General features: G+C 42.1%; 2 protein-coding genes and 2 pseudogenes across 2 annotated transcripts in view; 2 read left to right on the top strand and 2 right to left on the bottom strand.

Moving 5' to 3' along the window:
- Positions 1-972, bottom strand: part of TMEM232 (transmembrane protein 232) — a 247,935-nt gene extending 246,963 nt beyond the window's left edge. Inside the window, exon 1 of the mRNA XM_040239692.1 lies at positions 895-972. Coding sequence (XP_040095626.1) covers positions 895-959 — 65 coding nt within the window. The 5' untranslated portion in view covers positions 960-972. The remainder of the gene's footprint in view (positions 1-894) is intronic.
- Positions 973-31,384: 30,412 nt separating this feature from the next.
- On the top strand, positions 31,385-58,812 carry SLC25A46 (solute carrier family 25 member 46). Its single transcript, XM_040239691.1, has 8 exons — positions 31,385-31,755; positions 34,697-34,739; positions 35,676-35,733; positions 38,583-38,660; positions 39,110-39,210; positions 49,792-49,848; positions 51,044-51,101; positions 54,877-58,812. The coding sequence occupies exons 1-8, from the start codon at positions 31,488-31,490 to the stop codon at positions 55,453-55,455; spliced, it is 1,242 nt and encodes a 413-aa protein (XP_040095625.1). The 5' UTR covers positions 31,385-31,487; the 3' UTR covers positions 55,456-58,812.
- Positions 58,813-79,278: 20,466 nt separating this feature from the next.
- On the top strand, positions 79,279-185,665 carry LOC120863286 (annotated as a pseudogene).
- Positions 185,666-197,181: 11,516 nt separating this feature from the next.
- On the bottom strand, positions 197,182-199,180 carry LOC120863459 (annotated as a pseudogene).
- Between the last annotated feature and the right edge of the window lie 44,292 nt (positions 199,181-243,472).

Genomic DNA, 243,472 nt, shown 5'->3' with positions numbered 1-243,472 from the left:
GGCCACAGCTACTGAGCCTGCGCTCTAAGCCCGCGAGCTGGGAGGACCGAGCCTGCAGGCCACAGCGACTGAAGCCCACGTGCTCCAGGGCCTGTGCTCCACAGGGAGAGAAACCCCCCTGGCAGAAACAAGCCACGCACTGCAGTGAAGAGGGCCCCACCCGCCGCAACTACACACACTGTTGTGAAGAGGGCCATGCCCGCCGCAACCAGAGAATGCCTAAGCGCGGCAACGAGGACCCGGCACACCTAAAGAAGCTCTTATATTTCTCAGAATCCCAAACCATTTTTAAATTAACAAACTTTGGTCTAGTCACTTACTTCACTTCAGAAACCTATCCCAAAGAAATACTTTGAAATGCAGAAAAATATTCTACTGTGGCTTACTTTGAAACAGCAAAGGGCTTAGAAATAACTAAGACGCTTCATCACTCAGTAGTTATTCAACACTTTCTCTATGCATTTCATGGATTAATACAGCAACTTAAATTTTTTGAAATATATGATCTCATAAAAAATCATTACAAAGTTATTACTTTATAGAATAGTAGTTATTTAACTATGAGGGATTCTCTGGTGGCTCAGTGGTAAAGAATCTGCCTGCTGATGCAAGTTTGATTCCTAGGTCAGGAAGATCCCCCGCAGAAGGAAGCGGCAACCCACTCCAGTATTCTTGCCTCGATATTCTTGCCTCCAGTAATCCCATGGACAGAGGACCCTGATGGGCTACAGTCCATGGGGTCACAAAACAGTTGAACATAATTTAAGGACTAAACAACAATATTGAATTATGAGCAATTATATTTTACTGTTCACAATTTTCTGGAACTTTCTAAATTCTACAATATATATGGGTCTACTACTTTAATAGTATGACGTTTTCTTTCAAACTTACTTTGATTTTTCATAAGAGGAAGATACTACTTCAGATTTACCAATCACTGGTGATTTGTTAGGCATGTTCACAGATCATAAACCTAAAGAGAAATATTAAATTTTATGTTAGAATACAAATGCACTCACAGTACCCAGTAATAAATTTCATGCAAATTCATGATTTAATGGGAAAAGGGTGGTAAGAAGGAAAATCAGGCTTAAGAGTAAAACTATATTAAGGAAGCACTTAAATTTAAAATTCAGACCTAGGAGTCAAACTCAGCTTTGAAGTCCATGTTATTTATGCTATGTCACCATTATAAACTGATCCTTTCATATAATGCTCAGTCTTTGTTATACTTTAGCAGTTTAATGGGGAAAACCATTAAAAGAGCAGCACAGCATAGTAAAGAGAACACAACCAGACTAATTTACTGAATTATATCTGCCTTCTCACTTGCACAATGGGAATAGTACCTCCCTATAGAGTTTCTGGAAGAAATAAATCAAAATACATAGATTGGTTAGAAAAGAGCCTAGCATATAGTAAGCTTTATCTAAGTGCTTGTGATAATCATTAGATTACTATGCTTTCTGTTTTTTGTTTTTAAACCACTTGTAAAGTTCTTTTTATGTCTTTTTTTTTTTGCCATTTAGATTATGCTTTCTCTGCTGACTCTCACATCCACATTTATTACCCTTGTGAAATATTTCTGAGCACATTTTATTAGTGTATGATTAAAACTAGATCACACTATTTTGTGTTTAGTGGAGTAGTCAGACACATAATGAAATAATAAAATGGACAGACTTATATTAAATTATCTTGCATATCATTTTTTAAGATAGCTAATTTTTTAAACTGGGTCATTAGCCAAGGTTCTAGCAGGAAGTGGACAGCACCCATAAATGGGGTAACTGAATAAAGCGATTTTCCAAATGTGTGAGCAGAGATATTCAAGTAAAAAAGTTTAGAAAAATCCAAGATGTGCCATTCTCAGGGGCTGGCAAGAAGAGAGGGAACCATTACTATGCTCAGGACTGAGGGGCAGAAGGACCCAGAATGAAGAGCTGTAGAGGACGGTGCTCAAGGAACATCTTTGGCCTTTGATGGAGAGATGTAACTGACCTGAGCCTGCCTGCCAAGAGGGAGCCCTCAGCATTGCCCTCCAATCCTCTGCCTGTGCCTCCATCTGCTAAACCAAACTAGATCCCGGAAGGTGCAGGGCAAAGTGGTGAAGGGTAGAAGGCAGACCAGGAGGTGCAATGGGAAAATATACAGCAAGAAATACGTATCATAAACAGAAAATATCATTATCTATTAGTGCTTCTAATAATCCATGTCCATTAGAACATAGAGCAGACATATTTTTATGAAATTAAAAGACGCTTACTCCTTGGAAGAAAAGTTATGACCAACCTGGATAGTATATTCAAAAGCAGAGACATTACTTTGCTGACTAAGGTCCGTCTAGTCAAGGTTATGGTTTTTCCTGTGGTCATGTATGGATGTGAGAGTTGACTGTGAAGAAGGCTGAGCACCGAAGAACTGATGCTTTTGAACTGTGGTGTTGGAGAAGACTCTTGAGAGTCCCTTGGACTGCAAGGAGATCCAACCAGTCCATTCTGAAGGAGATCAACCCTGGGATTTCTTTGGAAGGAATGATGCTAAAGCTGAAGCTCCAGTACTTTGGCCACCTCATGAGAAGAGTTGACTCATTGGAGAAGACTCTGATGCTGGGAGGGATTGGGGGCAGGAGGAGAAGGGGACGACAAAGGATGAGATGGCCGGATGGCATCACTAACTCGATGGACGTGAGTCTGAGTGAACTCTGGGAGATGGTGATGGACAGGGAGGCCTGGTGTGCTGCGATTCATGGGGTCGCAAAGAGTCGGACACGACTGAGCAACTGAACTGAACTGAATAATCCATGTCCATTAGGACATAGAGCAGACATATTTTTAAGTCAGCAACTATACAGTGCTATTACAGGGGTGTCATTAAGAGTCGCTGCTGCTGCTACTAAGTCGCCTCAGTCATGCCTGATTCTGTGTGACCCCATGGACAGCAGCCCACCAGGCTCCCCTGTCCACGGCATTCTCCAGGCAAGAATACTGGAGTGGGTTGCCATTCAACTTTAATATAAAATGTAAGTTATTTCCAAGTAGCATTGATATATTCAGGAATTTATTTTATAAAACAGTTAACATCTCTTTGAATATTTCCACCTTAAAAGGCACTTAGAGAAAAAAAATAATTTACGAGAAAGTGAATTGACGACAAATGGATCTTAATATGCTTGTGCTGGGCATATTGCTGTCTAGTCGCCAACTTGAGTCTGACTCTGTGACCCCACGAACTCAGCGCACAAGGCTCCCCCATCCTCTGCTATCTCCGAGTTTGCTCCAACTCATGTCCATTGAGTCAGTGATGATACTAGCTAACCATCTCGTCCTCTGCTGCCCTCTTCTCCCTTTGCCCTCAATCTTTCCCAGCATCAGGGTCTTTTCCAATGAGTCAGCTCTTGGCATCAGGTGGCCAAAGTTTTGGAGCTTCAGCATCAGTCCTTCCAATGGCATATTGACCTAGACCTTTTAGCTGTTTCCTGATATATTTCACAGGACCGACTAGGATTAGTCATAATTTTTGAAACTGCAAAAGTTAGAGACTAATTATTTTGGAAATTCTCCGTTGATCACTGAACCTATTGTCCAAAGATTCCTCACATCTGTGGGTAAAGAGTCCTTACATGGTGGTATTCGCACTATCTAATCAGTATGCACATTCCATAGCACCTGTCGATGGGGTCTCCCCAGACTGGATGGGTAGAAAACACCAAACTGCTGTAAAAGACACACTTACTCTTGGGAGCACATACCTTGATAGCAAAAGTCCTTAACCAACACTAGTTTATGAGCCACTATTTGAATAGTACTGTGATATATGAGAGAGATAAGACTGTCTATTTTATTATTACTCTTGCTTTTAGCTAAAAAAAAAAAGAAACAGTAACCAAATAATCTCAAATCTCCAAAAAGAAAAGAGGAATGTCTTCAGAAATGTCTGCCATAGAGATGGTAGAATTACACCCTCAGGTAGGTAAATAAACAAAGAAAATAAGACTTAAAATGACTTCCCTTATAGACCCCACAAAAAACTCAAAAAAATGAATATAAAAATGTCATCAACTTTCACAAAATTTGCCTAAGAATATTCCTCAAATTCTCAGTATCTTCTAAAACTTGAAGTCATCAATAAGGAATTGTTGCTACTATCATTATATGTGCAACAGGATTTTTTTGTACTGTCTTACTATAACCAGAGTCACACTTATTAATCATTCAGTTCACTTCAGTTCAGTTCAGTCACTCAGTAGTGTCTAACTCTTTGCAACCCCATGATCACAGCACACCAGGCCTCCCTGTCCATCACCAACTCCCGGAGTTCACTCAGACTACCGTCCATCAAGTCCGTGATGCCATCCAGCCATCTCATCCTCTGTCATCCCCTTCTCCTCCTGCCCCAATCCCTCCCAGCATCAGAGTCTTTTCCAATGAGTCAACTCTTCGCATGAGGTGGCCAAAGTACTGGAGCTTCAGCTTTAGCATCATTCCTTCCAAAGAAATCCCAGGGCTGATCTCCTTCAGAATGGACTGGTTGGATCTCCTTGCAGTCCAAGGGACTCTCAGGAGTCTTCTCCAACACCACAGTTCAAAAGCATCAATACTTCAGCGCTCAGCCTTCTTCACAGTCCAACTCTCACATCCATACATGACCACAGGAAAAACCATAGCCTTGACTAGATGAACCTTTCTCAGCAAAGTAATGTCTCTGCTTTTGAATATACTATCTAGGTTGGTCATAACTTTTCTTCCAAGGAGTAAGCGTCTTTTAATTTCATGGCTGCAGTCACCATCTGCAGTAATTTTGGAGCCCCCCAAAATAAAGTCTGACACTGTTTCCACTCTTTCCCCATCTATTTCCGATGAAGTGATGGGACCAGATGTGCCGTGATCTTCGTTTTCTGAATGTTGAGCTTTAAGCCAACTTTTTCGCTCTCCTCTTTCACTTTCATGGAGAGGCGTTTTAGTTCCTCTTCACTTTCTGACATAAGGGTGGTGTCATCTGCATATCTGAGGTTATTGATATTTCTCCTGGCAATCTTGATTCCAGCTTGTGCTTCTTCCAGTCCAGCGTTTCTCATGATGTATTCTGCATAGAAGTTAAATAAGCAGGGTGACAATATACAGCCTTGACGTACTCCTTTTCCTATTTGGAACCAGTCTGTTGTTCCATGTCCAGTTCTAACTGTTGCTTCCTGACCTGCATACAGATTTCTCAAGAGGCAGGTCAGGTGGTCTGGTATTCCCATCTCTTTCAGAATTTTCCACAGTTTATTGTGATCCACACAGTCAAGGCTTTGGCATAGTCAATAAAGCAGAAATAGATGTTTTTCTGGAACTCTCTTGCTTTTTTGATTAGTCAAGCTAAAACACTCAATGTCTAATATACTATTTGATAAAAAGGATTTTTGAACCATTTATTAAAACCTACATGGGAGATCTGTACCTTTTATGCCTCCCCAAGAGACTCTTGAGAGTCCCTTGGACTGCAAGGAGATCCAACCAGTCCATTCTGAAGGAGATCAGCCCTGGGATTTCTTTGGAAGGAATGATGCTAAAGCTGAAACTTCAGTACTTTGGCCACCTCATGTGAAGAATTGACTCATTGGAAAAGACTCTGATGCTGGGAGGGGTTGGGGGCAGGAGAAGAAGGGGATGACAGAGGATGAGATGGCTGGATGGCATCACGGACTCGATGGACATGAGTCTGAGTGAACTTCGGGGGTTGGTGATGGACAGGGAGGCCTGGCGTGCTGCGATTCATGGGGTCGCAAAGAGTCGGACATGACTGAGCGACTGAGCTGAACTGAAGACAGCTACATGCAGTGATGGTGACTTGCTAATTGTATAGAAAGAGACAAACAGTGGCTTCTCTCACAGTCTCTAGTAACCTGGATACCCTTCACTGGAGAGCTTGCAGCTGGACAAACATGTCCTTCAGCAACAGAATACAAAGAAACTCTAAAGGACTAAAAATAACTGTGTGACACTCAGCTGGGACACCTTATGAACCATTAGATACAAAAAGGCCACATATCAACTATCCAGGGACTAGAGTCAGCAACACCCAGATCACCTGAAAAGTGGAAGAGAAAATGAAAACGAGGCCACATAATTTTGAGTGATCTGCTCTCAAATACAAAAACTCACTTGGTTGACTCTGCTGGGAAATCACAACAATTAAATGTAGAGATTCAAACGGACTGCTAAACTAGATTTTTCCACATTTAGATCTTTATCAAGGAATAGTCATCATTTTTTCCTGAATCAGCAAACTGTGACATAAGGGTAAAAATGAGGCTTTTTAAATAAGCTAAATAGAACTTTAAGATTTAAATATCCTTTTATTCTCTATGGTACCCCAAAATGCAGAGTACTGACTGAGTTTGTGGACTGAAATGGAAACAAATCTTAGGTGAATAAAACTGAGCTTAAAGGCTAGATCAAAAGACATTGAAATTGATTTTTAAAAATAAAGTCTATTAATTCTGAAATGAAAGGTTAAAAAAAAAATCATACTGACATCAGCTATTTCGAAGACCTGCTTCCACCTCCACTCTTGATACAATCTCTTGGCCTATCCAGCGCCCACTATGGTCTGCAACAAGGCCCGTCTTCTCTACCACATTCCAGAGATGATTTTCAATAATTTAAATAGACTCTGAAAATTTATCTCACATATTTATCTGAAGTGGGCAAGTAAATAGCTTGTTTTTACCTTCTACTTCAGACATGATTTTTTATATTAAATGATATCTACCTTTAAATGTATTTTAGTTCACAAAACATCTGCAAGCTAGTTTCTGTTATCCCCACCCTGAGACAATCTTTCCAAGGCTGACAATGATTTCCAGGTGGACAATTCCACTATCAGTTTTTCTGTACTGGTCTCCCTGATCCCTGCTCTATAGTTACTGATTTCACCATTCCTTCTGGAAATAAGTCTTTCTCATCCATCACATTTCTCCCTTGGCCCATCTCCCTGCCTCTGTGATATCTCCTCCTCAGACACTTGTCTGGGGTAGTGGATAAATGTGCAAGTGCAGGAAGCAACTAACTTTAAATTCTGTCTCCAGTGCCACAGACTGCATCTGTTACTGTGCAACCGCTTAGCTTGCAGCTGCTCAGTCTCCTCATATATAAGGCACCTTCTGTTAGTGACTCATTAGTCAAGGGAAGAGTACAACTCATTAGTGTTTGTTCTTTGTGTAATAGTCTAACTAATCACATACATACAGTAAAGACCTTAGACGTAAAAAATTATATGATTAATACACCACATGGTATCCACAGAATTGACAATTCTTAAATCTGGGGTTATAAGAAAAGGAAGATTCATCTACTATGCTCTCAACTCTTCTGCACGATTAAAGCTTTTATAGTCATATATGCACTGTGCTGTGCTTAGTCACTCAGGCATGTCCGACTCTTTGTGACCCTACAGACTGTAGCCCACCAGGCTCCTCTGTCCATGGGATTCTCCAGGCCAGAATACTGGAGTGGGTGCCATGCTCTTCTCCAGGGAATCTTCCCGACCCAGGGATCAAATCCAGGTCTCTGACACTGCAGGTGGATTCTTTCCCATCTGAGCCACCAGGAAGGCCCGTGTCATACACACACACACACACACACATATATGCATACATGTATATATATATTTTGGTCACAGCTAGTGTTTTGCAGGATCTTAGTTCCCCTACCAGGGATTGAACCGTGGCCTCAGGTAGTAAAAGTGCCACGTGCTAACCATTGGACCACCAGGGAATTTCTTATAATAAAAATTTTATAAGTACTGATTGACAATCACAGATATTTAATCATTTTTTTTACAGCATTTAATTAAAAATTGCAAAGTAACCATATTTACATAGATACAGTATATATCTATTTCTTTAAATGGTAATAAACCAAAAAAGACATAATATCTAACTATTTCAATACCAAAAGAATAACCCAGCACTTGAACAAAAACTATTTTAGAAATGCTAATACAATTATTTAGTTTATCATTTTCTTTTATTCTTATGTTCATTCTTTCTCTCCAGAAAACCTTTATGTTTTTATAAAGTTACCACTTTACATTTTTTTAAAATTTCCATAGTCTTATCAGATCTTATATAAATACATTTTATGATTACCCAAGGTAGAGGATTTGGGTCTGTATGGGAAAATAAATTCACTGGGAAATCTCACCTGTAAGAATCCTAGATGAAACTATAAGGAAACCAAAGTCAACAACACCAATAAAAAGAAAAGTTCTTTATAACTGAGAAAGGTCAACTTCAAAAGAGCAAAGATAATATAATACTATAAAATCTATTGTTATAAGCCATAGCATTGATGGATTTTAGGTGAAAAAGAAAATATTTTTATATATGGCAAAGAATAATTCAATTAAATCCAGTTTTCACTCATGGTTATAAAATAGAAACTTTACAAGTTAGCAGTTTTACTCAATTTAATTAAAGGTGTCTAAGAAAATCTAAAAGAAACATGATAATTAACAGGAAAAATTTAGAAGCTTTAAAAGCTTTATCTAAAAAGCCAAGAACAATACAAGGATATCCATATTATTGCCACTCTTCAAAATTTTATAGGTAGTCCTAACCAACAAATGGAGGAGGAATTGGCAACCCACTCCAGTATTCTTGCCGGGAGAATCCCATGGACAGAGGAGTCTGGTGGGCTACAGTCCATGGGGCCAAAGGGTCGGACATGACTTTGTGACTGACACACAGCCAACAAAAATATAAGAAAAGGAAAAAAGAGGCACAAACATGGGGAAAGAGGACAGTGTATTTGAAAAAGAGTTACATAAAAAGCTGAAGAATACACATACAAAATATAGATTGCATTCAATTTTAAAAGATTAATCAATAAAAATTACTGACAGGGGTTTCAGTTTCTGAAAAGATGACTCATTAACATAGACTTGGGATCCTATCTTTTAAAGCAACTTTGTAGGACTAAGAAGGAAACTTGAAATCTAAGAAATAAGAGAAAACACCCTGAGCTAATCTATAGGGAGAAATGAATTACTAGGAATTGGTTGTATATGGGTATACAAAGAAGTAGTTAGCCAGCGTGGCTCTGAGAAAATAAATTAGCAAAACATAGTGTAAGCTATGCTTTAACTGTTTACAAGTCCAGTAGGAAACAAAAAGAAAACCAGCAAAGGTACAGAAGATATAAACAATATATGATGGACACAGAGAATTCTGCATTTAATCAGAGAATATTATCTTTCCCGAGCACAAGTACAATTTTTAAAAAATTTTAGCCTAAAGCAAGTCTTAAATTACCAAGAATAGGTAATTTATATGAGTAGATAATCCTGACATCAAAACACAATCAAATTAAAAGTAAAAAAAATTAATTAAAACTGTGTTGTGGAGGTTGCAATTCTAAGTCACATGTGGGACAAAAATAATGGAATTCAAGAATACTTAAAACTAAATGATAATAAAAACATCACACATAAAAACTTGTGAAATGCAACAAAAGTAGCACTTACCTCAAACAAACAAAAAAAAAAAGTAAAAAATTAGCTCACATAAGATATAAGAAAAATCAGAAGATATACTCCCCAAAAGTGGAAGAGAATTAAGAACAAAAATTAATGATATAAAGAACAAAATCTGAGAGAAAAAAAAATCAACAAGTATGCTCAAAATCATTAATCTTCAAGAATGTTCAAATTAGACCAACAGTTATATTTTCTGTTCAAATAAAAGGGCTAACATTTTTTAAAAATTGACAATATTAGGTTTTGCCATGTGTAGAACAATGGAACTCTCATACGTTGCCACAGGAGTAAAAATAAGCCATAAACATCTTGGAAATCTATTTCCATCTTAGAAAGGTAATCAATTATACACCTGTCCCTTGACCCAGAAAGTTCACTCCAAAAGAAATGTTTCAAAAGGATACGTATGAGGATGTTTACAGGACTATTATTCACAACAGCCTCAGACTGGAAACAATTCAAACGTCCATCAGGAGGAGAATGGATAAGCTTGTGATCTGTTTATGTGATAGGATTCTTCCCCAGTAATAAAAAAAACAAACAAACAAACAAAAAAAAAACCAAAAAAACCCAAAACTATTGCAACAGTCAACAGAAATAGATTACGTTGAGTGAAAGAAGCCAAATACAGAAGTGTACATAGTGCGTGATGCCATATACAAAGTTCAACAACAGGCAAAACCATTTCATGGTTTGGATCCAAGAGCGCGTGAGAACGGGGCTAGAGTACGGACTGAACAGACAGGTAAAACATTGGGGGTAACATGGGTGTGCGTACGTATCAAAGCGGAATGCAGTTTTCAAAATGGTACAATACCTCCCATACTGAATACTGCCCTGCGTGTAATGTGGCTGGTCACTGTCGCAAAAGAGATGGAATCGAATCCACTCTCCCCACGCCTCTGGGCTTAACACAGGGATTTGACTGACACAGTAGAGCACAATAATACTCTCGGACACCCGACCGTGAAGAAGCCCTTGCAGCGTCCTCCTCGGTCTCCTGGCTGTGCTCTCAGAACGTAGCCCACAGGCTCAGAGGCCAGCACCACGTGAAAAGCACGCGTGCCCGCAGGCCGACAGCTCTCCCTGCGTACCCCGCGGGCCCAACGCTGACCGCAGGCAGGAACCGCAGGCAAGGCAGCGAGACGTCCATCCTGGTCAAGGCCTCAGGAGACTGGGGCCTCGGCTGACATTTAAGTGCAATCACAGGCGAGAGCCCACTAAGACTCACCCAGCTGCAAACAACCAACTCCAGGACCGAAACTCGGTAAAAATTTCAGCCACTGAGTTTCAGTGATGGTTGCCAGCAACGGGCACCCAGTGCACTCACAGACGTGTACAAGGAACATTAGTGCATTTCACTATATGCAACTTTTACCCCAGTGAACGATGGCAAGAGACCACATTAGTATTAGGTTTCAGTTCAGTTCAGTTGCTCAGTCATGTCCGACTCTTTGCGACCCCATGAATCGCAGCACACCAGGCCTCCCTGTCCATCACCAACTCCCAGAGTTCATTAAGACTCACGTCCATCGAGTCCGTGATGCCATCCAGCCATCTCATCCTCGGTCGTCCCCTTCTCCTCCTGCCCCCAATCCCTCCCAGCATCAGTCTTTTCCAATGAGTCAACTCTTCGCATGAGGTGGCCAAACTACTGGAGCTTCAGCTTTAGCATCATTCCTTCCAAAGAAATCCCAGGGCTGATCTCCTTCAGAATGGACTGGTTGGATCTCCTTGCAGTCCAAGGGACTCTCAAGAGTCTTCTCCAACACCATAGTTCACAAGCATCGGTTCTTCAGCACTCAGCCTTCTTCACAGTCCAACTCTCACATCCATACATGACCACTGGAAAAACCATAGCCTTGACTAGACGGACCTTAGTCGGCAAAGGAATGTCTCTGCTTTTGAATATGCTATCTAGGTTGGTCATAACTTTTCTTCCAAGGAGTAAGCATCTTTTAATTTCATGGCTGCAGTCGCCATCTGCAGTGATTTTGGAGCCCCCCAAAAATAAAGTCTGACACTGTTTCTACTGTTTCCCCATCTATTTCCCATGAAGTGATGGGACCAGATGCCATGATCTTCGTTTTCTGAATGTTGAGCTTTAAGCCAACTTTTTCATTCTCCTCTTTCACTTTCATTGAGGCTTTTCAAAAAGTTCCTCTTCTGCCAGGAGCCAGCGTGAGGAACTCTGCCCATGGCAAAGGTCATGAGGAAGGAGGCTTCGGCATACGCAAAGGCAGATCAAGCCTCAGGAAACCCCCTGTTCCCGAGCATCTACTCCCAAAACCAGTGTCTACCTACTTTACTGTTTCATGCTCTCACCTATACCTCTGACTTTACGGGGGGCTGACCCCCATTACCTCTCTCGGAGAAGGAGTTAACTTACAGCTCCAAGTCAATAAAAATTCCTGGGCGTGACAAGAGTGTTTCAACTTATGAACTCCTCTGAAGGTTATCTAGCCCGCCTGTATAGGTTTGTCCGGCCACATGTGATTGTTTACAACCTCCCAATCGTGAGAGGCATGAGACGTTTTAGACTTACTAAAGGCAGATTCTTTTGGGAAGTTAGAAATTATTGGTATAGTGGGTTGGTTAGGGATTATATTGGTGAAAGGGTTTTCACTTGTTGTGCCAATAATTGCTGCTAATTTCCTGCCCTGGGTGTGACAAGGGTGTCTCAGGTCAAACCTCTCTGCCAGCAGACTAGCTTGTGTGACAGGATTATCCACACTCCTGCCACTAAGCACATGATTGTTTACTACCTCTCAACCATAAACAGCACAGAGAGTTTGGAGTATTTTGAGAATCTTAATTAGCATAGGGCTTTTCTCATTGTTGAGTCAATGATTGCCACCAGGCCTCCATATCCTTAGGCACCTGGGAATATATTAATGTATTTGGAATATAGAAAAGGAAATATAGTAGTTTTTTGATGTTAGCAATACTAGACTTTTTGAGTTAATGAATTTTCTCTTTTGTTATAGATCACTGTACTTTGTTATAAGTCACTGCGTCCTTGCTATGTAAAAACGTAACTTTATCACTATCTTAAGACTAAACAGATCTTAAGGGGAACATTGGTGAAGGGTTTTCATTTGTTGGGCTGATGTTTGCTGCTAAATCTCCATATTCTCTGCCCTTATAGTGAATATAACTAACTAGCATATAGGAGAAATAAGTATTAACCTTTAGGATTAATCATGTTAACCTTAGGTTAAATAAATTCCTTTCTTAATTGTAACCCACTATACCCTCACCCTATAGGAATGCAACTTTATCTGGTACCTTCAGAGGGTGGTGCCTAGTTTAAGAAAAAACACCCTTGGAAAAAATAAGTTTTTTGGTTATCAGAAAGGAAGGATCATAAAATGTCAGCAGGCCTCATGGCCAGAAAATGATGTAAAACCCCTAAGACCTTTTTTTATACGTTTCTGTGAAGCACGTGATTTTGATAAAGGTCAGGACTGCTGACCCCCATGTGACTCTGTATTCATCCCTATGTATAACAAAAGGTATATAAGCAAACCTAAAAAATAAAGAAATCGGATCAGTTTCTGGAAAGACTGATTCCCCCGTGTCGTTTCTTTCTTGCTCCCCCTTTTTCTGGCTGAATTCCCATCTGGAGCATGGGTGCTCACCACGTCTACTTACTTGCCCCAGCTTTTAAGTTCCACACGAGAGGAGCCCAAGGAGGGGCACCTTCCGATATTCAGGTGGCGCCGGTGGCCCAACGTAGACGGTGCAAATTCCTTGTCTTGGAATTTTATTGGTATCCCACGTAAACCAAGTTATTCAGCCTCTTTCTCTCCACTAATATTTCCTACTACACTATCCGTTTCTAATCTCTCTATATATCTGTAATTAAATAAGTTTTTTCCTAGGACGCCTACTCCGTCTCCCCTTCGAATTACCCTGGATCCACTGGGGCTGGACCCCAGCACTCTTCACTTTCTGCCATAAGGGTGGTGTCATCTGCATATCTGAAGTTATTGATATTTCTCCCAGCAATCTTGATTCCAGCTTGTATTTCTTCCAGTCCAGCATTTCTCATGATGTACTCTGCATATAAGTTAAATAAGCAGGGTGACAATATACAGCCTTGACATACTCCTTTTCCTATGTAGAACCAGTCTGTTGCTCCGTGTCTAGTTCTAACTGTTGCTTCCTGACCTGCATACAGATTTCTCAAGAAGCAGGTCAGGTGGTCTGGTATTCCCATCCCTTTCAGAATTTTCCACAGTTTATTGTGATCCACACAGTCAAAGGCTTTGGCATAGTCAATAAAGCAGAAATAGATATTTTTCTGGAACTCTCTTGCTTTCTCCATGATCCAGCGGATGTTGGCAATCTGATCTCTGGTTCCTCTGCCTTTTCTAAAACCAGCTTGAAAATCTGGAAGTTCACGGTTCATGTATTGCTGAAGCCTGGCTTGGAGAATTTTGAGCATTACTTTACTAGCATGTGAGATGAGTGCAATTGTGCAGTAGTTTGAGGATTCTTTGGCATTGCCTTTCTTTGGGATTGGAATGAAAACTGACCTTTTTCAGTCCTGTGTGTGGCCACTGCTGAGTTTTCCAAACTTGTTGGCATATTGAGTGCAGCACTTTCACAGCATCATCTTTCAGGATTTGAAATAGCTCAAGTGGAATTCCATCACCTCCACTAGCTTTATTCGTAGTGATGCTTTCTAAGGCCCACTTGACTTCACATTCCAGGATGTCTGGCTCTAGGTGACTGATTACACCATCGTGATTATCTGGGTTGTGAAGATCTTTTTTGTACAGTTCTTCCGTGTATTCTTGCCACCTCTTCTTAATATCTTCTGCTTCTGTTAGGTCCATACCATTTCTGTCCTTTATCGAGCCCATCTTTGCATGAAATGTTCCCTGGTATCTCTAATTTTCTTGAAGACATCTCTAGTCTTTCCCATTCTGTTGTTTTCCTCTATTTCTTTGCATTGATCGCTGAAGAAGGCTTTCTTATCTCCTCTTGCTTTTCCTTGCAACTCTGCATTCAGATTCTTATATCTTTCCTTTTCTCCTTTGCTTTTCACCTCTCTTCTTTTCACAGCTATTTGTAATGCCTCCCCAGCCATTTTGCTTTTTTTGCATTTGTTTTCCATGGGGATGGTCTTGATCCCTGTCTCCTGTACAGTGTCACGAACCTCATTCCATAGTTCATCAGGCACTCTATCTATCAGATCGAGGCCCTTAAATCTATTTCTCACATCCACTGTATAATCATAAGGGATTTGATTTAGGTCATACCTAAATGGTCTAGTGGTTTCCCCTACTTTCTTCAATTTAAGTCTGAATTTGGCAATAAGGAGTTCACGATCTGAGCTACAGTCAGCTCCTGGTCTTGTTTTTCCTGACTGTATAGAGCTTCTCCATCTTTGGCTGCAAAGAATATAAGCAATCTGATTTTGGTGTTGACCATCTGGTGATGCCCATGTGTAGAGTCTTCTCTTGTGTTGTTGGAAGAGGGTGTTTGCTATGACCAGTGCATTTTCTTGGCAAAACTCTATTAGTCTCTGCCCTGCTTCATTCCTCATTCCAGGGTCAAATTTGCCTGTTACTCCAGGTGTTTCCTGACTTCCTACTTTTGCATTCCAGTCCCCTATAATGAAAAGGACATCTGTTTTGGGTGTGAGTTCTACAAGGTCTTCTAGGTCTTCATAAAACCGTTCAACTTCAGCTTCTTCAGCATTACTGGTTGGGGCATAGACTTGGATAACTGTGATAATGAATGGTTTGCCTTGGAGATGAACAGAGATCATTCTGTCATTTTTGAGATTGCATCCAACTACTGCATTTTGGACTCTTTTGTTGACCATGATGGCTACTCCATTTCTTCTGAGGGATTCCTGCCCACAGTAGTAGATATAATGGTCATCTGAGTTAAATTCACCCATTCCAGTCCATTTTAGTTCACTGATTCCTAGAATGTCGATGTTCACCCTTGCTATCTCTTGTTTAACCACTTCCAATTTGCCTTGATTCATGGACCTGGTTCCTATGCAATATTGCTCTTTACAGCATCAGACCTTGCTTCTATCACCAGTCACATCCAAAGCTGGGTATTGATTTTGCTTTGGCTCCATCCCTTCATTCACCAAGCTCCCATAAACAGGCCTGTCATGGTGACTGTCAAGCCTACCCTGCTTCAGCTTGTTCCCCAGTTCAAACCAGTGTCAGTCTCCCAGTCGTGTCTGACTCTTTGCGACCCCATGGCCCGTAGCCCACCATGCTCCTCTATCCATGTGGATTCTCCAGGCAAGAATACTGGAGTGGGCTGCCATTTCCTTCTCCAGGGCATCTTCCCAACTCAGGAAAAGAACCCGGGTCTCCTGCATTGCACGCAGATTGTTTACCAACTGAGTTGAGGGAAGCCCCATGATCAAGACAATCCCCAAGAAAAAGAAATGCAAAAAGGCAAAAATGATTGCCTGAGGAGGCCTTACAAATAGCTGAGAAAAGAAGAGAAGCTAAAGGCAAAGGAGAAACGGGAGGACATACTCATTTAAATACAGTGTTCCAAAGAATAGCAAGGAGAGAAAAGAAAGCCTTCCTCAGTGATCAATGCAAAGAAATAGAGGGAAACAATAGAACGGGAAAGACTAGAGATCTCTTCAAGAAAATTCGATATCAAGGAAACATTTCATGCAAAGATGGGCTCAATAAAGGACAGAAATGGTATGGACCTAACAGAAGCAGAAGATATTAAGAAGAGGTGGCAAGAATACATGGAAGAACTATAAAAAAAATGATCTTCACAACCCAATCAGGATGGTGTGATCACTCACCTAGAGCTAGACATCCTGGAATGTGAAGTCAAGTGCATCTTAGGAAGCATCACTACGAACAAAGCTAGTGGAGGTGATGGAATTCCTGTTGAGCTGTTTCGAACCCAGACCCCCCACATTGCAGGCAGACTCTTTACCAGCTGAGGCACCAGGAAAGTTCATGCCGCATTGAGTCACTGGGAGGCACCGCCAGTCACTCTACCCCTTTCTTCAAAGACGCGCTGCTAATCCAGGCTCCTTTGCATCCCTCCTCCTCTTCTCCTAAATCAGGATGCCATTATCTTAGTCTTAAATGAACACAATTACTGCTTACCTTCCAGTCTCCTTTGGATTTCTCTTCCTCTAGGCTAACCTTTTACGTGACTGCCAGAGTAACTATTCCAGACATACATTTCCTGATCATTTTTCGCTTCTTCCATCCCTATTGCTATCAAACCCAAGTGTGTGTGCCCTGCGCAGTGAAGCCAAAATGAGAAGCTTATTTTGGAGCAGAGAAAGGCTGATTGCAGGCCAGGGCATGGGGAGCAAGCCTTCGTGCTCGAAAAGCCCGCACTCCCCTAATTAGCACCTCCCTCGGTCTGTGCCTCAGAAGGCAGAGAGGTTGAGGACACTAGAAGCCTTTTTCTTGCAGTCAAGAAATGGGGGACAGAGACGGGCTTTGTACCCAGGAGGGTCCCGTAGCGTCCTGTCTGGTTTTAGCATGAGGGAAAAGGGAGGCCATGTGAAACCATGTCCCTTTGGAACTAGTTAAGAGATTAAAGGCGTTTAATTTGTGAAAGAGAGTATGGGTTGGTGGGTCACCCTTGATGCCTCGTAAATATGAAATCTACGTATCTTTAAAAACCCCTCTCCCATTTAGTTGATACTTCTCTATGCAGAGGAAATAAGTAATGTTTTTCCCTTTCTTTCTTATCTGAATTTCTCCAAGGCAGAAAGGAGAAACTGCCTGAAGGCACTGACCTCTTCCTTACTTAAACACATACACACACACAAAATTAGTTCCCTGAAAAGCTTGCACGGGGTGCCCTGTAGGAGGAAGAAGGCTCCTGGAGATCCTGGGACCGTAGTGATGTCACAGAGAAGAGACCCACATGGTCCCAGAGGCTACACTTCTTTTCCTACATGACAGTGGGTTCATCAACGCTCACCGACGTGCTTCCTTACCAGAAATAAAGGAGGTGGCTGCATAAACCACAGAGCTAGCCTGGGCCAGACATGCCCAAGACAGTGACAGCACACTGACCCGAAGGTGTTCCAGCGGGACCCCAAGGGCAGAGCCTGCCCACGAGTGCCAAAGGGTGGGCGTGCAGCCTCCGCCTCATGACCGCATTCAGATCTCTGCCCAGAGGGGCCCCTGCGATGCTGGGCACCCTTACTGCAGCTGCGAAGGAGCTCAAGGGCCCGTGGCTCCGGCTGTTTCTGAAACTCGCCGCCCCTTTGCCAGAATTCTGATGACTACCCACCTCTTCCCAGGTGGGATCGGTAGTGGTAGAGAACCTGCCTGCCAATTTGGGAGATGTAAAAGACGCGGGTCCGACCCCTGGGTCGGGAAGATTCCCCTGGAGGAGGGCATGGCCACCCACTCCAGTGTTCCTGCCTGGAGAATCCCATGGCCACAGGAGCCTGGCGGGCTGTGCTCCACAGGGTCGCAGAGTCAGACAGGGCTGAAGCGGCTTAGCACTCAGCACACACACCTCTCACCGTTCAGAAAGCTTCCAGCTCCTCCATGGGGGAGAAGAGGTGTTTAGGGCATGATCTCTCCCATCCCCACTCCTTGATCTATGAACAAATGTCTTGCTCTGCTTTGACAAACCTGGTCTCCTTCAATGGGCCCGAATGATGCCAGGCAAGGGAAGGCCCCTGAAAGCTGAAACTCCAATACTCTGGCCACCTGATGAGAAGAACTGACATTTGAAAAGATCCTGATGCTGGGATAGATTGAAGGCAGTAGGAGAAGGGGACGACAGGATGAGATGGTTGGATTGCATCACTGACTCAATGGACATGAGTTTGAGCAGGCTCCAGGAGTTGGTGATGGACAGGGAGGCCTGGCGTACTGCAGTCTATGAGGTCACAGAGAGTCAGACATGACTGAGCGACTGAACTGAACTGAAAGACCCTATTTGGAGTCTATCTGATCCAAGAGGATCGGTAACAGAGAGTTGTTTCCCGTGACTGGAATGGAGGTTACAGGTCATACAGAGCAAACTCCTTTATCGTAGCAGCACGCCCAGGAACACAGAAGCAACATCTGGCCACTGAGTATGGGTGGACTGGACCCCATGGCACAGCAGAGGTAGGAAAATCTTCTGCTGGCCTCACCGTGGCCCAGAAGACACAACAAAACAGAGGAGATGCTCTGGATGCAACACGTGGCCAAACAGTTCGTGGTGCCCCTCCAGTGCTTTGCTGATACATGAGCACCCAGGACTTTTGTATAATCCCAGGGTAGAGACAGGCTTAACAGAAACTAAGACTGCATATCCAATCAGAATAGAGGTTTGGAGGGTATACAATCAATTCAAGTACGGGAATATTTCCCGCACACATAAGTCCCTCAACTATGATTCATAACTACTTGGTGTCTTTTTATCTTTGTACCAGTAAATAAAGTACTTGACATTTTCCCAGAAATAATAAATAAATATAATCCATAATTAACATGAGATAGTAATATTCAAAACACTGAAACCTGAAGTGGTAAAAGTATTCACATATGATTTAGAAAGCCTTGGGCAATGAGGAAAATGAAGTGAAAGGTACCATTAAGGTCTAAACATGAACTATTCTCATTCACTTCTCATGAGTCATTTATTCAGGAAACCTGCAATGAGCTGATATTTAAATGACAGTCTTGTTCTGACTTGGTTAAATATCTTAAATCTCATTTATTCACTGAAGGGATTTTGTTCTAAAAATGAAACCAGAGAATCTCACACATGTGCCTTCAGGAAAATAAGACTTAAGAACTGACAGACTGTTTTCCCATAAATGCCCAACTGACAGAAAATCAGAACTTGTCTTCTATTCAATGAATATCCACAAAGAATCTTTCCCCCATTCTCAATCCATGAATGTACTGATTGGTCTCTGGGGGACTTCCCCCTCTTTGGACTCTTTCCACAAAAAATACAGCCCACGCCAAACCCTCAGTAGACTCCCCTGTAGCTTGCTATGGTTTGCATTTTCCAAATTACAATTCCTCTCCTATTCCCAAATAAACTCAATTGCTGGCAATTCCAGCTTGCATCAGTTTACCTCTTTTTTTAGGATGATACCCAATATAGGAAGCCATTTGGCTTTGATGCAAACTTTTCACATGACGAATAGTTTGTGGAAGAACGGCAAAAATGGATATAGTTGTCCCTGAATTACTGTATTGGATTTCTGCTGTGTGCCAGACCCTATAAACGTCATTGCCACCGGACTCAAGCTGAGCGGAGCCTTGTGGGATCCCAGGCACCAAGGCCCTTTTGGCCCCCATTTCTTGTAGGCAAGACTCCAGCCTTTAGGACCTTCCCTAAATTTCAAAGGGCAGATTCAACAGTTGCTAATCAAGGAGGACCAGCCAAGAAACCACCTGAAGCACGATTAAAGGGACCAGAAAGGTTCATCAAGATTAGGAGACCTGACATCCTGAGATGAGACCAAGGGCCTGCAAGCCCTGTTGAAGGTTCAAACCTTTGCCACCTGATGTAAAGAGCCGACTCAGCAGAAAAGACCCTGATGCTGGGAAAGACTGAAACAGAAACAGAAGAGGGTGGCACAGGAGGAGATGCTTGGATGGCATCATCGACTCAATGGACATGAGTCTGAGCAAACTCCAGGAGATAGTGAAGGACAGGGAAGCCTGGCGTGCTGCAGTCCATGGGGTCACAACGAGTTGGACATGACTTATTGACTGAACTACAACAAAACCTTACTCAAACCCTAATCTTGTTAGAGACCCCATCTTTGAACGATCATTATAAAACCCTTGAGAAACCTATATGCAGGTCCGGAAGCAACAGTTAGAACTGCACATGGAACAAAAGACTGGTTTCAAATAGGAAAAGGAGTATGTCAAGGCTGTATATTGTCACCCTGCTTATTTAACTTACACGCAGAGTACGTCATGAGAAACGCTGGGCTGGAAGAAGCACAAGCTGGAATCAAGATTGCCGGAAGAAATATCAATAACCTCAGATATGCAGATGACACCACCCTTATGGTAGAAAGTGAAGAGGAACTAAAGAGCCTCTTGATGAAAGTGAAAGAGGAGAGTGAAGAAATTGGCTTAAAGCTCAACATTCAGAAAATGAAGATCATGGCAGCTGGTCCCATCACTTCATGGGAAATAGATGGGGAAACATTGGAAACAGTGTCAGACTTTATTTTAGGGGGCTCCAAAATCACTGCAGATGGTGAGTGCAGCCATGAAATTAAAAGACGCTTACTTCTTGGAAGGAAAGTTATGACCAACCTAGATAGCATATTCAAAAGCAGAGATATTACTTTGCCAACAAAGGTCTGTCTAGTCAAGGCTATGGTTTTTCCAGTGGTCATGTATGGATGTGAGAGTTGGACTATGAAAAAAGCTGAGCACCAAAGAATTGATGCTTTTGAACTACGGTGTTGGAGAAGACTCTTGAGAGTCCCTTGGACTGCAAGGAGATCCAACCAGTCCATTCTAAAGGAGATCAGTCCTGGGTGTTCTTTGGAAGGAATGATGCTGAAGCTGAAAAACTCCAACTCTCTGGCTACTTCATGCGAAGAACTGACTCATTGGAAAAGACTCTGATGCTGGGAGGGATTGAGGGCAGGAGGGAGAAGGGGACGACAGAGGATGAGATGGCTGGATGCCATCACCGACTCGATGGACGTGAGTCTGAGTGAATTCCGGGAGTTGGTGATGGATAGGGAGGCCTGGCGTGCTGCAATTCATGGGGTCGCAAAGAGTTGGACACGACTGAGTGACTGAAGTAAACTGATAAAACCCTTCATCAAATCCTCCTGGGTTGAAAAACAGTTTTTCGAGGCAAGAGCCGGCAGTACCCCTCCTTTGCCTAGCTTTTCTACTTCACCCAAAACTCTTGTTTCAGATTTGATTCCTCACCCATGTACAAGAGAGGCTGAGCTTTAAGTAACAGGATCTAGAGAACAGTCAGATTTAATCATGAATTAGATATGTTTCATACCTATCTGACATAGACTCAGAATTTAAGTTTTTAACATTAATCTCTAGTGTATTTTTTTAAGCTCCAGTTGAAACAAAGTCGGGAAAGTATATTTTAAAAAACAATTTCCGAGAAATATACAAAATTATAGTAAGCCTTTGGCTTGGTAACCTGCACTAGAAAACACAAGATTTAGACTCTAACCTTAAGAAAGAAACAATGGTAATTGACCAAAGATAACCAAAAAGATAGAATCCATTCAGATACATTGTTGAGATAATGTGAAAAAGCAGGGTGGGGGGTGGGGTGGGGTGGGGAAGATCCTACTATCACCTTATGTGTTAGTTGCTCGGTTCTGTCAGACTCTTTGCAACCCATGGACTGCAGCCCACCAGGCTCTTCTGTCCATGCGGTTCTCCAGGCAAGAATACTGGAGTGGGGTGCCATCTCCTTCTCCAACTATCACCTTACCTCTTCCTGGAAATTTTTCCTAAGAGATAACTTGTGCCCTTTTCTCAAGATTAATTGCTTTTTAAAAAATCCTTGCATTTCACATTCTCAAGGATTTTTCCCTGGACCCCTTACTTGCCAAACTTTGAAATTTTGAAGTCTGCGAGAGGGGCGGGCGGCGGACTTCGAAACTGCCCAGAGTGGAAAGCAGGATTCAGAGCTAAGGATTCCCGCAGGACAAGGAAGTCCGAGAGCAGAGAAACTAAAAGAATTCTCCGATTGACAGCAACGGGAAAGCTGCCCAGCATAAAGCCCCGTTCCCATCCCCGGCCTATCCGCACTCCCTGCTGCAGGGCTCCCCTGGGTGCCCATGGCCCAGATGGTGAGCCTGGGCGTGGAGAGCGGGCAGCGAGCGCCTCCAGACAGCCAGGGCCAAGGAACCCGAGGGGGGAAGGCTCGGTGCCCCAACCTGTGGACCTCCGGGCGGGCCCGGGGTGGCGGACGCGGCTGTAACCTCAGCTTGCCAGTGACCGGAAGCAGCTCAATCCGGGCTCGCGGCTGCGCGGACCGGTGGGTTGCTAAGGACGCGGTGGGAGGCACTCAGAGCCGGAAGGCCACCAATTTAGAAACAGCTGACCAGGCTTAGCCAATCAGCGCCCGCCGGGGAGGGAGCTTCTTTAGGGTCAGCTGACCAAGGCTAGCCAATCAAGGCTCGTCTGGAAAGGCCGGCCTCTTTAGGGTCACCGGACCAGGGCTGGGCTGGAGGAAGCGCAAGCTGGAATCCAGATTGCGGGGAGAAATATCAATCACCTCAGATATGCAGATGACACCACCGTTATGGCAGAAAGCAAAGAACTAAAGAGCCCCTTGATGAACGTGAAACAGGAGAGTGAAAAAGTTGGCTTAAAGCTCAACATTCAGAAAACTAAGATCGTGGTATCCGGTCCCATCTCTTCCTGGCAAGCAGATGGGGAAACAGTGGAAACAGTGGCTGACTTTATTTTGGGGGGCTCCAAAATCAGTACAGATGGTGATTACAGCCATGAAATTAAAAGACGACTCTTAGGAAGGAAAGTTATAACCAACCTAGACAGCATAAAAAGCAAAGATATAACTTTCTCAACAAAGGTCCCTCTAGTCAAGGTTTTTCCAGTATTCATGTACCGATGTGAGAATTGGACTATAAGGAAAGCTGAGTGCCGAAGAATTGATGCTTTTGAACTGTGGTGTTGGAGAAGACTCTTGAGAGTCCCTTGGACCGCAAGGAGATCCAACCCACCCATCCTAAAGAAGATCAGGCCTGGGTGTTCAGTGGAAGGACTGATGTTGAAGCTGAAACCCCAGTAGTTTTGGCCACCTGATGCGAAGAGCTGACTCATCTGAAAAACCTGATGCTGGGAGGGATTGGGGGCAGGAGAAGGGGACGACCGAGGATGAGATGGCTGGATGGCATCACTGACTCGATGGACATGGGTTTGGGTGGACTCCAGGAGTTGGTGATGGACAGGGCGGCCTGGCATGCTGCAGTCCATGGGGTTGCAAAGAGTTGGACAGTCGCAAAGAGCAACTGAACTGAACTGAACTGACCAGGGCTAGCCAATCAGAGTCTGCCAAGGAAGTTTGGTTCAATTCAGAAGCTCAGTCCTGTTCGACTCTTCGCGACTGTTTGGACTGCAGCACGCCAGGCTTCCATGTCCATCACCAACTCCCGGAGTCCACCCAAACCCATGTCCATTGAGTCGGTGATGCCATCCAACCATCTCATCCTCTGTTGTCCCTTTCTCCTCCTGCCCCCAATCCCTCCCAGCATCAGGGTCTTTTCAAATGTCAATTCTTCGCATGCAGTGGCCAAAGTATTGGAGTTTCAGCTTCAGTATCAGTCCTTCCAATGAACACCTAGAATTGATCTCCTTTAGAATGTACTGCTTGGATCTCCTTGCAGTCCAAGGGACTCTCAAGAGTCGTCTCCAACACCACAGCTCAAAAGTATCAACTCTTCGTGCTCAGCTTTCTTTAAAGTCCAACTCTTACATCCACACATGACTACTGGAAAAACAATAGCTTTGACTAGACAGACTTATGTTGGCAAAATAATGCCTCTGCTTTTTAATATGCTGTCTAGGTTGGTCATAGCTTTCCTTCCAAAGAGTCAGTGTCTTTTAATTTCATGGCTGCAGTCACCATCTGCAGTGATTTTGGAGTCCAGAAAAATGAAGTCTGACACTGTTTCCCCATCTTTTTGCCATGAAGTGATGGAACCGTATGCCGTGATCTTAGTTTTCTGAATGTTGAGATTTAAGCCAACTTTTTCACTCTCCTCTATCACTTTCATCAAGAAGCTCTTTTTAGTTCTTCTTCGCTTTCTGCCATAAGGGTCGCGTCATTTGCCTATTTGAGGTTGTTGATATTTCTCTTGGCAGTCTTGATTCCAGCTTTTGCTTCATCCAGCCCAGCATTTTTCATGATATACTCTGCATGTAAGAATCCTTCTCAATTAGGATCATGGATTTTAAAGAAAGGCTTCTAGGTGGTTCTATACATACCAATATAAGGGGAAAAATTTAAACACAAAGAAATGCCTAGTTTTAAATGTAGTATCCCCCCCAAAAATAGAAATTTGTATTTTTACAGAAATCTCTATGTCTAGTAATGGGTGAAGAGTTTCAAATATTCTACTAAATTTCACAAGGGTTTTACTAAGAGCAATTCTGATTCAATTTAAAGCTAAGGAACCGGGATTGTCCTGGTGAAATAAATTGCTTTAAAAAATTAAGAACTTCAAAAGAAAATTTAATCCTGATGAAATACATCAGTCCTGAATTATTTCTGTTCATAATAGGTACCAAATAAGTCTTTTAATGTTTTAAACTACATTTTTATATTTGAAACAAAAATTATTGGTCCTAATCCGTAGACCACCTTAAGAGTGAACTCTAATATAAACTATCAACTTTGGGTGGTTATGATTATGATGTGTCAATATAAGTTCATCAGTTGTAACAAATTACCACTCTGATTGGAGCATTCATGATGGGAGTGGCTATCCATTAGGGGAAGTAGGAGTGTATATGAGAAATCACTCTACCCTCCTTTTAATTTTGTTGTGAACCTAGAAATACCTTAAAAATAGTAATAATTCAGACTGCAAAAATAAAGTATTTGCAAATAATAAAAGCAATTTTGATCCCAGGCTTCTCAGAAACATATCCTCCTAATAGAGCAGTAAGTTGAGGATAAGAACAAAAGTGAAATTGAGAGACTGTAAAGGGTATTTCTTAGCAGATCCTAGAGTGCTAACTCACATAGTACATGTTTCCAAAAGAGAAAATATAAATAATATTTAAAAAATTAGTATGGGGGAAACTTCTCAAGCCAAAAAAAAAAGAAACTTGAAATAGCAATGTGTGTATGTGTGTTTTAGGAGAGAGTGAAAAATGAAATGATTAAAGTTCATTTGGAAAACTAAATGGCAAGTAGCCAAAAAGGTTACAAAAAGGAAGCAAGCACAGAAGGGCTTGTCTTCAGTTCAGTCGCTCAGTCATGTCCAACTCTGCGCGACCCCACGAGTCACAGCATGCCAGGCCTCCCTGTCCATCACCAACGCCTGGAGTTCACTCAGATTCATGTCCATCGAGTCAGTGATGCCATCCAGCCATCTCATCCTCAGTCGTCCCCTTCTCCTCCTGCCCCCAATCCCTCCCAGCATCAGAGTCTTTTCCAATGAGTCAACTCTTCGCATGAGGTGGCCAAAGTACTGGAGTTTCAGCTTTAGCATCATTCCCTCCAAAGAAATCCCAGGGCTGATCTCCTTCAGAATGGACTGGTTGGATCTCCTTGCAGTCCAAGGGACTCTCAAGAGTCTTCTCCAACAACTGAGCAACGTCTTTCTTAAACTAGTTTGAAGCCTTGCATTCTGTACCTTTTCAACATTATTATTTTAGAACATGCTGAATAAATAGTGTTGGGTGAATTCCTGAATAGAAATGTAGATGATTTTCATTTTATCCTGTGAGCCAAATTTATTGAGTGTCAGAATTTCTGAGTGAAAATATTAATATAAATGAATGACCTGCTTGTTCTATACTTTTGTTTAGCAGAATATTTTTCGAACTCTTGAAAGTTGTCAAAATAGTCTGCTAATCTTCACTTGTATTTTGACTCACATCTAAGTGAATAAAAGAAAAAATTAGTTGCTCAGTTGTGTCTGACTCTTTGTGACCCCATGAACTCTAGTCCACCAGTGTCCTCTGTCCATGGAATTCTCCAGGCAAGAATACGGGACTGAGTAGCCATTCCTTTCTCCAGGGGATCTTCCTGATCTAGGGATCAAACCCAGGTCTCCTGAAATGCCAGCAGATTCCTTACTCTCTGAGGTACCAGGGAAGTTCCAGGTGAATAATAATTGGACTCAAAATATTTATTAAACTATTTCATGGTTTAAATATTTATATCATATGATTATTTTCCAAAAAACAAATCCTTCACATCTATTTACTAAGGAAGAAGTAAAAATTTTAATCTATATGATTCTATTAATGTTTGTGTGAAAATGTTCCTAATTATTAATGTTTAGTGCTTACAATATATTCTATCCATTCATTGTTATATGATGGTTTAAATGTAGTGACTTCAAAATATGAACATGAATTGTTTGATAACCCTCCTTTCTAAAGAGGAAGCAGACCCCTTCCCCTTGCATTGGATTTAGTGACTCACTTCTGGATAACAGAATGCGGCAGGAGTGATGAGGTGGGATAAAGTCATAAAAGACTGTGTGGCTTCATCTCTGTTGTCTTGGATCACTTGCTCTGAGAAGGAGTCAGCTGTCTCATTATACGGACACTCAGGAAGTTCCATGGAGAGATGCACGTGGCAAGATATTCAGAGCCCTCGTGATATTGAACCAGCAAGAACTCCACAGTCAGCCAAGCAAGCCATCTTAGAAATGGACCCTCCTATTCTGATCAAGCCCAGTCAAATCTAAGATGACTAGACCTCCAGCTGAAGTCTTGACTGCAACTTCATGAGAAACCCTGAGCCAGAAGCACTAATCTAAGCCACTTTCAGATCCTCAAACTACAGAAACTCAGTTCAGCCGCTCAGTCGTGTCTGACTCTTTGTGACCCCATGAGTTGCAGCACGCCAGGCCTCCCTGTCCATCACCAACTCCCGGAGTTCACTCAGACTCACGTCCATCGAGTCCGTGATGCCATCCAGCCATCTCATCCTCAGTCGTCCCCTTCTCCTCCTGCCCCCAATCCCTCCCAGCATCAGAGTCTTTTCCAATGAGTCAACTCTTCGCATGAGGTGGCCAAAGTACTGGAGTTTCAGCTTTAGCATCATTCCTTCCAAAGAAATCCCAGGGCTGATCTCCTTCAGAATGGACTGGTTGGATCTCCTTGCAGTCCAAGGGACTCTCGAGTCTTCTCCAACACCTGAGCGACGTCTTTCTTAAACTAGTTTGAAGCCTTGCATTCTGTACCTTTTCAACATTATTATTTTAGAAAGGTTTTGAAGAAATATATGATGGAAGGGCTTTATTAGTTCTTTGCATGAATGCTGAATCGCCAGTCATGTCTGACTCTTTCAACCCCAGGGACTGAACCTGCCCACCAGGCTCCTCTGTCCATGGAATTCTCCAGGCTAAAATATTGGGAGTGGGTTTCCATTTCCTCCTCCAGGGGATCTTCCCAACTCAGGGATGGAACCCTAGTCTCCTGCATCTTCGGCACTGGCCGGTGGGTTCTTTACCACTGAGCTGCCTGGGAAGCCTGGTAGTGCTCTAGAGACTGTTGATTAACTGCTATAGACAGATGTAATAATCTAAAAAATTTTATTGCCGTGTCCCATAACTAAATATAGTGTATCTATCTTTTCTAAAATAAGTATTTTTTCTTAGCAAAAACAAAAACCATAAAATGCCATCTTAGAACAATTAGAAAGTGGAGAATAAAAAAATAAGTAAAGCTACACCCAGATATAACATATATCCTTTTATTGTGTGTATTTTTATTTTTATTTTTACAAAAGTGAAATCATATCATGCACAATAGTTTTAATATAATATGAACACATTCACTTGTCATTCACTATCTACCTCTGATGTAAGTGTTCAACACGCTGCCTCAAGCCCTTCTCAGCTCCTTCACCACTGCCACTCCAGATCAAATTGCTGCCAGCACTCACCTCAGCAGCTTGCAGCGTCCTGCCAAGTAGAAGAGACGTTCACCTTTGCCCCAAAGGGAAGCCAGGTTTCTCCTTCTAGAACATCATTAAGTTCACGCCACCTCTACTCTTAGAAAACCTAAGTTCTTGTCTATCACCAACAAGGCCCAGTCCAACTTGGCCCCTGTGCTCCTTTCAGCTCTCAGTGAACCCTTGCTCACTGGCTACCTAGTTGGTCGTGAGACCTTATACTTAGCTCTACTTTGAAAAATTTTCTCCAAGATAGTCACACACAGCTTATCCTCTCACTTCATTTATGTCTGTTTAAAGATTATTTCAAATGTTATTGGCTTGCCTGATCAGGCAATCTAAAAATTCTGCCTCTATTATTTAAGTTTTAAAATATAATACACGTCATTATCTGACATTATAGATGCTTGTTTCATTATTTGACATGATAAATTTACCTGTTATTTGCCTCCCAATAAGAATGTCAGTTCAGCAATGTAGGGACTTCATCTTGTTTATTCATTACTCTGTCCACATTGCTTAGAATAGTACCTGGTACAGTTAGGTGCTCAATAAATATATTTTGATTAAAGAACCATATGGATGCACCATTATTAGTAATAATTACTTGATATTTGAAATCCTAACAATTTTTGCTATTGTGAGCAATTATATCATGAATATGTCCATAAGTAAATATTTACACCTTATGTTTGTTTCCTAAGATTTAGGAGTCAAAAGCTATGACTATATATATATTTTTTTGATACATACTGCCAAAATTGGAGAAGGCAATGGCACCCCACTCCAGTCCTCTTGCCTGGAAAATCCCATGGGCAGAGGAGGCTGGTGGGCTGCAGTCCATGGGATCGCGAAGAGTTGGACACTACTGAACGACTTCACTTTGACTTTTCACTTTCATGCACTGGAGAAGGAAACGGCAACCCACTCCAGTGTTCTTGCCTGGAGAATCCCAGGGATGGTGGAGCCTGGTGGGTTGCCGTCTATGGGGTCGCACAGAGTCGGACACGACTGAAGCGGCTTAGCAGCAGTGGCCAAACTGCCCTCTGTCAAAAAGTTGTTATATTTGAGGACTTCCCTGGTGGTGGACGGGCTAAGACTCCAAGCTCCTGATGCAAATGGCCCACGTTCGATCTCAGGTCAGAAAACTAGCTCCTACATACCACAACTAAAAATCCTGCACGCCTCAACAAAGATCAAAGATCCCACACCCCCCAAGTAAGACTTAGAACAGCCAAATAAATTCTAAAACCACATAAGTTGTTTTCTTGCCTGGAAAATTCTATGGACAGAGGAGCCTGGTGAGTACAGTCCATGGGGTCACAAGAGCTGGACACGACTGGACAATTGAGCGTGCACGCACACACACACACCACACATACAGTTTATATTTTATACCACTCCAGAAAAGAGTAAGAGTTACTTTTTTCTCACTTTGCTCAATATCGTGTATTGCCCTTTTAAAGACTGTTATTTTTATAGAGAAAAATAGTTATTACTCAAATTTGCCTTTCTCCAGTTACACAGATACTTGTTCATTTAACTATTACCCATTTGCTTTAAATAAATTGCCTCTTCGTGTACGTTTCTTATATTTCTACTGCTTTTCCCTTACTGTTAAGAGTTCGTTTTTACAATAAAGTTACCCATTGTTCAAACCATGTTAAAGTGTCATTTTCCCAGCTTGTGGTTCGTCTTTAAATTTTGATTATTGTTTTTACTTTTTTATCTCATGTAGAAATTTAAATTTTGTGTGGTCAAGTTGATTAGTCTTTCTGTACACTGCTTTTGACTGCTGTCACCTTCAGAAAGTTTTCCAATCCACTATCTGAAAAATATTCACCAAGTATTTTCTTTTAATATTCAATCTTCAAAAACTCAAAAAAAAAAAAAAAAAAGCAATAGAGTACAGCTGGAATTCATATAACAGGTTGTGAGGTGAGGCTGTTGTTTCTTCCTCTCAAGTGGCTACCCAGTTATCCTCCTTTTAATAAGCCATCCTTTCTCCAGTGACATAGATGTGAAGTTGTGAGATGCCCTTGTTTTTATATGAAAAGTATATATATGTACACACAGAGAGAGGACTTTTTCTCCTCCTTTTAATAAACAGTAAGTTTTGGGCCTGAGCCAATCCCAATCTGAGCCATCATTCTTAAGGAACACAGATATATCTTTATTACGTTCAGTAACTAACTGGCTATTAGATATCCAGTAATTAGGTACTAGCGTTGGAATAATACTGAATACACTTACTAAGGAAAAGAATACATTTTCCCAGCCACATTACAACTCAAGAATGTCAGTCCACTCAAGACAAAGCTGATGATTACTCTGAAAAAAAAAAAAAAAAAAAAAAGGTTCGCCCGTGGAAGACTGAGAATAGTGCGTCAGAGTTCTCCTCTGAAAGCCCTCAGAATCCTGGGCGGCCGGGGGAAGAAAGGACCGAGGAAGGACCCATGCTGGGCTCGTTGAGATCTAAGGAGACACATGCTGCCAAAACAGCCCATGGAGCTAATAAAAACAGGTAGTAGATGACTCTTAGAAGTCCTCTTAATTTTCAACTAGGTGTCAGTTTTGAACAGTATCGCTTGGGATTTAAATATGCCCCTGACTTGAGAAGTACAAGGCAAAAAAAAAACCACACACACACACACAAAACAACTACAGTAACTATTCAAAGTCGTTTTGTGGCCTTAGAAAAGGAAGGTGCTTAATTCCCAAGTCCTGGGGAACAGCTTGTATTTTGGGGTGGAGCCAGGAGGGCAGGAAGGAGGAGGGCTTTCTCCCGCGACCTTCTACTCGAAGGCTTCCTCCAGCCGTCCACAGACTTCCGGGTTCACTGGGCCGAACTAGGCAGCTCAGACTTCAGTCGGGGCGCCAAGGAACGGACGGAAAGCCAGGTGTGACCTTGTGGACATCGGCAACTGGAAGCTCCAAGAGCGCCTTCGTGGCTGGCGGGGCATCAGCGAGGGAAATACAGATCTCGGGCCCCTGTGTGGGGCGAGGCACTTCCGGGTGAGACGCCCAACCGCGCGTCGCCGAGGTGCAGGCTCCTCTCGCCTGATCAGAGGTCTCCCTCCAACCCCCTAGCACCTCCCATTTCCCGGCATCCTCCCACCTCCCGGCATCCTCCCCGCGGGCCGCCGCTCGGCGTGCCGCCGCCGTTTCCGTAGCAACCGCGCCTCCCGCGGCCGCAGGAAGCGGTAGGGTCACGTGCTCCCCGCACGTCCGGGCTGGCGGCGTGACTTCCGGGTGTCAGGCTGCCCGGGCGCCGCGGCCGCGGAGAAGAGGCTGTGTGGCCCGGGTGGCGGCGGGCTCCGGGGCGGGCTGGCCTTATCCTGCCCCTGTGCGCGATGCATCCGCGGCGCCCGGACGGGTTCGACGGCTTGGGCTACCGGGGTGGGGCCCGAGACGAGCCGGGCTTTGGCGGCGCCTTTCCGGCGAGGTCCTTCAGCGCCGCGTCGGACCTGAGCCGCTGGGTGACCTCTCCCCCAGACATCCCGGGGAGCCGCAACCTGCACTGGGCCGAGGAGAGCCCGCCCCGCGGCGCGCCCGCCCCCTGCACGCCGCCCGAGGGCCCGGCGGAGGGGCCCTGCCCCGGCGGCGCGGGGCGCAGCGGCGGTGAGGGCCTGGGGCGCGTGCAGGGGGCGGGCGCCTGAGCGAGGGCCGTGAGGGCCGGCGGGGTGGCAGTGAGGGCCTGCAGGCCTCGGAGGGCTGGCGGGGTGGTCCGCGCCGAGCGCCAGGGAGGGACCCCGGGCGCTGGAGGGTCGGGGGGAGTGATCGGAGGCCAGGCCCCCGCAGACCACGGAGTCGCGAGCCGCCGCGCCGCCCCTTGGCGCTCCTTTCGCCCTCTGCCCCCGGAACAGACCTCCGCCCTCTCCCTACTCCAGTGATTTCTGGAGAGGCTTGCCTTAGCCTTGGCGTGGCAGCGATCACGGAAGGTTTCGGGATGCTACCTCGCATGCCCTGAATCCACAAAGGAGACTGGTTTGCTGTTTATCGGGACTTACGTGAGAAAGGGCTGATTGACCGTCCGCTGTATCACCTTCATTCCATTGATCAGTGGTGGCTTTGCGTTGTGCAAAGGACTTTTTCCGAGACCATAGGCAGTCTTGGGCTCAGAGCTTTCTCTACCACTCTTAAAAGCTGAGACTTTCTTATCTTTGTGTTCTCTTGCTGTCCTCATCTTTAAGGTGTATAGAAGAATAATTCAGGGTTTTGTTAAAAAAAAAAAAAATCCAACAAACAAAATGAGGTGTCAGTAATGCCTGAAACAGTGTGGACCACGCAGTAGGCTAAAAGTCAGTCTTTTTTCCGTGTAATCATAGGAGTTGTGTTTGTGTTCTAGATCCCAAACTGCTCCTGTGTTTTCCCACCTCCTCCTCTCTCTCTTTTTTTTTTTTTTACTTAAAAACTCCACTAAAGAATGAAAAACACTTAAGACATTTTCAAGATAAGAATTTGGAATCAAGACATAATTATTCTGTGCAATGTCAGAAGATCGGTTCAGTTCAGTCGCTCAGTCGTGTCAGAGTCTGCGACCCCATGGACTGCAGCACGGCAGGCCTCCTTGTCAGAAGACAGAGATGTTTTAATTGCAACCCTATGTGATGTAGATATTTTCAACATCGTCTGGAGTCATAAAATGGAGATAATGGCTGCTGCATGTACCCGTTCTCCTAAAAGTGTTAGAATAATAGATCATATCCTTAAATACTATGTACATTCTAGACATAAATTTTAGTCTCATTTCTTTGACTAGGAAGTACAGTAACATTTATTTGGTTTGGGTTACGGGGAGGAACAGATTGTACTATCATCCAGTGAGGATAGATGGAGGATCAGTGACTTACTCAGTGTTACATATACAGTTAGGTTTTTACTCTGTCTAGCTCTGTTTTTTCCTATAGGTCTCAGAAGGAGTACTGGAAAGTTATAAATTATTCAAAATGCATATGTGATTGCCTCACAGTTACATTCTCAGGCAGTAAAGCTGACGTTTTATCTTTTCATTATTTATGCATTGATGGTTATAATAAGATCTTAATATCCAGGGTTTTGTATGGAGTGTTTTGCAGCAGTTAAGAGGCTGATGAAAAACTCTGCAAAGAGGATAGAAGCCTGGGAGACTTAGTTAATACTAGTAAGTCTTCCTGACACCTTACAGATAATGTCAGTGGTATTTTTTGTTAGTTTGTTGGATGATGTATACAAACACAAAGGGAAAAGATGAAAGGAGGAAAGTATCTTAATTGGGCAAAAGAAGCCTCTGCCCTTGTGCATTTTTCAAGGCAATCGTGGTTTCCCCAGAGATGTTTACATGGTCTTGTTCTGCCTCTCAGGGAATAGTGAGGACGTTACTTCACTAAAAAGAGCAGAGATGAGAGGGAGGGATTGGAGAAGAGGGGAGTGAGAAGAGAATGGGAGAAAAATCCCTTGTGAATATTTTAGCTGCAGTTTAGTGTCTGGTCTCTTGGGGTTTGATATTTCATCTTTATGATTTTAAGTTTTTCAGTTAGGGAAGAAAAAAATTTCTCTTTTGACTGTAAACCCAGCTGTAAACGCTGCTGATGAGACTAGAGCTGTGCCATGGGCAGCAGCACGCCATGTCCACAGTGGTGTGTCGCAGAGACCTGATCGAGCTGCGTGCTCAGTCACTCAGTCAAGGCCTGCTCTTTGCAACCCATGGGCTGCAGGGTGTCAGGTGGCCTCTTGTCCCTGGGACTTTTCCGGCGAGAGTCCTGGAGTAGGTTGCCATATCCTTCTCCAGGAATTAAGCGGCTACTATCAAACTATTCTGGAGAAAAACGGCAACCCACTCCAGTATTGCCTGGGAAGTCCCATGGACAGAGGAGCCTGGTGGGCTGCAGTCATTGGGGTCACAAAAGAGTTGGACACGACTTAGCACCTAAATAACAACACATCAAAGTCTTTAAAACTTAGGAAGAGAGAGAAGAGAGCCTCTTTTTCCCATTTCAGCTACCCTAAGTGCTCTTTCAACTTAATCATATTCATGGGATGTTTTGCTTGCAACTGTTGGTGTAACACAGATACTTTCCACCAGTCACAGTGAATGACTGATTACAATACAGGAGGTATGGTTGATGAAAGTTATCAGTCAGAGTCTTCACTAGGAAAAAAAATTAGTCGGAAGTTGAAAACTAGTAGCCCTTGGCATTTACCTGCAAACATGTTTGATTTGGTCTACATGAAATTTTAATCCTTTTTAAAATAGTTGCCAGTATTTTAAAATTGGAAGATACTATATAAAAGTGAGAATATCTGTTTAGAAAAATCACAGCTTTGAAACCCTGGACTCAGAGTTCCATGTGGCAACAATGAATTGGAGCTGAAAAGCAGTTAGGGAATCTGCCGCTTGTAACTTGCCACAAGCCCCAGTGGAGCTCTTCACTCATTCAAATGACCGACCTGGCCCCTGTCAAAGTTTGATTTGGAGACATGGAGTTTAAATGAATGTCATGTTAGTAAAAAGATATTTTTTGTTCTTTTTTATGGTAAACCTAAATAATGGTTATGAGTAATCTTATTCCTTCTATTTTAGAGCAGTTGAATAGATTTGCTGGATTTGGTATTGGACTTGCAAGGTAATGTTTTGTCTAAAGATTTTTAATTCAAATTTTATTTAAAGTTTTTTTTTTCTTTATAATGTTAAATAATTTGTATTACTTCCTTTAGATTGATTTTTGGAGAAGTAGTTAAATACTAAAAAGTTCTGTGCAGAAAAAAATATTTAAGACCTATAATTTTCCCCTGTAAGGATAGTGAAAATTCATTCAATTTTCTAAACACAAAATAATTTAAAGGAATATTGTAAGAACTTTTCATGTGTCTGTCCAAAAAATAAAATGTAATCTTATCTCCCCCTCCAAAAACAAGTAATTTTGCATTGAACTTTTTTCCTCAACATCAGAATTATGACAAGATATTTAGCAGCATAGCATCTGTAGAATCAACATTTCCATATGTTGTAATATATTGTGTAAATATAATTTTTGAGATGTCTTTAGTATTTATTTTGTGATATTTGATTCAACTAGTATTGATGTGATAAAAAGTTGATGTTAGAGAGGACTAAAGAGCATAGCATCTAGGTTTCACCTAATATGTTCTTTAAAATCCCTATAACTTAAGTGCAAAGTACATCCACACCAAAATTTATAGGATGGATGGCTCTTCTGATAAGAACTTTGTTCACAGCACATCCTCTGAAAGAAAGGGGAAGGGACATTTAAATTGTCTAGGAAGTAAGTTTTCCATATCAGGCCTACAAGTGTATCGATAATTTCATCTTTATACTGTACATATTAATATTATATGTTGTTTCTTTGCTTAGCAGTTTGCAAGTCTGACTTTAGTTTTTTTTCATATAGAATCTTGTTATTGGTACAATGATTTGTAAACACGTCTAAACATTTGAAAACTCTGTTTTTTCACTTTTAAGAGTAGTGTATCACTTAAGTAGTACATGATTCTTTGAGAATAGATTGCCTGGGTTGTAAGGATGGATTGTCCTCTCATAGTCTTTTCACAGAAAACGTGCTGGCCCATCCCTGCATCGTCCTGCGCCGGCAGTGCCAGGTAAACGCGCGTTTCGTGGTTTTCTAACAGTGACCCTGACCCTGATCTATGTACAGGCCTCAGATAAATGGCTGAGACCATGTGACCATTATTCCGTGTGATGTAGACCAACATGTATAATCTATCAGTTCTCAAACTTTTTGGTATTTGAAAGCTAAGTCTTAAAATTTATTGAGATCCCCAAAGAACGATTGTTTATATAGATTCAGTTCAGTTCAGTCGCTCAGTTGTGTCCGACCCTTGTGACCCCATGGACTGCAGCACACCAGGCCTCCCTGTCCATCACCTCCTGGGAACTTGCTTAAACCCATGTCCATTGAGTTGGTGATGCCATCCAACCATCTCATCCTCTGTCGTCCCCTTCTCCTGCCCTCAATCTTTCCCAGCATCAGGGTCTTTTCCAGTGAGTCAGCTCTTTGCATCAGGTGGCCAAAGTATTGGAGCTTCAGCTTCAGCATCAGTCCTTCCAATGAACACCCAGGACTGATCTCCTTTAGGATGGACTGGTTGGATCTCCTTGCAGTCCAAGGGACTCTCAAGAGTCTTCTCCAACACCACAATTCAAAAGCATCAATTCTTTGGCGCTCAGCTTTCTTCACAGTCCAACTCTCGCATTTATGGATTATATCTACCAATATTTGCCATTTTAGAACCCCAAACTGGAAAAATTTATATATATATATGTTTAATTCATTAAAAAACAATAAAAACATTTTTATGAAAAATCACTATAACTTTTTTGAAAATATCTTTAATGCCTGGCATAATAGAAGGCAGCCAGATTGTCACATCTGTTTCTACAGTCTGTTGCAACACATGGTTTTTGAAAGAAACAAGAAAGCCTAGCCTTATATACATATGTATTTAAAAATGGGAGTTTTATATCGTTTTAGATAATTGGCAGATAAAGTTATTTGCAATGTGAAATCTGAAACCACACAGATCAAATTTTTTTATACTCTTTTACATTAAAACCTATTGATCTGTCCTTCATGTCGAATGGGTTTCTTTTTACTCATGTGTGATTCTGTTACATCATGCATTGATTAATTGAAAAATATTGATTTACTGATTATATAGATCTTCTAAATATTATGACATTTGCTTTTACTGTATTAAAATACCACCATCATTACAATCACTATAAATCTCACCAGAAAAGTGTTTTGAGTTTTGGTAGGTTCATGATAATGGATATAGGGTTTCCAGATTTCTAATTTTTGTTCATAGGCTCAAATTTATCATTGGCAACTATTATTCTTGTTTTCTAATCAATGAGCCACTTTGTTTAGTTTTAAAAATATGTTTCTCCCAAGTAACTATAGTCTTGTTAGTTTTTCCAGGAAAAAAAATGATATTCCATGGAAAAAAGTGGCTATTTTCAGACTTACAGCTCCATCAGACAAGTTCTTTTTCTTATGACAGCATATTCATTATGCAATACACAAAATATTAAATTAGAATGATGATATGTACTCAGGAGTCAAGATTCTATAAAATTAGTGTATTTTACTGCTTCACCAAGGGCATCTTTTAGGGAAAATGGCTTTTGCCTCTTCACACGTGACTCAGATGAAGAATACAGTAAGTACAAAAACAGTTTGGTACCACTGCCTTCAGTTATGCCAGAGTTAGCGATTTTACCCACTGTTGCTTTTGCAGTATTCTTGAAAATGTCAACACAATAACAAAGGAAATGATGCCTTAGTATCAAGAAAATAATTTTGAACACGTCTATCCCCTGAAAGGATAATGAGCTTTTGAGGGCTAGTGGGCCACACTGGGAAAAGCACCTATAGTATAACATCATCTTTGAAAATTGAGTTAGAAAAGATAAATTAGGTTTTTTTAAAAAGTAAGTTTTTTATGTGTTTAGCACCAAAATGTAAGCATATAGAGAGAATTCAATATTTAAATAGTATGAATAGTATATATGCCCTGCTGCTGCTGAGTCACTTCGGTCGTGTCTGACTCTGTGTGACCCCATAGACGGCAGCCCACCAGGCTCCCCCGTCCCTGGGATTCTCCAGGCGAGAACACTGGAGTGGGTCGCCATTTCCTTCTCCAGCGTATGAAAGTGAAAAGTGGAAGGGAAGTCGCCCATTTGTGTCTGATCCTTAACATGGACTGCAGCCCACCAGGCCCCTCCGTCCGTGGGATTTTCCAGGCAAGAGCACTGGAGTGGGTGCCATTGCCTTCTCCGGTATATGCCCTAGAAGAGTGAACTTTAGACACGTTTTTTCACTGTGACAGTATTGCATTGTGGGCCAGTGTATACATATATGGGCATGTGATGCTTAACAGTGTTTTATAAAGTAGCACTTTCAGAGTGTGTGATGCACTCTGATACTCTTTTATTATGTCACTTAATAAACATTAGTTCTGATCCCCTATACTGATTTTATAATTTCCCAGTTGTTCATAGCTTGTTACTGCTTGCCGTGGAAGACAGAAGTCTGCTCCCAGAGTTCTTCGTGGTTCCCATGTGTTAAATGGCACGAGCATTTTGCCACAGTGAATTTCGTGCTGATGTTTAAGGAAACATAAATATCAAACAACAAAGCCTTCTTTATTATATATTTCATTGCAGGCAGATTCTTTACCAGCTGAGCTATGAGGGAAGCCCGGATATGTTATACGTTGGTCTTTCAGGGTTGTTTGTGTATAACCACATGTTCTTTACTTTTAAGTTATTTAAAGCATCTTCTAAAGTAATTTTGCTTCTGTATAATTCATGCTGACTTTACAATTGAACTTCTGTTTATGCTATGACTCCACTGTGTATCTTTCATGCTCTTATCTCTTGACAAAACAATCATAGAAAATAATCATAAGTACCTTTTTTACAGGTTAACTACCATGCTCGGCACTACCATCTCACCCCATTTACAGTCATCAATATTATGTACAGCTTCAACAAAACCCAGGTGAGGAAGAATCTGTCTATTCTAGTGAAGCTATTTATAATGTACCATTTGGCCATAGTAACAGTTAAACCAACAATAATTCCTTTTAATTTAGTTACTGAAGATATTATAACTCTTGTGCTAAAACTAACTTAACTGGGTAATGATATCTTTTGATATCACTGAATAATCAGTAACTTCACATCTTTGCCAAAATTAATTAAATATTAAGGGTATTTAATCCATATTAGAGATGATTAATTTGGAGTGTTTATCTTGGCCTAAATGTAAGCCACCCAACAGATATTAAAGAAAGGAGGTAATTTACTTGTCATTCTCTACTAAAATGTTCTTAGAATAATGTCTTACTGGAAAATAGCAGAAAACATTTAATGTCAAGTTTTATTAAGAACTTTTATGTTTCCTTTTTAGGCATTAGCAGAAATAATAATAAATTTTGTTCATTTTAGGGACCAAGGGCCCTTTGGAAAGGAATGGGAAGTACGTTTATTGTGCAGGGAATCACACTTGGAGCAGAGGGAATAATCAGTGAATTCACACCTTTACCAAGGTACCTTTTTAGCATTTTTTCATTATTAGCTTCATATTAAAAAAATGAAGAAATGATAGTTGCTAAAAATACCTTGAATTTGAAAACTTGCCTAAAGTAGCTAAGAGAAACAGAGTAAATAATTATGTCTTACGGAATTGGTATGCAATAAAGAAAACCCTTCCTGGTCTAGTATCTATTGAGAGACGTCTTTCAGCTCCTACTGCTATGTATTTAGTTCAGTTCGGTCACTTAGTCGTGTCTGACTCTTTGCGACCCCCCGCCAGGCTCCTCTGTCCATGAAATTCTCCAGTCAAGAACACTGGCGTGGATTGCCATTTCCTCCATGGACTGTAGCCCGCCAGGCTCCTCTGTCTGTGGGATTTCCCAGGCAAGGATACTAGAGTGGTTTGCCATTTCCTTCTCCAGTAGCTCCTCCCAACCCAGGGATGGAGCCCAGGTCTCCTGCATTGCAGGCAGATTCTTCACCAACTGAGCTGCAGGGAAGCCCGCATCATGATTCCTGCTATAATTAAAAGAAGCCCCTTTCGAGGTCCACGGGACACTTCACATTGATTCATTGCCAAAAATTTCTCTTTAAAACCTGAAGTCTGAGCTAGATCTGGAATTATGAGCAGGAGATAACTTGGCAGAGGAGGAGAGTCGAGGTGAGAGCGTCCACAATCTTATGGAAATTGGAAGGTCTGAGTGCTAAGAAGTTTCTTGTGCTTAGAATATTGGGCGTGTATTGAGTAGGATAAGATGAAAAGCTGAGGTGCTAGACTGAAGCGTGGTTCTCCCTTTGTTAAGTGACTTAGATTTTATTGTCTATGGAGTTGGAAACCAAAGGTGGGGAATTGTTTGCTTTTTTTAATATACAGGTTATTTGATCAAGGATATAGTCAAGTGGCAATGTTTAGAAAAAAGGACTTAGGCAGACAGAGACTTATGGAAAACTGTTATGGCAATATAGGCCAGATTGAGAAGGGTCTCAACTATGGAATAGAACAGCAGCTGGACAGACATTTCTGAAGTACAGTGGATAATACTGGGAAAGGGGTTGTAGGAGAGTGATTTAGCAGCAGTGACAGATTTCTCGATTGGAACTGAGTTGGAGAATTCCTAAAGAAGAGTAAGCTGGAGTGGGAAAGATAAGGAAGGCAACTCTCAATAAGTGAAGTCTGAGACATCCAGGGGGCATGCCTAGAAGAGGCTGGAACTGTGGGTCAGAGTCCAGGGAACATTTGAACCTGGAGGCGTGGCTTTGAAAATATTCAGTTGAAGCTTGAGGGTGGGTGAATTTCCCTGAGGAGAAAGTGTAGATTACTTGACAGAGTGAACCAAGGACAAAATCCTGGGCTCTGTGTGGCGGTGGATGGGCGAGTGGATATGTAGAGAGAGATGCTAACAGAACAAGTTGGCAGTAGCAGGAGGCTAGAGGACAGTGGTGGCCTGGAAGCCAAGAGGGGGATCAGAGCCGTGGATTCTTCCGGAGGGAGGCGGCAGGAAGGTTCGGAATGTTTGCTCATGGGTCTCTCTTCTCTCTGAAACAGGATAGTATAAGAGCATAAGACCAGTGACAGATGTTTGGGACAGTCACAGCTCTGAGGGACCAGAGCGGAACTTTGCAAGGAATCTATGGAAATAACGTTAAGAGATGATGCTGGAGATCCCATAAATTTGTTTAGGTGCTGTTTAGCAGGACTCTGATTTTCTCTATCAATAGTAAACCCCAGGGGTGGAGTTAAAGACCAAATGGTTTGTCAATCCAGAACTGGCCCCTGGCAGGGTTAATTTTTTGGATTGGCAAGGAACTGAGGGAGTTGAAGGTGCAGCCACTAGCATCTCAGACTTGAGATTCAGCCTTCACAGGGAAGGAACTAGAACAGAAGAGGCTGGTATCAGGCTGTTTGACACTGTGAGTGCTTTCAAAGGACCGCATAGCCTTGAAGTTCCTTTAACACAGCTTTGCTAAATATTGCAAACAAAAGCGTTTCATCAGCTGAAAGTTGTTCCTCTCATACTTTAAAAAAAATGTGAATTTCTAACCTTCAATAAATTTACCACATTGCTTTTTATATCACACATAAGGTCAAAATGTAGTACTTGTCATCAAATGTCCTTGACCTTCTCCTACAAACACAAAATTCAATTTGTCATTATTCATTCATTAGTGGGGTTATTTTATTTTAACGTATGTCCCTTAAACTAGGTCCCAACCTTTAGGGTCACAGATTCCTTTTGTTTCTTCCCCTTACTGTCTACCTAATTTTGAGCACATAGTAGGGATTCAGGAAATATGAGCTAAATAAAAATGTAACAAAATGCAGTGGCTTCTGTGTTAAAAAGACTTCTGTGTTTGCAGTCGGCACACTGTTGGTCCTGGCTGTACTGCTTCCGCGCTTCCCCAGAGGCTCGGTGGTGAAGAATCTGCCTGCAGCACAGGAGCCACGGGAAACATGAGTTTGATCTGTGGGGCGGGAGAGTCCCTGGGGAAGGAAATGGCTACCCACTCCAGAACGCTCTCCCAGAGAATCCCACGGACAGAGGAGCCTGGTGGGCTACGGTCCACGGGGTTGCAAAGAGTCACACACGGATGAATCAAGTGGCTTAGCATGCCCGTGCATGCACGCATACTGCCTTTTAGTTCTGGAACCTTAGGGATGTAACAGCATGTCTCTAAGGCAGAGACGAAGCAGTAACTTTAGCTTCAGATTAAGGGAAGGGAAAAGGAAAATGGGGATGAGAAGACAGAATTTTGTTATCTAACTTTCTTATTCTCTAGGCACGCAGACACATCAGTTGTATGGGTATATATTTTTTCCTGGTCATTTTGAATCTTATTAAAGAAGACACAAAAGGTTATCTTTGAGATTTTCTACTCGGGTTAAGTTTTATTGGTAAATCTCACTCATCACTTCATTTATTTATTCAGCTCACATTTCCTGAGTCCCTATTATGTGCTGCTGCTAAGTCGCTTCAGTCGTGTCCGACTCTGTGCGACCCCATAGACGGCAGCCCACCAGGCTCCCCCGTCCCTGGGATTCTCCAGGCAAGAACACTGGAGTGGGTTGCCATTTCCTTCTCCAATGCATGAAAGTGAAAGGGGAAAGTGAAGTCACCCAGTCGTGTCCAACTCTTAGTGACCCCATGGACTGTAGCCCACCAGGCTCCTCCGTCCATGGGATTTTCCAGGCGAGAGTACTGGAGTGGGGTGCCATCGCCTTCTCTGCTACTATGTGCTAGATCCTCGTTAAAATCAGGTATATATACAGTGAGGAGAAGAAACCAAAGGTACCTTTGACCATGACCTTTGGGATCTAGGGTGAGGGACATATGTTAGGTAAAATAATCCCCCTAATGAATGAATAATGACAAATTGAGATTTGTTCTCTAAAGGGAAAGAATACGGTTCCATGAGAATGTTGGAGGGTTAGGAACAGTGTCGCTAAGAAAGTGACACTTAAGCTGAGGTCCGAGTGGCAGTCAGGAGACACAGACTAACCTGTGCAGAGGGTGGCGGTGGGAAGGTGAAGGATTCATGTAACCGGGGGAGTGTGTCTTAGGCACTCACTCAGTCCTGTCCGACTCTTTCTGACCCCATGGACTGTTCCCTGCCTGGCTCCTCTGGCCATGGGATTATCCAGGCAAGAAGACTGTAGCTGGTCGCCATGTCCTCCAGGAGATCTTCCTGGGCAGGGACTGAAGACAAGTCCCCTGCATTGCAGGCAGATTCTTTACCACCTGCGCCACCTGGGCAGCCCTGGTAATTGAGGGAAACGCTCACAGAGTTTGAACTCAGAGCAGGGTGGAGAGCAAGAGCCGGTCTGTGCTTGACCTTGTAGACCACTTTAAGAATATTGGAATTTTAAGCAGGCGTCAGTGACATAATCAGATGTATGTTTTTAAAGGGTCATTGTAAGTGGAGATGAAGAGACTGCAGAAGGAGGATACGTGTTCCTAGGCTATCCCCACCTAGGAAAGAAATATGGTAACTAGGACCAGGATTGTATCTTTGAGATGGGTGAAAATGGATGACTTTGAGATATATTTAGATAAAATTGATTGAACTTGGTGATGGGTTAAAGTTGGTCAGTGATAGACAAGGAGGTGTCAAGGGTGACTTCTAGGATTTGGGGTTATGTAACTGGATGTCAGGCTTCTCTGGTGGCTCAGTGGTAAAGAATCCGCCTGCCAATGCTGGAGATGTGGGTTCAGTCCTTGGGTCAGACAGATCCCCTGGAGAATGAAAGGCTACCAACTCCAGTTTTCTTACCTGGGAAATCCATGGACAGAGGAGCCTGGTGAGCAACAGTCCATGGGTTGCAAAAGAGTTGGACACAACTTAGCGACTGAACAACAACAATTAGATGTCAAGTGAAGCCACTCTTAGAGTATAAACCTTTTTTCTTTTTTTAAAGTCTGACTGCTTTGGGTATGGTTGACTTTTCTTGGGGGAAAACAAAGTCATAGCAGACAAAATGTCAAAGCAGTAACAAGTAGTAAGCCAAGCATTTCACAGAAGTCAGCGTTTGAGGATGGGCTCTAGGGTCTTCGGGACTGAGGTCTTCAATTGCATGGTGATCACTAGGTGAGACAGTACGGATTCACCAATATTTAGTCTTTTTATACTGATGATGGTGGCATCTGAGAAAAAGAATAAATCTGTAATACTTATTAAGTCACCAAACTTATAGTTTCTCAGTATTTATTACTTATATAAAAAAAAATGACTATAGCCCTGGGTCATCATCTGTGATCTTTCTTTGTCTACTGCCCAAATCCATCCCAGTCCTTCCCCAAACCTTCCCTGAGGCAGAGTCAGTCAGACTTCGTGTTGCTCTGCCCTGAAGTGGCCTTTCCTTTCCTGTGGCATTTCTCAGATCACTAACATAAGCAGCACCCCACCCAAGGCTACCTGTGCAGCTCAGCCTCTCACGGAATCTGTTTGGCTGAACTCCACCTTAGTTTGACTCATCTCACGGGTGCAGTTGTACGTTTTACTGTTTCCTTCTTCTGTTGTCTGTTTCTCCCAATGATTCCTCTGAATTCACTGACGTTGAGCACATTCCATTTTAAGTTCAATGAAATCGTTCTCCAGTTCAGTAGACTTCCTTTCTGATTAACTGTTCTTGCTTAGGGAACACTGAAAGAGTCTAAGAAAGAAAAATCATAAGTTTGATTTTGGACAAGTTCATTCTGACACAGAGAGAAGTCTAAACTGAAGACAACAGATTTGGGAGGTTCTGAAGCGTCCTGTTGGATGAGGTTGCCTAGGGAAGGGGTATAACATATAAAGGGAGAAAAGAAGAGGGCTTCCACCTTTAGGAACTCCAGCGTAAGTCACTGAGTCAAGAACAGTGCCCCTGCACAGGAGTCCACAGTAGAGAGCAGAAGAAGGGAGAAAAGCCGGAAGGGTCTGGGGTAGTGGAGTCCGGGGGAGGGAGGGCGTGCGGGGGCAGCGGGGAACACAAGTGCACGGCGGCTGCCGAGAGGTCCCCTAAGGCCCAGCCGCGAAAACGCCCGCGTGATTTAGTGCTGTGGGTGGAGGCTGCGGAGACCTTGGCAGGAGCTGCTTTTGTCGAATAATAGGGCAAAAGCCAGTTTGGAATGGGCTCAGTGATGAGTGGGAAGTTAGGGCATGGAGACAGCAAGTTAGACAGTCAGCTGGGAAGAGGAGAGAAGGAGCTAGAAGATGAGGGGCTTGGGTCAGATGGTTTTTTAAAGAGGGTAGCTCTTTGATCATGGGATAGTAAGAAGCAATTGAAAGTGAAGGCTGGGGGCTTCCCTGGAGGCTCAGTGGTAAAGAATCTGCTGCCAGTGCGGGAGAGGCAGGTTCGATCCCTAGCCTGGGAAGAAGATCCCACGTGCCGTGGAGCAGCTGCGCCTGCGTGACACAGCTGCTGAGCCGGCGCCCTAGAGCCGGCGCCCCAGAGCCGGCGAGCCGCGACTGCCGAGTCCTTATTCTGGAGCTGGCGAACCACAACTGCAAAGCCGGTGCTCTAGAGCTGGCGAGCCGCGACTGCCGAGCCGGTGCCCTAGAGCCGGCCAACCACTACTGCTGAGCTGGTGTTCTAGAGCCGGCGAACCATTACTGCTGAGCTGGTGCTCTAGAGCTGGCGAGCCGCGACTGCTGAGCCTGCGTGCCCTAGAGCCTGTGCTCTACCGTGAGGAAAGTGGCAGCAATCAGAGGCATGTACGCCACAACTAGAGCAAAACCAGCACAGCAGCCAAGACCTGGCACAGCCATTAAATAAGTAAATAAATTATTGTAAAAAAAAAGTAAAGGCTGCACAAATACAGCGTTATTTCAAAATTCTGTTGTTTTATATATTGATTGTGCACGGGAGTGTGTGTATATAAAATAGAGAGCCTGAAAAAAAGCAAGTCACTTCTCTTTAATTTTGTTGCTCATTTGAAGGGCACTGTTTGCGTGTGAAGATAGTGAATTAAAAATAGCTACATCTTCTAGTACTTGGTGATGAAATATAAAAAGGTTTAATCAGAAGTAGAGTTTTATACTACCCTCTTTTGTGAAGCATTTAAATGTGCTAGTTTAAATTTCTATAGCTATAACAGTAACTGTTACACATTTTATAAAGGAATAGATACCAGATACCAGGAAGAGTGTCTCATTTTTTAAATACTTGGTTTTAAATTTCTCTTCTCTCTTTTTGCCTTAATCCTAATGATCTTAAGAATTGGCAGCAGTAATTAGTATTCAGTGAGTCTGAGCAAACTCCAGGAGATGGTGAAGGACAGGGAAGCCTGGCATGCCACACTCCATGGGTCACAAAGAGTCAGACAAGACTTAGTGACTGAACAACAATGAGTACTCAAAGCAAAGGTGTCCCAGTCCTTACAGAAAGGCAGGTTACAGACCCACGTATCCATAATGTTAATGAAATGCTCAAAATTAACATCATCATAACCTGTGGTAACCCTGTCTGAGGCCTTATAAGAGAATAGAGGGCTTCCCAGGTGCCGTTAGTGCTAACGAATCCACCCGCCAGTGCAAGAGATGTAGGAGACGCGGGTTTGACCCCTGGGTCAGGAAGACCCCCTGGAGGAGGGCATGGCACCCACCCCAGCATGCGTGCCTGGAGAATCCCATGGACAGGAGCCTGGGGGCTGCAGTCCACAGGGCCACAGAGTCGCACACGACTGAAGCAAGTGGGCACACACGCGAGAGGAACAGATTTACAGACCTTTGAGCAGAATTTGCTTTATAATCATAAAGTCACTGTCAGATAAGTAGCCTAGGCTTTTTTACAATTTTTGTCGTAATCATTAAATGTCATTCCAGCTATTTTTCTACAATTGTTCAGAGCTAGTATAGTATTCTGGTAATAATTTCATCAGAATGTGACCCAGAACATTCTCTAAGGTCTTTTAAATCAGAGATGGTTGTTTTGTGTTCCCAAAGTTTCTCTGCAGACCTTTCAGTCTCTAGAAAAATGTAGGAATACTCGTGTGTCACACATGCCGTACATGTACTGACTGTGTTTCCAGTTCAGTTCAGGCGCTCAGGCGTGTCCGACTCTTTGCGACCCCATGAATCGCAGCACGCCAGGCCTCCCTGTCCATCACCATCTCCCGGAGTTCACTCAGACTCACATCCATCGAGTCAGTGATGCCATCCAGCCATCTCATCCTCTGTCGTCCCCTTCTCCTCCTGCCCCGAGTCCCTCCCAGCATCAGAGTCTTTTCCAATGAGTCAACTCTTCGCATGAGGTGGCCAGAGTACTGGAGCTTCAGCTTTAGCATCATTCCTTCCAAAGAAATCCCAGAATGGACTGGTTGGATCTCCTTGCAGTCCAAGGGACTCTCAAGAGTCTTCTCCAACACCACAGTTCAAAAGCATCAATTCTTCGGCGCTCAGCCTCCTTCATAGTCCAACTCTCACATCCATACGTGACCACAGGAAAAACCATAGCCTTGACTAGACGGACCTTAGTCAGCAAAGTAATGTCTCTGCTTTTGAATATACTATCCAGGTTGGTCATAACTTTTCTTCCAAGGAGTAAGCGTCTTTTAATTTCATGGCTGCAGTCACCATCTGCAATGATTTTGGAGCCAAAAAAAATAAAGTCTGACACTGTTTCTACTGTTTCCCCAGCTATTTCCCATGAAGTGATGGGACCGGATGCCATGATCTTCGTTTTTTGAATGTTGAGCGTTAAGCCAACTTTTTCACTCTCCTCTTTCACTTTGATCAAGAGGCTTTTTAGTTCCTCTTCACTTTCTGCCATCAGGGTGGTGTCATCTGCATATCTGAGGTTATTGATATTTCTCCCAGCAGTCTTGATTCCAGCTTGTGTTTCTTCCAGTCCAGCGTTTCTCATGATGTACTCTGCATAGAAGTTAAATAAGCAGGGTGACAATATACAGCCTTGACGTATTCCTTTCCCTATTTGGAACCAGTCTGTTGTTCCATGTCCAGTTCTAACTGTTGCTTCCTGACCTGCATACAGATTTCTCAAGGGGCAGGTTAGGTGGTCTGGTATTCTCATCCCTTGAAGAATTCTCCACAGTTTATTGTGATCCACACAGTCAAAGGCTTTGGCATATTCAATAAAGCAGAAATAGATGTTTTTCTGGAACTCTTTTGCTTTTTCCATGATCCAGCAGATGTTGGCAATTTGATCTCTGGTTCCTCTGCCTTTTCTAAAACCAGCTTGAACATCAGGGAGTTCACGGTTCATGTATTGCTGAAGCCTGGCTGGGAGAATTTTGAGCATTACTTTACTAGCATGTGAGATGAGTGCAATTGTGTGGTAGTTTGAGGATTCTTTGACATTGCCTTTCTTTGGGATTGGAATGAAAACGGACCTTTTCCAGTCCTGTGGCCACTGCTGAGTTTTCCAAATTTGCTGGCATATTGAGTGCAGCACTTTCATAGCATCATCTTTCAGGATTTGAAACAGCTCAACTGGAATTCCATCACCTCCACTAGCTTTGTTCATAGTGATGCTTTCCAAGGCCCACTTGACTTCACATTCCAAGATGTCTGGCTCTAGATTAGTGATCACATCATCATGATTATCTGGGTCGTGAAGATCTTTTTTGTACAGTTCTTCCGTGTATTCTTGCCACCTCTTCTTAATCTCTTCTGCTTCTGTTAGGTCCAGACCATTTCTGTCCTTTATCGAGCCCATCTTTGCATGAAATGTTCCCTTGGTATCTAATTTTCTTGAAGAGATGTCTAGTCTTTCCCATTCTGTTCTTTTCCTCTATTTCTTTGCACTGATTGCTGAAGATGGCTTTCTTCTGTGTGTTTAGAGCACGCATATTACTAGTGGTTTCCTTGACCTCCCCTCTGTCTTCTTATGTCATATTCCCTCGTCTAAAGCAGAGGCTGTTTCTCGGCCTCCTGCTCTGGCTCAGGGCATGGTGCGTGCCCGTGGCACCGCCGAGCTGCTGCCGCTGGCCTCCGCTGGCTCCTGCACCCCCTTTTCTGTCACTCCGCCTTCCTCCCTCCCGTCCTCTCTGTCTGCCTTTTCATTGTTTTCTGCCTCCTTTTTTGATTTCCCCTTTATTCTCCGTATTTTCTCATTGTTGACTTTTCTCTTGATGTCACTTTCTCCCTTTTTGTTCTTCATTCAGCTTGCCTCTCTTCTCTTTTCTGGTTTCCAAAAGAAACCTAAATCGCAGGAAGCACATAGTCCTAGAGCTTGGTCCCAGACCTGGCATTCTGTCCATCTCCTTTGAACATATCCCTGTGATCTTTTTGACCTTTCTGTCTCATAAGTAAAAGGCAATACCTTATTGTAGGTGTTACGAGGCAGTAACATATACAAGGCAATATCTGTTCATCTCACAGGAGTCCTTGTATCAAGTGAGATGAGAGGCAGTACAGGCAGATAGTATAGACTTCAAGTCATGTGGACCGGGGTTTAGACCCAGTTCCACCACTAACTAGTTGCATGGCTTTGGGTAAGTTACGAACCGTCACTGAGCCTGTTTCCTCATCTATGAAATGAGGGTTATAGGTCCAGTGTGAGGGTTAGAAATAATTTATGCAAAGCGCTTTGCACAATGTCTGGCATATAGCAGGAGCTTAAAAAGATAATAGAATATAATAAAGAAATCACAAAAGTAATGCCATCTTAATAAGCAGAGGCACTTTGATAATTAGGTGCTACACAAACGTCTGTGTCATTCAGTTTTTCTTCCTTTACTCTGTTTTCTTGTCTGCTTTTCCCTTCCCCGTCCATTCTTCTCCTGCCTGCCATTTTTTTGTGTGTGTGGCCACACTGCATGGCTTCTGGAATCTCAGTTCCCAAGCCAGGGAGGGAACCCAGGCCCTCAGCAGTGAAAGCACGGAGTCCTAACCTGGGCCACCAGGGAGCTCCCCCGTGTCCATTTCTATCATCGGTTACAACGCTTCCTCCTTTTTCAGTGTAGACAGAAAGACCACCTGTGTTTTTTCTCTTTTCAACCCACTGTGATTGTTTCACAGGTTCCAGAAAGAAAATTATTCACCATTAGAATATATTTCTCCTACAGATTAAAAAGAAGTTAAAAATTGATTACCTTTTTGAAACTTGGGCTAATTCAGGATGTTTTAAATAGCATGGCTTTTGTTTGTTTATTTTTTAGGGAGATTTCACATAAATGGAATCCTAAACAAATAGGAGAACACCTTCTATTGAAATCGTAAGTATCAAAAGCAGCATTTGTATTGAAATTTAACCAGTTTTTCTAGTGTTAGAACTTAAAAAACTTATTAAATAAAAGTTAAGGAAAATAAGAGCAAAAGAAATATTTGTGGGACTAAACTAAAACTTAGTAAGAAAATTAACACAGTTTAGGAATAAAATCCTGAAACATATGTTATCTTTCAAATCTTTCTTATGTGGAAGGCTGAAATCACAACTTAATTTTTCTTTGTGTTCTTAGGAAGTTAGCAAGGATCGTCAACTTGTTAAACCTGAATTGCCAGGAAAATTATTATTCTTATAATTATTATCATTATTTTATTGGTAAGCAGACATACAAATTTATTTGTATGGTGATGAGCAAACTCAAAACCTTAGTGTCATTAAAATATAGTCCTAAAGGCACTTAGTGACGTAACAACACTGACCATTTTTATAGATTAGAATTTTACTCTTCACTCTTTAATTTTTCTTGAAGATTGTGAATTGGAAACCCCCCAGCTTGCTGGCTCCCTCTGTGGGACATTCCAGCACATTATTACTTAGTGATGTTCCATTCACCTTGAAAACCACTACTTGCCAGGACCTGGTCCATGGGGTTAGGTAAGTCCCACCTTGATATTTTTTTAAGTGACTATATTTTGCAGGCTTGCAAAGTTGTATGTCTCAACAGTGGCAATAGGAAGCAACTTTGCAAAGCTGTACAATATTGTTTTTTAATAATAAAAGGGGACTTCACTCACCATGGAAGACTGGCTTAGCTCTGCTGGGTGGACCATAGCAGAACAGCAGCCTTGTTTAGATGTCACTAGAAAGGCAAGCAATGCAATGGATCCCTCATCCTAAATTTGAAGTATCCAATTCATAGGCTCCATTAGCTGTGTGCAGGTAGGTGTCCAAACAACGAATCATAAACAAGCCTACGTCTTACTGGTCCAAATAAGTTATTTTCTTCACAGGCTGTCCCTGTGTTATTTTAATACATAGTTTTTCGTCTCTAATTGTTGAGTAAAGCATCTTATGATATAGGTCTCTGAAGTTATCTTTAGGCTATAGGTATTACTAGTTGAAAACCTTGAAGCTGTAATTCAAGCTTGAATATAGATTATGTTGATATATTAAAGTAGGTATTAAAAAATTTAGTGTGAGCTTCTTGTTTCAGTTTACTGATAAGTTTGTTTTAATTTCTACAGCCTAACTTATATAGTGGCAATGCCTTTTTATTCAGCAAGTCTAATTGAAACAGTACAGGTGAGCTATTTTTTATTGTCATTTTTCCATTACAAATGTCTTTTGGAATATTCAGTATATTGTATATGTCTGACAGTGTAATAAAAATTTAAGACAGTATCCTTCTAAAAAAACTTTTTCACAGATACCATACATGTATCAGAGATTATATACTAGGTACATTGCAGTGTGTCCATTTTCTTTGCAAACTTACTTTACGCCTCTGGTGTTAATTCTTTTTATCCCTAGGATAGCCAGCTGTACTCTCCATTCAGATGTCTCAGAACCCAGCCTATGACTGGCTCTGAATAGAAAAAAGTCTGTAGGGTCCCCCCAACTTTTTAAGACGCTTCTGTATGACTCAGGTGGTTATGGCTTATCAGATGGTAAAGGCCGCTGGAACAGGAAGCAGCGAGGAGAGCAGTTCCCATAGCTAGTTTACCAGGTCGCCTTCTTCTTAGACACTCGTTTTGAGGAGCGTTTGATGCTAGTTGTACAGAAGCTCAGCAGCAATCGCCTGTTCACATCTTACATTGTTTCACTGTTTGTAACCGCGTGGTGGCGCTGCAGGCACATTGGAATCAGGTCCTTTCTCAGGTACCTTCCTGCACTCAGAACGGTGGCAGACGCTCTAGCGTACTTCTCTCTTTGGCGTATATGAGTTTTCTCTCTATAAAAGCCTCACTGGATCAGTGTTACCTCTTCAAATTACTCTTTTTCCACTCAGGTGCTTTTCTGGCCACATCGTTGATTCTGTGTGTATTTTGTAGAATTATTATTTGACATATTAATGTCTTGCTACCCAGGTATTTCCCGTCCCCTTGCACTTGACGGTGTGAAAATGATACAACCTTCGTGTGGGGCTGCAGTTTTAAAGAGTTATCAGTAAAGATGACGTCATTTCAAAGATGAGGGAGACAACAGCAGGAAGATAATGAAGGAAAACAAACAGGGTGATACATGGGGGAAGACAAGTGCTAGCTGCAGACAGCCCCGTGTCCCAGTCATCTCTCTGCTTAAATCAGGTGTGTGACTGAGAGCTGATGTCTTAGCCTTTTGAAATCTTGTTTTTCTCATCCATAAAATGGGAAGAGTCTTGTATTAACTGAATTACAAAGATTAGATGAATCATTTGTGTAGAGTTCCTAGCCCACTAGCTGTTGCTTCTGATTTTCTAGTCCAGTATCTCCGATGACTCTCCTGCCTCCCACCCGATCTCCCGGCGCTCTCTTTTCCTCCCAGAGCTCTCCTTTCTCGAGCGCCCTCCCTGCCCTTAGGGCCGTCCTGACCAGTCTCCTCTGTGCTCCAGGGCGCAGGCCGTGCCCCTCACTGCTCGGTACCACAGTCACTGTCCTGGGGACTCGTGTACCCCAGTGACTCCTTCCAACCCTCCCATCTCTACGAGTTTAAAAATTAAGGAAGTCTTGCTTTTCGTATTTCCTTCATCCTTCATAGCTAACAGTCATCGTGTCGTCAGTTCTGACTTCAGGGAGAATCTGAGATGGTCTGCTCCTTCCTATCAGTAGACCCCCATTCCCAGCTCTTCATGTCACGTAGCTGGTTTCTTCCTACTTCGCAGAGGGGGTTTTACCTGTCTGGGGAGCTCGGATCTCTTTGAGAATAGTCTTTGCCTTGAAAATCGCACATTTATGCACAGATCTCCTGAAGAACACTTCCTGAAGCTCTTAAATATCAACTTCCTAGTGACTTGGTGTCTTTTACTAAGACTCCTTATTCTGGTTCCTGGATTTAAAGGCCATTCTACATGCTTATGCAAGGGCAGTGTTCTTCAGTTGCAATGCTCATATCCTTTTGCTGAGTAAGGATCCATGTTGACTCATATTCTCTGAGATGAATTTCAGACTTCTCAGCAGAGTAAACAAGATAAATAAAAGGATACTTCATGGTACTGCCAAAGAGAATAAAAATAAAACAAGGAAATTAAGAGGTGTAATGGGTAGAGAGAAGTGATTACTATTTTTTTAAGATCCGAAAAGTTCTCATTCAGAAGCAAAAGTCCTTTGAGTAAAGGTGTGAACATAAGAACTACACGGGTATATGGGAACACAGCGTTCTAAGCAGAGGGAACGCGGGTGCAAAGACCCTGCGAGAGGCTTGCATCCAACGTGTGTTTGCGAAGCCAAGAGGAGGCCGGTACGGCTGACGCTGACTCAGGACGGGAGAACAGGAGGAGATGAGGTCTGAGATGGAGAAGGGCAAAAGGGCACACAGGAAACTGAGGATTGCTTTGAGGGAGATGGGAAGTCGGTGGTGGGCTTGAGCAGAAGGATGACATGATCTGACTTAGGTCCTGAATAGGTTCTCTTTGGCTGCTGTATTACAATAGGCTGGGCTGGGAAGGGAAACAGAGGCAGGGAAACGACCGAGGTTAGGTGGGCTCATGTCAGTCTCATGGTTTAGCTTGACCCAAAACTCACATTCCTGTGTCCGGCTCCGACCTTTTCCGTGTGGTCTAGACTGTAAACTGCATTTGGAGCTCACACCCTAGACTCCGCATTTCTGGACTCTGGATCTCTCCCCCGGTTGCTGCCCGGCAGTGCGGCCCAGCTCCGCAAGAGGACTGCTGTCCCTCCAGCGCCTCTGGCCGGCAACTCTGAGCTCATCCTTGCCTTCTCTTTCCCATAACTCACATCCCTCCCACCAGGAATTCCTGCTTGCTGTAATTTTATGATAAAAGCCCAGGTGAAGCATTTTATTTCCTTTGCTGCGTGCTATTCCAGTCCATCATCGCGTCTTTAACTGGTTTCTCAGCCTCTGCTCTCACGCTCCTCTGCACGACAGCCTCTGCAACACAGATTACATCTTACCATCTTACGCTTCAGACCAGCTAGTCATTTCCCACCTGACTAAAGACCAGAGTCTGCACGGCGGCCTGGTGTGGCCCCAGAACGTCTTTTTAACCTCACTCTCTCTCTTCTCTTCAGTCACTGCTGCGGCCAGATTGGCCTCGTTGTTGTTGTTGTTAGTCGATAAGTGTCCAACTCTTCTGCAGCCCGTGGACAGTAGCCCACCAGGCTCCTCTGTCCATGGGATTCTCAGGCAGGGATACTGGAGTGGGCTGCCATTCCCTTCTCCAGGGGATCTTCCTGATGCAAGGATTGAACCCTTGTCTCCTGCGTTGGCAGGTGGGTTCTTTACCACCGAGCCACCAGGAAAGTCCTTTTCTGCCTGTCTGCCCCTCTGTAACCAGTATCACAGCTCCTTACACACGTCCCATAATTATAAAAAGTAGAGACACTGCCGATGATAGTGACTTAACATCTCCTGAGGCTCTCAGTGCACCAGGCCTTCTTGCATTTAATGCTCCCAGCAGCCCTGTGCAGAATCCCACTTTTGTAGAAGAGTAAGCTTTTAGGAGAAGTCAAGTGACAGGCGCCCAGGATCACAGAGCCAGCGAGTCCATCCTGGAGCCAGGGGTAAAGCCGTGCTTTCCATCCAAGCCCTGTGCTCCTCCTGTAGGGTAGTTGCTCCTTTTCAGGATGAGGCCTGGGGAGCTTCTCGAGGCCGGGACCCCTGGTGTGTCCCGCGCCACGTCTCTTCCCCATCTCCCTTCCCCAGTTGGAGTAGCTCCCAGCTTCACTGCTGTTCTGTGAAATTTTATTTGAAAAAAGAATCTAATGCCTAGATAACATTTGACATTTGCAAAACCTTGATGCTTCTCCCCTTTAGTCAGAACATTAATTTGAAAGGGATTTAAAGGGACCTGAAAAGAATCCTCCTCTGTGGTGGAAGAAGCAGATGATGGCTTTTACTCTTTTCCCCCTTTTCATCGCAGAGTGAGATAATCCGAGACGGAGCGGGGATTCTGGAGTGTGTGAAGGAGGGAATTGGCAGAGCGATCGGCCTGGGCGTGCCTCACAGCAAGCGCCTGCTGCCACTCCTGTCCTTGGTCTTCCCCACGGTGCTGCACGGGGTTCTCCATTACGTCATCAGCTCGGTCGTCCAGAAGGTCGTCCTGCTCGTCCTGAAGAGAAAGGCGTACGACAGCCACCTTGCCGAGAGCGCCAGCCCGGTGCAGAGCATGCTGGATGCCTACTTTCCAGAGCTCATCGCCAACTTCGTGGCCAGCCTCTGCTCTGATGTCATGCTCTACCCACTGGAGACGGTTCTGCACCGCCTGCACGTGCAGGGAACACGCACAATCATCGACAACACAGACCTGGGCTATGAGGTGCTTCCCATCAACACGCGGTACGAGGGCATGAGGGACTGCGTCACCACCATAAGGCAGGAGGAGGGCGCGCTCGGCTTCTACAAAGGGTTCGGCGCCGTGGTCGTACAGTACGCGCTTCACGCGGCTGTGTTACAGATCACCAAAGTCATTTACTCCACACTTCTTCAGAATAGTGCTTGAGGCTCCGAGCCCTGCTTAGTCTAAAGACATCCTCTGGGTACGTTATTATGAAATTATGGAGGACAAAAGTGAAAAACGGGGGGTTCAGAATGGATAAGAGCTGAAACTGGCAGGAACAGCCCACGACGATTATATTGACTCTCCACTTTTTAAAAAAGGCATTGATATATATTTTGGATTCAGAGTATTCCAAATTTGAAAACTCAGTAAAAACACTTGTATGAATTAAATTCTAGCTAGGATAGCACTAATGCCGAACCAAAAAGAATCTTGGGAAGAAGCAAATATTTGTCAGCAAACTGAAAACCAAATTTCACAGAGCTGAATTTATTTCATCTGACTTTAATATTTATTACACGTTTATTTCACCTTCTGGATTAATATTGGTATGTTATTCTTAATACAGCGTATAGTAGCGGGAGGTCATAGTTTTCCTTTAAGCAAATTATGTTGTCAGTAATAAAGACAAGAAGGATTAGATTTGGCAGTCTGTAAACAGAAGCTGAGAGTTAAATCGCACTGTCCCTGTAGAACTTCAGTGGCCGTTCATTTACTATTCTGAAGCCATTTGTATGCATACACATAACTAGGAATTTCCTTCATCCCTACCTGTTTTCCACTCTTAGATCAGCTTACTGTAAAAATGAAGTTAGTTACTTTCTGCTTGAACATCAGAACAAAGCATTAAAAGCCAAGGTACCCAAAAGATTAAAGGCAAACAGCGTATTTGTCCATATCAAACCCACCAGTTCAGTGCCATCTACTTATAATCTGTCATACGTTTATAAAGTTTGATTTGCTTACCTGGTTTTATGAATCATCAGACTGTTTTTAGAGCCACTGTTATTGACAGAAACAAAATAATTATGACGACGATTCCTATTTCCACATTTACAAATTGTTTACTAAAGGGAATGTCACTTGCCTTTCATTTCTGAATGACCTGTCTTAGAGAAGTCACGATTAAAATTTACCCGAGAATTTGTGCCTCATGCCTTTCATAGAGTCATCATTAAATAATGGCTTTAATTTTTATTTTCTTCTAGTTTTGGTTCATAGTCGTATTCTCCAAACTAGATATACATAAAGGGAAATGCAGATTTATCACCCTTTGTTGAAACTTGTTTGAATGAATACTGATGAAAAAGAGAAACTTTAAAGGAAGTTTTTTCTTGCTTTTTATGGGTGAGGAAAAGGATTTCAACAAATAATAAGCAAAAATGTTGGTAATCAGTTTAATTAAAAAAATTGTCTGTTCCTAAATTGAATTTGGTGGGTGAGGCTCTTTGTATAGTAAAATAATATGCATTTGATTGATCCATTTAGCAAGATGGGGTGTGGCGACTGCACTGATGTTGTCCAACCTAGAATGCATACAGACTGAGACCTGTTCTACTTACTGAATGCCAGTGAAATGGTTACAGTTTGTGATTAATAATGCTGGAACCAAAAGATGATATCCAAAAAGTATCAGACAGTATATATGTGGCACTCTCTCAACTATCATGTGAATGTGGTTTTTTTTTTTTTGGTGACTGAAGCACACAGGTTATCCATTTTCCCGTTCCACCAAGGGGGGCGGATAAAATTAAACCTCAGTTACATCCTTTCAGATAATGATTTGTCTACTTGGCAGCATATAAATTGTTTTCATTGCCGTTGAATTACTAAGTAAATTTTTAGATGTTTATAATATGTCCAACTTGTAAAAACCTTTCATTTTTATTATAATCAAAGATGGTTTCAGAAAAGGGTAAACTTGTGAAAATTATAGGTTTTAGAAAATTTATAGAAAAGAATCTGAATGGAATCAAGTATCTACTAGTGAAAATCTAGGATCCTTTACCTAAAAACTAGATAGTTCAAGATTATTTTATGGATGTTATCATGAAGATTCAGTTATATAGTACTGTCTCATTATGGAATCATTATAAGACTGATAGGCTGAACCACACACAAGTAGCTTGGTCCTATTTTCTCTTTGGAGAAAGAGTACAACTTAATATTAAAACTAAAGTTGAAATGTGGCAAGTAAAATACTTTTTAAAATTTTTTATTACCATTCCAAATTAGTTGAAATATAAAAAGAAATCTTTAAAATTGAAGCACTTAAATGTTGGCCAAAATGTTTAACTGTATTTAGAAAGGAATAAGCAAAATAAACATTAGACATGCTCTTTGCTTTTTAAAAATTGCTTTGTTTCTTTAGGTGCCAAAGTCAAATACCCATAGGCTATAGTTCTTAATATGATAACACCTTAGGATAACATTTTTAATTCAGTGTGATTAATAGTATCATGAATAATATTCTATTAAAAATATTTCATAGTCCCAATGGTCCCCTTACATAAACTAGGTTTCGCTGTGGAGCTGAAGCGTGATACACTTGCCTTACGTTGTTGGGTTTCTTAAGTTGTATAGTCTGAAAGCCATGGAATTAAAAACTGAAACATCTGGTTAATATTACTTAACTGTGTTAAGTGAGCTTATGAACCAGTTTACTAAATCTGTTTCTAAATCTCTTTCCTTTGAGGGACTCTTCATGGTTTCTTGTGAAATAATCTCTAGGTGTAAATAATGTAAGTCTTTAAACTCCAGCACTAGATGTTATGAGTCAAACTAATTCCAAAATGACTATGGACTGTGGGGTTTGATAGTATTTTCAAAAGTAAAACTGAGAGGCAAGAGGTCTTGCTCATTTTTGCAAGGTATGCTTGCCTGTTCACAGCTGTCTTTTCAGCACTGGGCTTGTTAAAACCGCACAAAACATTCACTTAACTGACTGGGTAAAGATACTTCAGTCTTTCCGTGTATTCATACATCTGCTCAGGAAACAACACACACTGCTTGGATATTTGTTTTTTCAACTGACGTTGTGGAGGACATTTGCCCTTAGTTTGCTTTCCAGATCTTATGGGGAAAAAATGAACGATCTGCCAGCTCTTGAAAAGATAGGTTTGAATTCATTATTTCAATAATATATATGGAAATAAAGTCCCATTGGTAACAACTCACATTGCACTAGAATTTAAGTGATACTTAACTTTGGCATTTCTGGTTTCTCTTCTCCTTCAACTAGTTGTATATTTCTCTCCTTTTCTCTCTCTCTCATATAAACTGGATATGTAATGTCTTTCTTTTGAGTGACTGAGTATCATTGATATGCTTCCAAGTTGTATAATTGAGTAACAAAAACTTGTGATTTGACAATGAATCTTATGCAGTATACCTCAGCTAGAAGAGGTATTTGGTCTGTGTGTTTTTTCTTTTTTAAAGTTGTTTTTGTCTCACTGGTATTTTAAATGTTTCCAGCAAATTGTGTAATATGAAAAGGTTAAATAAAACATTGAAATAAAATACCAATTTTCTCTTACTCATGCTAGAAAACTACTAAGTCTGGTGGTGAGGAGGTTCAGAATATGTCCCCCCAAAATATGTGATGCTGGCACATTATTTTGAATTAAAGGTACTTGAGGGACAGCTAGTGCTAAAGGATACGCAGACCCTTCCTTGTTCCGCTGAAAGCACGTTGCTCGTGTGAAAGTTGCCCTGCCTGCACCAGAAGAGGGCACTTAGGGGAGAGGAAGCTGTATGAACAAACCTGTGACTTCATCATTCACCACCCTGCCACGTACGTCTCTGCCTGTCAATTATTCATAAGTTGTTTCGTCTAAAAACTTTAAAAGCTGTTAACTCTGGTTCCCTCCTTTAAGGCTCATTGTATGGGGCTCCTGCACATATGAAAACTTTTCTCCTGTTAATCTGTCTCATGTCAGTTGAGTCATGAGACCAGCCAAAGACCGAGAAGGGAAGGTTGTCCCACACCTACAGTCAGCGGTAAAAGAAGTCACACTTCTGTAGGTACAAATGAAGACCAAGAAAAGTGTCTGTGTAAAGGTAAACATTTTTGCCCATTATTTAAAAAATCATTCTGATGTCTGTGATGTGTGCAAAACAAATATACTTCTTACATAAAATTGCCTATGTATGGTCTTTGGTTCTAACAGAGACCCATATTTCATCGTTAGAGCTATCCTTGGGCAATTTTCTGAGTAGTGCTGTTTAGGGAGGAAATAGATATAGGTGGTGGGCATTGCTTGAAAATACTAAAATAATCAGAAAAACCTGCAGCTACCAAGAGCTAAGAATTCACTGAAACGTGAGAAATCCCGCTAAGACACGGAGGAACAGTCAGGGAGATGGTTTCTTTGCAAAGTTTGGGCATTTGCAAGTGGTTATGTACACGAGGGAATTTAGAAAGCCACTTACATGCCCAGGAAAGGACACATGCTCAGAAAAACACTGAGAAGACCCTTCGATTTCACTCCTGGATGATCTAAAAACTCAGTACAAGCAGGAAGTGAAAGCTGAGGCAAAATTGTAAAGAGCCTGGGCTAAGGATTAAAGGGTTACCCCAATACAGAACCAACCCACCATATTAAGAAACTAAATACAAAGCCAGAAATCAAACTTAGGCCTGATGGTCTAGTTCAGTGTCCTACCATAACAGGCCCTCAGAGTTAGGCAGGAGTAGACGGTCTAATAATATCTGCCCTTTAGGAAAAGAGTAATGACTAACATTTACTGAGCACTCATTCACAGCCTGATCATTAAGAACTCAAATGCATTATCTTCTATTCGCTATAGTAACCTTATGAGTGAAGGGGTCACGGGTAGTATCTGCACTTTATAAATGAAGGAACTGAAGCTGGCAGCTTTAAGCTTTGCCTAAGATCATTTCCTTACAGCAAACTTCAGTCTTAAATTGAAGAAAGTGGGGAAAACCACTAGGCCCTTCAGGTCTGACCTAAATCAAATCCCTTAGGATTATATAGTGGAAGTGACAAATAGATTCAAGGGACTAGATCTGATAGAGTGCCTGAAGAACCATGGACAGAGGTTCATGACATTGTACAGGAGGCAGGGATCAAGACCATCCAAGAAAAAGAAATGCAAAAAGTAAGATGGGTGTCTAAGGAGGACTTACAAATAGCTGTGAATTGAAGAGAAGTGAAAGGCAAAGGAGAAAAGGAAAGGTATACCCATCTGAATGCAGAGTTCCAAAAAATAGCAAGGAGAGAGAAGAAAGCCTTCCTCAGTGATCAATGCAGAGAAATAGAGGGAAACGAATGGGAAAGACTAGAGATCTCATGCAAAGATGGGCAAAAAAAGGACAGAAACAGTAAGGACCTAACAGAAGCAGAAGATATTAAGAAAAGGTGGCAAGAATACACAGAAGAACTGTTCAAAAAAGATCTCCACAACCCAGATAACCATGATGGTGTGATCACTCACCTAGAGCCATACATCCTGGAACGTGAAGTCAAGTGGGCCTTAGGAACCATCACTATGAACAAAACTAGTGGAGGTAATGGAATTCCAGTTGAGCTATTTCAAATCTTGAAAGATGATGCTGTGAAAGTGCTGCACTCAATATGTCAGCAAATTTGGAAAACTCAGACACGACTGAGCAGCTTCCCTTTCACTTTTCACTTTCATGCACTGGAAAAGGAAATGGCAACCCACTCCAATGTTCTTGCCTGGAGAATCCCAGGGACAGGGGAGCCTGGTGGGGTGCTGTCTATGGGGTCGCATAGAGTTGGACACGACTGAAGCGACTTAGCAGCAGCAGCAGCAGCAGCAGTGGCCACAGGACTGGAAAAGGTCAGTTTTCATTTCAACCCCAAAGAAAGGCAATGCCAAAGGATGTTCAAACTACTGCACAATTACATTCATCTCACACGCTAGTAAAGTAATGCTCAAAGTTCTCCAAGCCAGGCTTCAGCAATATGTGAACCGAGAGCTTCCAGATATCCAAACTGGTTTTAGAAGAGGCAGAGGAACCAGAGATCAAATTGCCAACATCTGTTGGATCAAAGTAAAAGCAAGAGAATTCCAGAAAAACATCTGCTTCATTGACTACGCTAAGGCCTTTGACTGTAGATCAGACAAACTGTGGAAAATTCTGAAAGAGATGGGAATACAAGACCACCTTACCTGCCTCTTGAGAAATCTGTATGCAGGTCAGGAAGCAACAGTTAGAACTGGATATGGGACAACAGACTGGTTCAAAATTGGGAAAGGAGTACATCAAGGCTGTATATTGTCACCCTGCTTATTTAACTTCTATGCAGAGTACATCATGAGAAACGCTGGACTGGAAGAAACACAAGCTGGAATCATGATTGCCGGGAGAAATATCAATAACCTCAGATATGCAGATGACACCACCCTTATGGCAGAAAGTGAAGAACTAAAGAGTCTCTTGATGAAAGTGAAAGAGGAGAGTGGAAAAGCTGGCTTAATGCTCAACATTCAGAAAACGAAGATCATGGCATCTGGTCCCATCATTTCATGGGAAATAGATGGGGAAACAATGGAAACAGTGACAGACTAGTTTTTGGGCTCCAAAATCACTGCAGATGGTGATTGCAGCCATGAAATTAAAAGATGTTTGCTCCTTGGAAGAAAATCTATGAAAAACCTCGACAGCATATTAAAAACAGAGATATTAATTTGCCAACGAAGGTCCATCTACTCAAGGCTATGTTTTATCCAGTAGTCATGTATGGATGTGAGAGTTGGACTATAAAGAAAGCTGAGTGCCAAAGAATTGATGCTTTTGAACTGTGGTGTTGGAGAAGACTCTTGAGAGTCCCTTGCACTGCAAGGAGATCCAACCAGTCCATCCTAAAGGAGATCAGTCCTGGGTGTTCATTGGAGGGACTGATGCTGAAGCTGAAGCTCCAATACTTTGGCCACCTGATGGGAAGAGCTGACTCACTGGAAAAGACCCTGATGCTGGGAAAGATTGAAGGCGGGAGGAGAAGGAGACAACAGAGGATGATATGGTTGGATGGCCTCACCGACTCAATGGACGTGGGTTTGAGTAAACTGCAGGAGTTGGTGATGGACAGGGAGGCCTGGCGTGCCGCAGTCCATGGGTCTCAAAGAGTTGGACACGACTGAGAAAGTGAACAAGAGCAGAGACCATTAGGCTAGCATAAGTAGCATAGCTCAGATTTGATTGATACCTCACTCAGTCCTGGAAATGGCAACCCACTCCAGTGTTCTTGCCTGGAGAATCCCAGGGATGGGGGAGCCTGGTGGGCTGCCGTCTATGGGGCTGCACAGAGTCGGACACGACTGACGCGACTTAGCAGCAGCAGCAGCAGCAGCAGTCCTAGGCTGGTCACCAGACCAAAGTTTGCCTTGCTTTGAATAATTCTCAGTTTAGTCTGCACTGGGGTCTACAATGGAAGGCTCCTGAGAGCTCTTTGCTGGGTCTTCCACCATCCTCACCATTCCCCTCCCTTCTCCAGGATGAAAACAACTTTCTTCTTTTTGTCTGAGCTTTCATAGCCAGCCTCTTAATTCTTTCTTATAGGGTATGAACTTTCTAGCTTATAGTTACCTGTGAACGTCTCTTAAATTCTCTAATTTTATGCTAGAGATCACACTCTCCCCAGTCCCACTACACACAGACATAATAAGTTATGCAGGCACAACAGACATGGCCCGCGTTCATGACTGCTGTAACTCGTGTACCTAATCTTGTCTATGTATTTTGAAACTTACTCTCTCTTAGCTTAGAATGTCAACACTGAGCGTGACCTTTGGAAATCATCTCAACTCGACCTCTCATTTCACAAATTTATAAACCGAGTCCTGGAGATGTTTGGTGATTTTCCTAAGGTCACAGGAAGACAGAGCCAGGGCTGCAGCCCGCATCACCAGGCTCGTCACCTCCCAGGCTCGTCAGCTTCTCCGGCACCTCCCTCCGCTTAGCTTCACTCCCCACTGACTCGCTCCTTCCCTGCTACCTCTGTGCTAACAACACCTGAGACTCTTAAAGCTCCATGGCACTTGGTAGACCCTACTTCTTTTTACTTATACACTCCTTATTTCATTTCTTAGCTGTTTTTGCTCCAACTTTTGTCTTCTTCACTGATTTCAATTTCTAATCTTGTCCTTAGGATTTTTCTGACCCTTTTCTATGGCTTTATTATTATCATCACTTCTCTTTTGGCCTCGAGATCTTAGCTCCCCAACCAGGGATCAAACCGGGGCCCCTGCAGTGGAAGCAAGGAGTCCTAACCACTGCACCACCAGGGAAGTCCCAGGGTTTTTCCTTTTTGTGTCTAGGACACCCCGTCCACCAGCAGTGTTTCCACCGACTCCCCGATGTTTCTGTGTGGCCCTCGTTTGTTCTCTGAACTCCAGACCCACATCCATTTCATACATATTGGCGCTTGTTTTTCCTACTGTTTCTGCAAATGTAATCAACTGAGAGCTAAATTCAGTATTGTTTTTGCAAACTGGCTCTCTGTTTTCAATAATGTTAACATTTCCCCAGTCATATGCAATCAATCTGAAACCTTTTGCTTCTTCCTAGATATTTCATAGTCAATCAGTTATTAAAGCCTATCAAGAAGAATAAGCCTTGCAGCCTGGAAAACTGGCTCCAAGCCTGGCTTTGAACTATGGGGCCATGGTATATAACGCACTCTCTGAGACTCAGTTTCCTTGCCTGTGAAAGGAGGAAAGACGTACCTCCCTGAAGGCTAAATGAAGCAGTGTCTGTAAATAACCTGAAATACTGCAAGGTTTCCCCTCTCCAATCTCCTTTCTACCCCTGGAGTTTTCTTCACTCATGTGTGTAGCAAGCTTTCCTTACAGCCTCACATTTGAAGAATTCTACAGACGATGAGTAGAGGAGGCAATGGCACCCCCCTCCAGTACTCTTGCCTGGAAAATCCCGTGGATGGAGGAGCCTCGTGGGCTGCAGTCTATGGGGTCGGAAGGGTCGGACACGACTGAGCGACTTCACCTTCACTTTGCACTTTCATGCATTGGAGAAGGAAATGGCAACCCACTCCAGTGTTCTTGCCTGCAGAATCCCAGGGATGGGGGAGCCTGGTGGGCTGCCGTCTATGGGGTCGCCCAGAGTCAGACATGACTGAAGCGACTTAGCAGCAGCAGCAAGTCCTCCGAGCACGTTTTTATTGGGTAACTGCTCTGACTCAGGACCGGAGTGAGGATGAGACACCGTCACGCACAAGGGGCTTTCAGCAAGGCTCTCTCAGGCTGATCCCGCTCTTCCTGAAGTCTCACAGAAATGTTCAGTTGCTAAGTTCTTTGAAAAACCCATGGACTGTAGTGCACCAGGCCCCTCTGTCCTCCATGGTCTTCCAGAGTTTGTTCAAATTCACGTCCATTGAGGCAGGGATGCCATCTCACCATGACACCGTCTCCCCTTGGTGCCCCTTTTCCCTTTGCCTTCAATCTTTCCCATCATCTCAGGCATCATCACGTTTACTTTTTCTCTGGCAGGTACCATGGGTCTCTTATTTAATGACTTTGTTCATTATGGCTTTGACAAGACTGTAATCTCCACTGAAATAATGGCTAATTTTTGCTGAGGGTTGGATGTATACCAAACACTGTATTAAATGCTTTACAAATCTTACTTATACATTTTACAAGTGTTATCTCATCTAGTCTTTCCTGAAATGCCATGAGGGTTATCTTCCCCATTTTATTTTCTATGTTATTAAATCATTATTATGGTAATATAATTTAATAACAATTATATCAATATAACTATTCATAATATATTAATATGCTATATATTGTATCATTTTCAGTAGGAGAACATTGAAGCTTAAAAATACCCATAAGTTGGCCAAAGTCACATGTCTGTCGAGCACTGAGGTGGCAGCACCTCTGGCTGACTCATTATGGACCCCTTACTCTCAGTGCCTCCCAAACATCTCAAGCAAGAGATAGATTCACCGCTCTGCCCACTCCAGCACCTAGCATGTCTCTTCGCACACAGAAGTACTCAAGAATACAAGCTGTATTTACTACAAGCACGTAGCTTGTGAAGATCATAATTTTATAGGGTAGAAAAGGCCTTTTGACAATCAAATTCTCAAATCTAGAAAGTGAGTTCAGAACTCCCACAACTGTCCTGGAACCCAGCCCTGGGGCTAAGGCCCATGCCCAGGTCTACCTTGATGAATGGCTCACAGCTCAGAACAAACCTAGACTTTTAAGACTGCTTAGAGAATCTCTGTACCCCAGATGAACTCTCCTGGGATCTACTGAAACTATTAAGCAGAAGTATAACGTGTGCTAAACAAAGCCCATTTCTGGCTGTTGTAAAATCTTATTCGCCTGATCTAACCTGTTGAGAGAAGAAAACTTTCCATGACCCACTTTGACACCAGTGCTCAGGGAAAATATGTGTTTGAAATAGCTACTTCTTTGATTACTGATTTAGTCACAAGATTCCTGCCTCCAACAATGGAAGCAGAGGGCCCAAGTACATTTCATTTCTTTAAAAAGACTATGATCTTTTGCAGCTACTGAGCAGATACTTCTTTGGACTGGCTGAAGTACTTCTGAGCCAAGCAGAAAAGAAAGATCTGTGGCCTGGGAAAGATACTTGGCAGAATTGAGCCTTGAATAAAAAAGGAGGCCCATTCTCTGTTACAACGTCTGCCAAAATAGCTACTGAAAAATCCACAACACTGACATCATTCCTGACCTGCTGTAAATCAAGAGGAAGACCTTTTCAACATGGGTCACACCAAACAAATAACTCTTGCCAACCAGCAGAGCATTGGAGAATTCAACTCAATTCTGATGCTATTCACCTGGAAATAGCATCCAATGCCACAGGTTAAGGATACACCCCACAAGCCCACCCTCTGCACTATACACACCTACACTGTAGGCGCCAGTCCAAAAGCCAAGGTTGTTACCTGCTTTTCTCACTGATCATCAACAGGTTGGGGTGCCTGTGACCTTCTCCTTGGGTTGGGTTAATTTTCTGGAGCAGCTCAGAGAGCACAGAGAGCTGGTTTACCTCCTGGATCACTGGTTTACTATAAAAGGATATAGCTCAGAAACAGGCAGATGGAGAAGGTGCAGAGGGCAAGGTGTGTGGAAGGGGCACGGAGCATCTGTGCTTTCTCTGAGGACACCACTCTCCCAGCACTTCTGTGTTCAGCAGCCTGGACACTCTCTGAAGCCTGTCCTTTTGAGTTTTATGGAGGGTTTATATCAAATGATTCCTGACTGATTAAATCGTTGGCCATTGGCAACTGATTCAACTCTTAACCCATCTCCTCTCCCTAGAGGTGAGGGCACGGGACTGCGAGTTCCAATCCTCCCATCACATGGCAGGGGCTTGTGGCAACCAGACCCCGTTCTTAGGCGGGCTCCAAAAGTCACCTCATTAACAGCACAAGACACCTTAAAGGCTCTCATACCTTACAAAATTCCAGGGGTTTTAGGAACTCTATGCCAGGAACAGCGATAAGGACCAAACATATATTTATTATAAATCACAATATTATAGATGGTAAGTACAAAAGTTTTGTTAAGTAACTTCGCATATAGCATTTTCTTGAATGAGATTCAAGCTAAATTATACTCTTTCCAAAGACAACAAAAAGACTCTGTTCATGATGGCTCTGTAAAATATCTAATCCCAATTAAAATTGGAATGTTTACAGGGACATATATCTATGTAGATAGTATAGCCAGAGAGGGCAAATTTTGATAAAGCTGCTGATTTCTGCTTTTTTATTGAAATATATACCTTGAAAAGATAAGATAAAAGGTAAACTAGAGACTGGGAGGAAATATTTACAAATATATATCAAATTAAGAACTTATATTTGAAATATACAAAGAACTCTTGAAAGTCAATAATAAGAAAATACACAACTGAATTAAAAAGTGGGCAAGAGATCTGGAGACACCCAGACATTTCAGAATCAACATAGTAAATATGAACATAGTACCAAGGCAATCTACAGATTCATTGCAATTCTTCAAATTACCAATAACTTTTTCACAAAATTAGAACATAAATTTACAATTTGTATGGAAAATATAATCAATAGCCAAATTAATCTCAAGAAAGAAAAACAGAGCTGGAGGAATCAGGCGCCCTGATTTCAAGCTATACTACAAAGCTGCAATAACCAAAATAGTATGGTATTGGCACAAAGACTGGCTCTAGGTGAGTGATCACACCATTGTGATTATCTGGGTTGTGAAGATCTTTTCTGTACAGTTCTTCTGTGCATTCTTGCCACCTCTTCTTAATATTTTTTGGTTCTGTTAAGTCCGTAACATTTCTGTCCTTTATTGAGCCCATCTTTGCATGGAATGTTCTTGAAGAGATCTCTAGTCTTTCCCATTCTGTTGTTTTCCTCTATTTCTTTGCATTGATCACTGAGGTTGGTTTTCTTATCTCTCTTTGCTATTCTTTGGAACTCTGCATTCAAATGGGTATATCGTTCCATTTCTCCTTTGCCTTTCACTTCTCTTCTTTTCACAGCTTTTTGTAAGGCCTCCTCAGACAACCATTTTGCCTTTTTGCATTTCTTTTTCTTGGGGATGGTCTTGATCCCTGTCTCCTATACAATGTTATGAACCTCTCTCCATAGTTCATCAGGCATTCTGTCTATCAGATCTAGTCCCTTAAATCTATTTCTCACTTCCACTGAATAATTGTAAGGGATTTGATTGAGGTCATACCTGAATGGTCTAGTGGTTTTCCCTACTTTCTTCAATTTAAGTCTGAATTTGGCAATAAGGAGTTCATGGTCTGAGCCACAGTCAGCTCCTGGTCTTGTTTTTGTTGACTGTATAGAGCTTCTCCATCTTTGGCTGCAAAGAATATAATCAATCTGATTTCAGTGTTGACCATCTGGTGATGTCCATGTGTAGAGTCTTCTCTTGTGTTGTTGGAAAAAGATGTTTGCTATGACCAGTGCATTTTCTTGGCAAAACTCTATTAGTCTTTGCCCTGCTTCATTCTTCATTCCAAGGCCAAATTTGCCTGTTACTCCAGGTGTTTCTTGACTTCCTACTTTTGCATCCCAGTCTCCTATAATGAAAAGGACATCTTTTTTGGGTGTTAGTTCTAAAAGGTCTTGTAGGTCTTCATAGAACCATTCAACTTCAGCTTCTTCAGAGTTACTGGTTGGGGCATAGACTTGGATTACTGTGATATTGAATGGTTTGCCTTGGAAACGAACAGAGATCATTCTGTCATTTTTGAGATTGCATCCAAGTACTGAATTTTGGACTCTTTTGTTGACCGTGATGGCTACTCCATTTCTTCCAAAGGATTCCTGCCCACAGTAGTAGATATAATAGTCATCTGAGTTAAATTCACCCATTCCAGTCCATTTTAGTTCTCTGATTCCTAGAGTGTTGGCATTCACTCCTGCCATCTCCTGTTTGGCAACTTCCAATTTGCCTTGATTCATGGACCTGACATTCCAGGTTCCTACGCAATATTGCTCTTTACAGCATCAAACCTTGCTTCTATCACCAGTCACATCCACAGCTTGTTGTTTTTTTTTTTTTTTTGGCTTTGGCTCCATCCCTTCATTCTTTCTGGAGTTATTTCTCCATTCTTCTTCAGTAGCATGCTGGGCACTGATCTGGGGAGTTCCTCTTCACTGTCCTATCTTTTCGCCTTTTCCTACTGTTCATGGGGTTCTCAAGACAAGAATCCTGGAGTGGCTTGCCATTCCCTTCTCCAGTGGACTGCATTTTGTCAGAACTCTCCATCATGACCCATCTGCCTTGGGTGGCCCTATTTCAATAAGTTAGACAAGGCTGTGGGCCATGTGATCAGATTGGTTAGCTTTCTGTGACTGTGGTTTTCCTCAGCTTTACTCAGTGATCAATGCAAAGATATAGAGGAAAAAAATAGAACTGGAAAGACTAGAGTTCTCTTCAAGAAAATGAGAAATACCAAGGGAACATTTCATGCAAATATGGGCACAATAAAGGACAGAAATGGTATGGACCTAACAGAAACAGAAGATATTAAGAGGTGGCAAAAATACACAGAAGAACTGCACAAAAAAGATCTTCATGACTGAGATAATCACAATGGCATGATCACTCACCTAGAGCCAGACATCCTGGAATGTGAAGTCAAGTGGGCCTTAGGAAGCATCACTATAAACAAAGCTAGTGGAGGTGATGGAATTCCAGTTGAGCTATTTCAAACCCTAAAAGATGATGCTGTGAAAGTGGTGCACTCAATATACCAGCAAATTTTGAAAACTCAGTAGTGGTGATGTGACTAGAAAAGGTCAGTTTTCATTCCAATCCCAAAGAAAGGCAATGCCAAAGAATGTTCAAACTACCACACAATTGCACTCATCTCACACACTAGCAAAGTAATGCTCAAAATTCTCTAAGCCAGGCTGCAACAATACATGAACTGTGAACTTCCATATGTTCAAGTTCGATTTTGAAAAGGCAGAGGAACCAAAGATCAAACTTCCAACATCCATTGGATCATCAAAAAAGAAGAGAGTTCCAGAAAAACATCAATTTCTGCTTTATTGACTATGCAAAGGCCTTTGACTGTGTGAATCGCAATGAACTGTGGAAAATTCTTAGAGATGGGAATACCAGACCACCTAACTTGCCTCTTGAGAAACCTATATGCAGGTCAGGAAGCAACAGTTAGAACTGCACATGGAACAACAGACTGGCTCCAAATAGGAAAAGGAGTACGTCAAGGCTGTATATTGTCACCCTGCTTATTTAACTTATATGCAGAGTACATCATGAGAAACGCTGGACTGGATGAATCACAAGCTGGAATCAAGATTGCCAGGAGAAGTATCAATAACCTCAGTTATGCAGATAACATCACCCTTATGGCAGAAAGCAAGGAAGAACTAAAGAGCCTCTTGATTAAAGTGAAAGAAGAGAGTGAGAAAGTTGGCTTAAAACTCAACATTCAGATAATTAAGATCTTGGCATCTGGTCCCATTACTTCATGGCAAATATATGAGTGAACTGTGGTTAGAGTGACAGACTTTATTTTGGGGGGCTCCAAAATCACTGAAATTGATCACTGAAATCATGGTGACTAAATCCATGAAATTAAAAGACGCTTGCTCTTGGGAAGAAAAGTTATGACCAACCTGGAAGCATATTGAAAATCAGAGACATCACTTTGCCAACAAAGGTCTGTCTAGTCAAAGCTATGGTTTTCCCAGTGGTCATGTATGGATGTGAGAGTTGGACTGTGAAGAAAGCTGAGCACCAAAGAATTGATGCTTTTGAACTGTGGTGTTGGAGAAGACTCTTGAGAGTCCCTTGGACTGCAAACAGATCCAACCAGTCCATCCAAAGGAGATCAGCCCTGGGTGTTCATTGGAAGAACTGATGCTGAAGCTGAAACTCCAATACTTTGGCCACCTGATGTGAACAACTGACTCACTGGAAAAGACCCTGATGCTGGGAAACATTGAAGGTGGGAGAAGAAGGGGATGACAGAAGTTCAGATGGTTGGATGGTCTCACTGACTCAATGGACATGAGTTTGGGTAAGCCTCAGGAGTTGGTGATGGACAGGGAAGCCTGGCGTGCTATAGTCCATGGGGTTGCAAAGAGTCAGACATGACTGAGTGACTGAGGTGACTGACTGACTGAACTGGTTCAAAGACAGAAATATAGATGAATGGTGTAAGATAGAAGGGCCAGAGATAAACCCTTGCACCTGTGGTCACCTAATCTATGACAAAGGAGGCAAGAATATACAATGGAGAAAAGAAAGCCTCTTCAGTAAGTGGTCCTGGGAGATGGACAGCACCATTGTCCTACATGTGGACAGCTGCACGTAAAAGAATGAAATTAGAACACGTCTAACACCACACACAGCAATCAAGTCAAAATGGATTAAAGGCCTAAATGTAACACCAGATACTATCAAACTCTTGGAAGAATATATAGGAAAATCACTCGTTAACATAAACCACAGCAAGATCTTCTTTGACCCACCTACTAGAATAATGAAAATTAAAAAAACAAAAATTAAAAAGTGGAACCAAATTAAACCTTGAAAGCTTTCTCACAGTAACGGAAATCATAAACAAGATGAAAACACAACCCTCAAAATGAGAGAAAATATTTGCAAATGCAGCAACAGGTAAAGGATTAATCTCCAAAATATACAAACAGCTCATGGAGCTTAACATCAGCAAAACAAACAATCCAATAAAAAAAAAGAGCAAAAGACCTAAACAGACATTTCTCCAAAGAAGAAATACAATGGCCAAGAGGCATATGAAAAGATGCTCAACATCGGTAAGTATCAGAGAAATGCAAATCAAAAGTGCAATGAAGTACTACCTCACACTACTTCACACACACTACTACTTCAGAGACACCACCCTTATGGCAGAAACTGAACAGGAACTAAAGAGCTTGATGAAACTGAAAGAGGAGAGTGAAAAAGCTACTTTAAAGCTCAACATTCAAAAAACTAAGATCATGGCCTCTGGTCCCATCACTTCATGGCAAATAGATGGGGAAACAGTGGAAACAGTGTCAGACTTTATTTTTTCGGCTCCAAAATCACTGCAGATGGAGACTGCAGCCACGAAATTAAAAGATGCTTGCTCCTTGGAAGAAAAGCTTTGACCAACCTAGACAGCATATTAAAAAAAGACATTACTTTGCTGACAAAGGTCCATATAGTCAAAGCTATGGTTTTTCCAGTGATCATGTATGGATGTGAGAGTTGGACTATAAAGAAAGCTGAGCGCTGACGAGTTGATGCTTTGGATTGTGGTGTTGGAGAAGACTCTTGAGAGTCCCTTGGACTGCAAGGAGATCCAACCAGTCCTTCCTGAAGGAGATCAGCCCTGAATATTCATTGGAAGGACTGATGTTGAAACTCCAATACTTTGGCCACCTGATGCAAAGAACTGACTCATTGGAAAAGACCCTGATGCTGGGAAAGATTTAAGGCAGGAGGAGAAGAGGACGACAGAATATGAGATGGTTGGATGGCATCACCGACTCAATGGACATAAGTATGAGCAAGCTCCAGGAGATGGTGATGGACAGGGAAGCCTGGTATGCTGCAGTCCATGGGGTCATAAAGAGTCAGACACAACTGAGAGACTGAACTGAGCTGACTTCACACTGGCCAGAATGGCCATCTTTAAAAAATCTACAAACAGGGATCACAAGACTTCCCCGGTGGTTCAGTGGCTAAGACTCTGCACTCCCAATGCAAGGGGCTCAAGTTCAATCCCTGGTCATGGAACTAGACTCCACTTTCTAAAGTGGAAGGAGTAATATCTAGTAATTTCCCATATCTAGTAATTTCCCATATCTAGTAATTTCCTGCAAAGATACTTCTGTCACAAAATGAAAACATATATATTCATGATTGCTTGTTGATAATTATATTAAAAGTCACCAAATGCTTCTACCAAGGAATGTGCTTGAGTAAACTATGGCATGTCTTTACGACCTCTATACAGCTGTAAAGAAAGAGAAAGAGAATGATACAGTACTCCATCTGCTGTGATTTTCACATATATTATTATAACAGCTCAGTTGTGAAAGGGAAGGAGAATGAACATGCAGAAGTAGAAAGAGAGAAACTGCTTGCTGTTACGACGATTTGAGATACGCCTCTTCAGCTGTTTCACAAAGAGCTCAAGGCTGGCTGTGGGTGCCTCTAGGTACTGAGCCAACTTCCTATCCTGCCTCCTCCGGAGAGACTCACATGGAAACAGTCTTGATATTTTCACTGCTTCTCAAGCATCTCCCTGGAAATTAGGAAATTGAAGGGCATTAACTGGTTCTCATTAATGATTAGAGGGAAGGAAATAATCAACTCAATCTTTATTTCTTTATCTATAGCCAGCTTCTGCTGAAAGAAATATCTGTTAAGTTTCTCAAGAATTATCTATAAAGTGTTTTATAAAGAAGTCCAACAGAAGGGAGCCCTCTTACACTGTTGTGTGCTTAATTGCTCCGTCATGTCTGACTCTTTGCGACCCCGTGGACTGTAGCCCGCCAGGCTCCTCTGTCCATGGAATTCTCCAAGCAAGAATACTGGAGTGGGTTGCCAGGCCCTCCCCCAGGGGGATCTTCCCAACGCAGAGATCAAACCCAGGGCTCCCACACTGCAGGCGGATTCTTTACCGATGGAGCCACCAGGGAAGCCCAGGAATACTGGAGTGGGGGGCCTGCCCCTTCTCCAGAGCATCTCCCTGACCCAGGAATCCAGGGTCTCCTGCATCACAGGTGGGTTCTTTACCAGCTGAGCTACCTGGGAAGCCCCCTTACGCTGTTAGTGGGAATGTAAATTGGTACAGCCACTGTGGAAAATAGTATGGAGGTCACTTAAAAAACTAGAAATAAAAGCGTTACCTACAATTCCACTCCTAGGCATATATCTGGAGAAAACTATAATTCAAAAAGACACATACAACCCAATTTCATTTCAGTACTATTAACAATAGTCAAGATATGCTGCTGCTGCTGCTAAGTCGCTTCAGTCGTGTCTGACTCTGTGCGACCCCATAGAGGCAGCCCACCAGGCTCCCCTGTCCCTAGGATTCTCCAGGCAAGAACACTGCAGTGGGTTGCCATTTTCTTCTCCAATGCATGAAAGTGCAAAGTGAAAGTGACGTCGCTCAGTCATGTCCGACTTTTTGTGACCCCATGGACTGCAGCCCACCAGGCTTCTCCATCCACGGGATTTTCCAGGCAAGAGGACTGGAGTGGGGTGCCATCGCCTTCTCCAAGTTAAGATATGAAAGCAACCTAAATGGGCATCGACACACGAATGGATAAAGAAGCTATGGTACATATATATGATGGAATGTTACTCAGCCAGAAAAGAGAATGAAATAATGCCATTTGCATCAACATGGATAGACCTAGAGATTATCCTGCTAAGCGAAATAAGTCACACAAAAAGACAAATGTCATATGATAGCATATGGAATCTAAAATATGATACAAATGAACCTCTTTACAAAATAGAAGCAGACTCACAGACATAGAAAACAAACAGGGTTACCAAAGGAGAAAGGGGGTGGGGAGAGATAAGTTAGGCATTTGGGATTAGCAGATATAAACTGCTGCTGCTGCTGCTAAGTCATTTCAGTCGTGTCCAACTCTGTGCGACCCCATAGACGGCAGCCCATCAGGCTCCCCTGTCCCTGGGATTCTCCAGGCAAGAACCCTGGAGTGGGTTGCCATTTCCTTCTCCAGTGCATGAAAGTGAAAGGGAAGTCGCTCAGTTGTGTCCGACTCTTTGTGACCCCATGGACTGCAGCCCACCAGGCTCCTCCGCCCATGGGATTTTCCAGGCAAGAGTACTGCAGTGGGGTGCCATTGCCTTCTCCGACTGCTGCTGCTAAGTTGCTTTAGTCGTGTCCGACTCTGTGCGACCCCATAGAGGGCAGCCTACTAGGCTCTGCCGTCCCTGGGATTCTCCAGGCAAGAACACTGGAGTGGGTCGTCATTTCCTTCTCTAATGCATGAAAGTGAAAAGGGAAAGTGAAGTTGCTCAGTCGTGTCCGACTCTTCGTGACCCCATGGGCTGCAGCCCACCAGGCTCCTCCGTCCATGGGATTTTCCAGGCAAGAGTACTGGAGTGGGGTGCCATTGCCTTCTCCAGATATAAACTACTATGTTTAAAACAAACAGCAAGATCCTACTATATAGCACAGGGAACTATATTCAATATCTTGAAATAACCTATAATTAATCACTTTGCTGTACACCAGAAACTTACACATTGTAAATCAACCGCACTTCAATTTTTAAAAAAGAGACAATTCCAACAGAGAATTCCTGAATTCAACATATCATATAAATTACATACCAATATTCATATATCTATATATATCAATGATATCTATACCATATATCTATCTATACAATAATCTTCTTTGATGTATAAGTGACTTATGAGGATATTTTCCCCAAAGATAGTTCTTACCCCAGGCTTCTGTCAACTCTTAAAATGAAAACTTTGTTTCATTTCATATAAACACAGAACATACAAACTTGTATCAAATAGAAATATCAATTTCCTCTTGACTGCCCTGCCATTTAGAACGTGAGATAAGGCCCAACAGAGCTGGGAAGTAATGAACAATGTATATAATTGTATAAACAAAACAAGGTTCTGTATGGGTTATTCCATTTTCAGAGAAATGAGAAGAAAGTATTTAATCAGAGATACGTTCTGTTACAAATCTATGACCTGTCATAAACATGCCCTAATGAGAGATGACAAAAAAATACCATGCCAGTGGATACATACTTTTATTAAGATGTTTCTGTTACAAATCTATGACCTGTCATAAACATGCCCTAATGAGAGATGACAAAAAAATACCATGCCAGTGGATACAAACTTTTATTAAGATGTTTCTCCCAAAGATAACATTAGTTTCATTGTCAGGGTTTAAGCTGTTGGAACAGACTAAGAATAATCAGACGTTTTTGGTAAGGAAATATGTCAGAATCACATTCAGGTCTAATTAGACTTTAAAAGCTTTTGCACAGCCAAAGAAACCACCAACGAAATGAAAAGACAACCCTGAATAGGAGAAGATACTTGCTACTGATCTAATCAATGCAGTGTTAATATCCAGAATATGCATACAGCTAGTATAACTCAGCATCAAAAGTACAAATTGCTTAATTAAAAAAGGACAGAAGAATTGAATAGACATTTTTTCAAAGAAGACATACAGATGGCCAACAGGTACATGAAAAAAGGCTCAACATGACTAATTATTGGGGAAACGCAAATTAAAACCACAGTGAAATATCACCTCACACCTGTCAGAATGGCTGTTATCAAAAAGAATACAAATAACAAATGTTGGGGAGGACTTAGGAAAAAGGGAAGTTTGTGCACTACTGGTGGGAATGCCTGCTGATGCAGCCACTGTGGAAAACCATATACAGTTTTTCAAAAATCTGAAAATAGAACTATGTATGACTCGGAAATTTTACTCCTGGGTATATATCTGAAGAAAATGAAAACAATAATTCAAAAATATACATGCACATCAATGTCGACAGCAGCATTACTGACAGCTGGAAACAACCCAAGTGCCCATCAACAGATGAACGGATAGAGAAGCTTTGAAAATATACACAGCAAAATACTGAGCCATAAGAAAAGAGTGGGATTTTGCCATTTGCAACATGGATTGCCTTGGAGGATCTTACGCTAATGAGATAAGTCTCTCCCGCTCCAGCTGGGGGAAGCCAGCTGCCTGACCCTAAGGCCATGGAGGGAAAGGACTTTATACTGAGAAACTGTGTTACCTGGTCGGCAGCTGCAGAAGATCCAGGGCCTACTAATGACCATGTGAGAGAATCGAGAACCAGATCCTTCACCTCTGGCCAAACACTGTCATTCATGCACGCAGCCCTGTCTGCGAGCCAGCCTGTGGCTTCCCAAGACATCCTGAGCCAGAACCGCCAGGTAACCCGCTCCCTAGTGCCCGACACTCAAAAATCATGTGAGATAATAATGGGGGTGGTTTTTTCCAACTGCTAAGCTTTGTGATGGTTTGTTACATAGCAATAACTAACTTATACCTTTAGTCAGTGATTTTGCAGTACCTTGATGGGGAGTCTGCACTGATCAAGAAAGAAGGATAAAATGAAGTTATTTATGGCCAATCAAAAAAAGAAAAAAGCTAGTATCTTATAACTACAGTGTCTTTTCACATTAAGCACCAAGCTTCAATCTCACCCTTGTTAGAAGCAGAGATGTCAGGGTCAACAGTTCTCCTTTACAGATTTGGAAACTGGTAGGTCTGTCTTGTCAAGGCTGTGGTTTTTCCATTCCTGTGGTCATGTGTGGATGTGAGAGTTGGACTATAAAGAAAGCTGAGCACCGAAGAATTGATGCTTTTGCACTGTGGTGTTGGAGAAGACTCTTGAGTCCCTTGAACTGCAAGGAGATCCAACCAGTCCATCCTAAAGGAGATCAGTCCTGGGTGTTCATTGGAAGGACTGATGTTAAAGCTGAAACTCCAATACTTTGGCCATCTGATGTGAAGAGCTGACTCATTGGAAAAGACTCTGCTGCTGGGAAAGATTGAGGGCAGAGGAGAAAGGGTTGATAGAGAATGAGATAGTTGGATGCAATCACAACTCAATGGACATGGGTTTGGGAGGACTCCGGGAGTTGGTGATGGACAGGGAGACCTGGCGTGCTGTGATTCATGAGGTTGCAAAGAGTCGGACACAACTGAGCGACTGAACTGACTGGACTGAGGTACAGAGAGGCCGGCTGTCTGTCCAGTGTTGTACAACAAGTCAGCAGACCTGACCTGGACCTCCACCTCTCATAGCTCTCCTCCCAGAGCTCTTCTCACCAGACTCCGCTGCCTCTGTTTACTGTTCCTATCCAACAGCTGGTGGGTGCCCAACTAAATTAGGGAGGAGGGGAATGTTCAAGAGTTTAGCTTTAGGTTGCAACACCCAATATAAGAGTTGGAGGGGTAATGAGAGCTACCAGCTGTTACATCACTTGTGCTATGCTTATTTTTATCATGTATCTTATTAAACCAGATAAACTGTCGTATTATGTATAGCCCAGTACCTAATTGGCAGATCTTCCGTCAACTCTTTATGTCTCAGAGACTTGATTAAAAACTGCATTTAATTTTTTCCCACCGCTCTTGAGATATAATTTATATATAGCACTTTTAAGTTTAAAGTGTATAACACAATGTATTACATATTGTGAAATAATTACCAGAATATGTTTAGTTAGCTTCCATCATTTCTTGTAGATATAAAAAGGAAGAAAAATGTATTTTCCTTGTGATTAAAGCTCTTAGCACCTACTCTCTGAACTCTGAAGTCGACCCTACAGCAGTCGACAGTCACCGTGTCCTGCGTTACACCCCTGCTGCTCGTAAAGGAGGAGGTTGTACATTTTATCACTCGCAGGCAGGGCTCCCTTCCTCCACTCCCCATCGCTAGTGTGCACTCAGAAAATAGTCACAACCTAAAAGCTGAGAGTTATGTGTTATTCAGTGGGAATTTCAGGACTTAAAGCCCGGGGGCAGCATCCCAGGTAACCCCAGAGAACTGCTCTGCGGGGGCCAGGGCAGGAGGCAGGTCACGGGGAAGTTTTGCAACAAAGGACGGGTAGTCTGAACATCAAAAGGTTATTGTGAATGAAAGAAATTCAGATATCCCACGTGAAGGAATTTAGCACATTTCTTTGCGTGGGAACACGCAGGACCCCGGCTCGCCGAAACCACTCCTTTGAGATGCTGCTCGCCTGTCTGAGGCCGGGATCCTGTGTTCTCACAGCCTGAGTTTCCCCGGGGCTCACGTGACTGTGCTAGCCTCTGTTTACTGACACGGCAGGAAATAGTCCACTTCTCACTGGTAACCACAAACCTGATCTTTCAAGAGTCTGGGGCTTTTACAAGATTCCGCATTGAGTGAGTTCGTAGGGCGTTCAATCTTACTGCATGTTAATCGAGGTTCTTAGGAGTGAGGTGAAATTATGTTTTCACAGTTTCTTTCGTGTTTTAGAAGGGTCATTTAGGTCTCATATATACAGATCACTTAGAAGAAATGAATAAGCTATTGAAAAAGGCTTACAAACAACCAAGATGCCCCGGCTTCCATACTGAGGAATACACTCGATCTGTGGAAGGATGGGTGAGTATTTGGTTGTCTGTGATCTATGTTGATTTGTGATTCACTAAACTATTTTTGCGTGGCATTGGTTTTAGTCACGTCTTTAGATGTTCGGGGACAATAAGCATGGAAACATCGTGAAACTGAAGGATCTTATGAACTGGGAAAACGTTTGGGAGAACAAGCTTATGCTTCTTACGCTAAGAGAGTATTAAAACAGTCACCGCAAAACTAATATGCTGTGTTGTTGTGGGGGTTTCAGTTTATTTAGGACGAACACTCCGCGTCTGTGACCCTCTCCAGTCAGAAGTTCTTTGAGATGACGCCTTCGGCCTCGGGCCTCTGGGAACGGAGCCGTCCGGCTCAGCCGCCGCGAAAGGCCCCGCAGTCCCGCAGCCACCTGGCCCTGCGCCGGCCGGGCTGCGCTCGGCCGGGCGGCCCGTCGGGGGTGCGCGGCGCTCGGCCCGTCGGGGCTGCGGGACTGCGGCGCTCGGCCCGCGCGGGTCCCGGGCTCTCTGCGGCCTTTTCCGTGTGGGGGCCGAGTCTGGGGGCTCCACCGCGAGCAGAACAGAAAGGCCACGCACGTACTCTCAGGGCAGGTTGCTCCACCACTTCCAGTTCCCCGACTTGCCGTGTCTAAAGCACCTGAGATTAGCCTGGCTAGGGTGGGGACGCCCCCCGCCCCAGCCGTGTGGTCCTTCGTTAGAGCTGACGAGCATCAGCCTCTTTACTAAAACTGGGTCAAACTGCCACCTTCCTCACCGCACTGCTGCTGTCGCTGCTGGTGAGCCTCCAAGTCCTGTCTGACTCGGTCGCTGTAGCCCTCCAGGCTTCTTTGTCCGCGGGGTTTCCCAGGAAGGACGCTGGAGTCGGCGTCACTTCCTGCTCCGGGGGGTCTTCCTGACCCAGGGACTGAACTCGCCTTCCCTGCATCTCCTGCGTTCACAAGCGGATTCTTTACCGCTGCACCCCCAGGGGAGCGTGCAAGGAGGATGAATAATGTAATGTCTGTACCTTACATACTATAATACCTATGACATAATAACTTTCAGCAAATGAGCTGAAAACGTTATTTACTTAGTAACGATTTCTTAAATGATAACAATCAGGCAATGGAACCTTGCTTCTCCTGCTTGCCATAATGTTCTGGGGAATAAAGCAAGGAAAATAATGGTGAGTGAGAAGGATGAGAGGCTACAGAAGTAAACAAACACTAAGCCATAATCTGCTAATTTTAATTCACATTATCTAGGGATAGATCGTATCAAACTGTGGGAGAAAACGACACATTTATGAAGCACATATCAAGCTTTTGAAATATTTTTCTAATCCATTAAATATATTTTCCAAAACATTCATCTGGCATTTAACTTGCACACTTTCAAGACACAGTAGCCTTATTTCTTCATTTAATTTGTAAAATACACAACCATAATTTCCTAGGTGATGCTTTGAAATATGATTTCATATTTCACTTTGAAACGTGATTACCATATACAAAAAAACCATACAAAAAAAGATCTTCACGACCCAGATAATGATGATGGTGTGATCACTCACCTAGAACCAGACATCCTGGAATATGAAGTCAAGTGGGCCTTAGGAAGCATCACTATGAACAAAGCTAGTGGAAGTGATGGAATTCCAGTTGAGCTATTTTAAATCCTAGAAGATGATGCTGTGAAAGTGTTGCACTCAATATGCCAGCAAATTCAGCAGTGGCCACAGGACTGGAAAAGGTCAGTTTTCTTTCCAATCCCAAAGAAAGGCAATGCCAAAGAATGCTCAAACAATTGTACTCATCTCACATGCTAGTAAAGTAATGCTCAAAATTCTCCAAGCCAGGCTTCAACAGTACGTGAACTGTGAACTTCCAGATGTTCAAGCTGGATTTAGAAAAGGCAGAGGAACCAGAGATCAAATTGCCAGCTGGTGGATCATCGAAAAAGCAAGAGAGTTCCAGAAAGACATCTGCTTCTGCTCTATTGACTACCCCAAAGCGTTTGACTGTGTGGATCACAATAAACTGGAAAATCCTTCAAGATATGGGAATACCAGACCACCTGACCTGCCTCCTGAGAAATGCGTATGCAGGTCAGGAACTAACAGTTACAACCGGACATGGAACAACAGACTGGTTCCAAATTGGGAAAGAAGTACGTCAAGGCTGTATATTGTCACCCTGGTTATTTAACTTATATGCAGAGTACATCATGAGAAATGCCGGGCTCGATGAAGCACAAGTCAGAATCAAGATTGCTGGAAGAAATATCAATAACCTGAGATATGCAGATGACACCACCCTTATGGCAGAAAGTGAAGAAGAACTAAAGAACCTCTTGATGAAACTGAAAGAGGAGAGTGAAAAAGTTGTCTTAAAGCTCAGCATTCAGAAAACTAAGTTCATGGCATCTGGTCCATCACTTCATGGCAAATAGATGGGGAAATAATGAAAACAGTGACAGACTTTATTGTTTTTTTCTCCAAAATAACTGCAGATGGTGACTGCAGCCATGAAATTAAAAGACGCTTACTCCTGGGAAGAAAAGTTGTTACCGTGGGTGCGTGGATTTATGTCTGGGCTTTCTGTTTTGTTCCATTGGTCTATATTTCTGTCTTTGTGCCAGTACCATACTGTCTTGATGACTGTGGCTTTGTAGTAGAGCCTGAAGTCAGGCAGGTTGATTCCTCCAGTTCCATTTTTCTTTGGCAAGATTGCTTTGGCTATTCGAGGTTTTTCGTATTTCCATACAAATTGTGAAATTATTTGTTCTAGCTCTGTGAAAAATACCGTTAGTATCTTGATAAGGATTGCACTGGATCTAGCAGAGACATTACTTTGCCAACAAAGGTCCGTCTAGTCAAGGCTATGGTTTTTCCTGTGGTCATTTATGGATGTGAGAACTGTACTGTGAAGAAGGCTGAGCGCCGAAGAATTGATGCTTTTGAACTGTGGTGCTGGAGAAGACTCCTGAGAGTTCCTTGGACTGCAAGGAGATCCAACCAGTCCATCCTAAAGGAAATCAGTCCTGAATATTCATTGGAAGGACTGATGCTGAAGCTGAAACTCAATAGTTTGGTCAAATGATGCAAACAACTGACTCATCTGAGAAGTAGACGACAGAGGATGAGATGGCTGGATGGCATCACGAACTCAGTGGACAAGAATTTGAGTAAACTCCGGGAGTTGGCGATGGACAGGGAGGCCTGTCATGCTGCGGTCCAGGAGGTCACAACGAGTCGGACACGACTGAGTGACTCACACTTTCTCTTCATTTAAATCACATAAAATCTTCAGTAAAGCTTTACTCAAATCCTTCTGGCAAAGGCAGCTTTTTCTCTTGGACTTCTCCAGATAATGTTTAGCAACTATTCCTGTTATAATTGCTTTCTAAACATTTATTTACATACTTCTTTCCTCCACTAGATGGCAAGCAGATCAGAAATACAAGTTAAAATTTTTCTTTTTATTTCACCTTTTGCAGAAAGGGGATACATAAATAGTAACTGAGTGAGTGATTAAAGGAATGAATTTGATTCTTGTGGAGTGCAATACATAGAAATTGTATTCTGAGATCTGTATCTATATATCAATTAGAGATCAGTAAAATACATGGTATTTAAAAATAACAATGGTCTTAGCCTATGCCAGACCCTTGCATTTACTTATAATGGTATAGTGCCAGCCAGCATGCACGCTCAGTTGCTTCAGTCATGTCCGACTCTGTGACTTCATCGACTATGGCCAGCCAGGATCCTCTGTCCATGGGATTTTCATGGCAAGAATACTGGAGTAGGTTGCCATGCCCTCCTCCAGGGGGTCTTCCTGACCCAGGGATAGAAGCTGCATCTCCTGGGGCTCCTACATTGCAGACAAATCTTTACCACGGAGCCACCAGGGAAGCCCCATAATGGTATAATAAAGATGGCGAAATAAGAGATGAAGGAGAACTTTAAGAAACTCAACTCTGCAAGAGAACGCTCAGCAGTTCTGAGATCAGTTACTGGCATCTTGTATCTTATTATCCGAAAGCAGGTATTAATTCCCTAGGGGGTACACAGCAGGCTGCCTGTAGACCACCTGTGAACCAGACTCTCCAGCTGCCAAGAAAGGCTCTGTTGTGGTGGTGGGTTTTGCCCCCTGAGTAAAGGATTTAAAAACTAAACCCCAGTTTAGACTGGGGGTAGGAAGGAAGCCCAGTGGGCTGCTGTCTATGAGGTTGCACAGAGCCGGACACAACTGAAGTGACTTAGTAGTAGTAGTAGTAGGAAGGAAGGGGGCAAAGGCTTTTTCCTTCTGCTCCCAAAGTGGCTTCCGAGCCGCAGCTCTGGGGATTGTCCCTGGCAGGTCGCCTGGCACAGGCTCCCACCACTGCCCCTGCCTGCAGAGCTTGTCTCTGACCAGCCCACTGGCAGGCGGACCTGCCCTCGGACCTCCCGGGAGGCACAGCTCCTCCTGTCTTGGGGGCACCACCACCCCCGTCTGTCTCTCGGAACCTGGTGCCCGCTTTCAGCACCATTTCTAGGGCAGCTCACAGCACCATCCAGGGCGCTCGGGACAGTTTCAGAGTGAGGCTGCACTTTTTGAAGGACAAGTTCAAAAGTAGGAAGGTAAAATCCCTGGATTACAGACCGCAGCGCTGTGCTCTCTGTAATCCTCCACAGTCCACTCAGCACCCTGTGTGAGTTGGGATTCCCCCTCTGGAGTTGCGGCTGCTCGAGGACACCACCCTGACCCTCAGGGCCTGGGGGACACAAGCCTGGTGGAGATTTCGCTGCACACGTCTCCCTCTTCTGGTGGTTTTCGGAGGCTGTTTCCCTTCCTTCCCTTCAGTGCATGTGGTTGAGGTAAAGATGGATGATATCCACTGTCTCCTTCATTCAAGGGGTTGGTTGGTTACCCACTATGTTCTATGCTGCAGAGATTCTATGCTGAGACAAACAGCAAAAATCCAGGAATGTTATCTACGTATGAATCTATGTATGAAAAAAGATAAATCGCTTTTCTGATGGCCTTGTGAAAGATACAAGATTATGTAATCTTTAGCTACTATTGGCAACTACGGGGAGATGAGGTACATGTGAAAAAGTGTGTACGTGTGAGACGAGACAGAGATAGAGAGACGTAAAGAGAGAGAAAATCCTGAAAATGATACCTGAGTTCCCGAATTTAACCCGACTGACCTAAAGCTGCTCATGTTTTTTAAATGCCATTCAATAAATTACTTCTTTATCATTTGCATTAAATTAAGTTTGAATTAAGTTTCTAACACATGTTTGAATTAAGGCAATTTGAATTAAGTTTCTAAAACAATTTGTATTTAGTTTCTGTAACTAAAAATGGCTCAACTGATTAGAAAACTAACTGAGTGGAAAACTAAGGGACTGGTGAAAGGTCTGAATCTCACTTGCTCATCTTTTCCTCAATAGCAGCCACATAATCAGGTACCCAGAATTCCTAGGACAGTTTTACTTCAAGTGTGTGCTCCTATTTTCCCTATGAATATATTTTTACATTTCATACGTTATCATTTTTTTCCAGAAATAAATGGTAATTATGCTCATGGGCAAAAGGACACCAACGAAAACCAAGTTCCCCCACAGTTACCTTGGCCCTTTTAGTATTCTTTTATAAACCTTATATTATAAAAGGAGTTAATGATAGCTGCTCTCCACAAAGAAATGTTGTGAAGATTAGTTCACATTTGTAAAAATAGAAAGGTATATACATCAAATAATACTTTATGAGCTTACATAGCATATAAAATAGAAAGGGTATAAGTGATTTAGCTGACACTAAACAGCTTTTACTTAGCAAACAAAGGTCCGTCTGACCAAGGCTATGGTTTTTCCAGTGGTCATGTAGGGATGTGAGAATTGGACTGTGAATAAAGCTGAGTGCCGAAGAACTGATGCTTTTGAACTGTGGTGTTGGAGAAGACTCTTGAGAGTCCCTTGGACTGCAAGGAGATCCAACCAGTCCATCCTAAAGGAGATCAGCCCTGGGATTTCTTTGGAAGGACTGATGCTAAAGCTGAAACTCCAGTACTTTGGCCACCTCATGCGAAGAGTTGACTCATTGGAAAAGACTCTGATGTTGGGAGGGATTGGGGGCAGGAGGAGAAGGGGACGACAGAGGATGAGATGGCTGGATGGCATCACGGACTCGATGGACGTGAGTCTGAGTGAACTCTGGGAGATGGTGATGGACAGGGAGGCCTGGCATGCTGCGATTCATGGGGTCGCCAAGAGTCGAACACGACTGAGTGACTGAACTGAACTGAAAGAAATGTAAAACATATGAGAGATATGTGGTTATGACCAAATTTTAATGTAACAATTTTCTTCCTGACGTGTAATGTGATCAAATAAGTGCCCATGTATATTATGTTGCAGGAAAAATTCCTACAAAAATTTAAACATGAAGTAATTTTGTTGTACTTTGAACAATTAATCGTATTAAAAATAAGAGAAGTGCCTGAAAATAAAAAACAGAAAATATGCAGCAATTCAAGTTATCTATTTTACAAATTTTCTAATATTCAAGTTCAATTTTCAAGAATATCCTTTTCTTAAAAATTCTTAGTTCTCTTTTTTCTATCTTGTCTCAGCAAGAATAAATAAGTTATGTGGATACTTGAGAGAAATTAAAAGTATCCATTAATTAGTGATGCTTTTTCTATTAATTTTTTCATTTAATTAAATTCAATTAAATTCATTTGACGTTTTTGTTTCATTTACTGAGGGATCCTCACATGTTGGGTACTATTCTAGACACTGGTAATACAGCCATGAAAAGCAAAAGCATTTGCTCTTATAGGCTTTACATTAAAGTGGATGAAGAAAGCAATAATGAATGGTTATATGTTAAAAAGTGATAAGTGCTATCACGAAATGCAAAGCAAGGCAAAGTAATAAAGATTGACCAGATGGGGCCGTCTGTAATAAGGACGTTGTCTCTGAAGAGATGAATGAGCAGAGATCAGGAGGAAGTAAGAGGGTGAGCTTTATGAATATCTTGGGAAAGAATGCTGGGCAGAAGCAAAGGCCAATATTCAGAAGAGCCAGCTCATCTCCTGAGGTAGGAGCAGGACCCAGAACCAGACACATGATCAGAACAGACCCGAGAGGACCACAGGCTCACTGCTCTGACAGGCCTGTATGCTCTGGGCTATGTTCTCTGCTCGTGGACAGAGGCTGGGGCAGAGGGGACGCAGCCTGGCGTGGCGAGGAAGCAGTCATCAAACTCAGAGCTGCAGAGACTGAGGCAGTAGTGTTTGTCATCATCATCCTGGTTCCAATAAAGAAATCTGCCAGGTTACTGACTGACAGCCGAAATAATGAGCAAACTCTAGTGTCCAAACACAACACCGAATATAGTCTGTGCAAAAGCAGTTTGGAAATGTCACCAGACAACTGGGTGGCTGCAGCCTTCCATGACTAATAGCAGAGAACCCTGGGGTAGAGAGAGAATTTGATTTTCAACAGTATCACATGCTAATATTCAAAATGCCCAATTTTAAAGAAAAAAAGAAACTCACAAGACATACAAAGAAGCAGTAAAGTGTGACCCTTTCAGAAGAAAATGGAAGTTGATCGAGCTGCCCTGAGGAAACCCAACATTAGACTTACTAGATAAGAGTTAAATCAACTGCGTTACATATATGCCAAGTGATGAAGAAAACCGCAGACAAAGAACTAAGGGAAATCTTCAAAGTGATATGTGAGTGAAATGAGAATACCAATAAATAGAAATCTTACAAAGGGACCAAATAAAACTCAAGATAAACATACCGTAACCAAAATAAAATTTAAAAATTTCCAAGGGATTCAATAGTAGGTTTGTGAACTTGAAAATAAGACAACTGAAATTATCCAGTCTTAGGACCAGAAAGACAAAGAATGAAGAAAAGTGAACAGGATCTGAGGGACTTGCAGGACACCGTTAAGCAAATCAACATATGCTTTGTGGACCTGCCTGCCATAGATCTATATATATATGAAGGAATAAGACTTCCCTGGTGCTCGATGGTAAAGAGCCTGCCTGCCAGTGCAGGAGACATAAGAGACATGGGTCCAATTTCTGGATCAGGAGGGTCGCCTAGAGGAGGGCATGGTGACCCGCTCCGGTATTCGAGGACAGAGGAACCTGGTGGGCAGTTCACGGGGCAAGAGTTGGACACAACTGAAGTGACTTAGCACTGGAAGAAACACTGGCTGAAAACATCCCAAATTTGAGGAAACATAGGAATCTACATATACAAAAAAAATCTCAACAAACTCCAAGTATGATAAATGCAGAGATCAACACGAAGACATTTAAATCAAATGAAAGGCAAACAGAACATGTTGAAAGCAGAGAGAAGTGACTGATCATGTATAAGCAATTCTTAATGAAATTAACACCCAGCTTCTCATCAGAAACCATGGAGGCTAACAGGCAGTGAAATGACATGCTTAAAATAGTTTTTATGAAAAGCTGTTAAGCAAGCATTCTATATTTGGCAAAACTATCCTTCAAAAGTGGCAAAGAAATTAAGACATCCCCAGATTTTTTAAGTTGAGTGTTCTTTGCTTTTAGACCAGACTTTACAAGAAATGCTGAAGGAAGTTTTAAGTCTTGAAATGAAAAAACACTAGACAATTCAAAGTCACATGAAGAAACGAAGAACACTGGTAAAGGTAAGTATGTAGATAAATTTAAAAGCCATCTGGTTTGTAACACTTTAAAAAATTCTCTACATGATTTAAAAGACAAACTCATAAAATTGTGATTACAAGCCTATGTTTGGAAACACACAGTGTATAAAGATATAACTGGGATAAAGTTTAAACAGGCTAGTAGAAGGCGTCTTGTTCCCTGGCTGTCCCCCCAGCACTAGTCAACCTACAGTCTGCTCTGTATTTGGAATCTCTTTCCCATTGCCTTTCATCATGACCTTTACTGTTCTTCCTTTTAGCTTGAACCTCTCCATGCTCTGTTGCAAATGAAGTCAGTTTTGCAGGGAAGATACTAGGAGTTATCTGTTTTATGACGTGCTTCTCCACTCAGGAAAATTTCTGAGCCTTGGATCTGGAGCTGGGAGAGGGGGGACAATGGTGAGCTTCTTTCTGAATGACACTCTCATGCGAGAAGCTGTGTCTGGTGTTGGTGGGGGAAGCTCACCATTTTGGCTGGTCTCTTCTGGTATGTAACCTCCACTGCATGAGCCGAAAGGATAATCAGATCCCAATGTTCTCAGCAGGCTGTGTCCACAGTAGAGTCCCATTCTGCAAATCAAAGCTCAGTGGGGAAAGGCTCTCATCTCTCAACTGTACTCACCACAGACTTAACCTCAGGAGCAACAGGTGGCTGTTTTTGAAACACAAGTGATTATTAAATAAAGTATAATATTATATTGTGGGATTTACATACATAAAAGTAAAATAAATGAAAAGAGAACACAGAATGGGGGGATTAATGCATTTTTTCTATGATAAGTTTTTTTTTTTTTTTAGTATCATATCAAGTCTAAGCAGACTGTGATAAGATAGTAATGGATACTGGAATTCATAGAACAATTATTTTTAAAAAAATGTACAAACAGATATAGTGAATATCACTAGAAAAAATAAAATGGTTTGTAAGTAGGAAAAAGAGAACAAAAAGAAGATGAAATAACAGAAAATAAATAGCAATATGGTAAATCCAAAAACAACAATATATATGTTAAGTTTAAATGGGTTAATCACACCAATAAAAAGACAGAGATCGACAGACTGGATATAAGAATATTAATAGCTAAGCTTATGTTTCTACAATCCATATACTTTAATGACACAAACATGAAAAGCAAAAGGATAAATAAGATATATCATGTAAACAGAAGATTAAGTCAGTTGATATGGTGTTATCAATATCAGACAAAGAAGGCTTCAAAACATAAAGAATTACCAGAGATAGAAAAGAAAATCATGACAAATGTGAAATTTCTTACGAAGACACAGAAATTCTAAACAAGTATAGAACTAAAAACAGAGGTTCAAAACTGGAAATATAAAAAAAAGATTTTCAATGAAACAATAGATTTATTTGATGAAGGTTCAAAAGCAGTTCAGTGAAGGAAGGACCTGTCTTCCAGTAAATAGAACTGAGACGACCGGACATCATAGACAAGGATATGGAAGTCGACTTAGACGTCATACTATGTGTGAACATTAATCCCAAGTGTGCTATGGATTTAAATGTAAAGCAAAACTATGAAACTTTTTGATTAAAAAAAAAAAAAAGCAGAAGACCATCTCTGGGACTGAGGGCAAAGACTTCTTAGACATGAAATCAAATGCATGATCCATATAAAAAATAATCATACTCAAAAATTTTTGCTCTAGCTTTTTAAGAGGATGAAAAGATAAACTGCACATCTGGGAGGAAATATTTGCAAACCCCATATTCAACATATTTTTGTATACCTAGACTAGATAAATAACCCTCAAAACTCAAGAGTAGAATGAAGATAACAAAACTAAACAACTCTGTTATAAAATGGGTAAAATACATGAATGGATATTTCATCACAGGAATAATATGGATGGCAAATAGACACGTGAAAAATGCTCAGCACACTAGTCCACATCACAGAGATGGAGAACACCGTAGTGGTTGCTCAGGAACAGGAACTGGGAGTGGGTGGAGGCAGGTGAGAACACAAAGAGGTGCTAAGAAGGAGCTCTTTGTAGTGAGAGAACAGCTATATATCTTGATTGTTTGGGTGGTTGCATGAGTTATACATGTAGTAAAATTGCACAGAACTATACCCACAAGCAGCCTGTGGAATCCTGTGGTGGCTCAGATGGTAAAGCGTCTGCCTGCAGTGCGGGAGACCTGGCTTCGATCCCTGGGTTGGGAAGATTCCCTGAAGAAAGAAATGGCAACCCACTCCAGGACTCCTGCCTGGAAAATTCCATGGACTGAGGAGCCTGGTAGGCTACAGTTTATGGGGTCGCAAAGAGCTGGACACAACTGAGCGACTTCACTTTCACTTTCATACCCACAAGCACATAAAAATCGAAATTTTAAAAAGCAGTAAAAACTGAATAAAGTCTGTAATCTGGTTTAACAGGAATGTACCAATATTAATTTCTTTCTTTTGATATTGTACTAAATTCTATTGTATAAGAAGTCACCATGTGGGAAAGCTGGGTGAAAGGTGCATAAGACTATACTATTTTTACAGCTTCTATTGAGCCTTAAATTATTTCCAAATAAGAAGTTCAAAAATATACCAATCTCCCTATGTAAAAGAATGCAGACCCATTTTCTGTAGCGAAAGATGATGGTAAAAAGGGGGAAATGATGAACCTACAGGGTACTTAAAGCATAAAGAAATAGTATAAATAGATAGGTGAATCAAAGGCATGATGTGGTATTGTTTCAATTTTTGATTCAAAACTAGAAGTAGCTAAAAAGTAACCTCAATAAATAATCAAGAAGACAGTGCCTTCTTGCCTTCTACCAAGATAAGATTACTCTGTTTCCCACATGTCTCCCTAATCTGTCTGTATAAAGCTCTTACGAACTATTTTGAGCCCCTGATAAGCGTCAATCACAGTGGCAGAAAAAAATAGTGGCAATACTGGCAAGGGATTACTAGTTCCCAAAATGTCTGAACTGAACAAGACTTTTTCCTAATGTTGGGAAACAGCTGAGTTTCCCAACAACTTTGAACACTTTGAACACTTGTCACAAGTTTGTGTGTGCATTCCTGACTTAGCTGGATAACCAAAGAGTAAAATGCAGTTCCCAAGAAAAGCTGACCATCGTGCTTTCCAAGTGCCCCTTGACTGACGTCGCCTCATTGCTTGAGCCAACAATAGAAACTGAACTTTCACTATTCCCCTCCAGATCCTCCTCACTGCAGTCCTGTTGCTGCTGCTTCCACCAACTCATTCCCTTAGTACCTCCTTAAATGGAATTGTCTCTCTACTTTCTCACAGTATACACATTTGCTTTAGTTTTCCTTATTATCTCTTCTAGGGTTTTGCTTTATTCTTAAAAAAATAAAAATAAAAAACACACATCCTCAGAGCTAAAATGAAAGTTATTTATCAAATATTTTGTTAATAAGATTCTAACTGTTGAGATGGAGAAGGAAATGGCAACCCACTCTGCTACTCTTGCCTGGAAAAATCCCGTGGATGTAGGAGCCTGGTAGGCTACAGTTCATGGAGTTGCGAAGAGTTGGACATGACTGAGAGACTTCACTTTCACTTTGCACTTTCCTGCATTGGAGAAGGAAATGGCAACCTACTCCAGTGTTCTTGCCTGGAGAACCCCAGGGACGGCAGAGCCTGGTGGGCCGCTCTCTATGGGGTAGCACAGGGTCGGACACGACTGAAGCGACTTAGCAGCAGCAGCTCTTGAGATGTCATGAAGTTATACACTGAGAGAAATGAGACAGAGATATCTTTTAAAAAGGCAGAAGGTAGCAGAGGGAAGGCACACACAATCTGATTAGATCCATGGAATATTCTGCTGTTTTATAGATACTGTGATGCTCATTGATTCATAAGACACAAGTTATAGGTCTGTCCCACCTAGCTTAAAGACAAACATCTGCTAAAAAAAAGTCAACAATTTCCATAACTTTACCCAGTTGTAAAGTTTGCAAACATCCTCATAGCATCTTTTAACAAGGCATTACATGAATTTTAGAAAAATGATATTTAGCATTACCAATGTTATTGAAATTTCAATATTGACTGTAAAAGTTTGATTTGAGTCATTATCATAGTCATGGTCAGTAGATGAAGTGGAGACCAACATTACATAAGTCATCATCACTAACTTGAGGAAAGCCACTTTAAAGCTGGAGTCCACCACTAATTCAATTAGAAGCATCTGAACACATGTGTATTTCATAACCTAAATAAAGGCACATTCTGAGGTCGAAGTAGATGTAGATGTATGAATGGAAACAGGTCAGAATGAAGAAACTACAGGTATTTGCTAAAGTGCATGGAGTTAGTGTCATTTGTTTTCAGCTTCCCAGGCGGCGCTAGTAGTAAAGAACTCGCTTGTCAATGCAGGAGACATAAGAGTCGTGGCTTCGATCCCTGGGTCGGGAAGACCCCCTGGAGAAGGAAATGGCAACCGCCTCCAGCATTCTTGCCTGGAGAATTGCGTGGACAGAGAGGCCTGGCAGGCTGAAGTCCATGGGGTCCTAAAGAATGGTACATGACTGAAATGACTTAGCACGCATACGCCTTCTTATTTAGTAGCTTTCATAAACAGCAAACGTACTAATCAATGACTGATTAGTCAATTATTCCCTAATAGAAGCAGGATGATATTCATTTTACTTCTAAATACTTCTATTTCTCTTTGCTTCTCCATCTTCTTGTTTACCATTGTCTGCATTAATAAAATTCTGATAAGCCTCTCAGTGTATAGCGTGGCACTGGAAACAGTGTATTGCAATATATTCTTGCTAACTAAACTAGATTAAAATGTCAGTTATACACATAGAAGATGGCTTGTGCTACAAGCCCTTAAATGAAAAGGGGAGTGAGGCATGAGAGATCTGATAAGGAGGTGCCCTTTGGTGAAAGTGGGAGTTGTGAAGGTATCTGTGGAAAGACTGAGAACATGGAAAAAACTGAGTAAGCTGTGAGTGAAGCGAGCTAGTGGTGTCCTTGAAACTCGGGCTTACGAGGTGTGTGTTTCTTGAAGTGTTCAGAGGTGATGCAAGTTTGCAGATGTACTGCCAAGTGAAAACGTGTTTTTTAATGTCGCTTCTTATATGAGAGCGCCTGGCTCCCTTGGCATACTCAGGAATTTACTGTTCACTTCCTGTCTGCATTCATGTCTCTTGATGAGGATAACCCAGCGTGATGAAACACAGGGGTGAAACTGTAACACTAGAATGCCTTCCTTGGAAAGGCGAGTGCTGGAGCAAGCCTGAGGTGTGCACGGGAAGCCAGATATTGCATTTTCTTCCCTTCACTTATGTAAATGCTTACAAATACATGGGTGCTTGTCTGGAGTTTGTGTGGGGAGACCTCCTCAGGACTTGCAAAAAATACCAAGAAGACAGCTTTGCAGCCCAGGTCTTTACATTGTTTAGGAATGGTATTTGCTCCTTTTGTTAAATAGTAAATATTTCATTATCCAAAACAGGGACAACTTCAGAAATAATACAAGTGATGGTTTCTGGGTCTGTGCTTTCCCCAGTTCACAGCCCTCCATCAGCTATCAATCTCCTTCCCACGCTCTGTCTCCCAGACTTACAAGCTCGCAGTTCTACCATTGTCTTAATCACTTTTAATGTACATGTTAATAATGTGCTACATTTCCTGAATTATTCAAGTTTAAGGCACACCTGACCTGCCTCTTGAGAAATCTGTAGGCAGGTCAGGAAGCAACAGTTAGAACTGGACATGGAACAACAGACTGGTTCCAAATAGGAAAAGGAGTATGTCAAGGCTGTATATTGTCATCCTGCTTATTTAACTTCTATGCAGAGTACATCATGAGAAACGCTGGACTGGAAGAAACACAAGCTGGAATCAAGATTGCCGGGAGAAATGTCAATAACCTCAGATGTGCAGATGACACCACCCTTATGGCAGAAAGTGAAGAGGAGCTAAAGAGCCTCTTGATGAAAGTGAAAGAGGAGAGTAAAAAAGTTGGCTTAAAACTCAACATTCAGAAGACTAAGATCATGGCATCTGGTCCCATCACTTCATGGCAGATAGATGGGGAAACAGTGGAAACAGTGGCAGACTTTATTTTTCTGGGCTCCAAAATCACTGCAGATGGTAACTAAATCCATGAAATTAAAAGACACTTGCTCCTTGGGAGAAAAGTTATGACCAACCTACACAGCATATTAAAAAGCAGAGACATTACTTTGCCAACAAAGTCTGTCTAGTCAAGGCTATGGTTTTTCCAGTGGTCATGTATGGATGTGAGAGTTGGACTATAAAGAAAGCCAAGCACCAAAGAATTGATGCTTTTGAACTGTGGTGTTGGAGAAGAGATCCAGCCAGTCCATCCTAAAGGAGATCAGTCCTGGGTATTCATTGGTAGGACTAATGTTGAAGCTGAAACTCCAGTACTTTGGCCATCTGATACAAAGAACTGACTCATTGGAAAAGACCCTGATGCTGGGAAAGATTGAAGATAGGAGGAGAAGGGGGCGCCAGAGGATAAGATGGTTGGATGGCATCACCAACTCAGTGGACATGAGTTTGGGTAAACTCTGGGAACTGGTGATGGACAGGGAGGCCTGGTGTGCTGCGGTTCATGGGGTCACAAAGAGTTGGACACGACTGAGCGACTGAACTGAACTGAAGGCACTCTGTCCCGTTCCACAACCTGCTCTCATTATTACTGCCTGAATTTTGCCATCGTCTAGAGCCATCCCACATTTGAAATCTTGTTCTGGAAATTTTCTTTCTCCTTTAAGGACAGTAATGACTGATCATCATAGAAACTGAAAACGCCGATAACGCTATCACCCAAAGCTATGTCAGAGCTCCTTAGTGACGCCCTGTCTTCCCGACATGGGGATCCGGCAGTGAGACTGGGTGTGCCTCTTGTCTCTCACCTCCTTCTTGAGATTTAAGTTTGGCCTCAGCTGGTTCTACTATCTCAATTCTACACTCATGTTTCATCTTCCCAAATTCTTGACATCTTTTTCCACCGTGCCTCCTCCTTTTGATCCTCGTAGGGTCATATTTTATTTATTTCAGTGGTTCCTGGAAGGAATAGAGATAAACAAGTGTGTTCAGTCCACTGTGTTAAACTTCCTAGCTACAGTCAGTCCCATTGCGTGCTCACTCAGCCTTGCTCACGCCCTTACCGAACCACCTCATGCCATCTTCTTCACTCTCATTTTTCCCACCCCACATATGAATCCCGAACTGTTTATTCATCTCCAGACGTGCACATCCCTTGATACTATACATAGGGAACCAAAAACTTCAAAAAGCCTAAGGAAACCTGTTACTGCTTCTGGTCTCAGCCACGTCGTTTGTGCTGCTGTTCCATCGCTAACTTGCGCCCGACTCTTGGCGACCTCCTGGCCTGCACCACGCCCGGATCCTCTGTCCCCCTCTGTCTCCTGGAGTTTGCTCAGGTTCCTGTCCTTTGAGTCGGTGATGCCATCTATCTCATTCTCTGCCATCCCCATCTCCTTTTGCCCTTAATCTTTCCCAGCGTCAAGGTCTTTTTCTGAGGCTTTCATCACTTTCCTCTTAGAATTCCACAACAGAAATTCTAAGCCTTTATCAAGCTTTTCAGGTACAGTTCTGAGGAGGTCTGTTGCCCAGGTTTGCAATCTGCCACCCAGATTCATCTTGAACATGGTGCATAAGCCTACTGTGTTTAAAATCTCTCATCTGTAAAATCAGGATGATGATAACAGTTCTTAACAATGTAGTTACAGGCATAATAGTATTAATCACAGGATTGTTATAATGATTAAATAGACATAAAGCTATTAATAGACATAAAGCTTCCAGGAGAATTCCTTGTACATAAAAAAGTACTATGGCCTTTTTCCTTAAATAAATGGACTAGCACCAACTCAGAGGAAACCAAAGCTACTTATTTTTAAATTCATTACCTTATCACAAACTTCACAAATGTTCATACTGACATACACATTTCTTTTTCCTTCTTACTTATTTCAGAGAAAAATAACACATAACATAGACCAGGCAGTATCTGCAGAGAAAAACTAGAAGTGCCTGAACTATTCTGTCACCCCCAGAAGGCCTTCAGGAAGAAGTGATGTGGCTAGGTTTGAAGGATAAATATGAGCAAGACGATGACAGTGAGGGAGGCATTTGAGGCAAGAAGTCTGCTGTATACAAACATATGGGCATGGATGCAGTTTGACATTCTGGAATCTATATCCATTTTTAATCGAGCAAGAATTCATGTGTGTGTACAGAGTATAAGCTGTTATGTGGGGATGGAGATTTTCTCTTATTTATACAGCACTTGTGAATGTTTATAGCTGAGTTACATCATTGTTCATTCACCTTCAAGTTTATATCATCTGAGGTAGGATATCTCATGCAGTTTGGAATGATGTCTTATACTTCTCCTAACTGTGTCTATCATAAACCACAGCGCTAAATGTGTCATAGTGAAAGTGAAAGTCGCTCAGTCGTGTCCGACTCTTTGCGACCCCATGGACTATATGGACTATACAGCCAGTGGGATTCTCCAGGCCAGAACCCTGGAGCGGGCAGCCTTTCGCTTCTCCAGGGGAGCTTCCCGACCCAGGGATCCAACCCAGGTCTCCCGCATGGCAGGTGGATTCTTCCCCAGCTGAGCCACAGGGAAGCCCAAGAATCCTGGAGTGGGCAGCCTATCCCTTCTACAGGGGATCTTCCTGACCCAGGGACTGAACCCAGGTCTCCTGCGTTGCAGACGGATTCTTCACCAGCTGAGCCACAGGGAAGCCCAAGATGTGTCAGAAGTCCTCAGTAAATAATGATTAAATAGTTACTTGGAATTCAAAAGGGCTGCCACTGTTTGCAGTCAGTAATTTTTCTAGTAATCAAGGAAACACTCATTTAAATAAGAATGTTTTTATGATGACAAGAGACATGTAAACATGAAAGACATTAACACGAGCTGGAGCTTTGCATCATGCCCACAGTTAATAGAAAAAGGGCAGTGAGTGCACGTAGGGGACACACTGATTTTATACGCATTTATGCTAAAGTGATCACCCGTGCTAAGATGCTGGGCTTCCCTGGTGGCTCAGTGGTTAAAGCGTCTGCCCACAATGCAGGAGACCTGGGTTCGATCCCTGGGTCGGGAAGATTCCCCTGGAGAAGGAAATGGCAACGCACTCCAGTATTCTTGCCTGGAGAATCCCATGGACGGAGGAACGTGATGGGCTACAGACCACAGGGTCGCAAAGAGTCAGACACGACTGAGCGACTTCACTTTCACTTTCATGCTAAGATGCAACTGAAGGAACAGATACCTGAAGAAAAGGACTTCCTGTATTAAATGCAGCTACGCTGCGTTTTTAACAGGCAATGTTAATCAGTGGTAATGCTTACATTAAACTGAATTGCACAATTATTATGGAGAAAAGTCCGTCAGAACAGCTTTTTCATAGCCCCCTTGCTAGTGCAGCTCTGTATAAAGCTGGAAAGTCTCCCAAGTATATCTTCTGCACCAAGAGCTCCCCGCTCTGCGTTTCTCCTTGCTGCTCCGCGGTGGTAGCGTTTCTCTTCCCGCTTTAAGCGCCCAGCACCCTTCTACTTCCGGTGTCACATCCTGCTATTGAAAGGCGGGAATGCACTAATGCAGTTCGGATATGCTTTTATTAATGTTTCCACCTTCTCACAACATGATATCAGTACTTCTGCTGCAGTTTTTCAGTTGCTCAAAGCCCTCCTCCTGAAAATTGTCTTCATGGCCAAACAGGAAATGATAGTAAAGTGAGCCATTTACATGCGATGAGTTTTGACAAGTTGGAATTTAATATGAAGACATTTGCATCAACACGTTCCTTCAGACAGGATTTACATATTAATTAATACTTTTCTCTGATGACGATATGGAAGATTTTCAGTTCTATTTAAGGAATTTAAGTTTTCAGCCAGAAAGTGAAGACATTTGTGGTTTGTGTTGTTCAGGGATGTTCTGCAAAGCGTGGAGCTCATGCAGGAAGAAAAAAGATCTAGTAAGACAAAATCCTGTGAGAAGCTACTCATTTGGTTTTGCCTCAGAGACACCCCAAAAAGCATAATGGTCAGAGACACTACATTCACTTCAAGTGCTTAACAGCACTTATTTATCTTAGAGCCTATGGAAATAGAAAAATAAATATTTCCTATATAATTAACCATTTTTCAGAATACCCGATAAAACCATAAAAATACATGGCGTTCTGGTCAATCTCTCACTGGTTCAGTTTTCTACTGGACTCTGTGAATCTCCTTTGAAATCTCCTACTGCACTTTAACTCATGAGCATAATTACTTGCTTCCTTGAATCAATTGTTTTTAAACTAGTTGCAGATTATTCTCAACCTCTGCTAAAGCAATTGTCAAATAACCCTTTAAACACAATGCTTATCAACTGATTTACAGGCAACGTTACTTTAAAACAACCTTTTTCTGAAAATTCTGGTTGCCTATTTAACTTCCTAATGTCATTTGCTAGTAGCTCCACTTTGCAGTCTAAGTGGTCTGTGTTTAGTTCCGCACAGCTGCTCGGTACCAATTGTGTTCCATGCTGTGACAATAGAACAAGCATGTGAGCCTTGTCGGGACAGGGAGAGTCTCTTCCTCATGGGGAACTATGTGGGGAAAAAGCAGATCTTCCGTGAATAGGAAGAAGGGCATAATGCCTTATTCTTGTTTCCCTCATTCCCCTTTCAACACAGTTTCTATTGGGAGAAAATGTTTTTCTTCTACTATTTTAGGTCAGAATAATTGGGTGACTGAAAATTAACAAATAAAAGAGAATAACAGGAGAGAACACAAATTTCAGTCGTGCATACAGAAGAGCACTCAGAAACAGAACCTGTCTCCTACACTGGCAGGTAGGTTCTTTACCACTAAGCCACCAGGGAATCCTTTTATCCTATAGCTTATTTCAAAATGCAGCAGAATCTGGCTTTACCCCACAATTCCACCCAAAACTGCTTTTGCTATGCTCAGAAAAACTAACTTGATATTAAAAGAGATTTTCAACAGGGTCCTTTTTTACATTTGATATTTTGTTACCAATTCCCTCTTGGAAGACTCCTCTCTTGTCTCTGAAGATACTAATCTCTTCTAGTTTCTAGCTACCATTCTGGACGTTCTATTCAATTCTATTGTGAAGTCTTCTCTTATTCTGATATTCTGTAAAATGTCTGTTCCTAAGTGTTCTATCCTGAGCCCTCTTCTAATTTCATACATTTCTATAATTCAGTCCCACCATCTAAGGTGATGAATTTCAGCTAGTTTATCTCCCTTTCAGTTATGTTTCCTGAGCTTCATTCATAAGTAGTTTAATTCAATGCCCCATTCAATATCTCTGGATTTCCTACAAGTACATGAAATCACCAAAATCGTAACTACTTGTAGGACAACCATAGATTAAAAAGATTGGAACCTATCAGAAAAGATCTTCTGCAGTTGAAGGCATAATGAAGGAACCACAACAAGTGAGTAGGGGGCGTGGGCTCATGATCTAGTGAAGTCCCGTACTCCTAATGGGGTGACCCACAAACTGGGGATATATCCCAAGTTCCTCCTAAAGCAGAGCTTTGAACTGCACGCCAGGGTCCCCAGCCCAGGCATCCTGCAGCGGGAAGAGACACAGCCAAAGCATTTGGCTTTGAAGGCCAGCAGGTCTCATTTGGGGGAGTCCCAAGAACTGGAGGAAATAGAGGTGTCACTCTTAAAGAATGCACACAAAATCCGACATGCTCTGAGACCCAGAGCAAAAGCAGTACTTTCACCGGAGCCTGAGTGAGACATCTTGGTGCTGGTCTTGGAGCCTCTCCAGGAGACACAGGAGTAAACTGGAGGTCACCCTGGGGACACAGGCACTGGCAGCAGCCATGCTGGGAGCTCCTTCCACCACAGCCCTTGGCGTCGCCCGTACCATTGGAAAGCCTCCCTCCAGCTCTTTAGAGACAAGACCTGGCCCCACCCAGAAGCCTATAAGCACCAGTGCTGAGATGCCTCAGGCCAAGTGAAAGGTTGTTGCTGACACACGCAAATGCAGTTCCTATCAAAATAACATCACCATGATACCAAAACCAGACAAAGAGATAACATAGAAAATTACAGGCCAATATCACTGATAAACATAGATGCAAAAATCCTCAACAAAATACTAGCAAACTGACTCCAACAATACATTTAAAAGGATCATACACCTTGATTAAGTGGGATTTGCTCAGGAATGCAAGCATTTTTCAATATCCACAATCAATCAATGTGATACACCACAATAAAAGATTGAAGAATAGCTGTAGAGAAAGCTTTGGACAAAATTTAACATCCATTTATGATTAAAAAAAAAAAAACTCTCTAGAAAGTGGTCACATAGGAACATACCTCAACAGAAATGAAAGTCATATAAGACAAACCACAGCTAACATCATACTCAGTGGTGAAAATTGTAAGCGTTTCCTCTAAAATCAGGAGCAAGACAGGAAGGGCACTCCTGCCACTTTTATTCAACACAGTATTGGAAGCCCTACCACAGCAGACAAGAAAAGGACACAAAAGGAATTCAGATTAGAAAGGAAGAAGTAAAACGGTCACTTTTTGTAGATGACATGATGATACTGTGTAGAAAACCCTAAAGATGCTGCCAGGAAATGACTAGAGCTCAGCAATGAATTCAGTAAAATTTCAGGACACAAAATTAATATACAGAAATCTGTTGCATTTCTGTACACTAACAACAAACTACCAGAAAGAGAAATTAAGGAAAGAATTTTATTTACCATTGCATCAAAAAGAATGCGATACTTAAGAATAAACTTTCCTAAACTATAAGACACTGATGAAAGACACTGAATATGACACGAATTGATGGAAAGATGTACCATGTTCTTAGGAAGAATTGTTAAAATGGCCATACTAACTAAGGCAATCTACAGAGTCAAGGCAGTTCAGTTCAGTTCAGTCACTCAGTCATGTCCGACTCTTGGCGACCCCATGAATCGCAGCACGCCAGGCCTCCCTGTCCATCACCCACTCCCGAGATCACTCAGACTCACGTCCATCGAGTCCGTGATGCCATCCAGCCATCTCATCCTCGGTTGTCCCCTTCTCCTCCTGCCTCCAATCCCTCCCAGCATCAGGGTCTTTTCCAATGAGTCAACTCTTCTCATGAGGTGGCCAAAGTATTGGAGTTTCAGCTTTAGCATCATTCCTTCCAAAGAAATCCCAGGGCTGATCTCCTTCAGAATGGACTGGTTGGATCTCTTTGCAGTCCAAGGGACTCTCAAGAGTCTTCTCCAACACCACAGTTCAAAAGCATCAATTCTTCGGCGCTCAGCCTTCTTCACAGTCCAACTCTCACATCCATACATGACCACAGGAAAAACCATAGCCTTGACTAGTCGGAACTTAGTTGGCAAAGTAATGTCTCTGCTTTTGAATATGTTATCTAGCTTGGTCATAACTTTTCTTCCAAGGAGTAAGCATCTTTTAATTTCATGGCTGCAGTCACCATCTGCAGTGAGTTTGGAGCCTAAACAAATAAAGTCTGACATTGTTTCCACTGTTTCCCCATCTATTTCCCATGAAATGATGGGACCAGATGCCATGATCTTCGTTTTCTGAATGTTGAGCTTTAAGCCAACTTTTTCACTCTCCTCTTTCACTTTCATCAAGAGGCTTTTTAGCTCCTCCTCCCTTTCTGCCATAGGGGTGGTGTCATCTGTATATCTGAGGTTATTGATATTTTTCCCGGCAATCTTGATTCCAGCTTGTGTTTCTTCCAGTCCAGTGATTCTCATGATGTACTCTGTATATAAGTTAAATAAGCAGGGTGACAATATACAGCTTTGATGTACTCCTTGTCCTATTTGGAACCAGTCTGTTGCTCCATGTCTGGTTCTAACTGTTGCTTCCTGACCTGCATATAGGTTTCTCAAGAGGCAGGTCAGGTGGTCTGGTATTCCCATCTCTTTCAGAATTTTCCACAGTTTATTGTGATCCACACAGTCAAAGGCTTTGGCATAGTCAATAAAGCAGAAATAAATGTTTTTCTGGAACTCTCTTGCTTTTTCCATGATCCAGCAGATGTTGGCAATTTGATCTCTGGTTCCTCTGCCTTTTCTAAAACCAGCTTGAACATCAGGGAGTTCACGGTTCATGTATTGCTGAAGCCTGGGTTGGAGAATTTTGAGCATTACTTTACTAGCATGTGAGATGAGTGCAATGGTGCGGTAGTTTGAGTATTCTTTGGCATTGCCTTTCTTTGGAATTGGAATGAAAACTGACCTTTTCCAGTCCTGTGGCCACTGCCGAATTTTCCAGATTTGTTGGCATACTGAATGCAGCCCTTTCACAGCATCATCTTTCAGGATTTGAAACAGCTCAACTGGAATTCCATCACCTCCACTAGCTTTCTTCATAGTGACGCTTTCTAAGGCCCACTTGACTTCGCATTCCAGGATGTCTGGCTCTGGGTGAGTGATCATACCATCATTATTATCTGGGTCATGAAGATCTTTTTTTGCACAATTCTTGTGTGTATTCTTGCCACCTCTTCTTAATATCTTCTGCTTCTGTTAGGTCCATACGACTTCTGTCCTTTGTCGAGCCTATCTTTGCATGAAATATTCTCTTGATATCTCTAATTTTCTTGAAGAGCTCTCTAGTTTTTTCCATTCTGTTGTTTTCCTCTATTTCTTTGCATTGATTGCTGAGGAAGGCTTTCTTATCTCTTCTTGCTATTCTTTGGAACTCTGCATTTAGATGGTTATAGCTTTTCTTTTCTCCTTTGCTTTTCACCTCTCTTCTTTTCACAGCTATTTGTAAGGCCTCCCCAGACAGCCATTTTGCTTTTTGCATTTCTTTTCCATGGGGTGGTCTTGATCCCTGTCTCCTGTGAAATGTCACGAACCTCATTCCATAGTTCATCAGGCATTCTATCTATCAGATCTAGTCCCTTATATCTATTTCTCACTTCCACTGTATAATCATAAGGGATTTGATTTAGGTCTTACCTGAATGGTCTACTTTTCCCTACTTTCTTCTATTTAAGTCTGAATTTGGCAATAAGGAGTTCATGATCTGAGCCACAGTCAGCTTCCAGTCTTTAGCCAGTGTTTTGAAAAAAAAAAAAAAAAGGCATCTTTGAGATCAAAGACTTAAACAACTTTGCACTGGGTGGGATTTCTCCCAAGATTACATAGGGATTAGGTACTCTGGGATTGAGAGGCACTTCATTTATGATCTGGAGATCTTGAACCATTCGCCAGGTTCCATCTTTTTTTTCTTTTTGAGAGGACTGCGGTATTACATGGTGAGCTGGTGGGGACCACTAGCCCACAAGCAAGGAGTTTATTTATTAAAAGCTGTAGTCCCTCCTGAGCCTCTCTTTTGAGGGGATATTATTTCCAGTTAGGAAACTGAGTGGGATCTCAGAGGACAGTGATGACCAATTCAGCCACGTGGGCTCATCCAGGAGTCCCCTGGTCCCACACCTGGGGGTTAGTTTTGTCCTCCTATAGTTTTTGGTCCCTCTCTCGAAGGTATAATGGGTTCTTTGTAGTAACCAGAAGCTGTAGGGCTCTAGGGGCTGAAAAGCTTCCCATCACAAGAGTATTCCCCAGTTTAGTGAGTATATCTCTTCCCAATAAGGGAGTAGGACACTCAGGGACCACCAGAAACTAGTTGGAAAATATTTATCCATCCCAGCAACAAGGAAGTGCTTGGGTGAATCTTTTAGTAGTTGTTTTTTCTGTAGCATCCCAAATGGTACAGGTTTAGGAGGAGAAGGCTCTGGAGCAGGAGGTCAGGACAGAGTAGGTATCCCCTGTGTCAGCCAAGAAGTTCTTGGACCTACCTGCCATATCCAGTTGCAACCTTGTCTCCAGCCCTGTGATGGTTATCTGTGACAGGCGGGCTGGCTGGAGCGGGCTGCTTCAGTCCTCTTGAACCATTGTGAGGGAAGGCTTGGTGCTTGAACTTGAGGCTCTTGGGTCCCAAGGGCAGAGTGCCACCCAATGTCCCAATTGATGGCATTTGTAGCAAGCCGTTTTAGGAGACTTGTCACTCTTTGGCCCAATGCCCCGCCTGTCTACAGATCAGGCATTTGCCTTGTGCCTTGTCCTTCAAGGGCTTGGGGTTTGCATAAGAGCTTCCCTGGAGGGCGGCCAGCATCTGGGCATGCCTTGTCTCTTTCCTGTTCTCCCTCTTCTGGGCCTTGTCCTCCTTCTCCTGTTCTCTGTTATAAAAGGTATTGGTGGCTGTCTGGACCATCTCATCTAAAGAGGAAGCAGTGTCCTGCTGCTGTAGCTGTTGTAACTTTATTCTGATGTCTAATGCACATTGGGACAGGAATTTGTCCTTTAAAATCACCTGTCACTCATGAGTCTAAGTCCAGATTGGTAAACTTTTGGAGGGCCTCTTTTAGACTTTCCAGAAAAGCAATGTGGTTCTCACTGGGCTCCTGAGTTATTGCTGAGACTGTGCACTGTCCCACAAGTAATAGGCTTGCTTCTATTTCCATTGGTGGACTTCCTTAGGGGTGAGTCTGAACCTTATCCTACCCAGTACTGTTGCAACCCAAGAGCCAGGCATCCCCCAGTCAGGGTGCAGATCTCCAGCCAAGCTGAAGCATGACAGCCTCCTGGAGATCAAATCCCCAAGCAGGTGGAGGCGGGTCGGCCTCCTGAGAATTGGGTCCCTGGGCAGGTCGAAGCATGACAAACTCCTGGGACCCCTGGACTGGCGGATCCCTGAGCAGGTTGAGGCATGACAACCCTTTGAGGGCCAGATCCCTAGGCAGGTCAAGGCAGGTTGACTTCCTGGGACCACTGGACTGGAGTTGGGCATCCCCTAGGTCTCCAGTGTGATAAGTGCTGGGTAGGAGTCAGTTCCTTTCAGTTCAGTTGCTCAGTCATGTCTGACTCTTTGTGACCCCATGAACTGCAGAACACCAGGCCTCCTTGTCCACTACCAACTCCCAGAGTCCACCCAAACTCATGTCCATTGAGTCGGTGATGCTATCCAACTATCTCATCCTCTGCTGTCCCCTTCTCCTCCCACCTTCAATCTTTCCCAGCATCAAAGTCTTTTTAAATGACTCAGCTCTTCACATCAGGTGGCCAAAGCATTGGAGTTTCAGCTTCAACATCAGTCCTTCCAATGAACACCCAGGACTGATCTCCTTTAGGATGGACTTGTTGGATCTCCTTGCAGTCCAAGGGACTCTCAAGAGTCTTCTCCAACACCACAGTTCAAAAGCATCAATTCTTTGGTGCTTAGCTTTCTTTATAGTCCAACTCTCACATCCATACATGACCGCAGGAAAAACCATAGTTTTGACTAGATGGATCTTTGTTGACAAAGTAATGTCTCTGCTTTTGAATATGTTATCTAGGTTGGTCATAACTTTTCTTCCAAGGAGTAAGAGTTTTAATTTCATGGCTGCAGTCACTATCTGCAGTGATTTGGGAGCCCCCCAAAATAAAGTCAGCCACTGTTTCCACTGTTTCCCCATCTATTTCCCGTGAAGTGATGGGACTGGATGCCATGATCTTCGTTTTCTGAATGTTGAGCTTTAAGCCAACTTTTTCACTCTCCTCTTTCACTTTCATCAAGAGGATTTTTAGTTCCTCTTCACTTTCTGCCATAAGGGTGGTGTCATCTGCATGTCTGAGGTTATTGATATTTCTCCCAGCAATCTTGATTCCAGCTTGTGCTTCATCCAATCCAGCATTTCTCATGATGTACTCTACATATAAGAGTAGGATTAAGGGGTTGTAATTTTAACTCGTTGCCAGTTTGTTAACTGCAGATGGGAATAGACATCATGCTGTAAAGCAACCCAAGCCTGTGCCCGGAGACTGGGAACCTGCTGAGACAGTCATAAGCCTTATCTTCTTACTGCTCTAAGGGATTGTAGTCACACCCCCTAGTCCTCCATTAGAACAGGTTGGGTGTCTCCAATGGTAAACATTTCATTGTCATAGACCCACTTTAGGTAATAACAGAAGTAACGACAAAGGAGTGGGCTATCTGGCCCTGTTAGGGGCATTGCTGCTGCTAAGTCACTTCAGTCGTGTTCGACTCTAAGTGTTTTAATAATAGGCTGGGTATAGCAAGTGAAAGTGAAGTCACTCAGTCGTGTCTGACTCTTTGTGACCCCATGGACTGTAGCCTATCAGGCTCCTCCATCCATGGGATTTTCCAGGCAAGAGTGCTGGAGTAGATTGCCATTTCCTTCTCCAGGGGATCTTCTCGACCCAGGAATCGAACCCAGGTCCCCCACATTGCAGGCAGACGCTTTACCGTCTGAGCCACTAGGGAAGCCCGGATATAGCAATGTTGTCCACAATGGGGCAGGGTCCTGGTTATAGGAGTTAGTAAGTGGCTTAAAAACAAATTGGTAAGAGACAATAGACCAGGCGTTCCATAAAAGTGGAGTGGAAGTTTGATCCAGGGGTATGTTTGTAACTTTCAGAGAAGGGTGGTAAGGGTTTGAGCCCAAATGGCCTGCAGCACTAACTCCCAAAGTGGCAAACATTATCCCGGGAAGCCCAGTTGCCTTTGAAGGGATGCAAACTGACGGACTTCTAGCAGGCACTGTGTGCCTGTCGCCAGCCCTAGCGGGTTCACTGGGAGATGCTGATGTTGCACATGTAGGAAACATGGACGATGAAGGCCTGAATATGGAGAGGGATTACATATTAAACAGTATTTCCCTCCCAAGGGCCAGCTATTTTCTGGTTGTCTCTCCAGAAGATTATAGAGGTAACACTGTGGGCCTGGACGGGGTTCAGGAAAAGAGCATGAAACAGCAGGGAAGGGGGCAGGGCACAGTTTTTGAAAGAATGACATATCACAAGAGCATAACATAAACTGATTCAAATCAGTTGGGTCCAAGATGACAAGTCAAATTCATGTAACTCTTAATCCCCAATCTGTAAGCTAAATGACACACCCAGAGGTGGTAGGACAGCTCCAAGGCACTCCTCTGACAGAGCAGTGGGTGGCTCCCCAGTGGTTGGGATGATCTTCCCAGTCATTAGCATGTGAATTCACCCAGCCAGCAAAACCCAGCCAGACCATATTCCATGGCCCAAACTCTTGGCCTCTGCAATGGGCCACACCCTGCAGAGTGTGCTTCTCTCTGAATCCTAACACATCCACCTCTCTTGCCTATCACTTTGTCGCTCACTGAATTTTTGCAATGAGACATCAGAGCCTGAGCTTCATTAGGTCCTGAAGCCAGGCATCCTGGGTTGTGGCTGGGTTCAAGTCTCGGGAGAGAGAACTGAAGGATAGGAGGAAAAAGCAGTGGGTAAAACGTGTCAAGGAAGCCCCTTCATAGCCTGCTGGAAAATCTGCTAAATACCTGATGTGTGCTCATAGTTTTCATTGGCCTGATCCTTGGCACAAAGAAGATTAACAACAGAAGAACCCCCACCAGCTTGGGCAACAGCTACTAGGGCTCAGCAGAGAGTGCCTTTGGGGACATATTGAGGAGTAGCCTCTCCAGAGTCCCTCAGCTGCACCCACTGCCACTCGCCTGTTCACAGGGGGTTCCAGGAAACAAGAAATGAGAGATTGTAAAGGAATTAAGATTCTGTTAGGCATCTGTACCTCCAGCCATAGGAGCGAGGACCTCCTACCTTAACTAGAGGTCTTCTGGAGTCTGAGACTGAGCCGCGTGAGCTTTCTGCTGAGTTTGTGTTTTGCTGTCCTGGTTTCCAGCTCGATGGGCTTCTTGTCACTTCCCCTGAGTTGGGTTTTATTCTCATTCCACCTCTACCATGGGAGTTTTCATGAGTTGGGCTCCGGCTATGCTTGGCCTCCTCCTTGCGGGGCCTCCTTGAGGTTGTTTCAGCCAAGTTAAAGCCTGAGTCAGGGCACCATAGATGTCAGGGGAGTGTAATCTCCTCGGTTCTGTCTCATCTCAGTTCAGTTCACTTCAGTCGCTCAGTCGTGTCCGACACTTTGCGACCCCATGAATCGCAGCATGCCAGGCCTCCCTGTCCATCACCAACTCCCGGAGTTCACTCAGACTCATGTCCATTGAGTTGGTGAAGCCATCCAGCCATCTCATCCTGTCATCCCCTTTTCCTCCTGCTCCAAATCCCTCCCAGCATCAGAATCTTTTCCAATGAGTCAACTCTTCGCATGAGGTGGCCAAAGTATTGGAGTTTCAGCTTTAGCATCATTCCTTCCAAAGAAATCCCAGGGCTGATCTCCTTCAGAATGGACTCGTTGGATCTCCTTGCAGTCCAAGGGACTCTCAAGAGTCTTCTCCAACACCACAGTTCAAACGCATCAATTCTTCGGCGCTCAGCCTTCTTCACAGTCCAACTCTCACATCCATACATGACCACAGGAAAAACCATAGCCTTGACTAGACGGACCTTAGTCGGCAAAGTAATGTCTCTGCTTTTGAATATACTATCTAGGTTGGTCATAACTTTTCTTCCAAGGAGTAAGTGTCTTTTAATTTCATGGCTGCAATCACCATCTGCATTGATTTTAGAGCCCCCCAAAATAAAGTCTGACACTGTTTCCACTGTTTCTCCATCTATTTCCCATGAAGTGATGGAACCACATGCCATGATCTTTGTTTTCTGAATGTTGAGCTTTAAGCCAACTTTTTCACTCTCCTCTTTCACTTTCATCAAGAAGCTTTTTAGTTCCTCTTCACTTTCTGCCATAAGGGTGGTGTCATCTGTATATCTGAGGTTATTGATATTTCTCCCAGCAATCTTGATTCCAACTTCTGTTTCTCTTCCAGTCCAGCGTTTCTCATGATGTACTCTGCATAGAAGTTAAATAAGCAGGGTGACAATATACAGCCTTTGACATACTCCTTTTCCTATTTGGAACCAGTCTGTTGTTCCATGTCCAGTTCTAACTGTTGCTTCCTGGCCTGCATACAGATTTCTCAAGAGGCAAGTTAGGTGGTCTGGTATTCCCATCTCTTGAAGAATTTCCCACAGTTTATTGTGATCCACACAGTCAAAGGCTTTGGCATAATCAATAAAGCAGAAATAGATGTTTTTCTGGGACACTCTTGTTTTTTTCCATGATCCAGCAGATGTTGGCAATTTGATCTCTAGTTCCTCTGCCTTTTCTAAAACCAGCTTGAACATCAGGGAGTTCACGGTTCATGTATTGCTGAAGCCTAGCTTGGAGAATTTTGAGCATTACTTTACTAGTGTGTGAGATGAGTGCAATTGTGCGGTAGTTTGAGCATTCTTTGGCATTGCCTTTCTTTGGGATTGGAATGAAAGTAGACCTTCTCCAGTCCTGTGGCCACTGCTGAGTTTTCCAGATTTGCTGGCATATTGAGTTCAGCACTTTCATAGCATCATCTTTCAGGATTTGAAATAGCTCCACTGGAATTCCATCACCTCCACTAGCTTTGTTCGTAGTGATGCTTTCTAAGGCCCACTTGACTTCATTTTCCAGGATGTCTGGCTCTAGATGAGTGATCACACCACGTGATTATCTGGGTCATGAAGATCTTTTTTGTACAGTTCTTCTGTGTATTCTTGCCACCTCTTCTTAATATCTTCTGCTTCTTTTAGGTCCATACAATTTTTGTCCTTTATCGTGGTCCACTGGAGAAGGGAATGGCAAACCACTTCAGTATTCTTGCCTTGAGATCCCCATGAACAGTATGAAAAGGCAAAATGACAGGATACTGAAAGAGGAACTCCCCAGGTCATTAGGTGCCCAATATGCTACTGGAGATCAGAGGAGAAATAAGTACAGAAGAATGAAGGGATGGAGCCAAAGCAAAAACAATACCCAGTTGTGGATGTGACTGGTGATAGAAGCAAGGTCCGATGCTGTAAAGAGCAATATTGCATAGGAACCTGGAATGTCAGGTCCATGAATCAAGGCAAATTGGAAGTGGTCAAATAAGAGATGGCAAGAGTGAACGTCAACATTCTAGGGATCAGCGAACTAAAATGGACTGGAATGAGTGAATTTAACTCAGATGACCATTATATCTACTACTGTGGGCTGGAATCTCTCAGAAGAAATGGAGTAGCCATCATGGTCAACAAAAGAGTCTGAAATGCAGTACTTGGATGCAATCTCAAAAACGACAGAATGATCTCTGTTCATCTCCAAGGCAAACCATTCAATATCACAGTTATCCAAGTCTATGCCCCAACCAGTAATGCTGAAGAAGCTGAAGTTGAACGGTTTTATGAAGACCTACAAGACCTTTTAGAACTAACACCCAAAACAGATTTCCTTTTCATTATAGGGGACTGGAATGCAAAAGTAGGAAGTCAAGAAACACCTGGAGTAACAGGCAAATTTGGCCTTGGAATGCGGAATGAAGCAGGGCAAAGACTAATAGAGTTTTGCCAAGAAAATGCACTGTCATAGCAAACATCCTCTTCCAACAACACAAGAGAAGACTCTACACATGGACATCACCAGATGGTCAACACCGAAATCAGATTGATTATATTCTATGCAGCCAAAGATAGAGAAGCTCTATACAGTCAACAAAAACAAGACCAGGAGCTGACTGTGGCTCAGATCATGAACTCCTTATTGCCAAATTCAGACTTAAATTGAAGAAAGTAGAGAAAACTGCTAGACCATTCAGGTATGACCTGAATCAAAATCCCTTATGACTATACAGTGGAAGTGAGAAATAGACTTAAGGGCCTAGATCTGATAGACAGAGTGCCTGATGAACTATGGATGGAGGTTCGTGACATTGTACAGGAGACAGGGGTCAAGACCATCCCCATGGAAAAGAAATGCAAAAGAACAAAATGCTGTCTGGGGAGGCCTTACAAATAGCTATGAAAAGAAGAGAGGTGAAAAGCACAGGAGAAAAGGAAAGATATAAGCATCTGAATGCAGAGTTCCAAAGAATAGCATGAAGAGATAAGAAAGCCTTCTTCAGCGATCAATGCAAAGAAATAGAGGAAAAGAACAGAATGAGAAAGACTAGAGAGCTCTTCAAGAAAATTAGAGATACCAAGGGAACATTTCATGCAAAGATGGGCTAGATCAAGGTCTCCAAGTCAGTTCTGCCTAAAGGCTCAGAACTGACTTGAGAAACCAATGTGTTATACTCTTACATTTTTCTCCTTACCTATGTTAATGAACCTATTTGTATGGGAATCTGCCTTTCTTCAGTTCACTTAAGTCGCTCAGTCGTGTCTGACTCTTTGTGACCCCATGAATCTCAGAACGCCAGGCCTCCCTGTCCATCACCAACTCCCGGAGTTCACTCAGACTCACGTCCATCGAGTTGGTGATGCCATCCAGCCATCTCATCCTCGGTCGTCCCCTTCTCCTCCTGCCCCAATCCCTCCCAGCTTCAGAGTCTTTTCCAATGAGTCAGGTCTTCGCATGAGGTGGCCAAAGTACTGAAGCTTCAGCTTTAGCATCATTCCTTCCAAAGAAATCCCAAGGTTGATCTCCTTTAGGATGGACTGGTTGGATTTCCTTGCAGTCCAAGGGACTCTCAAGAGTCTTCTCCAACACCACACTTCAAAAGCATCAATTCTTCGGTGCTCAGCCTTCTTCACAGTCCAACTCTCACATCCATACGTGACCACAGGAAAAACCACAGCCTTGACTAGACGGACCTTAGTCAGCAAAGTAATATCTCTGCTTTTGAATAGGCTATCTAGGTTGGTCATAACTTTTCTTCCGAGGAGTAAACGTCTTTTAATTTCATGGCTGCAGTAGAAACAGTGTCAGACTTCATTTTTGGGGGCTCCAAAATCACTGCAGATGATGACTGCAGCCTTTCTTCAAGGTTGTGTCAATTGTTTTATTTCCAAGGATGACTCACTTGGTGCCAGTGTTATCTCAAAATGCATGTTGTGAGTGAGGGGCCTGGTGCCATTCTCTGAGTTTTGAGACATTTCCTTTCTCTAATTAGTAGCCTGCTAGTAGTTATATAACATCCAGCTAAAGACTAGCAGGGGGCACTCTTCCTTCCTCTTTGTGATGTCTATGTCAGAAGCTTTCTTTTTCTCTTTTATACTTTAATAAAACTTTATCACATAAAAGCTCTGAGTGATCAAGCCTCGTCTCTGGCCCCAGATTGAATTCTTCTCTGGAGGCCAAGAATCCCAGCATCTTTCATGGTTCAGCAACAACCTTTCAACATTAAAGTTTTATTTGAACTTGACTCCTATATCCTTATGTAATGCCTCTCTTAATCACTGACAATTTTCTTTATTCTTAACTCTCCTCTGAAATTAACATAGCTACTCCAGCTTTCTTTTTATTTGTGTTATCATGGTATGTTGTTTCTCCATGGTATGTTTTTTCTCCACATGGGCTCTCCAGAGAGCTCAGCTGGTAAAGAATCCTCCTGCAATGCAGGAGACCCTGGTTTGATTCCTGGGTTGGGAAGATCCCCTGGAGAAGAGATAGGCTCCCCACTTCAGTATTCTTGGGTTTCTCTGATGGCTCAGATGGTAAAGAATCTGCCTGCAATGAGGGAGACCTGGATTTGATCACTGGGTCAGAAAGACCCCATGGAGGATTGTATGATACCCACTCCAGTATTCTTGCCTGGAGAATCCCCATGGACAGAGGAGCCTGGCGGGCTACAGTCCATGGTGTTGCAAGAGTCAAACACGACTGAGCAACTGAGCACAGTGCAGACATATCTGAACGGGCAAAATACGTGAAGAAGTTTGTGTTCTACATGAGCGTTCACCAAAGAGTGACTTCTGCAGAGGAATATATCAACAATCGAGTGGATAGGATGACCCATTCTGTGAACATCAGTCAGTCTCTCTCCTCAGCAACCTCTGTCATCTCTCGATGTGCTCCTGCACAAAATGGCCATGGTAGCAGGGATGGAAGTTTTGCATGGGCTCAGCAATGTGGGCTCCCATTCTCCAAGGCTGACCTGCTATGGCACCTCTGAATGCCCAACCTGCAGCCACAGAGGCCGACACTGATATGGTGTCCTTTCTCCAGGTGATCAGGCAGCTCTCTGGTGGCAGGGGAGTTACATCAGACCACTCCCATCTGGATTTGGGTTTGCCTTCCCTGCGTGAAGTGTTTCTGCCCAAACTACCTTCCATGAACCTACAAAATGCTTCACCCACCATCACAGGATTTTTATATAGCATTGTTTCTGATCTTTGCACTTTACAGCAAAAAAACTGCAGTTATGGGCACATGCTCACCAGTCTTACACATATGCTAAAACCTTGATCCTGGACTTCCTAGTCTCCAGAACTGTGAGAAAATAAATTTATGTAATTTAAACCACCCAATTTGTGGTTTTTCATTATGGCAGCCTGAGCTGACAAAGCCAACCACTAATTTTCATGAGTGTTATAAACTAACAATTACATTAAATTATTTTCCTATGTTGTATTCAATTATTGAAAAAATTCTCTTCCCACTGAGCTGGAGTGGCATCTTTGTTATAAATCAGGTCACTGTATATATATAAATCCTCTTTTTTACCCTTTATTTCCTTTGGTATTATGTTTATTTCTGCATCTATATGTCAATTGCTATGAATTTACATTAAGACTTAAAAGCTGTTGGTGTAAGTCCTCAGGTTTGTTCTTGTTTTTTCAGATACTTTTGAATTCTAAGTCCTTTGTATTTCCATACTGAAACTAGAGTCAACCTGTCAGTTTCCACCAAGAATAAACAACTCCTGAGATTTCTTAAAAACTGGGGCTGGATTGTGTTTGTAGGTTATTTGGGGGAAAACTGTTTCATCTTAATAATGTATTTCACAATCATGACAGAGTTCTCCATTTATTTAAATCATCTTGAACTTTTCTCTGCAATGATTTGTAATTTTCTGAATAGAGGTTTTGAACACTTTCCTTCCAAATTAAATGCACCGGGGGAATGATGTGTTACCATGTTAACAGTAACATGAGAATTCACTTACTAAAAGCATTACTTATTTGTTGCTATATGTTGTTTTGAGGCTTCAAGTATCCACAGGTAATACCAATTAATCATGTGAAATAATTATTAAAAATCATTAAGCATATGGTTTGTAACAAAGCTCAAGAAGAGCCAGTTATTTTACTTTCTTCTAAACCTCTTTTGTATAGCTAAGGTAAGAAATTGTTAGTGGTAAACAGATGCCTTAATCCTATTCAGACATGAAACAAGCACACACACGTGCACAGAGGCATGTATGTGCGTGCACAGCACACACAGCCATCCTTAGAAATTCAGAAATAATTTCCAGCAAAATTAATACAGGTCTAAGTTTATCAGCCCAATTCTGAGAATAAATATGTCTCAATCAGTGCAGCAAGGCATATATTATAATTGGCAGAAGGCTGCTTTAGGAGTTACTAGTTTTTAGGACAAGGTGAATAAAAGTTAAACTTATCACAGTAAAACAAAAAACACAAAGTGAAGAAAAGCAACCTAATCATATGCTTTTTTTTTTTTTTTTTTGGCCCATTAGATGTAGATTATGTGAATAGGATGAGAAAAAACTAATTCTTCCAAGTTGTTAAAATAATAATAATGTTTATTATTGCATTGCCAGCCAATAATCTAAACACTTAATATACATTGACAATATACGATTAATTGTATATACATTTTCACAGCAACTACACTTGTTACTATCAGTTCTACTTTGCGGTGCTAGACATAGGATTGGACCTAAGAAGTGGGCTCCAGAGACTACACTCTGAAATGGGTGTTGTACCCAAAATATTTAACTTAAAAAACTAAAATCAACTCAAGAAAAATAATATATGCATGTCTCATTGTTTTCTTGCAACCAGCTTTTTATAGTTTTTTTCCCCTTCCATTCTCAATTTGCACACATCTTTGCACAAATCCTCTGAGGTATTTAATCAAACATATTATATATTTATATAAAACACCATCTCCAAAATTGTGCCTTATATTGATATTCACTGTTAATCTCTCCCCTTCAAAATGTTCTGAAGCACTTACAGACACTGTGTTATAGCTCTTACATGATCTTTCAGAACTGTATCCTTAGTTACAAAGAAAAATTTCTTTCACTTTTCTACTAAAAATCAACATTATCTTTAGGGATAGTATGGCAGAGTTCAGCTTACTAAACAAGACATCTTCAGACAAGAAGGAAATCCATTTAGAAAGGAATGGTTTGCATTGCTCTTTTGATGATTACAAGAAGAGAAGACAAAAAACATACAAAGTTTACATCTTAGGCTTTTTCTTTCTTGATGATAAACAGACATACTGTACTTTTTGAAGTCTCTATCAAAAATGAACTTTAGAATTGTTCTTATCAATGAAATTACTCAAGTCACAGCTATAATCCTTCATGCGTCCAGGGAGCTATAAAGATGGGCAAAATATAGAAACATGAGCAAGTAAGAGATCTATTTCATAAGTATTTCATAAGGACAAATACATCTGGATTTGTTGCCGATGAGCACCAAATCTCAGGCATCTCAGCACCAAAGACTCACAAGATCAAAGATAAGAGGAAGTTGCGTCATACAGCAAAAGCATGGGCTAAGATACTCATCAACTGACTCCAACTTTGTTATTCTCTCCCTCCCACACCCTTAACCACCCCAAACCACAGTGCAAGGAACAAGAGAAATATCCAGTTAGAAGCCGGGCTTGGCCAGCATTTCTGTGCTTACACTGTGGGGACGATCAGCGTGGCTCACAGTGAGTCAGTCCTCACCCAGGCAGCAGTAAAACCCAGCATGCAACAGTGCTGGCTGCGGCACGAAGTCCTGGTTGTTATGGGCTAAACTGGGTTCCCCCAGAGTCCATGTGCCAAAGTCCTCAATACCTCAGAATGTCATTGTATTTGGATATCAGGTCTTAAAAGTCATAATTAAGTAAGCCAAGGAGAGATGAGTCAGAAGAAACTCACCTTGTTCACAGCTTGACCTCAGATTTCTACTCCCCAGAATTGCGAGGAAAAAAAAGAAATTACTGTTTCAATGATCCACTCTGTGATAGTTCGATGTGAAAACCATAGCAAATAAATATACTGGTCTTGGTGTAAAGGGAACCAGTGCTACATTAAATCTGAGGAAAAGAAGATTTTAAATAAAAAGTGGCCCCAAAATTCGGAAGAAAAATATTAAGCAAAGTAAGTATAAGATCAGCAACACTCCAGTGACATAAGAGCATCAGGCCATTTCCTAGGGCAAAGGTCATGCACTGGAGTGCAGGCAACAACCTTTCCCTAGAAAAGATGCGGGAACAGAAAAGCAGATCAATACCCATCTCCCTAGACTTAGCTCACAGAATTGAGTCCCTTTTACCCTTTATTGCTTTAAACTGTATTGACGAACAGAACAGTATATGCTGGTGTATAGCCTATGATTAAAACTTGCAATTCTAATTCATAATGCTTAATTCACTTCTTGAGAAACCTATACGCAGGTCAGGAAGCAACAGTTAGAACTCACATGGAACAACAGACTGGTTCCAAATAGGAAAAGGAGTACGTCGAGGCTGTATATTGTCACCCTGCTTATTTAACTTATATGCAGAGAAACGCTGGGCTGGAAGAAGCACAAGCTGGAATCAAGATTGCTGGGAGAAATATCAATAACCTCAGATATGCAGATGACACCACCCTTATGGCAGAAAGTGAAGAGGAACTAAAAAGCCTCTTGATGAAAGTGAAAGAGGAGAGTGAAAAAGTTGGCTTAAAGCTCAATATTCAGAAAACCAAGATCATGGCATCTGGTCCCATCACTTCATGGCAGATAGATGGGGAAACAGTGGAAACGGTGTCAGGCTTTATTCTGGGGGGCTCCAAAATCACTGCAGATGGTGATTGCAGCCGTGAAATTCCACACACTAAGTGCAGGCGGCTGCGAGAGGAGCTACCCCAGGTCCGAGGTCAGGGCAGCAGCCTAGAGTGCCAGGCTGCGACGGTGTAGGAACAGCTGAGAGGAGCTACCCCGCGTCTGAGGTCAGGGGCAGCGGCCGGGAGGAGACACCCTGCGTCCGAGGTCAGGGGTGGCCAGGAGAAGACACCTCGCACCTGAGGCCAAGGGCAGTGACCCGGAAGAGCCACCCCGAGCCCGAGGCCAGGGCTGGCAGCCGGGAGGAGCATCCCCAGGAGAGGTGGCTGCCTGGGCGCAGGAGGGCCTAGAGGAGCTATCCAACGTTGAAGGTCAGGAACAGTGGCAGTAAGGAGATACCCCTCGTCCAAGGTAAAGAGCAGCAGCTGTGCTTTGCTGGAGCAGCCGTGAAGGGATACCCCATCCCCAAGGTAAGAGAAACCCAAGTAAATGGTAGGTGTTGCAAGAGGGCATCAGAGGGCAGACACACTGAAACCATACTCACAGAAAACTAGTCAATCTAATCACACTAGGACCACAGCCTTGTCTAACTCAATGAAACCAAGCCATGCCTGCAGGGCAACCCAAGACGGCTGGGTCATGGTGGAGAGGTCTGACAGAGCGTGGTCCACTGGAGAAGGGAATGGCAAGCCACTTCAGTATTCTTGCCTTGAGAACCCCATGAGTACAAAAGGCAAAATGATAGGATACCAAAAGAGGAACTCCCCAGGTCAGTAGGTGCCCAATATGCTACTGGAGATCAGTGGAGAAATAACTCCAGAAAGAATGAAGGGATGGAGCCAAAGCAAAAACAATACCCAGTTGTGGATGTGACTGGTGATAGAAGCAAGATCTGATGCTGTAAAGAGCAATACTGCACAGGAACCTGGAATGTCAGGTCAATGAATCAAAGCAAATTGGAAGTGGTCAAACAAGAGATGGCAAGAGTGAACGTCGACATTCTAGGAATCAGCGAACTAAAATGGACTGGAATGGGTGAATTGAACTCAGATGACCATTATATCTACTACTGTGGGCAGGAATCCCTCAGAAGAAATGGAGTAGCCATCATGGTCAGCAAAAGAGTCCGAAATGCAGTACTTGGATGCAATCTCAAAAACGACAGAATGATCTCTGTTTGTCTCCAAGGCAAACCATTCAGTATCACAGTTATCCAAGTCTGTGCCCCATCCAGTAATGCTGAAGAAGCTGAAGTTGAACGGTTTTATGAAGACCTACAAGACCTTTTAGAACTAACACCCAAAACAGATGTCCTTTTCATTATAGGAGACTGGAATGCAAAAGTAGGAAGTCAAGAAACACCTGGAGTAACAGGCAAATTTGGCCTTGGAATGCGGAATGAAGCAGGGCAAAGACTAATAGAGTTTTGCCAAGAAAATGCACTCGTCATAGCAAACATCCTCTTCCAACAACACAAGAGAAGACTCTACACATGGACATCACCAGATGGTCAACACCGAAATCAGATTGATTATATTCTATGCAGCCAAAGATGGAGAAGCTCTAAACAGTCAACAAAAACAAGACCAGGAGCTGCCTGTGGCTCAGATGATGAACTCATTACCAAATTCAGACTTAAACTGAAGAAAGTAGGGAAAACCACTAGACCATTCAGGTATGACCTAAATCAAATCCCTTATGATTATACAGTGGAAGTGAGAAATAGATTTAAGGGACTACATCTGATAGATAGAGTACCTGATGAACTACGGATGGAGGTTTGTGACATTGTACAGGAGACAGGGATCAAGACCATCCCCATGGAAAAGAAATACAAAAAAGCAAAATGGCTGTCTGGGGAGGCCTTACAAATAGCTATGAAAAGAAGAGAGGCGAAAAGCAAAGGAGAAAAGGAAAGATATAAGCATCTGAATGCAGAGTTTCAAAGAATAGCAGGAAGAGATAAGAAAGCCATCTTCAGCAATCAGTGCAAAGAAATAGAGGAAAAGAACAGAATGGGAAAGACTAGAGATCTCTTCAAGAAAATTAGAGAACATTTCATGCAAAGATGGACACAATAAGGACAGAAACGGTATGGACCTAACAGAAGCAGAAGATATTAAGAAGAGGTGGCAAGAATACATGGAAGAACTGTACAAAAAAGATTTTGATGACCCAGGTAATCATGATGATGTGATCACTAACCTAGAGCCAGACATCTTGGAATGTGAAGTCAAGTGGGCCTTAGAAAGCATCACTATGAACAAAGCTAGTGGAGGTGATGGAATTCCAGCTGAGCTGTTTCAAATCCTGAAAGATGATGCTGTGAAAGTGCTGCACTCAATATGCCAGCAAATCTGGAAAACTCGGCAGTGGCCACAGGACTGGAAAAGGTCAGTTTTCATTCCAATTCCAAAGAAAGGAAATGCAAAAGAATGCTCAAACTACTGCACAATTGCACTCATCTCACCTGCTAGTAAAGTAATGCTCAAAATTCTCCAACCCAGGCTTCAGCAATATGTGAACTGTGAACTCCCTGATGTTCAAGCTGGTTTTAGAAAAGGCAGAGGAACCAGAGATAGAATTGCCAACATCCACTGGATCATCAAAAAAGCAAGGGAGTTCCAGAAAAACATCTATTTCTACTTTATTGACTATGACAAAGCCTTTGACTGTGTGGATCACAATAAACTGTGGAAAATTCTGAAAGAGATGGGAATACCAGACCACCTGACCTGCCTCTTGAGAAACCTATATGCAGGTCAGGAAGCATCAGTTAGAACCAGACATGGAGCAACAGACTGGTTCCAAATAGGACAAGGAGTACATCAAAGCTGTATATTGTCACCCTGCTTATTTAACTTCTATGCAGAGTACAGCATGAGAAACGCTGGACTGGAAGAAACACAAGCTGGAATCAAGATTGTTGGGAGAAATATCAATAACCTCAGACATCCAGATGACACCACCCTTATGACAGAAAGTGAAAGGGAATTAAAAAGCCTCTTCTTGAAAGTGAAAGAGGAGAGCGAATAAGTTGGCTTAAAGCTCAACATTCAGAAAACGATGATCATGGCATCTGGTCCCATCAGTTCATGGGAATAGATGGAGAAACAGTGGAAACAGTGTCAGACTTTATTTGTTTGGGCGCCAAACTCACTGCAGATCGTGACTGCAGCCATGAAATTAAAAGATGCTTTCTCCTTGGAAGAAAAGTTATGACCAAGCTAGATAATATATTCAAAAGCAGAGACATTACTTTGCTAACTAAGGTCTGGCTAATCAAGGCTATGGTTTTTCCTGTGGTCATGTATGGATGTGAGAGTTGGACTGTGAAGAAGGCTGAGCGCCGAAGAATTGATGCTTGTGAACTGTGGTGTTGGAGAAGACTCTTGAGAGTTCCTTGGACTGCAAGGAGATCCAACCAGTCCATTCTGAAGGAGATCAACCCTGGGATTTCTTTGGAAGGAATGATGCTAAAGCTGAAACTCCAGTACTTTGATCATCTCATGTGAAGAGTTGACTCATTGGGAAAGACCTTGATGCTAGGAGAGTTTGGGGGCAGGAGGAGAAGGGGACGACCGAGGATGAGATGGCTGGATGGCATCACCGACTCGATGGACATGAGTTTGAGTGATCTCCGAATGTTGGTGATCGACAGGGAGGCCTGGTGTGCTGTGGTTCATGGGGTTGCAAAGAGTCCGACACGAGTGAGCGACTGAACTGAGCTGAACTGAATCATTTAACATTTAAAAGCACATATACTTTCTTGGCATTCAACAGATTTGGATGCTGAGTCTTAAATCTTTACCCAAAAGCTGGCTGTCCCTGTTTATTCATTTTCAGTTCAGTTCAGTTCAGTCACTCAGTCGTCTCCGACTCTTTGCAACCCCATGAACCACAGCACGCCAGGCCTCCCTGTCCATCACCAACTCCCGGAGCTTACTCTAACTCATGTCCATCGAGTCGGTGATACCATCCAGCCATCTCATCCTCTGTCAACCCCTTCTCTTCCCACCTTCAATCTTTCCCAGCTTCAGGGTCTTTTCAGGTGAGTCAGTTCTTCACATCAGGAGGCCAAAGTATTGGAGTTTCAGCTTCAGCATCAGCTTCATTATTCATTTTAGTTGTTCAAGATTCCTTTGTTGCCTTTTCATACTGTTCACAGGGTTCTCATAGCAAGAATACAGCATCACCCTCTCAATGTACCTGAATTTGAGCAAACCCCAAGAGATCATGGAAGACAGAGGAGCCTGGTGTGCTGCAGTCCTTGGGGTCACAGAGAGTCAACTGAACTACAGCTGCTACTAAGGTCCCCAGAGTAGAGACCAACAGAGTCTGCACTGCTCTCTCTTCCTAGTGGCTCCTACGTCAGCACTTGTAGATTCCTGTCTCCAGGGGCCACAGGACTGGAAAAGGCCGGTTTTCATTCCAAACCCAAAGAAAGGCAATGCCAGAGAATGCTCAAACTACCACACAATTGCACAGATTTCACACTCTAGCAAGGGAATGCTAAAAATTCTACAAGCCAAGGCTTCAACAGTACATGGGCTATGAACTTCCAGACGTTCAAGTTAGATTTAGGAAAGGCAGAGGAACCAGAGACCAAATTGCCAACATCTGTTGGATCATCGGAAAAGCAAGAGAGTTCCAGAAAAGCATCTATTTCTGCTTTATTGACTATGCCAAAGTCTTTGACTGTGTGGATCACAACACTGGAAAATTCTTAGAGATGGGAATACCAGACCACCTGACCTGCCTCTTGAGAAATCTGTATGCAGGTCAGGAAGCAACAGTTAGAACTGGACATGGACCAACAGACTGGTTCCATACAGGAAAGGGAGTATGTCAGGGCTGTATATTGTCACCCTGCTTATTTAACTTCTATGCAGAGTACATCATGAGAAACACTGGGCTGGATGAAGCACAGGCTGGAATCAAGATTGCCGGGAGAAATATCAATAACCTCAGATATGCAGATGACACCATCCTTATGGAAAAAAGGGAAGAAACACTAAAGAGCCTCTTGATGAAAGTGAAAGAAGGGAGTGAAAGCTGCTTTATAATTCAACATTCAGAAAACTAAGACCATGGCATCTGGTCCTATCACTTCATGGCAAATAAATGGGGAAACAATGGAAAAAGTGACAGACTTTGTTTGTGTGGGCTCCGAAATCACTGCAGGTGGTGACTGCAGACATCAAATATAAAGATGCTTGCTCATTGGAAGAAAAGCTGTGACCAACCTAGATAGCATGCTAAAAACCAGAGTCATTATTTTGCCAACAAAGGTCCGTCTAGTCAAACGTATGGTTTTTCCAGTAGTCATGTATGGATGTGAGAGTTGGAAAGCTGAGTGCTGAAGAAATGATGCTTTTGAACTATGGTGTTGGAGAAGACTCTTAAGAGTCCCTTGAACTGCAAGGAGATCCAACCTGTCCATCCTAAAGGAGATCAGTTCTGAGTGTCCATTGGAGGGACTGATGCTGCAGCTGAATCTCCAATACTTTGGCCACCTGATGCAAAGAACTGACTCATTTGAAAAGACCCTGATGCTGGGAAAGATAGAAGGTAGGAAGAGAAGGGGATGCCAGAGGATGGGATGATTGGATGGCATCACTGACTCAATGGACATGAGTTTGAGCAGACTCCATAGTTGGTGATGGTCAGGGAGGCCTGGTGTGCTGTGGTTCACAGGGTCGCAAAGAGTTGGACACTGCTGCGCAACTGAACTGAACTGAACTCCAGTTACAGCTTTTGTTGTTCAGGGCTCATTTGTGTCCAACTCTTTGTTCCACAATGGACTGCAGCAGGCCAAGTTTCCTTGTCCTTGACCATCCGCTGGAGCTCCCTTTTCTGCCATAAGTGTGATGAGATATGCATATCCGACAATGTTGATGTTTTCCGGCAATCTTGATCCCGGCCTGTGATTCATCCAGCCCAATATTTCACATGATATGTTCTTCACAGAATTTAAATAAACAAGGCAACCGTAGACAGCCTTGATATACTCCTTTCCCAATTTGGAACCAGTTTGTTTTTCCATATCCAGTTCTAACTGTTGCTTCTTGACCAGCATACAGGTTTCTCAGGAGGCAGGTAAGGTGGTCTGGTACTCCCATCTCTTGAAGAATTTTACACAGTTTGTTTTGATCCACACACTGAAAGGTTTAGCATAGTCGATGAAACAAAACTAAATGTTTTTCTGGAATTCTCTTGCTTCTTCTATGATCCAAATGATGTTGGCAATTTGATCTCTGGTTCCTTTGCTTTTTGTACATCCAGCTTGTACACCTGGAAATTCTTGGCTCTCATACTGTTGAAGCCTAGCTTCAAGGACTTTGAGCATGACCTTGCTAGCGTATGAAATGAGTGCAATTGTGCGTTACTTTGAGCATTCTTTGGCATTGCCTTTCTTTGGGATTGGAATGAAAACTGACCATTTTCAGTCCTGTGGCCGTTGCTGAGTTTTCCAAATATGCTGGCATATTGAGTGTAGCACTTTAAGAGTATCAGCTTTTAGGATTTGAAATAGTTCAGCTGGAATTCCATCACCTCCACTAGTTTTTATCATAGCTTTGCTTCCTAAGGCCCACTTGACTTCACATTTCAGGTTGTTGGTTCTAGGTGAGTGGTCACATGATTGTTTAATTCAACAAACATTAATTATCTTCACTGCTTTGCTAATGTTTTGATAGCGTAGAAGCAGAAATGTATGCACAAGCATAAATACACCCGCACACACCAACACACTTCATGAATGCAAAGCCCCAGGGAAAATCAACTACATTTACAAGTACGTAGAGATTCCTACTGAAGACATCTGGGTCAAGGACACCACCTAGGTGTGTCCCTTTGTCACATTTCAGAAGTCACCCTCTTCCTTGTTATTTCTGGCTGAGCTGGACAAAACAAAGAAACGTTCTTGTTCACCCAAGCTACCCTGTTATTCAAGGATTCCCAACACTTTCTTTAAAACTGAATTGAGCTGAAATAAATGCTTATTCCCATTAATGTGATTGGAATTCACTTAAATCATCTATCAATGGAGTTGAAGTTTAGCTTTTGTTTAGGTTTAGTATCTTTTCCTCAGGTTTCTCTGCTTAATCTCTGATTGTCGCTTCATCCTTTCACTTTTTATTATGCGAACAAATTTGTCATATTGAGCTGAGGTTTTCCCTGAAGTAATTTTTTTATACACCCGGCATGTATTTCCTCAAAGGATTTTCATTTCAGAGTGTTGAAATTAAATGTACTGGACTGCCTAGCTAGTCAACTGCTACTTAAGACTTGTAACCAAGTAGGTATATGAATACATATCACTCATCTATTATTCATTCAACAAACATTTAATGAGCACCCCTACTATTCACCAAGTCCTGGGCTAATATTTAGGGATTCAACAGTTTGCTATAGACATGTGTCAGCCTTCATGGAGTTTAGAGTATTGCTAAAAATATGGAAAGTAAGTAAAAAAAAATCATAGTAAGTGTGGAATTAATAGAAACAAAAGTTAAATCCCCAAAACCAAGTATAATGTTCATTGCAAAACTAGTTTTAGTATCCCAAAATAAAACATGTTAACAAGTTCAACAAGCTAAATGAAAGAATTAAATAACATTTGATATATCTAAGCTGTGACATACTCTGCATCCAATAAAGATAATGGGATTAATCTATATGTCCTGACTAGAAAAGATATTCTTAGCATGTGCATATGTTCAAGTTGAGATCCAATATAATCAGATAATAATGGTTGCATTATCTCCATCCAGCTATGTATCATGAAGAATTTGGAGGTAGTGAAAACATATAAATAATTGAGAATAATTTATGATTTGACTGAACTGAGTAGAAGCCATGAAATACATGGTCCAGTGACTAGAAAGGTATAACAGGAGAAGCCAGCTATCTTACGACTTTATTCCTCCCCAAGACTGGTGATGTCAGTAAGATTAAGAAGTGTTTTTGTGTATACTCACTCTCAAATGCTTAAATTGGGCAACAGCCCCTATGATTATATTTCGATTGAGAAAAATTTATAGAAAGTGAAATGCACAGATGATAATTATACAGTTCAGTGAGTTTTAACAAATGTATTCACCTAAGGACTGACCATCACAGTCAAGGCACGGAACATTTTCTGCACTCTGGACACTTCCGCCATGTCCTCTTTTAATCAAGTTCCTCAACTTGTGACACTATAATAGCAATCAATGTACTATACTACAACCAGAGGGCTTGTCTACAAGCATTATGTAAATGGAACCATCAATTTGTCCCCTTTTGTCTAATTATTTGTCTAATTATTTCCCTCAGCATAGCATTTTTGTCATTCAGATTGTGTATATGAGTAGTTCAATTCCTTTTATTGCTGAAGAATATTCTATTACAACCACTATTCTACAATTAGCTTATTCATTCTCCAAACAAGGGATATCTGAATAAAGTTGCTATGATATTTTTGTAAACATAATATATATAAATACACATATTTATAGCTTTTGATGGTGTGTATCACAACAAACTGTGGAATATTCTTAATGAGATGGGAATACTAGTCCACATTACTTGCTTCCTGAGAAACCTGTATGCAGGACAGGAAGCAACAGTTAGAACTTAGAACAACAGACTGGTTCAAAATTGGGAAAGGAGTGAATCAAAGCTGTGTATTTGTCACCCTGTTTATCTAACTTATATGCAGAGTATATCATGAGAAATGCTGGACTTGATGAAGCACAAGCTGGAGTCAAGACTGCTGGCAGAAATATCAACAGTTTCAGATATGCAATGATAGCACTTTAATGGCAGAAAGTGAAGAAGAACTAAAGAGCCTCTTGATGTAGGTGAAAGAGGAGAGTGAAAAAGTTTGCTTAAAACTCAACATTCAGAAAACTAAGATTATGGCATCCAGTCCTATCATTTCACGGCAAATAGATGGGGAAAATGTGGAAATAATGTCAGATTTCATTTTCTTGAGCTCCAAAATCAATGCAAATGGTGACTGCAGCCACAAAACTAAAAGACACTTGCTCCTTGGAAGAATAGCTATGACAAACCTAGACAGTGAGACATCACTTTGCTGACAAAGGTCTGTATAGTCAAAGCTATGGTTTTTTCCAATAGTCATGTATGAATGTGAGAGTTGGACTATAAAGAAGGTTGAGAATTGATGCTTTTGAACTGTGGTGTTGGAGAAGACTCTTGAGAGTCCCTTGGATTGCAAGGAGATCCAACCAGTCCATCCTAAAGGAGATAAACTGTGGATATTCATTGGAAGGACGGGTGGTGAAGTTGAAGCTCCAGTACTTTGGCCACCTGATGTGAAAAGCTGACTCTGATACTGGGAAAAGACCCTGATACTGGGAAAGATTGAAGGTGGGAGGAGAAGGGGGCAACAGAGGATGAGATGGTTGGGTGGCATCACTGATTCAATGGACATGAATTATAGCAAACTCCAGGAGATAGTGAAGGACAGGGAAGCCTAGTGTGCTGTAATTCGTAGGGTTGCAAAGAGCTGGACAGGACTTAACAACTGAACAACAACAGCAACATATTAGATACCTAGAAAAAACTGCTTGCTTCCAGTGATACAAAAATTCCAGGGATCCATATCCTTAACAACATTTGGTTCAGTCAAATTTTCCATTTGTTTGTTTGTTTTAAATAAAGCCATTCTTGTCAATGTGCAGTGACATCTCGTGGTTCTAATTTTCATATCCCCAGTGACTACTGAGAATCTTTTCAAGTATTTATTGGTTTTTCAAATATTATATTTTATGAAGTGTCTGTTCAAAACCTCTGTTCATTTTTCAAGCTGAGCTGCTGATTACTTTTAAGTTGCAAGAAATGTTTATATAGTTTGGATATAAGACCTTCATCAAATATATGTATTATGAATCCTTTCTGCCAGGATTTTTCATATCCTTAAGAGTGTCTTTTGATATGGAAGAGTTTCTCAATTGAAAAAGTCCAATTTTATCCATTTATCTTTTACCTTTACTGTTATTCAACCACTCCAAAGTTGTGAAAACATTCTCTTATCTTTCCTAGAACTTCTACACTTTGGCTTTCACATTAAGTCGATGATGCCTCAAAGATAGATTTTAATATATGGTCTAAGGTAGAGGTCAAGATTAATTTTGGAGATAATTTTAGCAACTTTAGCCAGTTTTTCCAGATATCCTTTTCTGGATAATTTAATGCTAAAAAGATATTCTTTCTGCACTGAATTGCATTGGCATCTCTGCCTAAAGTCAAATAACGCTATATATTCAGATTCTGAACTCTACTCCACTGATCTCCTTTCCTATATTTATGCCAAAATCACACTATCTTGATTACCGAAACTTCACAGTCACCCTTGATTTTAGATATTGTGAGTCCTCAAAATTTCTTATTTCTTTGCAAGATCAATTTGACTGGTCTAGTTCTTATGCATATCCATACACATTTTAAAAATAGCTTGCCAACTTACACACAAAAAATCCCTGATTAATGAGATTTCAGTTGGGATTGTGTTCAGTCCATTGCTAAATTTTGAAGAACTGACATCTTAATAAATTTGAGTCTTCTTTTCTATGAACATGAACATGATATATCTTTCCCTTTACTTAGAACCACTTTCATTTATCTCCATAGTGTTTTATAATTTTCAGTTTAGTGGAGTTGGATTTTGTTGTCATTGTTCTTAAATTCATCCCTAAGTATTTTAAGTCTTCAGATAGTACAGGGCTCTGGTCCTTGAGAGGAGAAGCACACAGTCCAGCTTCACGTTTGCTTTAGTTTTCTGTCTAAGGATCCTTCTTAGACAGGAGTTTAGAGAGATAGAAACCTCTGTAAATGGTACTTTTAAACGGTATTTAAACATTTAAAAAAATTTCTTCTATTACTGCTCTACATAAAATATATCTTTGTTCTCTGGCCTATTTTAAGATTTTCTCTTTATCTTTGATTTTCAGTAGTTTGTCTATAATGACCACACATGTGATTTTCTATGCATTTATTCATATTAAGATTTGCTGAGCTCCTTGGGTTTTTAAGTTGGCATTAATCAACATATTTGAGAACTTTGGGCATCCCTGATAGCTCAGACAGTAAAGAATCTGTTGGCAATGCAGGTGACCTAAGTTCGATCCCTGGGTCAGGAAGATCCCTGGAGAAAGGTATGGCAACCCACTCCAGTACTCTTGCCTGGAGAATTCCATGGACATGAGGATCGTGGCAGGCCACAGTCCATGTGGTCGCAAAGAGTCAGACATGACTAAGCGACTAACATTTGAGAACTTTGGGCCCATTATTTTGACAGTATTTTTGGCCTTATTTTCTGTATCTTCTTTTTATGGAACTAAAATTATACCTCTATAAATTGCTTGATTTTGTCCCACAAGTCATTCAATTCAGTTCAGTTCAGTCCTGTCCGACTCCTTGGGATCCCATGAATCACAGCATGCCAGGCCTCCCTGTCCATCACCAACCCCTGGAGTTCACTCAGACTCACGTCCATCAAGCAATGATGTCATCCAGCTATCTCATCCTCTGTCGACACCTTCTCCTCCTGCCCCCAATCCCTCCCAGCATCAAGGTCTTTTCCAATGAGTCAACTCTTCGCATGAGGTGGCCAAAGTGTTGGAGTTTCAGCTTCACCATCAGTCCTTCCAATGAGCACCCAGGGCTGATCTCCTTCAGAATGGACTGGTTGGATCTCCTTGCAGTCCAAGGGACTCTCAAGAGTCTTCTCCAACACCACAGTTCAAAAGCATCAATTCTTTGACACTCAGCTTTCTTCACAGTCCAACTCTAACATCTATACATGACCACTGGAAAAACCATAGCCTTGACTAGACGGACCTTTGTTGGCAAAGTAATATCTCTGCTTTTCAATATGCTATCTAAGTTGGTCATAACTTTCCTTCCAAGCAGTAACTGTCTTTTAATTTCATGGCTGCACTCACCATCTGCAGTGATTTTGGAGTCCCCCAAAATAAAGTCTGACACTGTTTCCACTGTTTCTCCATCTATTTGTCATGAAGTGATGGGACCAGATGCCAGGATCTTTGTTTTCTGAATGTTGAGCTTTAAGCCAACTTTTTCACTCTCCTCTTTCACTTTCATGGAGAGGCGTTTTAGTTCCTCTTCACTTTCTGCCATAAGGTTGGTGTCATCTGCATATCTGAGGTTATTGATGTTTCTCCTGGCAATCTTGATTCCAGCTTGTGCTTCTTCCAGTCCAGCGTTTCTCATGATGTACTCTGCATAGAAGTTAAATAAGCAGGGTGACAATATGCAGCCTTGACGTACTCCTTTTCCTATTTGGAACCAGTCTGTTGTTCCATGTCCAGTTCTAACTGTTGCTTCCTGGCCCGCATACAGATTTCTCAAGAGGCAGGTCAGGTGGTCTGGTATTCTCATCTCTTTCAGAATTTTCCACAGTTTATTGTGATCCACACAGTCAAAGGCTTTGCTATAGTCAATAAAGCAGAAAGAGATGTTTTTCTGGAACTCTCTTGCTTTTTCCATGATCCAGCGGATGTTGGCAATTTGATCTCTGGTTCCTCCGTCTTTACTAAAACCAGCTTGAACATCAGGAAGTTCACGGTTCACGTATTGCAGAAACCTGGCTTGGAGAATTTTGAGCATCACTTTACTAGTGTGTGAGATGAGTGCAATTTTGTGGTAGTTTGAGCATTCTTTGGCATTGTTTTTCTTTGGGATTGGAATGAAAACTGACGCTGGCTGCAACGGACTGCGCAAAAGCGCGATCGAGAGCAGCTACCCCATGTCCAGGGTCAGGGGAGGTGGCCGAGAGGAGCTACCACACGTCCAAGAAGTGGCGGCTGTGCAGGTGCAGGAGAGCCGAGAGGAGCTACTCCGCGTTCAAGGTCAGGAGGGGTGGCCGTGAGGAGATACCCCTCGTCCAAGGCAAGGAGCAGCAGCTGCACTTTGCTGGAGCAGCTGTGAAGAGATACCCTACAAGTCATTAGGGGTCTGTTAATTTCTTTTTCTATTCTCTTTGGGTTAATTTCTATTGACCTATCTTAAGGTTCACTGATCCTTACTTCTGTAGCACATAATCTTTCTTTAAGTCCATCTGGTGAATTTTTTATTTTACATTTATTTTTATTTCTATAATTTTTATTCAGTTCTTTTTATTGTTTTATTGTTTGAATTTCTGTATTATAATAAAACAGTTTATTGCATTTTTTCTATACCATCTTTTAAATTCTTGAAAAGATTAATACACTTGTTTGAAATTTCTGTATGCTAATCCCAAGATTAAGGTCATCTTAACTGCATCTACATTTACTGCTTTTAATCTTGGTCATGGGACCGACTTTCCTGATATTTTCATGTATAGTAATCTTATATATTATTACAGATAATGCGAAGTAGGTGGGGAATCTATATTGATTTCCTCTATAAACAATATTGGTTTAGATCTGAAAAGTGGTTAAATTAATGGCTGGTCATCCTGCTTCCATGAAGATTGGCTTTAGGCACGTGGTCCTTTGTCTTATAGTAGTTATTTGAGGGTCACATTATGTTTTGAATAGTGCCCTTCTCAAATTTATATGTTGAAGCCCAATCTCTAATGTGACTGAATTTGGGGATAGAGATTTTTAAGATGCAAACAAGATTAAATGAGGTCATAAAGGTGAGGTTGTCATCCAATAGTACTAGTGCAGTTGTAAGAAGTGGAAGAGACAATAGGCTTGTGTGCATACAGAGGAAGGGCTTTGTGAAGACACAACAGGAAGTCAGCCATCCATAAATTGGGAAGAGAGGTTTCACCAGAAGCCAATCCTGCAGGCACACTGAGCTTGGACTTCCAGCCTCCAGGACTGTGAGAAAGCAAATCTGTGTTATTTAAATCACCCACCTGTGGTATTTTATTATGGTAACCCAAACAGACTAATATAGGTCTTTAGCTTAGTCACTTCAGTTGTGTCTGACTCCTTGCAACCCCACAGACTGTAGCCCACCAGGCTCCTCTGTCCATGGGATTTCCCAGGCAAGAATACTGGAGTGGGTTGCCATTTCCTTCTCCAATATAGGTCTTAATGGAATGCTTAATAAACTCAGTGAGGTCTCTCTGCTCCAACTGATTGAAATATTCAACTTTTACCAGCATTGCGTGACTACTGGTATTTGCTTTTGGCTCTCTGCCCATCATCAACCACTTTCTGCTATGCTTTATGGGGTCTTGTATGCATACATAGCTTAGTTCATGACAAAAAGCCTGAAGGAAAAAAAAAAAAAAACCACAAAGACTTTTGGAACTTGTCTCTTCAGAGTTCCCTTTTTGGAGAAATACCATGCTGCGTCACCTGGCTGAACTACAGCCTTCACCACCTCATTTCAGTGGCACCATCATCTTCCAGTTTGACTTCTGTCTCCTCAAATTCTGGTCTGGAAAGTACCTTCAGGCAAAAAGCTGAAGGAATGTGGGGCTCACCTGTGTTACACCTTTCTTAAGGAAGGATCACAGTCCTGCATGGTCTAAAAAGAGGTACCACATAAACTTCACCCAGGTTTAGAGTTGTATATGGGGGGAGGGTTAAGTTCAACAGCAGCTATTCCAACATATTTAGAAACGGTGACTTAGGAAGTTTCTGTTTAAAGGTCATATCATGTAAAATGTAAGAGATGGTGTAAACGTTCTTACTATACCTGGCAGCTCATCATCACACCTGGGAGGTTGAGCAATATGTCAAAATTACTTGGCAGTTCTCACTGGTGCACACAGAAACACACACACAAACTTTACAAACTAATTTATACAATACTGTACATAAGTTATGACCAACCTAGACAGCATATTCAAAAGCAGAGACATTACTTTGTCAACAAAGGTTCGTCTAATCAAGGCTATGGTTTTTCCAGTGGTCATGTATGGATGTGAAACTTGGACTGTGAAGAAAGCTGAGCGCCGAGGAATTGATGCTTTTGAACTGTGGTGTTGGAGAAGACTCTTGAGAGTCCCTTGGACTGCAAGGAAATCCAACCAGTCCATTCTAAAGGAGATCAGTCCTGGGTGTTCATTGGAAGGACTGATGGTGAAGCTGAAACTCCAACACTTTGGCCACCTCATGCGAAGAGTTGACTCATTGGAAAAGACCCTGATGCTGGGAGGGATTGGGGGCAGGAGGAGAAGGGGACGACAGAGGATGAGATGGCTGTATGGCATCACTGACTTGATGGACATGAGTTTGAGTAAATTCTGGGAGTTGGTGATGGACAGGGAGTCCTGGTGTGCTGCAATTCATGGGGTCGCAAAGAGTCAGACACGACTGAGGGACTGAACCGAACTGATACATAGAAAAATATATATAATACCACACAATTTTTCAATTTTAAGCAACTTTCACAGTCCTTATATTACAAAAAATAGCAGTCACAACTGGATTTAATCTGCAACCATAATTCAGCTATAGTAATTTTGCATTGTTAAGATTTTAGATTTTAAGACTTTAGATTTTGTTTTAGAATTTAAATCATTTTTTCTTATTTCATGTGGATAGTAATAAATATTTAATTTATGAAGGAGAGAAGCACAGTGAAAGTGGTGTAAATCTTGGTGTCAATATATATGAGTTTAAATCCTATGAATTTATATGTTTATTCTTTAAACTTTGTGACTTTGGGAAGGTTATTGGACCTCACTGAGTTACACTTTTTACATTTCGGAAATGGGGTAATAAACCTGAAAGGATCGTTTTGAGACCAAGTAAGTGTCACAGGTAGAGAAGTTGATAGGTACTCAATCAGTTCAGCTCAGTCACTCAGTCATGACTGACTCTTTGTCGGTCCCCATGGACTGCAGCACGCCAGGCCTCCCTGTCCATCACCAACGCCTGGAGTTCACTCAAACTTATGTCCATCGAGTCGGTGATGCCATCCAGCCATCTCATCCTCTGTTCCCCTTCTCCTCCTGCCCTCAATCTTTCTCAGCATCAGGGTCTTTTCAAATGAGTCAGTTCTTCACATCAGGTGGCCAAAGTATTGGAGTTTCAGCTTCAGCATCAGTCCTTCCAATGAATATTCAGGATTGATTTCTTTTAGCATGGACTGGTTGGATCTCCTAGTAGTTGAAGGGACTCTCAAGAGTCTTCTCCAACACCACAGTTCAAAAGCATCAATTCTTTGGCGCTCATCTTCACAGTCCAACACTCACATCCATACATGACCACTGGAAAAACCATAGCCTTGACTAGAGGGACCTTAGTCGGCAAAGTGATGTCTCTGCTTTTGAATGTGCTGCCAACAGGTCTTAGTTATGACGTGCAGGATCAGCACAACTAAGACCTGTTGGATAGGTACTCGATAAATAAGCCTTAAATCTAATAAAGAAAACAAAGAACTGTAATCTTTGAGTATTTAAAAAAATTTTTAAGTTAAAAAGTAAAGCTAACTTGTAAGCCCTTCTATTCATAGTGGAGCCCAAAGAAACATTTAATTAACTAAAATAGTGAAAGTGATGATCCACACCTAAGAAATGATTCATACCTTCCTGTCTAAAAGGAATTTTAACATTGATGAGCTAAAGAATATATTGAAATGCATATAGAAGTTTCAGCAGGCTCAAATTATTCTGATAAAGATATGTGCTTACTTTTTCAGGGAAGTAGTCATGGAGAAATACATCAGAAGCTTAACACCACTAGTGTCTGGCTTGTGACGTATCGCTGTGTCATGATCAGCTTGTTCTTTCAGAAATAGCAGATCTATTATCTTAGAGAGCTTCTGGGTTGATGGTTTTACTATTGAGTTCTGAGGAATCCTAGAGCTCTGAAGATGTACTTTAGAGGTTAAATGTTAGGGTCCTACATATGACTTCAGTTAAAGAAAGAAGACAAGGTGGGCGGGAAAGAGGAAGGGAGGGAGGGAGGTAGATTGAAAGAATTATTGCTCTTGCAAAACTCTGTGATATGACCTGATTCTAACAATAGCAACATCAACATTGTCATAGTTATCAAGAACTTAAATACATTCTCAAAAAATTCTATGAGGATAATCTTGTCCTCATTTTATACATGAAGATATTAAGACTCAGGCTGTCCAAGTTGCAAAATTGGAGCTGAGCTAGGATTAAAATAAGCATGTCTGATTTCAATATCTGTTCCCTCTCCAACATGCTGCACTGCCCCTGGTTATAGTGACTTTCATGGGAGGTAAACTGCATAATGCAAATTAGCAAGGAAAAAGCTTATTAAGGAACGCTCTTGGAGTCACCATTTGTGAAGAATGAAGCAAAATAGGGAAGAGGGGAGAAGCTGGGTTGGAATGAAGTCACAGTCATGCCTTAGATGGCCTTGAGACATCAGGTGATGTTGGAACGGCCCATTAGACTTGTCTAAGTCTCATGAGGGTCAGCCTCTTACTCACGTGTCAATAAATCAAAGAAAATGGTCTGCCCTGAGAAAGGGACTTGAACTTGGGCAAGGAAACTCTCTTCAGAGAAGCAACTTCCAAAGAGGGCTGAAGGCTGAGCTGTTATTCAACAACATTACAAGAAGCTTGGGAAAGAAGTCCTTCATTGTGAAGGGGTGCTGGGTAGCACAGCAGAGCAGGACCGTGTGCTATTTCCTCAAGGCACTTGCTTCCAAATGCAGAGTCATCAAAAAGAAATCTCTGTCAGGAGTAAAAAAGGCTACATTCAGAACAAAAAGCACCTGAGGTCTTAAAGAATTTAATTGTCTTTATATAGAAAAAGGAAGCTTCAGAGGACATACCCACACGGAAGGTAAGAGCTAATGATAATCAATTAAAAAAAATTCCTATAGAGAAAGCTTACTTTTAAAAAGTTATACCTAGGCACTTTTTAAAGTCTTATAAGTAAGTAAAATAATATAAAACACCTGTGTACTCATCACCTAGCCCAGTTAATTTGAAATATTTTGTTCTTTACACCAAATATTTAAGGTAAATATTCAAACAAATAGACAGTTGGATCAACTTGTATATACCTCCAAGATTCCATGTTGCTCTTTGCTTTAGTACGATTTTTATAAACATTGGAGCCCTCAGCAAAGCTTCTGTGCTCATGGTTTACTGAGAATTGCAACCCTACAGCAGCCAGAGCAAAGAAAAAAGGGCCATGGGCCTGGCATGGAGGAAAGCGCATACACAATGTCTTCATATTGCCCCCAGTTATTTTTAGAAATCTTCTGAATCTGTAGTTATATTCCATTTTCATTTCCATTATGATTCGTGCTCTTTTTCTTTTTAAATGTTTCTTGGTTCATAGAGTATGAAATCTGTCCATTTTTTTAGTGCTAATCAAAGAGCACATATTTGGTTTTATATTCTTTAGCTTATCTTTTTACTCTCATTAATTTATGCTGATTATTTTTATTCCTTAAAAAAGTTTTTTTGTTTTACTTTGTTGTTCATGTTTTAACTTCTTGAGTTGAATACTACTAATTTTAAGAGTTCTTTACTACCATGAAATTTAAAGCTATAAATGCTCTTCTATATACAGCTATAGCTGCACTTCACACTTCTTCATATGTATTATCTTAACTATGACCCCAGGCATTTTAAAATGTTTTTGCACTTGCAGAGATTTCTCTGTAAACTATCACAATCATTGTGTATAAGGCTTTTCCCTTTATTATTAGTTTGCTGCTTTCAATTCTACTCCTCACTCCAGCCACTTTTCCCTTAAGGCATCCACTATAATGTGTGGATATTTGTCTTTCAATATGCATATATCTTTGGATAGAGTGTTTGTAATTATAGTTTTTATTTTACATAGGTGATTGTCTCTCGGTCATGTCTCTTTGTAATTCCAAGGACTGTAGCATGCCAGATTTCCCTGTCCTTTACTATCTCCTGGAGTTTGTTCAAATTCATGTCCTTTGAGCCGATGATGCCACCCAACCATCTCATCCTCTGTTGCCTCCTTCTCCTCTTGCCCTCAATTTTCCCTAGCATCAAGGTCTTTTACAATGAGTTGGCTCTTCACATCAGGTGCTTTCTAATATGCTGTCTAGGTTCATCATAGCTTTCTTCTAAGGAGCAATTGTCTTTTAATTTCCTGCCTGCAGCCACCATCTGCAGTGATTTAGGAGCCCAAGAAAGTCTCACTGTTTCCATTGCTTCCCCATCTATTTGCCATGAAGTGATGGGACCAGATGCCATGATCTTAGTTTTCTGAATGTTGAGAAATGTTTAAACCAGCTTTTTCACTCTCTTCTTTGACCCTCATCAACAGGTTCTTTAGTTCCTCTTTGCTTTCTGGTGTCATCTGCATATCTGCATATCTGAGGCTGTTGATATTTCTTCCAGCAATCTTGATTCCAGCTTGTGTTTTTATCCAGCCCAGCATTTCTCCTGATGTACTTGGCATAGAAGTTAAATAAGCAGGGGGACAGTATACAGCCTTGATATACTCCTTTCCCGGTTTGCAATCAGTCTGTTGTTTGTGTTCAATTCTGACTGTTGCTTCTTGTCCTGTATACAGGTTTCTCAGGAGACAGGTAAGGTGGTCTGGTAGTCCCATCTCTGTGATCCATATAGTCAAAGGCTTTAGTGCAGGCAATGAAACAAGAGTAGATGTTTTTTCTGGAATTCTCTTGCTTTTCCCACGATCCACTGGATGTTGGCGGTTTGAGCTCTGGTTCCTCTGCCTTTTCTAAATCCAGCTTGTATATCTAGAAGTTCTTCATTCAAATACTGTTGAAGTCTAGCTTGACAGATTTTGAGCATTATGTTGCTAGCTGGTTCAGATGGTAAAGAGTGTTCCTGCAATGCAGGATAACTGGGTTGGATCCCTGGGTCGGGAAGATCCCCTGGAGAAGGGAATGGCACCCACTCCAGTGTTCTGGCCTGGAGAATCCCGTGCACAGAAGGCCTGTTGAGCTACACTCCACGGGTCACAAAGAGTCCAACAAGAGACAGGTTGTACTCTATAAATCCTATTCTCTTTTAGTTGTTGTTGTTTTTCTCATAGCTTATTTTTAAGATCTCTGTATGGTGCTTTGTGAGCGTCCAGTTAATTTTTTTCTCCTATGGAATGTGTCTACCACATATTAGTGAGTGAGTGAAGTTGCTCAGTTGTGTCCGACTCTTTGCGACCCCATAGACTGTAGCCCACCAGGCTCCTCCATCCATGGAATTTTCCAGGCAAGAATACTGGAGTGGGTTGCCATTTCCTTCTCCTACCACACATTATTTAGCTATAAAATTATTTAGCCTTAAAATGAAGACAACTAGATTTCTTTCAACTTTTCACTACCATGGGGGTATATAGAAGTAGTATACTGATAAGATTTGTGCTGATTAGAAGAAATAATAAATGTAAGATGCTTAGAGTTGCCTGCTACCCTGTAAGAGCAAAGTGAATAGCAACTATTAATATTACTCTTCTTTTAAGCTGAAAAATGTTTTCAATAGACCTTCCAAGCTTTCATGACCAAATGTGCCTGTAATTGAGAAAGAAGTGGAGAGCAACATGAAGAATTACATCCTGAGCACTTCCCAACTCTGTACTGAAGCTTCTCCTCCTCCAAGACGTCGAGCTTCAGATGGGCCCAGAGCACACCATGCTATAGCTTGCAGCCCACACTTGAGTTAATTCCCTGTCAGGAAGTCATGTTCCTTTCTGATTTGAGAGAAGAAGGAACTAGACTCTCTTCAAACAGGTTGCTACAGATCCTCTCCTGGCAGCCAAATTGCAGGCATCCAGGCTGCTGCTGAGCTAACCCAGAGTACACCAGGGAACTAGCAAGAAGCAACATGAGGGAAGTAAACAATTAGCAAGAGCAGTCAGTGTGATAAAGCAAAAGGAATGTCGACTCCATATAGACTGCCCTTAGCTTCCAAAATCCTCCAGAAATTCTGCTGCCTATGGACATATTACACAAAATAGAATGAAACAAGCAGTGGATTGATAGAGTGAATCTGCTGTGTTCTCTGAGGGTCTGGAACCTCGGTGGTGTTATCTCTGACACTTCACATGCCTCCTTTGGCTCACAGTTTCCGTATTAGTGGCATGAAGACTTTAGATAAGATTTTCTCTATCTTCCTCAGTCTCAGCTTTTCTTTATTTTAAGGAAATATGTTTTATGATCCATACTTATTAAAATGATGTTTTCCTCTTGCTTTCAATTAGCATTTTTCTATTAAAATTGAAAGAAGAGATGAAAGGATAGTCACAGATGGGTGCAGATAAATAATGGTCAGCTAACACATGGTGAAGCCTGAATCAGTCCCCAAACACTTCTTATGTAGGATTTATATCTCAGAATGTGGAGGTTGAAAATTTTTAAATCATCTAGTCTAACCTCTTCATCTTGCAAACGGAAAGAATATGAGGTGTGAAGCAGTGAAAATACTGCCTTTATAACGACTGGTTGGTTAGATAAAGGACAGCATGGAGCTCCAGATTACCTGAATGCCTAGCTGTAGCATTACTGCACTATCTCTGGGAAAAAGTCAACATCAGATCTGTGTTGAATACCAAGATGACTCAGACTAGCTTACCTTTCATTGGAGAAGGAAATGGCCACCCACTCCAGTGTTCTTGCCTGGAGAATCCCAGGGATGGGGAAGCCTGGTGGGCTGCCGTCTATGGGGTCACACAGAGTTGGACACGACTGAAGCGGCTTAGCAGCAGCAGCTTACCTTTTAGGGGGAGAATGAATCAGATCGGACATTACCTTCTCACGTTCCCCTGGAGAATATGCAAATTGGTACAAACTCTCTGAAGGGCAATCACACCATATCTATTAGAAGTCAAAGCACCCATGCCTTATGGCCAAGCATAAACTACCTACCCTTCAGAAATGCCAGCTATGTCGACAGAGACTTGCACGAGAACGTTTGATTATAGCTTCATTTGTAAGAGCCAAATTGGAAAGAACAAACTGAGTTTCGGTGATATCAGTGGAGGACATAGCAGTGGAGGATGAATTCAAAATCAATTCATCTAATAGAATTCGTCTATTTGGATGAACACATTCAACAGGATGTGCTGACTGCTGAGATAAAGGTGGGGGAATCCTGGATCGCAAGCATCTTTGACTGAACACACTTAGGAGAATGGAGTTGCAATTTCCTGAGATGGGGAAATCTGGTTAGAGCTCATCTGAAATCGCTGCTGGTAGAAGGGAGGAATCAAGAGCTAGTTTTTGGACGAGTTGAATCTGTGGTGCCTGTTATATATATCCATAGGGATGTCAAGTGGATGAGTCTGGCGTTCAAAAGAGAAATCTAGGCCAGTGACAGAAATTGGGAAATAATCTACAAAAGATTATTGTTTAACACCTGAGTTGGATGAGTGCATCTAGGAGCAAGTGTAGAGTCTCAGATTTAGAGGACAGAAATATAGAGGTCAAACAGGGTGGAAACGCAAGGCAGCAGTCAGGAAACGTGAAATTCAGGAGAAGTGATTATCTCGGAAGCCGAGTGCAGGATGAGGTACAAAATGGGGGTGGTCAAGCGTGTTAAATCTTAAAAATGCTGTTCAGTGCTGTGTCAGATTTTGAAAACCACTTTTATGTTGGTTTTAGGTCAAAAATAAAATTGTTTTAAGTTCTACTATGAGTAAAGAATCTGAAAAATCTAAAACATTAAGTAGGGGAACCAATCCATGTGGCCCATGGCCTCAGCAGTTTCCCTCCTCACAAAGCAAACTCTGGAACTTTATCAGGGCACTGAGAAAATCCAAAACATATTATGAAGACAAGAAAAATATTCTTTAAATAGGTTTTCATATAATTCTAGTAATCGTAGATTAGACGTAAGTTTCCAGTTTAGTTTTTCAGAACGGTTATAAGAATGAATTACTGACAAGAGTAAACATGCTTCTCAGATATTTGGGTGAAATTTGATTATCAGGAGCTACAGAGACATTTTTGAGAGCCTTCCAATTTCCCTGAATTTGACGTGCATTTACACACGTCAGTAGGTAGTCAGTCATACTTTTTTTAAGATCATGATCTTATGCCAGCTACTCAGACCCTGATGCTGGGAAAGAGAGAAGTCAAAAGGAGGAAAGGGCCACAGAGGATGAGATGGTTGGATAGCACTACTGACTCAATCTCTAATTTTCCTGAAGAGATCTCTAGTCTTTCCCATTCTGTTGTTTTCCTCTATTTCTTTGCAGTGATTGCTGAAGAAGGCTCTCTTATCTCTTCTTGCTGTTCTTTGGAACTCCGCATTCAGATACTTATATCTTTCCTTTTCTCCTTTGCTTTTCGCCTCTCTTCTTTTCACAGCTATTTATAAGGCCTCCCCAGGCAGCCATGTTGCTTTTTTGCATTTCTTTTCCATGGGGATGGTCTTGATCCCTGTCTCCTGTACAATGTCACGAACCTCAGTCCATAGTTCATCAGGCACTTTTTCTATCAGATGTAGTCCCTTAAATCTATTTCTAACTTCCACTGTATAATCATAAGGGATTTGGTTTAGGTCATATCTGAATAGTCTAGCGGTTTTCCCTACTTTCTTCAATTTCAGTCTGAATTTGGCAATAAGGAGCTCATGATCTTGTTTTTGCTGACTGTATAGAGCTTCTCCATCTTTGGCTGCAAAGAATATAATCAATCTGATTTCGCTGTTGACCATCTGGTGATGTCCATGTGTAGAGTCTTCTCTTGTGTTATTGGAAGAGGGTGTTTGCTATGACCAGTGTATTCTCTTGGCAAAACTCTATTAGCCTTTGCCCTGCTTCATTCCACATTCCAAGGCCAAATTTGCCTGTTACTCCAGGTGTTTCTTGACTTCTACTTTTGCATTCCAGTCCCCTATAATGAAAAGGACATCTTTTTGGGGTGTTAGTTCTAAAAGGTCTTGTAGGTCTTCACAGAACCATTCAACTTCAGCTTCTTCAGCATTACTAGCTGGGGCATAGACTTGGATTACCGTGATATTGAATGGTTTGCCTTGGAAACGAACAGAGATCATTCTGTCTATTTTGAGATTGCATCCAAGTACTACATTTCGGACTCTTTTGTTGACCATGGTGGCTACTCCATTTCTTCTGAGGGATTCCTGCCCACAGTAGTAGATATAATGGTCATCTGAGTTAAATTCACCCATTCCAGTCCATTTTAGTTCGCTGATTCCTAGAATGTCGACATTCACTCTTGCCATCTCTTGTTTGATCACTTCCAATTTGCCTTGATTCATGGACCTGACATTCTAGGTTCCTATGCAATATTGCTCTTAACAGCATCAGACCTTCCTTCTATCACCAGTAACATCCACAGCTGGGTATTGTTTTTGCTTTGACTCCATCCCTTCATTCTTTCTGGAGTTATTTCTGCACTGATCTCCAGTAGCATATTGGGCACCTACTGACCTGGGGAGTTCCTCTTTTGGTATCCTATCATTTTACCTTTTCATACTGTTCATGGGGTTCTTAAGGCAAGAATACTCAAGGCAAGATGGGCTCAATACAGGAAAGAAATGGTATGGACCTAACAGAAGCAGATGATATTAAGAGGAGGTGGCAAGAATACACAGAAGAACTGTACAAAAAAGATCTTCACGACCCAGATAATCATGATGATGTGATCACTCACCTAGAGCCAGACATCCTGGAATGTGAAGTCAAGTGGGCCTAGAAAGCATCACTATGAACAAAGCTAGTGGAGGTGATGGAACTCCAGTTGAGCTATTTCAAATCCTGAAAGATGATGCTGTGAAAGTGCTGCACTCAATATGCCAGGAAATTTGAAAACTCAGCAGTGGCCACAGGACTGGAAAAGGTCAGTTTTCATTCCAATCCCTAAGAAAGGGAAGCCAAAGAATACTCAAACTACCACACAATTGCACTCATATCACACGCTAGTAAAGTAATGCTCAAAATTCTCCAAGCCAGGCTTCAGTAATACATGGACCGTGAACTTCCAGATGTTCAAGCTGGTTTTAGAAAAGGCAGAGGAACCAGAAATCAAATTGCCAACATCCGCTGGATCATGAAAAAAGCAAGAGAGTTCCAGAAAATGTCTGTTTCTGCTTTATTGACTATGCCAAAGCCTTTGACTGTATGGATCACAATAAACTGTAGAAAATTCTGAAAGAGATGGGAATACCAGACCAGCTGACCTGCGTCTTGAGAAATCTGTATGCAGGCCAGGAAGCAACAGTTAGAACTGGACATGGAACAACAGACTGGTTTCAAATAGGAAAAGGAGTTCGTCAAGGCTGTATATTGTCACCCTGCTTATTTAACTTCTATGCAGAGTACATCATGAGAAACGCTGGACTGGAAGGAACACAAGCTGGAATCAAGATTGCTGGGAGAAATATCAATAACCTCAGATATGCAGATGACACCACTCTTATGGCAGATAGTGAAGAGGAACTAAAAAGCCTCTTGATGAAAGTGAAAGAGGAGAGCGAAAAAGTTGGCTTAAAGCTCAACATTCAGAAAACAAAGATCGTGGCATCTGGTCCCCGATATAGATGGGGGAACATTGGAAACAGTGTCAGACTTTATTTTTTGGGCTCCAAAATCACTGCAGATAGTTATTGCAGCCATGAAATTAAAAGATGCTTACTCCTTGGAAGAAAAATTATGACCAACCTAGATAGCATATTGAAAAAGAGATATTACTTTGCCAACAAACATACGTCTAGTCAAGGCTATGGTTTTTCCTGTGGTCATGTATGGACGTGAGAGTTGGACTGTGAAGAAGGCTGAGCACCGATGAATTGATGCTTTTGAAGTGTGGTGTTGGAGAAGACTCTTGAGAGTCCCTTGGACTGCAAGGAGATCCAACCAGTCCATTCTGAAGGAGATCAACCCTAGGATTTCTTTGGAAGGAATGATGCTGAAGCTGAAACTCCAGTACTTTGGTCACCTCATGGGAAGAGTTCACTCATTGGAAAAGACTCTGATGCTGGGAGGGATTGGGGGCAGGAGGAGAAGGGGATGACAGAGGATGAGATGGCTGGATGGCATCACTGACTCCATGGAGTTTGAGTGAACTCCGGGAGTTGGTGATGGACAGGGAGGACTGGCATGCTGCGATTCGTGGGGTCGCAAAGAGTCGGACACGACTGAGCGACTGAGCTGAGCTGAGTGACTGACTGACTCAATGAACATGAATTTGAACAAACCCTGGGAGATGGTGAAGGACAGGAAAGAGTGGCGTGCTGCAGTCCATGGAGGTCACAAAGATTTGGACACGACTTAGTGAACAACAGCCAACTACTCATTTGCTCATTGCTACAGAAGAAAACAATACATTTTAGTGGCTCTGTAAATTCTTATTCTCCAACTCTGGCTCGATTCTTGATGCTAGCTAAGAATCGTTCCTGGTTTTCCAAATAAGTTATTACTTCCATTTTTAGTGGTTATCATCAAATTCCTTGATACCTCCTCTATTACTTCTCAAAATTAATAAAAGTCATCTTATGCAAGCTTCCTCCCTACCAGATCTATGCAATTACTTCCATACCTACCAGCCATTCTTTTTTTCCTCCTGCTTATGGAAATGGTCTCCCTCTTCTATATAAGGTGTCCTCTGACAACTGTAGTCTGAATGCCCCCTCACTCAGACACCTCATCTACCAACTGTTACTTTTCTTTCCTGTGTCTTCAACCTTTTCCTCTTTATTGGTTTGGTTAAGTTTCTACCTTCTTAAAAGAAAACACAAAACCAAATCTGTCCATGACTCTGCACTCTCCTCTAGAAACTTCTGCATCATTCTCCTTTCTTCTCAAACAAAGTTATTATCAACATTGATTCTCCAAACCACCTGCCCCTCAGTCATACAGTGCACTTCTGCTCCTGCCCCTCTACTGAAATGTGTCTTGACAAAACAGCAATGACTTCTTTATTACTAAACCCAATGGATGTTTTCTCTTAACATAATTGAATCCTTTAGAACAGTTTATGTTTTTTAATGAAATGTTCCATTCTTTGTCTTCTGTGACATTGCACTCACATCTCTAGTTTGCTTCCTATTTACTTGGCCATTTCTTCTCCACTTCTATGCTGTCTGCCTTCCCTTTAAATATTGGTATTCCTGAGAAGCGTCACTCGAGGCTGCCTTCCTTTCGCATGTCATGCATTCTTCCTGGGGAGTCCCATCCATTTTTGCAATTTCAGTGATGATGCCATAGTGCCGTTTATCTTTCAGGCCAAAACCACACTAAAATCATAGCTACTACCACTAGCAATAGAGCACACACATTGTGGGGAAATTGTTGGCTTAAAAGATAAGAGATCATGATTGGCTGTAAACATGATGACATAATAGCCTGGACAGTTTGGGCTCTTTTCAAACTGTACATCTGTTATTCCCTCTGTTTCTTGTCACAGTTGCCATCTCTTTGTATCGACGAGATGGGAGTGGCGGCCTCTCTGCAGGAGATCGCAGGGTGGTATATAGTTATCATTGTCCCACAACGCAATCCTAATCTTCACATCTGTTGATTCTTTATGGTCCCTCTCGGATGCAGCTTGGTTTTCAGTTCTGCTCATATAAGGAATGGCTACTTCATTTGCTTTATGCCTCCAAACTCTGTAGTCTGCTGACGTCTACACTTCCTGTAAATTCTCCTAGGTTTTGTTTCCTTCAGTGCACTGTCATGCCTCTTGCAGTGAGACCCGGTGGGGAGGGTCAAAACATGTGTGGGCTCCATGTGTCGTGGAGAACTAGGATCCTAATCAATGTCTTTTCAAGGACATAGACACTTAACTGTTTCAGGAAAGCATTGGCTTAGTGTTCCTTATTTTATCCTTTGTTATTTAAAGTGGTCTATTAGGAAAATTTTCAAGTGCCACTTAAATTCTAAAAATCAATATCATATGATACTGTATTATGATAGGGAGGCAAGTAGGATCACAAAAGACATCTAACCTGGTTCATCATTTTTAGGTTTTGCTCTTTTCTTTACAAATAAAAAATAGCATGAGTAACTCTGTGTTCTTGATTTTTGTATTTTTAGTTGAAGGTCACATAAAAATGTTATGACATTCTAATTTCTTACTAGATTCCAGTGCAATTTGGGCAAAGGAGTCCAAATCAGAAAATGAAACCAAATGGCTCACACGAAATAGCTCACATTCCAATCAGTTCCTTACAGGAACGTAGGGTGGAGCCAAATTTGAACGTATGAATGCTTAGCCAGAAGCAGTATAAAATGCATTCCTTTACCTGATTATGATAGAGAAGTCATTTGGATTTTTTTTTTTTTTTTACTGAATATCAGTCAGATTTATTTGAGCTTACTGAAAGTATCAGTTAATCTTCCAGTTATTTGAACACTTTCAAAGTGCTATCAGAGACTTATAATTGATCTACAAGAAAAATACAGGAATGAAGTAATTTAAATAGATAAACTTTGATGTAGGTTAGGAAATCAGCCCACATCACTGTTGCTGTTGTTCAGTTGCTGAGTCATGTCTGACTCTCTGCCACGCCATGGGTTGCAGCATGCCAGGCTCCTCTGTCCTCCACGATCTCCTAAAACTTCCTCACACTCATGGGCATTGAGTCAGTGGTGCTATTCACCTATCTCATCCTCTGTTGCCCCTTCTCCTTTTGCTTTCAATCTTTCCCAGCATGAAGGTTTTTTCCAATGAGTCAGCTCTTCGCATCAAGTGGCCAAACCTTCAACATCAGTCCTTCCAATGAAAATCAGGGTTGATTTCCTTTCAGACTGACTGGATTGATCCCCCTTCAGTCCAAGGGACCATCAAGCATCTTCTCCAACATCTACAATTTGAAAGCATCAGTTCTTTGGTGCTCAACCCTTTGGTGCCTCATCTTTTTTATGGCCCAACTCTCACATCCATACATGACCACTGGAAAAACCATAGCTTTGACTAGACAGACCTTTGTTGGCAAAGTGATATCTTTGCTTTTTAATACAATGTCTCGGTTCATCATAGCTTTCCTTTCAAGGAGTAAGTGTCTTAATTTCATGACTGCACTCTCCATCCACAGTGATTTTGGAGCCCAAGAAAATAAAACCTGTCATTGCTTCCACCTTTTATTTGCCACTCTTTTTTTCTTTTCCCATATTCCCTTAGTCTTAGAAATTTTAACACTTATTTGTCCATTATAACTTAAAAGTTCTAAAAATGATTATTACTTTCCTTCTGCTTTAATCAAGTTAATTTTAGACATGAAATACAGCTTTATCCCCCAACAAAAATATGATATCTTTAAGCAACTTGAGCAACCCAATTTACCATGTAAGAAAAGTGTCTGGCTCCAACTTTTCTCAAGTAAGACAAAGATCAAAACTACTATTAAAAGACAAAGACTATGATAAGTAATAATTAATATAATATAATTAAAAACCAATGATAATTTTTACTAAAGAAATAAGCATATTTGTTGTGAGTTCTGCCTGAATCCATAGACTAAACTGCCTGGTTCTGAACCTCAACTTTGCCATTACTAGTTGTGTGTAATTAGGCAAAGTCCTTAACATTTTCTTCCCTCATTATCCTCATCTTTTAAATGGGGATAATATAATAATAATACCCAAGTCCTAGGGCTATTGTGATGATTGCATGAGCTAATAAAGGAAGCACTTAGAATAAGGCCTGGAATGGTGAGGAGTTCACAGTAAATGTAGCTGATTATCATGATGCTGTGGTGATGAAGACCTGATCAAATTTTTAAATTTAAATGTTATGAAATTTTAGTTTTAAAATTTAAGCATATTCATAGAATCTTAAAGATTTAGATATGTTTTGGGGGCCTGATATTGAAGAGTTGAAAATAAAGTTGATGACCATGTCGCAAGTACCCATGAATTCAGATGTGGATGATGGGTATTATGAAGGCAACCACTGATCTTTCGTTATACTGATCATATCCCAAGCTGGGAAATACTAGTTTTTTTTTTGTTTCAAAATACTTCATCTTCCTTGGCCATTTGGCTGCCATTTTAATTTGGGGACAATGAAGAAAAACTCTTGCAAAGAATATACTGTGTAAAAGCAAACTTGAAGATAAGGTGTGTTTTCTGGACTATTTAAGCTCAAACCTCAATATCTCTATTTCATATAAATAAGTTGAGGCTGTGAATTATACTGATCCAACTCTGTGTATTAGTAGTCTTAGAAATAGTAGTGGTTACTTAGGAAGTTATCTTTGTAGAAGTGGCCATAAATTTAAATCCAAATTTTTTCTGGGAATGATGAAAAATTGATGCTATAAAACTTACAGATTATAAAATACTTGTGTTTAGGTACTGGCTGTTACTCATTTAATAAGTATTAAGCACTTTGTTTGAAGTGCTGGAGCGGTGAACAGTGGCTGCTCAGCACTAGAGTGAGAAGCGGGGAGAGAAACTACCCCACGTACTGGAGATCAGTGGAGAAATAACTCCAGAAAGAATGGATAGAGCCAAAGCAAAACCAATACCCAGTTGTGGATGTGACTGGTGATAGAAGCAAGGTCTGATGCTGTAAAGAGCAATATTGCATAGGAACCTGGAATGCCAGGTCCATGAGTCAAGGCAAATGGGAAGTGGTCAAACAGCAGATGGCAAGAGTAAACGTCGACATTCTAGGACTCAGTGAACTAAAATGGACTGGAATGGGTGAATTTAACTCAGATGATCATTACATCTACTACTGTGGGCAGGAATCCCTTAAGAAATGGAGTAGCCATAATAGTCAATAAGAGTCCAAAATGCAGTATTTGGATGCAATCTCAAAAAGACAGAATGAACTCTGTTCATTTCTAAGGCAAACAATTCAATGCCCCGACCAGTAACGCTAAAGAAGCTGAAGTTGAATGGTTCTATGAAGACCTACAAGACCTTCTAGAACTAACACCCTCAAAAGATGTCCTTTTCGTTATAGGGGACTAGAATGCAAAAGTAGGAAGTCAGGAAACATCTGGAGTAACAGGCAAATTTGGCCTTGGAATACAGAATGAAGCAGGGCAAAGGCTAACAGAGTTTTCCCAGGAAAATGCACTGGTCATAACAAACACCCTCTTCCAACAACACAAGAGAAGACTCTACACGTGGACATCACCAGATGGTCAACACTGAAATCAGATTGATTATATTCTTTGCAGCCAAAGATGGAGAAGCTCTATACAGTCAACAAAAATAAAACCAGGAGCTGACTGTGGCTCAGATCATGGACTCCTTCTTGCCAAATTCAGACTGAAATTGAAGAAACTGGGGAAAACCACTAGACCCTTCAGGTGTGACCTAAATGAAATCTCTTATGATTATACAGTGGAAGTGAGAAATAGATTTAAGGGACTAGATCTGATAGAGTGCCTGATGAACTCTAGACAGAGGTTCGTGACATTGTACAGAGACAGGAATCTAGACCATCCCCCAACAGAAATACAAAAAAGCAAAATGGCTGTCTGAGGAGTCCTTACAAATAGCTGTGAAAAGAAGAGAAGAGAAAAGCAAAGGAGAAAAGGAGAGATATACCCATTTGAATGCAGAGTTCCAAAGAATAGCCAGGAGAGATAAGAAAGCCCTCCTCAGTGATCAATGCAAAGAAATAGAGGAAAACAACAGAATAGGAAAGACTAGAGATCTCTTCCAGAAAATTAGAGATACCAAGGGAACATCTCATGCAAAGATGGGCTCGATAAAGGACAGAAATGGTCTGGACCTAACAGAAGCAGAAGATATTAAGAAGAGGTGGCAAGAATACAAAGAAGAACTGTACAAAAAGGATCTTCACGACCTGGATAATCACGATGGTGTGATCACTCATCTAGAGCCAGACATCCTGGAATGTGAAGTCAAGTGGGCCTTCGGAAGCATCACTATGAACAAAGCTAGTGGAGGTGATGGCATTCCAGTTGAGCTATCTCAAATCCTGAAAGATGATGCTGTGAAAGTGCTGTACTCAATATGCCAGAAAATTTGGAAAACTCAGCAGTGGCCACAGGACTGGAAAAGGTCAGTTTTCATTCCAATCCCAAAGAAAGGAAATGCCAAAGAATACTCAAACTATCACACAATTGCACTCATCTCACACACTGGCAAAGTAATGCTCAAAATGCTCCAAGCCAGGCTTCAGCAATACGTGAACTGTGAAATTTCAGATGTTCAAGCTGGATTTAGAAAAGGCAGAGGAACCAGAGATCAAATTGCCAACATCTGCTGGATCATGGAAAAAGCAAGAGAGTTCCAGAAAAACATCTATTTCTGCTTTATTGACTATGGCAAAGCCTTTGACTGTGTGAATCATAACAAACTGTGGGAAATTCTGAAAGAGATGGGAATACCAGACTAGCTGACCTGCCTCTTGAGAAATCCATATACAGATCAGGAAGCAACAGTTAGAACTGGACATGGAAGAACAGACTGGTTCCAAATAGGAAAAGGAGTGCGTCAAGGCTGTATATTGTCACCTTGCTTATTTAACTTATATGCAGAGTACATCATGAGAAACGCTGGACTGGAAGAAACACAAGCTGGAATCAAGATTGCAGGGAGAAATATCAATAACCTCAGAGATGCAGATGACACCACCTTTATGGCAGAAAGTGAAGAAGAACTAAAAAGCCTCTTGATGAAAGTGAAAGAGGAGCGTGAAAATGTTGGCTTAAAGCTCAACATTCAGAAAATGAACATCATGCCTCTGGTCCCATCACTTCATGGGAAAAAGATGGGAAACAGTGGCTGACTTTACTTTTTGGGGCTCCAAAATGAGTGCAGATGGTGATTGCAGCCATGAAATTAAAGGATAATTGCTCTTTGGAAGGAAAGTTATGACCAAGCTAGATAGCATGTTGAAGAGCAGAGACATTACTTTGCCAACAAAAGCCCGTCCAGTCAGGCCTATGGTTTTTCCAGTGGTCATGTATGGATGTGAGAGTTGGACCATAAAGAAAGCTGAGTGCCAAGGTATTGATGCTTTTGAAGTGTGGTGTTGGAGAAGACTCTTGAGAGTCCTTTGGACTGCAAGGAGATCCAGCCAGTCCATCCTAAAGGAGATCAGTTCTGGGTATTCATTGGAAGGACTGATGTCAAAGCTGAAACTCCAATACTTTGGCCACCTGATGCAGAGAGCCTACTCATTTGAAAAGACCCTGATGCTGGGAAAGATTGAAGGCGGGAGGAGAGGGGGTGACAGAGGATGAGATGGTTGGATGGCATCACCGACTCAATGGACATGAGTGATGGACAAGGACGCCTGGCATACTGCAGTCCATGGGTCACAAAGAGTTAGACACAATTGAGTGACTAAATGGAACGGAATGGAACTTTGTTAACATGGCTCTTCAGGCATAGAGAGATAATCTAAATAACAGAGTCAGAGAAGAGTGAAATCAAGGATTACCAAGTCCAGGGATACGAGGAAAGAAGCTTGAGCTATGCTTCAGAGGATGGGTAGGTAGTTGTAGAGATAGTTTACACAATTGTAGAGACCCAGGGATGAAATGTGAGATCTTGGGGCCAGAATAAGTAAAAGATCTGAGTAACTGACCACAAGGAACAGTGAGACACTTTGGGAGAGTTTGGGATGGTATCTAACTGAGGTGATGAGTAAACACTGAAATTCTGGATCTCATGCTACAGGCAAGTCAGAGCCACTCAAGGGATTAGAAAGATGAAATATAACATTTAAGATATTTCATTTGGTTAACTGAGTAAGCAAGCAACCAAGAATAAGAAGTCCAAGAATGAGAATCCTATCAAAAATATGAAAACCTTAAAGTCTTTGGGTGGGCTAGAAAGGGAAGGATAGAGAGGCTGCAGGAGGAAATAGAGAAATGTATTAGTTAACTAACCATTAAAGGAACTGCTGAGATTTGAGCAGAGTTGTTACTGGTGGACGTGGTACCATTTAGGAAGATTGTAAGACAGATAGTGAGCTCCTTTTTAAATTAAATAAATTTTAGGTGACATATGCTTGCTGAAATATGGATGTGCCGAAGACAAAAGATTTTTTTTTCCTTATCCCGCTCAGCATGTATTAACAGTTTAAAGCTACATGTATAAGAAGTACTTAGATAATATTTATTTTTCAAAACTGATTTGAAGATTTTTGTTTGAATTGTGACATTCTGTCATTATGTGTATAACATAATTTGCATCATTTAAATGAATTTCATTTTGCATAAAAACTGGGTAGCTTGTAAACGAGTATGCCACTAAGGAATCAGACATTTAATTCCCTATCTTATCAGATTGAGCTTCTTCCACACTCTTCATATGAGATAATTTCCAGAGATATCACAATTTACACCTACATTCAAGATTCTAAAGTTTCATTCTAACTATTTCATTTTTGACCATGAAAGAGTAACCAGTTAAGTGCTGGATTTAACTGTCTCAAATAAACAATTCACTAAATAATTTATGTGAGAGTCTCTCAGTCGTGTCTGACTCTTTGCCACCTGCCAAGTTCCTCAGTCCATGAAATTCTCCTGGCAAGAATACCGGAGTGGGTAGCTGTTCCTTTCTCCAGGGGATTTTCCCAACCCAGGGATCAAACCCGGTCTCCCACATTGCAGGAACCATCTGAGCCACCAGGGAAGCCCAAATAATTTAGGACATGTCCTATCTGTCTAGCCAAAGAACTATTGCAATGCCAGTTTTTTATTCTAGATTGTTTTCTTGTAATACTTCTTAGGACATGGCTTATAACAATTATATCTCAACAAAAATCAGATAAGATAGAAATTGAACTGTGAAGAGGTTACGGTGATAACAGACAGTCAGACTCGACACAGTGGTAGAGCTCTATGTAAAGTTCTCTTAAGGAGCAGCCTGTCCTCTTGCCAGCATGCTGATGTTATATATTACTAGTCGTCTAAATTTGTAGTACACAAGTCCTTTGATTTATTGCTTTTGGCTGCACTGCAATTAGCTTAATAATGCTAAAGAATATAAATTATTATCATACAAAAAATGTAAATGAGAATCTAAAACTTGTCACTGTTTGTTAGGAAAACTTTCCAATAATCATGTCTAGACAACACATATCATAAATTGGTTAAGCAGGCATAAATCTCACACTGATGCAAAGAGTAAAGTGCCATATGAAAAAAAAAAACTTGACAAATCTTTTCCATTATTAACATTAAGGAATAGACGTGTGTCCATGCTCAGCTGTGTCCGACTCTTTGCAACCCCACAGACTGAAGCCCATCAGGTTCCTCTGTCCAAGGTATTTCCCAGGCAAGGAATTCCTTCTCCAGGAAGGAGTTGATGACTTATCCTAATATATTTGGAACCAAAGTTTTAAGTACAAAGCCATTAAGCCACTGATTTAAAACGGTCTAATTAGAACAATGTAATCTGACCTTATGTAAGTGCTTAAGAATATACAAATTAGAATGTGATTTACACCCATGTACATTCGGACTAAACAATATCTGGCCAATACTAAGCTCCGGTGCGTGGATGTTCTTCCTGATGACAACTTTTAATGAGGTGTGACTGTGACTGTGATTCTTTTAAAAGGCTGGCCCTCTCATTTGTAAATTTAGCAAAACATTTTAGCTGATGCAAACAGTTTAGTTTATACTCATTCCTGGATCAGTTATTTTCATTTGCTTATTAGTTGAGAAAAATAGCCCTTACTTTCATTAGTTAGATATATCTCCCGTCAGTTTCGAATGATGTTTCTTTGAGTCTGGAGGCTTCTGTTCACTGTATCTACCTTGTTATTTGAGATGTCTAAGCTTCGCGTTGCGGTGCCCTTCTCAGGCTGTGGCTATTGTACTTGCCCATTTACCATCATAACTGGACAGGGTGGTATGAAGAATAATTCTGCTGATAATGTTGTGGATTATGCAGCCACAACACATGTTCGTCCCTGCTCCCGTTGTGTAAAAGCAGCCCTACCTTAAGGTCACTATTTCGACGTCAACTAATCTGCCAGCCTGGAGTCTCCTTTAACGACCAACATTCTTGGTCAGCATCATGAAGTATCAAGACCAGGAGATCTACAACTTAGTTTGAAAGAATTCAGGAAAACAATTTTTTTTTTCTATTTTCTCTTCTGTGAAGTTTGTGGTTGCTTCTCTCTCTACATCACACGTGTGCACACATATACATACACAACTGTGCATGTGTATACAGTATACATGTGTGTACAACTGTATATGTACACTTGTGTGTGTGTGATGTAGAGAGAGAAACCCATCTTGAACAACATGGGTTTGAACTGAATGGGTCCACTTATAAATGAATTTTTATCAATAATACATATATTGGTAAAATTTTTGACATTTCCAGTAATTTGAAAAAACTCACAAACCACATAGCCAAGAAACATAAAATAATTAATAAAAAGTTATGTATGCCATGAAAACATAAACCATATGTCAACACTAGTCTATCATTTATTACCATAAAATATACACAAATCTATTACAAAGCTTAAAATTTACCAAACTTATGCACACAAACATTTACACACTGTATGTAAAATGTTTTACAATAGAGACATGTAAATGAATATAAAGGTGCAATGTTAAATGATAACTTCATAAAATTAACTGTAGTATATACTGTACTACTGTAATAATTTCATAGCCACCTCCTGTTGCTAGTGCTATGAGCTCGTGTTGTAAGTATGTGCTTAAAATACCATGTGATGCTAATCAAACAAATGAGAAGCTCATCTCTAGTAGATTATGTGTGGCATTAAAAAGTGATTCCTCAGTTTTCACAGATTTTTCAGAGTATTGAGTGCAACACCATAGACCTTAAATAACACTGTGGGATCCATATGAAATGGCACTAGTGACGCTGCGAGTGCTCCTAAAAGCAGGGAAAGTCGAGACATTACGAGAAGAGGTTGAGCTGCTTGATGAGCACAATAGATCGAGGCCTGCAGCTGTGAAATACCTTTTTTATCTATATTGAAAATGTAGTTTTTATGTGAGTGCAGGATTACTAAAAGAATGGCATACCTATAGACTAAAATATGATTCAAGAAAAGGTGAAGTCATATTACAACTTAAAGCAAAAGGAAGGTGAAGGCTCTAAAGCTAGAGAATTTAATACCAGCAAAGGATGGTTTTATAATTTTAGAAAGAAGTTTGGCTTAACAAATGTCAAGGTAACAGGAGAACAGTTCCCAGATGTCATTAAAAAAGTCATTGAGGAAAAAGGATATCTGCCTGAATAGGTTTTTAAGGAAGACGAATATGTCCTATCTGGGGGAGAGAGTGGGGAGGAAGGTCACAAAAGACATTTATTAATAAGAAGGAGTGAGCACCAAGATTTAGGGCAGACAGATAAAGTCTGTGTTTTGTGCAATTGCGGTTGGCTGTCTGATCAGGAATTCTCTGATCTATATAGCTGCTAATCCCCAAGTCTCGAAGGGAAAAGAAAAGCACTAGCTGCCATTTTTTGGTTGTACAATGAGGAGGCCTGGACAATGGGAACACATTTTCTGAATTGGTCCCATCAGTGCTTTGTCCCTGAAGTCAGGAAGTACTTTGCCAGTCAGGGGACTGCCTTTTGAAGTTTTTTTTTTTGTTGTTGGACCATGCCACTGGTCATCCAGAACTCTATGAGTTCAACACTGAAGGCTCTGAAGTGGTCTTCTTGCCCCCAAACACAATATTTCTAATTCCAGCCTCTAGATCGAGGGGTCACAAAGAGCTTTAAAGCTTGGCACGCATGATCCTCTATGGAAAGACTGTTAATGTATGGAAGATAGCTCTGATAGATCACTGTGAAAGTCCGGAAGGATTATACCACTGAACACGTCATATTTGTTACCAAAAAAGCTGTGAAAGCCAGCAAACTCCCAACAATAAAATTATTCTGGAGAAAACTGTGTCCAGATGTTGTGCATAACTTCACACAATTTACAACAGAGCTGTCAAGAGAATTATGAAAGAGATTACAGATACGCAGGGGGAAGAAGGGGGGGAGGGGAAGGGTTCAGGACATGAATCATGAAGAAAGTCAAAAGCTAAAAGAGGCCACACCGGAGGACTTAACCAAAGGCGACTTGATGGTGTGGGGTTTCCAAACCAGTGTCAGACGAGGAGGGAGAAGGTATAGAAGTAACAGCTTGATCAAACAAACTGACGCTAGACCATCTGGTAGAGGGTTCAAGACTGCTTTTGGCTTCTTCTACAACATGGACCCTTCTCTGACATGGGCTGCGCTACTAAAGCAAACAGTGGAAGAATAATTGGTATGATACAGAAACATTTTTAAAGAAATGAAAAAGCAGTAAAGTCAGACAGAAATTATGATGTGTTTCCATAAAGCTACACCACCCTTATGGCAGAAAGTGAAGAAGAACTAAAGAGCCTCTTGCTGAAAGTGAAAGAGGAGAGTGAAAAAGTTGGCTTAAAGCTCAACATTCAGAAAACTAAGATCATGGCATCTGGTCCCATCACTTCATGGCAAATAGATGGGGAAACAATGGAAACAGTGACAGACTTTATTTTCTTGGGCTCCCAAATCACTGCAGATGGTGACCGCAGCCATGAAATTGAAAAACGCTCGCTCCTTAGAAAGAAAGTTATGACCAACCTAGACAGCATATTAAAAAGCAGAGACATTACTTTGCCGACAAAGGTCCTTATAGTCAAAGCTATGCTTTTTCCAGTGGATGTGAGAATTGGACCCTAAATAAGACTGGGTGCTGAAGAATTGATGCTTTTGAACTGCGGTGTTGGAGAAGATTCTTGAGAGTTCCTTGGACTGCAAGGAGATCAAACCAGTTAATCCGAAAGATCAGTCCTGACTATTCATCGGAGGGGCTGATGCTGAAGCTGAAGCTCCAGTACTTTGGCCACCTGATGAGAAGAGCCGACTCGTTAGAAAAGACTCTGATGCTGGGAAAGATTGAAGGCAGGAGGAGAAGGGGACAACAGAGGATGCGATGGTTGGATGGCATCACCGACTCGATGGACATGAAATTGAGTAAACTCTGGGAGATGGCAAAGGACAGGGAAGCCTGGCGTGCTGCAGTCCATGGGGTCACAGAGTCGGACAGGACTGAGTGGCTGGACAACAGCCATAGCTCTTTTGCTTTGAATACTATATAATATTAATCAGATTAAATCCTCATTTCAAAGAGTTTTAAATAACGAATGTGTGTATTTCAAAGGTTTCCTCTGAAACGACAAGCGACTGAACAGCAAGCATGGTGAATACTTAAGATAATTCTGAGGAAGAAGAGTATAAGAAAATAATCTGTCCAATTGAATACCAAGATACATTATAAACATGTTAATTTAAACAGTGAGTATCAAGGCACAGTAGACAAATAAGATGAAACTAAACAGCTAAAAGGAAGATCTCCCTCTATATATAAGAACTAGCTAAGTGAAATAGCATTGCAATTCAATGAGATAGAATACGAAAATATTTTTATGGAAAAGTTTCAAATTCCCACTTGATTCACAGAAATGGATTCATTTAATTTGAAAAAGTAGAACATTAAAAACTAACAAAAGAAAATAAAAGGTGATATTTTTAGGAATTAAAAGTAGGAATTTTAAAAATAAGATTTGAAATTTATTGAATTTGTTGACTAGTTTCAACAGTTTTTTGGTTGAGTCTTTAGGGTTGCCTATAGAAACACAGGAAATTCATATAGATCACACCATCTGCAAACAAAGACAACTTTACTTCTTGCTTTCCTACCTGGATGCGCTTTTCTTCCCCTTATCTTCCCTGATTGCTTCAGTGAGGACTTAAGAGTACCGCTGAATAAACTTGCTGATAGCATCTTAGAGGAAAAGCTTTCAACTTCTCACCACTGAGTAGAGGCTACCTATGGGTTTGTCATCGGAGAAGGCAACGGCACCCCACTCCAATACTCTTGCCTGGAAGATCCCATGGATGGAGGAGCCTGGTGGGCTGCAGTCCATGGGGTCCCTGAGGGTCGGACACAACCAAGAGACTTCACTTTCACTTTTCATTTTCATGGATTGGAGAAGGAAATGGCAACCCACTCCAGTGTTCTTGCCTGGAGAATCCCAGGGGCGGGGGAGCCTGGTGGGCTGCTGTCTATGGGGTCGCACAGAGTCGGACACGACTGAAGCGACTTAGCAGCAGCAGCAGCAGCAGCAGCATGGGTTTGTCATACAAGACTTTTATTACATTGAGCTACCTTCATTTTATACCTTTGGCTTTTTATTTGTTTATTTGCCATGCTGCCTGTGGCATGAGGGATGTTAGTTCCCTGACCAGGAATCAAACCCTTGTCCTCTACAGTGGAAGTACAAAGTCTTAACCACCACACTGCCAGGAAAGTCTCCTTTTATACTCAATTTGTTCATGACTTATCATGAAAGAATGTCATATATTGTCTAATGCTGTTTCTGCATCTATTGAGATGATTACACAATTTTCATTTTTCTTTCTGTTAACATAGAGTATTGCATTTACTGATGTGTGTATGTTGAACCATTCTTGAACCCTAGAGATAAAACCCACTTGATCATGGTATATGATCCTTTTAATGTGCTGTTGAATTTGGGGACTGTTGGTCCAACCACTATGGAAATCAATACCGACGTTACTCAAGAAATGAAGGACAGAGTGACCATGTGATTCAGCACTTCCACTTCTAGGAATAAACCCAAAGGAAACGAGGACAGGAAATCAAAATGATACCACAGCCCCATGTTTATAGCAGTGTTATTCACACAGCGAAGCTATTGAAACAGCTGACCACCAATGGGTGAAAAGATAATAGAAACACAAAGTGTCTATGCGTGTGTGTGTGTGTGTGTGTGTCATGCAATACTATACTGCCACGAGAAAGAAAGTAATCCTTCCATTTGCAACATGAATAGACTTTTAGGGTATTATGCTAAGTGGTGTAAGTCAGACAGAGAAAGACAAATACTGTATAAATCTCCCATGTGGAACCTAAAAACTCTGAACTCATAGAAACAGAGACTTGAATGGTGGTTACCAGAGGCTGGGAAATGGGTATTAGTGAGATGTTGGCCAAACTTGCAGTTAGAAGATGATAAGCTCTGAAAATCTAATACACAACTTTGCTATTATAGTTATCAATACTGTATTATATACTTCAAAGTTGCTAAGAGACTAGATCTTAAATGCTCTGACCACACACACACACACACACACACACACACACACACACACTAATGTGTAAGATAGTGGAGGTATTAGCTAACACTACAGTGGTAATCATATTGAAATATAAAAATGTGCCAAACCAACACCTTATGTGCCTTAAATTTACATAATGTTGTATGTCAAGCATATCTCAATTAAAAAATAAGACTCAAATATTCCAAATTATGAAAAGATCAATAAATTTGTCTACAATAAAATTTAAAGTTTCTATATGGCAAACAATACCAAGAACAAAATGAAAAATCATGCCATTGTCTAGAATAAGATTTTGAAATGTGTAACTTTCAAAGAATTAGTATCAAAGTATATTTTTGAAAAAACAAAATAATGAAAAGCAAGCAATCTAAAGAAAATAATCTAAGTATATAAAAATATAACTCATAATAAAAAGCCAAATGGCTAATGAAGTTTTACTTTTGGTGTTCAAACTCAGTGAGAAAAATAGCAACCACATTGAAATTCTATTCACATTCAGTTCAGTTCAGTTGCTCAGTCGTGTCTGACTCCTTGCGACCCCATGAATCACAGCACGCCAGGCCTCTCTGCCCATCACCATCTCCTGGAGTTCACTCAAACTCACTCCATTGAGTTGGTGATGCCATCCAGCCATCTCATCTTCTGTCTTCCCCTTCTCCTCCTGCCTCCAATCCCTCCCAGAATCAGAGTCTTTTCCAATGAGTCAACTCTTCGCATGAGGTAGCCAAAGTACTGGAATTTCAGCTTTAGGATCATTCCTTCCAAAGAACACCCAGGGATAGAGCCAGGACATGGAAGCAACCTAGATGTCCATGAGCAGATGAATGGATAAGAAAGCTGTGGTACATATACACAATGGAGTATTACTCAGCCATTAAAAAGAATACATTTGAATCAGTTCTAATGAGGTGGATGAAACTGGAAGCTATTATACAGAGTGAAGTAAGCCAGAAAGAAAAACACCAATACAGTATACTAACACATATATATGGAATATAGAAAGTGGTAACGATAACCCTGTATGTGAGACAGCAAAAGAGACACACACAGATGTATAGAATAGTCTTTTGGACTCTGGGAGAGGGAGAGGGTGGCATGATTTGGGAGAATGGCATTGAAACATGTATAATATCATATATGAAATGAGTCACCAGCCCAGGTTCAATGCATGATACTGGATGCTTGGGGCTGGTGCACTGGGACAACCCAGAAGGATAGTATGGGGAGGGAGAAGGGAGGGGGGTTCAGGATGGGGAACACCTGTATGCCTGTGGTGGATACATGTTGATGTATGGCAAAACCAATACAATATTGTAAAGTAATTAACCTCCAATTAAAATAAATTATTAAAAAAAAAAACAAAAACATAGAACACCCAGGACTGATCTCCTTTAGAATGGACTGGTTGGATCTCCTTGGAGTCCAAGGGACTCTCAAGAGTGTTCTCCAGCACCACAGTTCAAAAGCATTAATCAGAATTTTAAAAAAATTAATACACTGAATAACAAGTATCAGTAAGAATGTACAGAAAAACAATCTCATATCCTGCTGATGGAAATGTAAATTGGTTTCAGTCCTTTGGAGAACTGATAAGTTATATGTATTAAAGCTGGATGTGCATACTCCATGACTCTGCCCTTGGGACTTGGTGGAAATACGGTTTCCAGCCATGAAGGAGCCGCTGAGGCCAAGGCTTTTCTCCTCTCGGTCCTTCTTGTTTCATTTATTCCTCTCTCCTTGGACTCGGGCTCCCCTGGTGGCTCAGACAGTTAAGTGGCTGCCTGCAGTGTGGGAGACCCGGGTTCAATCCCTGGGTCAGGAAGATCCCCTGGAGAAGGAAATGCAACTCACTCCAGTATCCTTGCCTGGAAAATCCCATGGACGGGCTACAGTCCATGGGGTTGCAGAGAGTTGGACATAACTGAGCGACTTCACTTTCTTTGGACTTGAGACAATCCACAGAGACAACCCCTGACATCCAAATTAAGGCCACACTGCAAGTAACTGGCAACTTGGTCAAGTGCCTTTCCACTCTGTGGCTCCCAAAGCCTAGCCCCCTCTTCCCACTGAAATTGAGCAGGACCCTGTGGGGCTCCTGGGTGCAGAAGCTTTTCCAACAGTTTGCTAATCAGAAAAGGGAGGGATTACAGAGACAAGGGAGGATCAGCAAGAAACGATAGTGCAGCCTTGGGGCAAGGCCCTGGTTCCACTTGAAGGGCACACAGAACAGTATCTTTGAGCTCTTCATAGAACTAAAACACCCAACAGGTGGAAGATGTATTTTTCATTTCAGAGAAGTCCACCTGAGGCCAGATTAAAGGAACAGAAAAGCTCAATAGGAGACTGTTTTTTAGTCCCTACGTCCCATTTCAATCTTCTGCCACCCCATGGGCTGTAGCCGGCCAGGCTCCTCTGTCCATGGGATTTCCCAGTCAAGAACACTGGAGTTGGGTAGCCGTTTCCTTCTCTAGGGGATCTTCCTGACCCAGGGATTGAGCCCACATCTCCTGCATTAGCAGGTGGATTCTTTACTACTGAGCTACCTGGGAAGTCTTTTTATTAGGAGACTACCTAAGACCGGATTAAAGCAGTGGAGTCCCCTGATCCTTATCAGCAACCCTACCCTTGAATCACTGCTGTATAGTTCAGTCGCTCAGTCGCGTCTGACTCTTTGCGACCCCAGGGACCGCAGCACACCAGGCCTCCCTGTCCATCACCAACTCCCGGAGTTCACATAAACCCATGTCCATTGAGTCGGTGATGCCATCCAACCATCTCATCCTCTGTCGTCCCCTTCTCCTTCCACCTTCAGTCTTCACCAGCATCAGGGTCTTTTCATTGCTGTAAAGCTCCCACCAAGTTCTCCCAGAAGGGAGCAAACAGTTTTGAGGGTCATGAGAGGCACTGCGTCTCCCCTTTGAAAGCAATTAAGCCTATTTATTTCTGCTGAACCCAAAACTTTTTCTCCTAGATTTGCTCAAATTTTCAGCATCGCTACTCACTCTTACTCCCAGTCTCGTTCCAGGATGCTGGAACTGCACTGAGGGCCCAAACTGGGGGGCCCAGTGCACCCTCCTCCAGATTTACCCCCCAGTCCTCAGTGGTCAGGCTCAGCAGGCTTACAAACCTCTGGCCCAGGAAGCATCCTGGCAGGGCACACCTCCCTCCTGTCCTGGATTTCCCCATGTCTTCCTGCTCTTCTAACCCCTTAGACTGTGGATAGATCATAAGCCTCCTTGACAACTCTGCCAGCAGGTCAGGTGTTGCTTCTTTGACTTCTTCAAAGAGGCAGCCCTTCTCAATGTCACGAAAAACATGCCCAAGGGAGGGAAACTTTTCCCTTGTTACCACCGCCTTGTGGCACTCCATCCCTACCCTTCAGGTCTGTTTGTTTTTCTTCTTTTTGTTTCCAAGATAAAAATCTGTTCTGTTGGCTTAGTGCCTAGGTCCCCTCCCTCCCTCTGAAGAATTTAGGGCTCGGAACTCAGGAAGCTTTTTCCCACTGTCTCCCATTCGTTTCCTTGACTAATCAAAGCTCACCAACATTTTTACTACTCCTAAAACCTCTCCTACTTATCTAAGAGGCTTGTAAGTATTAAGAAAAAAAAAAAATTTTTTTTTTTCTGTCTTTAAGGAAACAAAGACACCTTCCTACAGGGAAGTTGCCTTTCTCCTCCTATGCCTTTGAAATGTAAATGTTCTACCTAGTCTTCCAGAAACCTTACCTTCCCATCTTTTTAAAATGGAAATTATGAAAAGGGGGTTCAGTTCAGTTCAGTTCAGTTGCTCAGTCTTGTCAGACTCTTTGCGACCCCAAGGACTGCAGCATGCCAGGCCTCCCTGTCCATCACCAACTCCCAGAGTCTACCCAAACCCATGTTCATTGAGTCGGTGATGCCATCCAACCATCTTATCCTCTGTCGTCCCCTTCTCCTCCTGCCTTCACTCTTTCCCAGCATCAGGGTCTTTTCCAATGAGTCAGCTCTTCGCATGAGGTGCCCAAAGTACTGGAGCTTCAGCTTTAGCATCATTCCTTCCAAAGAAATCCCAGGGTTATCTCCTTCAGAATGGACTGGTTGGATCTCCTTGCAGTCCAAGGGACCCTCAAGAGTCTTCTCCAACACCACAGTTCAAAAGCATCAGTTCTTCAGAAAAAAGGGGGTAGGTACTTTAACACTTGAGTTGTCAAAGGCAAATACAAATTTTAAGTATCTTTTCTTAAGTTTGCTAATCAGAAAAGGCTAATATAATAGTTCAGTTATTTATTTCTCAGTCTTTTTAAGGTCTCTTAAAGTTTAAAAAATTATAATACATAAAGCTGCTAAATGATAAGGGAAGCATTTCAGTGTTTCAAACTAGTGGGATATGTTGTCCTTGAGAGAAGGTATGTAGACTAGAGATACTTTTGTTGAGGAATAAAGGAGGAGTTTGTCCTGCAGCTGGTTGCCCGTGTGCGTGTGCGTGTGCTTGTGTGTGTGTGTGTGCGTGTCCTCAGTCATTCAGTCATGTCGGATTCTTTGTGACCCCATGGACTGTAGGGCACCATGCTCCTCTGTCCATGAAATTTTATAGGCAAGAATATGGCAGTGGGTTGCCATTCTCTCCTCCAGGGGATCTTCCTGACCCAGGGGTCCAACCTGCGTCTGCTGAGTCTCCTCCATTCCTGGAGGATTCTTTACCCATTGAACTATCAGCTACTGGGAAACCCTATGCATGGGGGAAAAGATAGGACAAATTAATAAGGATCCAGAGTATAAAAAAGATTTGTGAAAGAGGAACTTTGAGAAAAAAATCTGTACATTTTCAGGATTAAGACTAGGTTGAATTTAATTAGGTAATTGAATTTTGTTATTAATAATGAGCTAATACAATGCTGGAATTTGACTTTTTTCTATGTTAAGAGAAATGAAAAGATTAACCCCTCATTGCCATCCTGATGTCCTTGTAGCGTGGCAACAGTCTACTCCTAAATCAGAGAATTTAAAGATGTAAACAAAAACTGCAAATCAAATAGCCAGGGTCAAGCGGCTGCAACCAGCCGGCACACTAAGCGTGGCCGAGAGGAGCTACTCCACGTCCAAGGTCAGGGGCAGATGCTGAGAGTGCCAGGCTGCAACGGCACAGGAACAGCTGAGAGGAGCTACCCCGCATCCGAGGTCAGAGGCGGCGGCTGGGAGGAGCCACCCTGCCTCCAAGGACAGGGGCAGTGGCCGGGAGGAGCAACCCCATGTCCAAGGAGCAGTGGCTGCCTGGGGGCAGGACGGCCTAGAGGAGCCATCCCACGTTGAAGGTCAGGAAGGGCGGTGGTGGGGAGACACCCCTCATCCAAGGTAAGGAGCAGTGGCTGTGCTTTGCTGGAGCAGCCGGGAAGAGATACCCCATGCCCAAGGTAAGAGAAACCCAAGTAAGATGGTAGGTGTTGCAAGAGGGCATCAGAGGGCAGACACTGAAACCATACTCACAGAAAACTAGTCAATCTAATCACACTAGGACCACAGCCTTGTCTAACTCAATGAAACTAAGCCATGCCCATGGGGTGACCCAAGATGGGCAGGTCAAGGTGGAGAGGTCTGACAGAGTGTGGTCCACTGGAGAAAGGAATGGCAAACCACTTCAGTATTCTTGCCTTGAGAACCCCATGAACAGTATGAAAAGGCAAAATGATAGGATACCAAAAGAAGAACTCCCCAGGTCATTAGGTGCCCAATATGCTACTGGAAATCAGTGCAGAAGTAACTCCAGAAAGAATGAAGGGATGGAGCCAAAGCAAAAACAATACCCAGTTGTGCATGTGACTGGTGATAGAAGCAAGGTCCGATGCTGTAAAGAGCAATATTGCATAGGAACCTGGAATGTCAGGTCCATGAATCAAGGCAAATTGGAAGTTGCCAAACAGGAGATGGCAGGAGTGAATGCCAACACTCTAGGAATCAGAGAACTAAAATGGACTGGAATGGGTGAATTGAACTCAGATGACCATTATATCTACTACTGTGGGCAGGAATCCCTCAGAAGAAATGGAGTAGCCATCATGGTCAACAAAAGAGTCTGAAATGCAGTACTTGGATGCAATCACAAAAACGACAGGATGATCTCTGTTCGTTTCCAAGGCAAACCATTCAATATCACGGTAATCCAAGTCTATACCCCAACCAGTAACACTGAAGAAGCTGAGGTTGAATGGTTCTATGAAGACCTACAAGACCTTATAGAACTAACACCCCAAAAAGATGTCCTTTTCATTATAGGGGACTGGAATGCAAAAGTACGAAGTCAAGAAACACCTGGAGTAACAGGCAAATTTGGCCTTGGAATGTGGAATGAAGCAGGGCAATGACTAATAGAGTTTTGCCAAGAAAATGCACTGGTCATAGCAAACATCCTCTTCCAACAACACAAGAGAAGACTCTACAAATGGACATCACCAGATGGTCAACATCGAAATCAGATTGATTATATTCTATGCAGCCAAAGATGGAGAAGCTCTATAGAGTCAACAAAAACAAGACCAGGAGCTGACTGTGGCTCAGATCATGAACTCCTTATTACCAAATTCAGACTCAAATTGAAGAAAGTAGGATAAACTGCTAGACCATTCAGGTATGACCTAAATCAAATCCCTTATGATTATACAGTGGAAGTGAGAAATAGATTTAAGGGCCTAGATCTGATAGATAGAGTGCCTGATGAACTATGGAATGAAGTTCATGACATCGTACAGGAGACAGTGATCAAGACCATCCCCATGGAAAAGAAATGCAGAAAAGCAAAATGGCTGTCTGGGGAGGCCTTACAAATAGCTGTGAGAAGAGGACAAGCAAAAAGCAAAGGAGAAAAGAAGAGATATAAGCGTCTGAGTGCAGAGTTCCAAAGAATAGCAAGAAGAGATAAGAAAGCCTTCTTCAGCGATCAATGCAAAGAAATAGAGGAAAAAAACAGAATGGGAAAGACTAGAGATCTCTTCAAGAAAATTAGAGATACCAAGGATACATTTCATGCAAAGATGGGCTTGATAAAGGACAGAAATGGTCTGGACCTAACAGAAGCAGAAGATATTAAGAAGAGGTGGCAAGAATACAAGGAAGAACTGTACAAAAAAGATCTTCATGACCCAGATAATCATGATGGTGTGATCACTCATCTAGAGCCAGACATCCTGGAATGTGAAGTCAAGTGGGCCTTCGGAAGCATCACTATGAACAAAGCTAGTGGAGGTGATGGCATTCCAGTTGAGCTATCTCAAATCCTGAAAGATGATGCTGTGAAAGTGCTGTACTCAATATGCCAGCAAATTTGGAAAAGTCAGCAGTGTCCACAGGACTGGAAAAGGTCAGTTTTCATTCCAATCCCAATGAAAGGCAATGTCAAAGAATGCTCAACCTACCACGCAATTGCACTCATCTCACATGCTAGTAAAGTAATGCTCAAAATTCTCCTAGCCAGGCTTCAGCAATACGTGAACCATGAACTTCCTCATGTCCAAGCTGGTTTGAGAAAAGGCAGAGGAACCAGAGATCAAATTGCCAACATCTGCTGGATCATGGAAAAAGCAAGAGAGTTCCAGAAAAACGTCTATTTCTGCTTTATTGACTATGCCAAAGCCGTTGACTGTGTGGATCACAATAAACTGTGGAAAATTCTGAGAGAGATGGGAATACCAGACCACCTGACCTGCGTCTTGAGAAATCTGTATGCAGGTCAGGAAGCAACAGTTAGAACTGGATATGGAACAACAGACTGGTTTCAAATAGGAAAAGGAGTTCATCAAGGCTGTATATTGTCACCGTGCTTATTTAACTTCTATGCAGAGTACATCATGAGAAATGCTGGACTGGAAGAAACACAAGCTGGAATCAAGATTGACAGGAGAAATATCAATAACCTCAGAAATGCAGATGACATCACCCTTACGGCAGAAAGTGATGAGGAACTAAAAAGCCTCTTAATGAAAGTGAAAGTGGAGAGTGAAAAAGTTGGCTTAAAGCTCAACATTCAGAAAACGAAGATCATGGCATCTGGTCCCATCACTTCATGCGAAATTGATGGGGAAACAGTGGAAACAGTGTCAGACTTTATTTTTTGGGTCTCCCAAATCGCTGCAGATGGTGAGTGCAGCCATGAAATTAAAAGACGCTTACTCCTTGGAAGAAAAGTTATGACCAAGCTAGATAACATATTCAAAAGCAGAGACATTACTTTGCTGATTAAGGTCCGTCTAGTAAAGGCTATGGTTTTTCCTGTAGTCATGTATGGATGTGACAGTTGGACTATAAAGAAAGCCAAGCACCGACGAATTGATGCTTTTGAACTGTGGTGTTGGAGAAGACTCTTGAGAGTCCCTTGGACTGCAAGGAGATCCAACCAGTCCATTCTGAAGGAGATCAACCCTAGGATTTCTTTGGAAGGAATGATGCTAAAGCTGAAACTCCAGTACTTTGGCCACCTCATGCGATGAATTGACTCATTAGAAAAGACCTTGATGCTGGGAGGGATTGGGGGCAGGAGGAGAAAGGGGCAACAGAGGATGAGATGGCTGGATGGAATCACTGACTCGGTGGATATGAATCTGGGTGAACTCCAGGAGTTGGTGATGGACAGGGAGGCCTGGCGTGCTGCGATTCATGGGGTCGCAAAGAGTCGGACATGACTGAGCGACTGAATTGAACATTGGAAATCCAAAATCACCACTTGGCTTGTCTAGGCTCCCTGACAAATCTCATTTATTTATTTGATGAGTTAAAGCCTTCCTTGGCTGTAAGGCTAATAATGAGAGAGTCAATCCTTAGGCAAGTTGATAAGAAGTCCAGGGCCCCTGAGGAAGAGAAAGGGGTCCTGAGCTCTCACGGAGGAGATAAGTGTCTGGAGTTCTCAAGATGGAGAAAAGGACAAGCTTTTTTCTACATTGCTTTGTCTTAGTCAATATAACAGTGTATCTTTTTTAAAAAAATTATTTACTTATTTATTTCTGTCTCAGTTGCAGCATGTGGGATCTAATTTCCTGACCAGGGATCAAACCCAAGCTCCCTGCATAGGGAGCACGCAGTCTTAGCCACTGGACCACCAGGGAACTCCCAACAATGTATCTTGTTCAGGACATGTTTCTCCTTAACAACAACCTTTTGACTAGAGTAGATCTGGTGAGATCTTTCTATTGTTAGTTTCAAGCTTGTTAATATCAGACGTATGTTGTGGGAGTGGGTCTGGTAAAAGTATATAAGACCTTGGTAAGACTAGTGAGGGGGCACTCTCCATGCCCCTTCTGATGTCTGTGTCAGAAGCTTCCTCTGTCCCTTTTCTTCCTGTAATAAAACTCTGCTACACAAAAGCTCTTGAGTGATCAAGCCTGGCCCCTGGTCCTGAAGGTACATCTCCTCCGGAGATCATGAATCCAACACCATTCACTGGAAACTATCAATGCCCTCACAAAGAAAAAGAAATAGCTAGAAAATATGTTTTCCAACTTGGGGTGTACTTTCTACAGTCTCCAGTGATCAAGGTAACCACTTCACTGGGCCAATTACATAAGCCTTAATAAAAACCTCACAAAGTTCTTGAAATCATCACTGTCTCTATCATCCTCAATCATCAGACAAGGTCAACAAAACTAAGGGAAAAACTGCACTCAAAGAGAACAAAAATTAACTACATGGGATTAAATGAATTGCTAAATATGATTATAATTCTTATGACTTTTTTCTTACATAGCTAGACAAATTTGGGCATCTAACTATGACCTTTGAGTTTAGGACACTTCCCAACATTTGAGCTCAACTTTTTTTCCAAGATGGATTCCAGCCCAAGGGCCTATGGGATCACAAATTAGCATCACAGATTATGACGTGTGCCCCCTCCTGTCTCCTGGGAAGCCTGTATGCAAGACAAGAAGCAACAGTTAGAAGCAGACATGGAACAATGGACTGGTTCAAAATCGGGAAACGAGTATGTCAAGGCTGTATATTGTCACCCTGCTTATTTAACGTCTATGCAGAGCAGATCATGCAACACTCTGGACTAGATGACTTACAAGCTGGAATCAGTATTGCAGGAGAAAAGAAATATCAATAACCTCAGATATGCAGTGGAAACCACCCTTATGGCAGGAAGTGAAGAACTAAAGAGCCTCTTAAGGAGAGTGAAGGAGGAGAGTGGAAAAGCTGGCTTAAAACTCAATATTAAAAAAAAAAAAACAAAAAAACTAAGATCATGGCATCTTGTCCCATCACTTCATGAAAAATAGATGGGGAAAAAATAGAAACAGTGACAGATTTTATTTTCTTTGGCTCCAACATCACCATGGATAGTGACTGCAGCCACAAAATTAAAAGATGCCTGCTCCTTGGAAAAAAAACTGCCACACCTAGACAGCATATTAAAAAGCAGAGACATCACTTTACCAACAAAGGTCCATATACTCAAAGCCATGGTTTTTCCAGTCATTATATACAGATGTCAGAGTTGGACCAGAAAGAAGGCTGAGAGCCAAAGAATTGATGCTTTCAAACTATGGTGCTGGAGAAGACTCTTGAGAATTCCTTGGACTGCAAGGAGATCCAACCAGTCCATCCTAAACGAAATCAACTCTGAATATTCACTGGAAGGACTGATGCTGAAGCTCCAGTACTTTGGCCACCTGATGTGAAGAGTTGACTCATTGAAAAAGACCCTGATGCTGGGAAAGTTTGAATGCAGGAGGAGACGGGGACGACAGAGGATGAGATGGGTGGATGACATCACCAACTCAATAGACATAAGCTTGAGCAAAGTCCGAGAAGTAGAGAAGGACAGGGAGACCTGGTGTGCTGCAGCCCACAGGGTCACAGGCGTGGGACATGACTTAGGGGCTGAGCAGCAGCCCCGTCTTCTCCACCCTGGAGGAGTCTTTCTTGTTCAGACACTAAGTTGTGTTGGACTCCCTGGGACTCCACGGTGTTTCCCTTGCCCCAAGCATGGGAGACATATGACCTCTTGATCCTTTACTCAAACGAAGGTTAGCCCCTCTTCACAGTTGGCATAACTGTTATCTTAAGGTTTCTATAGGAGACAAAACCTGGCTATTTACCCTCCTTTAGTTGTTACTCCCATTTTGGAGAGCAAACAGGAGGCTGGTTGTAAATATCTAACCTGGGGCCCACCTATCTCCTGTTTTAGGAAATGCAAACAGGAGTCTAGCTGTAAGTGTCCAGGATAAACTCCATCTTTTTCTTGCCCCAAGAAATGAAAACAGGAGGATAGTTGTAAATGCCTAGCCTTGCATCTATCTCCTGCTTCAAGGTAACCTGGATGGACCGCTTTCTCTTCTGCCTGGTTGAGGGACTAAAACAATGCAAACTAAATATAAACAATGTAAATGCAAACTAAACCTGTTAATTGTAGGCAACTGGGAGTTTTTGATGAACAGGGGCGCCTGGCGTGCTGCGATTCATGGGGTTGCAAAGAGTCAGACACGACTGAGCGACTGCACTGAACTGAACTGGCCACTATGGACCAAGGACCACCACCTGCTACAACTAAGTGAGAGAAGCACTCACAGAGTGTATTAATTTGGATAACTGACTGCTTCATCACGCGTGCTGCCCAAGACATAGGAGGAAAACTACAAAAGTGACCTTGGGACCAAACATTCCCTCCCCAGAGCTCCTTAGGGCACCCATCTTTGTATTCTACAATGGAGACAGGAGAAGGAGAATGAGAAACACAAGGGTAAAAGGCAGGCCCAACAGTTGGCAACATTGTAATCCTGTCGTTTGACTCCTGGGGGCCCCCAGAAGGCTCCATCAGCAAGAGCCATCACCGTGGGAAACCAGGACACCGGAAGACAGACCGGCTGGAGACACAGAAGGCCCATAAGCTATGGCCTCAAACAACAAGTTCAGCCCTTGGAAGAGAGACTGCCCCTGAGTCTGAAGGGACCTTGGGTCAGCCACTGACTGAATCCTGGCCTTGAGCTGAAGTGCCCCGGCCAGCTTCCTAATCAAGGACCATCATCATGAGGACAGAGCCCAGAGCAACTTTGGATGTGGTAGGCAATAACTTCAGATGGTCCTCAGTCGAGGGTATTGGCCCCCAAGAGACAACATCATTCTATGTGCGACCTTGGATCAGCCCCTAGAACAAGTGGACAGGGACCCAACAGTCAATAGGAGGAGCGACCCTAAATCCCTCTACAATCCGTCCCGGCTCTGGAGGGGAGATTACTAAGTAGTTAGTCAGACATAAGCAGTCCCGCCCTTTCTTGGGTGGGGTCATCTTTCCCTGACCACATGGACACTGGTGATCAGAACACACCCAGAAACCTCCTTCTTGTGGCCGAGGACCATCACTAAGTTTGCAGCCATAACAGGACCAAGCAAGATAAATTCACCAGGACAGGTTGGTTCAGGTGCATCAAGACCTAGAAGGTGACTCCAGCCTGGGTTCATTTACCATATTTGTAATAAGTTAGCCTTATGGTTTTTGCCCCCCATCCAACCATTGGTTTCACTTGGGTGTTTATGGGTAACCACCTGTGCACTAGGAGAAAAGTTATACAATATAACCTAAAGTTATCAACCAAGTTGTCAGTCAAATGAAACAGGACACAGGTTGGGACTACCACTCTAAAAAAACCCAATCCTGCCCCATTGCCAGGCTGCTTCTCATTTCCATACAGCCCACTCCCATCCTTTCTCAGGAGCACACCTTTGCTTTGCTTAAAATTCTTGCTATCTAAATTCTTCTATGTCTCTCATCTGAATTCTTTCCCTCAAGAGGAAAAGAACTGAGGAAATCACCATTCTACTGATGACATTGAGTGAACTCCGGGAGTTGGTGATGGACAGGGAGGCCTGGCGTGCTGCAATTCATGGGGTTGCAAAGAGTCGGATACGACTGAGCGACTGAACTGAACTGAACTGATGACATTAGCACTGCTAAATTTAAGCTTATAATGTAAAAAAGAAATACTCTTACTTTCAAATTTAAATATTCAAACCATCATCAAGAATATTTGTATACAATAATTTGAGGAGTAAATTGCATTGCAGGGTGATAAAGAAATCACCCCTTCAAGGGCTTAGTTCTACCCCCCAGGGTTTCACTGGTGGCCCAGACAGGAAAGAATCTGCCCGCAATGCAGGAGACCTGGGTTTAATCCCTGGTTCAGGAAGATCCCCTGGAGAAGGAAATAGAAACCCACTCCAGTATTCTTGCTTGGAGAATTCCCTGGATGGAGGAGCCTCACAAAGAGTTGGACATGACTAAGTGACTCACACACACACCATGGAATAGCTCCCACTGTGCTATTATTTCTCTCTCTCTTTCTTGTATTTGTTTGTGGTTTACACACACAGAGGGGAAAAAAAATACTTAAGAATGAGTCAGCTGTTAACAATATATCAGAATGAATGAACTTTGGTTTATATTCAGCCAGTTGTCCCTATCAAAAAGTGAGAAATTTTATCCTGGCATTAGTGGAGATGGTGAATCAGCCAGTTACCCGGAGCACTGATTAAACAGTGATCTAAAGTTTACTGTGTGCATAAACAAACTCTTTAGACTTGACAACAAGTTTTGTTAAAAAAAAAAAAAAACTTTTCATTTTCATTTTCAAAGAAAAGCTACATTTTTTTTAAATTATAAGAAAAATACATTTAAATCCACAGGTAGTATGAATCATTCAGGCTTTATTTGAAAAATAAGTAAAGTCAATCACCAAAGTTACAGAAATGTTGGTCTTTTTCCTCCTCACAAGAAATCCTTGCTTCAGATATTTTCCAGAACTCAACTCTTGGAAGGAGTTTCAGAGATAAGTGATGAGAGGGTATTAAAAAAAAGAAAATCCTTCCATTGTTTTGAGTCAAAATTCTTTAGTTGGGGAGAGAAACCATTATTTCAGTGAAAAACTGAAATAATGTGGGATGCTCCAGGCAAGAATACTGGAGTGGGTTGCCATTTCCTCCTCCAGGGGATCTTCCTGACCCAGGAATCAAACTGTGTCTCTGCATTACAGGCAGATTCTTTACCGCCTGAGCCACAAGCCATGTAATAATATTACTAGTTATATTTAATGAAATACAGTAAAAGGTGGAGTGGGTAAATTAGCATTCTAATCCTTCTTACAAAATCTATTTGTTACCAACTCTGTTGCTTTGCAATCATGCGCCTCCCTCAAATGGAAACCAATTGCTTTTATCTAAGTTTCAGGAGGAAGCTGCAAAGAGAAAAACAAGAATTAGTTAGAATCATGAAATTAAAAGACACTTGTTCCTTGGAAGGAAAGCTATGACAAACCTAGACAGTATATTAAAAAGCAGAGACATCATTTTGCTGACAAAGGTCCATATGGTTAAAGCTATGGTTTCTCTAGTAGACATGTACAGATGTGAGAGTTGGACCATAAACAAGATTGAGTGTGAAAGAATTGATGTTTTTGAACTGTGGTGCTGGAGAAGACTCTTGAAAGTCCCTTGGACTGCAAGGAGATCTAACCAGTCCATCCTAAAGGGAATCAGTCCTGAATATTCATTGGAAGGACTGATGCTCGAGGTGAAACTCCAATACTTTGGCCACCTGATGCAAAGAACCTAGTCATTTGAAAAGACCCTGATGCTGAGAAAGATTGAGGGCAGAAGAAGGGGGAGACAGAGGATGAGATGTTTAGATGGCATCATCGACTCAATGGAGATGAATTTGAAAAAGCTCTGGGAGATAGTGAAGGACAGGAAAGCCTGGAATGCTGTAATCCATGGGGTCACAAAGAGTCAGACATGAATGAGCAACTGAACAACAAGAAGTTAGAACCAACTAAGCCCAAGGTGGCAGAAGATCTGCCTTCCGTTAGGTTGCATCCTCATTACACACTCATCGTAATAATGTGAGCATGCGGAGCGAGGCACCACCAGCGCCGTGATGCTTGGCAACTGAAGCCATGGCAACCGGAGACTGAAGAGCGGCGCTGCATCAGCTCCAGGGCCAAACCGCACTTCTGTTCTCAGACAGGCCGCGAACGGCCCCCGCTCTTCCCAGTCCCCTCTGTGTTACCTTGACCCTCACATTCCTGCAGCACCTCTCTCCCAACTGAACTGAGAAGTTAATTTGCAAACTAAGTTTCTACTTCAGCATTCTTTCAGCATTGAGTAAAACTTATGCTATTTCAGTCTCAGCCTTCATTTCGTTACTGGCTGTGTGAATCTGAGCAGAAAAAGAACCTCCGTGGCTGAAACAAGGGGTCTCAGCCCTGGTTAAACCCCCAGCACGGGTCCAGGCAACCAACTCAGTAACATTTCTCGTGTGTTTTTGTTTCTCACTGGGAGGTAAACACGTTTGTTAAATGCTGTCTCTGCAAGATTTTATAATTTTAATTATTAGACTGTAATTACCAATGGAAACAATAGCTTGTCTACTCAATGAAAAACTGAACATCTCTTATTCCAAAACTTATAGTGTTTGACATTTCTCCCAGGAAGACATACAGATGCCTAACAAACACATGAAAAGATGCTCAACATCACTCATTATCAGAGAAATGCAAATCAAAGCCAAAATGAGGCACCATCTGCCAGTCAGAATGGCTGCTATCAAGAAGTCTACAAACAATAAATGCTGGAGAGGGTGTGGAGAAAAGGGAACCCTCTTACACTGTTGGTGGGAATGCAAACTAGTACAGCCAGTATGGAGAACAGTGTGGAGATTCCCTAAAAAACTGGAAATAGAACTGCCATACGACCCAGCAATCCCTCTGCTGGGCATACACACTGAAGAAACCAGAACTGAAAGAGACACGTGTACCCCAGTGTTCATCGCAGCACTGTTTATAATAGCCAGGACATGGAAGCAACCTAGATGTCCATCAGCAGATGAATGGGTAAGAAAGCTGTGGTACATATACACAGTGGAGTATTACTCAGCCGTTAAAAAGAACATATTTGAGTCAGTTCTATTGAGGTAGATGAAACTGGAGCCTATCATACAAAGTGAATTAAGTCAGTAAGAAAAACACCAATACAATATATTAACACACACATATGGAATTTAGGAAGATGGTAACAATGACCCTATATGCAAGACAGCAAAAGAGACACAGATATAAAGAACAGACTTTTGGACTCTGTAGGGTGTCCAAGGCGAGGGTGGGGTGATTTGAGAGAATAGCATTGAAACATGTTTATTACCATATGTGAAATAGACCACCAGTCCAAATTTGATGCATGAAGCAGGGCACTCAAAGCCGGTGCACTGGGACAACCCTGAGGGATGAGATGGGAAGGGAGGTGGGAGGGGGTTCAGACTGGGGGACACGTGTACACCTGTGGCTGATTCATGTCAATATATGGCAAAAACCACCACAATATTGTAAAGCTATTAGCCTCCAATTAAAATAAATTAATTAAAAAATAAAAAAGAAATGTACTGTTTGTCATCTTACTTGTTTTATGAACTTAATAATGTTGTCCCTCAAAATTCCTTAAATAGAATCACCTTTTTCAGTTAATTGAAATTACATAGTCATTCCAGCTATACTCTGTGCCTTTTTAAAATCATTTCATCTTTATTATATACTATACTTCCAAAGTCCATTAATTATTCTCTTATCCATATACCCAGTTCCAGGCCCCTTAAAAATGCTCAAGTGCATCATTAAAATTATCTTATAACTACTCACTCTTGCCAGATTACCCCTATTCAAAAACCTCATGCTGCTTCTAAATTGTCTGACTATGATGTTCTTGATTAGGACACTCTAACGTGAAAAAAAAGGAAAATGAACAAACAACAGCAACAGAAAACAGATGGTTCCTGATGTTACCTACAGAGTAAGAATCAAAAGCTCTTCACTGAGTGGCTGAAAGAAAGAACATTGGCTTTATATCATCGTTCTAGTATTTATTCTTAACTGATTATTCTTAGAGAAGTTAAACTTTCTGAGACTTAATTTCTTCAAAAAGGCTAGTAACACCTAAAAAAGCTGCTGTGCTAGTAAAGTGAGACTGTTCACGTGAGACTGTTCACATTAGACTGTTCAGTAGAGCAGAAAATCCAGAGATCAGGCTTTCTTCTTTCTTTACGCAGAGTAGTCCCAGACTGCTTTTTAGGTTACTTCCTGCCACGCCCACTCCCTTGTAATTTGAACTCGAACATTCCACTTTCTCACAAACATGTGCATACCGATGTCTCATTTCTTCTTCTTGGTATTCATCCCACTTGGCCAACTTCTCATCTTTCAAGATGGAGTTCAGGTGTCACCTCTCCCATGACAGTTGGCCTAAGACACCCATACTCCGTAAGCAGAAGAAATTCCTGAGTCCTCTGAGCTGACAACAGCACATTTCAGAGTTTTCACGTGCTCTGTGTCAAGAACTGTGAATTTTTATCTCCTCTCAAGCTCATAAGTTGGCCTGTCAATTTCTTGCTGGCAGAAGACAAGAGAATCCTGGATTAGGGACAATGGCTTCATTAACCACAGCACAGCAAGCAACACAAGATTTACATTCAGACTGGTTCTCCCTGCTCCTCAGTCCCATGCTGTGGAGGCAAATAGCCCAAGTGGATACAGAGCAGGCAGTGGAATCCTGAGTATAGAGAATCTGAATCTATTGATGGCCTCAGAGCAAACCCATCAACCTTAGTCCCCAAGGGAAGCACTATCTTTATTACATTGGACAATAAGCAAGCCCATGCTTTGCTCTACATGGAGACGCCAGCACTATCTTAAGGTGAAGAATCTAAGCTACTCCATTTTGTAAGGTTCCGGGAAAAGAGCCTTTGGAAGACCAAGAGCCTTTAGAAATCCCCTGACCTCACCCCACCACCTGCGAACCAATCAGCACCCGTGGCCAGCCCGGGAAATGAGAACCAATCAGAACTCAACACCTAACCCTTCACCAGGAGGTGACCAATCAGACCCGGAGATTCCCGTTTTTCGAATTTTTCGCGCGAGAATACCCTATATAGGCAATGTAACCCAGAGCTCAGGGCTCCTCCCTATAGCTGCTGCGTCGGTGTCGGTGGGAGCCCCAGCTCGAGCTTGGTAATAAAGACTCTCTTGCATTTGCATCGGATATCAGCTCCCTGGTGGTCACTGGGAGATTTCAGGACTTGGGCATAACATCTGGGGGCTCGTCCGGGATCTCCCACCTGCTCCACGGGAAGACCGATCCGGAGAGTCATCTGCAGCTGATAAGCTTTTTCTGTCTTTCTTTTCACTCCTGGTAGGGCCTGGTTTCTGAGACCAGTATACGACTCAGGTGGACGCGCCGGAGAGTCACCAGTGGGGGTCGTTGGGAGACGTCCCCGACCCCGGCGTGGGGGGGGACGGAGTGCCCCTGTTCTCTGTAGACGATAGCGGGTTGCTCCCGCTGAACGGCTGGAGGCCGGCGTCGTTCGGGTTTACCTCTGGACTCCCGGAGGTGTATTTCTCCTGTCTCTCTGTCTGTGTGGCTGTTCGAATTGTCTGTGTTAATTTACCAACATCTGACTGATCCAGGGACGATGGGGCAATGCCATTCTAGCCCCACACCTCTATCCTTGGTTACTGATAATTTTAAGGAGGTCAAGATGCGTGCTCATGACCTCAGTGTAGAAATTAAAAGGAATAAATTAATCACTTTTTGCAGCACAGAATGGCTGCCCTTCCATGTAGGCTGGCCCTCAGAAGGCACCTCTGACTTGGGAACTGGACACCGAGTCCGAGATATCATCTTCTGACCGCGGATCAGACACCCTGACCAAGTTCCCTTTGTCAGCACATGTGTCTCCTCGGACAATTCATTTCCGAGTGTTAGACAAGAGCCCAGTTTCCGGCCCTGGAAGGGGTCCCTCTTCCTGCAACAAATGGGACTCTGGCGGGGACTCTTCTTTGCTGAGACTGACATCCTGACCACTCGGGGTACTCAGGGGCCAGCTTGCCTGCCAATGGACTAGACCCAGAGGCTGCAACTGGGACTCTTTGTCCCTGGTCTCCTCCTGACGCGGACAACTGGCCAGAGTGCCCTGACCGGTAAGGAACAAGAGATTTTATTGACTTCTCTCCCCTTCTCTGTCTCCTCTCCTTAACCCTTCCTATCCTTCCCTGTTTTTCTAGTCCCCTGGTCCTGGATGCAGGAATCTGGTCGAAGGACCCTCAGCCTGAGCTGAGGATTGGAGACTGATCACCTCCTCTTGGCAGAGAACTCGTATTCTGGTTCTGATTTCTGGTAGGGCCGAGTTCCAGTCCTCCCTTCTCTGGAGGCCCAGGGAAAAGTCCCGTAACGCCTGGGCATCTGTAGGTGGCAGCAGACGTCTGTAAGGCCACCCCTTTCTGCCCCCCTCTCCCGCCACCTCTCCCTTCTTTTTCAACCTGGCTTCCTTTCCTCCCTTGAAATCTTTGATGTTAATACTTAGATCTGAAGTTCTGTGTCTCTATAGGAGGTTTTCTGAGAGACTGTATTTTTGTATTTAAGGGCTTCCCTGGTGGAGCCGAGGTTAAAGCATCTGCCTGCAATATGGGAGACCTGGGTTTGATCCCTGGGTCGAGAAGATCCCCTGGAAAAGGAAATTTTGCTTTGTCTGGCAACTATGTGGTTTAGACCTGCCGCCATTTTGTTAGAACTTGATTTTCTTTCCCTGTGCCTTGAGACCAGGGCTCTCAGGAACACTTATCTAGACCATCTCTAACTCCTGACACTGAGGAAAAAGGAAAAAAAGACTTGAAGCTAGGTCTTGCACTGTGTCTGTCTAAATATGTCTTGGTAATATTTTTGTATATGAGCTCTATTTATTTGGCTTAAAAAAAGTAAGCACTTACAAATCAAGTAATTCTAAATTAAACAATAAATTCCAGGTTTATGTGAACTGGGAAATATTCAATGTTAAATACCTGATATTAATGTTTGTTTGTTGACCTATTTAATATAGACATATCTTAGAGTACTTAGCATTAAGTAAAATATTTTCATTGTACCTAGGTTTAATATGAGTTAAATATTATATCTGTTACAAATTTGTCAACAAGGAAATTACCTCAAGTGAAAAAAAACTTCTAAAAAATGTAAATGAGATATGAGCTTTTATATAAACTCTATTAAGAATAGTTATTCTTTAGAAATATCCGTCTAAAATAGTCTCTCCAGATTGGCGTAACTTAAAATCTGACCAAATGTTCTAAACCCTTTTAATTGATCTCTTTGATAAAACTTCCTAAATAGAACTCTTTTGAAGTTCTTTTGATCTCTAGCTAACTTTGGGATGTTTCAGAGGGCCCCTGGAACATCCCAAAGAGAGATATTAAACTGTGCTTATTTGGTTGGTTAAGTTACATGGAAAAGATTATCAAATGAGTAATAAATCCACTCATGTTATAATGTATGGTAAAATTACTAATACAGATATCCTAGAAATTATATGGAGTTTTTAACATTCTGATATGTCCTGGTATTTTAATGCAAAACCTGATGACTTCACAAAAGTTAACAAAGGGACTAAATGAACCAGCGAATATGCTTATAACTTTTATAATTTCTATCTGAAAAATTATGGGTTTGAATCTTATGTTTTCAGGGAGTAGGGAAAATCTTCCTCTCAAACTAATTATGACAATACTTTGGTAAAATTAAACGTTACAAATAAAACAATTATATTTTCTGACTCCTCTAAAAATTGGAAGTTCTTAGGTTTCCAGTAAGTTTATCAAATGAGTTAGGAAGGTTATCTCATGGATACAAAAATCTCAAGAAATTTTTGAGACCTTAAAAAGGGAAGAATTCACCTAGATTTGTTAGGCAAAATCTGTGATAAGCCTTTGGTGTGAGTTTCCCAGCCCTGTTTTATTTTAAAAGTTCAGTCTGAGACTCTATAAATGTTTCAGCAAAATAAAAAGCCTATGATCAATTATGGTTATAAAAATCATCAGACCAAAATCAGTGAGAACAGACCTATTTTGCAAACAAACTAGCCTTAATTTGGTTATATTTAATAAAAACAAGGGTAACTTTAAGGAGAAAAAGATATTTCAAAATGTTAAATACCAGTTTGTTAATGGAGGTCTGCATTTAGTAAGATTCATCTCTTAGATAGTTCTTTGCTGTTATGTGATGTTAATGTAAAATTTAATTGAATTCTTGAAGAACACCCTAAGTTTGTTTCTGAAGCTTATCTCAGTAATCTATCTTTGGATGAAGATCAGATGCCTCATGACCTGCAACCAGGACTGGAAAAAGATATAATTTAAGGGACTGTCTCCAAGATGGATGGAAGGACTTTTTTATCAGGAGAAACTGCACTACACCAGGATGATAAGACGACGACATCAGAGGTAGACAGCTTCCCCGAGATGCTGGACCTGATTCATATGATCATTTATGTTGTCTTGACTTCTTAGACCTTTGCATATAAGTCAAATGCTTTTCTATCATAGCCCTGATCCTATGTTAGTTTTAAAAATCAATCCAATTGTTGGGTTTGTGGCCAATTACCTGTGTCTAGTTCTGGGTTACCTTAGTAAATTTCTCTACTACCAGACTCTAACTGGTTGGCCCTGAGAAAATTTACTTTAAAAAATTAGTCATATTCAGGTCACTGTGATATTACTAGATAGGATCCCCTCACCGGGCCAATTAATAATTCCTGCTCTGACTCTGGCTATAAATTTGAGCTTTTTTCTATTACCCAAGCTCAATCAGAACAAGAAAAGTTTCTGCAAAGGACGGGAAAATCTCCCACAATTATGGGATGGATTTATATAGATAATACCAGGCTACAGTAATTTAGGTTTAAAGTCTCCTCTATGTTGAAAAAAAAAATTAAATCATACTAAAGATAATCAGTCTAGTAACACTAAAAAACTGGGCTATGTGCCTTATAGATGGTGCCAACATGTAATTTCCCTGGAAGATAAAGATTCTAAGGGCAGACTTACTCAGATGACCTAAAGATATACTGGGCTACATCTAATGGAAGTCCTTAACATAAGTCTTACTTGTGACTTTACTAATACTGCTGGCTATGTTATTTGTATTTCCCCTGTCTTACAAAATTGCTGTTTTCTTACACTGTCAAATGTGTGTGTGAGGCCTCTAATAGAATAATATATAGTCCCATATGAGATCGATGATGGTAACAGTGTAACTCTAGATAGGGCAAGAAGCAACAAGAGGGAATATTTTCCTGGACCAAAAAGCTAGTAAGACAGGTGGTCCAGAGAATTTTAGATACTGTTTCATGGTCTAGTCCAGTAACAGCACATTGAGTGGCCTGTTTACCTGAGAATGGACACTCTCAGCACCATGGGATAAAATGGTCATGAAGTGCCCCCCTCATAATCATGGTCAAGTTTATGAGCAAAAAGGGGCTCTGCCCACTGAGGACTGACACTCGCCATCTGCATCTACAAAGATTAAATCATGGCCACTGCAACTGCTGACTTTCAACGGCCCTGAAAGGAGTTCAGGGTGAAAATCAAGAATGAGGCACTCTGTGCTCTGAGAAAACTGGCAGAACAGGCCTTCAGATAGTTAGATCTTTTCAGGAAAAGATTTTCTGAGTCCCAATTCTTGCATCTTCTCATACCTAGAGAAACACTGACGTCATTAACAGTGAAATCTGCTTTGGCTATTAAGGAAAAGTTTACAATTAAAAGTCAAAATAGAGTAGCTATGGTTCAGATATCCTGGGAAATAACTAGGTGATGCTATGGGTGTACTTTCAGATTAGAGCTTGTATTGCTCCAAGCTGTCGCAGTCCTATGCCCCATTTTGAAGGAAGTTATCACAGTCATAGTTGCCTACTTCCCTGAAATTAAAACTGAGCGGGACTCTGTGGGGCTCTGGAGTACTGATCTGCTCTGTGTTCTCCATTTCTTATCTGTAGGATATGGACTTTGTTCAGCCTCCTTGACCTTCCCTGAATTCCAAAGCTTGGTTTCAAACAATTGCTAATCAGGGAAGGGAGGGGATACAAAAACAGAAACACTCAAAGGTTGATACAGCCTCCAGACAGAGTCCTGGTTCCTACTCAAAGAAATATGCATAACAACGTCTTTGAGCCCCCACCCAGGTGGAGGATGGTAACTTCAGACTGAACACAAGATTCTTGGAGCACAGCCCTGTTGCCTCACCACCAACCAATCAGAAAGGGTCACAAAGCCTGCAACCCTCACCCCAAATGTTCCCTTCTGTTCCCGGGACCAGAGATGACCCTCCTGCTAGGTCTCCTGTTTGGCCCTTGTCTATTTCCTCTCTGAGAGGAGCCAACTAAACTGGTGTTACTACGAGGGTGGAAGTTGGTTTCAGATGCGGAATACCCCAACTTAGATCAGGTAGAGAGAGACTTCTGCTCTGCTAGGCAGGCCTATGCCCATGCACAGCAGGAAGAAGTTACAGAAGAAAGAGACCTCCGCCCCAATTCCCAAGAAGTATCTTGAGTATGAAGTCTCTCAGGGGGGCCTATGTGCTGCGTTAGGGGAAAAATGTTGTTTTTATGTGAACACTCGGGGATAGTCAGGGAGTCCCTGGCCAAGATAAGAGAAGGGCTGAGTCAGAGAAAAAGAGAAAGAGAAATGTCTCAAAATTGGTTTGAATCCTGGTTCAACTCATCCCCCTGGTTCACAACTCTCATATCCTCCTTGGTGGGGCCCCTGATTATCTTGTTACTGCTACTCACGCTCAGGCCATGCTTACTAAACTAACTAGTGGCCTTGATTAAAAGCCGCATCAACGCGGTGCAGCTCATAGTACTCAGATCCCAATATGCGGCCCTACAAACGGTCCCCTTAGCAGGAGACAATATAGAGCTGATCCCAGACCCATGATTGGGTCTGTCCTGGATCCTAGAGAAGGGGGGAATGAAGGACCTAAGCTACTCCATTTTGTAAGGTTCTGGGAAAAGAGCCTTTGGAAATCCAAGAGCCTTTAGAAATCCCCTGACCTCACCCCACCACCTGTGAACCAATCAGAACCCGTGGCCAGCCCGGGAAATTCAAATCAAGCCTGGGAAATGGGAACCAATCAGCACCCGTGGCCAGCCCAGGAAACGAGAACCAATCAGAACTCAGCACCTAACCCTTCACCAGAAGGTGACCAATCAGACCTGGAGACTCCTGTTTTTTGAACTTTTTGCGCGAGAATACCCTATCATACCCTATCAGCCCAGAGCTCAGGGCTCCTCCCTATAGCTGCTGCATAGGTATTGGTGGGAGCCCCAGCTCGAGCTTGGTAATAAAAACTCTCTTGCTTTTGCATTGGATATCGGCTCCCTGGTGGTCATTGAGAGATTTCGCGACTTGGGCATAACAAAGGCTTTCCCTCTACACAGTCTGGGAGAAGACAAATGAGAAAGAAAGGGCAGTTAGTTCTGCCTGTGAATTTTGCAGAAACCCAAGAGCTCCCTGGGGAACTGTCTCCTGACACTTGCATGGGAGTTTTCCCTGTTTCCAAGTTGAAGGAGAAGGACAGACATTGGACAGTGTCCCATTCTCAGTAGGACCTTAGTGCCAATAAAAGGGACATCTGTTAAAGAGAGGCTGATCCAATCTCGTTTTCAAGATAGAAAATCTCCAAAGAAGAGCAAATGAAGGTGATAATACAAAGTAGGCAAGGTAAGCCCAAGTTAAGAGATAGTTCCAAATGTACATATTTTTCATTTTAAACTGGGGTGGCTATAAATTATCTAAGGATATGCTTTTGACTCTAGTAACATCATAAATCCCTAAATTTTTTTCTTTTATTTTTTTGTTGGAAAAGTATTGGTTTCATTTTGTGGTTGTTGTTTTTCAGTCACCAAGTCAGGTCCAACTCTTTGAAACCCCAAGCACACCAGGCATCCGTGTCCCTCACCATCTCCCAGAGTGTGCCCAAGTTCATGTCCATAGCATCAGAGATGTCATCCAACCATCTCATCCTCTGTCATCCCCTTCTCCTTCTGCCTTTAGCCTTCCCCAGCATCAGGGTCTTTTCCAATGAGTCAGCTTTCCAAGTCAGGTGGCCAAAGAATCGGAGCTTCAGCTTCAGCATCAGTCCTTCCAAAGAGTATTTAGGGTTGATGTCCTTTAAGATTGACTGGTTTGATCTCCTTGCTTTTCAAGGAACTCTCAAGAGTCTTCTCCAGCACCACAGTTTGAAAGCATCAGTTCTTCAGCACTCTCCCTTCTTTATGGTCCAGCTCTCATATTTGTACATGACTACTGGAAAGATCGTAGCTTTGACTATATGGACCTTTGTCTGCAAAGTGATTTCTTGGACTTTTAACACACTGTCTAGGTTTGTCATAGCTTTCCTGCCAAGAAGCAATCATCTTCTAATTCCATGGCTGCAGTCACCAACCGCAGTGATTTTAGACCAAGAAGAGGAAATCTGTCACCGCTTCCACATTTTCCCCTTCTATTTGCCATGAACTGATGGGATTGGATGCCATGATCATAGTTTTTTAAATATTGAGTTTAAGCCTACTTTTTCACTCTTCTCCTTCACCCTTATCAAGAGGTTTTTCAGTTCCTCTTCACTTTCTGCCATTAGAGTGGTATCATCCATGTATCTGAGGTTGTTAATATTTCTCCCAGCAATCTTGATTCCAGCTTGTAACTCATCCAGCCCAGCATTTTGCATGGTGTGGTCTACCTATAAATTAAATAAACAGTATGATAATAAACAGCCTTGTCATACTCATTTTTCAGTCCTGAACCAGTCAGTTGTTCCATACAGAGTTCTAACTGTTGATTCCAGACCTGTATTCAGCTCTCTCAGGAGACAGGTAAGGTGGTCTTGTATTCCCATCTCTTTAAGAGTTTTCCACAGTTTGTTGTGATCCACACAGTCAAAGGCTTTAGTGTAGTCAATTAAACAGAGGTAGATGTTTTTCTGGAATTCCCTTGCTTTCTTTATGATCCAGCAAATGTTGGCAATTTGATCTCTGGTTCCTCTGCCTTTTATAAACCCAGCTTGAACATCTGGAAGCTCTTGGTTCACATAATGCTGAAACCTAGCTTGGAGAATTTTGAACATAACCTTACTAGCATGGGAGATGAGTGCAATTGTCTGGTGGTTTAAACATTCCTTAGTACCACCTTTCTTGGGAACTGGGTTGAGGATTGACCTTTTCCAGTCCTATGGCCACTGCTGAATTTTCCAAATTTGCTGACAAATTGAGTGCAGCACTTGAATAGCATCATCTTTTAGGATTTTAAATAGCTCTGCTGGAATTCCATCACCTCCACTAGCTTTATTGGCAGCAGTGCTTCCTAAGGCCCACTTGACTTCACACTCCAGGATGTCTGGCTCTGAGTGAGAGACTACACCATCCTAGTTATCCAGGTCATTAAGATCTTTTTTGTCCAGTTATTCTGTGTATTCTTTTCATCTCTTCTTAATCTCTTTTGCTTCTATTAGGTCTTTATCATTTCTGCCCTATATTGTGCACATCTTTGGATGAAATGTTCCTTGATATTTCCATTTTTCTTGAAGAGGTCTCTGTTGTTTTCCTCTATTTCTTTTCACTGTTCATAGAAGAAGACCTTCTTGCCTCTCCTTGCTGCTCTCTGGAACTCTGCATTCCGTTTGGTGTACCTCTCCCTTTCTCCCTTGCTTTTCCCTTCTCTTCTTTCCTTGGTTTCATATCTACCCAAAATTCTGCTATCAACTGTGAGTAGCAGCTTTATCTTAATGGTACCTACTGTGAGCCTCATCATTCATCTGCATCATCTCTAATGCTTATACAACCACGTGAGGAACTTTCCATGTTCCAAATTTTTGGAATGAGTACTTGTATTATCCAAAGTGACAGAACTAATAAGTGGAGGACTTGTTTTTCGAACCCAGTCTGTTTGTTTCCAAATTCTATGAACTAAACTTCCTCAAGACAATGCTTTTCTGCGATTACCTTCCCTCCATGACCAACAGCTAAGACTAAGGGAAGTGGAGTTAAATCTGGAAGCTGGCCCAGACTCAGGTCCCGGGTGACCACATGGATGGTGCTAAGCAGGGGCTGCCAAGTGCAGAGATGGAGAAGGCCCTGAGTCTCGCTTTGCCTGCTTTTCGGTTTAACTAAAGCCCGTCCTAACTACAGAAACAGGGACGCACAGTCTTTCTCTTTCCACGCCATAGGAAGGTTGGGGCAGCTTCTCTTTGGCACAAGAGACTGGAATGCTTCAAAATGCAGACCCAATTTTATAGAGATTCCTGTTAGCATTTCTAGTTCTCAGATTAGTGTTGTCCATAAAGTCTCGGATGGTTCCCACTTCTGCTACTTAGAAGATAAATTATCTAACCTCTCCAGGCCTCTGTTTCATTGTATGTAAAGTGAAAAAGTAGTCCCTATCTCTATTTATGTGCAAGGATAAAAGCAAAGAAGTCTCTCAGTTGTCTAACAGAGTGCCTGAATCATGAATGGTTGCCCCTGTCTCTCTCAGACATTACAAGGCTAAGATTATTATGTTCTACTTCTAGAAGACTAACAGATATCATAAAGAAAACACTGGTCTCAGAGAACTTAAATATTTACTTTTAGATGAAGCTTGTCTGCATGCTGGATATGGATTCTGGACCAGAAATAAAAATCTAATTTCCTGCCCAGCAATTGAATGAACATAAAACCCTTATGTTCAGTGCAGTTTTCCCAGAAGAAATTCAAAGCTTAGCTGAGGGGTTTTAGAAGTTAAACTATTTGTTCGTGGCTGTTGGATAAGCAAGTGGAGCAGGAGACCATTCTCCCAGCTGGCTAGGACTCAAAATAAGAAAAGCCTGCAGAAATTCTGTAAAGCATAGGTGATTTAAAAAAAACCAAAACAACAAACTATGGCTTTTGTTGAGATTGAGAAGAAAGAAGATTTTACTATAACTTTTCTTTGCCAGAAAAAAGCAGCAACCATACATATTCACGGTGATCTGGAATAGAGAGAGAGCAAACTTGGGGATTTTCATTGTGGAAAGTGCCCAGTTCTTGCAGCTACTAGAGAAGCTGCCAAAGGGCTGGATATTGAAAGCGTCTGATTTGTTATCCATTGTGATGGTCTGTCACTATTGATGAATGTGTTCATTGAATCTGGTGTACTGGTCAGCGTGGGAACCCTTGCAGAGCTATTTCCTTTTTTGATGCTCAGATAACCACGTGGCACAGCCTCCAAAGAAAGTACTTCCAGAAGCTCATCAGGGTGCTCTGAACGGCTGGAAGAACATGCCTTGAGGACACGTCTTCCTGGCTTCAGTGACATTACAAGAGGAAATGTGTTTGCATCCGATGATATGGAAAAGAATTATCAGGGCATAAGCACCCTGAATGTAGCAAGATTTTCTTTTTCACAAAGTCCCAATCCAATCCATGATGAATCATGGGATTAAAGCTAAAACACACAAGTCTGTAGTATAGTTTTGCTGCAAAGAAGGAAACAATCTTAAGTTTTGATCCAAGTGTGAAGTCTGACATTCTGTATTTCCTGTCTTCCTGTTCTTAGTCAGACCCTCAAAAAAATAAATCTTTACTGACTAATGTGAGATCTAAAAATATTGTAGTTACTGATACAAATGATGTTAACTGGAAAGATTAAAGCACTCATCTTGAAAAAAAATTTTTTTTGAAAACAGCTTACAGTTTCCATAGACTTCCCTGGTGGCTCAGACGGTTAAGAGTCTGCCTACAATTCGAGAGACCCAGGTTTAATCCCTGGGTTGGGAAGATCCCCTGGAGAAGGAAATGGCAGCCCACTCCAGTACTCTTGCCTGGAAAATCCCTTGGATGGAGGAACCTGGTAGGCCACAGTCCATGGGGTCGCAAAGAGTCAGACACGACTGAGCGACTTCACTTTCTTTCTTTCTACAGTTTCCATGAGGAGAGAATAGAGAGTAACAAGAATAGATGACAAAATATTCTTTAAGTCACAGATGGAAAAAAATTTTCGTGCAATAGGAGTATAAAGGTCTTACTTCCAGTCTGTGACACAGAACTCTGTTAACATGAACTTGCCCCTCCTGAATCCATGATAACGATCTGTGAGGTGTCCTTCCCTCAGTATGAACTCGCCCTTTCTGAATCCTTAGGAACGAGCTGTGAGGTGTCTTCCCCTCCGTCTAGTTTACTTGACCCCTCTTGTCCTGTTCACTGACCTCAGCACCATCGCAGAAAGACGAAACATGGAAACAGGCACAACTCAAGAGAATCAACTTTCTTTGCCCTTTCTAGAAAGAAAGGTGTTTATATCAGTTTTCTACCCAAACGTCTACCTGTGATTTTGCTTGGCCTATCTGTGGTATTTGTCTAACTTTCCTTAAAGAAAAATTTCACATTGCCTCCCAACTAAGGAATACTAAGATCTCTTAGTAAGCAAAATTGAAGCAATGAATGTTGGCTGGACCACTTAGCGTATCTGCCAAAATGCACCTTGCTTTTCTCACTTAATATGCAGCCCTTCCATGTTAGTGCAAACTTCATTATTATAAATGACTTTTTGGTACTTTTTTAACAACTCACCTGCTGAGGCACATATCTATGTTTTAACTTTCTGAGCACTGCTGATGTAAGCATCCTTCATTCCTAATTTTATATTTGTAAGTTTGTATTTATTTTCTTATGAAGAGTGACTCTTTCTGAGGCTTGTGTAAGTTTCAAGCCTCACAACACCTAGAATTTATTCTTAAATATTTGACAATATCCCTATTTCTACTGCTTTCTAAATTTCTGAGTTAATTTATTTGATATTTTAATTGTTGATACATCACATTATCCAAAGAGGATAAAATGATCATTATTAATAACAGTTAATACATGTAATTAAGTACTAGGTATTGTTCTACATGCCTTACTGTATAAATAACTTGGTCTTTATGATGATTCCATGGGATAGATACTGTTATTATCTATATTTTACAAATGAAGGAGCTTAAATATGAAATCATTAAGGCATTTAAAAAAAAAGGACCAAGATATAAGGCCAACAACTTAATGGCATAGTCATTTTCTTCAGCTTTTGTCTCCCTAAAATCCTAAGTATATCTCTTTGTCCAAGGTAATGGAATATTAAAAATGTGTTGACAGATATATAGAACAGATTTGTGGTTTCCAAGGGGGCAGGGGATGGGTTGGGAGTTTGGAATTAGCAGAGCAAGCTATTATATACAGAACAGATACACAACAAGGGCCTGCTGTATAGCACAGGGAACTCTATTCAATATCCTGTAATAAACCACAATAGGAAACATGAAGTAGAATATATAAACATAGAACTGAATCAGCAGAATTTAAAACAATTAATTTTTATTGGAGTACATTTGCTTTACAATGTCATTAGTTTCTACAGTACAGCAGAATGGATCAGCCATTCGCACACATATATCGCCACCCTTTTGGACTTCCTTCCCATCAGGTGACCACAGTGAGCTGAGCGGAGTTCCCTGGGCTATATAGTATGCTATCACTAGTTATCTACTTAAAACACAGTGTTAAAAGTGTATATGTGTCACATGTAAAAGAAATTGACACAATATTGTAAATCAACTATACCTGGGAAAACTAGGGTTAGGGTCTTTCCGAGTAGTGTCACGGGATCAGTCAGGGGCTGCAGTCTCATGATGCCTATCTCTCTTCTCTTTTGTGGCCCCTGAATCAACAAACAAGAATATTTAGAATTGTGACTATCATAGACACCAGAAAGTAGGCGAGTCCATGACCTTTTCATTGGGCTTTATGGTAATTTGGAGGCAACTATCCCCAGACCTCAGAGGTTGTTTTAGTTAGGTTGGACTGCAAAAACAAAGTATCATAGAATGGGTAGTTTAAACAAGGACACGGTTCAGGAGGCTGGAGGTCTGTGAGCAGGCTGTCCATATGGCTGGGCTGTAGTCAGAGCTCTCTGGCCAGGGCCCCCTTCTTGGTATGCAGACGGGTACCTTTGTGTCCAGCTTTGCCTCGTGACTCACACTTGAACCACACCCCAGTTCTTAACCAGATTGCTTATATTCTGATAAAAGTAAAACTGGTAAATTAGTGAATTTGGGGATTGGGCAAAATTATCATAGAATTAAACATCTTCTCCCCCATTCCACTCATTTTCTTTACTGTCTCTAAGCCACCATGAGTAAACTCCAGGATTTGGTGATGGACAGGGAGGCCTGTCGTGCTGCGGTCCATGGGGTCACCGAGAGTCGGACATGGCTGAGTGACTGAACTGAACTGAACTGAACTGAAGCCACCATGGTTTTACATTTGTTGAGTAGGAAAAACAATATTTCCTTTTCAACATAATTATGAAAATAAAATGACAAAATGGATATAAAGGTACCTTGTTAACTGCAAAGCATTCCACAATGGTTTGTAAACACAGTAAAGTAAATAAAGTAACATTCAGTTCAGTTCAGTCACTCAGTCGTGTCCGACTCCTTGTGACCCCATGAATCGCAGCTCGCCAGGCCTCCCTGTCCATCACCAACTCCCAGAGTTCACTCAGACTCACGTCCATTGAGTCCGTGATGCCATCCAGCCATCTCACCCTCTGTCGTCCCCTTCTCCTCCTGCCCCCAATCCCTCCCAGCATCAGGGTCTTTTCCAATGAGTCAACTCTTCCCATGAGGTAGCCAAAGTACTGGAGTTTCAGCTTCACCATCAGTCCTTCCAAATAACACCCAGGGCTGATCTCCTTTAGAATGGACTGGGTGGATCTCCTTGCAGTCCAAGGGACTCTCAAGAGTCTTCTCCAACACCACAGTTCAAAAGCATCAATTCTTTGGTGCTCAGCCTTCTTCACAGTCCAACTCTCGCATCCACACATGAGTACTGGAAAAACCATAGCTTTGACTAGATGGACCTTTGTTGGCAAAGTAATGTCTTTGCTTTTCAATATGCTGTCTAGGTTGGTCATAACTTTTCTGCCAAGGAGTAAGTGTCTTTTAATTTCATGGCTGCAGTCACCATCTGCAGTGATTTTGGAGCCCCCAAAAATAAAGTCTGACACTGTTTCCACTGTTTCCCCATCTATTTCCCATGAAGTAATGGGACCTATATTCTATATGGAGATTATCATACTAAGTGAAGTAAGTCAGACAGAGAAAGGCCAACATCATATGATATTGCTTATATCTGGAATCTTAAAAAAATGGTACAAATGAACTTATTTGAAACAGACTCACAGACCTAGAGAAAGAAGTAACGATGACCAGAGGGGAAGTCGGGGAAGAGATGGATTGGGGGTTTGGGATTGATGGACATGTCGCTATATTTAAAATAGATAGCCAGCAGTGATCTTCCATATAGCACAGGGGATTCTGCTCAATATTCTGTAATAACCTAAATGGGAAAATAATCTGAAAAGAAGAGATACATGTATACGTATAACTGAAACAGTTTGCTGTACATCCAAAACCAATACAGCATTGTTAATTAACTACACACCAATATAAAGTAAAAATTTAAAAAGGCAAAATGCATTCAAGGTTATGAAATATCTTGAGATTTTCCTAAGCAAACCACATTTTCTATATGCACTATACATGTGTAGCTGTCTTACCAATATTTACATAGAAAGGATTCCTGATGTTGCAGACATGTTTATCTTGCAAAGTTTGTGCCAAGAAAGATTGGCATGGAACACACGTGGAACTACTGTGGCTTCTACACAATGTCAGCCAAATCGGGGGATTAATCACAGCAAGAAACTGTGACTCTTACAAGAAACATTTAAGAAGACAGTAAGGAAAACAAAAATCTGCTGCCTCTGTGCATATACATTGTGCCAATGCCAAATCGCTGGTTTTGCCATTGCAACTATGAAAGATGGAGCCACCGGGGAGGGCTGGGTCAAGGGTATATTAGAAACGCCTTCAAACCTACAATTATTTCAAAATAAAAGAGTAAAATAACATTCAGTTATTTGCTACCTCAAAAGGAAAGAAGCTGGATCAGAAAGAGCAAGAATTGGGAAACAAACCATTGATATCAACTAATGTAAAAGTAGAGACAAGGAGTTGACTTACACTCTGGCTGTTACCGCCTGATGGGACGTGGCTTCCAGTGGGGTAAAATTGGGCCACCTCTCAGGTGCTAAGAGATGATGCCAGCTGTGGTTTGCGAGCTCCACTCACGCGGTGGTTTCTCAGGGGACACTCCCAAAGAAAAGTCATTGCTCTTTGCCCTTTTTCCTCCTTCCATATGGAATGTGGGAAAATGCTATGTAGCAGCTATTCTGAAGTCTTGAGGTAAAAAGTATGTGGGCAAAAGTGACAAATAAGGATAGAACTAGAAAGACAGGAAAAGCCTGGGTCCCTCACGGCACTATAGATTTTCTGGCAGTCTTGGACTTTTTACTATCTGATGAAAGCAAATGCTTAAGTGGTTGATTTAATTTTGAACTTTCAGCTCAAATTAAATCTTGATTATATATATATATATATATATATAATGTATAATATATATTAGAATAAAATCTCAAAGGAAGATGTAGATGTGTGTGTAAAATAGACTGGAGAGATGATCAGCAAACTCGGAAGTGTAGTTACCGGTTAGGAAAGAAGCTGGACATGAGAGGGAAAGTCTCCATTGTGTTCAGTATGTTTTGGACACTATTCTAATCTTTATTTTAATCTTCTACCATGAATGTATTTATAATTTTAAATCAAGAAAAGAACATTTTCAGTTCCTTTATTTCCGTGTGTGTGTGTGACCCTGCATTCTGCTTTTCAAGTTGTCACAGGAAAAGCAGGTGAATGACTGAAAATTCAGGCTGTGACCTTCATATGATTTTAAAGGTGAGCACTCAAGCCAAAAACAATATCTTACTTTTCTTTACCCTCAAGCCATCACTGCTGGAAACTCCACTGAGCAAGCACGCTCTCCCACTGAGCCGCCTGATGAGACCCAGCCACCCCGGTCTCTGCCGCTGCACCCAGGGCCACCCAGAAATGACTGCAGCGTCTGGGATCAGTCACACGCTGGTCTCTTCTCCAACGCTTCTATTGGGAATAAATAGGTGTAAGTCATTATCAGGAACAGCGTTCAAAGGGAAAGCCAGGCTAACTCACATGGTGTGAAGAATTCTTCACAGATAAGAGCACTGAGCTGTAGAGCCAAGCTGGCCACCTGGGAGCTGAATTGGAAAGTCAGAGAGTGCTCGGCATCCTCGCAATCCACGGGTAGATTGCTGCAGCTCTGGGTGAAGCCGCTGACTCTACAGGCTAACAGCAGAGTCAGCTCTGGCTTTAAAAGAAAACGCTCTCTTCCCAAATCAATCTCAAGCATTCAATAAACCAACAGACACAAGCTGAATACCTATGATGGCCCAAGCACTGGACTAGACTTTGTGTTAAGAGCACGGAGTGAAGAGGTGGGGAAAGCAGTGTAGTAACCCTCATGACACATTTCTCCATAGGTCTCTCTAAGCCATGAAAGTGAAGAGTGAAAGTGTTGGTCGCTCAGTCGTGTCCGACTCTCTGCAACCCCATGGACTGCAGCTCACCAGGCTTCCCTGTCCATCATCAACTCCCGGAGTTTACTCAAACTCATGTCCATCAAGTTAGTGATGCCATATAAGGAATAATAGAAAAGCATTCAGAACTTTGGGACCAGATCCTGGAAGGTATTATATGCCCTTAAGGATGCCTTTTACACAGAGAGCAATGGTGAGGTCTCCAGATTTTTAAACCAGAAAATGAACTACCCGAAAGAAACTGCATTGTGAAGTAACGGCTGGGCTCAGGGCCAGGAAGGAGAAGAAGCTGAGGCACAGGCCTAATCAGGAGGTGGCAGCAGGCCAGGAGAGATACTCGGGGCCTGTGTGCAGGTTGGAACTGAAGGGGCGGGGGAAAGGACTGTCTTGGGACAGTTGTGTAAGTAAGTACAGGCAGGCCAGTGAGTCGGATCTCTTTTGCTTGCTCCTTGGAAGAAAAGCTATGTCCAACCTAGACAGCAGATAAAAAAGCAGAGGCATTTTTTGCCAACAAAGGTCCGTCTAGTCAAGACTATGGTTTTTCCAGTGGTCATGTATGGATGTGAGAGTTGGACAATAAAGAAAGCTGAGTGCCAAAGAATTGATGCTTTTGAACTGTGGTGTTGGAGAAGACTCTTGAGAGTCCCTTGGACTGCAAGGAGATACAACCAGTCCATCCTAAAGGAGATCAGCCCTGGGTGTTCATTGGAAGGACTGATGTTGAAGCTGAAAGTCCAATACTTTGGCCACCTGATGCGAAGTGCTGACATCTTTGGAAAAGACTCTGATGCTGGGAAAGATTGAAGGCAGGAGGAGAAGGGGACAACAGAGGATGAGATGGTTGGATGGCATCACCAACTCAATGGATATGAGTTTGAGCAAACTCCAAGAGTTGGTGATGGACAGGGAGGCCTTGCGTGCTCTGGTTCATGGGGTTGCAGAGAGTTGGACACAACTGAGTGACTGAATTGAACTGAACTGAATTAACTGTTTAGTATTTCTATTTACCAGTTGTACATACAGACATCATATTTTTAATACACTATTTTTTAGAACACTTAGAATTACAGAAAAATAACTATTCTGAATATGGTACAGATACATTGCATATAGTCTGCCTCAGTTTCCCTTACTAACATCTAACATTAGTATGGTACATTTGTTACAATTAGTAAACCAGTGTTTACATATAACTATTAACAGAAGTCCATATACACTCCCTAGTTTCTTAGTTTTTATCTAAGGTCCTTTTTTTGTTCTAGGGTCCAGGATACCACATTACATTTAGTCACCATATCTTCTTAAGCTGTGACATTTCTCAGACTTATTTTTAAAGACTTTGACAAATGTGAGGAGTAATGGTCTCATATTTTGCAGAATGTCCCTCAATTAGAGTTTGGCTGGTGTTTTTCTCATGATGAGGCTGGGTTTGGGTCCTTAGAAGGAAGGTCATAGGGGTAAAATCCCATTTCTCATCACATCAAGGGCACCTGCTCTCAACCTGACTTGTTGCTGATGCTATTAACTTTGACCTCCTGGCTGAGGAAGCTATTTGTCAGATTTCTCCACTGCACATTTAACTTGTTCTTACCCTTTTTGTGATCTTCTCTTTAAAAGGAAGTCACTATGTAAACACAAACATTGGCAAGAAAAGAAACACTTTCTCCAGTTCAGCTCTAATGGCCACTTAGATACCTCTTTCAGCCACACAAGTCCAGAAGTCATTTAAGTCTACACAATTCAGAAGTCACTTTAGCAAGCATCTGCTGTGACGTGAGCTGGCTCTTGGGGGTTCTCACTCCTAGCAGGCTATGATCAGTTTCAACAACATGTTGTGTTCTCCCCAAGGTCAGCAGACACAGACACCTTCCCTCTAGAGCTGCCCACCTTTCCAGCCATCCTTCAGTCCCAGTAGTGAGGGAGGACCCTTGGAGATGGACTGCTCAAATCACCTGGCCATGGGACCCAAGTGAAGCCTGAATCCTTCCCAGCAGCCCGCCCCACCCCCTGGACACACCACCCCTGCTGTTACATCCCAGAAAACTGCCGCCTTCCAGCCTCAGGTCCACATCACAGCTGGAGGGTGTGATCAAGCACCCCCTGCCACCCTGCCCTGTGACAACCCTATTTTTAGGCCACTGCTGAATCTAGAGAGGAGAGATTCAAATTCCTCTCCCCCATGTCCTGGGGATGGTAGGGTTTCTTTTTCCTTGGCACACTTGAAGCAAATTGGGCCCATGTCCATTTTTGCCTTAACGAATATCCAAAATATAAACTCCACTCAAGTTACACTCAAAACAGAAACTCTTTCTTTCTTAGTTTCAAGATGCCAATTCATGTAGGTGTATGTCATAGATCAAATGCAGGGTGAGACAAATCCCCACATGCAAAGTTTAACAAAGGAAATGTGTCAGAACCATTGCATAACTCCAGGAGCCCAAGCCAGATCAAGGGTATCAGTAGGCTTGAGCATGGGGAGAGGGGAAGGTGAGCCAGGGGATATCTTTAGAGACAGCTGCCTTCCTGCTGAGTCCTGACCCCCTACCCCACTCCCACCTGGACCCTTGTGATGTGGACTTTCATGGGGTCACATGGAGAGTTTTGAAATATGTTCAATGTAGTGGAGCAATGCAGCATACATGAGCTTAACTCTTGGAGGAGAAAACTAAAAAGTGCTTCAGCAACAAAACAAAAATAGTGCAGGAGTTTGGCGTGTACTCACAGAGCTTGCAAATGGCTATGGTGGCCAAAGATTAATACAGTTTTTGTTTTTTTTTAACAGTCCTCCCATGGAGAGATAGAGATAGGTATATGCCTTCCCTTTGAATTCAGGTAAGCTCTGTGACCATTCTGGGATACAGCAAGAATGACTCAGTGCCAATTTCTGGTCCATTTTCTCTCTTCTAGAACATTCCTTGGAAACCCTGCCTGTAATAAATTGTCCACCCTGAGACCACCAGCCTAGAGAAGCCCTGGGCAAACATTCTGGATGACAGCCAACTTCCCAGTCAAAGCACCCAACATTTAAGTCTTAGACACAAGACCTGCCCGAGTGACTTCTACCAATGCCACATAGAACAGAAGAAGCACCCAATGAGCCACTCCTAAAGTCCTCCTGCAAGAAAAGAAAAAGTAAATTACAATCAAAAAGTTACTGCTTTAAGCCATTAGATCTGGGGTAAATAGTTATGCAGCAGTAGGTAACCAGAGCGGTGGCAAAGGACTGTCTCCGGTGGGTAATTTGAAAGGCTCCCGGAAGAGAGCTGCAGTGCAGTACAAAGATTAGGGTTTGAGTTATGCCCAGAGCTGAGCCCTGCCCAGGGGCCTTTCTAGAGATGCTGGTGGGCCATCAGGAAGCGAGAGGTGACAGCAGACAACTCAAGGCTACGAAAGAGGTTGAAAATGCCCACCCAGAGCAGAGATTTGTCTGTCTCAGTCAAGGACACTGGGATGAGTTTAGCAGTGGATTATGAAACGACCACGAAAGCATTCCACAGAGGAAGCTCTGGCTTCTAGACAGGAGAATGCGGCAGAAACAAAACAGGAAAACTCAATGGCCTGAAGCGTGCAAAGTGAGGTGATTTGCTAATACATCTGTTATGGTCTTCATGACAGACCAGAACCTGGGAACAGGAGTCGACGAAAAGAAAGTGAAGAAAAGAAGGACGCAGGGGACCCAAGTCTCTAGTGGAACAAGGGTGCTTTATTCCTGGTGGTGTGTGCTTATATATTATAATACAAGGAAGCTTTAGGCAAAAAAATAAAGTTGAGTAAAAAACACTGTAACCAGACGCATAACAACAGTAACTAAGGGAATAACAATCATCATGGGGCCATAACAACAGTTTCTAGGAGAATAACAATCGTCACAGGGTCAGAAGACAATCCATGTATTGGAAATAGGAACAAGACTAAGTATTTTTACAGAAAAGTAAAAGGTTACTGAAAGGAATCCAGGTATGTGTTCTGCCTCATGACATCAGTCCTGAGAACTGCATGCAGCTCTGTTCGTTCCTATTTTCCAGGAAGTGATAAGGAACAGAGGGCCCTTGAGAAACAGAAAACAACATATAGGCTTCCTTAAAATTAAACGTTCCCTGACAATTCCCCCTTTTTCTATTATTTTTGTGAAAAAGGCCATGACCAATTGAATTTGTTTAGTGGAAACAATTTATGTTGAAAGGCATCCTTATACAACAAATATAATTACCTGCCAGGAGCCAGCACGGGAGATCCCACCCATGACAAGGTCATGCGGAGAGAACTGACAGGCAAGGCGAGTCAGGTCTCAAGGGGGCCTCTGCCTGAGCATCTACCCCCCAAACCAGAGTCTGCCTGCCTTATTGTACTGTGCTTTCCACACACCACCACCTTTCTCTGGAAAAAGTTAACTTAGAGCTCCAACTGATCTCCTGCATATGAAAGAAATGTCTCATCTTAAATCCCTCTGATGGCTCTCTAACTTGCCTGACAGCTGGAGACTTTTACAACTTGTAATTGTTTACAGCCCCCCAACCACGAGAGACACGAAGCTTAAAACATCTTAAAGATATAGAGCCTTTTTAGAGCTAAGAATTAGTTTGGTGAAGGGATTCATTGGTTGAGTTAATGTTTGCCACCAGGCCTCCATGTCCTTTATCTTTTAGGCACCTGGGAGGATATTAATCAATGTAATTGGGATGCAGAAATAGGAATATAGTAGTTTTGATGTTAGCAACACTAGACTTTTGAGTTAATGAATTTTCTCTGTTATATATCACTGTACTCCTTTTTCTTTGTTTGTTATAAATTGTTGTGTCCTTGCTATGTAAGAATGTAACTTTACTTAGTGCTTTCTGAGAGTGGCACCAGACTTTGGGAAGAACAACACAAATAAGTTCTCTGGATGACAGACCCTTATCAGAAAAGGGCTGTAAAATGTTAATTGGCCTTCTGGCCAGAAGATGATGTAAATCACCTAAGACTTGTGTATACAACTAGGTATATGGAGAGAAAGCCTGGTCTCGATAAGAGTCTGGGCTGCTGATGCTGCATAATTTTGTATTATCCATTGATCTCTATGTACAATCAAAAGTATAAAAGGCCTTTCTGGACAATAGAGGATGGGCTAGTCACTGGAAAGACCGGTTCCCCCGTGTCTTTTCTTACTCTGTTTTTAGGCTGAATTCCCATCTGGGGCGTGGAGACTCACCATGTCTACTTATTTGCCCTGGCTTCTAAGACCCACGAGAGAGGGAACCCAAGGAGGGGCACCCTCTGCTATTCAAACAGGCGCCAGTGGCCTAACGTAGATGGTGCAAATCTCTTGTCCTGAGGTTTTATTAGTTCTCCACGTAAACCAAGTTATTCAGCATCTTTTCTCCACTAAATTTTCCCACTACACTATTTCTTCCCAATCTTTCTTTATATTTCTAAATAAATAAGTTTTTCCTCGCCACGCCGTCCCCACTTTGAATTACCCTGGATCCACATGGGCTGGACCCCGGCAATTACCAGGACAATTACCGATGTTACAGCATCAAACCCAATACTATGAGTAATACTTTGGAACCATCTTCGAGGATCTAGCCCAGATAATTGATCAGCTAGCTATTCAGCTAAAGTTTCCAAATTATTGGAAGAGGGCAGACTTTTAGAGAAGGTTTCAAAGATTTTCTTTTGCAATAATTGTACATTTAGGGAAGCATTATCATGTAGGTCTTTCAAGTGAAATTTAATTTGTTCCCAGTTTTAAGCACTATAGTTGAACCAAACAAGAGTGATACAAAATTGTGTACAATTCCAATCACATTTTAGTATTACTTGTTTTTGTAAATCTATTAATTGATCTCTGACTCATTGGACGTTTTCAGTTCCTGTATTTCATCTTGAATTTCCTCATCTGAGCCTGAGTAGCCCACATAATATGAGCATCTTTGGTCCAATTTTGAATCAAGTTTTGTGTTTGAATTTAGGTTTGTAAAGCGATGTCGGCAATAGTGGCAGTAATGCAAATAGCTATTAATCCCCAAATGCCAAAAATTAACCATCCAATGAATTGTTTAGATCACCAGAGTAATTTAGTGAGTAGATGGAGGCAAGTCCTGCCATGTAACCCTCTTTCCAGGGATTCATTTTTCAAAGAAACAGAGGAATTAAGACAAGAATACATTTTGTAATCTATACAAGTCACAAAGTGTAGAGTCTTATTAAACTGTAAGTTCTCTATAGCTATAACAAAAGGAAGAGGAACACAAGCTTGTATAAAATATGAATGATTATAACGAAAGGAATAGTTACTATGAGTTGAAGAGCGAGCCCAGCAGAGCTATACCAGCCAGTCGTGGCCATCAGGGACCAGCGGTTGAAGCGCTCCTGGCCCTTTTGGCTCTCGGTTGCTGTATTGATTTCACAGAATTCCACAAAAGTGTCCCAGCCGCCATTCTCCTGGATCCAAGGCTCTAGGTGGTCGTTTAGGTGGCTGGCCATCCAAGTCATGACCTGACTCACCAATACTCCATCTCCTTGTCTATGCTTTCCATGCATAGTGCCCCACTGAAGGAGAGAAAGGCCACAGTGTGACCCCAGTTCACCCCGTCCCAGAAGAGCTCGTACATTACCTGTTCAAAGCTCTGAGATGCTGTCCCTGGGCTGGTGTGGAGCCGGGACGTCAGGTCGCTGAACGTCTGTTGGTACCTCAGTTCAGACTCATTGCCTCTCTCCCTCAGGGCTTGCTGGACTGTTGCCACACGATCACTTTCTGGGCGTCCAAGCTTCTGGTGTGGCCAGTGGCTCCATTCACCACAGGGCTATACACCAGGTGCCAAGATGGGTTGTCATTGATGGCATTGGGGTTTCCATATCTGATTTTGTCCCTTCTGAGGCCTCAGTTCTCCTCCACATCATTAAATTGACTCCAGCTGTATCCTTTCTGGGAAAGCTTGTAAGAGAGAAAGTCAACCACCAGCTCTTGGTTGCTCTGAGACATTTTTATAATAAGGATGAGTTTCACCAGTCTATTGTCTAAAATACCTGTAGTAAAAAAGGGGGTTATGTATATAGGTCTAATAACTATGATTAATTAATTCAGCTTGAGTGGGGGAAGCAAAAGCAAGAAAAGCAAGTATAGCAACAACAATATTTTCTGGATTCTGAGGCATTCCCTGTTGAGAAGCCAGATTTTTAGCTTGATTGGTAAGGGTTTTTGTTTATCCCCAGGTAAGGAGATCATAAGGTCGATGACGTTGAGGGTGGTGTTTCTTGCAGATTTTTTAGAGTCTCCATGGCTTGTATTGGAATTTTTTTCTTCCCAGGAATTTAGCCGTTTTTTTTTTTTTTTTTCTCTCTCTATTTTGAACACCGGATGCTTTCCTGGGGCAGACCTTTCAAAGAGGAAGCCAATTGATTTTGTCGGATCTACCTGGAGAAATACAAACATACCCCTTTCCTTGTAAGATTAATTTCCTAGATTTCCATTGTTTAGTTAGCCTGTCTTGATACCAACCAGGCAGAGGAAGAGAAGTGTCTTTCAATTCTAAGAAATGTTTTTCTGCTTATGTCAAGATACCAACTTGTGGTAAGTTTTTAAAATTTTAAAACAAATAAAGCTGTGTTAACAATAGTTATAGGATTAAAGAATATCTTGTGTTTGGAATCTAGTGGAGTCTGCTCTGGATAGAGAAGACAGAATTGTTCCTGTGTATTCCTCCTTTAAAATTTTTTTTATTTGTAGTTTCAGTGTGTGAAATGGGGGAAGTGTGGTCCCTAAAAATAGATTGTAATTCAAGAAAAAGTTGTTGAATAATAGATTGATTAGAATTTATGGTAGAAGTTTTTATATTTTTTAATACAAAAACTGAATATGAGAAGTCAGAAATTATATTGATAAGGTAAGGATGTAGGTGAATAACCTGAATAAGAGCATATAATTTATTTTGTTGAGCAGAATGAAATTTAGTATAAAAGACTTTATATTTTTTGAGAGACCAAAATGGGGCTTTGGTGTTTTTAGTCTCATCTATATAGAAAACATCAGCTTGAGGTATAGGTTGTGATGCAACAATGTGAGAGATAATAAATGTAGTATTTTTGAAGAAATTTCAAAGTTTATTAGAGGGATAATGAAATGAAATTTTTAAAAAATAGTCTGAGAAAGCTATTTGGAAATCGGTAGAAGTTTGTAATGTATTTTTAAATTGAGCTTTATTAATAGGCAATATAATTTGGTGAAGACAGGAGCCAATTAAAGTCTTAGTTATATTTTTTTGTTGTTGATTATTAGAGTGATCAAATCAAGACAGACGAAATGGGTATATATCCCTTGTCTCTTCAAAATAGGCACATATCCATTTTATTGGGTGTTCTTGTTGGGCAAGAAGTCTTGTGGGAGAATGGAGAGAGGAGTATAAGCAACTCTAAAGGTAATTCAAGTCTAATATGAGTAAGATATTGTTTTTGTATAATTTATTTTGTATTAAACAGAGTTTGTGTGTGTGTGTGTGTGTGTGTGTGTCTTGTGAAAGTGAATGAGGGCTATTTAAATCTGGATCTCCTTTTAAATTATTTGGTGGCTCAGACGGTAAAGCATCTGCTTGAAATGTGGGAGACTCAGGTTCAATCCCTGGGTCGGGAAGATCCCCTGGAGAAGGAAATGGCAACCCATTCCAGTACTCTTTCCTGGAAAATCACATGGATGGAGGAGGCTGATAGGCTAGAGTCCATGGGGTCGCAAAGAGTCGGTCATGACTGAGCAACTGCACTTTTAAAGAGGGTCTAATCCAGTTTATATTGTCTAAAAGTTTTTGAAAGTCATTCAAGGTTGATAATTAATCAGCATGAATCTGTGTTAGTTGGGGAGTAATATGTTGTCTATTAACAATAGATCTTAAGTAATGGTTTGGTCTAGAGGTTTGAATCTTTTTAGGGGCAATGATTAATCTAGAATCTTTTAAGCATTGTTGAGCTATGTCAAACATTTGTTGACTTTTTAAAACAGATGGAGCCAAAAACAATATATCATCTATATAAAGAATAACAAGAAAGTCAGGAAATTGTTTTTTCACAGGTTCAAAGGCTTTGACTACATAATATTGACATATGGTGGAAGAATTCATCATTTTTTGAGGCAATACAGTCTATTGATATAATTTATGGGGCCCAATATGATTAGGAAAAGGAAGAGAGAAGAAAAATCTTTCTCAGTCTAGAGGGTGTAAAGGTATAGTAAAAAAGCAATCCTGTACATTTATAATAATAATATGTCAGTTTTGAGGAATAATGGTAGGTGATGGAATTTTTGGTTGCAATGTACCCATAGGTTTTATAGATGCATTAACTTTTTGAAGGTCTCTTAAAAAATGTAATTTGTCAGTTTTTTTTTTTTAAATTACAAAAATGGGAGAATTTCAAGGAGAACAAGATTTTTTAATATGTTTTTATTTTAAATGTGTATCAATAAGTTTCTGAGTAGCTTTTAGTTTCTCTTTTGTAAGGGGCCATTATTCTGTCTAAATAGGCTTGTCACCTTTTCAAGTTACTTTAATAATTGTATTGTTTGCTAAGTGAGCAGTGGCCCCTAGGAAAAATGTGGAATGCATATTTGAGTTTGTCATTGCATGAGTAAATCTCTTTTTATTAAATTAAGAGGTGCATCTATCACGTAGGGTCATAATGTTGTAGGCTGGCTGGCTTGAAGCTCAGCATTCAGAAAACAAAGATCATGGCATCTGGTCCCATCACTTCATGGGAAATAGATGGGGAAACAGTGTCAGACTTTATTTTGGGGGGCTACAAAATCACTGCAGATGCTGACTGCAGCCATGAAATTAAAAGATGCTTACTCCTTGGAAGAAAAGTTATGACCAACCTAGACAGCATATTGAAAAGCAGAGACATTACTTTGCCAACAAAGGTCCATCTAGTCAAGGCTATGGTTTTTCCTGTGGTCATGTATGGATGTGAGAGTTGGACTGTGAAGAAGGCTGAGCACCGAAGAACTGATGCTTTTGAACTGTGGTGTTGGAGAAGACTCTTGAGAGTTCCTTGGACTGCAAGGAGATCCAACCAGTCCATTCTGAAGGATATCAGCCCTGGGATTTCTTTGGAAGGAATGATGCTAAAGCTGAAGCTCCAGTACTTTGGCCACCTCATGCGAAGAGTTGACTCATTGGAAAAGACTCTGATGCTGGGAGGGATTGGGGGCAGGAGGAGAAGGGGATGACAGAGGATGAGATGGCTGGATGGCATCATGGACTTGATGGACATGGGTTTGAGTGAACTCCGGGAGATGGTGATGGACAGGGAGGCATGGAGTGCTGCGATTCATGGGGTCACAAAGAGTTGGACATGACTGAGCAACTGAACTGAACTGATGGATAAATTTGGACATTTTGATAAACCTCTTGTATTTTGGTTTGAGAAACTCCTGTAATTTGGCAAGAAATTTTCTGTATAGGCCAAGATTTGGCTCATAAATATTTGGAAATAATAGTAATATCAGATCTAGCATCAAGGAGACCAGAAAAATTTTTGCCATTAATTTTGATATTTACATTTGGTTGGGTATATTCAGATACTATTGATGTCCATAAGGATTGGTTTTGATCTGAATTGTCAAATCCATCTGTCTGTACATCATTAGAGGAGTTAATAGAAAAGTAAGATAAAGGAAATAACTGAGCAATTTTGTCTCTCATTTTGAACGGTCATAATATCTGAGAGACATCATAATTTGAATTTCTCCCTTATAATCTGAATCAATTACTCTAGGGTGAACAGTATTGGCCAAATAAAAGATCAAAATTTTGTGGGGGTAGGGGTCCAAAAAGTCCGGTAGGTATTTTAGAAGGGACTGCTTGAGGAAAAAGGAGAAAATCATTTAGGGCTGGTATATTGATGGTAGCATTGTCAGATGTCAAGGATTTGAGGGGAAAGATGGAGTTTGTCCCTGGTTTTTGTTGATGGGGACCCGGCAAGTCCACAGCTTGGAGTTTCCCAAAATAGGCTTCCTTACAATATCACATTTAGATTGAAATTTTCTGGCCCAATGTATCCCCTTAGGGCAATGAGGGCAAATTTCTGGAGGTCTTTTTTTTTTTTTTTTAAATAGTTTTAATTGTTTTGTGTGTATTTTTTAGGAGAATCCTTTTTAAAATGAGTTTTATCTCCACATGTTAAACATCTTTTATATCTCTTTTTTAAAGGTAGCAACGATTGTTTCAGTTAATATTTATATTTTTTGAGTTTCTGATCCTAAATTGTGATAAGCCTTTAAGTAATCAATAATAGTCTCAAACTCATGAATTGGATCATTAACCCTTTAACATTTTTGGTTTGCATTTTTATAAAAAGCAGTTTTTTAAGCTGTATTTTGGTCTCTTTTTCAATAACATTATGGGAAATAGCAACTTTCAATCTCGCTAAAAAATTACCATAGGCTTCATTAGGTCCTTGAAATATTTTTGTGTGGCTATCTTCAGGTTTCATTTACTTTAGCTTTTCAGGGGGGAACACAAGGTTGGGGTTTACCCAAATCCATATGTTGGGCTCTAAATCTGGACCATCTTTATTAGGGTCAGGTGGCTCAACTATTTGGAGTTTATATCTGGCAAGGTTTTGTTTGGCTAAGGGCAGGTGTGACGTAGTGAGTGCTAGAAAGGTCTCATTCTTCATGCCCCAGTCTAGGAATGCAGGAAGCCTTTGTCGTGAAGGAGAATGAGTAGATAGTGCTTTTTCATGGTTATGAGTGTGTGTTAAAGGCTTATCGTTGTCATTAAGGAAAGCATTGTTAGCTTTAGTGTCAGAAAGAGCCTCAGAAGAGTCATTGTTGAGTCGCTTTGCCCTTGAGTTGAGAGGGCTTTTGGTTTGGCATCTGCTGCCAGAGGAGGGGGAGCACTTGGGCCGGCTGGAGAAGAGCTGGTGGGATGATTGAAATGGTTTATGTCGTTTCAACTGGGCCTTTTGTAAAATTTTATCATCTAATTTATATCCATGTAACAAATGTGCTTCCTGTTGTCGAATATCAGGGAAGCTAGAATTTTCTTGACATGGAAAAATCATGGCTTTAATGAGGAGGGCCCATAAAGGCTAGAAATCTATTGGGATATTTTTTTCCTGTCTTGCGGCTCGTTCAACATTCTTTCTAACCTGGTTCCAAATCTTTAAACCAAAATTGCTTTCATCAAGGAACCAGGGATTACGTTCAATTACTGTTTGGAGACAAACCTCTAATCGTTGACTTGAAACCAAAAGTCCTTGAACCTAAAATAAATGATGAAGCAAAGTAGAAAAGTGGTGGGGCCTTCCAACCGTTTGTCCCGTAACCCCGCACTTACCGACCTCAGTGGGTCCACAGTCACTCCATCCGCTTGCCAAGGGCGTACTCCGGGTCCCTGTTCGGGCGCGACCTGTTATGGTCTTCTTGACAGACCGGAACCTGAGGAAGGAGTCAATGAAAAGAAGGCGAAGGAAGGAAGGACACGGGGGACCCAAGTCTCTAGTGGAACAAGGGTGCTTTATTATGGCAGTGTGTGCTTACCTATTGTAATACAAGGAAGCTTTAGGCAAAAAATAAAGTAAAAACACTGTAACCAGACACATAACAACAGTAAGCAAGGGAATAACAGTAGTCATGAGGCCATAACAACAGTTACTAAGGGAATAACAATCATTACAGGGCCAGAAGACAATCCATGTACTGGAAATAGGAACAAGACTAAGTAGTTTTACAGAAAAGTAAAAGGTTACTGAGAGGAATCCAGGTATGTGTTCTTCCTCATGACTTCAGTCCTGAGAACTGCGTGCAGCTCTGTTCATTCCTGTTTTCCAGGAACTGATAAGGAACAGAGGGCCCTTGAGAAACAAAAAACAACATATAGGATTCTTTAAAATTAGATATTCCCTGAAATACATCAACTTCAAAATTGCAAAATTACACACACCTGGAAACTCCAATTAATGACTAGAACTACTGTTTGTGATTAAAGTGACTATTATTCAAAAATCAGCACAAGCCTATTCTCTATGTCTGTTTCTTCACTGTTGCCCTGTAAACGGGGAGAGGGGAGGAGAGGGTGACATGTATGGAAAGAGTAACAGGGAAACTTACATTCAGTTCAGTTCAGTTCAGTCGCTCAGTCGTGTCCAACACTTTGCGACCCCATGAATCACAGCACGCCAGGCCTCCCTGTCCATCATCAACTTCCGGAGTTCACTCAGACTCACGTCCATCAAGTCAGTGATGCCATCCAGCCATCTCATCCTCTGTCGTCCCCTTCTCCTCCTGCCCCCAATCCCTCCCAGCATCAGAGTCTTTTCCAATGAGTCAACTCTTCGCATGAGGTGGCCAAAGTACTGGAGTTTCAGCTTTAGCATCATTCCTTCCAAAGAAATCCCAGGGCTGATATCTTTCAGAATGGATTGGTTGGCTCTCCTTGCAGTCCAAGGGACTTTCAAGAGTCTTCTCCAACACCACAGTTCAAAAGCATCAGTTCTTTGGTGCTCAGCCTTCTTCACAGTCCAACTCTCACATCCATACATGACCACAGGAAAAACCATAGCCTTGACTAGATAGACCTTAGTCGGCAAAGTAATGTCTCTGCTTTTGAATATGCTATCTAGCTTGGTCATAACTTTCCTTCCAAGGAGTAAACATCTTTTAATTTCATGGCTGCAGTCACCATCTACAGTGATTTTGGAGCCAAAAAAAATAAAGTCTGACACTGTTTCCACTGTTTCCCCATCTATTTCCCATGAAGTGATGGGACCAGATGCCATGATCTTCGTTTTCTGAATGTTGAGCTTTAAGCCAACTTTTTCACTCTCCTCTTTCACTTTCATCAAGAGGCTTTTTAGCTCCTCTTCACTTTCTGCCATAAGGGTGGTGTCATCTGCATATCTGAGGTTATTGATATTTCTCCCAGCAATCTTGATTCCAGCTTGTGCTTCTTCCAGTCCAACGTTTCTCATGATACAGTCTACATATAAGTTAAATAAGCAGGGTGACAATATACAGCCTTGATGTACTCCTTTTCCTATTTGGAACCAGTCTGTTGTTCCATGTCCAGTTCTAACTGTTGCTTCCTGACCTGCATACAGATTTCTCAAGAGGCAGGTCAGCTGGTCTGGTATTCCCATCTCTTTCAGAATTTGCCACAGTTTATTGTGATCCACACAGTCAAAGGTTTTGGCATAGTCAATAAAGCAGAAATAGATGTTTTTCTGGAACTCTCTTGCTTTTTCAATGATCCAGTAGATGTTGGCAATTTGATCTCTGGTTCCTCTGCCTTTTCTCAAACCAGCTTGAACATCAGGAAGTTCACAGTTCACGTATTGCTGAAGCCTGTCTTGGAGAATTTTGAGCATTATTTTACTAGCATGTGAGATGAGTGCAATTGTGCAATAGTTTGAGCATTCTTTGGCATTGCCTTTCTTTGGGATTGGAATGAAAACTGACCTTTTCCAGTCCTGTGGCCACTGCCGAGTTTTCCAAATTCGATGGCATATTGAGTGCAGCACTTTCACAGTATCATCTTTCAGGATATGACATAGCTCAATAGGAATTCCATCACCTCCACTAGCTTTGTTTGTAGTGATGCTTTCTAAGTCCCACTTGACTTCACATTCAGGATGTCTGGCTCTAGATGAGTGATCACACCATCGTGATTATCTGGGTCGTGAAGATGTTTTTTGTACAGTTCTTCTGTATATTCTTGCCATAACATAAAATGTTAAACTTACATTACCATATGTAAAATAGATAGCCAATGGGAATTTGCTGTGTGGCTCAGGAAACTCAAACAGGGGCTCTGTATCAACCTCCAGCAGTGGGATGGAGGGGGGCGGGGGGTGTGGATGGGACAGAGGCTGAAAAGGGAGTGGTTATATGCATACTTATGGCTGACTCATGTCGAAGTTTGACAGAAAACAGCAAAATTCTGTAAAGCAATTATCCTTCAATAAAAAATAAATTTTAAAAAAATCAGCAGAGTTCATGAGACTGTCAGCATTTTCCTTTAGTGTCAAGAGACTTATACTCCTTTCAGTAAAGTTTAAGAATCTGGAGAGAGATAAAATTTGTATTCTGTTTGACTAAATTACCAGTTAAGCTTTGCAGTAACTGACTTATGGATAATTATCTCATTTATGTCATGTAATCTCTTTGGCATATATCATATTTCAGAACTAGACTGTTACGGAACATACAGTTGTACGCAGCAGTGTTTTAAAGCTAAGTGTGTTTAGGTTCCTTTTGGTAATATATGGTCTCAATTTGCAGTGTTATGCAGAATAGGATTCAGGGCCCTAAATGTACACATTTACCTCAATTTCTCTAAGGAGAACTAAAGGTTTCCCACAAGTCCTGTGAGTGATAAATCTGATAACATTTCCTTGATTGTGAAGAAAGAGCTAAATTTAGTGCTATACTTTCCCTTAACAACTATATTTTATGGTATTCATTTTGAGTAATAACTTTAGTTTGGATTCCATTTTATCAAAACATGCTTATTTGTGCTTTCTAAGATTTTATCTTTCTATCTGCCCTATTTCTTTGAAAGCTTCCATATATACATACAGCAGAGCTTAAGTGCCTGGGCTCTAGAGCCAGGGAGTCTTCGTTCAGACCCAGCTCTGCCTCTTCCTGTGTAACTTCTGGACCATAGCCTTCCTGTGTTTGTTTTCTCATTTGTAAAGCATAGATTTTAAGAGTATCTTCACAGGGTCACTGAAGCTTAAGGTAAAATGATGCATGTAGAACAAGGACTAGCTCTTAGTTGTAAGTATTAGCCACTAATCAGACTTTATTTTGGGGGCTCCAAACTCACTGCAGATGGTGACTGCAGCCAGGAAATTAAAAGACGCTTACTCCTTGGAAGAAAAGTTATGACCAACCTAGATAGTATATTCAAAAGCAGAGCCATTACTTTGCCAACTAAGGTCCGTCTAGTCAAGGCTATGGTTTTTCCTGTGGTCATGTATGGATGTGAGAGTTGGACTGTGAAGAAGGCTAAGCACCAAAGAATTGATGCTTTTGAACTGTGGTGCTGGAGAAGACTCTTGAGAGTCCCTTGGACTGCAAGGAGGTCCAATCAGTCCATTCTGAAGGAGATCAGTCCTGGGTGTTCACTGGAAGGACTGATGCTGAAGCTGAAACTCCAATACTTTGGCCACCTCATGCGAAGAGTTGACCCATTGGAAAAGACCCTGATGCTGGGAGGGATGGGGGGGGGCAGGAGGAGAAGGGGACGACCGAGGATGAGATGGCTGGATGGCATCACCAACTCAATGGGCATGAGTTTGAGTGAACTCTAGGAGTTGCTGATGGACAGGGAGGCCTGGCGTGCTGCAATTCATGGGGTCGCAAAGAGTCAGACCTGGACTGCAAAGAGTCAGACCTGCTAACTCAGTCATGACTGAGCGACTGAACTAACTGACTGACTGACTGACTGACTGACTAATAATAATGACAATTTTATCCTTGTGGGATATCAACAATTAAATGAAAAATAGTAAAAACTAAAATAACAAATAAACTGAGATATTTGGAAATAAGCAAAACAACAGAATGTTGTTAAATGTGTAGGGATGGGTTTTAAGTGTCATGAGATCTGAATTTTAGAATAGAATTATAGAATTTTTATGAAAAAGAAATTACAAATGTAAAATCAGAAATAAAAGTAGGTGCAATTTGCTAACTTGTCTGAAAACTAATGATAGGTTTTTTTTTTTTTTCCTTTTTTAGCAACAGAAAAATAATACTGTCTCAACCTTGCTCAGAGATAATATTATCTGGTTGCAGTGATCTACATTATAATTTATTTCAAAGTTTGAAAATAAAATTACTTTCAGAGATTTTAAAGTAATACTAGGACTTATGCTGGTTTGTTCATAAACTTGCAGCTTTTATTTTGACAGGCATAATGACTCCACTCTAGTCAGATCTGTTGGATAAGGAATGAAAATTGCTGTCCTCTCTTCTTTACCCCTTTCATTTACTTATTTTTTAATGGAGGATAGTTGCTTTACAATGATGTGTTGGTCTCTGCCTCACAGCAACGCGAATCAGCCATAAGCGCATATATATCCTCTGCCCCAAACCGCCCCGACCCCGTCCCGCCCTGCTCCCCGGTTCCGGTCCCGGAGCACAGTGTCGGGCTCCCTGGGTTACCCAGCAGCCCACCCCTGACTGTATCCCTTAAGGTAACGTGTGTTTCGGTGCTAAACTGTCGGGTCATCCCGTCCTCTCCTCCCCCTCCGCTGTGCCCAAAGTCTGTTCTCTGTTCTGCATCTCTATTCCTGCCCTGAAAATAAGTTCATCAGCAGCTTTTTCTAGATTCTATATACATGCACCAACGTATGTACTGCCGCCAGTTTGCAGAGGCAACTGCATCCGTGTACACCATGGAGAGCTGTGAGAAGGCAGTTAGCAACAAGGACTGGCGGCTGCGTCCTCAACCAATGGACTGCGCCAGACTCTGGCCAGGCCTACTGTACTGGAATCAGTAGATCGAACGGCTCAATAAGAAAGAAAACACAAACGAATTTAGTTAATAATCACCACTCTGTGAGAGTTACATAGCTATGCAGTTTTGCCCCCCAAAAGACTATGAACCCAGATTCCAGATGTTGGGGTACATGGCTTAAGTTGAATACAGTCACACTTTCTATGTTATTGGTACCAATCCTTGAGGACCACATAGCTGCCTCACTATTCCCATATTACAAACTGTAATAAAAGTGTAAAGGTCAGTGACCCCAAAGTCCTAGGTGCCTCTAAGTGGATCTCTCACTCTAAGAAGACAGAAAAGCCTGCTGAACTTTCAAATGTGCTTCCATAAGCAATAAAGAACTGGGCAGCCGAACCTGTGCAATCCATCAAGTACGCTAGGTCTGGTTGTCTTATTTGCATTGGTTCCTTGCTTGATTCCCTGGAGAAGGAAATGGCAACCCACTCCAGTATTCTTGTCTGGAGAATTCCATGGACAGAGGAGCCTGGCGGGCTTCAGTTCACGGGGTTGCAAAGAGTCAGGCATGACTAAGCAAGTATCACTCACTTGCTTGATGTGGTGGCTGAACAAAGTGAACGCTGTGTTGCTCAAAACCAAGTCATCATCCTCAAGAACAGCATTGGTGGTCCTGCCTTTCTCACCCCTTAGTGGTAAGGAAGGAGAATTTACGTATGATCGTATCCAACTCCAGAGCTTAGCGCTGGGTCTAGCATGTAGATGACTGGAAAACCAGTCACTGATGCACTTAGAACATGCTCATAAGTGCTTGTATCAAAGCCGAACTCCTAATTGTCCACTCTGGCAAGGGGTCAGGTTTATGGCCTATACAGTAAAACTGATCTACATAATACACATCGGTTTCATCAGTCTTCAACTGTAACCTCCTCAGTTGCAGTTATTGGGCCAAGTACTTCTCTCTTTTTACCTTCCCGTGCATTACAGCATAGTTATCAGTTTAATAATGGAAGTGGTGTAGAAATCATTAACTTCTGTCAACTACAGACTGAGGTACATCACATGCAGGAATTCTCCCCCATGGCAGGCTGCCCTCCTTAGAGAATGCATTACTTGGACTACTTGGGAAATTTTTTGACACATTTCTAGGAAGCATAGGGGTTTTTCACTTTGATGTAAGAGATGAAGCAGGTATGAAAGACAACCAGGGCAATACAAGGGAATACCACCTTCTGCTTCAGGGGACCCTCCTTGGCTCGTTTAATCAGAAAGATTCTATATGCACCATATGGTTGAGAAGTCCCATACAAAGTGATCAAAACCCAGCAAAAGTCACAATACAAATTTCTTGTTCTAAGGGCCTTAGCAGTGTTTGGAAGCAGCACAGGATCTGACTTGCTCAGCATATTTGTTGCACATTAAGAAAAGCATCTTAGAGGTAAATCCAGCATGTTTCTGGGGATTTTTTTAAATAACATGCAAAATTAATAAGGAAGCATTAGTAGTTCACATTTAGGGATTTAATCATAAACAAGTTTTGGGCTTTATTTTAATGCCAATTATCACACTATTGGTTCTACCCATCCATTTAGTCAGAAATTTTTGGAAACCCTTTGTTCACTGTGAAGCATTCATCAGGTGATATAGTTCCATCCAAAACATACAACGATAACACCTCTTATTTTTTCAGTAGGGTCTCCATGGCCTTGTGAGCAAAACTTACAAATGTACAAATCTTATAAAACTTATAGACAGAGTTCATAAGTAGGAGAATTAGAAGTATTTATGTGTCTTACTAAATCAATGAGTAGTAATTAATTTGTCTTCTAGATACTTTAGGTTTAAAAACATTTCCCTTGAGGTTTTTATGTCAAAGCCTCAGGTAATGTTTAAATCATTTCTGAAGAATTTCTTGATAAAAGCCTCTTGATTTATTTTAGAAATCAATGTTATCTCAGCCTTGTCCTTCAGCACTTGGAAATAGACATTATTTTACAGTGAAAGAGAAAGTGGTTTGGGACCAGTCATCTTTAACAAACTTTATTCTGAAATAATTTTATACTTGCAGAAGAATCACAAGGACAGCTCCCATATACTCTTCACCCAGTTTCTAAGTTAAACAACCATGACACATTCATCAAAACTAAGAAATTAACTTTATACAAGTCAGGAAGCAACTGTTAGAACTGGACATGGAACAACAGACTGGTTCCAAATAGGAAAAGGAGTACATCAAGGCTGTATATTGTCACCCTGCTTATTTAACTTATATGCAGACTGCATCATGAGAAACGCTGGACTGGAAGAAACACAAGCTGGAATCAAGATTGCAGGGAGAAATATCAATAACCTCAGAAATGCAGATGACACCACCCTTATGGCAGAAAGTGAAGAGGAGCTAAAAAGCCTCTTGATGAAAGTGAAAGAGGAGAGTGAAAAAGTTGGCTTAAAGCTCAACATTCAGAAAACGAAGATCATGGCATCCGGTCCCATCACTTCATGGCAAATAGATAGGGAAACAGTGGAAACGGTGTCAGACTTTATTTTTGGGGGCTCCAGAATCACTGCAGATGATGACTGCAGCCATGAAATTAAAAGACGCTTACTCCTTGGAAGAAAAGTGATGACCAACCTAGATAGTATATTCAAAAGCGGAGCCATTACTTTGCCGACTAAGGTCCGTCTAGTCAAGGCTATGGTTTTTCCAGTGGTCGTGTATGGATGTGAGAGTTGGACTGTGAAGAAGGCTGAGTGCCGAAGAATTGATGCTTTTGAACTGTGGTGTTGGAGAAGACTCTTGAGAGTCCCTTGGACTGCAAGGAGATCCAACCAGTCCATTCTGAAGGAGATCAACCCTGGGATTTCTTTGGAAGGAATGATGCTAAATCTGAAACTCCAGTACTTTGGCCACCTCATGGGAAGAGTTCACTCACTGGAAAAGACTCTGATGCTGGGAGGGACTGGGGGCAGGAGGAGAAGGGGATGACAGAGGATGAGATGCTGGATGGCATCATGGACTCGATGGACGTGAGTCTGAGTGAACTCTGGGAGTTGGTGATGGACAGGGAGGCCTGGCATGCTGCAATTCATGGGGTCACAAAGAGTCGGACACGACTGAGCGACTGAACTGAACTGTTTAACTAAACTGCAGGCTTTATTCTAATTTTGGTATTTTTTCCCAGTAATATTCTTTTTCTGTCCCAAGATCCAATCCAGGACTGCCCGTTGATTTAGTTGCCACGGCTCCTCTGCCTCCTCCTCTGAGGCAGGTCCTTGATCTTTCTGTCTTTCCTGTCCTTGATAGCGTTGAGTGGTTCTCATCAGGGAGCCTGTAGACTGTCCTTCCGGTTGTGTTCGTCTGATGTTTTCCAGTGACTAAACTCAGGTAATGGATTTGGGGGAAGTGCTCTTCCCACTGTACCATTTCAGGGGGTGTATGCTATCAATATGACTTATTTCAGGTGATGTTAACTTTGACCACTTGATTAACATAAGTGCCCAGGGCTCTCCACTCTCCACTTATCTTTGTTTTCCCATATTCTCTTCCAAACCACCCTCAAGAGGAGGGGAACCAACTCCATTTCCCAGAGCGAACAATATCAAACAATTTGTGGGCATTAATAAAATGATAAACTAATAAATATTGAGAGGAAATATCTTGAGGCTATGCAAATATTCTCTTTCTTCTTAAAGTTGCATCCACTAATATTAGCATTTATCAGTGGGTCTTGCCTGCAGCAGATATTACTATGGTGTTCTAATGGCGATTTTCTATCTCCTTCATGTCTTCTGCATTTATTAGTTGGAATTCATCTCTAAGGGTCCAATATTTTCGTCACCTGATGCAAAGAGCTGACTCTGGAAAAGTCATGATGCTGGGAAAGATTGAGGGAAAAAGGAGAAGGAGGTGGCAGAGGATGAGACAATTCGATGGCATCACCACTCAATGGACATGAATCTGAGCCAACTCCAGGAGACCGTGAAGGACAGGGGAGCCTGGCATGCTGCAGTCCGTGGTGTTGCAAAGCATCAAACATAACTTAGGGACTGAACAAAAACAAAATCTGAAAGGAATATCCCTTCCTCCCCATCTATTTGCTCATTAATTATTCAGTTACTCATTTATTTAAATATGAACTTAGGCATGTTTATTTCTCTAGGTTATAATGCCATACTATTTTTATTTATTATGCTGCTCAAATTATTCTGCTTTAGTCATTCCATCTGTTTTATACTGGTTCCTGTGTGATTTTGACATACCCCTACCTTCATTTTTTGACTTTTTCTTTTTTTTTGACCTTACTTTCTGGAACTATATAAGATGCTCCAGAATCTTACACTTCATTGCCCCCAGACTGAGAGTCAGCCACTTCTCTAAGGAGACTGACCCCTTTTACTGAAGAATAGCATATAAAAGTGAAGATCTGGGAATTAGATATATCTGCTGCGACTGGAGTGTCGCTCTTTCTAGGCTCTCTTAGGAGACAGGTCTAAGACACCTATGTATGTATACCAGCCCCCCCCCCCCCCACATACCTGTATTTATTTCATTATTTATACTACACAGCATTAAACAGGTGAGCATCCTGATATTACCAACTCTAATCTAGCACCAGAGGGTTCGTGTCAGGCTTTTCCGTGACCTCTCTAACGCCTTTGTAACTTCCTTCTCTGGCAGTGAGAAATCTGGCTCTCATTATCTGCATAGTTCATCCCCAGTATATAAGTAGTGTAGTTTCAGAACTGCTGAAATACTGCTGTAAGAAACAAATCTGCCAATCAGAGCACTGCTTGTAAATAGTTCTTTTTTTGTGTCTTTAGAGTTAGATTTTCCAACCTAAACACTGCTTTCCAATGCACTTAGTGCCAGCTCCTATCATCCATAGCCCCTCAGTGTAGTTAAGTCACACACTTGTTATACAGGTAAATTAATTTGTCACAGTTTTGGGTTCTCCCAGTATCTTGGGTTCTCCTAACACAAAATTCTAGTTGATTTTTTTTTAATTTACATAGGGTAAATTTCACTCTTTACAGTGTACAGTTCAATGGGTCTTGACAAATGTATAAAGTAATCTACCTAACACCACAGTACATACAGATCAAATTCATCATCTTAAAAATCACCCTTTGTCAGAGCCAACCAATTTAAAAATCCCTCTAATAGCTTCAGTCTTTTACTTGCACATACCTCACAGAGTTCTAGAGTAGCAAGCAAACATCCCAAGGATAAAGTAAAAAATAAATAAAAAATTTAAAAAAAACACAAAAATATTTTATAGGAATAATGGGCCACATTTGCTCAAAAATGAACTTTAGAATATTATATTAGCATTGTTCTTATTTATTTGCAGAGCAGAGAATGCAAACTGCTAAACAGAACTTTGTTTGCTATGTGTCACCAGAAATAATGTCAGGAGGGAAAATTTTCCGTTCCTTCCTTCTAGGTCCTTTGACTGGTCTAATAGTTAAATTGACAAAGACAGATTAACAGTGGAAAAACAAATTTAATTTTCTATGTACGGGATCTCCTAAAAATAGGAGACTCAAAGAAGTGACCAAAACAGGCAAATTTTATACCATTTAAACAAGGAAACAATACATTTGTGAAGAACTGACAAGCAAAAGGGGTTTGGGCTTGGGGTAGCAAATGAATGGTTTGCTTACGAACCAAAACATGGTTTGTTTTCACACCCTGTCAGCCCTAAATTCTGTCTCCAGTGATAAGCATCTCTGTCTACTTCCTGGTACAGAAAAGGACCTTTAACAAGGGAGATTTAGCTCTTGTTTCTAGAGGGACAAAGGAAGACAGCTGTGTACTTCTTACACCAGCTGTTTTATGTAAGTTAATTCAAAACAATCCACACGCCAAGGTGGCGTACTCTCGGATGGCATGTTCTGCTTCCCTTCCATAATATTTAGATCGCTATCAGCTCTACCTATTAGTATCTGTCTGAGCTCCAGGGAGGTGACTTACAAAATCAAACTCTTTGACTTTCCTGTTTTCCCATTTTTATTGCTTTGATTCAACTCCTTATCATCTCTCATCTAAATTATTAAAAAAAAGTTCCCTACCTGGTTTCCCTCAGACAAGTGTCTCCTAACTGAAAAACCCCTGCCCACAAACTCTCTAAACATATCCTCTTTAAATCCAAATCTGATATGTTTTTCCCTCAATTAAAAACCCATGCCAATATACCTGGACAAAACTAATTCAAAAAGATACATTCACCCCTATGTTTATAGCAGCACTATTCACAATAGCCAAGACACGGAAACAAGCCAATGTCCATCACAGACGAGCGGATAAAGATGTGGGACATGCGAATGGAATGCTGCGTAGCCACAAGAAGAATGAAACGATGCCATTCGCAGAAGCTTATCACGCCAAGGGGAGCAAGTCGGGAGGTGAAGGACAAATGCCACACACTATCACTTGGTGGGGGCTCTAAAACGTGGCACAAATGAGCCCATCTGGAAAACAGAATGGGACTCACAGAGGGAGAGAAGAGCCTTGCGGTCGCAGGGGGTGGGGAGGAGGTGCAGGGAGAGGGATGGTCTGGGGTTGGGGTTAGCAGACGAAAACTGTCGCCTTTAGAGTGAAGAAACAAGGTCCTAATGTATAGCAAAGGGAACTGTATTCAGTCTCCTGGGATAAACCGTAATGGAAAAGCATATACAAAAAGAATGGATGTGTGCATATACCTGCGACACTTTGCAGGACAGGAGAAACCAGCACAACACTGTGAATCAGTTACATTCAAGGTTTTTTTTTCCAATCTGTTTAAAAAAAAAAAAAAAAAACTCATTCCAGTTGCCAACAAGAAGATCCCCAGCTCCTTAACGTGACAGCTGTGTGACTCACTGATCTTTCAGCCAAACCACGGCCTCTCACACACACCTCTCTGACTACGGGAAGCGCCTCAAGTTCCTTGCACAGACTCCCCAGCTTCCCCTCCACCTGTCCACACTGCTCTCTCCTTGCAAACGCGAACCCATCCTTCAAAACCCAATTAGATTTTACCTCCTCTGGAATCTTGCACCGTTTCTCAAAGTGAATTAACTTTTCTTGTTTGTTTTTTTTCCCTGCTTTTTGTGTTCCCATGGCCCTTTCATAGAATATTGTGCTGCTGCTGCTGCTAAGTCGCTTCAGTGGTGTCCAACTCTGTGCGACCCCATAGACGGCAGCCCACCAGGCTTCCCTGGTCCCTGGGATTCTCCAGGCAAGAACGCTGGAGTGGGTTGCCATTTCCTTCTCCAATGCATGAAAGGGAAAAGTGAAAGTGAAGTCGCTCAGTCATGTCTGACTCTTAGCGACCCCATGGACTGCAGCCCACCAGGCTCCTCCATCCATGGGGTTTTCCAGGCAAGAGTACTGCAGTGGGGTGCCATTGCCTTTTCCAGAATATTGTGCTGCGTGGTACTTATTAATATTTCTCTTTTTTGTAAAGTTTGAGCTTAAAGAAAGGATACAGCCTTTTACCTCTGATAACATCCCTAAGACTTAAAACGCCACACTTGTATGAATTCAGATAATGTGAATGTGAATTTAGACAATCACACCAAAAATAAAATGGCAGAACTCTCTGGAAGGCTCTCCTTGCCTGCCAGTTCCCTCTTCCCTCAGATTGCTTGCTGACTCACGGACGTGAGAACTGGATGATCGGGGATAGAACAGCAAGGCGTCCGGATACACTCGGTACCACTTCCGAGGCACACTCCCTCACAGTGTCTGTGCAACGCGTCCGACAGGAAGCCGGAAACATGCGCGCTCCTCACTCAGAGAAGCTCTCCCATGTGTGGTCGTGGAGCTATCTTCTGTCAGATCCACCACTCAGCTAGCTGTGATCATTATTTTAAAAGCCTTTTTGGCAATATATATTTTTTCTTTCTGATTAGATGTAAGACACACCTTAGCATCATCGGCCACATACTAAAACCATCTCTTAGAACAGGCTATTTTCGGGAAAGTTTCAGCAATGACTCATTTTGCATGTTTCATATTGATCCATGCTAGTTTAAGCAGAAAATTGTGTTTTCCAATCTTATCTCTCAGTTATATGAATACAACTGTATTAGGGATTCCCAGAGAAGTGGAATCAATAGGATCAATCTCTAACTGTACACATATTCCTAGAGAGAGAGGGAAATAGATTTACCATAAAGAATCGGCTTATGTAATTATAGAGACTGGAAAACACCAAGATATATACTCTGAAGGAAGGAGAATCAGACCAGTGGGATAATTTCCAGTCTGAGTCTAAAGGCCTGCGAACTAGGAGACTCGATGGTTTCAGCTCTCAGAGCTCCTAATTTAAGAGAATAAGAAGTTAAGTTCTAAAGGAGAGGCTTGTCGGACCGCAGACTGCGAAGAGAATAGACCACTAGCACAGGAGGAAAATGAATGCCGTGATGCAACCAGAGACTGCTGCATTGAGAAACGCTGTGCTTGACTTCAGAGGCTTCTAAAATGGTTGGGATTACTGCAAAATCACCACTGCCTCTGCTGAAGACGGCTATACACCAACAGCGCTTTAAACGAGGCGTGGCGCTATCTGAGACCTGAGTTAGGACACAAGCTTTATGATACATGCTTCCTTGTGGCTCAGACGGCAAAGAATCCCCCTGCTGTGCGGGAGACCTGGGTTTGATCCCTGAGTCGGGAAGATCTCCTGGAGAAAGGAAAGGCTGTCCACTCCAGCATTCTTTCCTGAATTGCATGGACAGAGGACCCTGGTGGGCTACAGTCCATGGGGTTGCAAAGAGTTGGACACGACTGAGTGACTAAGCACAGCACAGACAGTACTACTTATGTCATAGACCCTCGTTTTTTCAGATTTTGAAGACAGTTTGAAGGCAAGCAACTCACCCTGGTGCTTCCTTCCTTGTCTCCACTCTTTCTCATCTGTAGTTACTTAAGAACACTGCTGTGTTCAAAATTGCTAGCAGTTGTTAAGTAGGGTTTCTTAAACTGTTACAACAAACAATATGCCCATCCAATTTTCCACCATTTAATGTTAAAATCACCAATATCATTGGTTTATAATACCTCTTACATTATTGTTGGGTAAAATGTAAACATAAATGTATATTAACTTTCCCTCTAGACAAAATTGGGCTGCAAATTATTTGAATAAAACACAGTATAGTATTATACTCATTTTGTAGCCACAACAATCAAAATGGCATCTAGCAGAGCAATAAAATATAGCAACTTGACAATGATGTTTGAAGGGATGAACCACGTAGGGAATTAATATGAGCCAGTGTTTTGTCTGGTATTGTTTCCAAGTCTCTCATGTCTTGTGCATTCACTTTGGGACAAATAAGAGGATACAGGAAAAAGACTGTCATATTGATCCTCTTCACACTGGGAGTGCCCTCCCTTCTTCACTAATCCCTTCCTTACAACACAGATTTCTATGGGGTCACAGTATTCAAGATGAGTAGAGTGATCCTTAAGGAAGCTCTGAATGGACATCAAGATTTGACTGTATCTTTTGCCCATTTAATCCTGGATCTTCAGATGAATCTGCATATCAGATATCAGTTCAGTCGCTCAGTCATATCTGACTCTTTGCGACCCCATGGGCTGCAGCACGCCAGGCCTCCTTGTCCATCACCAACTCTAGGAGTTTACCCAAACTCATATTCATTGAATTGGTGATGCCATCCAACCAACTCATCCTCTGGCATCCCCTTCTCCTCCCACCTTCAATCTTTCCCAGCATCAGGGTCTTTTCCAATGAGTCAGTTTTTCTCATCAGGTGGCCAAAGAATTGGAATTTCAGCTTCAGCATCAGTCCTTCCAATGAACACCCAGGACTGATCTCCTTTAGGATGGACTGGTAGGATCTCCTTGCAGCCCAAGGAACTCTCAACAGTTTTCTCCAACACCACAGTTCAAAAGCATCAATTCTTCAGTGCTCAGCTTTCTTTATGTGCCAACTCTCACATCCATACATGATTACTGGAAAAACCATAGCGTTGACTAGACAGACCTTTGTTGGCAAAGTAATGTCTCTGCTTTTTAATATGCTGTCTATGTTGGTTGTAGCTTTTCTTCCAAGGAGCAAGCATCTTTTAATTCCATGGCTGCAGTCATCATCCACAGTGATTTTTGAGCCCAAAATAATAAAGTCTGTCACTATTTCCATTGTTTCTCCATCTATTTGCCATGAGGTGATGGGACCAGATGCCATGATCTTAGTTTTCTGAATGTCAAGTTTTAAGCCAACTTTTTCACTTTCTTCTTTCACTTTCATCAAGAGGTGCTTTACTTCTTCACTTTTTATCATAAGGGTGGTGTCATCTGCATATCTGAGGTTATTGATATTTCTCCCGGCAATCTTGATTCCAGCTTGTGCTTCATCCAGCCCCACATTTCACATGATGTACTCTGTGTATAAGTTCAATAAGCAAGGTGACAATATACAACCTTGACATACTCCTTTCCTGATTTGGAACCAGTCTGTTGTTCCAGTCTGGGTTTCCCTTGTGGCTTAGCTGGTAAAGAATCCACCTGCAATGAAGGAGACCTGGGTTCAATCCCTGGGTTGTGGAGATCCCCTGGAGAAGGGAAAGGCTACCCACTCTAGTATTCTAACCTGGAGAATTCTTGACCTGCATAGATTTCTCAGGAGGCAGGAAAGGTGGTCTGGTATTCCCATCTCTTTAAGAATTTTCCACAGTTTGTATTGATCCACATAGTCAAAGGCTCTAGTGTAGTCAATAAAGCAGAAGTAGATGGGAGGAATATACATAATATTAAAGGAGGGTGATAAGAAATTCCTCAAATTAACAAAAATCTACTCTGGGTAAGTCACTTCCTACGGGGGGTGAAATATGGGTCTACTGGCTTGTGAGTCTCTGTGGGGAAGGAATACATGGAAGTCTTCCGTGTACCTGGTAGCCTGTATCCATGGTGCTGCCACATTGTCTTAGCTCTTCCACAGTGTTCTCGAAGGCCGGCATGTTCGCTGCGTGTCGTCTGTTGTGTACAAACGTCTAATGGAGACGTGAAGGAGAGGTAAATGTGGGCAGAGCAGCCTCTCGCGGGTGGGCCTGCCCCATCTGCCATCTCCTGCCCTTCTCCTCTGGGGGGTCCCTCTCTCTGATGCCCTGGGGCCTTTTGGGAAAGTACAACAGTCAACTATTTTGCTCTAAGATGCATCTGATTTTCCCCTGCAATATATTCCTGTAGGTTTGAGTTATTCAGTCTGAAATAACAACCCAAGGGGTCTAGCCTTCTCTGAAACAGTAGCCGTCACAGAACTTGTGTCATTATTCTTCCACTTTCTAACAGGAAAAGATAGAAACACACACACATACCCCTCCAAAATAAAAATAGCAATTCTTAGAAAACAGCATAATCTCAACCTACAAGGTAGAAGATAAATATATTTCTTACCAGCCACAGACATAGCAATATCATAATAAAATATTTAACATCTTTATTTTGCAAATCAGTTCTAATTCCTTTCTTTCTCTCCACCTCTCAGTTTTACCCAGCCAGCCTGCTGGGACTGGAAAATAAACTCCTTGTCAAAATTAGTAGGTGCTTGTTAGCAGCTCCTTGCATTTCTGTAAAAAGCCCCAATAGAAACTGTGAAACTTGTTTCTGTAAGGTCTCAAGTTAATTTTTGGTCAAGAGATAGTCTATTCACATTGTCTTTTTTTTCCTTCATTTTCTCAGTGGGGTGGGGGATGGGGGAGGGCGGTACACAGTTTCTTTCTTCCAATTATAGAATCATGTTTAAGTTTCAGTAAGTGGTCATGTTTTCTGCCTCATGGAGAAAGCCAATCTGTAGACAGAGGAAATTAGAGGACAAAGAAAACGAGTCCTGTGGTTTCACTAAGCCCAGGGCTTGCCGCTCCCAAAGCCCGGCTGAATTGCTGCCCTTCTTAGACATGACCCGGTTGTTCTCCTCTTTTTGTCTCACCAGATAACATCTTATTTCTCTTTCTTGTTCTCAGTTGCTCAGTTGTGTCCAATTCTTTGTGACCCCATGGACTGTAGTCTGCCAGTTTCCTCCATTCCTGGGATTCTCCAGGCAAGAACGCTGGACTGGGTTGCCATTTCCTTCTCCAGGGGATCTTCCTACCCAGGGATCGGATCTGTGTTTCCTGTGCCTCCTGCATTAACTGGCCCATTCTTTACCACTAAGCCACCTGGGAAGCCCCAATTTCTTGCTAAATAAGACTTAATTCAAATTTTCTTTATATCACTTAAAAGCAAAGGAAATCTCACTAGTAGACCAAACTAATGAAAACAAACAGAGAAAAATCTTGTTCCAGATCACCGGGTCCTGTTTAAGAAAAAAACAGACATTAACTCCATCTTTATCATCCACAGAAGTGTTACAGAATGTTAACTCAAAATATTCATTTAGTTGCTTTCTATGCATGTCCCTCTCCCTTTTTGCTCACTCTTGTTCCTCCTCCAGGATAGCAGGACAGAAGCAGACAGACCTGAGAGGAGGCTTCTGAGATCTGAACTTGTGGCTCCAGCTTCCTCGCACAGAAAAAGAGAGACGCCAGGGAGAGGCAGGCCAGCCAGCCCAGAGCAGGCCCGAGACACAGCGAGGACAGTAGGGAAAGGAGGAAAAGTAGCCTCACAGGGGGAAGAAGAGCACCTTTCGTTGGCTTTTCCCCTGGTCCGTGTGGGTGAAGGGATTCCAGCTACCCCCTGTTTGGTGTTGCCTGATTCACACTGATTTTTGTTCAAATAAACTCTGAAAAAAAAATTTTTTTTTAATCCACACACACAAAAAAAATAGAAACACCTGTTGTCTTAAATGCCAGAAAGTAGAATAGAAGGGATGACGGTGACCAAATGGACTCAAGAGTTAACATCACTCCTTGTCATCACCTAAGGACAACCTACAATTCAAAACCTGGAAATCTTCTAGTCTCTCGACGTGAGGAGTGGTGTTTGGACATCTTGGGTGGGAATGGAGGAGTAAAGGGAGCACCTTGCCCCTGACGAGCAGTGAAAGAACAGAACCAACCAGAGATGTCTCTATGTGACACACGGTGAGCACAGAGACCCTGGTTCAGGGGAAAGGCAGTGCTCCGGGCAAAGAAAGGACCCAAAATTTCAACCACATCTCTGCGAGACTAAAACCACCTCCAAGTGAGACGTTTGTTCAACCACAGCTCTGCAAAACTAAAACCTCCCCCACGTGAGATGTCTGGGCTTACCCATGAAAGTGAGAGGGTAACAGGCAGGAAGGCCAGGGATCTCCAAACAGAGGAAACAGGCTGCAAATGTCAGACATTTTTATCTCTCTTAAGTGGCGGGAGGAAACAGAAGTAGCGATATTTTTTTCCTTCTCTATGCAATTTTAAAAGGTTTCTCTAAAAATACTGTGTTGCCATGATGACACCTGGTTTCACCTGAAGTTAACTATTCTCAAACCTTGAGTTAACCAATGCATTTTTCTTATGGAAATGTTTGTCTTAAGCTATGCTAACGTACTATGCATTTACCCCAGACTCTGTCTTCAAGTTGGTTCCGTCCGCCTCAGGGCTCAGAACCTACTTGACAAACAACATACTCAGATATTGTTGCCCTAATCCGTGTAAAGGAAACCATTTGTGTGGTAATCTGTCCTTCTACAAGATTCAAATTAATCATTTTATGGCCCAGGATGAACCATTTGGTGTCAAGATTATCCCAAAATGCATCTTATGAGTGAGGGGCCTGGTGCCATTCTGAGTTTTAAGACATTCCTTTCTTTCATCAACAGACAGCTAGTGACCATATAACATCCAGCTGAAGACTAGCAGGGGGGTACTCTTTCTGCCCCCTTCTGATGCCTATGTCAGAAGCTTTCTCTATCTCCTTTATACCTTAATAAAACCTTATTACACAAAAGCTCTGAGCGATCAAGCCTTGTCTCTGGCCCTGAATTGAATTCTTCTCCTCCAGAGGCCAAGAATCCAGGTATCTTTTCATTCAGCAACAACCTGTCAAAAGGTTATAACTCATCCCAGAAGGAGGAGATAAAGACCCAAACAGAAGGTGGTTTCAAAATAGAAAGCTGTAAGGAAAAGCTGGTTTATGCTTTCCATTTCTCTGCTTTCCCAGCTGTCTTCACCAGCCACCATTCTGTGAGAATTAGCTCTGATCTCAGTTTGTCAGTCCCAAGTCAAGTGCTATTTCCTTCCCCTGTTCTGCCTTTTCTGGGATTTCCCAAGGGCAATTTCTTCTCCGTTTGTCATAACAGGGATCATGAATACAAACACAAGGTTTTGTGAGAACATTCCAATGCTGTCCTCAGGTTCACACCCCAAGAGCAGCAAAACCACATGGAATCTCCCCGTTTAAAACTACAAGCTTGCCCTTATCTGTGATCTGTGTGGTGTGTGTGCACAGTAAACGGCCTGTGGCAGCAGAGGCCACCCTTGCCAGCATCACTGAGAGGCTCCTGTTTCAGCACCCTCATTCATTAGTGGCGAGTTCCTTGGAGCTCCAGGTTTTGTGCTGGACCCCCCTCCTGTTTTCCAGAGAAGACTTCTAACCTTTGTTTACCTCTCTTTTCTTGCCGTGTATTTTTCTTTGTTATGCCCAGAGTCCGAGTCCCCAAAACTGAGAGAATAAGACGTCCACAGCAATGTAAAAGCATAAAGGGGTTTATTATTAGCTCGAGCCAGGGCCCTGGCTACATCCAACACAGTGGAATAAGGCCAGAGCCCCGAGCTCTGAATCACACATACAGACGATTCTTTGTTTCTGTAACAGCATAGCTGATTGGTTAAACCGCACACGCGCATGGGACTTTTAAACCTCGCATCCCTGTCTGGATTGGCTCAGGTCTGGCGCAGGTGGGGGCTAGGGGGATTTTTCTGATTGGTCTAGCTACACTGCCTGAGGGCCTGCCCCTTAGAGCCTGTCCTGGCTTCAGTTTGGTCCTAACATTGCCCCCTGTCTTTAGCTACATAGAGGAATCTTTCTCTTTATTTTGGGGCAGGGCCTGATACTGTTGCCTCAGTACCATCAGTTGGACAGTACTGACGTGGTCTTTTACAAAGGCAACAAGCTTAGTTATTATGCATGGACCAAAAGTAAGTATTAATAGTAGCACCATTAGAGGGCCCACCAGGGTGGAAATTAGCGTTGTTAACCACAGGGACTATTGGAACCAGGGCTCAAAATATTTTTTAGACTTTTTTTTTTTTTTTTTTTTTTATTTAGCCCTTTTTTATCTTGGCCAGGGACTCCCTGATTACCCTTGAGTGATTTACATAAAAACAACGTGTTTTTTTTTTTTTCTCTTAACGCAGCACATAGGCCCCCTGAGAGACTTCATACTCAAGATACTTTTTGAGAATTGGGGCGGAGGTCTCTTTCTTCTTCCTGCTGTGCATGGGCATAGGCCTGCCTAGCAGAGCAAAGGTCTCTCTCTCTACCTGATCTAAGTTGGGGTTTTCCACATCTGAAACCAGCTTCTACCCTTGTAGTTGCAGCAATTTAGTTGGCCCCTCTCAGAGATGAAACAGACAAGGGCCAAACAGGAGACCTAGCAGGAGGGTCATCTCTGGTCCCGGGAACAGAAGGGAACATTTGGGGTGAGGGTTGCAGGCTTTGTGACCCCTTCTGATGGGTTGGTGGTGAGGCAACAGAGCTGTGCTCCAGGAATCTTGTGTTCAGTCTGAAGTTACCATCCTCCACCTGGGTGGGGGCTCAAAGACATTGTTATGCATATTTCTTTGAGTAGGAACCAGAACTCTGTCTGGAGGCTGTACCAACCTTTGATAGTTTCTGTTTTTGTATCCCCTCCCTTCCCTGATTAGCAATTGTTTGAATCTATGCTTTGGAATTCAGGGAAGGCCAAGGAGGCTGAACAAAGTCTATATCCTACAGATAAGAAGTGGAGAACACAGAGCATATCTGTACTCCAGATCCCCACAGAGTCCCGCTCAGTTTTAATTTTAGGGAACTGGGCAACTATGACTGTGATAACTTCCTGTCAAAATGGGGCATAGGACTGCCCCAGCTTGGAGTATAGACACTGAATCGGAAGTATTTCTGAGTTCCAAGTTTTAGATCTGAGTCTTGTATGATTAAAATCCTAATCTCATTTCTTTTTAGAAGAATAGGTCTGAAACCCAGTCTGGACCTGGCATTTCAGGGAGGCTTGTAGCCATGTAGCCAGTTGCCTAGTTTTATAAAAAGTAAGGTTAGTAGCTTCCAGCAGACATTGTTTTGAAAATGGTGGCATCCAAGCCTGACACAACTCAGAAAACTCAAGTGTTTAGCAATACAAGGTCTAATCTGAAAGTACACCCATAGCATCACCTAGTTATTTCCCAGGATATCTGAACCATAGCTACTCTATTTTGACTTTTAATTGTAAACTATTTTTTAATAGCCAAAGCAGATTTTACCATTAATGACGTCTGCGTTTTTCTAGATATGAGAAGATGCAAGAATTGGGACTCATAAAATCTTTTCCTGAAAAGATCTAACTATCTGATGGCCTGTTTTGCCACTTTTTCCCAGAGCACAGAGTGCCTCATTTCTGATTTTACCCTGAACTCCTTTCAGGGGCATTGAAAGTCAGCAGTTGCAGCGGCCATGATTTAATCTTTGTAGATGCAGATGGCGAGTGTCAGTCTTCAGTGGGCAGAGCCCCTTTTTGCTCATAAACTTGACCATGATTATGAGGGGGGCACTTCATGACCATTTTATCCCATGGTGCTGAGAGTGTCCATTCTCAGGTAAACAGGCCACTCAATGTGCTGTTACTGGACTAGGCCATGAAACAGTATCTAAAATTCTCTGGACCACCTGTCTTACTAGCTTTTTGGTCCAGGAAAATATTCCCTCTTGTTGCTTCTTGCCATATCTAGAGTTACACTGTTACCATCATCGATCTCATATGGGACTATATATTATTCTATTAGAGGCCTCACACACATACAGTGTAAGAAACAGCAATTTTGTAAAACAGGTGAAATACAAATAACATAGCCAGCAGTATTAGTAAAGTCACAAGTAAGACTTATGTTAAGAACTTCCATTAGATGTAGCCCAGTATATCTTCAGGTCATCTGACTTAGTCTACCCTGTAGAATCTTTATCTTTCAGGGAAATTCTATATTGACGCCATTTATGAGGCACATAGCCCAGTTTTCTAGTGTTACTAGACTGATTATCTTTAGTATGATTTAATTTTTAAAGTAAATTTTCTCAGGGCCAACCAGTTAAAGTCTGGTAATAGGGAAATTTACCAAGATAACCCAGAACTAGACACAGGTTATTGGCCACAAACCCAACAATTGGATTGATTTTGAAACTAGCATAGGATCAGGCCTATGGTAGAAAAGCATTTGACTTATATGCAAAGGTCTAAGAAGTTGAGAAAACATAAATGATCATATGAATCAGGTCCAGCATCTCGGGGAAGCTGTCTACCTCTGATGTCGTCGTCTTCTCATCCTGGTGTAGTGTAGTTTCTCCTGATTAAAAAAAGTCCTTCCATCCATGTTGGAGACAGTTTTTCCAGTCCTGGGTGCAGGTCATGAGGCATCTGATCTTCATCCAAAGATATATTACTGAGATAAGCTTCAGAAACGAACTTAGGGTGTTCTTTAAGGATTCAATTAAATTTTACATTAACATCTCATAACAGCAAAGAACTATCTAAGAGATGAGTCTTACTAGATGCAGACCTCCATTAACAAACTGGTATTTAACATTTTGAAATATTTTTTTTCTCCTTAAAGTTACCCTTGTTTTTATTAAATATAACCAAATTAAGGCTAGTTTGTTTGCAAAATAGATCTGTTCTCACTGATTTTGGTCTGATGATTTTTATAACCATAATTGATTATAGGCTTTTTATTTTGCTGAAACATATATAGAGTCTCAGACTGAACTTTTAAAATAAAACAGGGCTGGGAAACTCACACCAAAGGCTTATCACAGATTTTGCCTAACAAATCTAGGTGAATTCTTCCCTTTTTAAGGTCTCAAAAATTTCTTGAGATTTTTTTGTATCCATGAGATAACCTTCCTAACTCATTTGATAAACTTACTGGAAACCTAAGAACTTCCAATTTTTGGAGGAGTCAGATAAAAAATATAATTGTTTTGTTTATAATGTTTAATTTTACCAAAGTATTGTCATAATTAGTTTGAGAGGAAGATTTTCCCTACTCCCTGAAAACATAAGATTTAACCCCATAATTTTTCAGATAGAAACCATAAAAGTTATAAGCATATTCACTGGTTCATTCAGTCCTTTTGCTAATTTTTGTGAAGTCATCAGGTTTTCTATTAAAATACCAGGACATATCAGAATGTTAAAAATTCCATATAATTTTTAGGATATCTGTATTAGTAATTTTACCCTACATTATAATATGAGCAGATTTATTACTCATTTGATAATCTTTTTTATGTAATTTAACCAACCAAATAAACACAGTTTAATATCTCTCTTTGGGATGCTTCAGGGGCCCTCTGAAGCACCCCAAAGTTAGCTAAAAGCCAAAAGTGCTTCATAGAATGATTTAGGAAGTTTTGTCAACAAATATCAGAAAGGTTTTGAGCACTCAGTCAGATGGGACTATAGGTCACTGTGAAACAATAGCTATTCACTCAGCCAAAGTAACAATATGGGATTTCAGAGGCAAATACAGAACAGACCATTTAAGAGGCAAATGAACTTAGATCTATTGTCAAATGCAGCTCAACGTCTGAAGAAAGTGTGTCCTTTTAACAGAGAGAAAAGCCAAATTCAAGTTTTTGTGCCTGCTTATTTTTAGTCATTAACAGTCCCAAATTTTTTTAGCTTCTTTGTAAGAGGAAACTAACGTTCAGTAATAAATGTTTCAAAATTTTACTCTATTTGGAAATGAGCTAGCTAGTCAGTGAACTTCCATCACTTAGTTTAGCACAACCCAATTCAAGTTACCCCAATTTGGACAGACTATTCAGACAGACATTCCTAAAGCATAATTATTCTTAACAGAGTCTATCTAAAAGCTCATATCTCATTTACAATTTTTTTGGAAGTTTTTTACTTGAGGTAATTTTCTTGTTGACAAACTTGTAACAAACATAATATTTAACATATTAAACCTAGGTACAATGAAAATATTTTTTGTTAACGTTAAGTATTCTAAGACAGGTCTATATTAAATAGGTCAACAAACAAATATTAATATCAGGTATTTAACATTGAATATTTCCCAGGTACATGAGCCTGGAATTTATTGTTTAATTTAGAATTACTTGATTTGTAAGCGCTTACCTTTTTTAAGCCAAATAAATAGATCTCATATACAAATTAACTTCAAAAATATTACCCAGAGACAGAGACATACCAAGACATATTTAGACAGACACAGTGCAAGATTTCGCTTTAAGTCTTTTTTTTCTTCTCAGTGTCAGGAGTTAGAGATAGTCTAGATAAGTGTTCTTAAGAGCCCTGGTCTCAAGGCACAGGGAAAGAAAATCAAGTTCTAACAAATGGCGGCAGGTCTAAACCACATGGTGGCCAGACAAAGCAAAATGGCCATCAAAAATCACTACACAGATCACAGAGTTAAAACACACACATATAAACCCGGCAGTCTTCATCAAAGTGAAGGTGAAGTCGCTCAGTCGTAACACACTGTTTGCGACCTGTGGACTGTAGCCCACCAAACCTTTCCGTAACATCAAAGATTTTAAGGGAGGAAAGGAAGCCAGGTTGAAAGGGGGAGGAGGCGGGAGAGGGGGCAAAAAGGGTGGCCTTACAGACTCTCCTGCCACCTACAGATACCCAGGCCTTACGGGACTTTCCCCTGGGCTTCCAGAGAAGGGAGGACTGGAACTCGGCCCTACCAGAAATCAGAACCAGAATTCGAGTTCTTTGCCAAGAGGAGGTGATCAGTCTCCAATCCTCAGCTCAGGCTGAGGGCCCTTCGACCAGATTTTTGTGTCTAGAACCAGGGGACTAGAAAAACAGGGAAGGATAGGAAGGGTTAAGGAGAGTCTGAGACAGAGAGGGAAGGGGAGAGAGATCAATAAAGTTTCTTGTTTCTTACCAGTAGGGGCACTCTGGCCAGTTGTCCACGTCGAGGAGACCAGGGACAAAGGGTCCCAGTTGCGGCCGCTGGGTCTGGTCCATTGGCAGGCAAGCTGGCCCCTGAGTACCTCGAGTGGTCAGGATGTCAGTCTCGGCAAAGAAGAATCCCACCAGAGTCACCATTTGTTGCAGGAAGAGGGACTCCTTCCAGGGCCCGAAACCGGGCTCTTGTCTAACACTCGGAAATGAATTGTCCGAGGAGACACATGTGCTGACAAAGCAAGAGATTTTATTGGGGAAGGGCGCCCGGGTGGAGAGCAGCAGGGTAAGGGACCCCAGGAGAAGAGGAGAACTGCTCTGCCGCGTGGCTCACAATGTATAGGCGGTGTCTCGTTTAAACCTTTCCCGAACTCTTCCAGTTGGTGGAGGCTTATTAGTTGCACATTCTTTATCGGGATCTCCTGTCATAAAACAACTCATGCAAATGGTTACTATGGTGCTTGGCCAGGGTGAGGCGGTTTCAATCAGTGTGCTTCCCCTAAGAATTCCCCCTGCAAGATGGGGTATATAGCGGCGCCGTTGGTTCAGGCTCCTTGAGATTCTTTGGGTTTTTTCTTATGTGTGTCGCCAACACATGTAAGAGGGGTAGAAAATCCCTGTTGAGGCAAAAAAAAGGTTTTACCCAAGGAGGGGGGCGGGGCTTGGTCAGGGTGTCCGATCCTCAGTCGGAAGATGATATCTCGGACTTGGCGTACAGTTCCCAAGTCAAAGGTGCCTTCTGAGGGCCAGCCTACATGGAAGGTCGGCCATTCTGCGCGGCAAAAAGTTACTAATTTGTTCTTCTTCACCAGCACTGATAGATTCTGTGCTCTAGACTTAAACTCTGAAAAATGGTCAGTCATAAGGGACAGCGGAGTGGATGATTACAGGATAGAACACAGGAGACGAGACGAACACACAGAGAGCAGTGACAACGCCGGCACACACAAAGATGCGACAAACAGAGGAGAGACAAACCTCGGCCGAGAACAGTACTAGGTCTTCCTGGGCCCCCCGAACCCTCCTATCCCTCTAGGTCATCTTACCAACAAGGCGTTCACAGAGCCAGCCACCTTCCCAGCACGATGCCGGGCCTCAGCCTTACGCCGGCTAAGACGACTAATTCGCCCCTGATTAAGCCTGACAAGAGCTCTCTTCTCACCAGAGCCAGCTGCCTTCCAGCGCGTATGCTGGGCCTCGGTCTTACACTGGCTAACCAGACTTAACACCGGTGTTCAGATAGCTTTCCTCCAAGTGAGGAAACCCCTTCTACCGGGAGAGTGTTATTCTTCCCAGTTAAATGGATCCCGGACGAGCCCCCAAATGTTATGCCCAGAGTCTGAGTCCCCAAAACTGAGAGAATAAGATGTCCACAGCAATGTAAAAGCATAAAGAGGTTTATTATTAGCTCGAGCCAGAGCCCTGGCTACATCCAACACAGTGGAATAAGGCCAGAGCCCCGAGCTCTGAATCACATATACTTTTATACAGACAGTTCTTTGTTTCTGTAACAGCATAGCTGATTGGTTAAACCGTACGCGCGCGAAGGACTTTTAAACCTCACATCCCTATCTGGATTAGCTCGGATCTGGCGTGGGCGGGGGGCTAGGGGGATTTTTCTGATTGGTCTAGCTACACTGCCTGAGGGCCTGCCCCTTAGAGCCTGTCCTGGCTTCAGTTTGGTCCTAACATTCTTGACCACCTCTCCTCTTAGTTTCCTGGAACCCACCATTCCATATCAGCAACATGCAGACCATGTTTCATTTCTTTCCCCAGATTTTTGGGGTGTTGGCAAGACAACTGAAAAGCATGGGCCAGCTGACTTGATTTTCTTATGAGAAAATAAGAGAAGAGGTGGCAACAAACGGCATTATTCCCCTGTTGTTAAGTGGGGTCTGTGGGAAAGCATCCTCCTCTCTGAGCTAGGAGGTGTGGGTTCTCTTCCTAAGTCTGCTACTGACAGCTGTGTGGCCTCCAGGAAAGGATGCACTATCCCTAATTACTCACAGAATCATATACAGTTTGAGCTAGAGTAACAACTGACCTCTCATTTCATGAGACTCAGAGGTCCGAAGTGACCTACCGGCACTAGACAAAGGGAGGGTGAATTCATGCAGAAACACTGAAGGACTTAGAGGGAAGAAAGAATGTAACTCATCTGAAAAACAAAATTGGAATCCTTTGGGAAACAGTCCGCCACCTGAAGTTAGACGGGATATGAAAGCCAGTCCTCCTGTGTATCAAAATGGGGATGACTGTGTTCCTGCACGCGGTGACAGAAACGAGGAGCCTAATTCCCTGAGACATTTAATTTCAGGTAGAAGATTGAGATTCAGGTAAAATCTGAAGGCAGTGAGTAATCCTAGGTTCTAAGCGCTCATGAGAAAAACGCCAATGTAAATATCACAGGTTTAATAATTAGAATAAAATAGCAAACTGAACCTTTAAAGAAAAGAGGTGGACAAGTCCAAGGTTATACCGAACTTCGATAGGTAGAAATAGAAGCTGTCAGGAAAACTAGAAGCAGTGATCACGGAAGTAACAGAAAGGCTATAACTGGAAGGTCACAGATCTGGAGAGAAAGGCGGGATCGCCGTTTGCTGAGTTGTCTAGTGCTATGCTCTGCATTTTGCCATCTTTCCTCATTTAATTTTCAGAGCAGCCTAGAAGTACGTATTGTTCTTCTCATTGTACAAAGGAGAAATCTATAATTCAGAGAGGTTAAATGATCTGTCTACCATCAGGGCTATTTCCAATCAGTAGAGCTTGCTCCAATTCAGATTAATCCAGCTGATCCAAAAAAACGGGCGGAGTTTGCTTAACTCTCTCTCCCCTTCCACTTAGCTGTGACATGGTTTAGAGACAGAAAGACTTCCCTGGTGGGCCAGCGTTGAGGGCCTGCCTGCCACTGCAGGGGACATGGGTCTGCTCCCTGCTCCACGAAGGTGCCATGTGCTGCGGGGGGACCAAGCCCGGCACCACAGCTACTGAGCCCAGGCTTCCGAGCCCCCGCCAGGGCTACTGAAGCCCCTCCTGCAGCCCTCGCTCCAAGGCAAGAGGCGCCCCTGCAGGGAGACTCTTGTGCGCCCCCAGAGGAGAGCAGCCCCCTCACGCTGCAACTAGAGAAAGCCCAGGCGCAGCACCGAGAACCGGCACAGCTGCAAACCAGGAAATGAATAATAAAGGCACAAAGCCAGAAGGAGCAGGCCAGGGAGCAACAAAATGCTGATTCAGTTCTTTGGATTTCTTGCTGATATCCTGAAAATAGAAATGTCATACAGCTCATTTTTTCCCCCAAAATATGTTTCTATATTTATACAAGCTTGCTTCTTTTCCTCATCTATTCTCCATCTCCCTAGATCTCACCTGCACGTCCCCAGCTTTCCTTCTGATTTCTCAACATCTTCCTCTGCAAATTGTTCCTTCTCTCTCCTTCTGTACATTCAAGGATCAGTAGCCAGGGCCTCATCCTGAGTGGAGAGGGACAGAAAGGATTTAAATGAAGGAGAGGCTCTAATCAAGCTGACGTTTTAGAAAGACCCATGAAGAGAACTATGAAGAGGCATTTCTCCCTGGGCTCGTCCTGGATGTGCCCCTCTCAGAACGACTGGGCCCTGTGTTCACTGGGGGAATTCCTGCCCACGGAGAGTCAGAAGTGTCCACAGTCCTCCAGTCTGGTCTCTGCTGTTGTCTGCTTCCATCACTGCCAATCGGGCCCTCTGTCACCTGCGTTCTCTGCCAAGCCTCCCTGTCCGTCACCAGCTCCCGGAGCTTGCTCAAACTCATGCTCACAAGTCAGCGATGCCATCCAGCCCTCTCATCCTCTGTCACTACTTCCCTCTTTATCTGATTGCTTTCTACTGTAAAAACTCCCACTGCTAAACTCACCCCTCAGATCCTCCTTTAGGATCTCCCAGTCCAAGATTGTATCTTCATATGCTGCACTCAGAGTTTTTAAAATACTTTTCATTTACTGAAATTGCACTCTCCCCAGGGGAAATGGATTTTCTGAACTTACTCAATCGTTTTTCTATGTTTCAATTACATCAAGATGCCAGGATGACGATGATTTCCACCGTCACTTCTGGACAATTACGCTTCTTGCTCTCATGTTAAACCCTGCCGCCTACCCTTCTCTTCACTGCCACGTCCAAAAGCCATTCTCACTCACTTCCTTTAACTCAAAACTTTTAGCTTGTATCTCATCCCTAACTCCTGTCATCACCCTGAGTGAAACAAAGCTAATTTTATCTCAAATTTTTGCCCATTAGATTTCATCACCTCCTTTTCCCTACAGACCTCTCCTCAACTTTTAGGTCATGCACTCATGTCCATGGCCATGGACATGTCCTGGGGCCTTGCTTTCAAATGCAGTTACTTCCTGCCTGAAATGATAAATGCAATTCCTTTAAAACTACGCCTTCTTGCTTTTCCAGTTCGCTTTGTCTATTACATTCAACCCAGTAGGTCTTGCCCATCATCAAGATCTTGAGTTGATGAATTCCTGTAATTGTTTATCAACCATTCTTCTCTTCCCTCACCATTCTCCTTAGAGTGAGAAAGTTATGCTGACCAAAAGAAAGGAAAAAATATGTAAATTCAAAATGAATTTATTTCACTGGGCGATTACAAGTAATTTGGCAGCAAGCCCTTTCGTTTATCTCACCAAATGCTTGAAGCCATGAGCCATGATCTCTGCTAGCTGCTCTCTCCTGCACCATGTAAGTGTTGCACAGCTCCGTCCCTTTCGACTGTTCCAAGGGCTCAGTGCCTATAATTACCTTTTTTCACTTTTGCGTCATCAATGTCTGCCTCTTCAGTAGATCTGTCCCCACTGCAACACTCATGATCTTCAGTTGTTCACCTTCAAAACTTCCATTAACATGTAATGCAGTTGACTTCCTTTATCTTTGGACAATTTCTGCTCAAGGCTTATGTGACTGTGTTAGGTGTTCAGTCATGTCTGACTTTTAATGACCCCATGGACTGTAGCCTACCAGGTCCTTCTGTTCATGAGAGTTCCCAGGCAAGAACCCTGGAGTGGGCAGTCATTCCTTTCTCCAGGGGATCTTCCAGACCAAGGGATTGAAGCTTGGTCTCCTGCATTGCAGGCAGATTCTTTACCATCTGAACTACCCAGGGAAGCCCAGTGTAATCTAATTTCTTTTCTATCCTTTTCTGGCATATTCTCCTACTCTAAGTGTTTTAAATATTGGAGAGCCTTATGTCTGTCCTTGGCTCTCTTCTCCTTTTAACCTGTAGTCTCTCATTGGATAATCTCTTCCAGCCTCATGATTACTAAAAACTCCTACAGCCATACCTCTAACCTCTGACATTTCCTTTTGAACATCAAAGAAGCATCTCAAACTTCAAGTTGCCAAATCAGAACTTTAGTCTTCTCCCTTCCCCCAATTTAACAGTAAAAGGTTAACTCAGCAGGCCTGAACTGCCTAAACCTGTATATTCTAAAGGTCATTAGAATTGTCTCTTTATTGCTCTTGGTAAGACAGTTCATGGGGCTTCCCAGGTGGCTCAGTGGTAAAGAATCCACTTGTTAATACAGGAGACATGGGTTTGATCCCTGGGTCAGGAAGAGCCCCTGGAGAAGGAAATGGCAACCCACTCCAGTATTTTTGCCTGGGAAATCCCATGGACAGAGGAGCCTGGTGGGCTACAGCCCATGGGGTCACAAAGAGTTGGACACGGCTGAGCAACTAAGAATCTAAATGAACAACAACATATACTAATTAATCACAATGTCCCAAACACTGTTCTGGGTCCTGGAATGCAAAGCATCCTACTTCCATGGAACTTTTGTCAAGTAGGAAGAGAAAGACAATAGCCAAACACACACAAATAAGTAAATTATATAGTACATTAGAAAGTATTCAGTGCACGGGAGGGTTAGGGAAAAAAGGATGGGGTGTGTCAAAGAAGTCTCTAATTACAAATGAGTGATCAGGGCAAGTCTCATCAAGCACACAATATCTGAGGAAAGACGTGACAAGGATGTTGGAGTATGGTCTAGGAGAATCCACAGAGTAAATAACCACGAGAAAAGTATTTGTAACATCAGGAACAGCAACTACAAAGGTCTTTAGGATGAGGAAAAGATAAATGTGGCTGCCATGGGAATGAATGAGTTGGAGATGAGAGGAAATGAGGTCAGAGAGAGAATGGAAGGCAGACGATAGGGTCTTCCAGGCCATTATAAAGAACCCTCAACTCCAATCAAACTGGCCGCCACTTACATTTCCTACATGTACATAACCATTCTTATTGCCACAGGTTTGTCTCCCTTGCCTAGGAGGATTTCCCTGCTTATCCAAAGCCTACCAGGCCCGGATTATCTCTCCCTCCCTTTATAACACCTTCCAGAACTCTGGCAGCCTGTGGTGACTTTTCACATTTTATCATGCAGTCGATACTGGACATATTTGTCTTTTTTACTGTCTCCCTAACTTTTCAATGTCTTTGTAATAATATCTTATCTTGAGGATGATGACAATAATTATGTTAATTCAAAATGGTGATCATGACTCTACTTACAGACTTGATTGACAATAATGTTTTCTGTTTCCCCTCTGCCCCACCAATGAAAGATGAAGCTATCCATACAATTAGAGTTAATCTATGCAAAGCATCTAACATCTAAAAGACACTCAATAAAGAGCACATTTTATTATTCATGTCCTAAAATTAATTATTCCCATCAATGTTGTATCTAACTGGCAAGTGAAGAAGGCCAATTATTTCATCATCAAAAGGCTCTACTAAACATGTGTAATTATTGACCAGCTCATGGTAATTACTTTCTCCTACTCCCTGCGTGTCTGAACCATTTAAGTTTCTCTTGATCATGTGCAGTCTTGGTACGTCTCCTCCATTTTTAATTTACCCTATTTTGTTTTTATAAATTTATCTCTTGTCTTCTCAACCAAACAGCAATCTTAAGGCAAAATCCTGTGTCTCATGCATTCTTGCACCCAGGTCACCACTTCACACCACAAATACTGCAAAAAAGGTGAATCAAGAAGGAAGATACTCTTTCTCCATGTATTTTTCTGTTTCTCACACACAAACTTCTCTGTTAAGCAGTAGCCATTTCAGTGTACTCTAAAGCCTGGTAAAATTTAGGCACGGACTTGGCTTCAGTGCTCTGATCACCTGGTGATGTCAGTCCTTCTACTTAAGCCAAAGCTGGCTTCCTGCCAGGCAGGTCTCTGCAAGAACAGGCAGGTTCACGACCTTTTCTTGAAGCACAGTCTTGTCCTGCCTTAAGCTAGCTAATGGAAAGAACAATTCCTCATTTCTGTAGATCTTTTGGAAGGTGGGGCAAGCAAGTGCCAAGATTTTTCAAAACAACAAGAACAAACAAATATCCAGCTTTCCAATGAACCAAGAAGGAGAATTTCTTTATCTCAGACCCTTAGCACAATCTTGCTAAAAACATACTATAGAGATGGTTGTTTCCAACAGGGAAAACTAAGGCAGAGAGAAGTGAGAACTTGTCAGTGGGGCTTCCCTGGTGCCTCAGGTACCCGCCTGCCAATGCAGGAGACACAGGTTTGATCCTGGTTCGGGAAGATCTCACATGCCATGGAGCAACTAAGCCTGTGCCCCGCAACAATGGAGCCTGTGTTCTAGGACCCTGGAGTTACAACTATTCATCTCGAGATGAGAGAGGGGCCCACGCTCCTTGCAACTAGAGAAAAGCCCGAGCAACTGCGAAGACCCAGCACGGCCAAAAGCAATGGATACTGAGTTTCTTTAAGGAAGCTTGTCAAGAGCATCCCGCGAGGAGGCCGCAGGCAGATGACTGCCGCGGGGCCCCTGCTCAGCGTTTCTCGTGGCTTCCTCAGTGTCCCGGGTCAGATGGAGTGACCGCACAGGAACAACACACCAGGCGGATTGAAAAAGCGCATTTTGCTAAAATGAGGCACATTCCACTGCCTGAAATCGCAGAAACTTGCAGTTTATGATAAGAATAATTTCCAGTGATTTTATTAATTTCCCTAAATTAATACAGACCTTCAAATGTCTAGCTAATCAATATATAGAATTCAGTTATTAAAGAAAAGTAGGAGAGAAGACAACTTTCTTTTCAGACACCTTGGCCTTTGATGGTTTTCAAGTTAGTAAATTAGCTGGTAGCTAATTTGTGTTACTCTATACCTTTTCTCTGCTAGCCTCATTGTCTGTCTTAAGTATTCTCCAAAAGGCTAACAAAGACCAATCATTCGTGGGATTTACAAGAGGCTGGTGAGTATATTGTATTATTAGTCCTCAGATGATAGCATCACTCTCCTTATTTGGGGAAACTTCTTAGTTCAGTTATTCCAGTGAGAAGCTTTTACCCCCCCCCAGCCCTACCAACCATGTGAGATAAGCTGATTTCATCAGAGTCCCATGACTATTGGCCCCAGTTTCAGACCACAGGGTAGAAGATGTCCCAGACAACTCTGAGAAACAGGAACAGATGAGGGCAGCTTTTGGGCTCCAAGACAATGGCCGTCCTTCCCATTGTTCATGTAAATCAGCCAGCAAATCCCCGTTTTTTTGCTCTAAGGTAGTTTCAGTTGTGTATTGTTGAGCTGAGTGTGTGCTAAGTCATGTCAGACTCTTTTGAGACCCCATGCGCTGTAGCCCACCAGGCTCCTCTGTCCATGGGGTTTTCCAGGGAAGAATCCTGGAGTGGGTTGTCATTTCCTACTCCAGAGGATCTTCCCGACCCAGGAAGATCGAGCCTGTGTTTCCTGCACCTTCTGCATTTGCAGGTGGATTCACCACTGAGCCATCTGGGAAACCCTTGCAAATAAAAAAATGGAAACTTTTTACCAACAATGCCTTAAATCATAATTACAATATCCTTGAAGACTTGAGCTGAATCTTCTGTATATTTTCATTATTTTGTATTGGGGTACAGCCTGTCATGATAGTTCACGTGAACAGCAAAGGGACTCTGCCATACATATACAAGTATCCACTCTCCCTGACACTTCACCCCCAGCCAGGCTGCTGTGTAATACTGAGCAGAGTTCCATGCACTAGACAGTAGGTCCTTGCTGGTTATCCATTCTAAATATAGCAGTCTGTCCATGTCCATCCCAAACTCCCCAACTATCCCTCCCTCCATCCTTCCCCCAGCAACCATAAGCTCCTTTTCCAAGTCTGTGCGTCTGTTTCATTTGTATCGTTTCTTTTCACATCCCCCATGTAAAGACTCCCATGCGATAGCTCTCCTCTACCTGCCTTACTTCACTCAGTATGGCAGTCCCTAGGGCCATCCATGTTGCTGTACATGGCATTATGTCATTTTTTTTTTAATGGCTGAGTAAAGTAATTGCTTTTTTAAGAGTGATCGTTGGTTTTCAGTTTTTTCTTTTTCTTTTTTTTTTTAAGGTTAATCATTTGAGGCCTCGAGGCAGACTGGTGCAGACTTAGAAGAACAGAGGGTATTTTTGATCAGGAGGAAGATGGTGTGTCCCTCAACCCATTCTGCATAAACAAGTTTTTAGGCACAGTAGTCCTGGACCTCACTGGAAAATGCCAGACCTCACCAAATACAACTTACACTCGAAAATCATAATCTTATAAATAACAAGCTTAAGTATTATTAAATGGGTATGAACTTTTTCTTTTTAACTGCAACTGGCTAAGGTCACAATGTTTTTACTAATTTGAGTATACATATTTAGGCATTAATTAAGGACTTGTTCTAAACAGTAAATAAATATGGTTTTTGTATGATTTCTCTAACTAGGAATACACAGTCTGATGAACTAATGACCAGAAAACAGTCTCACTAGATCAAAACTTGAAGAGGTCAGTGACCACTGGCTAAAAACGTGTTTACAGAAGCCATTTATGGGCAGGATTTAGCTCCAGATCAACATCCTCAGCATCTGACCTTTATTTTTTCCTCATTTCAAAAGCCTATATCCAGTACTTGGCTTCTTGGCTCATCACCAAAGGCATGATGATTTTCCAGAAGATAAACATTAGCCAAGCAAACACATATGCTTTGCAGAATGCAAAAGGCTAAGAGTTAGACATTTCAATTTATAAATTTGCTAAGAGTTTCCAGAACTACTTTGAAAGACATAACCCCAGCCTCATAACACTTATGGACAAATAGAGAAGATTAGACAAGAATATGTCTACTTCTTGTCTACCAGAAAATGAGAGCACAAATGCGAGCTGATGGGCAAGGTGGGCTGGGGGTCGAGTGGACAGGCGTGAGGGTATGCTGTACAATAACCATCATTTTCTGAGCAACCACTGAATGGCAAGTGCTATATATTTCAACAATTTTGCAAAATCTGTAGAATTGCGCTCACGGAATGGAAGAAAAAGCTGAGTGTTGCTAAATTTAAGTAATGGACCACAGGCCATGTAATTAGTAAGTGACTGATTCCCCCGTGTCGTTCTTTGTTTCCCCTTCTGGCTGAATTCCCATCTGGAATGTGGGGACTCACCAAGCCTGCTAATTTTGCCTGGGCTTCTAAGATCAGACCAGGGAGGTCTTAGTGCCTCCTCTCCTTCAGGAGAATGGAAAGACGCCTGTGGCCTACACAGGTGGTGATTGGTATTCCACGTAAACCAAGTTATTCAGCCTCTTTTTCTCCACTAATTTTCCTACTACACTATTCCTTTCTAATCTTTCTTTATATCTGTAATTAAATAAGTTTTTTCCTAGGACGCTTACTCCATCTCCCCTTCGAATTACCCTGGATCCACCGGGGCTGGACCCCGGCAGTAAGCGGCAGGGCTGGGATTCAAACCAGATACAGCCCAACTTTCAGTCCATTTCTAATCTCTCTATTCCCTGCCCTTGGAGCAGACAGCTGTGATTCCTTCTCTTGACCCCGTGGTTTCAGTGTTCCTCCTCAGATCTTTTAATATATAATTTTAAAGGCTGGCTACTTCCTACCCATCACACTCCTCTGGAATCCCAAATGTTTTCTCATTGAGCGTAGATCCCTTCTACTCTGCCTTGGAGATATCTCATCAAAATAGAAAGGGGATGGATTAAAGGAAGATAATTTGAAGAATTACATTATTCTTTAGTCTTCACCCTTCCATTCTACCGTATACATTCACAAACATATACAAATGCAGGGTCATATCCATCACCTCAAATGGCAGGACGACTTTTAGCTTAAGGAGACACAGCTAGAATCGCTCATTCAGTGACCGTTACAGCTCCATCTGTCAAAGTACAGTGATCTGGGACCTCAGACCAGTCATCCCTCAAAGCCGGAAGCCTGGCCCCAATAGAACAAGGAGATGGAGTAAAGTGTAGCTGAACTAATTGTCGCCCTCCCTGACCAATGACCCTCCTAACTGCCTATCACCTTGGTGCTTGCTATTGCTACTGCTCAGTCGCTCAGTCGTGTCCGACTCTGTGCGACCCCATGGACTGCAGCCCACCAGGCTCCTCCGTCCATGGGATTTTCCAGGCAGGAGTACTGGAGTGGGCTGCCACTGCCTTCTCCTGTAACTGCATAGTGATACACCAATTCAACTTACTGCTCTGGGGGAAAACACCATTCAATGAGACATGAAGACAAAGCACAGACCCAACTAAGGGGACACACGCTGTGGACCACAACACGGCTATGACCAGAGCAAGTGGGCGGACGGGGAGGGGAGATGGATGGGTAAACCACAGCCTCGGGGTCAGGGGTGGGGGGTGGGGTCTGGATTGACGACGACTAAGCAGACAACAGGATGAGACAGGAAATCTAAACCAATGGTGAAAGCAGACACACCGTCAGAGAACTCCAACAGCAAGAAAAACACACAGAACTGTTCCTTAACAAATATTTGGAAAGAAATCAAGCATGAAACCACAGAGTAATCCTCAAAGAATTTTAAATATCAACTAATTAGCCAATGATGCAAATTATAAAAACAATGTGTCAAAAGAACACAAAATGGACTAGTTACTTCACAGGCCGCTAAAATGATTCACGGTTAATTTAATTATACACTAGCAATGCAGCTAACGTGAAATGGGTGGTAACAGAAAAAAGAGGTAATACAAGTCCAGGTACAGAGCACAGTGCTGTGCACCTGATTTCATGGGGTAAATAGCAATGCACTCACAGAACCCAAGCTCAACCCGCAAGAAAGCTGGACCGCGCTTTAGAGCCGCACACTCTGTCACCAAAAGCCCGAGGTCATCATCCCAGTTTTAGACTCGGAAAAGTGAGGCAGCCCACGTCTTCCCTGAGGCCCTGGGGCACTGGGCTTTTAACCTAGTTTCACACGCAGAGCTGGAATCTGTTGTTTGGGAATATGGTTGATCAACTTGACACGTTGGCCACATGGTACCCAATGTAATATAATGAAAAGAAGAGGCAAGATGATGTCATTTTCCCATATTGTGAAACCAAAAACAAATGCCTTTTGTGAGACCAAGCTAACACACCTCTGATGGTGCAAAGAGTAATTCTGTTTGAAGAACTTAACAGTAAGATAGAAGAAGTACTTTCAAGCTGAGACCTGCAGGTGTACAAAGATCTAAAATACATATTGAGTAGGCCTGATCATCTGAATCCCATTCAATCAAGAAAGCATGGCTATGAGTTGGATCGTCTTCTATCTGTGGCCCTTGACTATGTTTGTGGGCCATATAGGTGGGCACAGTTTGTTTTCTTTTTGCGCCTACTACCTTGAGGGTGTGCCAGGGTTTGCCTTATAACACTGCCTTCACGCCCAATCTTCTGAATCACTATGACCAACAGATGGCAGTTTTAGCAATTCCCAGACTGTGGTGAGCCGTATCCCCGGCTGGTGGACCTGAATTTAGCTGGCGATCCTACTGATGGAGCCTCAGTGGCAGTGCAGAGGGACTGTGGCTTTTGGTGTCCCCAAGAGTTGAAAATCGATCCTGATCTTGGCTGTTCCTTTTTGCACATGTGTGATTGTTCACCTCCTTGTCCAAAGATGTACTTTAGGAGAGAAGAGCTTTCATTTGCTCTGTATTTCATAGGATTGATTTCAGGCATCTGCCTCTCTGCCATGTTGTTTACTTTTTTTAACTTTTTTGATTGATGTGATAAGATTCCGTTATCCTGAAAGACCCATTATAATTTATGCTGTCTGCTCCACGATGATGTCATTAATTTTCTTTATTGGGTTTTTGCTTGAGGATCGAGTCACTTGCAATGCATCCAGCCCTGCACAGTATAAGGCTTCCACGGTGACCCAAGGATCTCCTAACAAAGCTTGTATCATGCTTTTTATGATACTCTATTTTTTTCACTATGGCTGGCAGCATTTGGTGGGTGATTCTTACCATCACGTGGTTCTTGGCAGCTGTGCCAAAGTGGGGTAGTGAAGCTGTTGAGAAGAAAGCCTTGCCATTTCATGCCAGTGCATGGGGCATCCCTGGAACGCTGACCATCATCGTTGGTGCTTAAGACAGTACAAATAGAAGGTGCCTAATATATAGGTGGGGAATGGATGAAAGAATTCAAGAGTGATCTAAACTTTCTTTGAACCCATGCTTCAGAGTGTCAACAGGAAACACATGGACTATTCCAAGCGTTTAAACTCTTAGATTTAACTCAGAGTACTAGACACATAGGTACCCAAGTACCTATGTGGGGAACTGCTACCACTCATAGGCTGAAGGCAAGGAAAGAAATGATATTCCCAGAGTCCAGGGAGAGGTGAAGCCAGGAGAGGGGTCCCTTCACAGCATGAGATGTATCTTACTTACACCTCCCATCATTCAAGAAGCAGAAGCCAGCGAGAAAGGGTGTCCAAGTGACGCCATCCATAGTAGTCAGGCTTTCAGGGCAAAGAGCAGAGAAGGAGACAGACAGGATCTAGGGAAATGCACTGGGAGCCTGGAGGGGTGGGGGCGGTGGGTATAGAATGCCCACGTACCCAGTGATGTGTTCAGGGGAGGAGGCCCTTATTTCATTATCTAAAACAAAAGATATTTTCACAAAATAATAAAATTTCAGACTATCTTCACAAGACGGGACTCCTAACTTTTTTCTATTCTTCTCTATGACATTGTATTTAGAGATAGTAAATATAGGCCGGGGGCTCCCTGATGCCTTACATGCTAAAAAAAAATCTGCCTGAAATGCAGCCTGCAGTGCAAGAGACCGAGGTTCAGTTTCTGGGAAGACCCTCTGGAGAAGGAGATGGCAACCTGCTCCAGTATTTGCCGTTGAGCAGCATGGACACGGAACACGGTGGGCTATAGTCTGTGGGGTC

Source organism: Oryx dammah, unplaced genomic scaffold (genome assembly GCF_014754425.2).
Source record: "Oryx dammah isolate SB20612 unplaced genomic scaffold, SCBI_Odam_1.1 HiC_scaffold_5, whole genome shotgun sequence".
Taxonomy (NCBI): domain Eukaryota; kingdom Metazoa; phylum Chordata; class Mammalia; order Artiodactyla; family Bovidae; genus Oryx; species Oryx dammah.
The sequence above is the reverse complement of the archived record's forward strand: the minus strand, read 5'-3'. Positions and strand labels throughout refer to the sequence as shown.

Bases quoted from the DNA above. Each gene is read 5' to 3' on its own strand.
- SLC25A46 (XM_040239691.1), top strand. From the start codon at position 31,488: ATGCATCCGCGGCGCCCGGACGGGTTCGACGGCTTGGGCTACCGGGGT. The intron at 38,661-39,109 runs GTGAGGAAGAAT...TGTTCATTTTAG, and splicing joins ACAGCTTCAACAAAACCCAG to GGACCAAGGGCCCTTTGGAA. The intron at 51,102-54,876 runs GTGAGCTATTTT...TTTTCATCGCAG, and splicing joins GTCTAATTGAAACAGTACAG to AGTGAGATAATCCGAGACGG.